Source organism: Panthera tigris, chromosome E1 (genome assembly GCF_018350195.1).
Source record: "Panthera tigris isolate Pti1 chromosome E1, P.tigris_Pti1_mat1.1, whole genome shotgun sequence".
NCBI classification, from domain to species: domain Eukaryota; kingdom Metazoa; phylum Chordata; class Mammalia; order Carnivora; family Felidae; genus Panthera; species Panthera tigris.
Window position 1 is genome coordinate 13,153,865 of NC_056673.1, and position 282,005 is coordinate 13,435,869.

The 282,005-nt window shown below is 46.2% G+C and overlaps 12 protein-coding genes across 37 annotated transcripts; 8 read left to right on the forward strand and 4 right to left on the reverse strand.

Annotated features, from left to right (window-relative positions):
- The first annotated feature begins 8,219 nt into the window (after positions 1-8,219).
- Positions 8,220-73,348, forward strand: ITGAE (integrin subunit alpha E). 7 transcript variants are annotated; one of them, XR_006210970.1, is made up of 33 exons: positions 8,221-8,620; positions 23,337-23,457; positions 33,312-33,403; positions 34,708-34,775; positions 35,174-35,291; positions 35,512-35,643; positions 35,806-35,859; positions 36,055-36,170; positions 36,814-36,965; positions 37,939-38,092; positions 38,664-38,808; positions 39,288-39,355; positions 40,142-40,277; positions 40,861-41,003; positions 41,358-41,498; positions 42,171-42,395; positions 43,402-43,532; positions 45,119-45,249; positions 46,509-46,675; positions 48,056-48,184; positions 51,701-51,774; positions 55,159-55,291; positions 56,674-56,772; positions 57,312-57,391; positions 58,094-58,171; positions 58,684-58,747; positions 58,831-58,938; positions 62,311-62,367; positions 62,679-62,774; positions 64,538-64,633; positions 69,003-69,107; positions 70,482-71,844; positions 72,839-73,348. XR_006210970.1 is itself a non-coding variant. In XM_042965549.1 (32 exons), the coding sequence occupies exons 1-32, from the start codon at positions 8,587-8,589 to the stop codon at positions 70,575-70,577; spliced, it is 3,543 nt and encodes a 1,180-aa protein (XP_042821483.1). In that variant the 5' UTR covers positions 8,221-8,586; the 3' UTR covers positions 70,578-72,145. The 7 variants fall into 7 exon arrangements, 5 of the variants coding, with proteins under 5 accessions (XP_042821484.1, XP_042821486.1, XP_042821483.1 ...); XM_042965549.1 differs by lacking the exon at positions 72,839-73,348 and having other exon boundaries at positions 70,482-72,145; XM_042965550.1 differs by lacking the exons at positions 69,003-69,107; positions 72,839-73,348 and having other exon boundaries at positions 8,220-8,620; positions 70,482-72,145.
- On the reverse strand, positions 59,424-62,125 carry HASPIN (histone H3 associated protein kinase). The gene has a single exon (XM_007076183.3). The coding sequence runs from the start codon at positions 62,110-62,112 to the stop codon at positions 59,764-59,766; it is 2,349 nt and encodes a 782-aa protein (XP_007076245.2). The 5' UTR covers positions 62,113-62,125; the 3' UTR covers positions 59,424-59,763.
- A 13,108-nt stretch (positions 73,349-86,456) lies between the features above and the next one.
- On the forward strand, positions 86,457-102,679 carry P2RX5 (purinergic receptor P2X 5). 8 transcript variants are annotated; one of them, XM_042967824.1, is made up of 14 exons: positions 86,457-86,758; positions 90,538-90,688; positions 91,337-91,408; positions 91,696-91,771; positions 91,859-91,955; positions 92,232-92,312; positions 92,644-92,782; positions 93,340-93,476; positions 93,932-94,025; positions 94,148-94,213; positions 95,463-95,558; positions 96,199-96,281; positions 97,226-97,365; positions 98,939-102,679. In XM_042967824.1, exons 1-14 carry the CDS (start codon positions 86,622-86,624, stop codon positions 99,022-99,024), a joined length of 1,455 nt encoding a protein of 484 aa, XP_042823758.1. In that variant the 5' UTR covers positions 86,457-86,621; the 3' UTR covers positions 99,025-102,679. The 8 variants fall into 8 exon arrangements, 6 of the variants coding, with proteins under 6 accessions (XP_042823758.1, XP_042823753.1, XP_042823752.1 ...); XR_006211491.1 differs by lacking the exons at positions 95,463-95,558; positions 97,226-97,365 and having other exon boundaries at positions 86,459-86,758; positions 98,779-100,083; positions 100,278-102,679; XR_006211490.1 differs by lacking the exons at positions 95,463-95,558; positions 97,226-97,365 and having other exon boundaries at positions 86,459-86,758; positions 98,779-99,498; positions 99,835-102,679.
- Positions 102,680-104,409: 1,730 nt separating this feature from the next.
- On the reverse strand, positions 104,410-105,259 carry EMC6 (ER membrane protein complex subunit 6). The gene is made up of 2 exons (XM_007076154.3): positions 105,133-105,259; positions 104,410-104,960 (listed from the first exon to the last, which is right to left on the reverse strand). Exon 2 carries the CDS (start codon positions 104,920-104,922, stop codon positions 104,590-104,592), a length of 333 nt encoding a protein of 110 aa, XP_007076216.1. The 5' UTR covers positions 104,923-104,960; positions 105,133-105,259; the 3' UTR covers positions 104,410-104,589.
- A 104-nt stretch (positions 105,260-105,363) lies between these two features.
- TAX1BP3 (Tax1 binding protein 3) lies at positions 105,364-111,101 on the forward strand. Its single transcript, XM_007076156.3, has 4 exons — positions 105,364-105,548; positions 108,498-108,617; positions 109,016-109,093; positions 109,403-111,101. The coding sequence occupies exons 1-4, from the start codon at positions 105,510-105,512 to the stop codon at positions 109,538-109,540; spliced, it is 375 nt and encodes a 124-aa protein (XP_007076218.1). The 5' UTR covers positions 105,364-105,509; the 3' UTR covers positions 109,541-111,101.
- Positions 111,102-111,400: 299 nt separating this feature from the next.
- CTNS (cystinosin, lysosomal cystine transporter) lies at positions 111,401-129,188 on the reverse strand. 6 transcript variants are annotated; one of them, XM_015534850.2, is made up of 12 exons: positions 128,868-129,188; positions 126,261-126,340; positions 122,263-122,341; positions 120,602-120,686; positions 117,618-117,721; positions 117,372-117,503; positions 116,503-116,602; positions 116,300-116,419; positions 115,087-115,257; positions 113,124-113,241; positions 112,726-112,840; positions 111,401-112,387 (listed from the first exon to the last, which is right to left on the reverse strand). In XM_015534850.2, the coding sequence occupies exons 2-12, from the start codon at positions 126,319-126,321 to the stop codon at positions 112,339-112,341; spliced, it is 1,134 nt and encodes a 377-aa protein (XP_015390336.1). In that variant the 5' UTR covers positions 126,322-126,340; positions 128,868-129,188; the 3' UTR covers positions 111,401-112,338. The 6 variants fall into 6 exon arrangements, with proteins under 6 accessions (XP_015390336.1, XP_042823760.1, XP_015390337.1 ...); XM_042967826.1 differs by having other exon boundaries at positions 128,794-129,188; XM_015534851.2 differs by having other exon boundaries at positions 128,670-129,188.
- Positions 128,576-154,488, forward strand: SHPK (sedoheptulokinase). Of its 3 annotated transcripts, none has more exons than XM_042967817.1 (7): positions 128,576-128,726; positions 135,237-135,378; positions 143,557-143,740; positions 144,278-144,430; positions 145,415-145,590; positions 149,364-149,564; positions 153,972-154,488. In XM_042967817.1, the coding sequence occupies exons 2-7, from the start codon at positions 135,345-135,347 to the stop codon at positions 154,382-154,384; spliced, it is 1,161 nt and encodes a 386-aa protein (XP_042823751.1). In that variant the 5' UTR covers positions 128,576-128,726; positions 135,237-135,344; the 3' UTR covers positions 154,385-154,488. The 3 variants fall into 3 exon arrangements, with proteins under 3 accessions (XP_042823751.1, XP_042823750.1, XP_042823749.1); XM_042967816.1 differs by lacking the exon at positions 128,576-128,726 and adding an exon at positions 128,937-129,005; XM_042967815.1 differs by lacking the exon at positions 128,576-128,726 and adding an exon at positions 129,442-129,678.
- A 569-nt stretch (positions 154,489-155,057) lies between these two features.
- On the forward strand, positions 155,058-192,195 carry TRPV1 (transient receptor potential cation channel subfamily V member 1). Its single transcript, XM_015534846.2, has 16 exons — positions 155,058-155,366; positions 168,163-168,482; positions 169,287-169,453; positions 169,531-169,683; positions 170,172-170,312; positions 170,460-170,758; positions 171,336-171,515; positions 173,502-173,660; positions 175,108-175,203; positions 176,899-176,969; positions 181,088-181,253; positions 181,684-181,750; positions 184,189-184,511; positions 185,934-186,061; positions 186,602-186,717; positions 191,249-192,195. Exons 1-16 carry the CDS (start codon positions 155,241-155,243, stop codon positions 191,419-191,421), a joined length of 2,685 nt encoding a protein of 894 aa, XP_015390332.1. The 5' UTR covers positions 155,058-155,240; the 3' UTR covers positions 191,422-192,195.
- Positions 192,196-198,418: 6,223 nt separating this feature from the next.
- On the forward strand, positions 198,419-232,402 carry TRPV3 (transient receptor potential cation channel subfamily V member 3). Of its 2 annotated transcripts, none has more exons than XM_042967370.1 (17): positions 198,419-198,537; positions 204,925-205,029; positions 205,203-205,289; positions 206,257-206,411; positions 207,164-207,340; positions 212,339-212,479; positions 214,251-214,531; positions 216,638-216,814; positions 217,765-217,923; positions 218,596-218,697; positions 220,595-220,668; positions 222,848-223,013; positions 224,507-224,573; positions 225,874-226,148; positions 227,197-227,309; positions 228,410-228,489; positions 228,991-232,402. In XM_042967370.1, the coding sequence occupies exons 1-17, from the start codon at positions 198,419-198,421 to the stop codon at positions 229,086-229,088; spliced, it is 2,376 nt and encodes a 791-aa protein (XP_042823304.1). In that variant the 3' UTR covers positions 229,089-232,402. The 2 variants fall into 2 exon arrangements, with proteins under 2 accessions (XP_042823304.1, XP_042823303.1); XM_042967369.1 differs by having other exon boundaries at positions 228,994-232,402.
- A 2,474-nt stretch (positions 232,403-234,876) lies between these two features.
- ASPA (aspartoacylase) lies at positions 234,877-258,543 on the reverse strand. 3 transcript variants are annotated; one of them, XM_007076150.3, is made up of 8 exons: positions 258,463-258,543; positions 255,293-255,330; positions 253,033-253,294; positions 249,172-249,367; positions 247,385-247,478; positions 244,176-244,283; positions 240,078-240,187; positions 234,877-236,412 (listed from the first exon to the last, which is right to left on the reverse strand). In XM_007076150.3, the coding sequence occupies exons 3-8, from the start codon at positions 253,266-253,268 to the stop codon at positions 236,215-236,217; spliced, it is 942 nt and encodes a 313-aa protein (XP_007076212.1). In that variant the 5' UTR covers positions 253,269-253,294; positions 255,293-255,330; positions 258,463-258,543; the 3' UTR covers positions 234,877-236,214. The 3 variants fall into 3 exon arrangements, with proteins under 3 accessions (XP_007076212.1, XP_042822118.1, XP_007076213.1); XM_042966184.1 differs by lacking the exon at positions 258,463-258,543 and adding an exon at positions 258,260-258,334; XM_007076151.2 differs by lacking the exons at positions 255,293-255,330; positions 258,463-258,543 and having other exon boundaries at positions 244,176-244,277; positions 253,033-253,393.
- Positions 258,544-258,626: 83 nt separating this feature from the next.
- Positions 258,627-272,829, forward strand: SPATA22 (spermatogenesis associated 22). 3 transcript variants are annotated; one of them, XM_007076147.3, is made up of 9 exons: positions 258,627-258,706; positions 259,239-259,353; positions 261,066-261,194; positions 263,357-263,417; positions 263,548-263,643; positions 265,056-265,398; positions 267,541-267,670; positions 269,490-269,587; positions 272,508-272,829. In XM_007076147.3, the coding sequence occupies exons 2-9, from the start codon at positions 259,311-259,313 to the stop codon at positions 272,697-272,699; spliced, it is 1,092 nt and encodes a 363-aa protein (XP_007076209.1). In that variant the 5' UTR covers positions 258,627-258,706; positions 259,239-259,310; the 3' UTR covers positions 272,700-272,829. The 3 variants fall into 3 exon arrangements, with proteins under 3 accessions (XP_007076209.1, XP_042823418.1, XP_042823419.1); XM_042967484.1 differs by having other exon boundaries at positions 258,647-258,706; positions 259,245-259,353; XM_042967485.1 differs by having other exon boundaries at positions 258,681-258,744.
- Positions 272,830-278,674: 5,845 nt separating this feature from the next.
- Positions 278,675-279,619, forward strand: LOC107179048 (olfactory receptor-like protein DTMT). Its single transcript, XM_015534845.1, has one exon. It carries the CDS (start codon positions 278,675-278,677, stop codon positions 279,617-279,619), a length of 945 nt encoding a protein of 314 aa, XP_015390331.1.
- The last annotated feature ends 2,386 nt before the right edge of the window (positions 279,620-282,005 follow it).

Genomic DNA, 282,005 nt, shown 5'->3' on the forward strand with positions numbered 1-282,005 from the left:
CCCCCATCCCTTTTCCATTACAGTCTGTGGGTCTTCAAGCATGACAAAGATGTCCTTGTGGTCAGGGTCCTAACTGATGTGGTCTCAGCAGTGTTCAAGAAATGCCCTTCTTTATGCTTCTGTGTTTCCCAGTCATGACCTTTTCCACCAGTAGTTCAGGCCCATCTGTCCCATGACCTTAAGCCCTTGCCAGTCTCCTTTTAGAGATCAGGGAAGGCTTTCTGGGAGGGTGGTGGTGGTGTATAGTGAAAACTGGACTTTTGATCTAACCAAGAAAAATGCCCGCTTGAGCAGCCTTGCAATCCTTGCAAATACACAGAACCAGAAAAGTATCTTAAAGATTTTATTTCCCCAAGTTATGGTTGGTCACCTCCTGTCTCACTCTCCAGCCTACACTCAGGCACTCAGATCTTGAAACATCTTACAGGGGTTTGAATGCCCAGGCCCTCTCTTTGGAGTTTGGGAGTGGGGGTGGATAGTCAGGATGGTCCCCTAGTGGCAGCTCAGCGTGCCTGGGTGCTCCTTATGCATGTGGGCAGGAGAGCTACACATTTTTCTGTATTCTTCTTAGTCTTTACACATGAGATTTCAAATACGTTTTGCTGCTTGATAGTAATTGCAGATACCTCATTTCTGTGCCCCCACTCTCCCTCTTGGGAGACACACCAGCTACCCAGGAGAACTTGTGGAGCCCGTGACAAGCGCTCCTCTGGCCTCTAGTCTGGTCCCATGAAATCTTCCCCTTAGTTCAGTCACTATCTTCTCCTGCTCTATCCCTGTAGCAGCCTCCTCCCCGGTCTGTGGCCCGTACCCCATCCCTTCCTCTGTTATGTGCACTGCAGCTGGGATAAACTTTCGTTGTCTTTTGCAGCTTTACTGAGATATTATTTACATAGCATACAGTTCCCTCTTCTATAGTATACACTTCAGGGGCGCCTAGCCAGCTTAGTTGGTAGAGCATGTGACTTTGATCTTAGGGTTGTGAGTTCGAGCCCCACGTTGGATGTAGAGGTTACTTAAAAATGCCTTTAAAAAAACAGTATACACTTCAGTGGCTTTTAGTCTATTCACAGAATTGTGCAACCATCACCATAGTCAATTTTAGAACATTTTCATCACCCTAAAGAAACCCAGTACCCATTAGCAGTCACTCTCCAGTCCCTTTTCCCACCCTGGCAACCACTACTTGTTGTCTGTATGGATTTGCCTATTCTGAACATTCATATAAATGGAATCATACACTTTGTGGTGATGTGTGATTGGCTTCTTTCACTAAACATATTTTCGAGGATCATGGTGTATTGTAGTATGTGTCAGTACTTCTTTTTATTAACGAATGATATTCCATTGTATGAACAGTACATTTTATTTATCCGTTCACCAGTCGATGGTCATTTGAGTTATTTCCATTTTTGGCTGATATGACTAATGCTGCTATGGAACATTTATGTTCAAGTTTTACGTGGTGATGTTTTCATTACTCTTGGGTTATATACCTAGGAGTAGAATTGCTGGGTCATATGGTAACTCCGTCTTCACCTTTTGAAGAATTGCCAGACTGTTTTCCCAAGTGGCTCCATCATTTTCCATTTTTCCCATTAGCGTATAAAGGTTCCAGTTTTTCCACATCTTCATCAACACTTGTTATTTTGCAGTGTGAATTGGTGTCTCATTGTAGTTTTGATTTGCAGTTCCCTGATGACTAATGATGTTGGGCATCTTTTCATGCACTTCGTAATGAACTTTCTTAAAGTTATTCCTGTTATTCCTCTGCTTAAAACCTTTCCAGACTTCACTGTTGCACTTGGAATAAATTCCAAACTACTGTGGTAGCTCACAAGGCTCGTGTTCTCATCCTCCCCTGCCCTTGTGCCCACAAGTTCCCTGGACCCACCTTGATCTCACCAGCCTTTCAAACTCTGCTCGGTGCTGTTCTTCTCTAGCAGTGACGCGCTCCCCCCGGACCTTTCTCTCTCCCATCTGAGCCTTGCCTTCTCTTTTGCTCATCTTCAAGGACTTAGAGACCCCTCCAGGAGGCTACCTCCCAACTTCCAGAGCCAGATTATGGGCCCCTGCTATGTATCCCACAGTACTGCCTTGGACGAGACTCGGCTCATTCCACGGTTGGGTTATACAGTCACACCTAAGATAAAAATGGAGTGTAATCAAAATTCCTCTTGGAAACCCTGAGTAAGGTGCCATGTTGAAAACCGGCATCGAAAGATCCAGCACAGTTGGTTCCTTCCTGTGTGGGAATACATCAGAGTTTCTTTGGTTGAGCTCCAGATAAAATGGTTGGCCTGCAATTAGGGCCATATTGTGCAAAAATACCCACATATTTTTAGGTGTTGGACTTACACTTAGGCAAGCAGCTCACTTTTGAAAGGGCTCTTGGGAACTGTAATAGGCCACAAGGAGCGGCAGGGGCACAAGCTTGCCTTAGGCCCTCCAGCCGGTCTGTTCAGTGAGTGGAGGCGCCGGTGAAATGGCGCAAATGACTTAACATTGTTTTCCTTTTTCCTTGTCTTTTTTTTTTAACTTTTCAGAAAAATACACCATTGTGTTTGCCTAAGTGAAATGTGTGTATGATGCCAAATCTCTGTACCCGTCCCCACCCCCCGCCCCGAGTCAGCACACCTATATGCTGAATTGTAATACCCTGATCCTACTTTGTCTTTTTTGCTAGATTGTAAGCTCCGTGAGAGCAGAGACCATGTCTGGTTTGTTCATGGGGGTTTCTCCAGTCTTAGAACATGTCTGGCACCTGGTAGGTCGTCCGGAAACATGTGGTGAATGTATAAATCCTTCAGCTGCAGGAACAGCTCCATTTTCTGAGGCCCTGGGGTCCTATTACAGGCTAGTCCTTGTTTTCTGCCCTGTACACATAATACTTGATGTTCATGTTTTGTTTTCCCTGTTAGCCTGTGAGCTCCTAACGAGCAGGTGTCTTCATGTTGTTATCTCTGTGTCCTCCCACCATGCCAGTTCAGAGTAAATAGTACTTAAAGAGTGGTTGGTAAATGAGTGAATTACGGTAACAACCCAGCTCTGGCTCCTTTGTCTGCAAGCTGGTCAAATTCTAGGTAAGACTACCAGATTCAAAAAGAGGAAGATGATCCAGTAGTGCATAAACTGTACTTGTATAAGGGAAAAAAACCTCATTAATTTGATCTCCATAAAATTCAAATTTTGATGATCTGGCCATATCTGAGCTGAAGCTTACTTGCTGTGTAAAGAATTTGTTAGAGAATCGTGGAGGATATTTTTTAGAAAGCATTCATCTGCCCCAGGAGAGCAGGAAAGGAAGCTGGCCGGTGGATGAGAGGCCCCAAAGAGGGATTGCTGAGCCAGGTCTTAGGTGGGTCCTGTTGGAGAGGAAAGTGACATCAGTCCAGAGAAGGTGAAGAGGAACCCCTTTTCGGGCAGTAGCTCTTTTGCCTCCAGCAGCCCTCCACCTCTCAGTCTGGGCATTCTGAGAGTTATGCTGAAGTGCCAGTGGGCAGTTTGGATTCATATTAACAGCAGATCGTGGCTTCACGGATCAATTCATCGCTGCACAAAGAAATTTGGTGTACGAGTAGTTGCTTTTAAACTTTATATAATGGGAAACAAATGAGAAGTTAAACCATTTTTTTTCCTTTAAGAACTAAAAGTACAGAATGTTTTTGATAATTTTGAGAAAATCACACTTGCCTCAAGGCAGATTGTTATTGCATAATCTGACCAACAGAAATCCAGAACTTTTCTTACATGTTTATTAAATAAATCTTAGAAGAAAAAATATGGTAGCGTTTTTTAAAAATGAAATTCTATGAACATTTGAAAGGACTTTGATGTTCCTGGGAACATTTACGGAAATGCTGGCTCAAAAGCCTATTTCAGATTGTGAGCACTAAAGTGGGACTTTCCTGTGCTATAAATAAAACTCTAGAGTATGGGTGGTACTAACCTGCCAAAACCAGTAACCTGCCCTAGGCTTCTTACCTGTTTTTGTTTGAGCAATTCTAGAGGCCCTCTCTGCATGACCAGATTCTTCAGTAGCTGAAACTTTGTGTTATCTCCAGTTGTCTGTCACCCTCACCCCTGACTGGTGTAGGTTAGTTAGTGAAGGCAGGAGGCCCACACCATTGGCAGGAGAGGAGACATGACCTTTCTGTCCCTTCCTGGGTGTTGTGTGTTTACCTGTGTGACACATCCCCTCTTGTCATTGGCAAGGATTAGAGGGCCTATGAGCAGTAGGCAGCACTTTTAGCTCAAGTAGGGTGTCTTTTGGGGAGGGTCAAATAGAGTGCCAGAGGCTGGGCCTGAAGCCCTGGGGACTCATTTTGTCTCCCATACAAACTGGAAAAGACTGAACAAATCCCTTCACCTCTCTGGATATCAGTTTCTCTATCTGTCAGATGAAGGGCTCAACTGGGATTGTCTCCTGGTTTCCTTGTAGTGCTAATGTTGTGTTCTAGGATCTTTGCTCTAGTTTTCCAAAGACCATTAGGAACCTAAGTTGAACAGGAAGGAGGTAGAGGCGAGCAAGAGGCCCAAGTCCTTGGACCCTTGGTCTGTAAACCAACCCCTCAGGGAAAACCAAGAGGATCCTCCTCCATGCTCCCTCCCCATTAAGCCCACCTTCCCCAACACACACACACACACACACACGCACACACACACACACACACACACACACCATTCAGTGTTTTGGTTTTTTTTAGGAGGTAGTCCACTGTATTAGGTTGGGCTGCCATAACAAAATATCATAGACTGAGTGGCTTAAACAACAGAAATTTATTTTCTCACAGTCTAGAGGCTGAAAAGCCAAGATCAGGATGCTAGCATAGGTCAGGATCTGGTGAGGTCTCTTCTCGGCTTGTAGACAGACATGGTGTCTTCACATGGCCTTTCCTTGGTACATGCACGTGGAGAGAGAGATCTCTCTTCCTTTTCTAAGGCCACTAAGCCTATTGATTAAAGCCCTATCTTTATGGCCTTAATTATCTCCTTTAGGATCTTTAGGCTCTATCTCGAATGTACTTACTCACATTGGGGCGTATGGCTTCAACATGTGAATTTGGCAGCTGGGAGGTGGGTGGTACACAATTTAGTCCATGACACCCAGTAATGCAAAAAACCCAGGTTTGTGAAATGTTTGTGAAATGAGGTCTCTGCTTTTAAAAGCTCACAAACTGGGAAGGATTTAGACCAATGGATGTGAGGGTAATAGGGTTGTAGTGGTTCAGAGTCCTGGCTCTGGAGGACATACACCTGTCTTGAGTCCCAACTCTCCACTTACTAGCCATATGGCCTTGGGCAAGTCACTTAACCTCTCCGATCCATCATCCTCATTTGGGAAATCAGGATAGCCAAGTAGGGTGGCTGTTAGGATAAGCTGAGGGCCTTGCATGGAAGGCCCTTGGCATTGAGTCTGGCACTCCCTCCTTAGCACTCAAATGGTAGTGATTCCTACTGCTCTTCAGACTTCCCCTAGCTCCCTTTGCTGGCTCTGTCCTCTACTGCAGTCCTGTCTTAATAAGTCCTCACTTCCAAATTCCCTCTTCCTAGCTTCCCAGGACTCAAGAAGGCCAATGGGTAGTTAGAAACCTGTGCCTAGAGGCTATGAGGAACAGCCCCGCATCCACTGGTGAGTGCAAACATCAGGAGCTTTTGACTCGCTCTCAAGGCAGAGCAGTTAGTTTTTTTACCTCTTGCTGAACAGATCTTCTCTATTCTCTTAACCTTTAAGACTTTATTTTGAAATAATTCCAAAATTACAGAAAAGTTTCGAGGGTAGGACAAAGAATATTTTGCCATATTTTATCATTCATTCTTTCCCTTCTCCCCTCTGTCTCTGTGCCTTCCACCTTCCCCCCACTCCATAGCTCCCCACCTCTAAAGCATGAACTATTTGAGAATTATTTGCATACATCCTGCCCCTTTACCCCTAAATATTTTAGTATACATTTCCTAAGAATAAGGATAATCTCTCATATGACCATGATATAGTTATCAAATTCAGGAAATACGTTATTTTATCTGGTCAGTACAGTGATATCTAATCTTTAGTTCATGTTTCAATTTTGCCAATTATCCCAATAAGGTTTTTTAAAGCATTTTTTTTTTTTTTTCCTACTCTGGGATCCAATCCAGGATCACACTGCATTTTGTGTCCTCTCCTTAGTCGTCTTTAACCTGGAACAATGTCTTAACCTTTGTCTTATGATATGTTTTTGAAGAGTTCTGTCCAGTTATGTTGTGGAATGTCCCTTAAGTTGGTCCCTTAACATTTGTCTAAAGCCTGTATGAGGCTGTGTGAGTGGAAGCATTGTACAGCACAGTCTGGCTCTTTGTTTGGGATCTTAAGTTTTTATGTGTGGGGACAGCAGTTACTGTCAAATGGGCTTGAAGGGCCTTTGTGTGCTCATGATTAGGAGTCTGCCATGCTGACACCACCAAGCTTGGATAAATAACATCTTTGAGGGATGCAGGATGAGTCTGCATTCTAGGAGTCTCCAAAGATGCAGAAGTGGCCCTGCGCCCTGTCCACCCTCCTCCGGTCATCACCTTGGCTTGGCCTCCTGAGGTGTCCTGAAGTTTACACTCCAGACATGAAGTCCTGCTCTTAGAAATCTTGAGCAAGCTGCAGTCCTGGGTTCCAACCTGTCCCTACCGCTGATCTACTCCGTGGCCTGGGGCTACTCTCTCTCCCCGCTCTGGGCCAGCGGTGGGGAGAGGAGCCTCTCCTGGCTCTGCCATGTGCCCCTGGCACTCCAAACAAGTGTGGAATAGGGGGAGAGTTACTGAACCCTGGAGTGGTAGGAAGACCAGCCAGGCCTCTGACCTGTGACAAGGTTAAGCCAATTTGGATGGTTTTCATTGTGATCTGGCAGGCAGAGCATCAGACCTAGAATTTCATTTTTTTTGTTGTTTCTTTTTCTTTTTTAGCAGGCCAAATAATGAATACATTGTAATCTCTGTTCAAGCAACCATATAGCATCGGGGAACTATTGCATTAGGTTATAGGTATTTTGTCAGACCAAAGCAGACAATGCAAAAATGTTTTAAGTGTCATTGATCTCCACAAGACTTTGGCCAAGTAAGCTTTCAGTGTGAGAAACAAAATAAAATTGATTTTCATCTATATAGTCATTAAGCCAACACCCTTGTCTGCCTCAACACTTAACATTAACACTCAAGTGCTCTTCCCGGGGATGCAAACATGTGAGAGACAGAATGTCCTGCCTTTTTGAATGTAACTTAATTAAAATTAAATTAAAAATTCAGCTCCTCAGTTGCACTGGCAACATTTCAAGGGCTTAGTAGCCACATGTGGCTCTTGACTGCTGTGTTGGACAATGCAGATCTAGAACATCATAGTTCTGCTGGACAATGCTCTGCACTTCCAACAATCTGGGAAGTAGGGGTGCAGGCGACACTTCCTTAAGCGACAGACGTGCTCACACATGGAAAACTGACAAATTGTGAAGTTAGCTTTTAAATATGGTTGCAGACTATTGGCAGTTGGGGTGCTGGATTGGATCAGAGGTATGCTGGAAAGACTTATGGAATTTTACCTCATCTGTTGTCCTGGTACCTTAGAGCTGTTTTATTTTGTTTTGTTTTATTTTATTTTATTTTATTTTATTTTATTTTATTTTATTTTATTTTATTTTATTTTATTTTATTTTATTTTATTTTATTATTTCTTTTAAAGTTTATTTTGAGAGACGCAGAGATAGTGTGACTAGGGGAGGGGCAGAGAGAGAGAGAGGGAAAGAGAGAGAGATAGAGAATCCCAAGCAGGCTCCACACCATCAGTGCACAGCCTGATGTGGGGCTCGAACTCACGAAACCGTGAGATCATGACCTGAGCTGAAACTGAGAGTCGGATGCTTAACCGACTGAGCCACCCAGGCACCCCACCTCAGAGCTCTTTTAAATTACTCCCCACAGTATGGTACTGTAGTCAGGTTTTAAAGAGAATGTAGCCAAAGCTGAATTCACTGAGCCAGTGTTTTCAGTCAGTGCATTGGGTCTTTCAACTTACCAGGCCCTCCATAGTCTCAGGGCCTTGAGTGTGGGAGCCAGGTGCAAGAGCCCAGTTTCTAGCTGTGGGAGCACTTGCAGTGGGAAGGGGACCTCATTCTCTCTGCTGAGGCAAACACCACCAAGGACCATAGGCTGGGTGTTGGGCTGAGGCATCTGGTGGTGGGTACTAGGACAGGGGAGGGGACTGGGACTCTCACACATGAATGGTAAACAATGGCCAGGTTAATACTCCTACACTCAAACATCTGTTGACGAGGACATCCAGAACTATGTTCCTAGGCCAAACCTCGGGCTCATCGTTCACAGAAGCGTGCCTGGTGGAGCAGGGCTGACGAATGTCTGTAAGCTTCCAGAACCCAGCCCACAACTGCTGAGGAAGCCACACAGCTAGCTGTGTACAAGTGGGAACCTCCGTGTCTACTTTAAAGTGCTTATCTGCTTGTGGGTCCTTGCTTTTGTGTGTCTCTGACCCCGCCTTCTGGCCACCCAAGCTGAAGAGGGGAAGCTGAATAGGCCGAGGTCCACACTGCTGCCTCTGCTCCAGCTAGGATGTGGCTCTTCCACACTCTGCTCTACATGACCAGTAAGTCAGCCTCACCCCCTGCCCTGAGAGACTGCTGTGCCCTCAGCACAGCCTGTGTGTCTAAATGGGGCTCACTCAGAGCCAGAAGTCAGAGAAAGTGGGGAATCCCTCAGGGAGGTACTCTTGCTTGCTGGATCCCCAGCCTTGCTCAGAAGGGCTTCTGAGGCTATTGACGGTGCCAACAGCCTGTGGCTTCAGATTCCAGAGCTCTGCCGCCCTGTTCCTCCTCCAGCCAGCCTCCCCTACCCGCCCTGGGCTTTCTCTCTACAGCACCCCTTACAGGTGGGTCCCTGGGTCTGTGTGAGTTTGTTCTGAGCATGGAGGTTGATGATGCCCATCCTGCCCAGTAGAGCACCCTCTTCCATCACAGATGGGTTCAGCTGAGGAGGGTGAGGGCCCTGTGAGAAGGTGAGCATGGAGGAGAGACGGGGGCAGGTGTCTGTGTGGCAGAAGGCGAATGTACTGGGAGAGTCTGCTTCCTGTTTCTGATGTTAGGGCTGGTATGAGAACCTGTGTGTGGACAGAGGGGGCCACTTCCTTTTCTCCCGGATTGGGGGTCCCATTTCTAGGAGACCACGGAAACCACTTGGGGCAAGCCAAGCCATGAGCCGGCAACTGCCCAGATGGCCTCGGTTGAGATTCAACATGGTCAGTGAGCCCCTGGAGGCCGCTCAGATCAAGCCAGGGTGGTCCAGCCTAGTGATCTGGACAAGCTTCCCCAGGGGTCTCCTGCATTGGGCAGAAACTTGACAGAAGAATGAGATGGACATCAGACAGATACAGTTTCAAGGCTCTTGGGAGCCTGAGTTCTCCCTGAAGGATGGGCAGGGGCAAGCAAGTGAGTACTAGACAGTGTCTGAGAAAGCTGAATCCGTTGTTGGAGGGAGCTCAAAATTAGCATCTAGCCGGGGGCCAGGTCACCAGGAGGCAGGCCAAACATGTAGGGCACCAGCAAAGCATCCATTTTTGGACACATTTTCATATTTGATGTTCAAAATAGTCATTATGAAAAGGTCGAAACTTTGTTGAACTTCCTTTTCCTTATTTTACAGTTTAGACTTCTCTTTATTTTCAGTCACATAGTGCGGAGAAAATCTCACACTTTTTATGGCATATGGCTTTGATGCCCCATCACCAAGTACGTCTGAAAAAGATGCTTAGACTAGACTCTGGTCCTCCCCCCTCTCAGAATGGAGGAGGTGACCGGGTCCCAGAGAGGTGCAGTGACTGTCGGGGGTTACAAGCAAGTACCAGTAGAAATGGGGCTCGAGCTCAGGCCTCTGTCCTGCCTCCCAAATTCTAGACTACCCCATGGCCTGGGATGCTAACCCTGGCATCATTTGGGGCTCCTGCTAGTCTCTGTTTCCTGTGGCCTAAGGCATGACCAGCCATTGCCCCAGCACCTTTTTCAGTAATGTCAATCCAGGAGACATTTATCAAAGCCCTTCTGGGGCCTAGACAGTCTCCAGGCCAGTGGACAGCAGAGAGCAAGATGGAGCAGGCTTGCAATGAGGTCACTGAGCCCTCAGCTTGGCTAAGCTAAGGAAAGGGTGTAAGAGCAAGGCCCCAGTGGCTCCAGTCTGAGTGGGAGAAATAAAGCTGTGACAGTTCTGCTCTGAGCTGTGAGGTGGGATGGAGGGATGGACCAATCCTGAAGAGCTTCCTGGAGGAGGTGAGACTGGTGCTGAGTCTTAAGGGCTGGGGAGAGTCTGAGAAAGTGACGAGGAGATGCAGCGAAGGTGGGAGGGACCCCTCAGACTATGACTCCAGGTCCAGGCTGGGCCTCTCTAGGCTGGAGAGAATCCAGACTGTTCCTGGCCTGACCCTGACCTTCCACCCTTCCCAAGCCACCCACAGTGGTGTCCACTTCTCATCTGTGGGAGCAGATGAGATAATATCAGTTATCAAAGAGTTTTCTAGTCAGGAACAGATACACAGACACACTGTGATGCTGGAGCTACCCATACCCACACCCCTAGCCCCATCTCATCCTGCTACCATGCAGCCTGCTATCCCCAGGTTAGTTTTTACACTTGAGCCATTCTGTGACCCCAGCCACTTAACTTCTCTTCCCTGGGTCACCTTACAATGGTGAAGAAGGAGCCAGAAGTCTAGGGCCCGCTGTGCTGTCGCACCAACTTCAGGCTGAGGCCTGTGGCCCTGCTGGGCCTTTGTGGGGGGTTGGGAAGGTGTCAGTCCTGGTTCTGCCCCAGGAACACCCCTATATTTGTGTGCAATTACATAATGACAAACCTTGGTTGTTAGGGATGGGGGACCGCGGTGTCCAATGTGGCCCTGAGGATGGAGGAGGTCTTTGGCAAGTATAGAGTGCTGGAGTGAGGCGGGGGGTGTTTCTGTGTAGAAACAGTATGGACAAAGATGGGGAGTGTGAGGAGTCTGTTCAGGAAGATGCAGGGCAAGGCTTGAGTGAGAGCAGAAGGCTCTCTGCTCTGACATTGTCTATCCTGCACCCCCTACCCCTAGCCAGAACATGCTGAGCCCTGGGGGTGAGCGTGTACCAATCCCTGTCCTGGGTCCCCTGTGTGAAGAGAAAGTCGGCTGCACTCACACACAGAGAAACCTCTAGCCCCAGCCAGCAGATCCATTGAGGATTCCTTCAGGTCTCCTGCGTGGGGGATGGGTAAAGGGCATTGCAAGCAGAGGAAAAACATCTGCGAAGTGCGGTGTTTGTGGACAAGCCAGGTGTGGACTGTAGGCCACTTGGGAACCAGATGTCTCCAACGTTGGCTGGGAGGTCGGCTTACAGGGTATATATGGGGGGGCATGTGGGGCAGTCAGGCTGGAGAGGTCCAGGGTGCTGGTGGGCAGTGTGGAGGGCCAGAGTACCAGGCTAAGGGAGCTTAGACCTCACCCAGAGGGGAACGGGAAGCCACAGCAGATCTTGAGCAGGGTGGCAACAGTGAGACTTGCACGTTGGGAGGTGGAGTCCTGGAGAAAGGCGAGATGATGAGGCTCCTGTGTGAAAGACTGGTGTGGGTGGGTGGGTTGAAAGTGAGCTCCTCTGTGGGACAGGCACCTTGCAGGCGGCTCTGAGGCAAGAGCTTCCCCAAGGCCCTTCTGGGTGTCCTGAGTGGCGGGTCAGGACACCTGACTCTAGTCCCAGTTCTACAGCCAGCTCCTAGTATAAATTTGGGCAAACCATTCCCCCTGGGCCTGAGTTTGCTAAACAGAGACTAGTGGCGTGAGAATGTGTATTTAAAATGCCCAGTGTGTTGGGGGAAGATAGATGGTTGAGGGGGAAGCGATGCTGGCTGACAGGATGGAGGGAGGGTCTTATTCTGACTCAGAAGGCCTATGTGGCTGGAGACAGCTCAGGGGAGGCAGGCTTGTGGGTAGTGTGGTGACAGACACTGGTTTGGCTGGGCTCTCATGTCTGACAGCACACAAGAGGGGCTTGAGATGGAGGGTAAGGCTGTCAGAGGGAGCATGACAGGCCCTCCCTTGTGGCTTTATGCTGACGTCAGCGCCCACACTGGGCCTCCGGTGTGTCAGACACTGGGCAGGCATTGCCCTATTTGCTCTGCACAGCACAGCCCTCTATCACAGATGGGGAAGCAGGTGAGGTGACAAGCCCAAGGTCCTTAAGTAACTCGGTGGCAAAGCAAGATTTGAACACAGGACCGTCTCCCTCTGGGACCCATGCTATTTTTTCTGTTTCAGTAGGAAAGGAAGCAGTTGCCTGATCTAGGGACAGCCCAAGCAAAAGTAAAATGCCAGGGGCCTGGAGGGAGTCTGCTCTAGCAAGGTGGCCTACGGCTGGCAGATCCTAGGCACCAGCCAGCTCTCAGGGTGGGTGCTGGTAACTGGGAAAGCTCAGTGAATATGGTGCTGCCCTCCACACACGTTCTCGTGCCACTATGCCTGCACAGGAGGTTCTCGCTGACCTCATTACCAACTATCTAACCCAGAGCTCTGCCCAGGCTCAGTGAGCTGCTGGCACAGCTGGGAGCTGTGCCCAGCTTCTGGGACCATTTGTGACCCTCTTGTCTGTTTAACAACCCCTCAGTGCCTCCAGCTTTTACTAAAGCTTTTGGAATTAGGCAGACCTGGGCCCTAGACACAAGTATTCAATCTGCTGATGGGCCACAAGCAAATAATTCAACTTCTCTGAGCCTCAGCACCCAGTGTGGTGCCTGGAAGGAATCAGGTGCTCCGGGAGGGTAGCTGTGATTGGTCTCCTCCCCTTTCCCACCCCTCAGGGTTCTTGCTCCACGATCCCTCAGTTGAAAACAGCAAAAATGGGGACAGGGGTGGGGTGGGGAACAGGAATCTCTGACCTACTCTGACAGTTCCAGGACACCTCTTCTGGGCCCGGCCCTGTGCTGAACCGGGCTTTGTGGTTAGGGGGTTGTCATGGATGACTCAGATTAGGTCACATTTTGGGGGGAGACAGACTTAATCACAGATCACTCTGACCTAGACAGGACTTAGTCAGAGCCAGACAGAGACACTGTGGGATGTGGTGGGGGCTCAGGGAGCAGTGAGTTACTCTGGCTGAGGATCTGGATTAGTGCCTGAGCAGGTCCCCAAAGACGGGGCAGAGGTGAGAGCAAGGAAGGCATGCGGGCAGAGGGAACTGCTTGTGCAAAGGCCCAGAGGTGGGAGGTATGGGGATGGTGTTCAGGGAGTGAGGTGTAGAGGAGCTTGAAGCGGCTGGAGAGCAGACCTGGCAGAAGGGGCACTGGGCTGGGCAGGGAGATGCCGCAGATGCCCAGGTGAGGAGACTGGACTTACCTCAGGGGTTTCAAACCATGTCTATCAGTTACACGGTAAAACGGGAAAGAAAGCCTCCTAGTCACTCCTTGCAAGAAGAAGCTGCTCGTTCTTACTTTTTAATTCTCTCCTACTCAGTTTGCTTACCCTAACCTGCCTGACCAACAAACACAGGGCTTGGTGTAAAATGAGCCAAGGAGCCTGAGCCCAATCCTCCTGTATTCACAGAGAACAGTGCTCCCCATTCCCCATGTAGGGTCTTGATCTAGAACCCTTGAGGATCCATGGGTTGGCTACAGAGGTGCCTGTGAGCCCTGTTCACTCATCTAGCACGCACTAGGTGTAGGCCACCTACCAGGCCCTGGGATGACATGATGAACAAGGCTGACGCCCAGTCTTTGCCCTCAGAGGGGCTCACCGGTGGTGGGAGAAAGAGTCACAGGCAATAAATAAACAAGGAGATAAGCAGGAGAGTTTCAGTTTGTGATCGAAGGTTTGCAGGGGTACAGAGGGCCCAGATAGGGGTCTGGAGGTCAGGAAGGCCTCTTGGAGGAGTTGAATGGTGAAGATGGCAAGGCAGGAGATCACCTCGGAGTAGAGCAGAGCTAAGACTTGGGCATAGATACAGCTGGGTGGGTGGGGAAGGCTCTGATGCTCTCATCCCATTCTCAAAGTGATCCATGGCCCCCAGACAGGGAACAGCTTGCGGTCTGGTCGTGTTTTATGCATTGTACTTTGGGTGATGGCAGGGAGGACACGAATAACAGCTGCGGGTAACTTGGGATGTAGGTTTGTTCATTCACTGCTGCTGCTGTTGTTTTTTTAACCCCACTCTGCCCCCATTCATTCAGTGGTCTCATGAAGAGAATCCTCAGGGAAATTTTTTGTTTTGTTTTTTTTTCTGCTTCCCCGGGATAAGTTTTTCCCTCTGATTTTGTGGACACTGTGAGTAATATAGCTTATCATCTTCATCCTTACTTTGGCTTCAAGGAAGTTTATCCATTTATACAGTTTTTCAAGAAATCATTTTATTTTTATTTTTATTTTTTTTAATTTTTTTTTTAACGTTTATTTATTTTTGAGACAGAGAGAGACAGAGCATGAACAGGGGAGGGGCAGAGAGAGAGGGAGACACAGAATCTGAAACAGGCTCCAGGCTCTGAGCTGTCAGCACAGAGCCCGACGCGGGGCTCGAACCCACGAACTGTGAGATCATGACCTGAGCCGAAGTCGGACGCTTAACCGACTGAGCCACCCAGGCGCCCCAAAATTAGTTTTATCTTAATGCATTGTATACTTTTATGAGTTGCCACAAATCATTTTGGGCAAGGCCGAGGTATAAAGGGAACGAAATAAAGTACAGATGGCTGCTTTGTGCGGGTTCAGGGAGAGGGCCTGGGAATTGAGAAATGAGAGCTCGAACACTGCCCTCTCACATTGTGCCACCTACTTGAGCCTCTGGAAGGTGACTTTTGAACAAAATTTGAAGCATGTACAAAAGCAGAGGAAATAACAGTCACAAACTCAATATACCATCGCCCAGATAGACCGTCACACTGGCTGCATTATTTCACTATCCCTTTTGGTTTCCTTGAAAGCTGTGCTGCTCAAACCAGCAGTCTGGCATCACTGAGGATCTCATTAGACGAGGCTCTCAGTCCCACTCCTGATCCACTGAATCAGAATCTGTATTTTAATAAGAAACTTGGGTGATTCACTAGCACTTTAATGTTTCCGAAACATTATTTTAAGGCAAACCCAAAAAACCATTGTGTCGTTTCACCCCTAAGTACTTCAGTGCAGGTTTCTGAGCTGTGTGGTTATTTTCTCACATAGCCACAATGTTTTTTTAATCACCTAACAAAGTTAAAAATAATTTTGAGGTATTACCTAATGCCCAGTCCACATTCAAATCTTCCTGTCTCCGTTTATCTTTTTATTAACAATAAGTTTGTTCAAGTCAAGATCCAAACGAGGTCCACATTACATTTGGTTGTTGTGCCTCTCTTAGTCTAGAGTGGCCCCCTTGCCAATTTTTTGGTTTGTGTGTCTTTTTGAAGTCTTTCCTTTACTGCAGATCTTGGTCACTTTTCTTATAGAACAGCTTCATTCAGGGTTTGTGTGTTTCCTCCTTTTGGTGCAGTTTGTCTTCTATCCCCTGAATTTCCCAAAACCTGGATGTTGGTGGCAATGACTTCATTAAATTCAGGTTTAACTGTTTTGGCAAACACACTCTAAAACTTTCGGGGGGTTGTGACATACTTCCTGGATTTATCTCACTCCCCCCTTTTTGTTTCTTTTGCCAAAGTATTTTAAAGACTTGCTACTCAAAATGTGGTCTGAGGACCAGCAGCGTGGGCATCACTTGGGAGCTTGTTAGGAACACAGAGTCTAGGGCTCCTATAATCTTCCTGTGGTATCACACTCAGAGGGACATATGTCTGAGGACCCAGTATTCCTGGGGACATTAAGATTGACTGGTGGGCTCAGGTGGTGTCAGTCTAATTGTAAAGTTTTCTACCAAACTTTCTTCTAGTAGTTTCATCCATTGATGGTCATGGCCTGAATTAATTATTGTATAATGGCTTGCCAAGTTGTGTTTTTATGATTCTATTATTCTTCCCACATCAACTAGAACTATTTGGTGATCCTGAAATTCAATTTATATAGGGAAGACAAGAAAACTACTTAATATTTTCCTTTTAGTAAACAATTTTCAGAGTAAAGGGATGGTTGCCCTCATTACTTCCAATGCTAACCAATGCAGTTTTAAAATTTTTGTTTTTTTTTCTCTCTCCAAAATATTATTATTAACGTATAGAATGTTTATATATTCGTGTGTTTCAGAAACTTGCGATTATTTTTTTATATAAACTTTTTTGAATTACACAATACAATGGACAAATTCAGATTAGTGAATTTTCAAATTAAACCAAATCCATGCCACTAACACCCATTTCAAGAAACAGAGTATGACTAACAGCCCAGAAATACCCTTTATCACTCCCTCCGGTCATTCATTACCTTACCCCCAAGGGTAACACTCTCCTAACTTTCAATAGCATAGATTAGTTTGCCTGTTTTCAACTTTGTATAACTGGAATTATACGATACGATCTGGTTTGTTCCTAGTCTTTCACCCAACACTGTGTTTTTTGAAATGCAGCCACCTTGTTGTAGGTTATTTTCACTGCTGTAGAGTATTCCATTGGTGACTATTCAGTTTATGCTCAACTTGAGTTGATGCTCCCAAATGGTTTCCTAAAGGGGTTGTACTGACTTACATTCTTACCAGCAGTATCTCACCAGTAGAGTTCTAGTTGCTCCCAATCAGTGTCAACTCTTGGTATTGGGTTTTGTTTTGTTTTGTTTTGTTTTTTTTCATTTAACCATTCTGGTAGTTGTGTGGTGGTATTATATGGTGGTTCTAATTTGCCTTTCTCTGAAGTCTAATGAGTGCCTTTTCATTTGATTACTAGCCATTGGATAATCTCTTGTGAAACGTCTTTCTGTTAGCTTACATGCATTTTCCTTATTGATCTATAGGAATCTTATACATATTCTGATAATCTTTTGTCAGATATTTGTGTTGCAAATATCTCTTCTCACTCTGTCTTGCCTCTATTCTCTTAATGGTGTCTTTTGATAAACAGAAGTTCTTAAGTTTAATGAAGATCTGTCTATCAGTTATTTCCTTTACATTAGTGTGTTTTGTGTCCTGTTGAAAAAAATATTTGTCTACCCCAGGGTCCTTCATTTTCCCTTAAAAACTTTATTGTTTCATTTTTCACATTTAGATATACAGTCTATCTAAATTCACATTTCAGCCCATCAAGAACTTTTGTGTGTGTGTGATCGTGTGAGAATAGTCAAGATGAATTTTTTTCAATATTGATATCCCAGTGACCCAGCACCTTTTATTTAAAAGATCATTCTTTCCTCTCTGTTCTTCACTGTCACTTTTGTCATAAAACAGGTGATCATATGTGTTTGTACTCTCTGTTCCACTGGTCTATCTGCCTGTCTGGTGCTAGTATAATTCTGTCTTGACTATAACTTTGTAATGTCTTGATGAATAATAGTGTAATGTTATCAAGTCCTACAAGTTTGTTATTCTCCCTTAAGAGTGCCAGACTATTCTTGCCTTGTGCAATTTCATATAAATTTTTAATTGGCTTGTTAACACCCCTCCCCCCAATAATTTGCTGAGATTTTGATTAAGATTCTATTGAAGCTACAGATCAATAGAGTGGTAACTGACAACAATTATTGAGTCTTAACTTCATGAACATGATCTATTCCTCCATGTATCTAGATCTTTAATATCTCCTAATCTTTTATAGTTTTCAGCATGGAGGTTTTACATATCTTTAAGTAGACTTATTTTTAAGCATTTGATATTTCTATCTTTTGTTAATGACATCTTTAAAAATTGTTCACTCTTTATTTGATCATTGATAGTGTATAGAAGTACAGTGGTTCTTCATATATTGCCTCTGTATCCAGTAACCTTGCTAAAAAGGCTCTTGTTAATTCTCAGTGTTTGTAGATCTGTTGGATTTCTCAGTGTACTTAATAGTTTCACCTGCCAATAATGACAGTTTTATTTTTTCCTTTTTAATCTCTATGCTCCATTTTTTTCCCCTTTTCTCACTGCTCTAAGTCCTCCAGTAAAATGTTGAGTAAAAGTGGTGAGAGTAGTCATCCCTGTCTCAATCCTGATTTTAGGGAAAGATTTTAATAACACACCAATAAGAATGATGTTTGCTGACGGTTTTTTGTGGATATTCTTGATAAGATTATATAAATTCCTTCTATTCTGATTTACTATGATTTTTTTAAATCACAGAGCAGTATTGGATTTTATCAAATGCCTTTTTCTTGCTTCTATCATAATGATCATATGATTTTTTTCCTGTTAATGTGAAAAAGAAATAAATTATTATCAAATGTCAAACCACCCTTGCATTCCTGAAAAAACTCCACTTGGTTGTGATGTATTATGATTTTTATATGTCACCGGATTTGATTTGCTAATATTTGGTTAGGATTCCTACATCTGTGTTCAAGAGAGATCATCAATTGTCCTTCCTTGTATGGCTCCTGTCAGACTTTTTCTGATTTTTGTTTGTTTGTTTTTTAAGTCTTTGCTCTTGTCAGGTTTTAATATCAATGTTAGGGCACCTGGGTGGCTCAGTCGGTTAAGCATCCAACTCTTGATTTTGGCTCAGGTCATGATCTCACAGTTTGTGGGATCGAGCCCCGTGTCAGGCTCTGCACTGAGAGTGCAGAGTCTGCTTGGGATTCTCTCTGTCCTCACTCAAAATAAATAAATAAATAAACATTTAAAACATATATCAATGTTATTCTGGTCCTGTAAAATGATTGGAAAGTATTCCCTCAATTCTTTTCTTTGGAATAGTTTGTGTAAGTTTGGTATTTCTTCTCTAAATGTTTGGAAGAGTTCACAGTGAAGCTATCTGGGTTGGAATTCTTCCTAAGATTTTTAATAATGGGATTTACTTTTTTTGATACAAGATTATTCAGCTTGCATTTCTTTCATCAGTTGTGGTAAATCTTTATCTCAAGGAATTTGTCTATTTCAACAAAATTGTGAAGTATAGTGGCATAAAGTTGTGTATACTATCCTCATTATTTCTTAATGTCTTAGGATCTATTCTGATGGCTTCTTTTTCATTCATGTTGGTAACTTGTGTGTTCTCTCTTTTTTTCTTGACAATGTTGCTAAGAGTTTATCAGTTTCATTAAGCTTTTTTAAAAGTAAACTTTTGCTTTGTTGATTTCTCTACTCTAAGTTAGTTTTCTATTTCATTGATACACACTCATATCTTTATTCCTGTACTTTCTTTGGGTTTGATTTACTATTCTTTTACCTTTTTGAGATGGAAGCGTAGATCATTGATTTTAGCTTTTTGTCTTTTTTAACATTGGCACTTAAGGCTGCACATTTCCTCTGAGCACTGCCTTAACTGTTTCCCACAAGTTTTGATTTGTCATATCTTAATTATCACTAAAAAATATCCATGGCGGTTTCATTTTTGACTTATGCAGACGTGCATTGCTTGATTTCTGAGAAGTTCAAGTTATTATAGTTTTCTTTTGTTATTGGCTTCTAGTTTAATTCCAGTGTAGTCAGAGAACCTATTCTGAATTACTTCAATGCATTGAAATTTATTGAGGCTTGCTTTTTGACCTTTCATATATATTTGATTTGGGTAAATGTTTCATGTGCATTTGAAAAAATGTTTCTTTTACCATTGTTAGGTACAGTGTTCTGTTAGTCAGTTGTGATATTCAGATCTTCTATATCATTATTGATACTTTAATGTGCTTTTGTAGCTTGATGAAAGATTTGTTAAAGCATTAAAGTCTCCCATTTTGGTTGTGGATTTTTGTATTTTTAATTCAGTTAATTTTTAAAATATATTTTGAAGTGATGTTAATGGAGACATATAGATTTTAAATTTATATCTTCTTGGTGAATGAAGAACAGCATATTTATATGTATATATTTCCTTCTCTTCCTTACTTAAAAGTCCGTTAACGTATCCTTTGCCTAATGATTTTTATTTGTTTTTAACGTCTGTGCTGCTAAGTGAAAAGTCATTAATTGGAAAAACTATTTCCATCAATTTCATTGGGAAAACTGTGGTTCATTCCATCTAGCTCAATATACCCAAACAGTTTTTACTGATGGAAAAATTTATTAGCTGGCCGATAAAACAAGTTTATACCAAAAAAATTAATTTGAATATAAAATATAATTTACATATACAACTTACTGTAATAAAAGTTTACTGTCCTCATTAAGAGAGGAAATGAAGACTTAATGATGAGTAGTGGAGGATAATTGTGAGGGAGTCATTATTGAGAAGGTACATTTCTCATTCACCATTTCTTCACTGTTTCTTCAGTCTTTTGGGTACTCGTGGTTATCTTGCATTCAAACTACCTTTAAAAATAAAGTTACAGCACATTGGGGCACCTGGGTGGCTCAGTCAGTTAAGCGTCCAGCTTCGGCTTAGGTCATGATCTTGTGGTTCGTGAGTTCAAGCCCAACATCGGGGTCTGTGCTGACAGCTCTGAGCCTGGAACCTGCTTCGGATTCTGTGTCTCCCTCTCTCTCTGACCCTTCCCTACTCATGCTCTGTCTCTCTCTCTCTCTGTCTCTCTCTCTCAAAAAGAAATAAACATTAAACAAATGTTTAAATATAGTTATAGCACAGAAAGCATACATTGAGGGAAAAATAAATGCTAAACCTGAAAGCACTTCAAAATACATGGCATAGTTTGTACATTTTAACAGACTGCAGAATCATAGAAGCTACACCCCTTCAGCCGTCTCAGTTGGCTTGTACATGCTAAACAAGACATTTTGAATTTATCCAAACAAGATGAGCAGTTCACATTTGTTTCCTATGAATTGTGGGGCTAAAAACTGCTTTACTAAGTAAATTAGTGAGTATGTTTTTGCATAAATGTGTGATGTCAGAACATCATTCTTATGGCATGTTTATGTGGTATATTTAGGAATTAAAAAGTCATTATACCGTCATTAAAAAAGAGTGTTTTCCAAAAAGCTTTTTTCCCCCAAAACGTTGTTCATTGAACAGTAATTGAACAGATAAGTTCTGTACACTCAACTTCACCTTGCCCTTTTTCTCTGTAAATATACATTAGAGTTTTTACGGTGGAGTGTCATAGTCAGGACATACTTTTAAAATGTCTCTGGCAGTTGATATGGGGAGGTTGTATCCAGAGGGACAAGACTTGGAAAAGAAAGGTCAGGAGACTAATGAACATATCCAAGCGGGAGACAATGTGGTCAGTAGGGCAGAACTGAGTCCCAGCTGAGGCCCAAATGCATACGGGAATTCTGAGAATGATAAAGGTGATACTGCAGATCTGTGGGGATAAGACGAGCCATTCAAGGAAAAATGTTGAGACAATTTCAATTGTGGGGAGAAAGGGTAAAAGCTGGATCCCTCTTTCACTCTGTACACAAAAATAGAGTGCAGATCAATCAAAGATTCAAGTGTAAGAAGTGAAACAAAACCCCCCAAAATACAGACAAAAACATGAGTGAACTTAAAAAAAAATAATCTCTGAATGGGGAAGCATGGCATAAAACTGAAGAGTCATAAAAGAAAAATAACTTGACTACGTATAAATTCTAGACGTGGGAAAAGATACCTACATCAAATAGCTAAGTGTGAAGTATTATCTTGAACACATTGGTAATTTTTTCTGATTCAAAACGCTCTTGCAAATTAATAAGAAAGCAATATGTCCTACAAATGGATAATGTATATGAATAGGCAGTAAACAACTTAAAATAAGAGACTCGGCCTCATTCAGAATTAAAAAAGATATTTTGGAACAAAATGATAAGAAACTCTTTCAAAACAAGGATGGTCTGCACACACCTCAAGCAGTGCTGTGAGGAAACAGGCCTTCTCCTCTTCTGTTGTTGTGGTATGAATTGGCACAACCTCTGAGGTTGGGGGCAATCTGTGAATATCAGTTTTTCCCCAAAACTTTTTAGTGAAAAATTTCAAGTATACAGAAAAGTTGAAATAATTGTACGGTGGAAAACTATATGCCACACTTAGATTTTACAGTTGTCAACATTTCGTTATATTTGCAACATCACACAGACACATATGTAAACATATATCTACATATCCATCTGCATATATCCATATATCCATCCATCAAGGCACGTTACATTTTGATGCATTCCAAAGTAAATTGTGGAGGTTGGTACACTTCATCCCTAAATGCTTCCGCATACCTATCAACCAGAGGTCAATGTTTGTTTCTCGTTCTTTTTTGAGGGAAAATTTATATTCGGTGAAAGTCACAAGTTTTAAGTTGACCATTCAGTGTGTTTTTGACAAACGCACACACCTTCGTCATCCAAATTCTTATCAAGACCTAGGGTGTTTCCATAAGCCTACAGAGTTTCTTCCTGTCCCTTCCCAGTTAAGCCACATCCCTTTACCCCCAGGAAATATTTTTTATTATAGATTAGCTTTGCTGGTTCTAGAACATCATGTAAATGGAATTAGACAGTACTCTTTTATGTAAAGCTTCTTTCAGTCAGCATAATGATTTTTGTGATTCACCCATCTTGTCGTGTGTGTCAATCGCTCATTTCTTTTTACTCCTGAGTAGTATTCCATTGTGTGACTCTACCAGTTAGTTTATCCCTTCCCCAGTTGATGGACATTTGGGTTGTTTCCACTCGGGAACTATTACAAGTAAAGCTTCTGTAAACATTCTTGTACATGTTTGAGGACATGTTTTCTCCTGGGTCATCTGATGGGGCCTCATAGACAGAATGAATGTATATCCTAGCCCTAGGGCTCATAGTCTATTTGAACTTTGGTACAAGACACTGTCATGAGTATATGCTATCTGACAGGTACAGAAAGTGCACAGTGGGAGGTGTGAGAAGGTGGGAAGTACTTCTAGGAGAGAACCAGGGAAGGCTTGCTGGAGGAGGGGCCTTGGTGCTGACATAGTAGGAGGATGAGGAGCTCTGGGTCAGACATGCCTACACTCCTGTCCTATTCCCATAGGGAAAAGGTCCTGGGGAATCTCATTTTTCTCATCTGTAAAATGGGGATGATGACACCACCAGATGTGACAGAATGATGGGAGTCAAAGGGCCAGCCATGGCTTTAACAGGCATCTCTTAAATGTCCCTCTAGGGGCGCCTGAGTGGCTCAGTCAGTTAAGCGTCTGACTTCAGCTCAGGTCATGATCTCACAGTTTGTGAGTTCGAGCCCCATGTCAGGCTCTGTGCTGACAGCTCAGAGCCCGGAGCCTGCTTCAGATTCTAGGTCTCCTCCTCTTTCTGCCCCTCCCCTGCTCATGCTCTGTGTCTGTGTCTGTCTCTCAATAATAAATAAACGTTAAAAATTAAAAAAAAAAAATGTCCCTCTGTTCTCCACAGGCCTTGTTCCTCTGGTGGCCTTCAATGTGGATGTGGCCCGGACCTGGGTGACTCCTGAGGGAGGCGTACCCTATGTGCTCAACGCCCTTCTGCACCAAGACTCCAGCACCAACCGGACCTGGTGAGCAGGGCCTGGCAGATGGGAGGCATAATTGAGGGGGCCTCTGGGGAGCCTGAAAAAGCTGCCGAGGAGGCCTTGGCATCCCTCCCCCAGTTTAGGGACAACCTCCCTTCGCCTACAGAGGGTGTGCAGGAGAGAGGCTGTGAGCACCAGACCAATCCTTGCCCTCTTCACTGCCGGGGGTGGGAGAATGACCTCAAAACTAGTTTAAAATAAAATTTCTTAAGGCTCTTTTATCTCTTACAGAAGTAACACATGCTCAGTATATAAACTTTGGACAGTGACAAAAATATCAAAGAAAAAATGGAAAATATGAGGCAGCAGGGAACGTGGTTCAGGGGCAGGCTGCGAATCTCAGCCATGGGTCAGTGACAACTTTTCTCTGTATTTGTAGCAAGGTGCTCAACCCATAGCCTCAGTTTCTTATCTTTACGGGGGTAGAGATTTCTCTACCTTACAGGGTTGTTGCAAAGACTATTTGCATTAATGCACATAAAGGGTTTAGCACAGTTTCTGGCCGAAATCAAGCTCACTAAACATTGCTTTATGTTTTTTTAAAATCTCATCTATACCCACCCAGTAGATAAGCCACCAATTTTAAACATGACAAAATTCTACTGGTGAGGATGTGGGGACGTGTGGGACTGTAAATTGATATAACCAACCTGGAGAATAGTTTTACCATATCTGGTAATGTTGAAGATGCCTTTGACCCGGCCATTCCACTCACAGACACCAACCTTAAAGATATGAACGGGCACATGTAAAGGTATTTATCGTAGCATTTCTTGGAATAGTGAAAGACTGGAAATGTTCCTCATTAGGTAAATGGAAGAAATAAGTTATGAATCATATACAATGCAATATTAGAAGTAGGTCAAATGAATGAAATGAGCATAGTGGTTGAATCAACCCTGAAACATAAGATAAAAAAAGGCAAGTTGTGGGATTATATATACCGTGGTCATTTACTCAGCAAATATTCGTATGGAGCACCTACTATGTGCCAAGCCCTAAAGAGGCCCTGAAAGCTCACAGCAGTGAGCAAAGTAGACAAAAATTCTTTGGCTCGGGGAAGATAGACAATAAACAAGCAAGCAAAATACGTGTTGTATCGGATGGTGATAGTGGTGAGATGGTAATGTAGAAGCATGTCTTTAGTTTTTTCCCTTATTGTCACCAAAATGACCTTTAGAGCTGCTTTGTTTTGAAGCCAGGATCCAGTCAAGGTTCCCGTGTCACATACTGTTGTGTCTCTTTATTCTCTTTTAATCTAGGGCAATTTTTCCTTTCCTTTTTGTTCATAATGGTTATATGGCTTTCTCTGTGCTTGCTCTGTGACCCAGCCATGCTCATGCCCTGCCTCAGGCGAGTCCCTTCCTCCTCCCCTCTGCTTTGCTTCTAGTCATTGGTCAAGGGTTTCCTTCTTGCACAGCACACATGAACCTTGAGCCTCGCATCTAGATGGGCTTGGGGCAGAGCCAGATGAGGTGCTCAAGGTTTCTGGCTGAGCAGAGCTCCCCATCTTCCTGAGCTGAGCAGAGCAGAAGCTCTGTTTGGTGGAGCGTGGGTGGGCAGTAGCAACTCTTGAGGTGGCCTTGTAGCCCTGGGACTTGGGCCATGACCCTGCCAGCCTAGCAGGCTTGGACCGCTTGCTGGACTGTAGTTTCCTCATTGTACAGCGAAGAGGCTGGTGACCATGTAAATGGTGAAGACAGGGACATTTTGTTCGTTCATTCATTCATTCATTCAGCAAGTATTTATGGAGCATCTACTCAATGACAGGCCAAGTGTGAGGATAAGATAGTAAACAGGCATAGTCCCTGCTCTCATGGAACTCCCTGGCTCCTGGAGGAGACAGACAAGGCAGGCAGTGACAAGGGGTGTGATGGCTGCTCTGGTGGAGATGTCCAGGACGCTTTGGAGACATAGAGGCAGGCGTACCCTTCAGCCACAGGGTGTGCATCAACACTGGGACCGAGGGGATGAGTAGGAATTAGTGTGAGAAGGCTGGGGAGGGGGATATCCCAACTGAGAGCAGTGTGGCCAGAAGCCTGGAAATTAGCCTGAGCAAAGTCAAGGAACAGAAAATGGCAGGTGGTTGAAGCTGAGTGTAATGAGCATTAGGTTGGGAGAAGTGGGTAGTGCCTTGTTACCTGGGCATCAAGGGTTTGAGGAGCCAGGAAGCTTTGAGGCAGGGAGGGGAGGTGAGAAGGTTGTTAGCAAGTTTTTGGCTGCAGGAAGATGAATTAAAGGTTGCTGTTTGTTGTCTTTTGTTTTGGTAAAATTTTATGGACATTTGCCACACAGAAAAATGCACCCATCATAAGCCTGTAGCCCAGTGAATGTTGGCAAAGTGAACCACCTATGTAAGTAGCACCCAGATGAAGAAGCAGAACATTACCAGCCTCACCTAAGCCCTCTGTAGCCTGGTGCTCCCTTCCAGGTACATCCCCTGCCAAGAGATAACCAGTGCTCTGACCTCCATCTCCCTGGATTAGTTTTGCCTGTTCTTGAACTTATAAACAAGGTGTGCCATATGTGGTCTCTTATGTCAGGCTCCTCTCCCTCAATATACAGTCTGTGAATTTTGAATGTGGTATTGCCTGAGACAGTGATACTTATTCTCATTGGTAGAGTTTTCCATCATGTGAACGGTGCTGATGATGAGCATTTGGCCAGTTTCCTTGGACAAATTTTGCTGCTGTGCACTTTCTTTCAAGAGGCAGGTGTACTTCCTTTTATCAGGCATTATACGCACTGGGCCAACATTCAGTTTTGCCAACTTGCAGTGCACGAGCGTTCTGGTTGCTCCATATGTTCGTGAAGGTCAGGAGTCAGTCCCAGTTATCTGTGACCATCTTTTGCCCATTCCCCTTCCACCAGTACCTCAGCAGGGCCCTGCCTCTTAGAAGCCAAGCTGAGAGGACATGGTGGATGAGAGGAGCTTGAAGCTCCTGGAGCAGAAGGCTCTGAGTCCACCCCGGGCTTGCAGGAAGAGCCCAGTTGGGCTCATGAAAACCTCCCTGAATACCTGCTGAAGAGAGGGCTCATGGGAGGATGTGGTGGGAGGCACTTCTTGGTTCCTGCCACAAATGGTGAAGCCTAAGACCACGGGCTTGTGCAGGGCAGGAAATGCACTGCTGGCTGCCCCAGGGCCACAGAAAGCAGCCAGAAAGCCCTGTGAGAGGGTGGCATTTCCCTCTCACTCCCTTGTCCTGTTTCTCCTTAAAATATAACAGCCAGGGCTCATCGCATCATGGGTTTGGTTGCTGTAGGGTGAGATGAGTGGAACATAAAGAAGGCCTTCCACACCTGAAAATAATATAACATTGTATGTTAATTGTACTTCAATAAAAATGCAAATAAAACCATAAAAAGCAAACTAAAAAAAAAAACACCATGATAAAACTTGGAAAAAAAAAAAAAGAAGGCCTTCCCCTGCGAGGTATGGCAATAGACTCTGAACGAAGACAGGTTGGAGGCGGGTCAAGGCAGGAAATGGACTGCTTCCAGCCCAGCATATAATAGGGTCCCTGAGGCTGTGAGCTGATGATAGTTTGATTATTGTTTAGTTAGTCAATCATTCAGTCAACAAACCTGGAGATCAAGAAACTACCCACCATGGGGGGGCGGGGCAGGGATTAAATGGGAGACAACAGAGACAGCTCATACTGGGCCCCAGGCCACAGCACTTCATGACTGTGACATGAATGGCAACCTTGCACAGCCCAGACAGCTGCGTATGGTAGTCTCTTGGGAACTCACAGTCTAGGTGAGTATGGAAGTGGGTTCCAGTAGTCAAGGCTACCTGGAGGGCTTGGAGGGGGTCAAGTTGCTCCTTTTGGGAAGACTTCCTGAGGAGCTGGTGTTTAAAATGACTTTGGCAGGAAAAGGAGGTGGGAAGGAATTATAGGCAAAGGAAATAGCTTGGGTAACAGCATGAAGGAGGAAGGAGAGCCGAAGCTATTCCCGGCCTGGACTTAACCCACCAAAACATGATCTGGGGTGGAGACTAGTTCTGAGCCCATCTTTGTTGGAGACAGGGGATGAGGGCTGTGGCTCAGGCTGGGGAAGGGTCTGGAGCAGAGACAGGGTTGCTGAGCAGGTGACCTATTTTGGGAGCTCAGCTGCAGAGCCCACAGAGCTCATTTACACCTGCCCTCCGCTCTTCAGCCCTGCCCCACATTAGCCCCCTTACTTGCTGCCTGGGCTGCCATTCATTCTTCATTAACCATATTTACCGAGCCCTAGCTCTGTGCCAGGCATTCTTCCATGCCCTGGAAATACCATGGTGAACAAGGTAGACATGATCCTTGAGGAATTTACAGTCTAGTGGGGGAGACAGATAACAAGCACACAAGCAAGGAAAGAAGATATTATCAGACATGATGACGAGTTCTGAAAAGGAAATAAAACAGGGTGACATGAAACAGTAGCTATGTTGTGAGGTGGGGCTGGCTGGAGAAGGCATTTATCAGGAAGTGACAGTTAAGCAGAGCCAGGGGATGAAAGTGACCCAGCCTTGGGGAGTGAAAGGCAGGGTTTCCAGGCAAAGGACACAGCAAGGCAGAGGGCTTGAGGTAGGAAAGAACTGGGGCTGTGAAGGAACAGAAACCATCTGGAGCTGGAGCTTGGAGAGCAAAGGAGACGGGAGGGGAGGTCTCAGAGCAGGGAGGGGTCAGACCACAAGGCCCTGTGGGCTGTATCCAGGAGTATGGACTCTTTCTAAGCGCATGGGAAGCTACTGAAGCAGGGGAGTGACAGGGTGTAAACTACAAGGGTAAGTTTCAAAAACAAATGCTACCAGTCAGGAGACTATTACCATAGACCAGGCAAGATGGTGGTGGCCAGGATGGTGATGGGGAAATGGAGAGAAGAGATGCTCCATAGATAATAGTTTGAAGAAAGGATCCCCACAGGGTTTACTGATGGACTTGATGCAGGGATGAGTGAAAAGATGAAGCAAAGATGCCCTCAGGATTCAGGCTTTAGAATGTAGTGGTTGGTTTTACCATTTATTAATAGCCTTGGGGAAGATGGAGAAACACAGGCTTGGGAGGACAAGACCCCAAGCTCAGTTTGAACATTCTAAAGTTTGAGATGCCTGTTAGACAGTGGGGGGTTGGTTATTGTGTTTGTTTCTTGTTGCTGCTGTAACAACTACAAAATTTATGGCTTAAAACAACACAAATATATTGTCTCACAGTTCTGGAGGTTAGCCCAAAATGGGTCTTAATGGGCTAAAATCAAGGTGTTAGCAAGGCTGTGTTTCTTCTGGCGGCCCAAGGGGAGAATCTGTTTCCTCACCGTTTTCAGTTTCTGGAGGCTACCTGCATTCTTTGGCTTTTGGCCTCTTCCTCCATCTTGAAAATCAGCAGTGTCGCATCTTCAGATCTTTCTCTGACTCTGACCCTCTTGCCTCCATCTTATAAGGACCCTTGTGATTACATGGGGTCTACCTGGATAATCCAGGATTATTTCCTTCATCTCAAGATCCTTAACTTAATTAAGTCTACAACATCCCTTTACCCATAAAAAGCACATCCACAGGTTCTGGGGATTAGGACATGGACATCTGTGGTGGAAGCATTATTCTATTTCTTACAGCTATGCTGGTCTGACTTCTGGTGGAGGGATTCTAGGGCCACAGAAGTTCAGCATTTATAGGTGTATTGAAGCCATGGGATTGGAGGGGATCACTAGGGAGAATGTGCTGGCAAGGAAAACAAGGACCAAGCCCCAAGGTTCCAACAACATTTAGAAGTTAGACAGTGAAGAAGCCAATAAGAGTCTCAGAAGGAGTATTGAGAGAGTTAGGGGAAAATCAAGAAGAAAGTGTTTCAAGGAGGAGATGGTCACATGTCCAGGGCTGCTGAGAGGTTGAAGAAGATGAGGACGGAAAGGTGTCCATTGGATTTGGCAAGGTGGAGACCACTGATGACCTTGACAAGAGCTTGTGGAATCAGCTTGGGGTGGGTTAAACGAGGGTTGGGGTATAGGCTTTATTATTATTATTATTATTATTATTATTATCATTATTAATCCATGGAGGTAAGTAAATGATCTATTTTATAATTACAATAGAGTGATGGGAAGCAAGGAAGTGGAGATGGTACCTCATTCCTGCCACCTGATTCACCATAGCTACATCTTGACCTTTTTGAAAGTACAGACTAATCCCCTTTATCAAGTCCTCCATGACTCCCTTAATGCCCTCAGCACAAAGATCTTGGACGTAGTTCACTGTTACCAAGCCCAGCCTCAGGGCCACTTCCTCAATACCCCCTACTCAAAAGCCCTGTTTTGAGGTAAACCAGTTATCCCTGGGCAGCGTGGATAGGGAGATTGCTTAGGTTAACACTGGACTCTGCTGTCTCTCTGGGCTTGGAATAAGGGGTAAAGTTTGCCATTGGAACTATTTCTGGAGGCTGCTTTAATGAGGCTGAGGTGCTCACCCCTCAAACCTCCATTTCTTTCTTTTAAAAAAAAATTCAAGTTAGTTAACATACAGTGTAGTCTTGGCTTCAGGAGTGGAACCCAGTGATTCATCTTTTACATATGACACCCAGTGCTCATCCCAAAAAATGCCCTCCTTAATGCCCATCACCCATTTAACCCATACCCCCACCCACCTCCCCTCCAGCAGCCCTCAGTTCTCTGTATTTAAGAGTCTCTTATGGTGGAGTGTGTGGGTGGCTCAGTTGGTTAAGCGTCCCACTTTGGCTCATAGTTCATGGGTTTGAACCCCACATTGGGCTCTGTGCTCACAGCACAGAGCCTGGAGCCTGCTTCAAGTTCTGTGTCTCCCTCTCTCTCTGCCCCTCCCCTGCTCATGCATGCATGTGCTCTCGCTCTCTCTCTCAAAAATAAAGATTAAAAAAATTTTTTTTAAGAAGAGTCTCTTATGGTCTGCCTCCCTCTGTTTTTTTTCTTATTTTTCCTTCCCTTCCCTTATGTTCATCTATTGAGTTTCTCAAATTCCAAATATGAGTGAAATCATATATCTGTCTTTCTCTGACTGACTTATTTCACTAGCATAATACCTTCTAGTTCCATTCACGTTGTTGCAAATGGCAAGATTTCATTTTATATTTCATTTATATTTCAAACAATATATATGTATTCTGTTTTATATATACATATACACACACACACACACACACACACACACACACACACACACACACATACACACTACGTCTTCTTACTCCAATCAACAGTCAATGGACATTTGGGCTCTTTCCACAATTTGATTATGGTTGATAGTGCTGCTATAAACATTGGGGTGCATGTGCCCCTTCAAATCAGCATTTTTGTATCCTTTGGATAAATACCTAGTAGTGCAATTGCTGGGTCGTGGGGTAGCTCTATTTTTAACTTTTTGAGGAACCTCTATACTGTTTTCCACAGTGGCTGTACCAGTTTCCATTCCCACCAAAGTGTAAAAGGGTTCCCCTTTCTCGGCATCCTCACCAATATCTGTTGTTTCCCGAGTTGTTCATTTTAGTCATTCTGACAGGTGTGAAGTGAGATCTCATTGTGGTTTTGATTTGTATTTCCCTGATGATGAGTGATGTTGAGCATCTTTTCGTGTGTCTGTGAGCCATGTGGATGTCTTCTTTGGAAAAGTGTCTATTGATGTCTCTTGCCCATTTCTTCACTGGATTATTTATTTTTTGGGTGTTGAGTTTGGTAACTTCCTTATAGATTTTGGATACTAACCCTTTAATCTGATATGTAATTTGCAAATATCTTCTCTCATTCTATTGGTTGCCCTTTATTTCATTGATTGTAGCCTTTGCTGTGCAGAAGCTTTTTATCTTGATGATGTCCCAATAGTTCACTTTTGCTTTTATTTCCCTTGCCTCCAGAGATATGTCAAGTAGGAAGTCACTGCAGCTGAGATCAAAGAGGTTTTTGCTTGTTTTCTCTTGTAGGATTTTGATGGTTTCCTGTCTCACATTTAGGTCTTTTATTCATTTTGATTTATTGTTGTGTATGGTGAAAATGGTCCAGGTTCATTCTTCCGCATGTCACTGTCCAGTTTTCCCAGCACCATTTGCTGAAGAGACTGTCTTTTTTTCATTGGATACTCTTTCTTGCTTTGTCAAAGATTAGTTAGCCATATATTTGTGGGTCAATCTCTGGGTCCTCTATTCTGTTCCATTGATCTATGTATCTGTTTTTGTGCCAGTACCATACTGTCTTGATGATTACAGCTTTGTAATGTAGCTAAAAAGTCCAGAATTGTGATGCTTCCAGCTTTGGTTTTCTTTTTCAACATTACGTGGCTATTCTGGGTCTTTTCTCATTCCACACAAATTTTAGGATTGTTTGTTCTAGCTCTGTGAAGAATGTTGGTATTATTTTGATAGGGATTGCATTGAATGTGTGGATTTCCTTGGGTAGTATTGACATTTTAACAATATTTGTTCTTCCAACCCATGAGCACAGAATGTTTTTCCATTTCTTTGTGTTTTCTTTACTTTCTTTTATAAGTATTCTATAGTTTTCAGTGTATAGATCTTTTACCTCTTTGGTTAGGTTTATTTCTAGGCATCTTATGGTTTTTGGTGCAATTGTAAATGAGATCAGTTCCTTGATATCTCTTTCTGCTACTTCATTATTGGTGTAAAGAAATGCAACTAATTTCTGTATATCGTTTTTATATCCTGCAACATTGCTGAATTCATGTATCAGCTCTAGCAGTTTTTTGGTGGTCTTTCAGATTTGCCATGTAGAGTATCATGTCATCTGTGAAGAGTGAGAATTTGACTTATTCCTTGCCAATTTGGATGCCTTTTATCTCTTTTTGTTGTCTGATTGCTGAGGCTAGGACTTCCAGTGCTATATTGAACAACAGTAGTGAGAGTGGACATCCCTGTCGTGTTCCTGACCTTAGGGGGAAAGCTCTCAGTTTTTTCCCATCAAGAATGATATTATCTGTAGGCCTTTCATATATGGTTTTTATGATATTAAGGTATGTTCTTTCTATTTCCACTTTCTTGAGGGTTTTTATCAAGAAAAGATGCTGTATTTTGTTATATGCTTTTTTTGCATCTATTGAAAGGATCATATGGTTCTTATCCTTTCTTTTATTAATGTGGTGTATCACGTTGATCGATTTGCAAATATTGAATCAGCCCTGCAGCCCAGGAATAAATCCAACTTGATCATGGTGAATAATTCTTTTGATGTACTATTGAATTTGCTTTGCTAGTACACTGCTGAGAATTTTTTGCATCCAGGTTCATCAGGGATATTGGCCTGTAATTCTCCTTTTTAGTGGGGTCTTTGGTTTTGGAATCAAGGCAATGCTGGCTTCATAGAATGAGTTTGGAATCAAACCTCCATTTCTGACTGACCCATTGCATAGCAGTGCCAGGATGCTCTTCTCAAGAAATACCATCACTGAGGCCAGGTGGGTCAGTTCCCCTGGCAGCCACTAGGAAGCCAGTAGTGCCCCTGACAGAACCAGCTGTCCTGTTGATGGCTTCCTAGCATCTACCCACCCCCTCCCCAAAGAGCAGAGAGTCTTTATTTACCATCAATACCACTCCCATTTCTGTCAGGGTAGGTCAGCAGGCAGAGAGCAGATGCATTTAACTATTTCTCCCCTGGAGCTGTGTAAATGTAAATGCTGAGCAAATGCTTTTCACATAATGCAAAGTCTGCCATTTTGGGCTGGGACCCAAGTCTGGACCTCTTCCATTAGTTTTCCAGATAGGGAGCCTGTGAGTCTGGAGTGGGGCCTGGAGTGGGGCCTGGAGTGGGAAGACTGTGCCTGGGCAGGCAGAAAGGAGGAGGGAATCATTGGCCAGCTCAGCTTTGCAGTCTACCTTCCTACTCAGGCTCCTGGTCACCAGTCCTCAAACCAACGGGACAGCAGGCCTCCTACATCGTTGTTCCCTCATCCAGGATGAGATTCTTTGCCAACCAGTAGGTAAGTCAACCACCACTTCAGGGAATGTTCCCTGGACCTCCTTTTGAGGAATCCCACTTATCTGGCCGAAACCATTTGAACCCAGATGCACTTAGTCCAGTCCCTCGACCCTAAATTCCACCACCACCCACAGTAGGCCTCCTATCCCAAAGCCCAATCCCATCCCAACCCAACCCAACCCAACCCAAATCCCCAGCCCACATTTCCATATCTGGTCCTAACAAAAATGATACCTAAAATGTATCGAGTGCTACCTAAATGATACCTAAAATGTAGCAGAGTGCCTGGCACTCTGCTAAGTGCTTTGTTCACTTTTAATTCTCAAATTCACTCCCATTTTATGGAAAAGGAAGCTACAGTTCAGAGCAGTCCTTTAATTGCCAATACGACTAAGGGCATGCATCTAGTGTTGGCAGTACTACAGCTGGCAGACCCGACTCTATCTGATTCCAGAACCAGCATGTCCCAATTCATCACACCTCCATTTCATCTAACTTTACCCCTCCCGACCTGTGGCCATCCTAGCATCTAGCATGGGGATTGGCACTCAATAAATGCTGTTTGAATGAATGAATGAACAAGTGAATGGACCTAATTCACACATTAACCAACTCTACTCATTCCATCCAGTTCAACTCAAGGCCCACATTTGCTGATGAACCCTCAGCTGTGTATGGTAGGGTTCTTGTCTCTGTGAAAGGCATGGTGTTGATCAGCCTCAGTCTCTGCTTCAGAAGGGGATGCAGGCTGGCAGCATAAGCGGGTGATTCTATGGCTCAAAAATGAGTCTCCTGAGGCCCACCTTGTGGAGGGAGAGGAATGAGCTACACTTTCACCCTGGGGTCTTGAGGCATTAAGAGTCCCCAGAAATAGAACGTGGAGAGTGGAGAGTTCATTGGTCCATGTACCCAGTTCTTTAGCATCTTTCACCCGTCCCCAGTGCTGCACACAACCACCGGCTAGTTCTTCTCTACCCTCCTGCCCTTCCAAACTGGGATCCCCTGTAAGTAAAGTACCAGGTCTCAGTTATGTCTAGATCCCTATCACCATCTGCCATGAGGCTAGGCACAGAGCAGACATCACAGGGCATTTGTTGAATGAGTCAGTGAATAAGCCCAGGGAATAGGCACTTTGCCTTGAACATGTCCAGGCTTGTGCTTGAAGGCCCCCCAACCAGCTTCTAGAGGCTGCTCTGAGTGGCCAATTGTTCTTTATGGGGCCCTGACCATCATGTGACCTCTGATGTTGGCTGTAGGGTTGCCTCCCAGCATCCTTCCCTCCTTACCTAGGCTTAACTGTTTCAGAGCATGCCCCCATCCCAAAGGGAAGGCACCCGGGAGTGACAGTTGTCCGGAACCACCACAGTGTTTTGGTGAGTATGCATGAGGCGGGATGATGGAGGGCTTCAGGGAAGGTGGAGCTTACCCTGTAGTTGACCGGTGTTGATAACAGTCTGACTGGCATATTCTCAGGGCTGAGCCCAGCTGCCTCCCTGGTACCAACCCCAGGGCTAACCATGGCTCTGACCTGGGTACTCCATGACCCAGCACACTGACCTAAGTGCTTAACTTCAGCTTTGGCCCCAGCACTGACTCCTACCCCTGATGAGGGGTGAGCAAACTATTCCTGCATCTTCTACTTGGTCGTGGCACTTGATTCTGTAATGGAGGTGATGGATTCTGTAATGGGGGTGATGATGTGGCTGTGATTAGGGGGCCTGTGCTGGAGATGACCTAGGCTTTCCCCTTCTTCTCTCCCCCTGTCTCCTAGATCTGTATTCAAGTGATGTCCCGGAAGCCCCACAGCCTCAGCCCAGAACTCACAGGCACCTGCAGCCTATTAGCCAACAACTTCCAACCCCAGGCTCAGGTCTACTTCTCTGACCTTGGTAAGGGTTGGACACTGACTGACCTTAGATAGCTCTAAAGAGATCTCCTTGGGTCTCCAGGAAGAGGCGTGGCAGATGTTAGAGGGACACAGAAGCCCAGAGAGGGCAAGGCAAGCCTAAGGCCCTGTGAAGAAAATCAGAGCAGAGACAAGTGTGGGCCTGCCTGGAGGTGAACAAGGAGGCTATCTGACTCTGAGTTCTTCCGTATGTGTTTTTAAAGAAAATCTCCTTGATCCCAATGTACATGTGGATGCCAGAGACTGCTATAGGAACAAGAATGGCAGCCTAGAGAAGACAGCCAGGTGGCGCCGGGCTCTGAAGACACAAGAGGGGCAGGATGACGAAGCAGCTGGTGAGAAGAGGCAGATCTGGGTTGTTCCCAGAGGCTGTCAGAGCTGACCCCTAGGCTGGCGACCTCCAGGGGTGAGGTGTGCCGAGGGCCGGAAGATGGGAAGCAGTGGCTGGATTCTATAGGCCTAGTTAGTCCCAGCTCTGCGCCCCCTCCATATTACAGATGGGGAAACTGAGGCCCGAGGAGCAGGAGCTATGGGAGTGACTCACTCAGCAGGTCAGAGCCTGAGTAGGCCGTGGCTATCTATGCCTCCGAGACAAAGGCTTCACTCTTGGGAACTTTACCAGCTTCCTCCCTGAACTGAGCCCTCAGGGCTTGAATGGGGTGGGTGCCCTGCAGGGCAGCACATGCTGCCCTCACTCCTGTGTCAAATTCCGTGTCCACTTCTAACCTGCTCCCTGTTTTGGCCAGGCACTGAGATTGCCATCATCCTAGATGGCTCAGGAAGCATTGATCCCCCAGACTTCCAGAAAGCCAAAGACTTCATCTCCAACATGATGAAGAACTTCTATGCCAAGTGCTTTGAGGTGGGCTTCCCTAAGAGCTAGACTCACACAGTCTATTTAGTTCTCTATTGCCATGAACAAACTACCTCAAAACAACAACCATTTATTTGCTCACAGTTCTGTGGGTCAGCTATTTGGGCTGGGTTCAGCTGGGTGGTCCTTCTGCTGGCCTTGCCTGGAGTTACTCCTGCAGCTGCAGACATCCTGTTGTTTGACTGGATGGCCTAAGATGGCCTTACTTGTCTGGGCTGTGTGCCTCCAGCAGGCCAGCTTAACTTTTTCATGGCTGCAGTGTTCCAAGAGGGCAAGAACCAGCGCATGCATGTACTTTTCAAGTTTCTGACTGTATCGCATTTGCTCATGTTCCATTGACCAAAGCTAGTCACATGACCAACCCCATAGTCAGTATGTGGGAGGGGGACTACACAAAGACATGGTTTCAGGGGCAAGTCTATGATTCACTGTGATCCAGTACTATTATACCTTCCTCCACTTCTCCTTGCTTAGAGATTTCCCTCTGCCTTAACATCTCCTCCTGCCTGGAGGCAAGGAGAAATGAGTGGATTCTTCCACTGCTTCCAGGAGGAACCGTCTAGGGGGCAGGGGCGGCTTTGGGCATGGCGACTCTGCCAACCTCCTCCCCACCTCGGCTCCTCCTCTATAGTGCAACTTTGCCCTTGTGCAATATGGGGAAGTGATACAGACTGAGTTTGATCTTCGGGACAGCCAGGATGCGGTGACCTCCCTCGCCAGAGTCCAGAATATCACTCAAGTGAAGAGTGTCACCAAGACTGCTTCTGCCATACAGCATGTCCTGTAAGTATGAGGGCAGTGGGAATTACCTGAGCACCTACTGGGTGCCAGCTCACGGCCCTGCCCAGAGGTTCTGAGGCCTCATGCCTGGAGAGATGGCTGGATGGAGTTGTGAAGAGGAGAGGATCAGGTTCTAGCTCTTCTTTGGCTGAGGGAAATGTGTGAGGTCTTTCAACCCAGTCTTTGTTAATGGCTGACATCCCAAGACATCCTCCAAAAAGTCTTCCAAAGACTCCTGCTGTGAGCATCAGTAGAGCACGGTACTTACAGGGATGGGCTTCGTGGCCAGGCTGCGTGGGTTCAATCTCTACTTTGTACTCACCTTGGGTAAGTTGCCTAACCTGTCAATGCTTCAGTTGCCTCACGTTTAAAGTGAGAATAATAATAATGCTTGTCAGGGGCACCTGGGTGGCTCAGTCAGTTAAGCATCTGACTCTTGATTTCAGCTCAGGTCATGATCTCACAGTTTGTAAGCTCCAGCCCCACGTCAGGCTCTGCGCTGACAGGTGGAGGCTGCTTGGGATTTTCTCTCCTTCTGCATGCTCCCTTTGTCTCTCAAAATAAATAAATAAACTTAAAAAAATAATATTATTTGTTCTATAGGATTTTGTGAGGATTAAATGGGTTAAAATATGCACAGCACTTACAACAGTGCTTGGCACATAAGTACTATGTAAATATTAGCCACTCTTTATTAATATCATTGTCATTCCTACACATACACACAGAATAGACTCTGCTATCCAGCACCTTTCTATGGGAGGAGGTGAGGGGCTAGGTATGTCTCAGCCTCCCCTCCACCTGGCCCTGCTGTGTGCCACAGGGGCATCACCACCCCTCTTCTGGCTTTTGTTCCCCCATTTTGGAGGGCTCCTTAATCCTCTCCAATTCTGAAACAGGTCAGTGAGTAAAATCTCCCCGGAGCTCAGTATCCCTCTGGCAAAGTTCTCCTCTTTATTTACTCTCCCCTACTTAGAGACAACATCTTCACGCCAAGCCACGGCTCCAGAAAAAATGCACCCAAGGTCATAGTGGTAATCACTGATGGGGACATATTTGGGGATCCACTCAACCTCACGACTGTCATCAGTTCCCCAAAGATGCAAGGTGTTGAGCGCTTTGCCATCAGGGTAAGAGCTGGGAGTTGGGTTGGGGGGCACCTTCTGACCCTGTTCAGCCTGGGGTGGGGAGGAGCCAGGGTTCCCGATAGGGGCTTGCTCTATTCACAGACTCTCACCAACTTCTCCCAGTCCCTATGTCCTGTACTTCCCCCATCCCATATCGGGTCCTCACACAGAGGGCTTGTTTCCCAACTGTGGTCACAGCTCACTCACCCAGCAGTGATGGGGAGAGCAGTGGACACTCAGGGATCCCAAAAGAAGAACATCAGGGAAGGTTCCTGGAGGAGATGGTGCTAAGCTAAGTGTTGGAGGACAAGCAGGAGTAGCTGGCCTAGGGTGCAGGGAAGGTAGAAGGGCTCTGCAGGCAAAGGGCACAGCATGTGCAGAGGTGAGAATGAACCTGGTGTGAGAAGGAAGGGGTATGTGTGGGAGAACAGGGAGCAGGGAAAGGAGGCAGGTGGTGAAGGGCCCTGAAGGCCAGCAGAGAGACTCAGCTCTCTCCTAGCCTGGAGAGCTCCCTGGGCTTGGGAACCAGCCAGCCCTCACAGTGCTGACCCACTGACCCAGGGCTTCTGTGCAGGTGGGAAATGAGAGTACTAAGACCCTCAAGGAACTGAAGCTGATTGCCTCAGACCCATTTGAGAGACATGCATTCACAGTGACCAATTATTCAGCCCTGGATGGACTGCTGAGCAAATTGCAGCAGAATATCATTCACACGGAAGGTGAGGGCTCCAGTGTGGTCCACTTAGCCTCTGGCAGGAGGCCAAGCCCTGTGTGTCAGCCCCACCCCTGTCCTACCTCCATATGGTTCTCTGGGCAACTCCTATGACCTCTCTGAGCCTCAGCTGTTCCATCTCTAAAAAGGTAACAATATCCCCAGCTCTCATCGCTTCCCCAGAATTACCTGAACCTCTGATGAGAAGCTTAAGTGCTGGAGAAAGAATGACTGGGACATGGATCCCACTCTCAGGAGCTCACAGATGAGGAAACTGAGGCCCAGAAAGAGGAAGTAAGCTGCCCAAGCTTACTCTGCGGGTAGATACTAAAGCAGGATCAGGTCTCCACTCTCAGCCTGGTATATGTCCTATTATTCCAAACATCGTTCCCTCTGGGTATGAGGTCAAACTGGGCCCTTCCCTGACTTAGTTTCTCCCTTCACCTCAGCCCACAGCAGCATCTCACTGGGCTTCTTGGCTTCTAGGCACTGTTGGAGAGGCCCTCCACTACCAACTGGCACAGATCGGGTTCAGTGCCCAGATCCTGGATGAGGTATGTGGTGAACTCAGCACCAGGCAGGATCACCATAGAGGAAGGGCCTCAGTGACACCCAGGGACTCAGGGACCCCTGGCTCACAGTGCAGGGCTCTGTCCTCCTGTAATGAGGACTCTGAAGGAGCCCGTTTAGGATAAAAGAAAACTCTTGTACTTGCTTGCCCTAATCTGGACCTTTGAGGTAGACAAAAGAATGGCCATATTTATTACAGGGGTCAGTTTTGTTCTGTGTGCTCAAAGATTGAGCAGTTCCCTCTTAATATACGCTACTAACACAAGCTTTGGCTCGGGTCACTTGCCTACCAAGCTGAGTACTCCTCACCGGAGGCACTATTCCTCCCAGATGGGGAAAGATGCAGGCATGGTGAGGACATCAGCCCTGCACGGAGGTGGAATTGGGGTTAGCAAATTACTCAACACAGGTAGGCCTTGGGTGTCAGGCACAGGCTGAGCAACCTGTGCAGAAGGAGATGAGCTCTGTCTTGCTCAACCATACTTTGTTTTAATGCTCAACGTCTTTGGCCCGGGTCACATTTCCACCCTGGAAATCTGGAGAGGCACTCACTGGAGAGACAGTTGCCCCGATAGGGTCATGGGTACAAGGTAGGAACTGGGTATTTGCCATTTCACCTTCCTTCTGCGTTTCCAGCCAGGTGGTCAGGGATCACCGAACATCCCCCGCCCCCAACCCAAGGCTTGTGACACTGGCTGGTAGGCCCATGGCTGCTGTGGCTGGCCCCGGCCCCTCCCTCTCAGATGACCTCCAACCCTCATCCCCTATAGGGGCAGGTGCTGCTCGGTGCCGTCGGGGCCTTTAACTGGTCAGGGGGAGCACTGCTCTACAACTTGCACAGCCGCCGGGGTCGCTTCCTGAACCAGACTGCAGCAGATACCAAGACTGCACAGTACAGCTATCTAGGTGAGGCGGGGCCTGGAGACTACCTGAGTGAGGGTGGGGCCTACACAGGGACACTGAGGCTGTGCATTAGCCTGCACTAGGCTTCCCAGTTAGGGCAGGCTCTGGTCAGTCACATGGACTGAGGGATGGGCCTTGGTTAGGGACGCTCGAGGCTGAGAATTAGGGCCTTTTGGATGAGGACAAGGCCTCCTTGGTACTGAAGCTCAGGGTGGCCCTGAGGATGTGGGGCCTTGCCACTAACGGTAGTGGTGGGTAACCCTTCACCCCTCTCCTTGGTCCTCATATACCATGTGTATGATGAACATGGGTGGTGAATGTGTGTGAAGGAGTATATTTGGAGTGAAGCTGTATATATGATAATGTGTGTGTATCACTTCTGTGTGATGGGGCACATGTGTGTGACCAGCCACGGTGGTTAAGTGGGAGCACTCCCTGATGCCAAGTTTTAAAAGGATGAGAAAGACAGTTTCTCCAGATCTGCTCCCCTCTGCCCAGGCTACTTTGAAGGATTGGCTGGGAAAGTGGGGGTTCTAAGGAGTGGCCTGGGAGCTCCCAACGACAACCACCACCTCCTCCCTCCTAGGTTACTCAGTGGCCCTGCTGCACAAGTCCTGTGGCCTCTCCTATGTGGCAGGGGCTCCACGGTACAAGCAGCGGGGGGCCGTGTTTGAGCTTCAGAAGGAGGGCAAAGAGACCAACTTCGTGCCAGTGCTGGAGGGAGAGCAGGTACTTGCTGGAGAAGGATGCCCCCATTATTATAGATGGAGGATCTGGAAGTCCCAGAGGGAATGGGACAGGCTCCAAGGCACACCGAGGGGCATCACCTCAGCCTGGACAGAACTCAGACAGAATGCAGTGCCACTGCCCCAGCTCTGCATGTCTGGTTATCAACTGGCTTCCTCCGCTGTGGGGCATATGGCCGCTCACCCAGGCTTCTAGGTTTCTCTGGTGAACAGATTGATCTGGAATGACCCAAATTGGCAGTCCAGGAAGAACAGGATCAGGAGTCTAGGCTTGCTGAGGGGTATCAGAGGAGGCCTCCCCAGCATCCTTGTGAGCTGAGCTCCTCCTGGGCTGTAGATGGGATCCTATTTTGGCTCTGAGCTGTGCCCTGTGGACGTTGACATGGATGGGACCACGGACTTCTTGCTCGTGGCTGCTCCTTTCTACCACATTCACGGAGAGGAAGGCAGAGTCTACGTGTACCATCTGAACAAGCAGGTGGGAGTCTCCATCTTCGCAAACTTGCTGAGCTTGTGGGTGCTTAGCCTGCTGCAGAGGTGATGGAGGCTGGGAGCGCCCTGGCCCTGCCTTGCTTGGAAGGACAGTGCTGGGGAGGTGCGCAGGGTGGATGGTGGACAGCTGGGGCGGCTGTTCCATTTGTTCCCCTGCTCCACCTTCTCACTTTCCCCACCCCATCATCCCATGTTGATGATGATAACATCCCAAATAGCTGCACGCTCGACAAAGCATGTTTTGTCTATGATCTCGCTTGTTTCTAACTGTAACTGTGATTTCTCATACTAACTGTGTCACTTCCATTTTACAGATGAGGAAGCTGAGGCTCAACGATGTTGAGACTTGCTCAAGTTTACATAGCGAGTGTGTGGTAGAGCCAAGACTAGAACCCGGGCCTCCCAATTGCCAGTGCAGTACCCCTAACTGTGGGAGTAGAGGGAGAAGGCTCTGGGTCCTAGCAGGCTCTGGGCAGGAGGATCTTAGCCTTACCATTCGCTTGCTGTGTAGCCTTGGGGAGGTCCGTTGCCTTTTCTGAGCCTCAGCCTCCCTGCTAGAGAATCAGAAACAAGTCCAGTGAGCATGCCTTCTGGGATGGCTGTGGTTGTGCACCCTGCATCCCTCTCTTGAGGGCTGAGCTACCTGTTTGCTTTACAGAATTGTTCCTTCTCTTTGGCACACATGCTGAGTGGGTACCCTGGATTCACCGATGTCCGATTTGGCTTTGCCATGGCAACAGTGGGGGATATCAGTCAGGATAAGCTCACAGATGTGGCCATTGGGGCCCCCCTGGAGGGTTTTGGGGCAGATGATGGTACCAGCTTCGGCAGCGTGTACATCTACAATGGACGCTGGGATGGCCTTTCTACCACCCCCTCTCAGGTAACCTGCAGGGCTCTCTCCAGCCTTTACTATGAGATTCTGACCTCCCTAGATGTGATAGCCTGAGCCCCAAGTCAGCTCCAGTTCTAAGTGTCAGGCGAGTCCCAAAGGGTCAGTAGTGCCCAGTGAAGGACAGAAGTCACTTGGAGGTTCCAGGCCAGGACCTCACACCAGACCCTTCCAGTGGGGTAAGAGGTTGTGGCAACATCTGTTTCTTGACCTGTATCTCCCTTTTTTGGCATTCCTGACCATGGACCTGCCTCAGATTCTCCTTCCTCACTTTCTGTCCCTTCTCTGGCTCCTGCCCCCCCACCCAACCCCATCCATGCCTTAACCCTCATCTCCCAAGACTCCATTGCCAGCCTCTCATGTTACATAGTTTGTGGGCACTTTCACTCATCTCAGACCACGGTTGTTCTCCTAACTTCAGTTTTGTATGTCCAGCTGTGTCCCGAGCACCTTGCTGGATGGCCCCCCAGGCATCTCAGTCTCATGCTGCCTAACCCAAAGCATCCTCTCCTCCCAGACCTGCTGCTCCTCTGGACCCCTTCTCCTATCCCCCACACATATCCTAATGGTTCTCTCCCATATCCAGCCCTGGCCTGGCTCCTGTCTCTCTCCATCCCTACCACCCCTGGCCTGGCTGCTCCTACTCGCTATCTTCCACCCTGTGTCTGATTAGTCAGGCCCACCTCATTCTCCAGCCCCTCATCAAGCCTCCTTGCACCCAAACCCCCTCTGTTCCCACTGCAGTGACCCCTAGCTATGTCCTCAGATGTCCTGCTCTTCCCCAACCCCAGCTTTCATCACTTGCCATGTCAAGTCCCACCTGCCCTTCAGGGCTCCATTCAATTGCCATTCCCCCTGGAAAACCTTGCCCTTCTCTTTTCAGTTCCTCAGTTGAGGGCTCACTGGGGTGGGGATCAAGGCTTATCATGCTGATTTGAATAAAACCCAAAAGGGCTCCCCTTCTCCTCCTCCATGCCTTGTGCTTTTCTCTCCACAGCGGATCAGAGCCTCAGAGGTGGCCTCAGGACTCCACTACTTTGGCATGTCAGTGGCTGGTGGCTTAGATTTCACTGGTGACGGCCTTGCTGACATCACCGTGGGCACTCTGGGCCGGGCAGCTGTGCTCCGGTAGGGATTCGTCCTGCCTCCTGGGGTCCCAAGTCCCAGCCTCACCTAGTTGCCCTGTCTTCAGTGACCCCATGAAGACACCAGGCACTGATGGGAGAGAGTAAATGTGGTTGTTGAGGGCACTGGCTCTCGAATCTGCCCATCTGGGTTTGACCCTCAGCTCTCAATTAACCATTTGCCCTTGGGCAGGTTCTTGTATTCTGAGTCCCAGTTTTCTGATCTGTAAATGGGAATAACAACAGCACCTCCCTCACAGAGTTATAAAGATTGAGAGAATCTTTGCAAAGATTTGGTACAGTACTCATTGAAAGCTATTATTTTGATGATATGATGATTTTCAGAACTTCTGTGTTCCATCCCTAAGGTAATTATCAAATCCCGTGGCTATAAATAATCTGGCAGAGCACCTATCTGTCCTGTGCGCTCCACTAAGCTCCAACTTGGCTGCCTATTTAACGCCCCTCTTGGCTGTTGCTGTCTGGCATCTCAAAGTTAACATGTCTAAAAATGGACTTCATATTCTCACCCACTCCTCATTCTCCCCAAGCTGCCCTTCCCCAGGCTTGCCAGCTAAGTAAATGGCACCACTTGTTCAGGACAAATACCCAGGAGTCATCCTTGATTCCTCTCTTTTCTTTCTCCCACCACCCCATCAACAAGATTTTGTTGGCTCTGCCTCCACAATGCCTCCCGGTATAAGACGCTGGCATCTCTCACCTGCACCACTGCCATGGTGTTCTTCCCTGCTTCCACTCCCCGTGCTCTGTTCTCCACACGGCTGCCAGAGGAGTCCCTTTCTCCTGCTGCTTAAAACCCCTCAGTGGCTCCCACTTAGAGAGTAAAATCCAAATTCTTTACCGTGGCTCACCATCTCCATGGCTTGTCTCTGCTCATCCCTCCATCCCCATCTCCTCTTACTACCTTCTGTCTCACTAATTGTGCTCCAGTCGTGCTGACCTTTGTGTTCCTTACAAGTTCATTGCTACCACATGCCCTTTGCACTAGCTGTGCTTTCTGCCTGGAAGGAGGTTCCCCTTCTCTTCACACAGCTAGCTCTTGTTACACATCTCAAATGTCTCATCAGGGAGGCCATCCCTGATCACCCAACTAAGTAGCCCCCAATCTCTATTACCCTAACCTGTTTTATTTTCTTAAAATTTTTTAATGTTTATATTTGAGAGAGAGAGAGAGAGAGAGAGAGAGAGAGAGAGAGGGAATCCAAAGCAGGCTTCAGGCCCCAAGCTGTCACTGCAGAGCCTGACACAGGGCCTGAACTCACAAACTCTGAGATCATGACCTGAGCCACAGTCAGACCCTTAACTGACTGAGCCACCCAGGTGCCCCCTATTTTACTTTTATCATAGCATTACCTGTACATAGGATTTTCCTGTCTCTTCTTATTTGCTTGTTGTCTATTTTCTCACTAGAGAAGGGACTTGTCTCTTTTCCAAATACTACATCCTGAGGATGCAGAACAGCACTTGGTATACTGGAGATGTTCAATAAATATTCATTGAATAATTGAATGAGCCAAGCACTGAAGTCTTGTGGTCACTCCTCATGGTTCTCTTTGCTATCTTGTTTAGCTCAAGACCTGTGGTTTACCTGAATGTGTCCATGACCTTCACCCCCATGGCACTGCCCATTGGCTTCAACAGCAGTGTGAATGCTTTTTTGTGTTTTGAAATCAGCTCTGTGACTACAGCTGCTGAGAAAGGTAATAGACAGCCTGGCTGACCACCCTCCCCCCTCCCCCCCCACCCAGTGTTGTGGTCATTCCTTGTTGGCTTCTGTAGGGGACAGAGAAAGAAGACTGGGAGGGTGGTGGTGTGCCGGGAGTGTTATGAAGTCCTGGTACTTGAAATCCCTCTATTAGAGCTTAGTTCCCTTGAGGTTAGGTTCTGCCCAATGGGAACTGTCCCAGAAAAGAGCGGTCTGCTGTTAAATCCATACTATGAAGGGATTTATCTGACCCTTGTTGGGCAGAAGGATTTTGGATCCCTTCCTCAAGGCTGAAGGATTGAATTTCTGAAAGAAGACTCAGAAAAAAGGCAGCCACGCCTCCATCCCCCTCTCCTGTGCCCGTGTGTGTGTGTGCATGTGTTTGTAGGGGCTCCTGAGAAGTGCCTTTCCTCTTACTCTCTGATCACATCTTCCCTCCTTCCCTCCTCACTGTGTCTCCCTAGGCAGGTGGGATTAGATAACCTGCTGGAAGCCTGGCCTCTTTTTCCATCCCCATACTTGGCATTGGTTGGGTGCCTTTCCAGAAGGCAGAGGATGGGCATGGTTTTCATAGCCCAGGTACTTATTGCTAACCCAAGAGCTCCCCTCCAGAATAATCCCTCAGCAACAGTCCCCAAGGTTTAATCTCTCCAGAACAATACCTAAGATGTCTCTTTGCCTCTTGCAGGTCAGAAAGCATTCTCCCAGGTGGGAGTGGCTTTCCTGTAGAAGGAGGCCTTCATCAAATCTTGGGGTAGAAAATGACAGACCTATCAGTTCCAGCTGTATAGGATGAAAGATTCAGGTCACATTGCTTGAATAGCAGCTTCTGAGTGGCTGTGTGACACTGGGCAAGTGTCTTTCATTCTCTGGGCCCTGGTTTCTATTCTGTACAGTAAGAGAGTTGGCCCAGGTAGTCTGTAAGGTGCTTCCAGCTCCGCTATCCTCAGGTTTTACTCTGGTTTCTCTCTCCAGTCTCTGAATTGTTCTTCCTCATAGTTTTCTCTTTCAATCATAGCCCTGGGAATGTGCTGCTTTGGGTTTGGGGCTGGGGCACTGAGGGACTAGAACCAGGTGCCAGAAGACCATGAGAAAAGTACTTTTGAAATGAAGAAACTTGGGATTCCAACACAAGGGACTAGGTGGGGACACCACTCAGGAAGGGCTCATAAGGAACTGCAGGCAGGCTAGGGGCCCTCTGTCTAGGGCTTACCCATCCCAGTCTTATCAGGAAGGTCTGGTCTTCATTCCCAGGCCTCAAAGACACAGTTCTGAACTTCACATTGGACGTGGATGTGATGAAGCAGAGGAAAAGACTGCAGTGTTCAGACAAGAATATTTGTCAGAGCCACCTTAAGGAATGGGATGGCAGTGTGTCCCGTCTTTGTGAGCCCCTCCTGCTCATTCCCACAGAGGGAAAGGTAAGTGGAGGAGTTTAGAAGAGAGTCATGATGGGTCTGGGTTTTCTTGAGAAAAAAGATTTGAGATGCTTGCCATGAAGGATATATACCCAAAACAAACTAGACAATTATAATAATCCTAGCAGATCAAGAACGATATAATAGCATGGGAGATGGAGTTAATTATGCTAGAACTCCAAAGTAAAGAAATCTACTGAAATTGAACACTATGTCTCTGAGCTTCCTAGAAACTGGACACAAAGGGAAATGCTCTAATGGCTGACATTCTTCTTGGCAATAAATCAGGAATAACGGTGGATCCCCCCACCCCAGCCTCATGTCATCTCACCTAGCAGAGGGGCTGAGTGCCCTTATATGAGTAAACATCAGAAACATTGAATGAGAGAAAATAAAATAAAGACAAAAGGTATCATTTACAAAGGTTTACTCCTGACAGAGGTGCCTGGAGACATAAAAGACATGCGTTTGTCAGGACTCAGCCTTAGAAGGACCTATAGGGATCATTTATTCCAATAAACTTATAAGTTATGCTTCTCACTACGTATCTGTTCCCATATCTGTTCAGGGTGTTAATTGGATTAAGAAAGTGTTTGTAGCAAGTCTATGCCTTCCTTAAATAAAAACTACATTTTCTACCCAGGGATCATGCTCACCTACTCTCAGGTGTTCAAAGCTCCTACCATCACTGAAAGGCTCACTTAAGGCCAATGGCACCCTAAGTAATCTCCTCATCTTTAGGTTTTACCTTTCTTTTTTTTTTTTTTAATGTTTATTTATTTTTTGAGACAGAGAGAGACAGAGCATGAACGGGGGAGGGTCAGAGAGAGAGGGAGACACAGAATCTGAAGCAGGCTCCAGGCTCTGAGCTGTCAGCCCAGAGCCCGACGCGGAGCTCGAACTCATGGACTGTGAGATCATGACCTGAGCCGAAGTCGGACACTTAACCGACTGGGCCACCCAGGCGCCCCAGGTTTTACCTTTCTAATAAGTCCTCCAGGTTGCTTTGAGAAAGACCTTTATGAACATAGATGTGACCACAATTCTTCCCTTCTGTGGCTTCCATTTGCCCTCCAAAAAATATTCAAGTTGGTTTGTAACTCTTGATGGCCAAAATCCCTTTGTGTTTGGGATGGGAACCATCATGAGTTTTCAGGCCTGAGGTTGTAGCAGATCAAGTGAGATTTTTCCAAAGCTCTAGGCAGCTTGGTTGAAGGAAGTTTCCCTTCAGCTTGGCTTATGTGGAAGAGGCTTATGACTTCTGACTCAACACTTTCATTGTTTATTTCTTATTATGACTACATCAGACTTAAAAGTATTCTCCTTGTCATTTTCCCCCCACATGCCACTCCAATCCTGTATTACTTGGTGACTCTGTGGTAGCTCTGTGAGGAGGACTGCTTCTCCAGCATCAGCGTCAAGGTCAGCTACCAACTCCAGACCTCAGAGAGCCAGAGGGACCATCCCCACCCTGTTTTGGACCTCTACACCGAGCCCTTCACCATCTTCCAGGTGATGCAGCGAGGCGAGACTCCTGGGAGCCATCCCCCAAAAAGTACCTGTTCCTCTAACTTTAAAGAATGTTAAAGTTAGGAGTACCCTCAGACAGTATTTGGGCCCATTGCTGTTTAAACGGGGGAAACTGAGTTCCTGAGATGGTGTTCATTTGCCCAGGGCCTTACTGGTGGGTAACACAAGTCTCCAAACCACATGCAAGGTCAGTTCCTTTATGTTCACAGAAAACGTGCTTGCTACATATTTAATAATGCATAGGAATTTGTTGTCCGACTAGGCAAGGGTCTCTGGTGATAGTGTGGTGGAGGTCCTGTGTGGAGTCTGGACTGGGCCAACCTGCTCCTTCCTGTAGATAGGATGCTCTTTAGTGCATCTGCCTACCCAGGCCCTGACCTCGGCCTTCAGGCTGAATGTCTGACCTACCCAGAAACTTGGTGAGTGTCTGTCACAAGAAGCTTCTCTCATAACTCAGAGAAGTCAGAGGGAAAAAGAAACAAATTTCTTTTTTTTATATATTTATTTATTTATTTTGAGAGAGAGAGAGAAAGTACAAGTGGTGGAGGGGCAGAGAGAAAGGGAGAGAGAGAATCCCAAGCAGGGTCTGGGCTAGCAGTGCAGTCCCCACCCTGGGGCTCGATCTCACAAACCGTGAGATCATGACCTGAGCTGAAACCAAGAGTTGGATGCTTAACTGACTGAGCCACCCAGGCACCCCTCAAATTTCTTGATTCTTTGATATATAGGGTGATTTGGTTCTCCATACCCTGGCCCCCATTGGTATTCTGTCAGTCTTCATTTAGAGGGTCTTATGGCATATAGAAAAATCAGCAAGATCAAAGTGACAACATACACATTTAAAATAATAATTACAGTCAGTTGGAATGAAAAGGAAAAGCCGCCAAAAGCAGTTCATACTGACATAGAAAATCGTCAGGTAGCATACATATATTTCCAGGTAATCATAGGACACTCATGACTGTCTAATATTTTTACAACAATGCTCTATATAAATTAAATAAATATTTGGCTTAAGTTTTGGCCAGTATCCAATGAATCAGTCACAAACAGTGAATAGAAATAAGAGAATAATATAACTAGGGTGACTCTTTCCATTGCTCTTCTGCCCAGGAAGGAGAATCAGCCTCCCTATGAGCAAAGATTGTCATCTTAATTCTTTCAGGCAAGAAATTTTATCTTAAATTTATAATAGTATATTTATTTTGTAAATAATTTTTAAAATTTTGGTATTGACAGAATAGATGATTCAGAAAAGATTAGGAGAACTAATGTAACAAAATTTCATGAATAAGTAGATTATAATTAATTATATACATTCTGTTTTTCAAAACCTTTTTATTTTGAAAATTTGGCTTGCTAAAAAATGAAAGAATAGTCCAAAAAATTCCCATGCATTCTTTATCTAGATTCCCCCAAAGTTACCATTTTGATATTTTATCGTATTTGCTTTATCATTCTCTTATTATATATATATATATATACACACACACACACATATACATATATACATACATACATATACATATATATGTGAATATATACGTGTCACACATCCATATATGTGTGCATATATACAATGTATACATATCACATATACATATATGTGTATATATACATATCACACATTCCATATATGTATGTGTATGTATATATATCACACGTTTATATTTTATAACCATTTGAGAGTAAGTTACAAAGTTACAGATAGGATGCCTCTTAAACCCCAATACTTCAGTATATATTTCCTAAAAAACAAGGACATTCTCTTATAAAACCACAGTATGAGGATCAAAATCAGGAAACTAACACTGATAAAATGCTCTTATGTAATGTATAAACTTATTCAGATATCACCAGTTGTCCTATTAGTGTCCTATATGGCAAAAGAAAACAATTTTTTTTTTTCTGGCCCAAGATCATTCATTACATTTTTTCATTACTCATCTTTTTTTAGTCTCCTCCTCTGCAATAGTTTCTCGGTCTGTCTCACCATTTTTCAATGGTACAGGCCAATTATTTTGTAGAATATGTTTCCTCATGATTACATTCAGGTTATGCATTTTTGACAGGAGTATCACAGAAGTGAAGTTGTGTCCTAAGTGCACAGCATAGGAGGTACAACATGTTGATCTGTCCCTTTCTGGTACTATTTCCCTTTGTAATTAATAAGTATCTTTAAACTTTTTTTTTTTTAACGTTTATTTACTTTTGAGAAAGAGAGAGACACAGAGTGAGTGGGGGAGGGGCAGAGAGAGAGGGAGACACAGAATCTGAAGCAGGCTCTAGGCTCTGAGCTGTCAGCGCAGAGCCCAATGCAGGGCTCGAACCCACGAACTGTGAGATCATGACCTGAGCTGAAGTCGGACGCTTAACTGACTGAGCCATCCAGGCGCCCCTAACAAAGAGATTTAAAAAAAAAAAATTTATTCCACTAATGAAATGGGTGAGGAGAAATTATTTGGTGTTAGCTTAGGCACATAGATGTTTCCAAAGAATGAGTTCTAGCTGGGAGCTTAGATGCTTTAATCCTGCTCTCTCTCACTGGGGCTGGGTGAAAAAGCAGGCTACTTGGCTATATTAAAAGCAAAACTAAAAAAAACCTGCCTCAGACTGTTAAGCTAGCCAGATAGAACTCCAAGATCTGACTTCTTCAAACCACATCTCCCTCCTCTGGGAAGTAAGTTCCCTTTCTAGCTTTGGGCTCCCATTCCAGCTCCAGGCCATGGTAACATTCCTTGCAGAAAGCTACTGAGGTGGTCACTGGCTGCTGGGGAGATAAACACAGAGATTCTCCAGTTAAGGAGCTGGCTGTTTCCTTCATAATAAAAAAATAGATCCAGCTCCTTTAGAAAATTTGATTTTTTAACTTAACTAGGGCTGTTCGCCTTGCCTGGGCCTTTTGGACCCAGGCAAATTAGGTAACTTTCCAAATGATTTTGTTTTAGTATAGGCAAAATTACAAGGGGAATATTTATCCTACAGAGAAGACTAGTCATGGGGACAAGAACCTCACAGGACTGGACCTCACAATATTTGGGTTAGGTGTCCCCCCATTCCTGCTCCTGCTGTTCCTGCCTCTACTTAAAAGGACTAAGGAAGCTTTTTTTCTCTTAGGTTTTCCTCCCTAAAATGTTCAGATTAGTGAGTTGTGAGCAAGCCTGCTGCTTAATTCCCATGATATAAATGTGACAGGCACCCCCACCATTCCATGAAGGTCCCCCCATTTTTCACCTTGGCCAGAGGCCTAAATCCCGGTGTACCTTTGTTGTAAGACCAAGCACACTCCGTACCCCTGACAGGTCAAGGAATGTCACAGTCACAGCTCTCTTGGCCAAGTGGGTACAACCCCAGTCTGTTGGCCTTCACGTCCTTCTACCTGCACTTCTCAGAGTCTAAGGAAGGAGAGGTATGTCCTACGGAGAAGATCGAGAGGCAAAGCTCCCAGGGATGGTGGTGTCCCTGGTCTGACCCCTGCCTCTCTCTGTTTGGTTATAGCTGCCCTATGAGAAGAACTGCATGAATAAGCTGTTTTGTGTTGCTGACTTACAGATGGCCATCACCACCTCTCAGTGAGTTGTCAACTGCAACTAACTTTCTCCTGAAGGTGTACCCGGCAAACCCCTCATCAAAATTTGACTTTTCCTCATGACCCACAAAGGGCTTTGAATCTATTACCTCATTGGGTCCTCAGCCACACCATGAGGGAGGCAAGAGATTTGTATTTCTGTCTTATGGATTATGGAACGGACTCAGTAGCTGAGGGACTGTGTGGGATCACAGAGCTCATTTGGTGGACTTGAACCCAGGTCTCTGACACCCTGGACACTGCTATTTTCATACCCTAGTGTTTCTTGCTCCTAGGACTACCCCAGGTAGAGGTAGCCTCTTCCTTGGCTCACCTCTTAACCCAATTACTTAACTAATTCATTAAATATTTATGGAGCATCTCCTCTGTGCCAGGCACTCTACATGCTGGAGATACGTCAGCAAACAACATAGACAAAACAGCCTTGCCCTCCTGGTGTTTTAGGAGGAGAAGATAGTAGGTACATTTTATGTTGATGAGATGTACTATGAAGAAAAGGCAGGGAAGGTGGGAGAAAGTGCCGGGTGGGGGTGGATTGAAGTTTTGGAGTGGTCAGGAAAGGGCTCACTGTGGTGACATTTTGGTACACACAGGAGGAGATTGGGGAATGAACTCTGTGGGTGTCTGCAGGGAGAGCAGCTGCAAATTCCCTGAGATGGGAGCATACCTGGAGGTGGGAGGAATGGCCAGGACACCAGTGTGGTTGCAGTAGAATGAGGGAGAGGTAATGTGGGGGCAGGGAGAAAGGTTATATGGGACTTCTGAGGCCCTGCATAAGGGCTTTTATTGTGAACTGGGAAGCCAGACGAATGACAGGATCTTGCATTTTAACAGGCTCATTCTTGCTGCTGTGTGGTAGACTGCAGGAACAAAGGTGTAAGCAGGGAGATAGTAAGGATCTATTATAATAACTCAGGTGAGAAGCGATGGTGACTTGGGCCAAAGTGGTAGCAGGAAAGTGCCTATATTTTGAAGTTAGAGCCCACAGGACTTGATGACAGATTGGATCAGGGGAGTAAGAGAAAAAGAAGGGTCTACGGCAGCTTCCATGGTTTCATCCTGAACATCTAGATTTGTGCTGTCCAATACAGTAGCCACTAGTCACATTTAACTATTTAAATTAATTAAAATTAAGTAAAATTAAAATTTTAGTTCCTCAGTTGAACTAGGCACATTTCAAGGGCTCAACACCCACATATGGCCAGTGATATTGAATAGCACAGATATAGACTATTTCCATTACTGCAAAAGTTCCCTTGGATCACACTGAACTCCACAATAATGGCGATGCCAAGAACTGAACTGGGGAAGCCTTTAGAAGACTGATTTTGGAAGGCAGGATGGAGAGAAAGAGATAAGGAGTTTGACTTTGGACACGTGACGGTCTTAAAATGCCCTTCCTGGCTAGTAGTGCTGCACACATAACATGGCACTGATGGCCCATTGGCCGGAGTTGGCATCTGGGTGGAAGAACGCTGTTGCCTGAGTCCTGGTAAGCCTTTTCATAGACATTTGTAGGAATTGTGGATGGCTTAGCGTGGCCCATCCCAATTGCTAAGGATCCAGTTCAAGACTTCTGAGTGTTTTGGAATCCAGCCTAATAAACAGATGCAGCTGTTTCCAACAGGAATTAATTACAGCCAAGAACTTCCCTCCCAGCCAACTCCTTGGGATATATATAGCACACACAGCTGGCCCTACATCACCCCCTAGTGTAAATAGTAAGCAGTCTTTTCTTTTTTCAAAAAGTATGATTGAGTCTAATCCTTAGTTAGCATCCAAATGTTTCAGGGGTTTCAACCTTTTTATGGACATGGATCTCCTAAAGAATCGAAGGAAAAAGCTAGAAGATGACATGGGCATAAAACATAAGTGTTTGCATTTGGGGCCCTCTGAAACTGCCCCTGGCCCTCAGGTTAAGAGCCCCTGTGAAATAGAACAGTGGCTCTCAGATCTCTCTCGTGGGCTCTAGAACAGTATAGCCAACTGATGTTTCAACATCTCTACCTTGTTATGCCATAGGCACCTCTCTTTATATCCCTGCCTGAACTCATCTGTCAGCTGCCACCCTCTGGTCTTCCTCCAGTGTTCTCTCCCTCACGAATAGGACCACTTGGTCATCCAGTGTGAAAATTCAGGGCTCATCCTTGACTCCTCTCTCTGCTGCTCTGGTTACAAGTGTGGCCTTACCATATCTGGTTTCTATCCCTTCTCTCTATCCCCGCTACTACTGTATTACATCAGGCATTTGCCATCTCTTTTTTTTTTTTAATTTTGTAAAATGTTTATCTTTGAAGGAGAGAGGCAGAGTGTGAGTGGGAGAGGGGCAGAGAGTGAGGGAGACACAGAATCCGAAGCAAGTTCCAGGCTCTGAGCTGTCAGCACAGAGCCCGACGTGGGGCTCCAACCCGTGAACCAGGAGATCATGACCTGAACCGAAGTTGGATGCTTAACCATCTGGGGCGCCCAGGTGTCCCAGGCATTTGCCATCTCTTCAATGGATTTCCACAGCAGGCTCTAGTTGTCTCCACACCCTCTCTCCTGCTAATCAATCTATCCTCTTCTCAGTTCTGATAAAACAAAAAGAATACTACCACAACAACAAAACACATGTCACAATACTTCCCAGAGCTTCATATTCTGTTTTTGAACAGATTTCCCAGGTGGCTAGGAAATTTTCCTTATATTGCTAATGTGTTCTCCTGCAGATCTTGGTTATGGATAGTGGTTCTATACTCTGGGGCCCCACAGCACCTCAGTGGACTGAAGGAAGCTCTCACAAATCCCAAGTCTTCTCAAGTCTGAACAGACTGTTTTAAACCATACATTTAACCAACTGAGCCACCTAGACGCCCCAGTATTGAGCAGAGTATCTGGCACAGAGAAAGTACTCCATAGTATATATGAAATGGATGAATTTGTGTAATGAAGTACCTTGCCTAGGGTTGCAGTGAATTGGCAGTAGAAAGAGTATTTAATTATAATTTTCCCAACCCCCTTTTGAGACTGTTAGACCTCAGGCAAATTAGACTCTCTTGGCTTCTGTTTCCTTTTCTATGAAATGGACAGTAACCATACTATTTTATACAGTTATTACGAGGATTAATTGAGGATGTGAAGGATCGAGCACAGTCCCTGCCATATAGTAAGCACCAAATAATGGGAAGCATTATCACCGTCTCACATAGCAACTGAGGGGGTATAGCAGTCCAGGTGTTTGCTTATGTTGAGGGGGAAGAAAATCTAGGCTAAATGTATCCTTTAGGCAATTTAAGAAGTTAGTTAAGAATGTGCTATTGTATTGCATTGAGGTTTTTACAGATCAAATAAATTGGTAACATGTATCTATTTGCCTACTGCTGTGCAGGCAGGAATTGGTGGTGGGTCTCACAAAGGAGCTGACTCTGAACATTAACCTAACTAACTCTGGGGAAGATTCCTACATGACGAGCATGGCTTTGAATTACCCCAGAAACTTACAGTTTAAGAGGATACAGAAGGTAACTACGATGGCAGTTTTGGAAACATACACTCATGGCTGTCCCTTCCTGTACACCTGCTTTTTTATGGCAACCTCTGAACTGGTCTCCCTGCCTCCAGTCTCATCCAGGCCCATCCAATAAACTAGATGGATCCCCTCCAGTCCAACTGCATGCTGTGCTTGGTTCAGTCGTGCTATTCTCTGCCTAAAGAGCCACCAGTGATGCCGTTCTGCAGTCACTCCTTGCCTGCAGCCTTTCTTAACCAGGGTTCTGAGAGGAAAATATTTTCTAAGTTAGCTGGGAAAGTAAAAGTCTGCCCTGCCATTCATCAACCTGGGATCACAGACTCAAAGCCAGCTGCAAGATACTAGGAAACAATAATTCTCCCAAGGACATCCTGCAGCTGTGAAGTAACGCTGAAAAGTGTTCTCTAAAATCATAGGCAATCAGAGACTTTGCTGCTTGAAGTTATATCTGTAATTATGAAACCATCTCACTCTTGATTGGTTATGTCACTTTGAAGAGAAGCTTTCATCTGAGGTACAGCGCTTCAGACAAAGCATTCTGGACACAACTTTACAAATCCACCCTAACAGTTTCCAAGGAAGGGGTCCCTGGGTCTGGCCCTGCTTCACTTAGTAGAGCCTGTCAAACCTCTGCTTTACTTATATTTCACCTGAACTGTACCCTTCCCCGGAATCCTTTAACTGTCTTTGCTTTTGTTTGGTGAGACAGACATACCCTGGTGCAGTTTTCCTCATTGTAAGCAATCATTAAACCTGCCTTTGTCAAACTACAGGTTTGTCCCGGGGGTCTTAGGCTATTTGAGCTAGGATAGCATCGATTACCTGAAAATAATGAAATTATCTCATAAGCTTCTTGAGTGGAAGTGGTGTTGCACTATCCTTGGGAGAATTAAGAAAATTGTCCATGAAATCACCTTCTGTATTCAGTGGTCTAGATGAAGATCCATGGTTGAGAAAGGCTCCGTGGCAGTGCTTGGCTCATGCTAGCCTTCCAGCCCATCTCAGGATATTAAGTTTGCATTGGTCCAAGGCCCAGTTCAAATGCCTCGCTACCAATGAAGACTTCACAGATTCCTTCCTCCTTGTTGGATTTCACCTCTTTGATACTGTTTTTCAGTGGCAGATCAGGGACTCCCTTCACAGCTTTACAGAACCACTCCCTGGGCCTTGTATTTAAATTCCTCAACTACCTACTACTGATCCCTTTTGCCCAGCTTGTGAGGAAGACAGAGACCAAATCTGATTTGTGTCCTGAGCTCCTGGCAGATAAAGCCTGAGCTCTGGCATGTAGAAAATCAGTGAATATGTGAATTGGTATGAGGCAACTGCTTCCTTTTTTGCTCTTTAAGAACAGGGTCTTTTCTGTGTTAACAGCCTCCTTCTCCAGACATTTGGTGTGATGACCCTAAGCCAACTGCTTCTGTGCTGGTCATGAACTGCAAGATTGGTCACCCTATACTCAGGAGGTCGTCTGTGAGTCTGTTTTGGTCAGCTGACTCTTCTAACTTGGACTTGGTGTCTCTCACGTTCCCGGTCTCATCTGAATCTCTTAGTTGTGGTCTCCACACTGTACTGTAATCAATCCCTTCAGCAGAGCTTAGAGCTGCCAAGTTTGCTCTCAAAGTAGGGAGTGGTGGGGTGGGAGATATAGCCGCAAACTGCTGGTTCACCCCCATTACAGCAGAGTGAAGTTGGGAGTAGTATGGGGGGAGCGGCAGACCCAGCGTTATTATTGTGAAGGGAGTCCCTGATCTGCCACTGATGATCTTTGTGCCGTGGGCAAGCTCTGAAGTGGTTTCCTCACCTGTACAGAAGGAATAATGCTGTCTGCCCAGCTTATTCCATATTGACATTGTGAGGCTTACATGGAATAATAGATGTGGAAGCATCCTGTGCTACAAAAATGTGAGGAATATGAATTGCTTCCCAGGTCTGTTTAGTTAGTAGGAAGCAATCAGAATTGAGGGTGGTATAGAGAGGAACCACGTGACTTTTTTTTTTTTTTTTAATAGGCAATCTTTTCAGTAATTTGGCAGCTAGAAGAGAATGCCTTTCCAAACAGGACAGCCAGTATCACTGTGACAGCCACCAAGTAAGTACTGTCTGTGTCAGAGCAGGTCCAGGCTGTGGCCCTGGAAGAAGTCTCCATCCCGTGCATGTGTGTTAAGAGTTATGGCTCCCTCACTGCTCAGGAAGAGCCTCAGTGAACCCACAAAAAGAACCTATGCTGCTGCAGTGACCTGGCTTTCCCTTCTTGCTATCAGAAATATTGAAAACCTTCTTTTAGTGACACACAAAGCAAAACTATGGTACAGTCTGGTAAATGAGCCTTGGACGCAAGTTCTAATTCTGGTTCACTTAACTTTGGAGAAGTTCTGTCATCTGCAAAACTTCTATGTTTGGGGGTGTAGGGTATAGTGTTAGGGAAGGGTTCGCAAATGGGGATGATTCTGCCCCTCAGGGGCAGTGCCTGAAAACATTTCTGGTTGCCACAACCTGGAGTAGGGGGTGGAGGGTGCCACTGCTGTCTAGTGGGGAGAGGCCAGGGATGCTGCTAAACATCACACAGGAGGATAGCTTCTCACAAAAAACTGTCTGGCCCAAAATGTCAATATTGTCAAGGTTGAGAAACTCTTTTAAAATCAGTGTTTCTCCAAGTATGGTCTTCTGCACTCTAATTACTTATCTTCAAGAGTCTTTTCTTACCTGACCCTCACTGACCCGGAGAAGCCAAGGTATGTAAGTAGCTGTGTACAAAGCAGGTGTGCTGTCAACTGACACTCTTATTTCCTAGTTTCAATGGAAAACAGTCTTTGGTCACAAAGACCCAGAGCCTTCAGTTCAAGCATGCCTTCATTGCAGTTCTTCCCAAGTAAGTACTTCCGAGGGGCCAACACCTGCAGGAATTCTCTCTTGTGGGAACTGGTGGTCGGGGTGGATGTGGGCCTTGTCTTTCACTGATAGGAGGCTGCTTAAAGCCCAGGCTCCCACTGATCTCTGGGGCACTAACAGTTGGGTCCTAGAAACACCACTACTTTGGTAGTAACCAAAGGGGGAGCAGTGCCTGCTGGTCTTGCTACAAAAGTTATTGACGTAATGCTAAGGAGGGAAGAGAGGAGCTGTGGCATTGAGAAATAAGGAAAGAGAAAAGTAAGGCCACTCTGAGGAATGATAATTAGACACACACAGAACCAGCCCTAATATACAGAATTCAAATATCCTACCTGATCCCAGCTGCCCTACCGACACTCTACATTTTGATATTCAGCTTTGATTCATCTTAAGGATCTGGTACCCTCTTTCTTAGTGTATACAGTTGGTAGCATTCAGGCTCCTTTGAAAGAAGGGGGCCTTGAGGCCTAACAAATATCGTCTCAATTGCAGACCGTCAGTGATATACATGAACACAAGCCAGGGGCTTTCCGTCTACAAAGAATTCTTCTTCAGTGTAAGTGCTTAGTGCCTATAATTGCAAAGTTACAGGTGGCAAAACACCAGTTTGATTTCCCACGCTCTGATTTTATTTTGCAGATACATGGGGAAAATCTCTTTGGAGCCGAATTCCAGCTGCAAATTTGTGTTCCAATCAAATTACAAGATCTCCAGATTATAAGAGTGAAAAGCCTGACAAAAATTCAGGTACTTAGAGGCATTTCTTTATCATGATCACACGTCTTTTCAAAGTGACTATGGATTCTCAAAGGTATGAAACCAGAGTTCTAGAAAAGGAGTAAAAACATGTTTAGTTAGCCTGGGAACACATTGCCAAAGTCATGTTCACAAGAAATATCAACCATTCAGCTCTTAAAGCAACACTTCTGTTTTCCTCCCCTTGATGAAAAATAAGCAAAAATTCAAACCTTTTTAATACCCATGGAGATACTTACTTTCCCTCTGAAACTGATAAATTCTGCTTCTCTTTGTGACTGGCAAATGAGCTTGATAAACATGAGATATTTCTTGCACTTCTCCCTATAAATTTACCATCTTCCTTTCCTCCCTCCAGTCTATTTCTGCTTTGCTACAGCCTCTTTACTCTCAGTTGACTCTTCATCTGTAGTATGGTTCCCTTATGGTACCTACAGCCACAGGCTCTCATCAGTATGAAAGTTGAGGTCTTTGGCTTTCCTTAGTTACTTATTTATTTATTTAGCTCAAGGTACATGAAATGTCAAGGCTCAGAAATGAATATATGGAAAGGCATTTATAGAATGGACTCTGCTGACAGAAAGAGGACTTCTAAATTGTAATCACTTGTTCCCATGTATAGTTTATTTTTAAGGAACATTTGTTAACTTCAGAAACATTTTACTTTCTACTAGGAAACAAAATTCTTGTTTCAAAAGTTGATTAGAAACATTTAGAATGGGAAATCCACCCTGCTCTGGGGATGAAGGCTGAAAACAGCATCAAGGGCTTTAAGACCAGTACCCTCTCAGTTTGGGCCTGTAAGGCATGTCTGGCTTACTTAAATAGACTGTGTTGGCAGAGCAGGTCAGTGGCAGACCTGAAATTCAGCATTGTCCTATAGAAATGCTGGATCTTTCTCTTCATTTGCTTCATGGCGGGGGTGTTACATTTAATCTTGAAGGTCATCTGTTTCAGAATCTTATCTGTGAGGTAATGGAGCCAGAGCACATTGTTATAAGGGTGATATTCACCCCAGCAGTTGTTGTTCTCCTTCCTCATTAGCCTGTAGATCTCAAACTGGTAGTCACCTTCACCTGTAAATAGGTCCTCATCCATGGAAATGTCACAGAACACCACGATCCCATCCCGTTCCAACCGTGACAGGGTGTAGTCAATGATATTGACTTGTAGTCCACGGGTGGGGATAGTGCTCGTGTTCCCGTTGAGGGTATACTGGAGCTCTTTGAGGCTGGTTTTCTTTAAGAGCACATTCCCCCAGTGTAAGTCTCGGTGCTCAAAGTGCAGTGATGCCTCGGCCACTGCGAGAGATGCTGTGATCTGGTGTAGAATGCTCTTTGCAGTAGCCATGGAGGACAACTTCGTTCTCATTTGCTCTAAGTCAATCCCTCCAAACTCAAATTCCAGTACAATGAAGAGCTGGTCTTCCTCAAAAAAGTCAGGCCGGTCATTTGCAGACCCTTTAGTTGAGTTATAATGGTCCCAGGCTCTGAGGAGCAAGGGAGGGTAAGATCCTTGAACACAGTGCACCGAATTCAAACCAATAAAGCCTTCTGTACGGTTGTGTACCTCATCAGACAAAAGGCTCAACTCTTTGGAGATGATGATCTCCGGCAGAATTTCCTCAAAAGTTTTCTGATGGGCTCCGTTGACCAAATCTGGTCCTTCAATAGCAATGATTTTTAGGGCAACAGGTGTGTGATTAACAATTGTTTGAAACACTTCACCAAACACCCCTTCTCCAATCTTCTGACAGCATTCCAATTTTTCTGTGGAAAGGCAATTGCTAAAGGGGATAGGGCCCTCCTGATTGCATTCCCCGTAAACCTTTTCAGCATCTGATACCTTTTTGTCTGTGACACCTAGTGTCTTAAACGGGGTTAGCAAATACATGGAAGAGCAGTTCCAAGGAGACACAGCACTATTTGTTCTGTTCGTAACAGGAGGGTTTGGATATTCAGAGATGAGGGACTCAGAGAGAGAACTGGCAACGGTGTAGCTACTGCATACTTCCGACACGGCGGTCACCATCTTCTTCTTGTGGAAACTGAAGGAAGCCCTGGCTTTGGTCCAAGAGGCATTCTGTAAATGAGTCAGGTCCTGGGTGAGGGATGAGTCTTTTTCCCTCTTTTGGTCCCTCTTAAACTGGTGGTAATGGAGAAGGGAGGTTTCTACTGTTTCCTGCAGTTTCCTTTTTCGACTAGGCCCAGTTCTCTCAGGCCTGTTGATTTCCCCAGGTACAATACAGCCCTTGCAACCATCCGCCTCCTCGGAGTCTATCTGGGCAGCCCCTTGAGACCCAATCTGTTGACAACAGTCCTGGTCTGTGGCCCTCTTCTTACCCATGCTTGAAAAACCTGGCCTCTCCAGCCTCTTCCCCCTCTGTTCCATTTCACAGCAAGACTCCCTCATATTCCTCCCAACTGCCCCACTCTCAGAATCCTCAGGGTTTCCAGAGTCCGTGACACTAAAGAGAGCTGACCTGAGGTTGGCATGGGCTTGGTGGGCCAACCTAGTGAACCTGCCTCCTCCTGTTGCTGCCTCCTGGAGGCGGTGGAGGGATGCTGGGTCCAGGGAGGCTGCTGGGAGGTGTAAGCCACTCGGAACTTCAGAGGCTGCATCCAAAGAGGCGGCGGGGCCGGTCCCGAGGACACTGTCTCCTGGCGCTGGGAGGCCGGGGCCAGGAGAGGCCAGACTGCTGAACAGGGAGGCACTGGTGCCCAGCTCGCCGCCGTCCCCGGGCGGGCTGCATGCACTGAGGTCCGGGCTCAGTAGGCACGGGTTGCCGTTAGAGAAGGGCGGCGGTTCGAGCGGCCCGCAGGGGGTGCTGCAGTTCTGCGGAGGCCGAGCTCGCAGCCTCAGGCGTCTTGGGGTCACGATCAGACTCGGCCGGTCCTCGGAGACTCGACCGCCAGGGCCCCTCCGCCGTCGACCCACCGGAAAGCCGAGGAAGTCTGGGTCGTCGGGATCGTCGGAAGCGATAGAGCGCGAGGGGCCGCCGCTGCTGGCGTCGCTGCTACTGCTGCTGCTGAATAAACGCTTCCGGTCTTTCGGCGGGAACCACTGCGCCGCTGCCCTGCCGGGTCGCCGCCGCGGCCCCCCGCCGCCCGCAGCCCCATACGTTCGGAAGAGCCGATTCCCAGGTCGCGGGAGCGACGCCGCCATCGTCGGCACCCGCCCAGAGGTTCAAATGCAAACACCGCGAGACTTCCTGAAGGCAGAAGCGCTCGCCAGCTAGACTGCTGGGTCCTAGCGTCCGGCCATGCGCATGCGCATCACGATGGGTCTCGCCGGGGCTGGGAGAGGGCGGGTAACTGATACTTTGGCGTCCTCATATCCGCCGTGGAATGGCTCTCGTTTCAGGACCACACTCTGTGCAGCCAGACTCAGGTGGAAAGGTGCGGGAGCGATCCTGTTCAGGTGAGCGCGGCCTTCCCGAGAGGCCGAGGGAGGGAAGAAGTGCTTGAAGCGGGTGACGTGAGAGGTCCGATGCTCCTTTCCCCGACGTTTACTCCTGAAAACGTATGCAGGGCGGCCTCAAGTCGCTCCTTAGCCTCTTCCCTGGGTAAGGTTAGCCATATCTGTGGCTTTGCTTGAGCCAAGGTGAGGGCTGAAACTGTATACACGTCTATTCTGGTATCTTAAGGTGCCCTGCGTGCTAAGTGTTAAAGCTTTCATCTTTTGCACTCAAAAAGGGATTGTGCTAATTATAACCAGAGTTTCCTTTTCAGCATGGGAAGAAATGGCATTCAGTGAGCTGTGTCATCACTTCAAATAAGGAAAATGTAACGGTGGCTGCAGAGCTCTACTTGAGTCAATTTCAGCAGGTACTTGAGATGGTGAAATGCTCCAGATTTGACTCACTTGTTCCTCACGTGCATCTCCTATCTTTCGGAGAAAAATTAAGGGCATCTCAAATGTAACATGTCCAAAACAGGTGTCTCGATCTACTTTTTGCCTCAATCTGTTCTTTACTCAATTACTTGGGGTAACTTAGTAGGGTAACTTACTCTAGTTATTTATTTTAGGAAATACTTGTGACTCTCTCCTTCCTTTCCTACATCCCCATATCTATTACAGCAGCAAGCTCTATCATTCCACCTCCAAAAATGCATTCTAAATCCATTCACTTCTTTCCATCTCCACTGCTACTATTGTAGTTCTGGCCACCATCTTTTGCCCCGGCTATTACAGTAACCTGCCTTTTCCTCTTGTCTGCGCTCTTGCCATGGCCTCTACAAATCTTTCTTCACATAACAGCTATTTAAAAAGTAAACATTGTGCCACGCCTCTCCAAAAACAAAAAAAGTGACATTTGAATACACCTAGACTAGGGCCGCCTGGATGGCTCAGTCAGTTGAAGGTCTGACTCTTGATTTCAGCTCAGGTCATGATCCCAGGGTCGTGGGATTGAGCCCCATGTTGGGCTCTGCGCAGAGCATAGAGCCTGCTTAAGATTCTTTCCTTCCCTCTGCCCCTCTCCCCAACTTGTGCGTGTGCTCTCTCCAAAATATTTTTTAACAAATTAATTAAAAAATGAATACTTCTAGACTAAAACACATACTTTTTCAGTGGCCTGCAAGGTACTGCGTGATCTAGTCTTTGCTACTTCAACTTTATCTCCTAGTACTCTCCTCTTTCCCACTTTTTAAAAAAAAGTTTATTCATTTATTTTGAGAGAGAGAGAGAGAGAGAGAGAGGGAGGGAGGGAGGAGGAGGGGCAAAGAGCGAGGGAGAGAATCCAAAGCTGGCTCCACACTGTCAGTCAGCATAGAGCCTGATGCGGGGCCTGAATTCACAAATTCCGAGAACATGACCCAAGCTGAAATGGTTGGATGCCCAACCAACTGAGCCACCCAGCCCCCTTTTTTTCATATTTATTTTTGAGAGAGAGAGCGAGCATGGGAAGGGTAAAGAGAGAGGGGGACAGACGATCTGAAGTGGGCTCTGTGCTTACAGGAGAGAGCCCAAAGCAGGGCTCAAACTCAACAAAACTGTGAAATCATGACTTGAGCTGAAGTCAGATGCTTAACTGAGCCACCCAGGGGCACTCCCCTTGCCACTCCCCACTTCTTATACTCCAGATATTGTCCTTTCTCCAATATTGTTCTGGCCACATGATCTTTGTACTTGCTGTCCCTTCTGCATGACAGTGCTTTTTCCCTGTATCTTTATGTGCATGAGGTAAGCTCAGGCATTACCTTAGGGAGGCCTTCCCTGATCACTCACTCTAAAGTGGGAAATAGGAGGATCGAGTGTAACACCTCACAGTGATCCAGATGAGAATGATGAGATCTGAACTGAAGGAGTAGCAATGAGGGTTGGAGAAAACAGACAGATGAGAGAAAGAACAAAAAGAATTGTCAGGAACTGATTCGGGGCTGGTGAATGGTGTTGTGACATGAGGTAAAGTGCAAAGGAAAAGCAGTTGGGGAACGATTGCAGGATACTTGCTTGGGTAACTGTGGTTGCCAAGACCACTAACTAGACAAAGGAATACAGGAGAAGGAACACATATAAAGGAAAAGATGCTGTTCAAAAATAGTAAGTCCATGTCTAAAATATGTTTTATCTACCCTCTATCTTATAGTTACAGAGAGATGTAAATGAACTGCAGATCCTTGGTGAAATAACTTTCAACAAATCTCTGTATGAGGGGCTGAATGCAGAGAACCACAGAACTAAGGTAATCCCTGGCTGTTTTCTGTTGTTCTGGACAGAATCCTGGGGAAACTGTGCCTAGCCTTAGAGCCCCTGTACCAGCACTCTTCCTGTTTTCAGTCTTAACACCTCTGATCTTGCCTCTACCACGAGCTGCCTCTGTGACCTTGAATTAGCCAGCATCAACCTCCATTTTTCCATCTGTGAAATGAAGCAATTGAGTAAGAGGCTTAAGCTGAAATAACTAGTTTGAAATCAACAGCTATGTATACTTTGATTTGAGAGTGTATTGTATTTTTAAAATTTGCCAAGTGAGAAATTATTTTTTTGTATACATTAATTGCCTTCTTCGTGTGTAGTATCGTTTAGTTATGGTATTAACCAGTTACAATACTCAGGAATGCATAATTCTTTTATAAATCTTAAACTAAATACTGGAACACTTGGGGTTTCTTTTGCAAAAGTGTGACCACAAATCATACTAATGTCTGTGATCTATGGGCTCAATGCTGTGTGTGCTGCTCTGAGCTGTCATTCTTGTTGACACTTAACCTAGATGTGCTCCTGGCTTGAGAGAGAATCCATCTGTGGGCCCTTTAGTCAGGCACGATCATTACTGGAGGGGATGTCAAGAAAATGAGCTGGATTGCTAAATGTTAGGCTCTCTGATTTCCTTCCTGGGGTATGAGAAACGAACAGTTCTCTAGACATGTCAGAAATAACACTTTTCTTTTTAACTATTTCTAATACAGAAAATTATATGGGGGAAAGAGAAGTGCCCCATTGTCCCACTGCCTAGATTAAAAAAAAAAAATAGAAGAGCAAGAAAATCCAAGCCTTACAGAAAAATATCAAATGAAAAATAATGGTTCCTTCATTCCCCCCCTTTCCCATGCCCCCAGCTCCTTCTTCCCAAAGGGTGTTATGGTTAACAGTTTCTTATATGCACGTTTGTAAATTATTTATTTCTTCCTCTTGCTGATGGCTTTTATTTCTATACATAGATTCCTTATAATTATTTTCCTTTCTTTAAATTCAATACTCTAAGCAAAGTGTTAAGTTGTTCCTGACAATAAGCAACAAGGGTAGAATGAACCTGTGAGTATAAATACCTATGTATCCAAGTGCGTTTCATTTGCAAGTAAGGGAAAACTCTCACTAAGGTACCATAAGGGCATCTGTTGTTTGTCTGGTCAACGGCCTGGCTCCTTTGAATCTTGTGCCCTTCCATCTGTGGTGGTGATACCTTCCCTTGTGGCCAGCACAAAGCTACCACCTCTCCAAGTGCTGTGTTTTCATGTGTCAGGATACAAAATAAGAAGCAAGAGATCAGTAGCAAAACTTCCCTTTGTAGGAAGGGAAATTTTCCTAAAAACTCCCAACAGCTGTCTCCTTACATCTTGTCAGTGAGAACTGGATCTCATGTCAGTCACTGGCAAAGGGGAATAGCTCTGTCATGATTAGCTTAGATCAGCCATGATTTCTGATAGAAAATTCAAAAATTCAGTGTTCAGCTGCAAGCAGTAGGTACCCTGTGTCCCGCTTCTCCTTCACCTTTACCAGGGTAGCTTTGGGGTACCTTTGGAACCTGTGGGTTTAGAAGAGGAAAAGGGGAAGAGGCTTTGAGAAAGAGGAGCATTTCTTTTACTCAGATCTGGCCTGTTATACCACTATGACCTTGGGATTTCCTTTCATTATTTTCCTAAACCCATACTCTCAAGTCCTTCCCCCTGCTACCCACCCCCCTCCCCCCCATTCACTCTTACATAGAAGAAAAACCAGCTCTCTTCCTGTTCTTCCTCCCAGTCTGTTGCTTTGCTCCCTCTCTATTGTCAAGGCCCAGAACTTACACCTATTAAGCTCAGCTCCGTCTGAATTAAATAGTTGCCTGGAGGGTCAACCCTAGGAAGTAACCAGCATTTATAACTTAATTGAGGAGGCCTTAAAGGAGTATATTTGTCCATCTTTCCAACTCATACAGCAGTTATCCCTGACCTTGTTGCTTATACACTTGCATGAAAGGACTCAGTGTTTTGGGCAGGCAGAGAAGTCTTGATGGCCCTCTGGCCCCACTTAAGTCCTGGGAACATGCTCTGGGCATGGTCTGTATGCTGGCTACAGCTTGGGAGGGCCATAAATGGGTCTCGGGAAGCAACATCCGCTGAGCTTTCCAGCTGAGTCCTGTTAGTGAGAAGAGAGCTTAGACTCTTGAGATTGAGACAGCCTTTAGACGACAATGCTGGGGATGCTTCTAATACAAGAACTCTGTAAGTACACTTGACCCTTGAACAACCTGAGGATTAGAAGTGCCGGCTCCCCACATAGTCGAAAATCCATGTATAACTTTTGACTCCCCAAAGACTTAACTACTAATAGTATACCGTTGACTGGATGTCTTATTATATTATTCTATTATATACTGTATTCTTATAATGAAGTAAGCTAGAGAAAAGAAAATGTTAAAGTCATAAAAGATACATTTATAGTACTATATCACAAATAAATCTGCATATAAGTGGACCTACACTGTTCAAGCCTGTGTTGTTGAAGGGTCAACTGTAGTATACATGGATGCCATATTGCATTCATTATCATATCTTAACATATACTTTAGTTTGGTGAAGAGCAGACCAGTGTCTTTGTCATATTTCGTGTGGGACAAACGTGTTATCAGACTTTAGGGGTTTGTGCAAGGTCAAAAAGAGCTGTCAGAATGATGTCAGAACAGAGTTGGAAAGGACTTAGAGATCATTTAAAATAGGTCTCATTTTGAAGATGATGAGCTGGGGGCCCAAGGACACAGAGTGGCAGAGCTGGATGTAAAACTGATTTTCTTTCAGTGTTCTCTCAAACCTAGAGACCAGTCCCTTGGGACCTCTGTTAAACTGTCAGATAATCCTTAGCAGATCTCCTGACTGACCAAAATAGTGTAAAGTGTTTTGTTCTTTACATAATTTTGTTGTGCTGTTGGTTTTTTGTTTTTGTTTTGTTTTTTTTTGGGGGGGGGTGTTATTTTTTTTCCTCCAGTTTTTGTTCTCTTTGCTTTTCGAGGATTTTTTTTTTGTTTTTGGTACATCTGGCTCAGAGATTCTTTCTTTGGCCATGTCCAGTCTTTTTTTTTTTAATGAGCCCATCAAAGGCTTTCTTCATTTCTGTTACAGTGTTTGTTTTTTTTTTTATCTCTAGCATTTCTTTTTGGTTCTTTCCTGGGATTTCCATCTCTCTACTTTCATTGCCTATCTGTTCTTTGTCTTTGTTCTTGCATGCTGTCTACTTTATCTGTTAGAGCCCTTAGCATGTTAATCATAGTTGTTGTAAATTCCAAGTCTGATGATAATTCAAACACCTTTCCGTGTCTGCTTCTGAGGCTTGCTTTGTCTCTTCAAGATGTTTTTTGCATCTGGATATGTTTTATGATTTTTTATTTCTTTCTTTTTTCTTGGTAATTTTTTTTTTCCTGATAACCAGATACAATGGACCAGGTAAAGGAACTGTTGTAAATAGGTCTTCAGTGATGTGGTGGTAAGGTGTGGGGGAGGGGAAGGAGGAAGTGCTTATGTGCTCTACCATCCTGTGATTAGATTTCAGTCTTTTAGTGAGCCCATGCTCCTGTGCTGTGAACCTACACCTCTGGGCTGTGAACCTCAGAAGTATTTCTCATTTTTTTTTTCAGTCCCCTTAGGTAGGACAGGATACCTAGAGTTGGGTATTTCTCTTACCCTGGGTCAGTTAGGCTCTTAGCAGGTTACGCTCCAATTAACTAGTTTCCCCGATGGCAGGCCAGAGTGCTCTGGCCTATTTCAAAATGGTTCCTTTTCTTCTCCCCTTGCCAGAAGCATCAAGGGATTTTTGTCGAACATTTACCATAGGGATCTGGTCAAGCTCCTAGAGGAAAACCTTATAGTGTTGTGGAGGCTCCCATATGACTGGGTTCCCTGGAGGTTTTAACTCTGAGAGTTGTCAGTACTGAACTTCTCATGATTAATTCATGAATTACAGATTGGGTTTTCCTACCCCAGCGCTGGGAAGCCTCTACTGCCTGTATTTGTCTATCTGTCTCGCTAATCTTGGGGGCAGCAGTTTGCCAAGTATCCTCCCCTCTCTTAGGGCGCCAAGAAGAGTTGTTGCTTTTTCAGTCTGTTCAGCTTTTTACTTGTTAGTACAGAGTGGCACGTACCACGCTCTCTACATGTAGAACCAGAAACTGAAAGCCTCGTTAGGTAATTTTAGATGCTGCATCAGGAAACTTTAGCTTTTTCCCTTACTGTCATCAGTCTTGGTCAATATACAGAATGTTGCCAAGTTCTCATATTTTGCTCCTTAAAATAACATGTGGAATTTTTTTCTCATCTGCTTTAGGAGACTTATTGGATGATCTCTGTATCTTGTTCTAGATCACTATCATCTTCCTGAAAGAGAAGGAGTATTTGCACCTCATCTTTATAAGCAGTGCTGGTGGCCTTCTGGTTTTGATTGTGATTATAATCACCCTTTTCAAGGTCAGTTCTACTCATGTGAAGTATTAAGATACAGAGAGATTTTCCTAAAACAGATTTGATGGTCATTCCCCTATTTTAAATCCTTTACTTTCCTTCCCCTGTTTTAACGTTCAGACATTTTTTTTACTGCTTTCAAGATCCTCACTCTCCAGCCTTTACCCTTCTCAACTCTTAAGTCTTGCTTTTTCCTCCAAACATGTGTAACTAAATAGGTTTGTGTCTGTGTGCTTGCTGTCTATACTGCCGTCCCCCCACCCTGATGCCCTTTCCCACCTTGCTCACACTCTTTCCTTAAGACCCAGCCCAGAGATTCCTCAGTCCTCTGAGCTATGTGCTTTTCCTGTGAGCTACTTTCTGGAAACCCTTCCAAGTGTCAGTCATCACACCGTATTATAATTATTTCTGTTCCTAGTAGATTGTGAGTTTCCCTTTTATTTTTTTCCTCAATTTTTTTTTTTTTATAATTAAGTAATCTCTACACCTAACATGGGGCTTGAACTTAACAACCCTGAGATCAAGAGTCTCATGCTTTACCAACTGAACCAGCCAGCTGCCCCTAGATTGTGCATTTCTTGCTGTAGGAGGCCATACTGTCTGTAGTAGGTTGAGTATTTTTATATAACTAAGATCCATTATAGCCAAAATTATAATATTTTGCAGAATTAGTTAAGTTAAAAAAAGGTTAAGGAGCAGCGCACCTGAGTGGCTCAATGGGTTAAGTGTCTGACTTTTTTTTTTTTAATGTTTATTTATTTGAGAGAGAGAGAGAGAGAGACAGACTGTGACCTGGGGTGGGGCAGGGGGAGAGACAGAGGGAGACACAGAATCCAAAGTAGGCTTTAGGCTCTGAGCTGTCAGTGCAGAGCCTGATACGGGGCTCAAACTCGTGAACCACAAGATCATGACTTGAGCCGAAGTTGGACACTTAACTGACTGAACCACCCAGGCGCCCCATTAAGTGCCTGACTCTTGATTTTGGCTCAGGTCATGATCCTAGGTCATGGGGTCAAGGCTTGCATTGGGCTCCTCACTGAGCTTGGAGCCTGCTTGAGATTCTGTGTCTCTCTCTCTTTTTCTCTTTCTCTTTCTCTTTCTCTTCCTCTGTTTCTTCTCTACTCAAACGTGCTCTCTCACTCAAATTTTAAAAAAAAAGGTTAAGGAGGTTTGGGGTTTCAGAGGAAGGTGGAAAATCACTTCTGACTGGAGAATGAAAAGACTTGTGGAAAGGTAGCATTTTAAGACTGATCTTGAAGGATTGGATTATCAGGGAGAAATTCAGAGGAGGTGTGAGAAGTTCTAGAGAACTAGATGACGGTTTTCTAAAACAGATGGGTATCTTAGGCCTATAATGGGACTTCCCCTCCTTTGTTTTAGTTTGGCTTTTTTAAAAGAAAATACCAGCATCTGAACTTGGACAGCACACGGAAGGCCTCGCTGAAATCAGAGAATCTGCTCACAGAAGAAAATTAGGACCAGCTTCCTCATCCATTGGGAGAGAACATCAGCCAGTCGTTCAAGTTCTAGAGACTTGGTGTCGTTACTTTTTTTTTTTTTTTTTTAAGATGATCTAGAGCAGAATCTAACAAATTGTTAATGGAACATTGTTTTTTAACCATACACTGTCCCCAGAGTGTCTGTGTATTGTGCAGAAAATAAACTTGGGAAACATTTGAAATTAAATAAAATTAAATTTTTCTTTAAAGAAGTGCCTTTAATACAGAAATCTACTTTGTGATATTTTTTTTCTCCAAGAGGAGGTATAGCAATTTCCAACCTTATTTGCCTAAGAATGCTTTTTTCTTGGCATTTCCATTGATGTCTCCCAACATAGTGTTCTACAAAGTACATCTTGGGGGACAGTGGTCAAAAGATCCTGGCATTTTCAAGATCCTAAGATGTGGCCTATTACTTCAAATCAAAACACAAAAAAAGCACGCCTGGAACAAATGTAAAAAGTAGAAAAACAGAGGTCACCAAAACAGGAACTAGGAGGTGAGGAGAAAAGCAAGACTGTTCTGTAGTTTCACTTCTGTTGTATGTATGAATACATCTATTTCATGCACTGTGCTAATCCTTACCCAGCTTCCTGCTCAGTGGATTGCTCAGGGAGACTTCTGTTCCTTGGTAAATACTGTCACCAGGAGAGAGCATTCTTCCACAGGAGGAGATGGAACCTGGCCTGGGAGTTGGGGGCACAGAGATGAGGGCCTAGTTACAGGCCAGCTTCGCTCTTAGTATCTTATTTTATTTTTATATCCCTTGCTGTCAAAACTTGGCCCCATCTCCCCACTTTTAACCCTGCAATGGAACAGTCTTTGTTTTCATGGATCATAAAAGTCATTGCAATAAATTAAATGGTGTATCAGTATATAATGTAGAAAGATATCCTTGTCTTCTTGATCTAATTCAGATGCTTTCGTTATTTTTTTAATTTTTAATTTTTTCTGAAATGTGTGTGTGTATAAAGTGCAAATTAGGGACTGAGTTTTGCTTTTTGTTTTGTTTTTCTCCCAGAAGCATAACTAACTTTCACAGCACCATTAACTGAAATAACCACCTCCTTTTGGCTTATTCACGCTCTCCCGTTTCGCAGGGGCTAAAAGGCTTCAAACATCTCCCAGACTCCTTTGAGGTGGGTTTCTAATTTCGATTTTGCCAGTGAGAGGCACTTGAATGAGATGGAAGGTGGAAAGATAGGAGGTCTTTCTTTTGGTTGCGGCAGCAGTGGTGGAGGCAGGTGAGTACAGACCCCTGAGCGGCAGTGCGACAGCGCAGCCCCTCCCTGCAACTCCCGACCTCTGGGTGATACCAACTCTCCCGTTTTTATCTCCCAGCCCTCCCAACAGATTTGAAACATAACTCTCATTAGTAAATCCCTTTCTGCTTGAAATATCTAGAGTGGTTTCTGTTTTCCTGTTGACCTTGAGTCCAACTATTTTATTTCCAGTGAATAACAGCTGTCTCTATGTCATTAATGAAATGTCCATTAATAAATTAAAATTCTGGGGCGCCTGGGTGGCTCAGTCGGTTGGGCGTCCGACTTCAGCTCAGGTCACGATCTTGTGGTCTGTGGGTTCGAGCCCCGCGTCGGGCTCTGGGCTGATGGCTCAGAGCCTGGAGCCTGCTTCCGATTCTGTGTCTCCCTCTCTCTCTGCCACTCCCCTGTTCATGCTCTGTCTCTCTCTGTCTCAAAAATAAATAAAACGTTAAAAAAAATTTTTTTTAATAAATTAAAATTCTGCTGTTACTACTCGTGAAATTCCTATGAATACATATAAATTCTGGAAATTTAATTTTGTTTCACTGATGTGTTTGTTACTGTACCAGTACCACAATTGAAGGAACACTTTTTAGCATTATGCAAACGATAAATTCTAAACAGCACAAAGGTATCTAAAAAATAAAAAGTTAGTCTCCCTCTCCTCTCCACCTCCAATCTCTTTCCAAAAGCAACCACTGTTAATACATTTTTAGATATTCTTTAAAAATATTCCTCTGCATATACCAGCATATGCATATCCATGTATGGATATAGGAATTAGATTGTATAGATTGTTCTCCCTCCTACTTTTTCATCTAATGGATTTTAGGCACCTTTCGGTAGCAACCTCTGCAGATCTACCCCATCCTTTTTAACAGTTCCGTGATACACTGCATTGTATTTACCTAACAAATCCCTACAAGTGGATATTTAGGTTGTTTCTATTTCTTTCCTTCTTTTTATTACAAAGAAAAGGTGTGATGAACATCTCTAAACACGTATCCTCCCTGGTGTGCTTTTCAAGTATGTCGATGGGTAAGTTCCCAGCACAATCACTGGCTCCGAGATGACGTGCATTTAAAATTTTGATAGACGAAATAAGTCATGGGAACGAAAGGTACAGAACGGGGATTGTAACCAGTGGCATTGTGACAACACTGTATGGTGACACAGGTAGCTACACTTGTGGTGAGCACAGCAGAACATGTAGAGTTGTTGAATCACCGTTGTACGCCTGAAACGAATATAACATTGTCAGCTACACTTCAATTCAGTTGTTTTTGATAGATGATCACAACCTCCAAAAGGTTTCTACCAGTTGACACCCCCACTCAGAGAATATCAAAGTGCCACCGTGTCCATTGCCACCAGCTGGGCATCATCACATTTTCACTATTTTGCCAACCTGATCATTGTGGAAAATGGGATTCTGTTTTTGATACCAGTTTTCATTATAACTTTTAGTAAACTGTGATACCTGATAGGACATTTTCATTCTTAAGAAAAACTACTGCTTCTATTCTTTCAGATAATTCTTAATATCAGTGTTTCAGATTCCTAAAAGAAAACCTTTGAGGTTTTAATTTAAATGTACAGATTAGGTTGGGGCACCTGGGTGGCTCAGTCGGTTAAGCGTCTGACTTCAGTTCAGGTCACGATCTCGCGGTCCGTGGGTCGAGCCCCACCTCGGGCTCTGGGCTGATGGCTCGGAGCCTGGAGCCTGCTTCCGATTCTGTGTTTCCCTCTCTCTCTGCCCCTCCCCCGTTCATGCTCTGTCTCTCTCTGTCTCAAAAATAAATAAACGTTAAAAAAAAATTTTTTTAAATAAATAAATGTACAGATTACGTTGAGGAGAACTGCTTTCTTTACAGCATTATTTTCTTACTCAGAAATAAGATATTTCTCCACTCGCTGAGATTTTTGAAAACACCCTGCAGCAAGGTTTTATAATTTCTTTCAGAGATCTTAATTTATGAAGACTTTTATTTTCAGCTGTATTGTTGTTTTTTTTTTTTAAGTTTATTTTTGAGAGAGAGAGCGCATGTGCATACATGCCAGCAGTGGAGGGGCAGAGAGAGAGAGAGAGAGTGAGAGAGAGAGAGAGAGAGAGAGAAAATCCCAAGCAGGCTCTGCACTGTCAGCACAGAGCCCGATGTAGGACTTGAATTCCCAACTGTGAGATCAGGACATGAGCCAAGAGTCAGATGCTTAACCGACTGAGCCACCCAGGCTCCCCTATATTATATTTTTTATTGCTACTGTGAAAAATGTCTTTTTCCCCTGGCTGATTATAGAGCTTGTATTTAGAAAATTTGTTCTTTTGAATATTTTATCTGGCCATCTTACTGAACTCTGTTTTTTAAATAGCTTTTTAGTTGATTCTCTTGGATTTTCAAAGGAGAAAATCCTGTCTGGAAATAATGGTGATTTGGGGGACGCCTGGGTGACTCAGTCGGTTAAGTGTCCAACTTTGGCTCAGGTCATGATCTCGCAGTTTACGAGTTTGAGCCCCACATCAGGCTCCGTGCTGACATCTCAGAGCCTAGAGCCTGCTTCAGATACTCTGTCCCCCTCTCTCTGTGCCCCTCCTCCACTCATGCATGTGCTCTCTCTCTCTCTCAAAAATAAATAAATGTTAAAAAAAAGAAATAATGGTGATGTGGAGTCTTTCTTGTATTTGTACTCTTTTTCACCCTTATTTCTTTGGCTAGAACTTGTAGAGCTCTGGGAAGTTAACTTTGCCTGATGTTAAGGGGATTGCTGTGTGTACCCTCCACTGTCTGCCTCACAGCCTGTCCATGGTCTCACTCCCTGCCACTCTGCCTTTGGCAATTTCTGGGGCTTGATTGGAGAACCCATCCACTTCTCATGGAGCCTCTTATGTTACCTGTGTTAAATCACTGGCTCTTTAGCGTGATCAGCTTTTCTGCTGATCTGATTCCATCTGCATCACTTCTTCCAAGAATTCCTTCATATTTTTGGTTCCTTTATTGTATCATTCTCAATTTCCAGTGCTACCATGGACTTCTTCCCTCTTTACACTTCTTGAGTTACTTCAGAGGATTTGTCTTTGAAGGCAAAGAAAGAGGTAAGTTTGCTTAGATATTTTCCTATTGTTGGATCCAGGAGTTATATCCAAGTTTGCAGTGTTTTAGGTGAGTTGCACCCCTTGGATTTATATTTTTTTAAACAATTATTATTATGGGGCGCCTGGGTGGCTCAGTCGGTTAAGCGTCTGACTTCGGCTCAGGTCATGATCTCACAGTCCGTGAGTTCGAGCCCCGCATCAGGCTCTGTGCCGACCGCTCAGAGCCTGGAGCCTGTTTCAGATTCTGTGTCTCCCTCTCTCTCTGGCCCTCCCCCGTTCATGCTCTGTCTCTCTCTGTCTCAAAAATAAATAAACATTAAGAAAAAATTTAAAAAAAATTATTATTACAAATAAGATCCTACTCCCATTATAACAGTCAAGCCTTATATTGACCACCTATGAGCTATTGACTGAGCTGTGCTGATCTGATTGGAGTTAAACCAATGCACTTGTAGTCAAGAGACTGTGTAAGGGACCAGTCTGAGAAGGGAAAGGACTATTATAAACAGAGACATGATTAGATTTTACAAATTCATCTGCTATAGCTTGGGCCAAGGCCTTTATTCTAAAAGATGCTTTTCTAGTGCCAGGCATTTTCCATTTCCTGTTCATCGTCCTCTCCCTGAGAACAGGAAGTGCCAAAGCTTGTATAGATACAAGGACAATGGGTTATGGCTGCTGTCTTGACCAGATAAGGACCAAGATGAAGTCAGCTTGACACTAGCATGGGGAAAATGCCCCTTGTGATTTCTCTGTTTTCATTTCCCCCGTTTAACACCTAGTGAGCACAGATTCAAATAACCTTTTTCTCTTCTGAAAACATCTGAACTTTGGTTGTTGAAGAAGGCATGACATCAAGCAGATGTGAAAACCTTAATCTGGCAAGCTTGTTAGGCCTAATTAAATTTTGAGAAAGGATGCTTCGTATGGCAAAGCTCAGCAGTCTTACATTATCCGTATATAGTGAAAGGTCTGTGCACATCTTCTGTACCCTTACAAGAAGGGAAATTAGGTATTTTAGGGATATAGGTATTTTGGGGTCTCCTAGCTATAATTAGTAATGGTAAGCCTTGTAATAGTGCCAGAATTTTACCATTACTTTTTTTTTTAAAAAAGATTTTATTTTTAAGAAATCTCTACACCCCACGTGGGGCCTGAACTCACAACCACAAGATCAGTAGTTGCATGCTCCACCCACCGACTGAGCCAGCCAGCCACCCCTACCATTATTTTAAGAACAGATTTAGTGGGGCGTCTGGGTGGCTCAGTTGGTTAAGCCTCCTACTTCGGCTCAGGTCATAATCTTGCTGTCTGTGAATTCGAGCCCAACAGCGGGCTCTGTGCTGACAGCTCAGAGCCTGGAGCCTGCTTCGGATTCTGTGTCTCCCTTTCTCTCTGTGCCCCTCCCCTGCTCATGCTCTGTCTCTCTCTGTCTCTCAAAAATAAATAAACCTTAAAAAAAATTAACAAAACAAAACAGATTTAGTAAATGGAATCAAGGGAAACATTTAATCACTTTAGGAAGAGTAGTTCTAGTATCAGAGGTCAGGAAGTAGCTGGACGCACCTAAATAGACAATTTCCAACTTCAGTTAACTTGACTTTGATTAGTGGAAGTATATTTTGGAAAGTACATAACTAATAACACTCTCACAGTAAGATCACAGTGAAAAGTGAAAAACTGCCTTTGTCACACCCTGCCCCACCCTGTGGCCCTCCTTAGAAGCTGAGGTGAACTGGTGTGGTGTACATCCTTCCAGGCTTTATCCTGTGCACTTGTAAATATTCACATAAATACGTATATAGTACATAGGTTTGGGGTTTTGTTTTGTTTTCCTTCTTTTTTTTTTAAATAGCATTATATAATTTTTTTAATGTTTATTTTTGGGAAAGACAGAGCACAAGGGGGCAGGGACAGAGAAGGAGACACAGAATCCAATGCAGGCTCCAGGCTCTGAGCACAGAGCCTGATGTGGGCTCAAACCGTGAACTGTGAGATCGTGACCTGAGGCAAAGTTGGATGCCTAACTGACTGAGCCACCCAGGCGCCCCTGTTTTCTTTTACATAAATAGAACCATATATTTTGCCATTTGTGAGAATTTGTGACCATTTTCAAGGAACCAGTGTCAGAGAAAAAAATGCTGCTGACAAATGTAGGTGGATGGGATGGGGAGAAGTGACACCTTGGTCTAGTGTGTCTTTGGGGAATTAATAACTGTGCAGAGCTCTTTACAGTATAAACTGTAAAGAGACCCTTTCAACTTTTCCAAAAGTGGAATTAAAGACATTTTTGTAATTGCTATAGGATGCCAAATAGCTTTCCAGAAGGACTGAGCCGTGTTACATGGTTATCAGCAGCATGAACATGTCCTGGGATCTCTGTTTTTACTTGACTTATTTGCTTAATGGATATATAATCATAGCTTTAGTTTACCTTACTTTGTCGGCAAGACCATGTACTTTCCCATGAAATAAGAAGACGTTTTTTGGGGGGGACGCCCGGGGCTAAATCGGTTAAGCATCTGACTTCGGCTCAGGTCATGATCTTGCGGTTCCTGGGCTTGAACCCTGCATCAGGCTCTCTGCTGTCAGTGTAGAGCCCACTTCGGCTCCTCTGTCCACCCACTCTCTGCCCCTGCCTCTCTCTCTCTCTCAAAAATAAGTAAACAACAACAACAACCACAAAAAAGATGACTTTTTTGTGCCCTCTGTGCTTTACTTTCTTGTCCAGTTCAAATGTGGCCCTGGTTCCTTCTCATTAGCTCTTCTGGACTGCACCGTCTTCTGGGATAGAAGTAAGAGGTGTATTTCTCCCTCTGAACTTTGGAGCCTCTGGGTGAGTAAGGATGCTTTGATTCAGATAGAATTGGAGCAGCATGACCTCCAGAAATGGGAGAACTGAGTTGTGCAGATTTACCGGTGGGCATCAGGAAGCACTAGTCCTTCCTGGTGGTCTGTCTGAAAGAAGAACTCTTCCCAAGTACCACAAAGGAGCCAGGACCATGGTTCCAATGTCCAGGGGAGCCAGTTGGAGGCTCTGTTCCTCCCCCCTCCCTCCTCCCTGAAAGAAGTTCTGGGACCCCATAGCCAGTTGCAGTCCTGAGGGCAGAGTTGGGGGGCGAGTGGCTGGTGATTGAAGGCGTGTCTCTGGGAATGTCTTCTCTTCTGTCTAGGGCCTGGGAAAGGGGCCCGGACTTGCCCTGCCTGGTGTGCCGGCAGATGTTCTCGTGATCTTGGCTTTGGTTTCTGGGATTTGACTAGTGTCCTACTTTGGGGTAATCTTTTCTCTCTTCAGAGCTATGAGTGAGGTGTAAGATTAAGGTTGGAAGGCTGAGGTGGGAGAAAACACCACTGACCCACTTTGATTCTGCAAAACTTTGAGATTTCCTAGTCTAGGAAAAGGTTACCAGCCTAACTCCTGGAATTCGACACTGGGGCTTGGGGTCCTTTGTCCAATGATGAAGAACTCACCTAGTGAGTGAGTGAAGACTGGCTAGCCAGTAAAGGACACTAGTACCACTAGGTCAGGGGTTTCTAACTTTTTTCCTAGGCCATAAACCCCTCTGGTGGTCTGGTGAAACCTAGGCACCCCTTTTCAGATTTCTCCCAACATTGTATTATGAAAAGTTGAATTCTGCGTTGCGAACAGCTGTCTTCCCACCATCTAGTTTCTTCCATTAACATTTTATACTATGCTTGCTTTATCACATATTTTCCCATCTGTCCATCCATCAGCTTGTTTTCAAGTACATAAAAATAGAAGTTTACAGGGGCACCTGGGTGGCTCAGGCGGTTAAGAGTCCATCCGACTTAGCCTATAGGGTCATGATCTTGTAGTTCATGGTTTGAGTCCCACGTCGGGCTCTGTGCTGACAGCTCAGAGCCTGGAAACTGCTTCCGATTCTGTGTCTCCCTCTTTCTTTGCCCCTCACCGGCACATGCTCTGTCTCTCTCTCTTTTTTAAAAAAATTAAAAAAAAAGTTTACAAAGAACCAATTATATTGAAATACAATAATCAGAATATTGAAAAATTCTTATGGAGACTCATGTGCTTCTTTTTTAAAGCAACAGGTCTAATAACTACCCTTCTTTTATTTATTTTTTAATGTTTATTTTCGAGAGAGAGAAAGAGACAGAGTGCAAGCAGGGGAGGAGCAGAGAGAGAGAGAGGGACACACAGAATCCGAAGCAGGATCTAGGCTCTGAGCTGTCAGCACAGAGCACGACACGGGGCTCAAACTCCCAAACCGTGAGATCATGACCTGAGCTGATGTCAGACATTTAACTGACTGGGCCACCCAGGCGCCCCTTAACTACCCATCTTTTAAAGTAGTGGTGAGCTTAAAATGTATTTTGAGATATCTGCAATAACTGTAATGTGGGAAAATATCTGTAATTTCTATTGGTGTGAAGATACAGATACTGCTAACATGGCCATGTTTTGTTGCCTACATTCATAATTAAAGGAAATGTTACATTTCAGTCAAAGAGTGGTAAAAAAAAAATGTAACATATAGAGACCTCCTACTTCATATGTTCTGGTGCATTTAATAAACGCAATGTCCTAGGGGCACCCAGGTGGCTCAGTTGGTAAGTGTCTGACTCTTGATTTTGGCTCAGGTCATGATCTCACAGGTTGTAAGTTCAAGCCCTGCATCAGGTTTTGTGCTGACAACATGAAGCCTCCTTGGGATTCTCTCTCTCCCCACCTCTCTCTCTCTCTCTCCCCCTCTCTCTCTCCCTCCCCCTCCCCTGCTTGGGCTGTCTCTCCAAATAAATAAATAAAGAAAAAAAAAAAAGCAGTGTCCTACCCTGGGCTTTGTACTTTTGCAGCTAATCTTAATGATCATTCCAGAGAGTTTTAGCTCTGTTTTCTGAAGGAAGAAACAACCCCACAGGTCTAGTTATAGCAGAGCTGTTGGAACAACAGCAGATTTTTGGATCTCCAAATCGAATGGTTTTTTTCCACAAAAGCTTCCCGTCGGCTTGGCAAGACGGAGCTGACAGCCCTGGGCGGAGTGGCGGTTTTCAGACTTTGCTGGCACAACAGTTGCAGGTGGCTCAGTTCTTCAGGTTCCTTGGCCTTGCCCACTAGGGGCTGTGATGCTCTGGCCCAGCTTGGGCCTGAAAAAATCTGCTTTTTTGGCAAGCCCTCCAGATGATTTTCATGCAAGGGTCACCCCCTGGGAGATGCTAATTATGAGATCAAATGTGTTCATCTGATTACACTTCTGTCAATGGATAGGCCTTAGCACAGACTTGGAGCCTTGGTGACCTAGAAGTTGCTTCAGAAGACAAATTTAACTTAATGCTCTGGCAGAATTATCTCTGAAATCTATGAATATGCACAGGCTTAGTCACTCTGTCCTCAGACGCTTCAAATATGCCGGCTAATGGCCAGAGGCATGGTGATCAGGAATCAGTCCATCCTCCCTCCCTCCGTTTCTTCCTTCCTTCCTTTCTGTCCCCCTCCCCCATCTCTTATCATTCTACAAGCCTCCGTGACCACCTACTCGATGAAGGCCCCGTGGTACAAAGTAAGGTAAATCCCTTTCCTGCACTCATAGTCCTATATGACAGATATGTATCCAATGGTAACCGCCTAAATTGTACAGATCCTGTCCTTTGGGTATTTAGGGAAGAAGAGGGGGTCCTGGAAGCCTTCATGAAGGAGACAGACCCCTGTAAGGTGAGCCTTGAAGCCATGGAGGACTGAGGGGAGACCAGCCGTGGCAAAGGCACAGAGGTTGGAAAATGACAGATGTGGTAAAGCATGTGAGCCAATTCGGCTGAAGCCGAGTGTGCATGATGTGGCGTGTGAGCTGGAAAGGCAGGCGGGGACAGTAAGTACGATCAAGAATCACCTAAGGAATCACCTTGTGTACAGGAACTACGTGAAGCACAACTACTCACGGTGTATTTTTCATACGAGGATTTCCTGCACGTTCTCATTTCATTACTACCTCAGTTATGTGAACTGGAGAGTGGAGGGGAGTGGAAGGGATGGCTGTGAGGAATTTCGTGAAGGTTACGGGAGAAAGCAGTGCAGGGAGCAGGAGGAAGGAAAAGATGAGATTGCCCTAAGGCACACCTTGTGAGAGATGTCGCTACTCTGAGGGTTTGGTTGACTTGAGTGAATCTTTAGCCTTTTTAGTGCTCGGCAGACCATCACTTGACTCTGCCCTTTTTAAGTACTTGATATCTCCGTAGAGTTTTTCCCCAGGTTGCATTTTGAGAACTAAGTAATGAATAACAACCCATCAATTAAGATGGGTCACACAAGCCACTGATGGACTCAGAAATGCTTCCCACAGAGAGGAGCCACCTTTTCCTGTTGACTGTACTGAAATGGCATTAATAATGCATCTGCTATTTCTTAAATGGACCAGTAATGTCTATTAATGGAATGTGTTTATCATAGAAGGACTGTCGGAGGAAAAGAAAAGCTAAAGGACAGATTACTTTGCAAGGTCTTTTATTGTGAAACCCTTCCCACACCCACTCTTATTGTGAGACCTTTCCCACTCTTGTCCCTTCTGGGCCATCCAGGATACTCAGGACTCAGAAGGAAACCCAGGTCTGCCGATGGCCCTCTAAGGCCTTATGTTGTGGTGACCTCCTCTTGTGCCCCAGCACAGACTCAAATCTACCTCTAGGCCTTGCGTGAACCCTCCTCTCTTAGGGGTGGGAAATAGAAACACATTCGCTGTGTGTAAGTAATATCTGCACCTCTGCTGCAAGAACCATATTATTATATGGAATTTGTGGTTTTTAAATTTCTTTTTGTCTTCCTTTAATGTTTTGGAGAACAGTTTTTGTTGGCCTCCTTGGGCTAAAGGGAAAGCTTTAGTACCTAGGGGAATTTCCACCCTTGCTAGGGCTATAGGGAAAAGTATGTCTTCTGAGGCCACAGGGTGACCAAGTGCTACTTCCAAGCCTCTGATGGAAACGCAGTGATGCTATTGGCCACTCCTGTGGAGCCACCCACCTGCAGGCAGAGTGGTTTCCCTCTTAGAAGCTCCTCATCTCCTAGAGATTGGGAGTTTTTCTTGATTAAAGGGGTGATTTCTGGGGCACCTGGGTTGGCTCAATCGGCTAAGCGTCTGACTTACAGTTCGTGAGTTCGATCCTCACGTCAGGCTCTGCACTGTGAGTTTGAGCCCTACGTTGGGCTCTGTGCTGACAAGCACGGAGCCTGCTTCAGATTCTGTGCCCCCCTCTCTCCTTGCCCCTCCCCTGCTCATGCTCTGTCTCATTCTCTCTCTCTCAAAGATGCTAAACATTTAAAAAAAAGATTATAAAGGGGTGATGTCCTTATAATTCTCCTGCCTCCAGGGCCCACTCTATTGCACCATACCCCCTCCCTTATGATCTACAAAATTCGTGGGAATAAGAAGAGAGAATGGTATAGAGAAAAGGTTGGAGTCAGAATCATGAGGGTCTGTTTCCCCTTAAATAAAGAGTCCAGCACATTTCTTTGGGGGAGACATGTGAGGGCTCTGTCTGTGTCAACTTCAACATTTGAGGCTCCATCATGTTTTTAACTAGAAATTATCCCAGGACCCGGAGGAGACCAAGATGGCCACAGCAGGGGGTCCAGACCACACAGAACAATAAGCTTAAAATGTTGGCAAGTCTTAGGAGCAAGTGAGATGATATAAAAAGAAAAAAAAAAAAGGCCCTTTAGAAATTCATTTTCCAAAAAAAAAAAAAAAAAAAAAAAATTCATCTTATAATTCCCTATCACTTTACTGCTGGTGCCTTAACTCTTTCAGCTGGACAAAGTCTTGTGAACCAGATGAGAATGCTTCACTCACTGCCAACACTCATTATAATGAAGCATCATGTAGACGTCTCTGGGAGAGGGGAGGGAAGGGATGTGGTGGTGAGCCAGGGAGGGGTTTTCACTACTTTGAAGACAGGCCATTCACCCCTGACCCCTGACCCCGGAAGTGAAGTTTCAAGGCACGCGGTCAGTTCTTGGCATGCCAGAATGCGCTCCACCCCCCGCAGCAGTGGGAGCTCCTGCAGAAGGTGCCCATTCTCTTGACGGACCCCTCACTCCAATATGGCATCATGAGAGAATCCATTGCCCTCTGCGGAGCTCTATACTTCTGGGCCTTGGCAGTGGCTTCCCTCCACAGCAGCAGGGCAAACGTGTGAGCTACATATTAAAGGTCATCCAGAGGAAGCCACAGTTCCAGAGGGCTGAGCCCTGAGTGGATGGCTGGGAGACCTAGGACTAATTTTAGCTTTTTAGGTGACCTGGGACCTTGTTCCATCAAATGTGTAATGGGATTGACAGCTACCTCTCTGGCTGGGTTCACAGAATGAGTCAAGTGAATTGATGTGGAAACTGTAAAGCACTGTGCTCATGGTGACAAATGGAGATGACCGCTGGGGTTGGAGAGCCAGATCACCTGGATTCAAATTCTGGCTCAGATGCTTACTCGTAGACTCATCTAGCCTCTTAGGGAAAAATAAAGATAATGATTGTACCAACCACATAGGTGGTTAGGGTGGTGATGATTAAGTGAGCCCACACACATAGTGCATTTAGAAGAGTGCTCGGCAAGTAGTGAGTGCTAAGACATCTGGTAATGGTGACGATACTGGAGCAGGGTGCCTTGGGGCTTGTAAGACGAGATAGGGTTAGGTAGAAGCTGGAAAAACTATCAATCAAAAGCAGTAGGCAATTTTCTTTCAAGTGGAGAATTCATCTTGGATCTGGAAACATCCCTTAGAATTTGAATGATGGAGATGTAAAGTGCATAGGCCCCTTCTTCCGCCTTGGGTATATTGGGTGTTTGGCTGAACTGGTGGGAGTGGTGAGCTGGCCTCCCCCATATGGAGGCAGATTGCAGATACTTGGGTTTGCAGCTTTCTAGAAGCATTTTTCACAGTGTTGTGACCATGAGCCCCAGGAAGAAATACATTCCACATCACGTGGACACACTCATACTAAAAACAAAAGTTTCACGAAAACTGTACCTACCCTACACTGGTATTTTCGCTCTCATTTTTGCTTTTGCTCTTGAACTCTTCAACTCTTGAAATGTCTCTCTCTCTCTCTTTTTGAATGTGCTTGGTTGTAATCCTGTAAATCGATACCATGACCCACTGATGGGTCTGGATCTAGCAGTCTTAAGGAGCTGCGCCATAAGGGAATCCACAGGAAGGGTCTGGCCCGGCCCCAAGAGTGGCCCTTTCCCCTTCAGTCTTCCCTCATATGGTCCCTAAAGCTTTAGGATAGTTGTGTCAGAAACCGCAGCCTGGTCTTGGCTGAGTCATGGGGTGGTTCGAGAGGGGCTGCCCACACTGGTGGGCGAATAAGTGCAGAGACCCTTCCCTAGAAGGGTCTAGAGTGGCAGTTATATGAGCCACAGAGGGCAGGGAGCCTTGCATTTCAGCCTCTGCCGCAGCGCACAGTAGGTACTCGGTACAGCGAGAACAGGGGAGAGTGCACTGGACTGGGGCTAGTGCTAGGCTGTGCCCTATGACCTGGGGCCTCAGTGATCCAACCTGCAAAATGAAGGCCGTGGCCTCTAGGATCTCTCAGGAGAACACGCAGGCCATGCCACAAAGCCTGGAACTCCCTTTGTGGGGGGGAGAGACCCAGTGGGGCACATCCTATACGTGGCTTATGCAAGGGTGAGGGGGCTCTGTAGGAGGTGATGCTTTCCAGCCTCGAACTCTTCAGGCCAGATCTTGAGGTCTTGAAAGGCCTCCTCGTGGGCTCAGGTTAATGGGAATCTTCACAGATGTGGTGTCACTCCATTGAGGCTGCCTCTTCCCTGAGTATTGGAGATCCATGTGAGAGGAGGGCTGAGGAAGAGGCCTGTAGGAGAGTGGAAGGGAGGTCTGGTGACAATTCCCAAGCCTCCCCCCCAGGATGACATCAGCTTCTAAAATCCTTAGTCATGACTGGGACAGGGTGGCAGCTCCAAATCTCCTCCCTATTTAAAAAAACCAGGCCTGATTTTGTTCACTCACTCAACATATATATATTGAACTAATATATGGCAGATACAGCAGTGAGCATAGTATACAAAGATGTCAAAGGCAAGGTCCCCATCCTCCAGGAGCTTTCTGGTCTTAGTGGGGGACCCAGTCAATAAGTAAGCAAGATCCTATCCAAGAATGACAAGTGCTTTCAGGGAATAAGAAGGGGTAATGGAACAGAAAGTGACTGGGGTGGGGAACCTAGGAAGGAGGGACAGAGAGAGAGAGGGAGACATAGAATCCCAAGCAGGTCTCGTGCTTGGGTCAACACAGAGCCCTACGTGGGGCTCCATCTCACGAACGTCAAGATCATGACCTGAGCCCAAATCAAGAGTCAGATGCTTAACCCACTGAGCCACCAGGCGCCCCTGTAGTTTTTACTTTTAGAGGCACATTTGGTGAGCTTTCGGGATCCTTCCAACTCCTGCAGCCTGTGGTTCAGGGAAGGGAACTTCTCACAGGTATATGAAAGGCCAGGGTAGAGAGAGGAGCCAAACTGTTTCTGGTCAGGTGGCAGGATGTAGAAAGTGAGTGGGCGTACTGTGTTAGCTCAAGGCAGGGGGTGGAGGGGGGGCACACATAGCTCGCCCAGGGGCCTGCCTCTCCGTGGCTGTCGTAACTTCTAAAACTGATCTCGGACATGCCCTCCTTCATCCCAGGGCTCACACCCTCTCATTTCATTTCACCTCTTGTGAAGAGGGGTGCAGGGTTAGCACCCTAGACTAGGCCCATCTCTTGCTTTGAGGACCTTTCAAACAGTTGGTCTGAACACCCCCCTGGCATATTTTATGATCCTAGGTCTTGGTTGCCTGCATCTCCACACCCCCAGCCCATCCGTCTGTCCTAGGTGTGGTGGGGAGTTCATGCTGTGGGCGCTGGCTGGGGCCTGCTTGCCAACTGACCCCCTGGGAACGTGGGGTTTTAAAAGAGAGGCAGCTGCCGCAGTAGGAACACCCACTTAAACACAGAGGACACAGGAGCCGTGGGTCGGGCCTGTCTTCAGTGTTTTCAGCCTGAGTGGTGAGAATCAAGGTTCCCCAGAGAGCAGGAAAAATCAAGAAACCTGGTGTGTTTGCCTCCAACTTTTTTTCAACCCCTCCTCACTTCCTGCGCTGTAGGTCCCTCCTCCCCTGGCCTCAGTTTCCCTATCTATTCCATCTATTCAACGCCCCCTGGGATTTCTTTGGGAGTAGAGAAAGGTGGGTTTGAAAAGCAGCCCTGCCTACTCTCCTCTCCTCGCCCCTGCAGCGCCGGATTTCCGATTTCCTGCGCCGCACGTGCGGTCCTGCGCCTCAGGAGTGCCCTCGCCGGCCGGTGGCCCGGCAGATGGCAGATGGTCGGGGTGTCGCCGTCAGCAGAGGAGGAAGAGGGCGAGGTGGCAGCAAGGTCGCGGCCCGGCGCCGCCCCCGTCCCCATTCCCACCCCCACCCCACCCCCACCCCCCGGGCCCCGGCCGCGGCTTCCGCAGCCTCGCCCGCAGCGACCGGTGCCCCCGCGCGCTCCTCGCCCTGCACGCCCGGCCGGCGACCCCGCTGCTTGGAGTCGCGCCCTCGGGAGCCGCAGTGCCGAGCCTCCTAGGACCCGCGGGGAGCAGCGGCGAGAGGCAACTCCCATGCGGCACCCGAGCGGAGGCCCGGGCCGCAGGCGCAGGTGAGGCAGCGCCATGGGGCAGGCGGGCTGCAAGGGGCTCTCCCAGTCGCTGTTGGACTACAAGACCGAGAAATATGTCATCGCCAAGAACAAGAAGGTGGGCCTGCTCTACCGGCTGCTGCAGGTCTCCATCCTGACCTACCTGGTGGTGTGAGTTCTCCGGGGGCTGTCGGGGGGTGGGGGAGGCGCGGGGCCACGGCTGCCCCCTCCAGGGACCTGGGACCTGGACGAGCGTTCCTCGGGCTCGGCCAGGGGCTCTTAGGTCTAAGGGTGGCAGGTAAGGAGAGAGCCCTCTTCCCCCACCGGCTCTGGAGGTGATGAGATGCGGGCAGGGAAATCTGTGTTCCTTCATTTATCAGCCTCTCCGTGGGCAGCTCCTTCCTCTGGGCCGGGGCCCTGGGGTCGGGGCCACTCGAAAGGGGCAAAGACGCAGGGGCCTGGCTCCAGCTGTCTCTCTGGGAGCCTCCCTGGTCTCTTTGGTGCAGGCCCAGGCACCGGGTGGGTTATTTATAATCACTGAGCTCAGTGGCAAGCTCCTGGCCGGGACAACTCAGCAGCCTGGTATGTCCCAGCACTCCCTTCTGGTCAACTCAGCACACCCCGGGCAGGCGGCCTCTCTGGTGTCCCGCTGGGGGTCCTGCCCTGAGGCCCTCTACCAGGCACCCAGCCGGACCTTCTGCCTCTACCTTTCCCCCCTCCCATCTGGCGGGAGCTGGCACCATGGGCAGAGGGGGCAGCTCCTTGGAGTTGCTGGGCCAGGCACTGTTCAGTACCCTCCCCCCCAAGGAGGGAGGGAACAGGTGGAGGGAGGAAATGACACCAGATGTCTGGGAGGCTGGTGTGCCTCTTTTGCTGCTTCAGTAAATGCTGTTGAGTCCCTACTATTTCCTGACTGGGGGAGGAACAGATGCTCCTCCTGGGAGCGCCACCCTGACCTCACTAGGAGGCCAAATGCCCCCACTGCCCCAACTGCCCGTGGAGCTTCATCCCAAGGCACCTGCATGCCTCCCACCTGAGGGCCTTTGGACACGCTGTTCCTCAGCCACGTGCGCCTTTACGCCTCTCCTTGGTTAGCGCCCGCTCATGCTTCAGACCCACGTTCTCGAATAACTCTGATGCATTCCACAGGGATCGTTTGCTTAATGCCTGACTCCCGTCCATTCTGGAGACACTATGAAGGCAGGCAGGGCCTGGCATCACCTAACTGCTAGGAAGTAGGTGTGAAATGAATGAATGAATGAGTGAATGAATGAGTGTTGTTCCCTGAGAATTTGCTCAATGTTTCTGTCCAGGCTGGGCCCAGTTTGTGCCTACTAATGTTGGCTCACTGTCCCAGCCCTCTCAGGGTTCCTTGGAGACAAGGAGAATCTAGGGCTTAGGGCATAGCAGGTCTGCCTCCAGAGATGAAGAGGGTGGGCACATTTTGGTTGGCACCTGCTATGCAAAGAACCCTTACTGGCATCATGGGAGGTGAAGGCCATCCCCCATCACTCCTGCATGACCTCAGGCAGACAGCTTCCTGCCCTCTCCTGGCCTCCCAACTTTCCCAAGCGGTCAAGCTGTATAGTCTCTAACCTTAACTGTCACGTCATCAGTAAGTTGATGAGTTGTATTTATTGAGCTCTTCCCTGGCCTGGCACGCACTGTGCTAAGCAATTTACATGTGCCATCTCATTGAAAAAACAATTTTTTTTTGATATTTTGAAATAATTTTAGATTTACAGAAAGGTTACAAGAGTAGCATAAACTTTTTGAAACGTCCTTCACCTAGATTGCTCAGATGTTAACATTTTACTACGTTTGTGTTGTCCTTTTCCCTTTTTCTCTCCACACACGTGATGTGTGTGTATATATGCAATTTTTTCTGTTTAAGAGGAAGTTGCAGACATTATGCCCCTTTACCACTAAATACTTTGGTGTGTATTTCTTAAAACCAAGGAATTCTCTTATTTAACCAAGTACAGCTATGGAAATTAGATAATTAACATTGAATCAATATTATTTTCTAACCTACAGACCTTTTGTAAATGGTTCCAATAATTACCTTTATTTATTTTTTATTTAAAAAATTGTTTTTTTTAAGTTTATTTTTGACAGAGAGAGAGAGAGAGAGAGAGAGAGCGAGAGCATGAGTGGGGGAGCGGCAGAGAGAGAGGGAGACACAGAATCCCAAGCAGGCTCCAGGCTCCGAGCTGTCAGCACAGACCCGAAGCAGGGCTCGAACTCACAGACCGCAAGATCATGACCTGAGCTGAAGTTGGACGCTCAACCGACTGAGCCACCCAGGCACCCCTAATAATTACCTTTAATAGCAAAAAAAAAAAAAAAGAAAAAAAAAATCTGAAATCCTGCCTTGCATTCATTTGTCTTATCTCCTTAGTCTCCTTTAATCTGTAATTGTACCTGAGACTGTCTTTGTATTTCATGACACTGATGTTTTTTGAAGAGTGCAGGATTTTTACTTTATTACAGTTTTTAAATTGAAGTAAAATTCACATAGTATGTAACGCACCGTTTCAAGCATTTAAAATTATCCGATTCAGTGGCTTTTAGAATACTCACCATGTTTACAACTGTCACCGCTATCTTGTTTCAGAACCTTTCCATCACCCCAGGAGGAAACCCGTAACTAACTGCTAGCAGTGGGTTGGCATTCTCCCTTACTTCACTTAACAGAATGTTTCCAAGGTTTACCTATGCTGTCGCGTATATCAGTCATTCATTCCTTTTATGGCTGAACATGATCCCACTGTATGGATAAACCGCGTTTTGTTTATCTGTTCTTCTGTGTGGACAGACATTTGGGTTGTTTCTCCCTTTTGGCTGTCACAGACAACATTGCCGAGACCATTCGTGTGCAAGTTTTTGTGTGCACGTGGGTTTCCAGTTCTCTGGGGTGTATATTTTGGAGTGAAGTTGCGAGGACAGATCATTACCTTTTGAGGAACGGTCAGACTTTGCCACAGCAGCTGTACCGTGGCAGGTACCCGTTTCTCTGCAGCCTCACCAACACTCGTTATTTTCCTTTTTTTTTTAACTGGGTTATTTGTGTTTTTTATTGCTGAGTTGTAAGAGTTCTTTATATGTTCTGGGTACCAGACCCTGACCAGCTATCTGATTCACAAATATTTCTCCCCTTCTGTGGGTTATCTTTTCATTTGCTCGACAGTGTCCTTTGATGCACAAAAGTTTTTAGTTTTGATGAAGTTCCACTCATCTGTTTTTTCTTTTATTGCATGTGTTTTGGGTGTCAAAGAGTATAGGATTTTGTTTTTTTTTTTTTTATAAATTTTTTTTTTTTAACGTTTATTTATTTTTGAGACAGAGAGAGACAGCATGAACAGGGGAGGGTCAGAGAGAGAGAGAGAGGGAGACACAGAATCTGAAACAGGCTCCAGGCTCTGAGCTGTCAGCACAGAGCCCGACGCGGGGCTTGAACTCACGGACCGTGAGATCATGACCTGAGCCGAAGTCAGACGCTTAACCGACTGAGCCACCCAGGCGCCCCAAGAGTATAGGATTTTGTACTCTTGTTTTGTAGAATGCCCCAGGTTGGATTTGTTTGAGGTGTCCTCATGATTAGTTTCAGGTTGTGCCCATTTCCTTTAACTGTCCTCACACCCCTGGAGGGAGGCACTGTTGTCCCTGTGCTGACCCCCGGAGTTCATCGGCCCTCCCGAGGTCACATCACCAGTGCAGGGGTGAGCGGGCTGGCACAGCCTGGGCCAGCTTCAAGGCCTTAGCCCGAGGGCAGCCATCTTCCTGCTCTCGGGGTTGCTTGTCGCCTCTGCTGCTTGCAGGACTGGGTCTCAGGCAGCAGTCCCGTCGTGGCCCCTGCCCAGGAGCTGGGGAAAGATGAATACCCCGGGGAAAATTCCCAGAGGGCAGCAGTGACGCTGATGCCCACCTGCTGGGCCGTCTTCCTACAGGTGGGTGTTCCTGGTGAAGAAGGGTTACCAAGACACTGATACCTCCCTGCAGAGCAGTATCATCACGAAAGTCAAGGGCGTGACCTTCACCAACACCTCTGAGCTCGGAGAGCGACTTTGGGATGTTGCGGACTACGTCATCCCACCCCAGGTCTGAGCCCCACCCAGCACTGGGACCTCAGCTAGTAGGGCTTGACTTGGGGTGGGTCACATAGGAAGCTGCTGAGGTACCCAGGGACTTCATCAATTTTCTCCCTTGGCCCGGGACAGCTGCCAGGGTTTGCAGATGGAGACCCTGCACAGATCCTTCCCCCAACACCAACCCCTTGTCCTCCTTGACAGCACCTATGGGACCGCTCCCTTCCCAACAAACCCTGAGCCTGTAGAGACCAAATGGGGCCCCAAGGAGTTCCAGATCAGTGTGAGTCAGGTGGCCTGGCACAGAGAACTGCTCCCGTACATTAGCTGCTGCCCTTGGGAATGGCTCCCTGGCCTATTCACAACTGCCCGGGCCAGGGCCTTGGCCACCCTGTCAGTACCTCTTCTCCCAGATCTGGGCTTAGATCCCAGGGGCTGAGGTCAGAATAGGGATCCGTGGATGGGGCCAGTTTGGGGTTGTGGGCCTGAAAGGGACCTATCGAAGGACATCTACTCAAGGACTTCAGAGTCAGTGGGCAAATGGGTGGGATCCACTGATTTTGTGGCCCCATTGTCCTCAACAACCCCTGCCAGGAATCCTGGGAAGGAGGGTCCCCGAGAGGGTAAGAGGATGTCCCTCAACCCCTCTCTGGCTTCTCAGGGAGAGAACGTCTTCTTTGTCATCACCAACTTGATCGTGACCCCCAACCAGCAGCAGAAAACCTGTGCTGAGGTTTGATTTGGTGCAGAAAGCTGGGGGTGGGGGGATGAGCCTCCATCAGTGGTTGGGGTCTACCCTTCTCCTGAAGTAGGGGTTTCTGCCCCCTTCCAATGCCCGGAGGATATGTACACTGGAGCACAGACCTGCATCGCTTGGGGGGAGAGAAGCAGGTTTCCCAGGGTGTGTGTGGCCCCACTCAGGGGAGGAACCCCCGTCCCAACACCTGGGTTGGGGCCTTGGTTATGAACTGGAGCCCCTGCAGGGGAACGCCCAGCCAGGTGCCCCTTCTCTTCCGGCAGAGTGAAAGCATTCCGGATGCCTTGTGTTACAGAGACAGTGACTGCCCTCCTGGGGAGCCCGTTGTGGCTGGAAATGGTGAGGCCTGGAATGGCGGGTTTGGGAGCAAAGCGGGGAGATTGGAGCCAGGAGGCTTATAGCATTGTTCCTGTCCCAATCTCGCAGGAGTGCGGACTGGCCGCTGCCTTCGGGTGGGGAACATGCAAAGGGGCACCTGCGAGATCTTCGCCTGGTGCCCAGTGGAGACAAAGTCCAGGCCAGCGTGAGTGGCTATGGCCTGGGGACCCTGAAGAGCTACCCGGGCAGTGAGCGGGTCTCAGCCTGATGGTGGAGACATGTGTACTCTGAGATCCTCTTTCTGAGGACGCCCCACAAAGGCCTGAGGATCACCCCAACATGAACAAATTGGTGGTCCTCGGCAAAGGCTCCAGGGGACCCAGGGAGCAGGCAGGCTTCAGCCGTGCCACAGGCCTGGGGGGATGTACAGAGGGAGCAGGGCCAGGGCCTCCTGGACAGACTGTCCTGGCTTGATTTGCAGGAAGCCACTCCTGGGCAAGGCTGAAGACTTCACCATTTACATAAAGAACTTCATCCGTTTCCCCAAATTCAACTTCTCCAAGTATGTGGGACTTGGTTCCTGGGGATCTAGGGCCTGCCTCCTTGTTCACTGTGCGTGGGCCCGTGTGCCTGGGCGTGTGCGACATCTGCATGTGAACGAACCACTGGGTGATGCTGGGGCACGCCTCCCCTCTGCTGTGGGAGGGGCGTTCTGTCCTTGAATGGAGGAGGGTGCTGAGGGGGAGTAGCCAGGACTTGAGTAGGGGCTGAAGTCGGGGACTCAGCCTGGACCAAGTGAAGGCCCTGGGACTCCTGCGTCAGTCAGGCTGTGTCTGGCCTGGGAACAGCCAGTCTCGGCTTCATTTCACTGTCTGTTCGTGGCCTCCATCCAGGACCAATGTGCTGGACACCAAAGACAAGGCTTTCCTGAAGTCCTGTCACTTTGGCCCCGAGAACCCCTACTGCCCCATCTTCCGACTGGGGTCTGTGGTCAGCTGGACAGGGAGCAACTTCCAGGAGATAGCCCTGCAGGTGGGTAGCGTGCACTCAGGAGCTCTGCCTGGGGGCTCGCGGGCCCAAGAGCTCTGGGCCTGGGCCCAGGAAGAGGGTGGTGAGGAGGGGGACCCCTGGGGTTGGGTAGTAGTGCAGAGTCCCCTGCCCCAGGGACTCACTGTCTTCAGGATTAGCTCTGACGCACAGCCTGTCAGAACCCAGGCACTCAGTGAAACGCACAGCGAGCACCTGCTGTTTGGTTCATAGTCCTTGGGGGCATCAGTTGAAACTGAGCCCGAAGGAGCCCCACTGGTGCGTCCGGCTCTCATGTAAGGTGCTGGCTCCAGTAGTTCCCTTCTCCTTGGAAGCATGAAACAGGGGACTTGAGGGGTGGGGGCTGTCACAAAGTGCTTTTCTCAGCCTCTCCAAAGGGACCTGAAGCTTCTGCCTTCCTCCTGGGAGGATGCTCCGGCGGGGCTGACCCGTGGCCTGAGCACTTTCCCCGTCTTGTCCAGCTCTCGGTGAAGAGCCGGTCTGTGACTTCTGCCCATCTCCACAAAGTTCTGTGCACTAATTCTTGTCTCTTCTTCATCAAGGGTGGTGTGATAGGAATTCAGATTGAATGGGATTGTGATCTTGATAAAGCTTCTTCTGAATGCAACCCTCGCTATTCTTTTAGCCGTCTGGACAACAAATTTTCAGAAAACTCAATCTCCTCTGGGTACAACTTCAGGTAACTGGGGCTAGACTTGCTGTCTTGTGACCCTGGCCACATTTTGTCCTTTTCTGGGTGCCAGCACTATGACACCCCTTACCGAGGGGAGGTTGTCAGAGTGGGAGGTGTAGGGAGAAGGAGCTGAGGAGAGGTGAGGGGTGCCAGCTGGGAGCATCACTGGGAGAGGAGAGAAGTTCCTGTCACCCTGTGGGTTCGCCAGGAAGCTGAGGCTTAGCTTCTTAGCTCGGTCACTTCCATCAGTGCTTTAGTGGCCCTGGGTTGGCCCAGTGTGTCGTGGGAAAGCCCTTGCCTCTTGGGGGATGTCTGTAAGGATTTCAAAGATCTGGATGAGTCTTTACCATAACGTTAGCAAGAGGGTCTCCAACCTCCCCGGGGGTGCTCATAAATCTCCAAAGCGGCCTGGTATGTGTTTCCAAGCACAGAAGGTCTCCCCTGGGCCATGTCTCCCCTAGGTTTGCCAAATATTACCGAGATGGAGCTGGAGTGGAGTTCCGCACCCTCATGAAGGCTTATGGGATCCGCTTTGATGTGATGGTGAATGGCAAGGTGTGTGGGTGTATCTCCCATCCTAAGGCTGGGCAGGTCTGGAGTGGGGCATGTTGGGAGTACCTAGGAATCTCGCTGTCCGCCCTTCCTTGTTCACCCTGCTGTGTTTCTCTGTGCTACAGGCAGGGAAGTTCAACATCATCCCCACAATCATCAACATTGGCTCTGGGGTGGCGCTCATGGGTGCTGTGAGTACCTCCTTCCCCTCACCTTCACCCTCTGAGCACTGGCCAGGGAGGGGGACACTGCTCCAGAGGTGCTGTCCTTATGCTTCAGAAAGAATAAGAACGGGCGAGGTCAGTGGGATGCGGGTAAAGAGGGCTTTCTGGGACTTGAAACCTGCCAACAGCCCCCAGGTGGCAGTGACTGACTGACTTTCTCTTTCCAGAGCCAGAGAGGTATCTGCCTGGAGCTCTGGAGCTGGGGGCGGGGCTGGGGTTCTCTGGGATCCTGGGTCAACCCTGAACTTCTAAGCTTCATCTCCACTGCTGCTAAAAAGAAGCAGGATCCAGCTATATGCAGGGCTGCTCAGCTGTGGCCCTACTGCTAATGCTCTTCTGTGTGGGGCCACCCTGTGTGCTGTGAGATGATTAACAGCATCGCACTACCTCCCCGCTAGATGCCCACAGTGCTTTCTCTCCCCCTTGTGAAAGCCAGAAATGTCTCCAGAAATTGCCACATGCCCCCCGGGGAACAAAATCACCCCCGGTTGGAAATCCGGGGGCTAAAAAGATGAGCATCGAGGGAGTCAGGCTGTGGTCCTTCCTCAGATCTGTCCAACTGGGCCCAGAGGGACGCACAGGAGAGGAAGTAGTTGCTGGAGGGTGGGCATTGCTTTCCCCCGAATCTCTTGTCATGCCCCTTTTTTCTTCTGGAAGTTTTTTTTAAAGACATGGGAGCTGTCCGTGGGTGGCCCTTGCCCATCCTGGCAAGTTCCTTGCCAGGGTTTCCGGCAGCCTCGTCCTCTTGGCCCCACTGGAGGCCTCTCGCAGGACCTAGGATGGACTTTTTATTGAGGCCAGGAAAAACCGTGTAACAGTATCAACAAGTCACAGGATTCAGCAAGGCTGTTCTCCTGAGAGGTGGTGGGTGACAGTGAGCCCCAAAGGATTCCTCTTCACTGCAAACACCCAGTTAGGGAATCCTGTGTTTGCTTATGTAACTTTCTTAGAGAGGGGCCACTGTCAGTCATTACTTTCTTATGATGTGGGTAAATCGGAACACGAGGGTGTGGGGTACATACCTGTGAAATCAAGGTAATGGGAAAGGTGGTGGCGGAGGCTGGGTTGGGTGGTGTTCTCTGTGGAAGGAGGAGTTGATAAATAACATTTGGGGCATCTGGGCAGGGGCGGGGGAAGAGTTGTGCAGTGCCCTGAGTCAGAGGCCCAGGTCTCCCTTGGCCCACCCCCCTGCTTCATCCCCTCCTCTTTCTGGTAGGAAACACCCCCACCCCTCCGTGCTGCGGCTGGAGTGGCCCTCTGGTGGACGAGACGGGCGTGTGCATGCACTCTGGTCCAAAGCCCCTGTGAACAGGTGTGGGTGGGTTCCCCTGAGTTAGCTCCGTCCTCAACCTCATCCTGTCGTTCGCCCCATCCCTGACCACCCCTGTCATTCTTGTTCTTCAGATCCTCTCCAACCCGTCTCTCACACTGACTACCAGAAAGAACGTTAGAAATTTCTAGAATGCCACAGTTCTGTGTCTGCCCCTATTCAAGGCCTCCCCCTGAGGGATTAAGACCAAGGCCTCAAAGGCATTATAAGAAAATTTTCAGGCTGGTCCCCATGTCCCCATCCCCATCTCCAGAAGTGTCTCTTGCTTTTGCAACACGGGCCCTCTGGAATTTCCTTTGCTCCCTCTGCAACGCCTGTGCTCAGTAGACATTTGTTGAAGACATGATTGGATGGGGTCAGGGCAACGCAGGGGTGCCTGGCCTGATAGAGCAGATGGAGTCCATCTGCTAACTCCGGGCTAACTTTGGCTGTACCACGGACAAACTTTGTGGCCTGGGACAAAGGTGCCTCTTTCTGAGCCCAGTTTCCTATCTATTGATTGGGGATAATGGTGCTTTTTATGGGTTTTTGTAGGGTCCGACGGAAGGTACTGTTTCAAATGGCAGGGTGCTTTCTGGAAACCTAGGATTCTGAGTCATGAACCCTAACTCTTTTGCTGCAGGGGGCTTTCTTCTGTGACTTGGTACTTATCTACTTAATCAAGAAGAGCCACTTTTACCGAGACAAGAAGTACGAGGAAGTGAGGTCAGTTATGCTTCTTCCCCTGCAGCCTGGGGGGACCTTTGTGGGGGCCCCCTTAATCAGAGCTCCCTTCCCTGGCCTAGAAACTTTACCCTGGTTGGATGGTAATGCTTGGTGTGTGGCGGCAGGGCCATTGGGAGCTCCCCTGGAAGGGCCGTGGAAGGTGGAATGTTCTGAGAACATGCTTTATAGAGCTGGATACAGCCTCAGAGCAGCTGGCAGAAGAAAAGGCCTCCAGAGGCCATGGGCAGGGGACGTGGTTTCCAGGCCTGACTCTGCCGCTATCTGCCATGTGACTTCAGACAAGTCCGAGGCCTCCTTGGGCCTCAGTTTCTCTCTCCGTGAGCATGCTAGCACTTATGTTTTAGGATTCTTGGACTTGGTAGTCCTGGTTGGCTGGGGTTGAGGGTAGCTGGAGTGGTAACGGAAGAAAACGATAGATTTCTTGTTTTTTCCTGTGGGGGCCATTTCCAGGCTCTCTCGGGCCCTGAGCATGGTGATGTGTATGCGTGTATTCATAGCAGCAGAACATAGTATGAGTGGGAAATCCTGATGTCTGTGGGCATACTGGAAGGGGAAAGGGGTTCTGACCCAGCCATTCTGGAGGAGCTGGGATCAGAATGGGCAATTGCAGATGGTGGGCTCCAGATGGGCACCTGGGCACTCCCTCCACCCCACCGCGGCCTGGGACAGCAGGTGGAGGGTCAGCCCGCATCACTTGCCTGGACTGAACCCAGCCCTGATGCAGGCTGAGCCCTCAGCCCTGACCCTGGTCGCAGACGGAGCCCTCATTGCCCATGCCTCCTGGCTGAGCTGCTGGAGGAAGAGGGGTGCCCCCCACAGGGCGAGGGGCTCTACAGGGCCTGCCCCACGCCCCCACCCCGCCAGTCTGGGGAAGGTGGGCTGGGCTCTGCAGGCCAGGGTTAACTGGGTCCTGTCCTGCCCAGTGTCCTACGGGTCCTGGCTGAGTCCTCGCAACAGGACGGGACCCCAGAGCCAGAGGAGGCGGCGGCAGGGCCTGGGTTGGCCGAGCAGCCGGAGGCACAGCACGGAGGCGGCAGCCAGAAGGAGAATGGCTGCCCGCCAGGTGAGGGGCTGCTGGGCTGAGGACCCGAGAACAAGCCTTGCAGAGACGGCCTGGCCCTCTCCTCTCCTCCCTGCTCCAGGGTGACCTGGACACAAGGCAGGACATCCGGGACGCAGGAGCACCCACCCAAGCTGGACTTTGTGGGGGACAGGGGTGCTTTAGCTCCTTTGTGATCCCCATTATTTCCTCAACACCCCTAAGTTACCACAAAGCAGTCTGCTTGCCGTGCTATCCCAGAATTAAGACAAGAGTACCATGTCATTTCCTCAGGCTTCCTCTGCCTGGCACCTCTCCTCTCTGAGCTCTTTGTTTGTATGAACCCATTTCAGCAACTTAATGAGGTGGACACTCACAGTCCCTGTTCTAATGAGGAAACCGAGGCAAGAAAGGTTGTGGCTTGCTCAAGTCACACAGCTAATAAATGGCAGAGCTGGGATTTGAACCTAGTCAGTATGTCTCTAGAATCCAGTTCTTCTCCATGATGCTTTTCTGCCTTATCAAGCCCCCCATTCCCCTACTCCTCATCAGATGCCTTCCAGAAATTCTGGAGCTGCCCTCGCCTTAGGAGGGTGGTGGTATGTTGACAGGTGGGCCTGCAGGCTGCCCTTCCCTGGGGAGCCTGGCCGTATCTGCAGATGCGACCTCAGCCTGGTGCAGGAGGCGGCCCTGGGCTGGGTCAGGAGGCTGGCCTTAGGCCTCTCCTTCTGCCTGTGTGTCCTTGAGCAGGTACGTGGCCCGTTTTGGGCCTGTAAACGCCCTTTATTTCCCCAACTGGGGGCTGCACACAGGGGATCCTCTTGCTCAGTCAGGCTGGGCTGCTAACTCTCCTTTTGTAAACCATATCCATTTACTGGCCCGGACCGGGGGACTTTCCTCTAGTTCCCAGCTTTCATTCTTTGTTGACTCAGGGACTGGCAGCTTCCAGTGGGGAGCTGGGCCTGTGCAGGGCAGGAGTGAGAAATGGACTGGGAAGGAGAGGCAGGCAAAGGAGGGAGAGAAGTGAGGAAGACAGAGACAGGGCTGGGGCATGGAGGCAGGGAGGCTGGGGTCCCAGCAGCAGTTCCCAATGTGCTCCCTGAGCTCCTCAGCCTGTGAGAGGGAAGAATGACCACCCCGCTGGTGTTGGCTGTGGGACCAGCCTTGCCTGTTGCTCTGGGAGGCCCCGGTGCCCTCAGGGTGCCACCACAGGGCAGCTGCTCATTGCTGGTACAGCTCCGGAGGCCCCGGCCCGAGCACCTACACGGACCTGGGCTGTGGCCAGGGACTCCGCCAGTCTGCCCGTCTCTGCGAACTCTCTGTCTGCAGTGCCACCAGCGAGAGGCTGCCGCGGGTGGGGTCTGCCCTTAGGGAGGCCTGCCCTCTTCACAGGGTCCCCAGTTGTCCTCTGTGTGCCCCCTACTCCCCCCCACACAGGTCTGGCCACCCGGGGAATGGAAAGGTGAATGTGGAGCAGCTACAGAACCTGCAGACAGCAGAGGCATAGCCAGAGGTGTTCGCTGAGAGCAGATTTGGTGAAGATGTTGCGGCAGAACCGCCTGCAGCTCTGAAAACTCTTTGTGTTTGCGTGGGAGAGGTGCTTCCGGTCACAGCCATCTCTTCTGCACCTTGGGATCTTACTGCAAGCTTTTCGTTGTGTGTCAGGGGAGGGAAGCCTCCTAGTGGCCAGTGTGGCTCGGATCTAGAAGAGGAGGACTTGGAGAGGGAAGTGGGGAAGGCCAGGGGCCTGAGTGGTACTCGAATGTTGTCATTTTTCCGAGAACTCCGTTCATTCATTCATTCACACAGTGAATGCTATGTGCTGTGGGCTGTGCTCTATCCAAGAGATGCTTAAATGAGATGCTGACCTGGCCCCCGGGTGCGGGGAGCACACGTGTAATTCCTTCCAGAGCCAACAGACGTCACAGCCCGGCTCAGCCACTCTGGCCTTCCTCCAGCCTCTAGCTGAGACTTTCACAAATCCCTGTTGAGAATGATGGCTCCTCAGAGAAAGACTTTGGCCGGCATCCAAGGGGACGTTTGGCCTTGCCCTCAGGGATAAAATAATAGGTGGCCAAGGAAGCAACCAGGGAAGGACTGGGCCTGGAAAGAGGCAGCTAGCCCTTGAGGGGAGAGGCAGCCTCTGAGGGTTTCCAGGTAAGGTGGGGAAGGGGAGGCAGGGAGGCTTCTGCTCCAGTCCTCCTGCCTAGCCTCAGGAAGCTCTGGGCATAGTGTCTCCCCCAAACGGGAGACCAGCTGCCTGGGTCGTTTCTCCCTTGCGGTTCTGTGGGGCTGAGTGTCCCTACCCGCCTTCCCTCGCTTTCTCCTCATAGGCGGGGTCTGAAGGGCTAAGGAGATAAGAATAGGTGGAGCTCACTTGGCAGGTGGAAGCAGTTGTTAACAGGGAGGCCCTCGCCCCTCACCCCAGCCTCTCTCCCTACCCTCCTCCTTCCCAGCCCCACACTGCTGAACTATGCTGCTTCCCCCATTTAGTGGCTGCAGAGCCTCGCTACTCACTCAGAGGTGTGGCCTGTGGACCAGCAGCATCAGCATCACCTGGGAGCTTGTTGGAACGGCAGTCTCTGCCCCCTCCGTCGTCCTCCGAAATCAGAACCTGTGTTTCAACAAGACTTCGGGTGATTTGTACGAACGTTCCCGTGTGAGAGCACTGGTTAAGGAGATACGCAGCGCCTGGTTCTGAGGGAGGAGAAGGCCAGCTTTGGCAGCCGCTGCGGATTTCAGGTCAGACTTACACACATTCTACTTTGAGAGCAAGAGGATTCCACCCCACCCCCACCCCCGGGAAGGTGACATTATGCTCAATGCATTTAAAGTAAAATATTTTGACTAGATAATACTTATATGATTCAAAAACCAAACAAAAGGTACAAAAGAATAGACAGTGAAAAGCCTGCCTCCCACCCCTGTTCCCCAAGGCGACGTTACTGATGCCAAGAGGCTCTACTGTTTTGCTGAGAATCTGCTTGGTTGCTTGTGCCCTCGCTCAGCAAATGAACTTTTCCTGATGGCTGCAACGTCCCATCAAGTCTCCTCTGTCACGAAGGGACACGATGGAATACAGTGAAGTACCGGGCTAGCTCCCTTCTCCCTCTCCCACCGTCTGAGGAGTCCTCGTGTAAACCCAAGGGGAGAGACCTATAGCTCATCACTAACTGTTGTCTGGTCTGCTCGGTAGCAAAGGCCTGTGGGGCTGCCTGTGGCTCAGCAAGCTCCATGGTTGGTTTGCACAGCTCCCCGGATGCTAAGGAGTGTCCTCTTTGGAAGTGCTCTCTCTGGGCCTCCCTCAGGCCAGAAGGGTTTGGTTCTCCTCTGCACACAGAGGAGGCGGGAAGCATCCTTCCACCAACCGGGGCCTTTGGAGAGGGACAGAGGGGCTTGCAAAAGGCTTTGCCACTGGAGCAGGGCATGGTCCCCGAAACGGGAAGCTTGCTCCTTCTGGAGCAAGTGGCTCCTTCACTCTGGACTGGTAACCTGTCAACAACCCACCTGCTCTCTGAATAGAAAGTGAAAAATCTGGGTGATCTACTATGGTGTTTCACTTCCTCACTAAAGCAAACCCTAGGATTTGATATACTTTTACATTTGGGAGGAAGCAGAAAGGGCAGGGGTCATGACTGCTTAGGAGTTGGTCTGGTTTCTTTTAGCCTGTTTTTGGAATTGCTTTGCGGCAGCCATATAACCTGGGGAAAATTGTACTATTCGTTTTACACTGGAATGAAAATGTCTCCCTACAGTTTTCATTCAGTTGGTAAATATTTATTGAGTACCTGTTGTCAGGTGATGGACTAAATCTGGTAACAGTTGTGAGAAACACAGAAACTGTCCCTGCCCAAGTGCTTACAGTCTAGGAGGTGAGCCTTAATCAGTGGTCACACATAGAATCACAGACCGAATTTTCAGTGGAGTAGCCAGAGGTTTCCCCCAGGACGTGACATATAAGCCGAAATCTGAAAGCAGTCTAGTTGATGGGGGAAGCATTCCAGGTAAGGGAACCACATGTGTAAAATAAATGCTTTGACATGAGGAGTAATTGAGGAGCTGGATGGAGATAGTGTGACTGAAGCCGGTTTTATGAGGCTTTCTTTCCATCAAGTCTCTTTAATCTTAAGGGCTGCCCCATTAAACTTCACTGCCACAGAGGACCTAACCTAATGGTTTCAAGTCCAGCCAAGCTTTCCAGGTGGCCTCCCCTACATGTCATGGGTCTGTGCTCAGAAAAGCCAGTGACCCCATTACAGCTTCTGGATAGTGCTGCACACTGCCAGTTTCCTTGCTTTTGCACAGCTCCCCACTACCCCCTCTTTCTTTGCATAATCTTGGTGCATGAATGGGAGGTTCATAAATCTTACAGAAACTGGCTTTGAAATGGCAAGCGAAGTGGGAACTCGAGCTCTGTTTGGGAGAGTCCCTTTCTCTCAGGACACCAGTTGCCTCACCAGGTAGATGAGCACGCCAGCCTCTACAGAGCTCCTGTCCGTGCTGACATTACAGGATCACCTGAACCGTCGCCTATGCTCACATTCAGGCTGTGGCCTAAAGCTATCTACCTAGTAGTTTCCTAATGATTAATTCCATGCCTTGGGAGTGCCATGATGCTGGCTAACGGGATTTGAAAACTGGGTGCTACCAATGTGCCATCAAGAGGACCAGCCATGAAAGAGCAAAGCGCCCTCTACTCCTGATGCAGGGGTCACCAGGACTGCCCAGTCATGGCTGCCTTTTTGCCACCATCCCATCAGCTCTTTCTCCGTGGCTTGCTGCCCTACTGGGGGACCAGTTGTAAAGGGGGAACATGACTTCCTCCAGGTGTCTAAGCACCCCAGCTATGGACGACAGTGCCCTGCAGAGTCCCTAAATCACCCCACTTGGAATGGCATCTTGCATGTCCGGAAAAGGACTCCACCTGGTTGCTACCCACTCCCCTCCACCCAGATGACACAACTTTTCTCAGAGCATACTCTCCAGTGGACCCAAGAGCACCGTCTCCAAAAGGCACACCTTTCTCCCAGCTCTTTGTTTCCCCTCAGGCCAGTGCACAGAATTAAAGGAGGAAAGATGGCAGCCAATATCTGAGACCTGCCCCATAAATGTATTCTGATATTTTTATTTGGTTATAAAACAATAAAAAGTTTTAACTGTAAACATGTCTTGATTTTTTTTTCCCTTCAAGTCTTAGTCACCCCGTGTTTTAGAGGAAAATGTAAGGAGAAAGTGAGCCTTAAAGAGGCAGACACAATTAGTAAGCAATATATTATGTTCCTTATTCTCTTGCAAAGAATTCAAATGGAAATAAGGAAACTCTTTAAATGAGCAAACATTAAAGGACTAGGAAGGCACTGATAAAACTGGTAATTTTCATTCAATGAGTGTAATTTGATAAAACTCTGGAAAGCATTTGGAATCAAGCTTTTATCTTGTTTTAGGAGCTTATTAAGTTCCCTGAAAACAATACAGACATTGATATTCTTTGCAGTATTTTTTTTCTAACAGTTAACATTTCAAACAACCTTAACTGCCTAGAGATAGAGAAATAGTTAAGTGAATCAGTTCACTTATTCCACCCCCTCACCCGCCCCCATATCCAGGACTCTCCCTTTACTCCACATCAGGAGTGAATCTTCCCTTCTCCAGAGAAGGCCCTGAGGGGACGGGGGAGTTTAAGAAGGGGGAGTATGCAAATCATGAATGTGAGCCTCTTTAGTCGGGGTCTGAGAAAGGGTTTAGAGGTCTTTGGGAGGGGGAGGCAAAGCTGTGGCCTCACCGGCTTCTTCCCTTCATGTGCAAGCATGTGGTCCAGAGCCCCAAATGGGATTCAGGAGGCCTGGGTCCCAGATCCATTTACGTTATTGGCCATAGACCATACACCATGTGTCAAAGGAGACTTGGACTCAAGCTCTCAGATCATCTTCTGATCTAAAGCTGATCTTTTTTGAAAATCCAAATGTCACATCACTCCTGGCTAAAACTTCCAAAGGCTCCCCCAAACTGCTCTTAGGACCAAGACCAAAAAATCCCCACCGTAGCCTTCCAGGTCCCGGTCATGGCCTCTTCTCTAACTCCAGATACATGTCAAACTCCCTCCTGCCCAATGGCCCCCACACATGTGCTTTCTTGCAAGAAGCCTCTTCAACTTTGTTCCTCAACACTGTTCTTCAACTCTGAGGTCTCAAATGTAATGTTATCTCCTCAAGGCTTTCTTGATCCCCACTCCCCAACCTGAGCTCAGTTTGGGGCTCCTATGTGCTCTCTTCACAGCACTTACCATAATTTAAATATTTGTGAAATTAGGTAATACTGGTCTTCCTAGTTAACTATAAATTCCTTGAGCAACATGTTTGCTACTATAACTCTAACGCAATACATATTTCTCAATTAGGTATATGCACTTTATTCTGATGTAACCCCTCAACCCCGACAAGAAGGGATCGTAGATTAGCATATAGACAGACACTCTAAACAAGCCCAAAGTTTAGCTTCAATGTTGTCTGTTTAATCTCCATTAGACATATTCTAGAAAAGAGCTTGAACTTATTTAAAATGGAAATGACAACCAGCTGTAACCAGGTGAAATGGAACTAAAATGGCACCATTCATACCTGAAAGCAGTGGTTACTGGGAGGGAAGGCTGGAATCTGAAAAGGTACACTCGTCAGTACAGCAAGAGGAATTAAAAGACCTGTATTTGAAATTTGGCTCTGCCTCTTTCTAGCCGTGCCTCTAATGGCAGAGGTATATTTAACCAGAGCCCCAGCTTCATCAACGAGGGATAACGTATCTACCCCATAAGGATATTGCTAGAATTAAGCGAGATAATGGGTGTAAAAGGTACAAGGCACAATGCTTGGCATATAGAAAACACAATAAATATTAACTGTTATTACTTCTCAGGATGTTAACAGTAAGTTTTCTTTTTATTTAGGCCCTACTGGCCCTCTCTGGGTGGCCTATGTGTAAATGCAGGGAAATTACAGAAGCCAGTCCCAGCTCTCCAATTTTGCACCCACGGCACACATGGGGTATGAGTTAAGGTAGGCAAAAAACTCCACGAAGTGTCTCACGCTTCATTTAATCTGAAGAATATTACAGACTCTTCGTCTTCAGATATAAGTTATAACGTTACAGAACAAGCAGCGAATTCAACAATTTAAAAACTAAGTGTACACGGTGTTAAATCCTGGCGACAGTCCTCCCAATCTGGTTTTTTAAAAAAGTCATCCCTGCCCCCATTCAGTAGACGTGCACCATGCCATAGAGGAATGTCCAAAACAGGACGTAGGTGAAGAGGCCTCCGATGAGACCTCCTGTAAAGAGCGGTCTTCGTGATTTGAAGTATTTGTTCCACCTCCTTCCCGCTTTGAGGATTAAGAGCAGGGAGAGCAGGACGGAGGCAAGCAGGTAGAAGATGAAACCGTAGAGGCCGGTGAGGCCTAGGATGCCGGCCGTGGCCCCCGACAGCGCTGACACTGAGGTCCGGCAGTAATCCAGGACAGCGGCGTTGCCTCGCACAGCTGCCTCGCTGATGAACGGCGGCCCTTCCCGCTTGGCCACCACAGCGGCCATCGCACCCGCCGGGGCTCAGCCTCTGCTTTCTCGCGGAGCTGCAGAGGGAACCAAGTTACAAGTGGCCCCGGGAGCCTGGCGAGTTGCGCTCACGCCGCCCCTCCCCCCCGGGACTTCCAAGACCTCCCACCATTCGCGGATCTCGGACCTTCGCGAGACGCAGAGGAGGCTGAGGGTTCGGACCGGCCCTGCCCAGTTTCGCCCAGGTACCTGCAACACGGCGGCGGACACAGACACTTAGCGTTCCCTCAGACGGCCAGCGGCAGACAACCTCCCCACGCCATCTTGCGCTGGAGGTTGCTGGGAGGACCCAGGTTGCGCATGCGCCAAAACCTCGCTCCCGCCCCCTGACGCGTACGCGGCGGGCTCCCCGAGCACGCTCCACCCCCTCCCCGTCCTTCTGCGCACGCACAGGGACTTCCGAAAGCTGAACAGCGCTCCGACCGGTGACTGGCTGGGGATCTGCTAACTATTCATGAGGGGGCGGGCCGAGTTGGGTTGCCTTTGTTAACCAAGGAGGGCGCGGCCGCTGGGATTTTCGCTGCGGGCTTCACTGAGCTGAGCTTGGTTGCCAGATTGCGGTCGAGATGTCCTACATCCCCGGCCAGCCGGTCACCGCTGTGGTGGTGAGTGCGCTCGCGGGCTCCTCCTCGTCTTGGCTTGTCCCCACTTTGCAGATAGGTAAACTGACGCCCCAGACAGGTTGACAAAGCGTTGGACCCAGGGCTCTTGCAAACCGGCGCCAGGGCTCTGGTCCCGGCTCTGCCTGAGCGGGACCGCGGTCTTCCCCAGCCAGGCAACAGAGATGGCTGGGACCCAAGCGCCTCCTGAAGACCCTGAACCGAGGCCGGACCCCGCACATTACCGCCGCTGCGTCGGACTCCTTCCTGCGGGAAGGACTGAGGAGAAAGTCCCCAGCTGTGGGAATACCGGGAGAGCGCCCCCTTCCCAGGCCTGAGTCCCCAGCTGAGCAGCCGAGGGGGGCGGGCACCGGGCCCGACGTCCGTGAGTCGCAGCCTCTGGAATGAGGAAGTGCTTCCTCCGCTGCAGCCGACGCCGCCGCCCAGAAGGAAACTTGGGGGGTGGAGATGGCCTGAGCCTGAGTAGCAGCCCAGTATCCTTCCCATCCAGGCTTGCTTGTTCGGACCTTCCGCCGCCCGCTCCAGAGTGAAGGCTCATGCAGTTGGCTCGCTCCTGCTCCAAACTTTCCCCGGATCCCTAGCCCTGGGGCAAAGTCCAGTTTCCTCGCCTGGCACTTCGGGCTAGCTCAGGGCCCTGCCTACAGCCCCCCCCCCCCCCCCCCCCATTGCCTTGTCTTGGGTGCCAGATGCTATTAGACTAGGCAGAGGGAAGAAGGCAGGCTGGGACATTAGACTCAGAAGCCAGTGCCAAAGCTGAATGAAGCCTGGAGGCAAACTCCAAGGCGGAGGTGGGGAAACTGAGTCCCAGAGAGAAGTCTAGTCATGTCCACGTCTAAAGGAAGTCCTCAGGAAAAAACCCAGATCTCTGAGAAGAAATGCCTGCCAGGCAGCATTGGGTCAGATGGAAGTCCCAGTCCTGAGGCCATGGGACTTGCCGCAGAATCTCAGATGGGTGTACAGCGGAGCTCCTGCAGTCAGAAGTTGGCAGGGTGTGAAGCTGCTGATAAAGGTGGCATGTGAGTTTGAGCTTAGAGAACGAGCTGTGGCCTGGGAAAGTACATTTCTGGATCTGGGGACAGCTGTCCTAAGCTTCACCCTGGCCGCACCAACCTTGGCTTTCTAGATCCCTAGCTGCCTCAGAGAGAAGGGGCCAGGTTTGCTTCTTATGGAAAAAAGGGGGTGTACGGGAGGCACCACAAAGGGGCCGTAACCTTCCTGACTTCACCTAGTGGGTCAGTGACAGGGCCTTGTCTTCCAGCCCAAGGGCCTGTACTCCCTTCTGACCTTGAGGGTGGGTCAATGGTGTGCAAAGTTCTGTTTTGGAGGAGGGGGAGCAAGCCTGGAGGAGCTCACACTTTTGGGCACAAGGACCTAGGTCTAGTGGGCCTAGTTATACTTCCTGCTTCCCCTCTCTCCTATTCTGGCAGGTCCGCAGGCCTTCCTCAAAACTGTAAGACCATGACCTTCCAATTCTTGGGAACACTAGGATCATGTCTGAACATGGTGGGGGTCTGGCCTCTCCCTCTTGTGTTTTGGATTGGGGAAGGGGTAGAGGAGGCTTCCTTCCTGCTTCCTCCCATGTAGTTACCATTTTGCGAATGTTAAAACCATTTTCGCTTCTCCTCTGAACTCTGGTTTCATAGGTCCTTCTGCCTTCTGGACACTTGCCTGGGTGGCTCCTGGAACTCCAAAATGCTTCTTCAGGGTCACCAGCTGAGAGATGGTTGTGTTCAGCCAGGCCAGGTGGCTGCGTGTTTCCCTTGACTCCTCTCCACCATGGGCAGTCCCCAAGTCTGTTGACCTCATTTTCCAAGTAGTCGTGTTCCCTGGCCTCCACATCCCACCTCTGGGATACACCCGTTGCCCTCCTGACTACCCAAGTGGTCATTCTAGCCTCAAACCTGACCATGACCAACCTTACTCCTGGGAGCCCTAGTGGGCCCAGAATCAAAATCAGATGTCCAGACTCCTGTCACTCCTTCAAGGCCTGCTGCAAATGATCCTTCCTCCGTCCAGATCAAGTCACTTTGGTTTTTTTTCCTTCCTGTTAGAACTCAACTTTGGGTGAGGGGGAGTGGTGGGGAGGGGGCGGGGGCGGGCAGTGATCTTGTCCCACCCCTACTATTTGGTGATTGAAGGGTGCCTGCTGAGGGCTTTGAAAGGAGCTTGGCAGTTTGGGGATCACAGACCTAGAACCCTCTTCTGCCTCCTACACTGCATGAACAGCAAGGTCTGGGGCTTAGGGAGAAACTCCTTCCTTCAGGGCTAGCCTCTTGGGCCCGCACTCCGCAGCTTTTCTGATCTGGCCCCAGCCTTACCTCAGCACCCAGTTCCAGACCTATGCTGTACACTCATCTCATGGACATGTATCTGTACCACTTTCAAGTCTATGCTCTTGTCCCTTGGCCAGGACAGCCCTTCCTCTCCTTTCTGTGCAAGTTTGAACTTCTCTGCTTTTCTGGAGCATCTCCAGTCTTGCCCTTGATAGCGTTGGCTCAGCAATGAGCTGCCTCAGCAAGGTACCTAGATTCCCTCCCCCCTCCCCCCACAGGGCCTGACCCCTTATGCCCTGTGTGGTCCTTCCCCTGGGACATAGCCCCCTTCCTCTCCCCTCCCAATCCATAGCAGCCATAGCATGCTGGCTCTTGGGCCAGGAGGGGCTTAAAGCGCATGTTGACTAAGGTTGGTGCCTGAGACTAATAGGAAGGGGAACAAGGCTCCCACAGCTTGCGTAGGTGGATTGTTGTGGCTGAGTTCTGAGTCTCACCCCCGTCTCCCAGGCTGGTGACCAGCTGGAATCTTGAAGAGGGCCCTGGGCCCCACCCCCTTGGCATGGCTCTGAGCTGGCTTAGCAGCCTGAGGCTACTGCTGGACACAGATCAGATTTGTTGTCCACATACCCACCTGCCTCCAACATGTTTTTCCCTTTGCCAGCAAAGAGTTGAAATTCACAAGCTGCGTCAAGGTGAGAATTTAATACTGGGCTTCAGCATTGGAGGTGGAATTGACCAGGATCCCTCCCAGAATCCTTTCTCAGAAGACAAGACAGATAAGGTGAGAGAGACCAGGGGCCTGGGATCTCTCCATTGGGCTCAGAGGCCTGAGATGGTGGGTCTCTGCTTCCAGGGCCTTCACGGAGGGAGCAGACCTCTGTCTTTCAAATAGTCCTCCCTAAGAAGGTTTAAGAAATGATCTGGTGGGAATACATAGGGATGGAGGTGGGGGAGTGGACCTCCCAGCCCTAGGAAGACTCACTCAGGAGTCCAGGAGGAACAGGAAGAGGCCGGCAGGAGGTGCCAGAGCATGGTGGGGCAGCCCCGCTCTCCCCTAGGCTGTCTTGGCACAGCCTGTGCTGGGGGCAGGCTTGTGCAGAGTTGGCTGGGAGTTTGCCATGTTGGGCTTTGCTTTCTGGGTAAGGGACCAGTCTAATGACCTAGGCTGTCTCTTTCCAGGGCATTTATGTCACACGGGTATCTGAAGGAGGCCCTGCTGAAATTGCTGGGCTGCAGATTGGAGACAAGATTATGCAGGTAACACATGTCCCAGACGAGGAAAATAACGCTTGGGTCAGGGTCTGGAGCACTTGGGTTGGGGGCTGCCCCTGCTTCCTGGGGCACCTGGGAGGCTCCCTGAAACTGTTTGGAGCCCCTGCTGGTGTTGCCCCCAGAGGAAGTTGGCTCTCTCCTCTGTGTGCCTCAACTGTGGTACTTGGTGATCCCTCAGCCAAGAGACATCAGCTTGGGAGCCTGCTTGGGTGACCCAGGACCCCAAAACCCAACCTGCTTCCAGATCCGAGAGGGCAGAAAACTGAGGTAGGCTCTATTTTCTCCTTGGGCCAGGTGAATGGCTGGGACATGACCATGGTCACGCACGACCAAGCCCGGAAGCGGCTCACCAAGCGCTCGGAGGAGGTGGTGCGTCTGCTGGTGACGCGGCAGTCGCTGCAGAAGGCAGTGCAGCAGTCCATGCTGTCCTAGCAGCCTGCTGCGGTCCCTGACTTGTGCCTGCCTGCCTGCATTGACGCCACCACGCTCTGTTTGCCCCTCATCTTGGCTTCTGATGTGTGCTGGGCCCCAGCTCTGAAAGGCCAGAGCTGGTCCCAGAGGCCTGTCCCTGGCCTGACTCAGCCTTCCTTCCCCTCTCCCACCACTGGCTTGAGCGTCTGGGACCAGCTCTCTCCTGCAGACACTGATGGAAAGTAAGGGCCTGGAGTTGAATTGTATTCAGTCTGTAGTGACCACAGGTTTGGCCCGCAGACTCTGCTGCTGCATGGCCTCAGCAGTGACCAGATGGGCAGAGGCCCCACTTCATGAGAGCCACCACAAAGTCGGAGGATGCCAGGCGGGGCCGGCCTTTCCCACACTCAGTCCCAACTGTAGGGCTTGGCCTTGTCCCTGTGTCTCAGCTCTGCAGTGACTGTGCCCCATGTTTTTCCCTGCCTTCCCCGGCAGGGACTCGACACACTACCAGAGGTGCTACAGAGGTTTGCCCATGTGGAAGCCAGGCAGGCTCACAGTTCACCCCATTACACCCCATTTCCCCAAGGGGCGCTGACCTCCCCAGGATTCACCTGCTTACGAGACTTAGACGAAATTCGAGGCTGACATTTCAGGGCAGTTCTGAGGATTGCCATCTCTATGCCTGTGCGTTTAACTTTATATTTTTTTAATCACAACTTTGATACAAAAGCATTTTTATCTTACTGTTTGGAGGTGCCAATTCTACTTCTGAATTTAGCTTACTAATTCACATCTGGGAACAAGCATTGCTCTGGTTCCTGTGGAAATGGGGCAGTATGAAGCTGCCCATACCTGACATCTTGTGCCCAAATAAAGTGCTGGAATTCATAAGGGGTTTTCGCTGAGGCGTGGGGTAGGGACATCTGGGGATGGATGACAACTAGAGCTCTGGTCGTCGGGCTGGCTTAGCTTGGTCCCCGTCCACTTCTGAGACGAAGCCCAGCTAATCCCAGGCCTGCCTGTTGCTGTCTGGTCAGGGCTGCCTCTGTGGGAACGTCTGGAAGCACCTTCACTGGAACTGGGGGCAGGGAATTCCGAACTTCCCATGTGTCATTTATGTGCTGCTGCACCTTGCGGGGGCGGGGGGGGGGGTGGGGGAGGACTCATGGGCACCGAGGTGTTCATGGGAACCCCTCCCGCCCCCCGCCAAGACTCTTGGGAGCATGCAGTTTCCTGCAGGCAGGAGTGCAGCTCCACATTCCAGAGGCTGTCCTCCGAGGAGATGGAGGTAAGCTGGACAACACTGGGGCCTCTGCCTGGCCCAGTGTTGCTGTGCTACCGGCTCTGGGGATTACTGTCATTCATGGATCTGCCTACAAGCGTCAAATCCAGTTTTCCAAATTTTCAAACTGGAAATTTGGTATCTCCTATTTTTGCAGGGTGGCACCCAATAAAACAGGTCTGTGGGCTTGGTCAGCCTGCAATCTCTGCTTTTGGGGAAACAAGATCTGAAATTCTTTGATATTTGGATAGAGGAAGAATCTGGAAGATAAGACCCCACCCCCACCCCCGCCAACATGAAGAGTATACACTTAAGCCACCCAACCTGTGCTCACAACCACAGTCTAAGTGTCATAGAGAGACATGGTACCCGTGGGACCTACCTGGCCCTGAGCAGGCAGGCATCTTGCACTACCCACGAGGGCTCCCCGATGAAGTGCAGGATCGGCATGCAGCTACCTCGGGATCAGTGTACTTTGCAACCCCTGGCGTTTCCTTTCACGGGTTGAGTAGGGCTGTCTCCCTAAGCCCTAAGGATTGTTTCTGAAGCCAACACACCTGCCTTCTGCATCTGGCAAAGGCTCAGTGTGCAGAAAGGAAACAAATCAGGTTTTAATTAAGGATACAGGCACCTCACATTGATCTCGTAGTAAAAAAGTCTTGAGAGTGAACTGACAAGGCACATCCTGGGACACTCCCCTCCTGCCACAGGAAGGAGAGCTGCCTGGGATAGAAGAGAAGGGGGTTTGGAATAAAGGTTGGGCCCATGAGGATTGTGTGAGGTGGTTTCAAGTCCGTATGTCAGGCTCAGGCTCCTGAACAGCCAAAAAATTGGTGAGGCTCAGGTAGGAATCTGGGGGAAGTGAGGGAAGGGGGCCAGTTTTCCCCTGTAGGGGAGCTACACTCACCAATTGGCAGGTCTTACAGGCCTCTAAGGCACAGGTTTGTGTGTGTGTGTGTGTGTGTGTGTGTGTGGGCGCGCGCGTCCATCCCATACTCCAGATGCAGGATGAGGAGCAGTTGAAGGGGATTACGTGGGGCCCCAGACTCTGGGAAAGTGGAGGTAGGCAGAAGGTGAAGAAATTAAGCTACTTACTTCCAAAACATCCCTCAAAAAAATCCAAAAGGGGTTAGTGTGATAAAGATCCAGAGGGATTGGGCATAAGCCTAGCTCAGAACCAATCTGTTGGGCACTTCAAGGCTCAGAAATACAGTTTCTTTGCCAGACCCTGGCCGGGGCCACCTGCGATTAAGTTGTGGGAGTTGAATTACGTAGGAGTGTCAGGACGGTGAGTGCTCAGAGATTGTGGCCTTCAGAGAAGGGACCCCAAAGGCCTGACCCCAATATCCTATCCCCTCTGCCACCAGCACCAGCACCTCTGAGTCCACTGGCCACGTCACCAGGCTCCTTGGTCTCTGGGAACACGGCAGTGGCAGCAAAGCACCCTTGGTTCACAACTGCAGGGTCAGTCCTTCAAGCTGCTCCCAGAAACACTGGTTGTTTAGGTCAAGGCCTTCGGCTCCAAGCTCAGCACTCAATCCTGCCTGGGACGGCTGTCAGAACCCGTGTGTGCTGCCTGAAGCCTTAAAGAAAATAAAGACGGTGGCATCAAGATGCAGGAGGGCCAGATGCCTGGCCGGCAAGGCCTGGGAAGGGCCGTCAGCAGTGTGGTTTTCCGTATCAGAGCAGAATCTGGTGTCTGTCTCAGAGAGAGGTTCCTCCCCAGCCCGGCCTGGGAGAATCCTGGCTGAAGGCAGGCTGGTTTGCGCATAAGGCGTTTGGCCCCGAGGAAGAGAGCGCTTCAACACTGTCAGCACAAGGCGCCAGCCCTGCACTCCAGACTCTGCCCCAGCCTTCGTGGCGGGCGCAGGGCCTGGGCCATTTATGCTGGGTCCCTGGGTGCTAGTTCAGTTGGTCATACCCTGGTTTCTTTCTGTATAAGCAGAAGTGCTGAATGAAGAAGACAATATCGAAGAAGATGGAGAAGACGCCGAGTCCAAACTTGGTTGGGTCTCCAAAGATCAGTGTCCACTGGTCTGTTAATAGCCACAGGGGACAGAGTTTGGCTTTAAGTTGGCAGCTCCTGAAGCAGCTGGAGCATATGGGGCTGTGGGGGTGGGGGGGTCCTCATCTGCCCAGGAAACCACAAATCCTCCAGCTGCCAAGGCCCCTAGGTAAGTCTCACCTTGGGTGTTGGGATTGGCTTGGATTCCCAGGCTGAAGGACTGGGGGTCAGATGGAGGGGTGTCCCAGGAAGCCTGGCCCCCACCCTGTGCCTCCAGCCCGCTGAACGGGCAGGCAGCCTGCTGGCTGACTCACCATTGTTGTAGGACTGGAGGAACATCTGGAGGAGGCTGAAGCTGCCCCCGGTGAAGTCCAGAAGCACGTTACCAATGCTCCAGCCCTCGGTGCTTTTGTAGTAAAAGTTCATGTAGGCCTGAGTCAGACACATGGGCAGACATAAGGTCGGCAGTGAGGGGGCTGAGTGGCTGCCTCATGCACCTTGTGACCGCCACTCTAAACAAGAGCAGCTCTAATTCCTCCCACTCATGTGCTTGGGCCTCAGCTCCAAAGAACACAGTGACCTTTGGGCTCTGACAATCTCTGCCAGCAGAGGAAGGAGTATGGGCGGGTCCAGGGGGTCTCATCTGGGTGCACGGCCAACAGCCCTCCTCCTCCCATCCCTGCACCTAGCAACTGCAAAGGAGTGGGGGATGTTGCTTCTCCATAGTCTTCATCCTTTCCTGTTCTGTGACAAAACCCTGCCCTGGTTTTCTAGCAACTGATTTTTCTTCTCATCTCCATTGAAGGGTCTTCCTAAACTCAGCCTGGACTTCATGTTGTGCTTATCAACATAGGCTAGGAGTCTGATTGTCTGGTCTGGTACCCCAGCTCCACCCCGGGAAGGAGGTTATCTCGGGAGAGTTACTGGAGTTCTCTTAACCTCAGTTTTCCCCATCGGTAGAGTGGACTGGACTTCCACCACAGCTCTGGCTGGGCTCTGGGGACTCCGCTTCCTAGGTCTAGTGGGTGGGTCTACGTGGACATCCCCCCACTTCCTGCCGCCGCTGCCCCACATCCTTCCTCCAACACCAGAACCCTCTGGACTTCTCTGACTGGGGCAACCTCCCTATCATCCAAGAGGGAGGGCATGGCCCCTGTGGTGGTCTTCTCTCAGCCAGCCACCTGTGAGTTCCCCTTTGTCCTCTCCCACCCTCTTTTATGCTTGCGGTCACCTCTCCAGTTTTGGGACAATTCCAAGCGTCTCCAGGTGGGGCTCCTGCCTCCTAGACTGACCAGGCCCAAGCCTTCCCACACTCAGGAACTGTGGCCCCGGTTCCCTCAAGACCTATCCCCCTCAACTGCGAAGCCTTCTTCCCCAGCCCCCTAGGGCCCTCTTAGTTTCAACACTGCTCAGCCAGCAAGGTCTCCTTGCTGCCACCCCCCCCCCCCGAATGCCCCCTCCTCTCTCATCCACACAATTAAGTCCTGCTCATCCTTAAGGCTCTTGATCTGTTTCCGTGCCCTCCAGGAGATGGACCTTGACTCTGGCAAAATGCTATCCTTCCTGAGCCCAGGAAATACAAGCCTCCCTGCACCAGGGAGACTGAAAAGGGGGCTTTTGCACTGGAAATGGGGTAGGTTAAAGGAGGCCCTAGATTCAGGGGTGGAGCCCACCATTAGCAGCTATTTCACACCTTCCCCTGTCCTGGGCCATTGGGCTATGGGGCAAGATGTGTTTGACTCTAGGTCTCTGCATCTGAACAGGCCTTAGTACTTGAGGGAGCATGCTGAAGGCCCCTAAAGTGGACCCTGGATGAGACCTCTGAGGAAGGCATCTCTGGATGGGAGATGGAGGTCAGAGGTCGCAGCCCCGGGCCACTTCCTCTCACTTAATCTTTTCCAAGTATCCGGCTGCTGCTCTTCAGGGTCATCAGTTGTGCTAACAGGGGGCGAGAGTAGGGGGCAGACGAAGTCATTAGGAAAGACTGGGATGGCGAGAGAAGTGACCTGCACAACCTGACTCTCAGAGTGGAGCATGAGCTCAGAGAAGTCTCCACTGACTTCCTCAGGCGATTCCTGGCTCCAGGGAGGAGCAGCAGTACTTACGGCCGGCTTTCTGCCTGGCCCTGCTCTGGCTGCGCTCGTGGCTTCCACTGCAACCTTCCATTCATGCCTCCTCACCCCGGCTACGGGCTGCCCTGTGGGAGCACCTGGGGTCTGTATCTCATCCCTCTCACTCTAATGGCCATGTGGAAAGTAAGGAGGGCCCTGGAGGTACCTGTGGAAAATACTTGACCAGCGTCACCGCGAGCTTGATGTAGGAGAAGCAGAAGAGAAACCGCAGCCACGTGGTTACCCCGACTGCAGCCAAAATCATGGTGATGAGCACAAAGAGCCACGAGAGCACCAGGAAGCTGATGGCAGGCCAGGACACGTGCTGGCTGCCTCGCTGAGGATGATGGAGAGAGGGAAGGGAAGGGGATAGGTGGTGGGGGTTGAGAGTCCAGTGCCAAGCACACCACTGTCGCTATCAGGATCTCTAGTTCAGTCATTCTTGGACTTTCCAGAGCCCATTTGCTTCTTGTTCCCACACTGCAGAACGGGTACCTCTCAGAGGCCACCAAGGGCTGGGAACGTGGCCCCCAACACACTGGAGGCCTGGTGCCCCATTCCAGCCCAGACTTGTTCCATGATCCAGGTGGAGCCTGATCATCTCTGGAATCTATCCCTCACCCCTACCTTTCCTCAAAGCAGGTCTCCTTCACCAGGCTTCACAGAAAGGTAACCTAGAAGGTCCGTGACAGTGGGAACCAAGCAGTCCCCGGCTGACCTTGCATGTGCAAAGGGAACTCCCTGAAGGAAACACTGCACCCACAGGGAAGTGAGAGAAGACGTGCAGGTCAGTGATCCCCTGAAAACCGGCCTTATGGTGCCTTCTTTGCTGAGGCACTCAACAGCCCCCAGCAGTGCAGCGGAGGCCATTCTCCTCAGCCTGGCACTCCAGACCCTTGGACCCCTCAGGAGCCTGCTCCCCTCACCGGGACCCTGAACCCCAGCCACAAACATCTGGTCATAGTTCCTCTCACTGCCCCCTGGCCTTCAGAGTTCTGTCCTCCCACTGGGGCCGCCCCGCCACCACGGCAACATCACTTATACTATGGACCACAACTCAGAGCCACTTCCTTGACGCCCTCCCCCTCCTCTCTGGTTGTGTCAGGGCCTCCATGAGCTGCCCGTGTCCTCCCGTCCTACTCAACTCTCAACCCGCTGGGTCATCACTGCCTCTGTGTCTCTCACCCCACACCTGGGGGTCCTGAGGGCTTGGGCTCATGGGTGTTCCCTGTGTCCAGCATGGGGCCGGGCCTCTTATCTCGGCCCCAGTAAGCAGATGCCGAGTTTCTGTGTCTTCTATAAAATAGGAGGTATGGGTGGCGGCTGGTGGTGGTGGGTGTTGGCACCTGAGGTGGGGTGGGCACCAGCTCATCTCTCACCTCGTACAGGAAGCACTGCACGATGATAACCAGGGTGAGGGCGACTGCGTGCAGGCTGAAGAAGACGTCGTTACTATCCACGGGGTTCACTCCATTGGGGTACTTGAGGAAAAACTGCTCCTGTTTGAGGGGTTGGGAGAAGCCTGGGGGTGAGGTGCAGCCAAGCTACCAAACAACCGGGGCCAAGCTGCAGTGGGCATTACCTTGATGTAGGGCACCCAGAAGAGGCCAATGTTGAACACACTGTAGGCCACGAAGCCTGTCAGGTTCAGCGCCACGAAGTCAAAGCTTAGACCAATGACACTGGCATGGGAGCGACAAAGAGACAAAGCAGGGTAAAAGGTGAGACTGGAAAGATGGGAGGGGACAGAGCTCCCAACACATGGGGAGGAGGGCCCAGCTCTCCCAAGGAGAGCACTGTCCTCAGGCCCCTTTGCACACCGCAATCGATGCCACACTATCCCACCCTCTTGGGAACCAGTGTCCTCCCTCCTTCCCCTGTCTCTGCCTCCATAAGCCCTGGCCCGGAGGGAAGTCTGGAGGCCTCCTTCAGAGAGAAAGCATCTCCGTCCCTGGCTCCCAGCTTAGCAGCCCTATGAGGCCCATGTGGCTGGGGTAACTGCAGGACAGCTTGGGTCCTTGCTATGCAAAGACACAACTCCAGGCCCACTTTGTCTTTAAAGTCAGGGTGGGGTCGCTTAACCTCCAAGGCTGAAGGACCCAGCTCTAGCACTGCAGCAGGACTTGACACTAATTCCTGCAGGGCTGGATGGACCAAGAACCGCAGATGTGGTGGACTCCTCCCTCCCAGCACATTCTCTGCTTCCCTGAGAAGCCCCAATTCGTTGCTTTCACAGGGAGGGGCTGAACTGGGCCACAGACCAAATGCCTAGCACTGCAAGTCCTGCCACAGGCTCTTAGAGCTGTCATACTGGACAACTTTCTAGAAAGGGCAGGAAGAGAGAAGAGCCGAGGAAGAAAGTCTGAACCCATGCTGCCTACAGCCTCGCTGGGATGCCTCCCATCTTACCAGCCCCAAGTGACTGTAAGTAAAGCTCAGTGAGTTGGTTACCTTTTCCGCCTCCAGTTGGTGATCACCTGAGGGTAGAAGGAAATGGACCAGGCCACAAAGTAAATCCAGCCAATCACCTGGTTTATGATGCTAACGATATTGCTGTGGACGACCAAGAAGCGGATCCTCGGGCTAGAAAGAATTTGGGGATGAGCAGAGGCTGGGCTCCAAGGAAGCCCCCATGTGCCCGACGATGCCCGCCTCCCATCTCATCATTTAAGCCTGTGTGGGCTGAGGCCAGCCTACCCGGTCTGGTTGGAATGGTTTCCGTGCAGATAAGCAGTAAGTTGTCCAACATTTTGAGACGTCACTTGAAAAGAGGAATCTGTCACGCCGGGAGGCACCACAACCTGTTAGGAAAACTGAATTCGATCCAGTGCTACATAGTTATTGGGACCTGAGTGTCCAGCTCCAGGCTCCACTCTAGGAAATAGTGGGACGGATCACACACAGTTCGGACCTTCCAAGAGCTTACTAACAAAAGGGAGAAACATTGGACCAACTACCCCTCCCCCAAGAACCCCCTCCCCCCACCTGTGTGTTAGACTTTCTGAGCAGAACAATAGCCCTGCCCTCAGGCCTCAACTCCCAGGGAAGGTGGGACAGCTCTCCTCTCACTAACCATGTGATCTCAGGCAAGTTATTCAACCTCAGTTTGCTCACCTGTACAAGTGGATAACAGAAGTGTCTACCTTTCAGGGTTGCTATGAATGACATAAAGTCCATAAATACTATGTCTGTTATTACTTCTACTTCTGCTATTATGGAAGGCTCCTCAATATCCACAAACAACATCTGCCCCACGCCCAGTGTGGCTGCCAAGTGACAAAACAGAAGAGGTACAATCAACAGACACTTGTCAGGGAGAACATTCTCACCCTCATTTCCGATAAACATTTTATGTTTATCAAAAGTTCTCTCCAAGAAAGAGAGAGGCTTGCCTGCAACATCTGATCTCCCAGTCATTTCCTTGGATACTCTCAAATCCCCCGAATGTGGCAGGGAGCAGGATGATACCTTTGCTGACCCAAACTGTCTCCCCCTCTTTGCTCCTTGGGTAATGCTCTGGGCCCCACACCTCCACCCATATCACAGGCGTTGTGAGGATGCAGTCATTAGAATTCAGTGGCTTCTTTATGAGGACCCTGGAAGGACTTTATGTTTTTAGCACTAGAAATCAGGGGGCTTTGGCGGAACAAATAAAATGGTATGAGCGGCTGCCGCAAAGCCCAGGGTCTAATTCATGGCCCACCTCTTGCAAGCTACGTCCTCATGATGGATACTACTTTTGGCTATTTTTTTCTCATTTTTAACAGGTTTTCTTGGCAATGTTGTTTGTGTATTTGTAAGTGGGCCACTACGTCCCTTCAGGAACTAGGAAGGAAGAAAACTGGTCAACTGGAAATCAACTGGTACAGGGCAGAAGGAAATCATAACTACCACTATCTTTTTTTTTTTTTTTTTTTTTTAATTAATAAACTTTATTTTTAAGAGCAGTTTTAGGTCCACAAAATTTACCACTATCTTTCACTCTGTGCTTTCTTTCTGCATGCCAGGTACAATCCTAGACATTTTATACTCGCTATGGCTTTTAATCCTCATAACCCTTGTCAAGCAGACATTATTAACCTTATGTCTACAAGTGAGGAATCTGATGTGCTAGGTGGGGTACCTTGTCCAAGGCTCATAGGTCAGGCCCCTAGTTCTAACCAGTAGTTTCCAAAGGCAGGAGACAGGACTGGCTAGAGTTGGATGGGAGGGGCCATATAGGTTGGCTCCTGGAAAGTGGGTTGGTACTCATATGGATCACTCTAAAACTGGATTTGACTCCCACCATTGATTTTTTTTTTTTAATTATAGTTGACATACAATGTTATCCACCATTAACATTTTTATGAAAGTGAATTATAACATATGTGCAGAAAAGTTTACACATCACAGTTTGATGAAATAATATCCACAAACCAAGATCAAGCACTCGGGTCAAGAAATGGAACACTTCCAGCATTCAGAAGCCCTATTCGGCTCTTTTCCAGTCACACCTAAGCCCCAAGGGGAAACCACTATGCTGACCAACACCACAGATTTGCCTTGACTGGGTGTGCACTTTATGCACAAAGAAGCATACAGTCTACTTTACTGTGTCAGGCTTCTTTTGCTTAAAATGATGTTTGACTTTCACGGATTTCGAAAAGATGATACTTTTACTTAGCAGTCTGACCTGAAACTAGGCGATCAATGTCATTCCTCAGAGTCTAAATTTGATCTGTGGATCACGCCAGACGTCAGCTGGGTGCCACAACCTGCTGTAAGAACCACCAGGCTTTTCTTACCCTGCAGCAGGCTTCATACCCCAGGGCAGGAGGAAGTGGTGAGAAGTGGCTCAGTCTAATGAGGCGTGGTGCTCACCAAAGGGTGAGAGGGGACTCCCTTCCCACACAAGGCCCTTCTGGGTTGACAGGCTTTATCTGATCGCATGCTTTAGTGCCGTTTTCTTGCCAGGGGCCTCAGAGCCAACTTGCAGCCCATTTCTACAACCACACAGGGCCTGTGACATGCCTCAGAGTTATCCCTGCATTTATTTTGTCTTTTTTTTTAAACCACTGTTTATTCTCTACATTATTCTCCCCTATTGGTATTTTTTACTTAGTCAATTTGTAATTGGCTCAAATGTTGGTAAGGTAGAAGCAGTGTGTATATTAACATATAAATGCATAAGGGCTATGAATCGTGATCATTAGACAGCATTTGGCACTGATTTTTGGAAATAACACTCAACCAATGGAATCTCAGAATAATGCTTTGCAAACTTCAGTGTGGACCTAAATAATCTGGGGATCTTGCTCATACGCAGGTTTTGAATCAGTAGGTCTAGGATGGGGCCCATGATTCTGCATTTCTAAAAGGTTTTCAAGAAGGGACAATAGTATTGGTCCACCAATACCCTCTAAGTAGCACAATTTTAGAAAATCATCATATGAATTTCTTCTACGTTCCCAGGACCATTTTTGCCTCAAATTTCTTACCATCACTTTCCTAATTCCATCTATGTGGCATAAAATGCCCATCGTCAAAGAGACCAACAAAGCCAAAATCAGAGATTTCGAGAATGATGGAACAGGGGCGGCCCACAGTATAAAAACAAGGTGGCCTATTTCTACAGGTACGCACTTAAAGACTATTTTGTTACCCAGCAGTTCTCCACCCATCAGTTAAAATTCATTACTTACTTCATCAGGGAGCTCAAGGATAGTAACATTTTTTGAACGAAATGTGATTTGAAAAGTGATCACCAAAGTTGCATTTAACGGATGCCTGTGGAGGACAAGAGTCTGATTACTACTGAGAAGCCGGACACTGTGAGATCTCAACCAACCCTCTCGATTTCACATAGGCCTGTCACTTCTCAAGCAATTAGCATTAAATGTGCTATGTGCTAGGTCCTGAGTCTCAGACAGGTGGGGTCCTTGCTCCTTAGGAGCTTTCTATCTGTATTAGGAGACAAGAAGCCCATGGGGGCCAGGTGAGACCCTGAGAAGGTGGGGAACTGGCTGTGACTGCCAGAGGCCAACAGGACCATGCCATTTGCTCTGGTGGAGAAGGCTTCCAAGGACTCAATTGTGAGCAGGGATAGGTGTGTCCCTAGAAAGCCATGAGATGTGTCTGATGGGAGTAGTCGGTGGTGTCCTCAAGTGTGGATGTACAGGCCTGGAGTTAATTTGGAAGGCTATGGAATGCCACTCAAGGATTCTGGAGAGGGACGATGTGGTGAGGGGATGGCCTGTCAGATTTATAAGGTATCCACATAGAGAGGTGGCAGGAATTGGGACGGAATGCAGGTCTGTTAGGGAGCCTTGCTACCAAAGCTTTGGTCTGAGATCAGACTGCCCAGGAGAGGTAAAGAAAAGGCAGAAGGGCAAAGAGTAAAGGACAGGGTTCTAGACCTTCATCCTGGGGAATCCTCCTGGCTGGGAGGCAAGAGTAGAGAGAAGCAGTGAAGAATATGGAAGAGGAGGCAGGCTCTCTGGCAGTCTGTACTCAGCCAGCACCTCACCCCTAAACCAGCAAAGGTCAGCAAGGAACACTCTCAGACAAGGCTAAGCATGAGGGTTGCCATGAATGGGATTCACCCAGTATGTTCACTTCTGCTTTCAGGAGGGATCTCAGAAGTGTTGGTGAGCAGCTCAGCAACTTGCCCCCTGATCTTCAGGGCTGTCATCAAATGCTCAGAGCCTTGGGAAGGACAACCCTGAGGTCTGACATCAACTGCTGGTCACTTAAGGACATCTCTCAGAAGGGGAAAAGGTTCACGTCTCTATGGAGAATCCCCCTTCCTCCTCTTCTGACCAGAAACAAGGATTCAGCGGCTGGTGGGGAAAGACTCTAGGACCTCAATCTGCAGACCACCTGCTATCGCCTCGCTTTCTCTGGCTTGTCTTTTGGTTTTTGTTTTTAAAATTTTATTTTTTCAAGAGAGAAGGGACTTGATAATACCATATAGAATACCATATAGCATATCCACTGACCCTTCTCTGGCTTGTCTTTTTCTAATTTTTATTTTGAATGTTTACTTATTTTTGGGTGGTGAGGACAGAGCATGAGCAGGGGAGGGGCAGAGAGACAGGGAGACACACAATCCGAAGCAAGCTCCAGGCTCTGAGCTGTCAGCATAAAGCCCGATGTGGGGTTTGAACTTGTGAACTGGGAGATCACGACCTGAGCCTAAGTTGGACGCTTAACTGACTGAGCCACCCAGGCACCCCATAGTTTGTCTTAAAGTGAAGAGGCAAAGGCATCACACTTGAAATATGAACGGAGCCAGGGGTCAGCTCTGACCCAGCCACAGGGTGAATGAACTCAGCTGATGGTAGAGTTGAGCCCGGGAACTTACTGAAGGGTGATGCTGATGTTGGCCGAACTTCCATTTTCCAGCTTCACAGTGGGAGGAACAGTGAGATCGACTGTCGACTCTGGAAGGGCCCAAACCAATGACAAGCCATCAGGTCAGAGAACTCAGGCCCACAAGGAAAAGCTGGGACAAGGATCCCTGACATCTGAACTCATGAGCGCTGACTCACGGCAACCCCCATGTTCTAGGAGAAGATGTGGACGTCCTGGGGGGCATAAGTGATGGACCTGGAAACCTGAGCCTTCATTACATTCTTTTCCCTCTGACACCAGAGAGACAGAGGCAGACACAGGCCTGAGCAGGAAACAGTGTAGCTTCCTCTTTCCCACACCAAGAAGCTCTGGGGCTGAGTTACCCAGAGATAGGAGCCCCAAAAACTGTCACGCAGGAATTCAAGGATCGATCCGGGACTGGAAAATGTGGACTTGAACCACCTCTTCAGATGGGAAAGCACAGGGGTCTCCTCTGTTCATGGGGCTAAAATGGCCCTGTAGAACTGCTCCAGCCCCTTCCTGTACTCTCAGAGACACACAGGGCCCAGCTATCCTGTTTCTAAAGAACCCTTTTGGGCTCCATACTAACTTAGCTAAACCCATTCACTGATCCCCTTCCTGAGGCTGACTCTGGGGGCTGGAGAATGGTGAACACCACAGTCTCACATAGGGATTTCTTCTTGGCATTAAGGTGTTGATGCAGGATAAAGTAGACAAATAGGCCTTGGGAGTGAGGGCGGAAGCAGGTTGGGAAGGCCAAATACCCTAGAGCAACCTGGCTATAGAACCAGAGTGAGCCAGCCTCTCCCCGACCTCTTCCAGTGTTCTTTGGGCAGCCCACACTCACACCCCACCCCTACTCCCAGGTGTGCTCAAAGCCCCAGGCACCTGTCCACCTCACCTCCCTTACCTCGAGGCCTTCACGGTTATGCAAGGGCTAAGGAGTGGTCACGAATCTAGACTGGGCAGGAAAGGGAGTCCACAGGGGAAAGAAGGAGCTCAACTTGATTAAAGAGGGAGCAGCTGTAGGCAGCCCCAGGTTTCTCTCTCCCCACTCCCCTCTGGGCAGAAGATGAGGAACTGAGATCTGAGATTTTTAGGTGTTCAGATTGGAAGGGAACATAAAAGTTCCCTAATTTAACCTCCACTGTCTGATCCCATTTTTCATTACTCCTACCTGGAAGGTGCTCTTCCTCTGCCTGAACATCTCTAGGAATAGTAACCTCATCTCCTGCAAAGGAATTGGCTAGCCTGGAACTTGTACTCCCGGGCCTGGCTCTGCTGCCTGGGGCCCCTGAGGGGCCCACATTAGCCCTGCACACATGAATGCAGACCCAGGCTCTGTCACCTGCATCTGCAAGCCTCCAAGCTGAGACTCCCACAGTCTGAGGTCTCTAGTTCCATGCTCTCAGTACAGCTGCCTGGCTGAGTGCCGCTGAGTAGGTCTGTCCCCATGCTGGCCCTTTCAGAGGCCAAGCTTCTCAGAGCTGAGTAAGATGATCCCTCCCTTAAGTGTAGCCTCAGGGCCTGGAGGTGGCTTTGGCAACTCTGCCCCTTTTCCACACTCTGATGTCAACCCGAAGCTTTGTTCTGGGCTTGTTCTGGGCTTGCACAGCTGGGGGTGGGGTGGAGCGGGGTGGGGCAGTAGTGCGTAAGTCCCTGATGTTACTTTCTGTCTAGAGTTGAGGGCCTCACTAGACAAGCAAAACCACTGACGAGACAGTGCCCAGGACAGGGATCCTGAAAGTGAGGCCAGGCAGCTACCCACACCTCTGGGTCCACCCATAAGCTCTGGTGCCCTAGGGTTCTGCTGGGCTGTGGTCAGGGTGAGTGAGAGATCAACATGCCTTTGCTCATCCGCAGTCTTTGCATTTTAAAAGAGGAGGCTGTGAACTCTCATAGAACCACATCAGGGAATGTTTACTCTCCCCTCACTTAGAACCAGGGAAGACAGTGGCACTTAGCAGCTGACAGACTGGGCTCTGAAGTCACACGGTTCATCCTGGCTTTGTCACGTCCTCGCTGTGTGACAATGGGTAAGGTTCTGAGCCTCTATGGGTCTGTCTTTCCTCACCCATAAAATGGGGAGAATGGCACTACATGTAACACTGGTGTTTGCGACCCACCCTCCACATGGCCTGAGTGCTAAATAATTGCTGGTGACCATTCTCGTCATCATTTAAACACTGCAGAGCATTTTTAAGCCCAAGATGGAAGGCAGTTACAAAGCAGGCATCATATCCAGGGAAAGCATATTTTACAGTTTGCCCTGGAGGAAGAGTCTCTGGACACATCAGAATTACCAAATAAGTCTTAATGAAACCACCCCAAGTTTCCCCTGAGAAAAACCTGGGTTTTTTTTTTTTTAAGAAATACTTGTTGGCACCGCCCACTGTGCTCCCCACCCCACCCACTCTGCTAACACTGTTAACCCATTCTCTAATTATTGTAACAGTGAGAGGTGGGTATTCTCATTTCCAATTCAGATATAAGGAAACTGAGAATCCCAAGAGGGAGTGTCTTGCCCACACGGCTCAGTGATGGAGGCAGGATTCATACCCAAGTTTCAAGCCCAGGTTCTTGCCACTAGGTTGTAGTACCTCAAGATTCCACCCGGAGAAGTCAGACACCACAAACTCTGAAGGCCAATCATCTCATCCAGTCCTGGACGACCGACGCCCAAAGTAAAGAGCAGACAGGCAAGGCAGAATGAGGTCAGAAACCCAATTTCACTCACTTGATTTTATGGTGGCTTCCACCATTCTTTTTCAATGAGATTCAGGAAAGGAGGTGAAGTAATAAAATGGAGCAGGGATACTAGGCAGGTTCCACCTTTGCTGTTTTCTAGCTCTGTGACTTTGGGGAAGACTTTTACCCCCTCCTGGGCCTAAGTTTCCCCTCTGTTTAATTGAGATGGTGGTGGCTGGATATGCTCTTCTCTCCTAAGGCTTTATCTAAAGCCTGCTAATGCGGGTGTGACATACACTTGGGCCTTTTAGGCCCCGAGAATATGATCCCACAGGTCTGGGGCGGGATTCTGGAATCCGTATTGAGGAACACCAGGATGGTGCAATCTTCCCTTTCTTGGAAATTGCTTATCCACAAGGTGTGACTGCAAAGTAACATGACTGATTGTTTAATAAACCTGGAAGAGCCTTCAAGAGGCCAGATAACTGTAATGGTACAGCCACTGTGTATGGTTGGGAAGCCTCTGCAGGATTTGTATTGCTTGTACAAGGTTCATTTGAAATTGTTAGGGATTTGAAGATATCCCTTAAATAGCCTTGCTATTGTCCCTTGACAATAGCCAAGCTGATGATCAAAATAACTGGCCTGCCATCTTAGGAGTGCTAAACACTTTCTTTTCTTTTCATGAAGGAATCTCAGCAATGTTTCAGGCAGTAGGAGAACTGATAGAATGATGCAGCCCTCTAAGGGCCCTGCTCTGAAGATCAAGCTTCACAAAGATGCACAAACCCTAAGGCATCTTTCGACGACCAGCCTGCGTTCTGTGAGGCCCTACCCCTTCCTGGGCTGCGGCACCCTGTTCCTCGGTTCCTAAGAGAAGGTCTTTTCATCTTACCAGGGGATGCCAGGCAGACTCCTCAGGTATCTGAACCTGAGAGAAGAACCAGGTACAAAAAGGTGGCCACCTCATTTGCTTCTGCCCATCTCCCAGGACCCACATAATTCCTCTGTGAGGTCTACAGGGCAAGAAGTTGTCAGAGTTCCACAGTTTGACTTTGGTGACATGGAAAAGTAACAAGGATCCTGTGAAAAAGGCCAATTATCTTGGAACCGTCTGGCTCCCTGTCAAACTCCTGGACTCCAGACCTGGGTCTGCTCCATCACCGATTGGTCGTTTGGCCACGGGCAGGCAGGCACATGCAGTCTGGACAATCCGAAGCCACTGGCTACAAACTGGTCAGGCCACTTACTCTATAGCACCATCTCCCTCTTTACAAAGAGGCCCATTTCTAAACTTACCACATTTCTCTATGAACTTCAGGGGAAGAAGGATAGAAATCATCAGCCAACTGCTTATCATGTTCTTCAATTTCAAAGAACTAGGAAAAAGAACACACAGCAAGAGAAGTTCAGGTTAAAGTTGGAGCAGCTCAGCAACAAGTGGACAATATGCCATTTGGAACCATGGCATAGACAGTTCATAAAGGACTTTCACCTCACACCTGTGACCTCATGGGCTTTGTATCACCAGCTTAGAGGAGGAGACTCTAGGGTGAGTGGGTGTGAGGAGACTTAGTTTTGTTTGATATGTGGGGAAATGGGCTCAGAGAGGCTAAGCGTGTTGTGTAAGGTTCCACTCTGAGGAAGTAGACAAACACTGAATTTTTCCCCTCTTCAACTGCTTCTTGCAACCTAGTTAACGAAAAGAAAGAATGCACTCTTCCCGGTTGAGGGTCCTTTTTTTCAAAAAGTTATTCACACTGTAGTCAGATATTTGACTTTGCGAACCTAAAACCCTTAAGGAAATTAATTTCATTCCCCGTCCGGAGACAAAAGCCTAAGGGGCTAATGCCACCAACTGACATTTGGTTAAGTCCCTCCAGGACTAGCAGGGATCACTCATGATGGGGAGCCAGTGAGGGACAAGGCCCTGATTAGCCCAGGAGAAACTCACTGGTGAAGCGAGGGAGATGCACTGCATAATACCCATAATCCCCGACGCACAGCAGGTGAACCATGTGTCAAGATGGGGCAGGTCAGCATGGATATCTGTAACTTGGTCTATACATGTTGCCTTGGCACACAGAGCCCAAGCCTTCCCACCTGACAGCCTCTGGGGATCCCTGTGGGGACAGCTAGGAGAGGTCTGTGTGGAAACATCCCTTTGGTTTCAGTTTTCCCAAAAGGCCTCAAGGAGCCTCCTGATACACCCCTCCCTTCAAATAAGTCTTCCTCACTGCTCCAGCCTGCCTGACTTCTGCTTGTCCTTGCCTCCTCCAGGGGCCTCTCTGCCTGATGCAGCTCCCTTTGACTGTTAGGTCTTATCTCCAGAGCTTTTCCCCTTGCTGGCACTGACCTCCTCTCTCTAGCCTTCTCTGGAGGCCTCGCCTTTGGCATCCCTGTGCCCTCTACCACGCACTTTCTGTACTGTGACCTGTAGGGAATTGCTCTCCTGTGTCTGGAATGACCATGCATCTCCCATTCACTCTTGCCACTCTCTGCTCCTCACACCTGCCCGTGTCCTCAAGTTCAGGATTAAGAATGTCCCTCAGGGTAGAGTCTAGATTTTCCTCTGGAAATCAGATACAAATCAGGCCTAACCAACTCTTCTCTCATCCTGCAGGAATGGAATGTGGGCTGAAAAACTCAAATATTTGGTTAGCAAAGGTCTCCCAGGCTCAGAGGCTGAGATACCTTGGAGGAAAGACATCAGGACAGATAGACATTAAGAGGTAAGTCGATTAAAATGTGAGAAAAAGGTCAGATTCATAGCTACACACTAAAACTATGTCTTGTGAATGCTGCAAGGTAGAAATGGAGAATTTCATGACAATGGGCTCAGTCAGGCATGCCCCTCTTCCTGTGTTAAGGTCTATCTTCCAGGCCTCACTCAGATACCACTTTAAGAGGTCTCTCACTCCCAAACCATCCATTCCAGAAGAAACCTGTGGCTAGGGGTCTCCAACTCCTGTCAGGTATCTGATTTAGTCCTGTCAACTGTTTTATAACCTGGAATTTCTTGCGTCTCCTCTTGAAGAATACAGAAAGTGGCAAGGAACGTGTACCCTACAGACAGACTGCACAGGTTTGAACCTGAGCTCCCCACTTATTAGCCGTATTACTTTGGGGTGCTATTTAACCTCCTCAAGTTTCAATTTCCTAATGTAAAACAGGGACAGTGAGACTACATCATACGACTTTTAAAGGAGATGAAAAGTAAAGCATGGCTTGTGGCCTTCCAAAGAGCCACAGTTCACAAACAGAGTTAATTCGTGGTATTAAAATTTCATGGTGGTGGGGACGGTCTGATTAGGAAAAAAGACTGAGAAACAAAGTTGTAAAATGATTACTGCTGTTGCCTAGGGCGCCTAGCAAGCTCTCATAAAGCATAGGTGTTACTTTTTCTCAATTCTGTTGAAAAGGCAGGGCCCAGTCATTTGTCATCCTTTCCTCCAGCCTGAAAGCCCCGGAATGCAGGGCAGGGTCTCATCATACCCAGTTCCCCAGAGCCCAGACCCGCGCTCAGCACATCAACTGGAGTTTCTGGAAGGGCCTTCTCAGCATCTCCTCTCTCCAAAGTAGACTGCAAACTCCGCGACCTGGATTCAGGCGGCAACTAACCAGAAGGCGGGGAAGGGGTTCAGACTTGCACTGGGATAGAGCCACCCACACCGCCTCATCAGCCCAACGTCCCCTGCCTCTGCTCACCACCAAGCGGGCCTTTCAACCTCGAGGCTGTCCGGTGTCTCGAGGCCGGGACTGCTGGTAGGTGGTGGAGCCCTGGCGCGGCTGGGGGGGAACTAGATGCGCTGCAAGATCTCAACCGACTTACTGTACCAGTCTTTAGCCCTCTGGGGTTCCGTCTGGGAAATGGGGGGAGGCTGTTGGGGCCGCGCCGGCTCTCACCTGAGATCCTCTAGGCCCGGGGAACCCAACACACGGCACGCAGGAGCCGTTTGTGACTGCACCCGCTTCCCCCGGCCGGCTTGACTTGGGGTGAGGGCGGACCAGAAGTCACCGGACTCCTGCCACCTGATTCTCCGGGTACAGATTTCGGCGCTATGCACTCTGGGAACTGTAGTTTAGTCGTAGCCCGACCATCAGGAAGGGTTGGGGGCGGAGCAGAGGGGCGCAGGCGTCTTGGGAGGGATGAGGGCTCGGGTGTGAGGGAAGATTAAGCCCCCTTTACGACACAGAGACCCCTGGAGCGCCCAGTGCCTGTCGGCGTGCCCTGCGCTAGTTCGGTAAACGAAGCCCGGGCAGCGCTGCACTGCCCTGGAACTGCTGCCTTGCAGGACGGGCCTTCTAGGTCCCGCCTTCCATAGCCTCTCCGCCTATAGCCAGGGCCTGCCATGAGGGGTGGCGCGGGGCTCCGCTTTTCTTGACCAATGGGAAGGCGAGAGGCCTCCATGTTGGTGTGGCTGAAGGATTGGCAGGAGAGGCCTCGCGTCGGAGCCTTGAAGCCGGGTGGAGGGTGCGGGAGGGGGCGCTACTCCTCCGACGTCAGCTGTGTTGCGCTTTGAAGCTTTGGCAGCTTCGCCCTCCGACTATGGCTGCACGGTCGGTCATTCTCGGTATCGACCTGGGCACTACGTCTGTGAAAGCGGCCCTGGTGGAGTCCGCGCCCGGCGACCCATCCGGGTTCTTGGTACTGGCGAGCTGTGCCCGGGCTGCGCGGGCCGAGGCAGCGGCCCAGAGCGCTGCGGCAGGGCCCCAGGTGAGGCAGCGTCCTGGAGTTGCACCGCCTCGGGGAGCCACTCTCTTGCTCCTCAAAGGAGGCCTCCCCCCCACCCCTTTTCTGCAAGGAAGTCTCCCCGATTTCTCCAGCCTGCCTGACCTCTGCCTGTCTGCTGCAGCTCCCTCTGATCCGTTAGGTTTCTTCCCGGTAGCTTTCCCACCTGCTGGCACCGATCTCCTTCCTCACTCTCTGGCCTCTGGTGTCCTTGCTTATGGCGCTGTATCCCCGTGCTCTCAGCCCTCCACTTGACCTGCGGGAAATTTCTCTCCTTGTGTCTGTGGAGTGACCTCAGGCCTCTCTTGTTCTTGCTGTCTCTGCACCTCACACCTGCCGGTGTCAAGTTTAGGATTCAGTTTGTTCCCCAGGGCAGAATCTGGATTTTCCTCAGGAACTAAGAGGAAGAATCAGGGCGAAAGAGGCTCTTCTCATTCTGCAGGGGTGGAATGTGGACTGGGGAATTGAAACACTTGGTCAGAAAAAGACACCAGGTTCCAAAAGCTGAGACACCTTGGAGGAAGGACTGCAGAGACAGAAAGACAGGAGAGAGAAGCCGATTAAAATGTTAGAAAAAGATTGGATTCATCATTATACTCAAAACTAGTGTCTTGTGAGAGTTACAAGGTAGAAATGGGGGAGAATTTCACCACAATGAGAGCTCTGGGTTCAGTAACATCATCAGTTCTTAGAACTGGATTCCATTAATTCCCTGAAAAAGGTAGATTCCATTAATCTACCTGGAATCTAATCTACCTTTAATCTAAAACTGGATTCCATTAATTCCCTGTGTTCAGTTAATTGACAATAGAAATTAATATGTAGGAACTTTCTGTGTAACCTTTGGACTTTTTTTCCTGGATCTCTGCTTGTTCTCCTAGTTGTAATAGGAGGCCTCTAAGGCCCCTTCCAGCCACAAACTCCGATTTTTCTGGGCCATACTCCCAAGAGCTTGTTTTTCACAATCTCTTGCCAGTTATCTGGATTCAGTTGTTTACAGTTCAGAGTCCGTCTTGCTCAGAAACATTTCAGAGGATAAAGATTACAGGAGCACTTTGCATTTTCATTTTTTTTAAATATATGAAATTTATTATCAAATTGGTTTCCATACAACACCCAGTGCTCATCCCAAAAGATGTCCTCTTCAATACCCATCACCCACCCTCCCCTCCCTCCCACCCCCCATCAGCCCTCAGTTTGTTCTCATTTTTTAAGAGTCTCTTATAGCCCTTTGCATTTGCATTTTCATAGAGACTTTCAAAATTAGTTTGGTTGGGGCATCAGGGTACTTTAGAATGATTATTTCACCTCATGGACTGTGAAACGGGGGCAAATTCAGCTCTGACCCTGTGGGGGTGAGCAGCTGGGATTAGAGGATGTGAGTTTAGGCAGTGCCCTTTCTCTTGCAATAGGGCCACTTCTTGAAAACTGCTTTCTCAGCTTCCCCCAGCGTTCAGCAGGCTGTTCTGTGTTTACAGGCACACAGTGTGCCACACCTGCCTAATGAGGGGTTTCGGAGAGGCCAGTAATACCCCCCTTGCATCTTCCATGTGTGCTTTGTGCTCTGGGACAAACGACATTGCTGTAATTTAATCTTTAGCAGAATTTCTCCACCCTGGCACTGTTGATACTTGGGTCAGATGATTCTTCATTGTGGGGAGCTGTCCTGTGCATTGTAGGATGTTCAGCACCCCTACCTACTACATGCCCGTAGACCCTTCCTACCCAGTTCTGACACCCCCAAATGTCTCCATATTGCCAAATGTACCCTAGGGGACAGAAACACCTGGTGTCCCTGTGTTCTCTCTATGTCCATACTTTTCATTCTTAAGAAGTATTGTGTAGAACAAGGCCAAGCTTGGCAGCTGTATAGAAAGTCAGGCTTTTAGGTGTTTGCAACCTTAAAATACCAGGATTTTTGAGTGAATCTCTGTGACCCTTTCGGAGTTAGTTTTTCCTTTCTGGGCCTCAGTTTCTTCATCTGTAAAGAGGGGTGTGGAGGAGGAGGGTTGACTTGAGTTTCTAAGTTCTGTTCTCAAATCTAAAGTTCTAGGATTTGATCTGGATAGAGTGATTGATAGTCTGAACCAAGAAATGGAGGCAGCGCCTTTCCTGTTACCTTGTGGGTATGCCCATTGTTCGAGAGCTACTCCCTCATCATACTCACCACTGAAACTCGAACTAATTGCTGAACACTGACTGCCTCCTTGTCTTCACTCCCACCTGGCCCATTTCCCTCCTTCACCGTCCCACCCACACAACTCACACACCAGTGGGCCCATTTTAAACAGTGGCTCCTCTGTCCTGGGTTGATATACCAGCTGGCCATGTGGGAACTCTTTAAACTAGCACTGTCCTGTAGAAACTCTAGCTATGAAGCTGACCCACACCTGGAATTTCCAGTTCTCTAGTATTAAAGTAAAAAGTAACAGCTGAAATTAATTTTAACTGCATATTTTATTTAGCTCCCTGTATCCAACAAACTATCATTTCAATATATAATAATGAATATAAATTTATTAATAAGGTATTGTGCATTTTTCATACTAAATCTGAAGTCTGGTATGTATTTTACACTTGCAACACATCTCAATTCAGTGCCAGCCATGCACCTCCTCTCTGCTGGGCTCTCACTGCCCAGCCAGTTCTGCTGTAGTCTCTCCCATATACAGTCTCTTTAGGGTCTGGGGCTGCCTCCTCAGGAAAATGATTTGTGTTCCCTCTGCACTCTTTTCCCCATTCTACTCATCCTCACCTTCCTTTTTTTCTGTTTCTTTGTTCACGCTTGTTTGGAGCCTAGAACTGCCCCTGCCCAAGGCCAGCAGGCTGACGGACAAGTGAGGGGTCTGTCCCAAGGAGGGGGGGGGCTGTGTTCTGCCCTGGGCAGGATAGCCTGGGGCTTGAGGGCTCAGTCTTCAGATGCTTTTCCAAGACCGGAAGCTTTCTCAGTTCCCCAGAGACCAGACATTTATTAAGAACGGAGCCACATTTCTCTTCTGAGTTTTCCAGGGGTCCTTCTAGTTGTTAAGCTTATTATACCTTGAGGTGATTTTTGTGTGCCAGAAACATTGCACTTTGGTTGAAATCAAAGTAAGTATTCAATTTACTAAATTCAGAACCCTAGTTCTTAAACTTTTAAATTTAGGTTATAAAGCTGGTTCCATTTATAAGTCTAACATGTCACTATCATTTTTGAGGGCTTTTGAATAATACTTAATGCTATTTCAGTTAAGTATCTTAGTTATACAGTATATAAATATATATATTTATATATATAGGTAAATATATATTTATCTAGTGTATAACTAAGATACACTATATACACTAGATATATATTTATCTATATATAGATTTATATTTATATTTTTTATAAATAAATTTATAAATTTATAAATATTATATTTATATATATTTATATTTATATATATTTATAAACCTATCTATCTATCTATATATATATTTAGGTACTGTAGTTGCCTGACCCACAGCTTTTCAGAATACTTAAATAATTCTTATAAATCTAATAAGTTAAATGGATAACTACATAAACTTTAAATGCTCTTATATGTTTAAAATCCTTTTATAAATATACAGTAATGAGATTTGAACTTATAATCACAAATCTAGATCAGTTACTCAATTTCACATTTTAACTTGGAGTTGCGGAGGTAACCTAGGCCAAATTCTCTTAAACATATAAATTTACCTAAAATACCAAAAGCTCAGATTTCCTTAAGCACAAATGTTAATCACATAGGTATGACTCTTTTAAACATGCATGTTTAATTCTTGATCAAGGAAGCAGTTCTGTCATCTGGGTTGCTTTTCCAAGTCTATATATTTTGGTGGCCTCCTTAGCTTATTGAGACTTCTTACTGATTAGAGGCATCTCCTGGGATGGGATGGGATCTTGGAGTCTGATTTCTAGCCTTTAACAGAGACTTCATAATTTAGAAGAAGAGATGGTCATGGAAACCTAAATTTTTTGGTGTGAGTCACCTACTTTTGAAGTTATATTAGTTTCTACCTCCCACCCATCTGGATGTACTGCTTGATTGGATTTGGCATTTCATTATCTCTAAGATCCCTAAATGTGTTTTCCCATCTGATTCCAGACATCTCTAACTTTTTTCAAATCCTGCATTCTATTCATATTCTTGTCTCTTAAGACCACTGGACCCAGAGATATTAGCATGCTATTTGATTATGTTCTTAACTCTCATGACTTTGTTTTTCAAGGTTATTTTGCCTAGACAAGTTTGTAAGGAGGCAAATCAGGGGAAAAGGCAAATCAGGAGAAGATGGTCCTGACTTTCTTGAATCTCATTTCCACCCCTAAAAATCTTTCTATATTATCAGTCTCGTTCTGGGTACCTTATCTCATTGCCTAATTAATATTCTGAAAACACTGCTCTGATGATGATACTGTCCCATTCAGAAAGCCCCAAGGGCTCCCCATTGGCTTTAGGAGGAGCCCCTTACTCTGGGGCTCAAGGTCTGCCATTGGGCTCAGCCTCTCTTTTATAGCCTCATTTCCCACCACACCCTTGCATGGACCATCTCACTGTTGCTGTGCCCAGGTATTCTCTGGGCTTTCTTCTTGCCTGCCTCCCCTAGTGGATGTTTTATTCTTTTTTTTTTTTTTTTTTTTTTGGTAAGTTTATTTATTTATTTTGAGAGAGAGAAAACACGTGCGCAAGTGCCCCAGGGTGAAGGCTCGTGTGTGAGAGCCAGGGAGGGGCAGAGAGAAAGGGAGAAAGATAATCCCATGTGGGCTTTACGCTGTCAGCACAGAGCCTGATGCAGGGCTTGATCTCAGGAACCGTGAGATCATGACCTGAGCCAAAATCAAGAGTTGGACAGTTAACTGACTGAAACCACCCAGGTGCGCCCCTGCCCCCCCCCCCCGCCCCCCCCCCCCGCCCCGCCCCGTCGGTGTTTTGTTTCTAAGTCTAAGGCCTGGCCCTAAAGGCACTGAGGAAATGTTTGTCAGATGGATGAACTAAAGTCCCAAGTAGAAGCAAACACTAGGGCTTGTCCACGAGGCCTTTCCTGGCTACACCTTTCCTTCCAGGTTCCTTCCTGCTGTGTTCCATCCTGCCCTTATCCCAATCCTCTGTGTGCCTTGAGATAGACCCTTAATTTCTCCTTACATCTTGGTCTTGTGTTTTCCTATCCTTAATGTTAGACTGTCAGTTCCTATAGGGCAGGGGCAGTGCTTTTCTCAGCTCAGACTTGCCCACAGTAGAGGGCAGAGTCTTAGCCATTTTGGAACCTCATCTGCCCCAGCACCTCACCTGTGTGGGGAGGGAGTGGAATCTCATCCACCACATTCCTACTCTAGGAACTGCTGGAGGTGGTGGAGAACCCTCAGTCCCACATGTCATCCGTGAGCCTAGTCAGCAGGTCCTGGAAGTGACCCCAGTGGAATTAGCTGGGCAGCCGCTACCCAGGAAATCCCTTGGGCCTCTGCCCTTCCCCCCCTCCCCCCCCCCCCCTCCTGTCTGTGTGCCACTGCCTGACACGTCCTGTTCTGTTTCCAGGGGCAGGAGCAGGATGTAAGCAGAATCATCCAAGCCCTAAATGAGTGCCTTGCTGCCCTTCCTCAGCAGTTGCTCCAGGAAGTCGGTGGCATTGGAGTATCAGGACAGATGCATGGAGTCATGTTTTGGAAAACAGGCCAAGGTATGCTGGGCTCCAGGGATGATCATGTGCTTCTAGCAACCACTGTGGAACAGCAAAGTGCTGCAGGAGGGCTCTCTCTGAAGGATCGGGTCACCCTGCAGTAGGAATGGAATGGCACATATTGTCTCTTGTATTTTGTGTACGTCCTGTATGTTGTGTACCTCCTATCTTGTACAAATGTGTAATGAGTAAGTGAACTGTCCACTCACACACCGTCCATCAGCAGGGTGAGGGAAAAGAGTGACTTGTCTCTGATTCTCTGTAGGATTCAGTGGAGTGGATTTTCCACAGCTTTCTCTTTTGTGTCAGGGTCTCAGAGCATCAAAGTAGACAACTAAGAGATTAGTGTGGTTATAGGAGATGCCAAGACACAGTGGAAATACTTTTGAATTTGGGCATAATTTTTGTTGTTTGTCATAATCACAGACATTTGTGATTTTTGAATTCCAGGGCTTGTCCTTTTTATGGGCTCAAGTGCTAAGAATTATTTAGTTGGTTGCCTTATATCTTAAATGCCACAGTGCAGGTGACCTGTTCTTTTTGGCCTCTAGGAAGAGACTTATTAAGCCAGCAAAATAATGATGAGTAATTTACATGCCAGATGTTGGGCTAAGGATGTTACCTGCATGATCACATTGAACATTCCTGACATCTTCATGATATAGGTTACATTATTGTCCCCATTGTGCAGATGAGAAGTGGAGGTTCTGAAGTTAATATGCCTGGGCTCATATGGCAGCAAGTGGGGACTCCAGCTTTTGAACCCAGGTTGGTGTGACTTCAGACACTAAGCTTTTAAAGGCCTCTTGGAGAACCAAAGCTGCACGAGGGTGCAACAGTTCAATGAAGCCAGGAACTTCCCAACAGAATGTCTGAGGAAGGATTAGGATATTATGAGCTCCTATTACAGCAAGCATTAAAAAACTTTTTTAACTAAAAAGTTCTATACAGACATAAAAGTAGGGAGTATTATGGACCAACACACACCCATTACCCAGCTACTTTACTGCAGGGTTTTTTTTATTAAGGTTTAAAAAATTTATTTTGAGAGAGAGAGAGCATGCACGAGCTGGGGAGGGGCAGAGAGAGAGGGAGAGAGAGAGAAACCCAAGCAGGCTCTGCACTGTCAGTGTAGAGCTGGATTCAGGGCTTGATCTCACGAACCGGGAGATCATGACCTGACCTGAAATCAAGAGTCAGACATTTAGCAGACTGAGCCACCCAGGCACCCTCTACTGTAGGTATTTTAAGTAGAGGATGGATGGCTACTTTGGGGGCTGTAGTTAAGGGGATTTGAACACCAGATTCACCCCTTTTTGCCTGGAGAGTCAGTGATTCCAGTTCCCCGGGGCCAAGTGAGTGGTGACCTGCTTCTCAGCAGCATGACTGGTGTCTAGTGATGCATCCTTTGATCAGTTCCCAGGAGGGGCTGGGTGACTGTAGAAGCCAGTGTAGGACCTCTTGCTTCTTCCCTCTTCCTCATCTGCCTGTTGTCAGGCTGGCTGGGACCACAGGAGCTGCTTGGCTCCAATCAGTAGCAGGAGGAGAAGGCCAATTAGGATGTTAGAGCTGACCTCTCAGAGGGAGTCTAGGTTGTAAAAACTTTTTAAACTCCTTAATTTTGCATTAACGAGAATAAATGTCCTTTTAATACTAAAACCTGTCCCAAAGAGGACAGCAGAGATCTAATGATTGTGGTCTGGTCATCTGCCTCCCTTTCTGCCCATTTCCTGGACTCTGTAACAACCACACAAACCATTGCCCACATTGTTGGAGAGAGCTGCTTAATATTTCATTGAGTCAGCCCACATGCCTCCTTGCTTTGTTTTCTGCTTCTGGGAAGGAGGGAAACCACTATTTGACGATGGTAATACTTGCTTAGCAGAGTTGAGTGAAATCGTACTTGGGATCAAGACATTGTGTTTTTAATGGTGGCCATAAATCAGTTTAGCTTCAGTACCTACAGTGAATAAGGCTCAGTACTTGACCCCACGGGAGACGTAGAAACTAGCAGACGAAGCCCTCACCTTCCAGGGCACACTCAAGGCAGTCAACACAGACAGGCACCAGTAAGCCGAGCGGAGAGCTAATTGCTTCCATGAGGGCACAGGCCAGCCAGCAGGGAGAGGAAAAACAGTGAGAGTGTCTTCTGAGAGGCCTGTGGTTATGCCTGTAGACTCCATTTCGAGGGTCAGTAATAGCAGGAGAGAAGTGGGCATGATAAGACCAAGCTAAAAGGCAAGCGGCTGACTGGGAGAAAATGTTTGCTTGTGTGAATAATATGGGTACATATAAAGAAATAAGGACAGAGAAAGGACAAATGGTCCTGTGGAAAATGGGCAAAGGATACCTATAGGCAGTTCCTAGAAGAGGAAATACAAGTGGCTAATAAGCATATAAAAAGAGGCTCAATGTCATTAGTAATTAGGGCAGGGCAGATGAAAACAACAATGAGAAATCATTTCCACCCACTGAGTTGTAAGAAATCAAAGTCTGAAAATGTCAAGGTTGGGAAATGGGGTGGAAAATTGATATTTTTAAATATGGCCGGTGGTAGTATAAATTAGCATGGCGGTTTGGAGGGCAGTTTGGCGGGGGCCTGTTCCAAACAAGGGGGCTGCTGTGACTCAGCAGCTTTGCTACTTGGTATCTGCTCAGGAAAATTACTTTACCATGTATGTGCATAAGGAGGTGTAATCATGGTCGTTCATTACCTTGTTATGGTAGCGAAAACTGGCGTTTAAGCTCTGGGGAATGGATGCATAAATGGTGGTATGCCCAGGCTGCAGGAGGATATGCAGTGTAGTCAAAAAGAATAAGGTGCATTCACATACACTCACATGGAAAGGCCTCTAGAACATTTGCTGGATGTTAAAAACAACCCCTAGAAGAAGAAATATAGTACAATGCTGTTTGCTTAAAAAAAAAAAATAGACAAAAACAAAATAAAGTCAATCAAGCCAAACAAAATATGTTGTGTGAGTGTGAAAACTTGAGATAGTTCCCCACAAGTGCTAACAGGGACAGGAGTGGGGCCAGGACTCAGGTAGGGGTATAAGCGGACCTCTGGCTTTATCTGTAATAGCTGAACATCTCATACCGAGAATGCATTCACTTGTCACTTCTGTAATTAAAAAATTAAAAATATATCAATTCTTTGCCGAGAGAGAGAGAGAGAGAGAGAGAGAAGGAAGAAAGAAAAAAGTTAACAAATATCAGACCAAATTCTGAAACAGAGTGGATTTGAATCTTGGTTCTACCATTTAATAGCTATGTGACCTTTGGCAAATTTTTCTTAACTTCTCTCTGCTTCATTTTTCTTGTAAAAAGGGAAGAATTATCATGCCTATATTATAAGGCTGTTATATAGATTAAATGAATTATTATTTTTTTTTTTTTTTTAAATTTTTTTTTCAACGTTTTTTATTTATTTTTGGGACAGAGAGAGACAGAGCATGAACGGGGGAGGGGCAGAGAGAGAGGGAGACACAGAATCGGAAACAGGCTCCAGGCTCCGAGCCATCAGCCCAGAGCCTGACGCGGGGCTCGAACTCACGGACCGCGAGATCGTGACCTGGCTGAAGTCGGACGCTTAACCGACTGCGCCACCCAGGCGCCCCTAAATGAATTATTTTTGAAGTGCTTTGAAGAATACCTGGTACATAGTAAGGATTCCATATTTGTTTTCTCATACAAACAAAATAAAACTTAGTCAAAAAAAATTTTTTTAAAGGATCAAAGAGTTTTGGAAGCAGATAAAGGGGTTGAAAAAAAGCTGTAGAAATCCGGCTTTAGGGCTGGAATAAGAATCCCAACTTTAGGGACACCTGGGTGGGTCAGTCAGTTGAGCATCTGACTCTTGGTTTTGGTTCAGGTCATGATCCCAGGGTCATGGGACTCCATTGCACTGAGCATGGAGCCTTCTCCCTCCTGCCACCCTCTCTCTTTCTCTCCCTCTCTCTGCCCCTCTCCCACTCACTTGCTCTCTCTTTCTCTTTTTTTATTTAAAAATAAAAGAATTTTTAAAAAGTAAGAAATATATGTTTTAAAAAAAAGAATTCCAGCTTTAAGTGTAGGTACAAATACAGTATGTAGTTGTGGAGGTGCACTGCTTTGCCCTGACCCCTACCCCAAGTGAAACTTCATACACTTCAGGTGCATGATCTGTAAGGCACCTCCCTGCTCTTCTGGTTACTGGCTGGGGATACCAACCAGAGTTTGACAAGCTGTCTCAGAGCCTTTGCCCTGACCCATCTACCTGCAGCATGTATCCCCAGACATTCTTTTAAAAAAAAATTTTTTTTTAATGTTTATTTATTTTTGAGAGAGACAGAGACAGAGAGCAGGGTAGGAGCAGAGAGAGGGGGAGACACAGAATCCGAAGCAGGCTCCAGGCTCCAGGCTCCCGGCTCCCGGCTCCCGGCTCCCAGCTGTCAGCACAGAGCCTGATGCGGGGCTTGAACTCACAAACCGTGAGAACATGACCTGAGCCAAAGTCAGATGCTTAACCAACTGAGCCACCCAGGCGCCCCCTCCCCAGACATTCTTATGGCTCACATTTTACAGCAATGAAAAGTATCAGATATTATATACTTGCTTGTGTATATTCTATATACCTAGCATAGAAGCTTCATGACAGTAGTGACTTTTTCTTGTTGATTGCTGCATTCTCAGGGACTAGAACCCGTGCCTAATACATATTAGATACTTAATAAACATGTCATTCAATCACCCACATATGAATGAACAAATGGATGTTTCATGGTCTGGAACAAAGAGGGGAGAGGCAGTTAAGTTTCTTTCTTTGGTTCTTAATGAAAAAAATTTATAGGAAAATGTAATGATTTTGGCTCCCAAATCTGGGGCCTGAGATCAGACATAGCCACAAAATAGCTGCATGTGAGGCTTTGCCCTGCTTTGCTTTATGGTAGGCATTGTTCTCATCTGGAGGCCATCTCAGGACATATGGAGAACAAATTCTCATCTCTGTCCATTAGATCCGGAATGTTCTTGTTACTGATAACCTTTCTCAGCTGGCACTCAAGATTCTTTTCCCATTCTGCTACAGTGGTTGTATTTATATTCTGTGGAAGTGTGAGATATATTCCTTATATGAGAAGAGGAGAAAACAAAACATATGTAGGGATGTGTATTGTCTTTCTTGAAGGCTGCTGCAAATCTTAGACCACAGAGTTTAGAAGGTAAAGATTCATTTGCATCACCATTATCATCACTAACATTAATTGAGTACTGACTGTGTCAGGTACTGTTCTAAATGCTTTACATGTGTTAACTCATTTAATACTTACAACCCTACACACACAACACACACTACATACCCTAACCCTAACTCTAATCCTTCCCCTTGCCACTAGTCTGAGAGTGAAGTCGACACATGGCAGGAAGAGCTACCAGGACCCAGGAAAGAATTATAAGTGTCCTTTACCTCTGGGCTTCCGGATACAGTTGCCACCAAGATGCTGAACTAGTTTGACAGCTGGCTGTCTCTGCCAAGGTCAGTTTTAGAGGAATCATAAGAGAAAAACACCAAGGAAAGGGGAGAACATTGTGAGAGAGCCTGGGGTGATGGGGCTGCTTTGATTTGGGATGTGTGGGTTGACAGTGGCTTGGGTCTGGGGCAAGAGGCAACCAGCCTTGCCTGTGAGAGGATAAATCAGGAGGGGAACAGCTGGTCCCCTGGACTGCCATGGCTGTGGGACAAGCAGCATTGTCCGCATACCCTCAGCAGCTCAGGTGTCTTCAGGAATAAAATCAAGGCAGTGGAGAAAAGCAGGAGTCTCTTTCCAAATCCCAGGGCTGGTGACATTGTAATCTAAGGATCCTCAAAACATTGTTTTTTCCTGGGAGGCAGAGTGGAAGTACTGACCTGAGGAGATGTTTTGCACGGTGGGATGGATTAGCTGCAGATTTACCCCAGGATTCATTCATCCTTTCCAGCCGCTTGGAGGCTGGCAGGGATGGAGATCTGGCCCATTTACACTGACTGACAGAGTAGCCAATAGTCCCAGCACAAAATGAGTTCATGGGCCAGGACAATAAGACATTTGAAGAGCACAGCTGTTTCACAAGAAAAACATTGTGCCAGGTGATTTGATGGAGATTCTTTGAGAAACAACTGTTAGAACGGTCAGTCTAATTTAAAATTAGCTTGACATACCTACTAAAATGTATGAAAGGAGAATATTAGCAAGAAAACATAAAAAGGACCAAGGAGAATTATTAGGTCTGAAAAAATATAATGGTTGAAATAAAGAATGTAATAGACGGGATTAATATCAAAATGGATAGAACTTCAGGACAAATATGAAAATAAAAGATGCAAATTTAGAAAATCTCTCAGAAGGAAGAAGAAAAGGACAAAGAAGTAGAAAATATAAAAGAAAAGGTAAGAGATATTGAAGATACAAATAGAAACACTAGCATCTGAATAATAGGAGATCTAGAAAAGGAAAAATAAAAGTGGTAGAGGAGGAAATATTTGAAGAACTAACGGAGAAAATTTACCATAATTGACAAAATAATATCTTATGCACCAGACTGAAGGGGTGCATAGAATGTCAAAGAAGGGAGAGAAGGAAAACCTCACAGCCAGATATAGTGAACTTTCAAGGATTTCGGACAAAGAAAATACCAAAAGCGTACACAGTGAAAGACCAGATCCTATATAAAAGAATTACAAGCAGATTGACTAGACATTTTTCAATAGCAACATTCTATGTAAAAGTGCAATGGAATAGTATTTTGGTTACCTACTGGTGTATAGCAAACTACCTCCAAACTCAGTTACTTAAAACAGCAAACATTTTATTATATCTTGTACAATTTACTTCTGCATATCAGATAGAGCTACTGTACACGGAGTTGATGGAGGTTGCTTGGAAGTATTTGTGTAGTGGACAGATGGGTCTGGAGGGTTCAAGAGTGGCTCTACTCAATGCTTGATGCCTTGGTAGGGAAGGCTGGATGGCTGGAGTCAGCCTGGAGGATGGCCTCTAGATGCCTACATGTGACTTCTCCATGTAGTTTCTCCAGCATGGTGGCCTTAGGACTTCTTTTTTTTTTTCTTAAGTTTATTTATTTATTTTGGTGGGGGGAGGGGCAGAGAGAGAGAATTCCAAGTAGGCTCCACATTGTCAGCATGGAGCCCGATGTGGGGCTCAATGTCATGAACCATGAGACCATGACCTGAGCCGAAATCAAGAGTCAGATGCTTAACTGACTGAGCCACCCAAGTGCCCCAGGTAGTGGGACTTCTTACATGGTGGCTGGCTTTCCCCAGAGTGAGTGCTCCAAAAGGCTCTGGTGGGAGCCGCAAGACTTCTATGACCTAGCTTTGGGGGTCCTAGGATGTCACTACCCCCACATTCTCTTGGTCAAGCAAATCATCAAGTCCAGCCTAGATTCCAGGAAAGAGGATTTAGATTCTGCCCCTTAATGGGAGGAGTAGCAAGGAATTTGTGGCAATCTATCACAAATCTACAAAGTGTTTTTAAGTATTGAAGAAAAGGAACTTAGGACCTGGAATATTACAACTGTCCTTCAAGTATGAGGATATGAAAAGATATTCGGAGCCACATAGGCCTTTAGATGCTTTGCCACAGAACGAACTATACTGAAACTAGTTTTGAGCAATTTAAATAAGAGCAGAGAAAGATCCAGAAGATTTCAAGAGATAAATGACATAAATGAAGTAAAGATGGCTAGATTCCTGAATAAAGTTTGATGCCTAAAAATCAGTTAGCTAAGACCAAAGTCAAAGAGAAAATATATCCATCATCATCCAGAATCCAGTCTAGGTAGTATCCTCATGGTAAGAGTTGGAAGGATGGAGACTAGGGGACTTGAGAGTGTGCTAAGTTTCTTTCCTTACAGGGTGAAAGGGGATATAATATCAACTGTAAAAAAGGAGTAAAAAGGAATATAGAAGAAGTGGGATAAATGGAGGGAGTAGGTGACTTGCCCAGGGCCACACAGCCATTGGTGATGGAGCCAGGTATTAAACCCAGGTGCTCTTATATCAGAACCCAGGTGTGTGAGTGAAGCATTATCAGGGGTGATAAAGTTGTGCTTTAACCTCACTAGCAGAATGGTCTCACGGACATGCTGCTGCTGGTCAGTGGCTCTTTTCTCTGTGTTTGGTAATCTCCTTTGTTTCAGGCTGTGAATGGACAGAGGGAGGGGCCTCCCCCATGTTTGAGCCCAGAGCTGTGAGCCACCTGGTCACATGGCAGGATGGCCGGTGTAGCAGCGAGTTCCTGGCTTCTTTGCCCCGGCCGGAGTCCCATCTCAGTGTGGCCTCAGGGTTTGGCTGTGCAACCATCTTCTGGCTTTCGAAGAATAGGTACGGACAACTGTTTTTGAATTGGATTCTGGGTTTCCGGGGAAATGAGAGTGGCCAGAGGGCTATACCTCCAGCTGGTCAGCATCACTCCACATGCTGGAGTGTTCCTCAGTGAGGTGGCCTGGCACAGAGTGTGGTCACAGGACCTAGACTTGGTCCAGAGCTGCTTCATTTCTCAGAAGTTTTGGTTATCTGATTCTAACCAGGGGCGGAAAGAAAGGGGCAGAGAGGACAAGGGACTTGCCAAGGGTCACGTGCTGAGTTAATGGTAGGGTCAGGGCTGCTGAGAACGGCCAATGTCCGGTTTTCCCAAGCGTTCTCCCCTGAGACCACTCCCCTAAGGCTGACCCCAGCCAGCTGTGTTTTGAGTGGCTGGGAGGTCCTCACCCCGGGAGGTTTACTTGTCAGGGAGCTGTTTGTGGGGTGCTGGTTGCCACCCGGCTATGCCATGTCTAGTCTACTGCCTGCAGCTAGGTATGGTGCATGCTTTCAAGTTGCTATTAGACCATGTTGAATTGTTTTTGATATGAAAACTAGCCCAGAGTTCCTGAAGTCCTATGATGCAGTGGGCACCATCCATGACTATGTGGTTGCCATGTTGTGTGGCTTGCCAAGATCCCTGATGTGCGACCAGAATGCTGCTAGCTGGGGATATTTCAACACTCAGAGCCAAAGCTGGAACTTGGAGATGTGAGTATATCCTTGCAGGCCGGCTCCAGGCTAAAGGTCAGAATCTCTAATGTGAGAGCTTCAGTGGGACTTTCCCATTCAAGAAGAGTGGAGGATTCCAAGAGGCCAGGAATCAAGTTCCAATGTCCTTCAGCCCGTTTCAGTCACCAGGCATGGGTGGGCCTAGCTGTCAGTGAACCCTTGCAGGGGATTACCCTGTACGCCATGCTGTCCTGCTCTTCCACAATTGCCCAGACCTAGGTTGGCTTCCCCAGTTCTCTGTGACTCAGCCCTAGCCTATAGATTTCAAAGAATAACTTTCACTGTAATAAAGTTTAAAATAAGGTTAAAAAATGGAAGTAGCAGTCTTGAGAGATGTCTTTTAAAAGTTCTTTTTAAGCAATCTTTTGCCTTTTCAGATCCAGAAATCCAGTGCCCTGTAAGTTCACTTCCTTCAGGGTCCAAATTCTGAGCTCTGTAATAAAACAAAAAGCACCTGGTAGTTCAGGTAAAGGACTTTCCAGCATGTTTTATAAAATTGACAGCCCGTGTTCACTAATCCCGAGTGATGAATGCGTTTGGTATTCAGGAGACTGATGGATTTGACTTTGGTTTGGCCTGTGCTAACTGATTGTGACTTTGTGTTGGAACTCTATCTCCCTTTGCAGAGTATTTGTGTTCCCTTCAAACATAGGAGGCTGAGTGGGGATGATATCTGGCTCTTGTGTAATCCTTCCTGATCACCCCTGCTTACACTGGTTGTTTTCTTTCCTGGAAGGCTAATCCTAAGCTTTTGAAAGCCAGTGTTCATTCTTTAAAAAATACAAGTCTACTTCTCATGGTTTTAAAAAAAGCCAAAGAGGCCCTCTCTGAAAACACTGGATTCTACCCTCCCTTCCTGTATGTGTTATCCTCTAGTGCTTTCCTTTGTTGAGTTTCCTGGAAACAACAAAGACCAAAAAAACCCAGCACCAGGTAAATACACTGTCCATTTTTGGATTGCAGATTGAGGACCTCAGGCTTTCCCATCCACCTGCTCCCAGACATCGCTGAGGCCGGCAGCTTGGCGGGCAGAACTTCCCGTGCCTGGTTTGGAGTCCCAAAGGGGACGCGGGTGGGCGTGGCCTTGGGTGATTTACAGGCTTCCGTCTATTCCTGTATGGCCCAAAGGACAGATGCGGGTAAGTCTTTCTTCTTTTCCTTCCTCAGACTTCTACTGGTGCCTTCTAAGCTCCAGGTCTGTGTGAGGGTACAAGGGGAACATGTACCAAAGCCTCGGCATCCTGTTGATCGTTATTCTGTAAACATGAAAAACAGCCTCATTCCTACAGGTTCTGAAGCCCCTCCCCTGGGAGCTTGCAATCCTATAGGGCAAGTTCTGTCCCTGACCACAGTCTGTGCTTTTCCTTTCCATGGCCAGGTAAGGGAAATGACTGTTTCTAGCTGGCTGATTGCTGTGTAACTCCATGACCAAGAAAATAGATTAGTAGATTAGGGTTTTTGTTATTGTGTTTCTCAATGAAAGTTCCATCTCATCTGATTAGAAGTGCAGAGTCTTTTCTGTATTCAGTGTAAGAGAGTCACAGTGAGATGGAGGCTGCAGTCTAGGGCAGAGCTTGGTCGACTTTTCCTGTAAAGGATCGGATAATAAATATATTAGGCTTTGTAGGCCATGTCGTTTCTATCATAACTATGTAACTCTGCTGTTAGAGCCTGAAATCAGCCATAGCCAATACATAAATGAATGGGTGCCGCTGTGTTCTAATAAAACTTCATTTATAGACACTGAAATGTGAATTCCATAGAATTTTCACGTGTCATGAAATTTTCTTCTCCTTTTGATTTCTTTTCAACCATTTAAAAATGTAAGAACATGCCACTATGATTGTAAAATGCTGCAGCCCCTTTGGAAAACAGCCTGGCAGTTCCTTAAAAGTTAAACATGACCCAGCAATTCCACTCCCAGGTGCACACGCTGAAGAGAACTGGAAGCACGTGTCCACACAAACAAATGTCCACACTTCACCCAGATGTCCCTAGCAGCATTGTTCATAACAACTTATAATTCAAAAAGTAGAAATAATCCAAACTCCCACCAACTGATAAATGCATTTAGAAAGTGTGCTATATCCACACAGCTGAAATGCCACAACATGGGAGTGAAAGGGAGGAATGAAAGAAACCAGTTCCAAAATGCTGTGTATCGTATGTTTCCATTCCTGTGAAAAGTCTAGAACAGGCAAATCCATAGAGACAGACAGCAGATGAATGGTTGCCAGGGGCCGGAGGAAGCAGTGATTGCTGATGGGTACAGTTTCTTTTTGGAGTGATAAAAATGTTTTAAAATTAGATAGTGGTGATGGTTGCACAACTGTGAATATACTAAAAACCACTGAATTATACCCTTTAAAAAGTTGTTTTTTATGGTGAATTGATGTGAATTATATCTCAATAAAGCTATTATTTTAAAAAAAAGTGAAAGCTATTCTTAGCTCTCAGACCATACAAAAACACATGGCTGAGTGGGTATGGCCTGTGGGCTGTTGTTTGCCCCTCCCCGGGCTAGGGGGAGAATTGGGGCCTGCCTGCCCAAGCTAGGTGGTTGCAGGATGGGGGTTTCATTTGACCCTCATGGCAGCCTGGCCAAGTGAGTCCACTCTGGGAGCCCCTCCTTGTTACTAAGGGGAATGGAGAATTCATTCATCTTACCTGAATTCTCTTTGTAGTCACGTCTTCTTTCATCCATCAGATAGAACTATTACACTTCAACCCTGACTTTAAAAAGTCTGACCAGTCTTCTCTATGTAGTTTTTTCCTATTTCATTTCTTTTCTTTTCTTTTCTTTTCTTTTCTTTTCTTTTCTTTTCTTTTCTTTTCTTTTCTCTTTTTCTTTCTTTCTTTCTTTCTTTCTTTCTTTTTCTTCTTTCCTCTTTCTTTCTTTCTTTCTTTCTTTCTTTTCTTTCTTTCTTTCTTTCTTTCTTTCTTTCTAATGTTTATTTATTTTTGAGAGAGAGACAGAGCACGAGCAGGGGAGGGACAGAGAGAGAGGGGGAGACACAGAATCTGAAGCAGGCTCCAGGCTCTGAGCTGTCAGTACAGAGCCCGAGAGGCAGGGCTCAAGCCCACAAACCATGAGATCATGACTTGAGTGGAAGTCAGACGCTTAACCGACTGAGCCACCCAGGCACCCCTATTTTGTGGTATTCCTAAGAAATAACATTTCAAGGACTGTTATTGTTTTGTTTGGGGTAGCAATTCCTCATTCAAGATTAGCTGAGAGGGAAAAGTGAAATTCTGCCCATTTTGTTGGCACTTATATGTGATAAAGTCTTTTAAGGTCAGAAGTTTTTCAAAACCTTCTTTTCTCCCAAATTTTCATCTAAAATCAATGCTCTGGGAATATGTTAAGTTTGTTCTGTGGCTTTTAATTTTCCCAATACACCAGCTCTTGCCTTGTATCATTTCATCTCAAAGTGTGAATGTCAGGGAACTCATGTGGGCTTTGGAGTCAGTCCCCAGGCCTGGGTTAGAATTTAGCCCCTCTCCTTCTTCTGGTGTGGCCTTAGGCAGGTGGCTTTTCTTCCTGAGCCCTTGTCATCATCTAAAATGAGGGTGACAACACCTTTCTCATGGGGTGGTTATGGTGACACAGTGGGCTGGTGCCTGTAAAGAGCTTGGTTCTTTCTTACTACTCTGGTGGTTTTTAAATCATAGGCTGTTCCCTCGACAGAGGGCTCTCCTGTGCCTAGATGTAAATGTGTGTCCTACATAGTAAGTGAGGGGCTAGTCAAGTGGGAAGAAGCTAAGAATTAGGCTCCCTCTTCAGTGAGCTGGCTGTAGTCTCTGGTTCCAGATTGTGGCTGCTGGCTGTAGTCAGTTGTGCTGTGTCTAAGGGCAAGGTTGGTTGGCCTCCATCCTTGACACCTCCACTTCGGGGACAGGTAGAGGGCATGTTGCTTCTGGTAAAGAGTCACGGGGAAAGGCTTGATGTGGCAGAAGGTAAAGGATATTGACTTTCTGCGATTTGTTTCTGGTCTCCTTGCTTCCAAACCCCCACTAGATGGGAAAGTTAAACGTTGACCTCAGTTATTTCAGACCCCAATAGACTGAGAAGCACAGGCTTTTTGGCCAAGTCTTGTGAGAAGTGGAAGAGAAGAGACTTCTAGAACAGTCCACAGGCCCTGGCCTCAATCCAGAGGAGAAAATCATCCCCTCCGTGCTGGGTCTGGGACCTTTTCCCCCACTGGTAGAGGAAGGTTAAGAGAGCCATGGAAATGGGAAGGAGGTGGTGCTTGCCAAAAATGAATGAAGCCTCACCAGAGAGTTAAATACTTGGGCTGAGCTCTTTCTCCCTGCAAATATTTCTCTATTGCTGCGTAACAAATCACCCCAATATTCAGTGGCCTAAAACAGCAAACATTTATTATCTCTCAAAGTTTCTGAGAGTCAGGAGTCTGCATGTGGCTGGATGGTTTGGCTCAAGGTCTCTCATGAAACTGCAATCAAGCTGTTGGCCCCCTGGGACTGTGGTCATCCAAAGGCTTGACCAAGCTTGGCGGATCTACTTCTTAGCTCATTCATGTGGTTCTTGGCAGGAGGCCTCAGTTTTTTGCCACATGGGCTTCTGCACAGGGCTGCTCATGACATGGTGCCTGCCTTTCCCCAGAAGAAGTGATCCAACACAGAAGCTGCAGTGCCTTTTTATGACCTGGTCTCCAAAGTCACACATGGTCACTTCTGCTTTATTCTCTTCACTAGAAGCAAGTCACCGAGTCCAGCCCACACTCAGGGGGTTGTGATGGGGGGGGGGTGTGCGCAGGAATTAGGCTCTACATCCTGAAAGGAGGAGTACCAAAGAATTTGTGTACCAACACACTCTCCCCCTTGCCCTTTTGTGACTTGTGACCTCTGGGTCAGCCTGACAGGCCTAACTTCTGCTTTCTTTGGACCCTAGTTCTCAACATCAGCACCTCTGTTCAGTTGGCAACCTCCATGCCTCCAGGATTCCAGCCGGCACAGACTCCAGACCCAACAGCTCCAGTCACCTACTTCCCATACTTTGACAGGACCTACCTGGCGGTGGCAGCGTCGCTCAATGGGGGCAATGTGCTGGCCGTGTTTGTCCACATGCTGGTACAGTGGATGGCCGATCTAGGTAAGGTGTTGCCCATACAGTGATGTGTTCCTGCTTGTCCTTTCTATGTAGCAGTGTCTTGCTGCTGAGTGTGTTATTTAAGCTTCTAGATTCATGTGTCAGACCCAGCCAGGCTCCAACACATTCCTTCCTTCCTTAGGGATCTGGATGTATAGCCTTCCTTCCTCTCATCTTCTGAGCTGCCATCACCTATGGTTTTTTTTTGAGGGGGCATCTTCTCCCCTAACCTTGACTATGGAATATCATAATAGTGTCTTAGCTCTCTCCTGCCCCACTTGGTCACCTTCTCTGTCAAGTAGTCTCTGGGTCCCTTGCATTTGAAGTCTTCCTTCTAATGACTTCAGACAGCTGAAAATAAAATGATCAAATGTGGATGGTATTTGACAGTATTATAAAATCCTCATAGCACTTATTCCTGGCAAGTAGTTCCTGACTCCCTTTCTTAGAAGGATCCCTGGAAACTCTGATGCCCTCCTGCTTTCTTCAGGATAGAACCGATCAGACCTCTCTCTGCTCTTCATTTGCAGGGAAACCTGCAACCTCCTTCTTTCAGAAGAGGTTCCCTTTCCAAGCACTTAAGGTAGAAATGAAATTTCTGGTCAGCCATGCAGATCTGGGGAAATCGTGTTCATCAGGTGCACTGGTCCACCTGTAGGAGCTCTGAATCAGGTCATTCTGGGGAACTTTCAGCATAGTAACAAAGTGAGGCAGAGCAGCAGGGAGCCCATAGGAAGCTCATACTGGTTGTGTAGACAAGCGTCACTGACCCGTGTCAGTCCTCTCTCAGGCTGCCCAGGGATGTCAGGATTTCAGGGGAATTCTGTCCCCTTGGCTCGGATCCCCTCAGGAATGTTTCATTAAAAGAACAGAACTCGGATTTTGTCTTGCCTTGCATCAGAAAAGGTTTTCAAGAACCAGTCATCAGAACCTTCAGGCAAGCCCTATATTTAGATACTGGTTTAACTGGATGACTCTATCAATTATTGACTGGTATTTCTCTTTATACGGAAGTGACTGTTATTTTTACCCCTGAAAGAGATGGTAATACTTGATTTCTCTGTAAGATCTTTTCAAGAAGAAAAGTCTTTTGCATTTTCATGGTTCTTATTTTCATGAAACTGAGTACTTTGAAGGTTAGTATTATAGGTAGCTTAACCTTTTATGAAATTTCTACACTGTGCCATTTGATTAAAAAGTATATAGATGCAAATACAACAGGTTTATTCAGATAAAAGACATCACATCTGTTAACCAGAAATGGAAATATTAAAGCATAAGGTGTAAAAATTAAACTCTCTCTCTCTATTCAGAATACCCTAGGTTTGCATTGTTTTCCAGAAGTTGGAAAACAGGCAGTTCCACCCTCGTGTGGTTTAGAGCAGGGACTCTGGAGCCAGGTGGCCTGGGTTTGAATCCCAGCCCCACCACTTCCTTGTGCCCTTGGGCAGGTTCCTTATACCGTCTGTTCTTCACTTTCCTCATCTGAAAAGAGGTGCTAGTACCTACCTCAGAGGACAGCAAGGATCAAATGAGTTATACTGCAAAGCGCTTAGAATGATGTCTGGCGCATAATAAGTGTGATACAAATGCTTGTGTGGTGGTGCTACCCAGGAGAGTGGCCTCAGTTCTCAGCTCTGTCCTAAGTCATTATGTGGCCTTGGCAAGTCCTTTCCCCTTCTGTGTTTTTTCAGTTCCGATGGTCTGTGTTTCTAAGCCCATGATGTGAACATGTGGCAACTCAGTATTTAGATTCTGATGAGGTGGTAAGCCAAGGGATGCAGAACCAGGGCTAGAAGCCGGGTCTTTCCAGTCTCCAGATGGTATAGACCTTCCTTCAGGTGCTCCTCAAGGCTGGGGTTGTGGCCCAAGTGTTTCCCAGTGAGGAAGAACACTTTATTTTAACATTTTCTTAACATTATTAAGGATATACAAGCACATGGTTCATTGTTTTTTTTTTTCTTTTTAACTATAGACTTTCTTTTCTTTTGAAAGTTTTCCACTCATGTCGTTTTTCTGTTCCATGATCTACTTCAGGATACCACATTGCATTTCATCATCCCATCTCCTTAGTCTCTCTGTTTTCTTTCTTTCTTTTTTTAAAAGTTTTTATTTATTTAAGTAATTTCTACACCCAACCTGGGGCTCAAACTCATGACCCCGAGATCAAGAGTCACATGCTCCTCTGACTGAGCCAGCTGGGCGCCCCTCTCTGCTTTCTACTTGATTGATCTGTTTTTTTCTATTTCATCTCCCTTCCTTTTCTTCCCATCAGTTTCATGGTTTTATATTCTTCATCTATTCTTTTAGAAGTTTCTAACACACTGTGTTTCCTAGGATATGGAGAGGTAATCCCTCCTGCATATTGCAGTGCTGGTGTAAACCAGGCCTGCTTCTAAGGGGCAAGTATGATGTGCATAACTTTTGAACCAGAAGTTCTCTTCCAAGGACTCGGTCCTACATATTTATACACTTGTACACACATGCTAGGTTATTCACCAAGCACATGATTTTTCTGAGATTTTAGTAGAATTTTTAGAGGGAGAGGAAAGACATTTATTCTGGGTTTTTTTTTGTTTGTTTAAAGTAGGCTCCATGCCCAACGTGGTGCTTGAACTCACAACCCTGAGATCAAGAGTCGCATGTTCTACTGACCAAGGCAGCCAGGTGTCCCCATTCTGACATATTTAACCAAAGTCCTGCTGATCACATTTTGGCTATAATATTTAATTATTTCTCTCTCCCTCTTTGTTTCATTCCTGAGTGTCTGTGGTTGAATTTGTACAAGTTAAATGTGCTGCCAATGAGACTCCATGGCGACTCTGGGGTGGTGGCTGTCAGCACTGGCCTGCACACTGGAACCACTTGTGGAATTAAAAAAAAGTTGTTTTTTTTAATTTTCTTTAAAAAATTTTTTTTTTTTTTAAATTTATTTTTGGGACAGAGAGAGACAGAGCATGAACGGGGGAGGGGCAGAGAGAGAGAGGGAGACACAGAATCGGAAACAGGCTCCAGGCTCCGAGCCATCAGCTCAGAGCCTGACGCGGGGCTCGAACTCACGGACCGCGAGATCGTGACCTGGCTGAAGTCGGACGCTTAACCGACTGCGCCACCCAGGCGCCCCAAAAAAATTTTTTTTTTAACATTTATTCATTCTTGAGAGAGAGACAGAGCATGCGTGGGGGAGGGGCAGAGAGAGAGGGAGACACAGAATCTGAAGCAGGCTCCAGGCTCTGAGCTGTCAGCATACAGCCTGACTCGGGGCTCGAACCCACGAACTGTGAGATCATGACCTGAGCCAAAGTTGGACACTTAACTGACTGAGCCACCCAAGCTCTCTAAAAAAATTTTTTTCTAAGGTTTATTTATTTACTTAGCACTGCCCAGGAAGGAGCAGAGAGAGACAGAGAGAATCCCAAGTAGGCTCCATGGGCAGTGTGGAACTGACACTGGGCTCAATTTCATGACCAGGAGATCATGACTTGAGCTGAAATCAAGAGTCGGACGCTTAACCAACTGAGCCACCCAGGTGCCCATGCTTGTGGAGTTTTTAAAACAATGCTGATGTCTTCATCCTGCCTGTAGAATGCTGGTGATTTGGCTGTGGGGTGGGATGGGGCAGGCATTTTATAGAAGTTCCTCAGGTGATTCTACTTCAAAAGCGTGGTCCTTGGGCCAGCAGTACTGGCTTTTAGAAGTGAATAACAAATACAGAATCTTAGGGCCTGCCCCAGCCATACTGAGTCAGAAACTGCATTTTAATAAGATCCCTAAGTGATTCATATACATATTCAAATGTGAGAAGCATTGGTCTAGACTGGTGGTTTTCAACCTCTGCTGAGGCTGGGCTGGATTGTGATCAGCACTGTGATCCTGGGGTTTCTATGACACTGCTAATAAGTCTAGTAGCAGCTGTGATGATGCTTTTTTTTTTTTTTTTAAGTTTATTTTTGGGAGAGAGAAAGTGGGGGAGGGGCAGAGAGACAGGGAGAGAGAGAATCCCAAGCTGAGTCCCATGTGGGGCTTGAACTCACAAACCATGAGATCATGACCTGAGCCAAAATCATGAGTTGGATGCTTAAACGACTGAGCCACCCAGGTGCCCCATGACGATGCTTTTTGATCTGTGTATTCATTTGTCCTCCTTGGGAGCATTGTTGTAGGATGATTAGTTGTAGGATGGTTAGCGCTTACAGCAACACTTATGAGATCTCTCCTTTAAGTCTAGTCTGGGGTCTGGGGCAGAGCACAGCTAGCCAGACTATGTGAGTCCCTGAGCCAGGAAACATCTAGCCTCAGTGAGAAGCAGCAAGTAGATCTATCCCTGCCCTCTGGGAATTCCAAACTGTCTCAGCCTGCAGCAACAGGTGGGGTGCATGAACTCACACAGGTCTTTTCTGTTCCTGGAAGGTCTGGAGGTCGAAGAACCCACTGTATATTCGTGCATGATCCAGGCAGCTGCACAGCAGAGAGACACCTGCCTAACTATCACTCCAACGGTGTGGGGCGAGAGGCACCTGCCGGACCAACTGGCCTCAGTGACCAGAATCTCCTCCTCTGACCTCTCCCTGGGTCATGTGACCCGGGCCCTGTGCCGAGGCATTGTTCAAAACCTGCACTCCATGCTTCCATTTCAACAGCTCAAGGAGTGGGGTGTGGAGCGGGTGATTGGCAGTGGGAGTGCGCTGTCCAGGAACGAGGTTCTGAAGCAGGAGGTGCAGAGGGCGTTCCCTTTCCCAGTGTCCTTTGGGCAGGATGTGGACGCAGCTGTGGGGGCAGCTCTGGTCATGCTCCGGAGGAACCTTAACCAGAAGGAGTCTTAATACATTCTTTGGCCAAAGGACTTGCAAATTTTATCTAATTAGCGATTCTCACATGACCTTGGGGTCATCCTTTTCCTGGACACGTTTGTGGGCAGCTTTTTTTTTTTTTTTTAATTTTTTTTTTTTTTAACGTTTATTTATTTTTGAGACAGAGCGAGACAGAGCATGAATGGGGGAGGGTCAGAGAGAGGGAGACAGAATCCGAAACAGGCTCCAGGCTCTGAGCTGTCAGCACAGAGCCCAACGCGGGGCTTGAACTCACGGACCACGAGATCATGACCCGAGCCGAAGTCGGCTGCTTAACTGACTGAGCCACCCAGGTGCCCCTGTGGGCAGCTTTTAAGCAAAGCTTGTTCTCAGGGCACCATCTTGACCAAGAACCTACCTTCAAGGCATACTCTAATAATGCAGCCAGGACTCATCAACTGGATCCCAAATCAGTACTTTCCAAAAGAGACTCACCTGGGAACTGGTCCCAAATATAAATATGGTGAAGAGAAGAGAGAGAGAAAGAAAAGGAACAGTACCCCAGCATCCCGGTCAGCAGGCTCATCTATGACTCACCTGTAGACAAACAGAAAATAAATATGGACTTTAGGCACCAAAAAGTCTGGTGACTGTGCGCTCAAAGTAAGAAAAGAAGACCCCCCCCCCCCCCACCAATCCAGCTTTTTGGATTGTTTTTAAAAGGACATGAAACGCAGGCTTGGGTCACATGCACTGTTGGAAAAGTCCTTCCCTACTGGATTGTCCCATGTGACCCTGAGGTCCCTTTCTCACTCTTGTTCTCCCTTGGCCACAGCTGGTTATAGCTGAGGCAGGGGGTCGCCCAGGGCAGTAAAGCAGACTGGCTGAGATGAAGATGCAGGGATCCATGCTGCCTTCTCACCATGCACTTCCCCTCCAAGGACAGCCTGCTGCACTGGAGCTGCTCCAGATCCTTAACACAACTGGCTCGAAGGCACAGAACAGGGAAGGAAAGGTGGGTGGCATGACCAGCAAGGGGGACGGATGCTATGTGGCCCCACCATTCAAGCACATTGTTCCCAATAGTCTGACCAGGCAGGACCCTTTTTCGGAGGTGTGTCTGGGCAGCAGTGTATTTTTCTCCTGCACATTCTTGGGAGGCCTTCCAAGGGAAGGGATGCAGCTGGGCATGCTCCTGTCAGAGAGGATGGTCAGTTTAATCAGAGAGAACTCCTTATCCTGCAGGCCCTAGATTTTCTTTCTCTTGGTGTCGGCCTTGCTGGCCTACCATGTGTTTCTGGCCTGCAGAAACATCCCACTAGAGTCAGCATCCATGTGAGGGTCCCAGAGCATCTTAAACCTTTCTGTAGTTGGTAGGGATGACCATGGAATGGCTCCAGGAAAAGGCTGTCATTCCTGCATCTAGTTCCAGACTCCTAAGAGTGATCCCAAGGCTCAGGCAGGCATGACTCTGAGACTCCTAGGCAACTATGAGTTTGGGAAGTGGCCATGTTGTTTCTTTGTAAAGGTCACTTTATGAATTATGTGGTTGTCTGAGCTCTTAGATTAATCTGCCTTGCCATGCTGATTGGATTTCAGATACTAAAGCTCATTCTTTCAGAGCTTTGTCCCTTTAATAAGACACCCCTGTCTGCTTTGGGAACACTGTAAATTATGGCATAGCTGTAGGGCTTGGTTTGGCAGGTTGGACATAAGGATCATTTGTAGGTTGTTCTGCAGAAAACCCCACCTGCTCCATGATTGTACCAGGACAAGTAGCTGAAGATCACTCGGGAAAGTCATGTGAGTTTTCTCTCAGCCAAGATGAGTTGACACCATTATTCTGGAGCCCCTATGGAAGGCCTGTGAGAGAGGTCACCTTGGGATAGGCCAAAGGATAACAGATAGCCTGTCCATCAGGAGGAGTTGGCCCTCTGACTCCTGGGAGGCAGCCTGTCTTGTATTCTCAGGGTGCTATGGATGGAGCCTGTAAATGTAAGATTAGGAACTGGATGGAAGGCCAGGTAGCCCATACCAGTGCCCAGTGCGGTGCTGGAACTCTCTGTTCCCTTTCCACATGTCCACTCTATCTCTGAGGGCCGAGCCTTGCGCAGTCCAAGCTTGCCAGCTAAAAGCTCTGTTACTGTTTTTATTGCACAGGCCTGGAGCCTCTGCAGTGGGTTGAGCACAGCTTCCAGGGCCTCATTTCTTCAGCCTGAAATCATAAACCACTCACTGCTTTTGCCATCATTCCCTGGAGGTACCAGTGTTTGATACCAGTGTGATCCTCAGATGAGGAACTGGCCTTTAGGACTGTTTGCCCATATCCTGATCTTACGAGCAGGTGGTAGACTTGCACTTTCTCCCCAGATTTGCTTCGGCCAGCAAAATGTGACCAGAAGTGTTCTACTTCTAAGCAGAGGCCCTTAGGAGCCAGTGTGTGATTTTCCACACTCCGTTCCCTTTGCCAGGAGTGACTGGTGGTGTCCCAGAGAATGGAGGCTCTGTCAGCCTGTGTTCCATGTTAGGGCACTATGGTGTAGAACCCTCACCAACAAATGTGCAACATGAAATGTGACTGAGAAATAAACCTTTGTTGTTTGAAGCCACTGAGATTTGGGGTTGTTGCCACAGCATAACTTAGTTTATCCTGACCACTACAACCACAGTAGAGACTGTGTCTCTAAGAAGTCTCAGCTGCACCCAGCACAGACCCAGACATTTATTGAGCACCCACTAGGAGCTGGGTGTTCTGTCAGGACAGGGCTAAATTGCCAACACTAGGACAGATTAACACATGTGTGCAGAAGAAGGAACAATTCATTCTTTATGTAAGTGACATTAAGCTAAACCTTGGAGAGTTTCAGTCCATCAATACCAACAGCAGTTAACATTTTTTGAGCTATGTAGTAAGAGCTAATCTATACTTGTTTGGACCTATTTGATCTATATGGTAACCCTAGAAGGTGGGTACTATTATCTTCATTTCTCAGATGAAGAAACCGAGACACAAGTTAAGTAACCTACCTAAGATCACAACTCTAAGATTCAACCCCAGAGCCCATTTTCTTTAGCATTGTAGGCTGAGAGAGCAGGTGTATTCACATGAAAGTGACCGGCATGAGCAGGGTGTGATGAACTGTCTGGTGTAACTTGGTCACGGGGCTTATGAAAGGGTGTGATAGAACTTGTGGCTGGACGTGTTGGCCAAACTGTGAAGGGTCCTAGATGCCAGACTGAGGGGTTTAGACTTTCTCCTGTGGGCAGCAGAGTGGAGGACAGACTTCATGAGCTTTAGGAGTGTAACTGTCAGCCATGGGGACTTTAGAGTGGAGAATGGGTGTTACAGGAGGGTGGGGCCCAATTGGAGGGGCCTAGAAAACAGCTTGTGAGAGACAGTAGGCCTGAACCAATGTGGGGGCAGAGCCTGCCACACATACCCTTCTTTTGGCCCTTGACTATGACTAGATGCATACAATGTTTATGTGGCTTTCATGTTCTTTATTCTTCTCAACTGACTGAAAGCTGCTTGAGGGTAGGCTTCCTCTTAGGTGTTCTCTGCCCTGCCCTTCTCCTTAATCTTGGGCTGATGCCCATGTTTGAATGTCCTTCTCCCAGGGAAGAACACAATACCTTGTCCAAGGCCCAGCTCAGATGCTATCTTCCTGCTGCACAGTCTCCCTGGAAGCATATCTGTGACTGGATTATAATTGCAGCTGGCATCTGGGACCCAACTCAGTGTTTGCTGTTGGCATGGCCTGTTGGCTCCTGGTTTGTGCCTGTTACAGCATGCCCCACCCAGTAAAGCGTCAGAGAGAGCCTAGCAGTTTTTCCTCATGTGTCCTGGCCTTCTCGAGGTCAGAGACCCATCTTATTCATCCTACTCACTTGCTGTGGTTTGCTAGTGCTTGGTGGGGCTTCAAGGAAGAGGGTGGTTTGCACCTGACCTCTCAGCCACGATTAGATGGACAGATAGCCCATCTTTGAAATTGAGAGATTCTGGGTTTAGAGATGTTCACTGTGTGACTCATGAAACATTAAGCAAATCTTGTTTTTTTTTCATTAAAAAACAATTAGTCACAACCTCGAGCTAATGGCCGGAGATAGCTCAACAATCAGCAGATGCGGTTCTCTTCTGAAATGATGAGCACAGTAACCCCTCATGCTTGCCTAGAGCTTTACCAGCTCACAGAGACCATTCATTCACATCCAGTATTCTTATTAATCCCCAGAAAAGCCTCATAAAGCAGGCAGGGCAGGTGCTTTCACCCATTTTGGGGATAAGGACCCAGAGCTTCAGCTATCAGCCCAAATTTATGGAGCGGGGTGTCTGCTGGGCCCGTCTGGGTCTCCTCTCCTGCCTCTATTCTCTGCCCATGCTCCTGACCCTCCAATCTCTTCTCTGTCTTGTTGCCAGTACCCACCCTGGGTCCCAGCTCTGCAGAGCAGGGCTCAGCTGTCGGGTGCTGAGTGGATGCCTCATCCCTCCCCAGCTTAGATGGCCAGCTCCATCCACTTCTGGAGTGCGCTGTCCCCTCTCACAGAGCCCTGCCCTCCATGGGAACTGACTCAGGTGGGTACCTGGTGACACTAATGCACAGACCAAATGCAGAAAGGAAAGTAGTTTTCTTCTAAGTCTGCTGTTTGCCATTTGTATCCGGATCCCTGAAGCCGTTTAAAATCTGGGAAGCAAGACACAAAAGTCAGGAAGTTAAAAATCCACACAAGATTTAGCAATCCCAAGATAAGACCGGTAGAGTTGGCACTGTCCTTGGGTGGGTTACAGGTACTCGCGATGGTGCTTTAACCACCTTCTCTGGGGCCGGAACTAGCTCTGCTTATTCCTACTTGGGTCCTCCCAGAAATGAGGGGCTGACGGTTCCTGATTTGGGTAATCAGGCTTTTATTAGCACACGACAGTTTGCTGGTTTCTAGCTGTACCAGAAAGTTTGGCTTCAAATCCATGAGGGACCCAGATGGATGAAGAAAATAAATGAGGATCACATTGCCAGGGTCAAGGGCTGAGTTTAAGTCAATGTGCCCCCCCTGGTGGTGACGCTAAAGAACTGCAGCCATTGATGACCTGGGGCCCAGCCCACTTGGCCCACCCACGTGCTGGTGTGGCCCCTAGCACTTTGCTGCACTGCCTCTTGTTCCCATCAGACCTGAGCTTGGGGTACGTGCCCCCTCCCAGAATTCATCACTGAAACGTGATCTACTTACAAAGAGTTTTAATGGATACATCATTACATAGATTCAAGAACACCTTGTTGGCAAAATACCACCCAGAAAACCAGGCTGATGGCAGCAGTGCTCAACCCTAAGGTCTTGTGTCTGCTGCCATTTCTTGAGTCTTAGTAGAACCACTCAGCGCAGGTTTGGCTCAGATAAAACCATGTCAATAAATGTATATGTTGTGCTCCTTTGGGCAAGTTGTGGAGCTAGGTAGGCTTAGAGAAGGAGAATTGAGGGTGCAAGAGCCCTGTCACTCTGGAGCCATGAAAATCTGCCAAATAAGACACAAACCTCAGAGCAGTTAAAGCTCAATACAAGCTTTAGGAAGCTTCAGACAAGACTAGTATGGTTGTCACTGTCCTTGGGCAGGTAACATAGCCTGTCTATACTTCATTTCCTCATCCATAAAATGGGGGACAAAATCAGACTCTCCTCATGAAACTTTGTGAGAGCCTGATGAGCTAATGCATAAAGTGCTTATCCCAGAACCTGGCACACTGCATGGTCTTAATAAGCATCCACTGCTATTATCGTTGTCTTTGTGATCACATGCACTGGTTGCTGCAGGAAGGTGCGGGTCTAGATTTCTGTAGGGTTTAGAGGTGAGCACTTTGGCTGGGCCCTTGGTGGAGAGGCTTTTTGGAAGAGGTGGGAGTTGAATGATAGAGCCTAAGCATCCAAAGGTCCCACCTGCCACCTGGTCCTTAAAAGACAGGTTAAGTGGATGCATAGTGCAAACACGTTGGGCAGAAAGAGGACAGGGGAAGGGGGTGGAGGCAAGCACAGTTAGTATGGCTTGGGAGGAGATGTGTCCAGGTAACAGGAGGGGCTGGGCCACAGTGGGAGTGGAGACTGGGGTTGTCGGCTCAGGGTACCAAGCCAAGGGGTAGGGCCTTATTCTGTAAGGGGGCGCAGTCAGGAGGATATTCTAGGTCTGGGGATTGGGAGGTCATGAGTCAGGGTGCTGGGCACTTCTGGTGCCTCAGGTGAGAGGAAGTAGCTGCCAGCTGCAGAGGATCCATATGAGCCACAGAAACGTAGCCTGGACAGAACAGAGAAGGAGAGGCTGGAGATGACAAAGTATGTCAGACTTTGACATAAGAAAGTTGGTGCCTTAGGGGCGCCTGGGTGGCTCAGTCGGTTAAGCGTCCGACTTCAGCTCAGGTCATGATCTCGCGGTTTGTGAGTACAAGCCCCACGACGGGCTCTGTGCTGACAGCTCGGAGCCTGGAGCCTGCTTCGGATTCTGTGTTTCCTTCTCTCTCTTCCCCTCCCCCACTTGTATGCTGTCTCTCTCTATCAAAAATAAATAAATGTAAAACAAATTTTTTAAAATGTTGCTGTCTGATAGGCAGTAATGTTGAGGGGAGGGAGTGTGGAGGGCAGAGGGGTTCATCTTGGGACATGCTGATGGGAAGGGGTTTGTGGTCTACCTGGAGTTTCCAGGAGAGCTCAGGGGAAAGGATGGGGCTGGATCCCTGGATGAGGGAGTCCCTGGCTTGGGCATGTCAGATGGGTCCTTGGAGGAGTGGGGGATCTCAGAAAGGGGTAGGAGGAGATAAGGGTCCTTTTCCTGTATTGAGGAAAAGTTGTCAGGGAAGGAGGAGAAGGGCCAGGATTTCCCTGTAGCCCTCGCAGTGTGCATGGTGCCATGTAGACTCTGGGAGATGTTGTCAGTGCCCAATGGCTATGTTACAAAGGGGACACATTTAGTGACATGTGTTGTCCTCACTGGAGGCAGAAATCACCTTGGAAGCTAAGGGGACACCTCTGGTAGAGAAGTATAACCCTCCCCTTTCTTGGACGTTGCCCTGGGCTGGCCAGTTCTCTCAGTGCCTTTCTCAGATGTCTCCCACCCATGCCCCAGGGCTGCTGTGGCTGAGATCCGGACCAGGCCCAGCCAGTGTGTGAGCCAGAGGCTGTCCCTAACACAGCATCAGCATGTTGGTCTCCACACAGAGGTGTTCTCTGCAGCACCTCTGGCCCACACACATGGTTAGAAGGAACAGTGACCCTAGAGAACTTGTAGGTTGAAGGGTCACTGCTGGTGAGTTTTTAAAATATGTGTAACAGATGGTTATGCATGATTAAGAATGAACTCCATGGTCCAGCAATCCCACTTCTGGGTATATGCCCAAAAGAATCGAAAGCTGTGACTCAAAGAGATATTTGTACACCCATGTTCAGAGCGATATTCCACAGGCAAAAGTTGGAAGCAACCCAAGTGTCCATTGACCGATGAAGGGCTAAACAAAACATGGTCTACACATACAATGGAATATCGTACAACCTTATAAAGGGAGGAAATCCTCTAGTATGCTACAAGATGGATGAATCTTGAGGACATTATGCTAAGTGAAACAAGCCAGTCACAAAAAGATAAATACTGCACAAATTCACTTCCATGATGGTCTTAGAATAATCAAATTCATAGAGACAGAATGTAGACTGGTTGCCAGAGGCTGGGGGAAGGGAAGAATGGGGAATTAGTGTTTAATAGGTATAGGGTTTCAGTTTCACAAGATGAAAACAGTTCCGGAGATGGATGATGGTGACATTATAAATGTACTTAATGCTCCTGAATTGTACACTGAAAAGTGGTTGAAATGGTATTTTTTCATGTTATAGTTATTTTACCAAAATTTCTCAAAAAAGGATGAATTCCAAGGTTCATTTTAAATTTTTTTTTTAACATTTATTTTTATTTTTGAGACAGAGACAGAGCATGAACGGGGGAGGGTCAGAGAGAGAGGGAGACACAGAATCTGAAGCAGGCTCCAGGCTCTGAGCTGTCAGCACAGAGCCCGATGCAGGGCTCGAACTCATGGACCGTGAGATCATGACCTGAGCCAAAGTTGGCCGCTTAACCGACTGAGCCACCCAGGCGCCCCCCAAGGTTCATTTTAATTGAAGCTAAAATGGCACACATATAAAAAGGTGTCCAAGCAAGGGACATGGTATGGCATGCTGAAATGGTGGCTCCTGTGCCCAGGCCAGAAGCTTCACCTGGGCAGTCATCTAATTGCACAGATTTCTTTTTCTTTCTTTCTTTCTTTCTTTCTTTCTTTCTTTCTTTCTTTCTTTCTTTCTTTCTTTCTTTCTTTATTTTGGGGGCGCCTGAGTGGCTCAGTCGGTTAAACATCTGACTTCAGCTCAGGTCACGATCTCGTGGTTCATGGGTTTGAGTCCTGCATCGGGCCCCGTGCTGACAGCTCGGAGCCTGCTTCAGGTTCTGTGTCTCCTTCTCTCTCTGCCCCCACCCCCAGCTTGTGCTCTGTCTCTCTCTGTCTCTCAAATATGAATAAACATTAAAACAATTTTTTTTAAAGAAAAATAAAAAATGTTTCTTTTTGAGAGAAAGAGACAGAGTGCGAATGGGAGAGGGGCAGAGAGAGAGAGGAAGACACAATCCGAAGCAGGCTCCGGGCTCTGAGCTGTCAGCACAGAGTCCAACGTGGGGCTCGAACCCACGAACTGTGAGATCATGACCTGAGCCAAAGTCAGACATTTAGCCAACTGAGCCACCCAGGCACCCAGCACAGATTTCTCATATGTAAAATGAGTATGCCCAGGGTTGTTGTGTGGCATGGGAGAGTGGGTTTGTGCAGCTTCTCTGTAAACTGTAAAATGTCGTGCAGAGTCCACGAAGTGTCTGCACTTCAGTGTCTTGACTCAGGGGTCAACCTTGTGAGCTACTCCAAGGAGGGCTACGATGGGACTTTTCTGGCACATAGCTGCTCATTTCAGGCCATGTAGGGCCCCCGGCTTTTTGGAGTCCTGTAGGATTCCTACGGGCAGCTGCTGCCAGGATGGGTTCTGCAGGGCATTTCAGGTTGCAGACTGTATACACACTCAGAAGGACTTTGCAGCCTTTCTCAGCCATGTTCCAGGAGGGAATTATGCCTTACAGTATTGACTTTCCTCCTATGCTTTTACAATCATACTAGGAGAAATAAGAAAATAGACACGGAAATAATTTTCTGTGTTTTGTGGTTCCATGAGGAATCCCAGTTGAGTAAGGCTGGGACCTGGCAGACCCAGAAGCCTCCACCTCAATCCTACATGAGGCTCCACAGAGAATGAGAGGCCCAAGAGAGGCAGGCATTCGTCCAAGGTTGCACAGAGTTGGCAAAGCTGTCATTCAAAACCAGGTCCCTGAATGTCAGGCCAGGACTGTGTGATGGGTGATGTGACCCTTTACATTCCTTCCACATTTTCAAACTGGAGCAGTTTCATGATGCTGGGTTTTACTTCTCTGGTTGTTGAGTTTTTTTCCCCAGACCACCCTATCTGTAAGAGTGGTGGGTTTGAGAGGCCTGAGCAGTGGCCTCCTTTTTCTTGAGAGCTGAGGTCACAGCTCTGGCTGGCTCTGGGCTGTGTGTGGCTAAGTGCACTGCAGCCCTGGCATGGTGGGAGGAGGGGCAGCAGCTAAGTGGTTTCTGAAAAAGGGAAAAAATGATGGGAAAAGCTCTGGGATCCTCTGGGAATCAGAACCACGGCAACAGCAGCTGCTGCCATTGCTGGAAACATTTTCCTTGAGTGCCAGAGTGTACCCACAGCCCATCCCTGCCAGTGCTGAGTGACCGCGGCCCAGGGAGGGGCCACGGACCCTCACAGAGGCAATTCTTCTCCCCACACCAGTCCAGCTCTCCCTTCAAGTAACAAAGCCTTGGAGCTCGCCGGCACCTGCTGTGTCCGGGGTGTGCTGCACCTAACTGGTGAGTCCTTTCTGTTGTTTGCTGGCTGGTGCCGATGCTAGCACAGGGAGCTGTCAAAAACTGAGCCCTGCCTCTGTCCGCTTGCGTGACTATGAGCAGTTCAACTAGCCTCTCAGTACCTTAGTTACCCCATCTGAAAACTGGGGATAATAACAGTGGCTGCCTCAAAGGTCATGGTGACGCTGAAGTGAAACTATAGCGGTGGTGCACTTAGCCTAGTTAATCGTAAACACTTGGCAAGTGACTGTGGAGGTTGCTATTGTCATTGTGTATGAGTTGCATCAGGGTCATCCTGGACCCTCCTCCTGGAGCAAAGAGGCCAGTGGTTTGTGGCTGGAGGTTTCGCCACATAGCTCCTTCCAGGCTGAAGGGGTGCTGGGTGGGGGGGCAGGAGTCCTGGGTTCTCACCCAGGCTCCACTCGCTCTCTGTTTTAGATAGGGTTCCTGTGGCTCTTCATCCATAGGCTGGGTAGCCCCCGGATCTCCGTCCCTCTTTAGGAAATGCTCAGGTAGGAATTTCTCTTTAGGAATGATCAGGGGTGGATCCTGGACCAGTTCCCAAGAGCCTGTAGGGAAGCTGGAGGCAGACAGATGCTTTGAGCAGAGAGGGGGCAGGAGAGCTGCGCCCCGGGATGTGTCACATCCCGGATTAGGGAGAAAAAGGGGGCTTCGCCCAGGTGGTGGGCAGTTTCCTTCCTGGCTCTGGAGTTGAGAAAGATCCAGAGGCCAAACCAAGTTTTGCTGAGCAGGGTCATTTTTTTCAGGACAGTCCTTTAGTCTCCATTGGTGGGTTTGTGAATCTTGCCTAAACCAGAACCGCCATCTCCATCAGACACCCCAAGTCATAGCTGGAAATTTCCCCCATCATCGTAGGGCATTCAACTGCGATAGGTACCTTGCCACAGGGCTCATGTGCTAGACACACCCGGGCCTGGCAGTGGCAGACTATCTTGTCCCTGTCCACCCTGCAGCCCAGAGCAAATGGCCTCTCAGTCCCTGTCCTGCCCTCTGCTCTGGAAGAAGCTTAGTTTCCAGTAGGGAATCAAGTGTGAGGCATGCAGTGCAGATTTGGGGTTTGTTGACTGACCGAATGATGGTACTGTGTGGGCTGCTTCATGTTTATTGGGTTTGGTTAGATTTGGACCAGTCAGAGGGAGAGACAAAAGGTGACACTGTGGAATGATTTGTGGGGGCCCCTGCTAATGGGTGCTCTGGTTGGGATATTAAGAACTGTGAGTCAGGCATCAGGTTTATTCTTGGTTTTGTGGCCAGTCCTACCAAGGGGAGATGCCCTGCGAGAGTCAGGCCCTGGCAGATGGCCTGGTTCCTACTTGTACTTCATTTTGGCCTTTGAGCTTCCTGGGATGCTTGTTTGAGCAGGAAGGTGCTACAGGTTGGGGCTTCTGAGCAGAAGGGGGTGTCCCTGCCTGCCTGGCCCCAGGGCTAGGGGACTTTGGGCTGATCAGTTCCTCACCCTGGTGTGAAGTCCGGGGCTGAGTTTAATGGCTGAGAAGACCCCTGTGGTGGAGTGCTAGAGATACTCTGCAGTCAAGCTTCCGGGTATCAAATCCAGGTTCCACCTCGTCCTAACTGTGGCCTCCAGCAACCACTGTGCCTGAGTTTCCTCATCTGTCAAATATTTACCTCTTGGAGATGTGAGAATGAAGTGAGCACATGTGAAGTGTTAGAATGGTACCCACCCTCGCACAGTACGTGCTCAAGCACGTTAGTTACTTTCGTTCTTACTAGCCTCCTGTGCCTTTTAATGGTAGCAGGCTCCACATAGTATGAACATAATAAGACGTTCTCTTCCGAAAGCGCAGATGAGTGTTGGTGTTTATGCTTCTGAAGCTTCTCATGGCTTCCTACCATCCACACAATAAAGTCCAAATCCTGTTCCTTGATGTTCAAGGACAATAGCCATCTGGTTCTGCCCTGCTGCCTGTCCTCCAGGCCCACTGGCTTTCTCTTCACCAGCTACTTTGGGATCCCCATCCTCTCCCCTGGCCCCAGATCAACCCTCATCTCCTTCTGGACCCAGATCCTCTGTCACCTTCTCCATGAAGCCTTCTTCAGGACCCTGGCCCCTCCTGTGATACCCCTGCCCCAGCCAGTGCCTGGTTTCTGTCTCAGATGGGGCCGAGTCCTCTCTGTGCCCCCAGCACAGGCCTGGGTACCCAGTAGGATTCAGTAGATGGCTGTTGAGTGATGGGATGAACAAATGGGTGAGTGGTTGGAAGGAGGATTCCCTGTGGCCAGGAACACTTCCTGCTACAGGGTTTCCATCTGAGGGATAACCCAGAGAAAGACTCAAGCCCCCCTGAGAGTCGAGCCCCCCTGAGAGGAACAGCAGGCAGGATGGAAAATGGGCCGGCAGTCAGCTGTCTGTCTTCTTCGCAGGGTGCAGAGTGGTGAGGCTGCCTCATTTACTTTTCCCCCAAGGACCTGGGCATCAGATAATAGCTGATTTATTGCCGAGGCCCAGCTGTGTGCTCTGAGTGTTCACTGCCTGAACTTGCACTTGAAAATGCAGGATGTGAGCAGCTTCCCATTTCTTGACTGGCTATTTTTTGGAATCCAACCACTGCTGGAACATGAATCTCACTAACTTTCTTTGGAAATGGGAACAAGAAGGGTCTATATCTGATCTCTTTCATGTCCCCGACAGTGACCACAGCTTTATTTCATAGAGAGGGGGATCAGGCAAGTGCCCTGCTCAGGAAGAGGTCATAGGATGTGGGGGAGATAAGGCAGTGCCAGATAGAAATTGCTAGACTGCATAATGGATGGTGCTAACAGGGCCACGAAGGATGATGGACAACCAACTGGGCCACTCTGGACGGGGAGGGAGCACAGCCAGTGCAGAGCCTGGGGGTGTGGAGGAGGCAGCATTAGTGTTGGACCCCAAAGGGAGGTGGCCTCTGAAAAGTGATAGGATTTGGGCATGAAGAGGAGAAGGAAAATGCCCCCCAAGTGGAAACACTGCAGAGGCAAAGGCCTCTGAGATGTGGGACAGCCCTGGGTACCAGGGAGTGGGGATGCCCTGCTGGATGGAGGGAGGAGTGGGACAGAAGGTTAGGAAGGGGGTGGAAGACACTATCAAAACAAGTTCACGGCCATATGTGCTAGTGCTAGTGCCAGCTGAACACCACATGTTCAGGCCTGGAAGGCCTGCACCAGCCTCTAATCTCTTAAAGTTTAAAAATTCAGGGATGCTTGAAATTTCACAAAAATGACAAAAAAGTGCAAAAAGTCCCCACCAACTCAATAGTTGCAGCTGCCAGGTCGAAGAGCAAAAGCAGGCAAGCACGTGGCTGGTGACGGGGACACGTGGCACAAGAAGGCCTGTGCAGCATGGAGTGTGAGCGTGTCAGTCTCTGCCGCTCACCCTGTTCACAGAGACACAGCCTGTTCTGCTCTTTGAGGCTGAGCCATTCTCATCACCCGAGTCCCTCCCTGAATGCCCAGCCATTGACAGCCACTCCCATTGTTTCCTTTATTCTGATCTTGGAGGGAGGCAGAGCAGTAGTTATGATCCCACTTTACAGATGAGGCAACTGAGGCCCAGAGAGGAGAGCAATCCATTCAAGTCTTTCAGAGCTTATGGCTTCAAGCTGGGGGACACATCCACCCTTGAGCCCAATGCCCATGGGGTTGCTAGGCCTGCTCACCCCTGGGGCCTCTGAGGTAGGAGGTATAGCACCCCTAGAAGCTTTAGTTCTGGGGGGCTAGGACCAGCAGCTGTTGGATCTCTGGGGTGTCCTGCTTCACAGGGGCTTTTGCAAGGAGGGCAGATGGGGGCTAGAGTTGTGGAGTCCTCAAGCTGGGCACACACCTGATCTTGGTGGCTGCCTGCAGGCTGCCTCTCAGGTCACAACGGATCTGACAAGGATGAAGAAATGGGGGAGCTCAGACTCAGGGGAGTCTGAGGAGCCACCCCAAGAAGACTCCTGCTCAGACCCCCTGGATGGAGACCCTAACTCCAGGCCAGCTCCAGCCAAACCCCACATCTTCCCCACGGCCAAGAGCCGCAGTCGGCTTTTTGGGAAATGCGACTCGGAGGAAGCTTCTCCTATGGACTGCTCTTACGAGGAAGGCCAGCTAGCCTCCTGCCCAGCCATCACCGTCAGCCCTGTTGTCATCATCCAGAAGCATGAGGATGGCCCCACCTGTGACAGGTAAGCTGCATCTGGAGCCTGAGCCCCTCCCCACCAGGAGCCCACTGGCTCTGCCAGCTGAGGCCCCAGCTATGGAGATACCATGTGTTCCTCTAGCTTATGGGCTGAAGGTCATAGAGCCAGGGAACTGGGGAGGCTTCACAAATTGTCTGGTCCAGCATCTGCACTCCTAGGAGCCTCAGGACACATGGTCATGGATGCTGGCCTATCTGCTGATCTTAGCTGCAGGCTGATCTCTAGGTTTCCAGGCCTCAAATGCTCACCAGCCCCAAACACTTAGACTCTTAAGTTGAAAACCTCAGGGCCAGGATGCTTTTTAGAGAGCGCAGAACAGTTCCAGTGACAAGCCCAAGGGCCCTCTCACTTCCTCCAAGGCAGGTGAGGGAGGTACATGGGCCGGCTGACCTCCAGGCCAGTGTGAAGACACTTTTTCACTTAACAGGAACCGTCCAAACTGCTGCAACTCCCCGCCTTCAGCCCCCTCCGGGCTACTGCCCCCAGAGCCCCAGCTCCTGAGTAGGCAGAGAAGTGAGTGGCTTGGGTGTTGGGGGAAGCGGTGGCAGCAAAGACTTTCTAGATGGTGCCTACAGGCAGGGAGGGGACAGAGTGTGAACACATGCACCCCATCGTTCCCTGTTACATCAGTTTCCTGGACGGTCATCTAGACTGAGGGATGGGTTTTATATCATGTTTTTTCACCTTTTGGTTTGCCCTGGGATTTAGTCATACTCCCTGACAAGCTCTGGAGGCCCCAGGGCTGAAGGGAAGTCAGAGCAGGAGATGAAGGTGTTTTCTGGCCTGCAGGCAGTCTTCCCAGAACTCTGCTCCTGCTGGGTCTGAGAAGAACCTCAAGCTGTATGATCGCAGGAAGATCTTTGAAGCTGTCGCTCAGAATAACTGTGAGGAGCTGCAGAGTCTGCTGCTCTTCCTGCAGAAGAGCCAGAAGCACCTCATGGACAGCGAGTTCAAAGGTGGCCCCTGCAGGGCCGGGCTCCTGGGTCGGGCCCCAGCTGTCATGCGCTGCTCTGACCCTCACTTTGTCTTGCAGACCCAGAGACCGGGAAGACCTGTCTGCTGAAAGCCATGCTCAACCTGCACGATGGGCAGAATGATACCATTCCCCTGCTCCTGGAGATTGCCCGGCAGACGGACAGCCTGAAGGAGTTTGTCAACGCCAGTTACACAGACAGCTACTATAAGGGTGAGGAGGGGGACGGGGTTTGGCATGACTCTGTGCACAAGCACAGCTGGAGCCAGGTGGCATGCCTGGGCAAGCCTCTGAGCTTCGTACTCCCTGCACCAGCCACTACGTTGGCATCTCCCGGTCCTGGGGGGTCCTTGCCTCCCCCACCTGCTGGACTTGTTTTCTCCTGGTGCTGAGGGTCCCATCCTCCCCTCTGTGGACTCGGTGTTCTTTGCTTCCAGAAGCCATGGCTACTCTTCCTGCTACTGTTCCTTGACCTTGGGCAGTTTTGACTATTCCAGGTCATGGTCGTCATGGTCTGGTGTTCCCTGGGGGTCTCTACTTCTGCCTCAGGGACTCTCTAGGCCCCCTTTGGGCATTCTGGCCTGCTCCTCTCTTGTATGGGGGAGTCATCTGGCATTTTCTGCCCAGGTCTTCCCCCTGCACCTATCTAAGCACCCCCACAGGACTGTGAGTACAAAGCCAACAGCACACACCCTCCACAGGCCAGACGGCCCTGCACATTGCCATTGAGAGGCGGAACATGGCACTAGTGACCCTCCTAGTGGAGAACGGGGCAGACGTCCAGGCTGCAGCCAACGGGGACTTCTTTAAGAAAACCAAAGGGCGGCCCGGCTTCTACTTTGGTAGGGAGACCATGGGGTAGACCCTTGGATTTTTGACAATTGCCAAGGGGAGGTATCGGGTGGAGAGAGAGGGATTTGGAGGCCGGGTGGTCCAGGGACCAAGCCAATCTATTCCTGAGGCCCATCATATGCCTGTGTTGGCCACAGGTGAGCTGCCCCTCTCCTTGGCTGCATGTACCAACCAGCTGGGCATCGTGAAGTTCCTGCTGCAGAACTCTTGGCAGCCAGCAGACATCAGTGCCCGGGACTCGGTGGGCAACACAGTGCTGCATGCGCTGGTGGAGGTGGCCGACAACACAGCCGACAACACTAAGTTTGTGACGAGCATGTACAACGAGATTCTGATCCTGGGGGCCAAGCTCCACCCTACACTGAAGCTGGAGGAGCTCACCAACAAGAAGGGGCTGACGCCACTGGCTCTGGCTGCCAGGAGTGGGAAGATTGGGGTAGGGGGGAGGCTTCGGGCCTGGGCAGGGAGTGTGACTTTAGATGGTGGTGTTGGAGGGACGGTCTGCCTTGCTGCATGCCTGGCATCACCATCACGCAGAGCCCTGCTACTGTGACACTAGCCTGTAGGGGTAGGGCAGGGGGCTGTTAGAGGAAGCCAGAGGAATTGTGAGATGCTGGGCAGAAGCCAGCATCACACCTGACTGTTTCTCATTTCTACGTGTGAGCAGCACTAGCCAGACACAGATTCGGGGGGATGGGGGTGCTAGGGCCTGGGGATAGGAGTATGTTGAGTCAAGGGTGAAATTGATGTGATCAAGTGTGATCAGCCAGGTGTGATCAGGCAATGGGTCTGATGTGTCCGCATTTGGGGTCTGAGGCAGTGGGTGGGTTGATCTTGATGGTGGTCGGGAGGCTGCTGGATAGAGGTGAGGACTCTCCTAGGGCTTGGGTAGGTCTCCAACTGAGCTGGGAAGCAGACTTATTCCTGAGGCAGAGTTGGTAGCCTGGTAGAGACACATCTTGTGGTTGGGGCTCCAGGATGGTCTCTAACAGGCTCTCATATCCCCATGGCAGGTCTTGGCCTATATTCTTCAGAGGGAGATCCAGGAGCCCGAGTGCAGGCACCTGTCCAGGAAGTTCACCGAGTGGGCCTACGGGCCTGTGCACTCCTCACTCTACGACCTGTCCTGCGTCGACACTTGCGAGAAGAACTCGGTGCTAGAAGTGATCGCCTACAGCAGCAGTGACACCCCTGTGAGTGGGCCGGGGTGGGACTCAGCCAGGGTGGGCTTCTTGTCTCACTGCACCCCCAGCCTCCACTCCAGCCCCTCGATCCAGCTCTGCCTGTCTTCTCATCACTGAAAACCTGCTGCGTGGGGTCTAGGCCCAGAAGCTTCATCTCCCCATTTGTTCCCACTGAATGTTTTCCTTCGTCATACAGTGTACAATGATATTCCCATAAAAGCGTAAATATTTCAGATATACACAGACAAAAACAACCTTCTTTTTATACCATATAAAAACATGTAGCTTTATTTTGTTTATATAAATGGGATCAAACTATGCAAAATGTAAAACAACCAGTTTTTTTACTTACTGGTGTATCTTGTAGATAATTTTATATCAGAGTAGGTATGGATCTGCTTCATTAAAAAAAAACCCCGCAGTGTTCTGTAGGAGGGCTGGGGATAAATGCCCATTGGAGGACATTTGAGTTATATCCAGTTTTCCGCTCTTACAGTACTGCGGGCCACTTAGCATGGGTTTGAGAATGTTTCTAGGATGCCTGGAAATGGAATTGCTAAATCAAAAAGTATGTATGTTTTAGCATTTTAATAGCTACATCCAAGTTGTCCTCCACAGACTCCATCAGTGCATTTGCCCCCACCAGTGGGAAAATCTGCCCATGCCCTTGCCACCCTGGGTATTATCAGTCTTTTCTCAAAAACTGGTTTAAGTTCTTGGGGCCTGAAATGCTATCTTATTGATGTCTTAATTCTCATTTTCTTGGCTAATATGAGGTGAATAATTTTCTCATATATTTACCTGGCCATTCATATTTCCTTGGTAGATTTCCTATTCATTGTCCTTGGCCATCTCTTCTGCTGAACTGTTTGCCCCATTCCTCTTTGTTTCTAGGTTCTCTTAGTATGGAGTGAATCCATCCTTTCTCTATTGCATATATTGCAAATATTTTATTTTCTTCGTCTGCCTCTTGTAACTTCAGTCAATGCATCGTTTGCTTATGAAAGGTTTTTAGTTTGAGAGCCAAATTAGTCTTTTTCTTTTATAACTTCTGTGACTTTTATCTTGCTTTGTAAGTCCTTTTCCACTATAAGGTTATACAATATCCTTCAATATTTTTGTTTAGCTCCTTTGTAGGTATTTTACGTTTGTCTCTTTAATTTGTCTAGAATTTATTTTTGTGTAGGGGTAAGGTAGGCATCTTACTTAATTATTTTGTTTCCACATGAGGGTCCCAGGGCCACTAAATGAAAAGCCTGTCCTACCCCCACTGCTTTGAAAGGCTACTTTCCCTGTCTGTTCTTTCTAAGGTATACCTGCCCCCGAGGCAGCCCCAGGGGCTAGGCTGGAGTTTGTGCTGGTGAGGAGGCTACCACAGTATCTTAGAGGGCAGAGGCTGTGTTTACAGGGGCAAAGTCTAGTGGGGGAGAGAGGTCTAGACTGTTTTGCTGTGCCCCGCCAGCCTTCACCTGGGCTGCCATGCTGGATCAGGGCATTGGATTCAGAATCCCGAATGGAGTGTCCCCAGAGAGCTGGCTCATGTAGGAAACAGCTTCAAAAAGGCTGAGGTGTTTGGCCTAGAGAGGAGAGGGCTCTGGGGCCACGCTGCCATTTTCATGTCTTGGAAGGCTCTCTCAGGCAGAAATGCAATACTGGGGTCCCTGAGTGCAGAACTGGGACAACTGGTGGAAAGCAGAGAAGTAAGACCAACTTTACTCCAGAGAATTGATCTTCCTGACAGTTAGCATTTCTCCCCAGGCTGCTCGAGGCAGCGAGGAGCTTCCCATCCCAAAGGCACTGAAGAAAACATTGAACCGGGACCTTACTGGGGGAGCGAGAGCTTGGGCTGGGGGTTGGGTCGATGACCTGCAAAAGAGGATGATTTTGGCTTGTCCATCTTAGGAATATACTGGAACTTCAACAGAGATCTCTTGGATATGAGACTTTGTCATTCCTGGCTGGGGAGTGAGCCTCACCTCTCTCTGCTCCCCTTAGAATCGCCACGACATGCTTTTGGTGGAACCGCTGAACCGACTCCTGCAGGACAAGTGGGACAGATTTGTCAAGCGCATCTTCTACTTCAACTTCTTCGTCTACTGCTTGTATATGATCATCTTCACCACAGCAGCCTACTACAGGCCTGTGGATGGCTTGGTGCGGCCTGAGGCTTGGGGACTGGGGAGAGGGATGGGCATTTCTAGAAGACCCCCGAGACCCAGGCCCAGGCCAGGCCCTGGACTCCTTCCCAGCTCACTGGAGACATGGAAGGATCAGCCGGAGCTCCTCATGTCCCTGTACACAGCCCTCCATGTCTCAGGCTGTCCTGGCAACACTCCCTCCCCCTTCTCAGTCCCTCCTGTGGTCTCCTGGTTCTGTGAGGCTGAGTGTGTGGTCTATGAGGTCCCTGATGGCTGAGGAGGGGCAACGGGTTAGAAAAGATGCAGGAACTAGGGCTCTAGAAGCAGCTCTTCCCTCGGTTGGCTGTCTGTAGGGTCATGAGTTGGCGTGAGCCCTGAGCCTATTGCCATCCCACTGGCCTGCCCACTTTTGTTCATTCACTCGCTCATTGTTTGTTCCCTGGACATCTACTTTTGAGCATTTCTTCTGTGCTAGGCCCTGGGCCATCCATCAAATCGGCTTGAGACCAGACTTCTTCCTCTACCAAGAGCCATGGACTCCTTTGAGTTACTAAACTGAATCCTTTCCATTCAATACCCAAGCACTTAATTTGCTGCCTTTGTTTCCAGGGCGCCTTGCTTATAAATGTGATTTAAAACCCCACTTCCTAGTTAGGTGAAACCTGACTTCTATCCACCTAGTAAGGCCATTTAACCATTTCATTTTATGAGAAAAGAGAAATGTGCTAATAAGACAAGCTAGTGAGGCAGTGTTTATCAAACATCAATGGCAAGCAGAAAGGAAACCCACCCCAGGAATGTATCTGAGACACAAGGATGACACACACGTGTGTGGAACATCTCACCTCCCACCATCCAGGGGAAACCCCAACAGTCATGGGACACCAGGGGTTCACCATGGGCTGTGGGAGCAGCAGGAAGCATATGGCATTAGCGTCTATGAGTGTCTCCACCTATGCCATCTACCTCCTCCCATAGGTGCTCCTGGCTGGACAGTATCTGGGAAGGAGCACAGCACTGTAAGGATGCTCTGCTTGGCACCTAAAAGATGCCACTTTGGGAATCAGCTCCCACAGAAGGGCCTCCTTGCAGGTGTCCCCAATAATGCACTGTCTTTAATGATGCCTCTCTCCTGATGGAGGCTGGGCCTCTTGGGCAGCCCAGCTCTTTTTTTTTTTTTTTAATGTTTATTTATTTTTGACATAAAGTGAGTGTGTGAGTGGGGGAGGGGCAGAGAGAGAAGGAGACAGAGGATCTGAAGCAGACTCTGCTGACAGCAGAGAGCTGGATGTGGGGCTTGAACTCATGAACCGTGATGTCATGACCTGAGCCAAAGCCGGACACTTAACCAACTGAGCCACCCACATGCCCCCAGGGGTGGGCTCTTAATCACAGGGCTTGGTAAATGCTTGTTGAGTGAATGAATGAGTGAATTGAGTCACTAACTTCTCTGCACCTTGCAGCCTCCCTATAAGCTGAAACACACTGTTGGGGACTATTTCCGAGTCACTGGCGAGATTCTTTCTGTATCAGGAGGAGTCTACTTTTTTTTCCGAGGGGTAAGCATTCCTTCCCACACTGTGAGTTTCCATTATCACCAAAACAAAAAGCCAAGAGACTCACTCATTGCTCACTCATTCTTGACTTCAGGGGAGAGATTACCAGGTGAAGATGAGGCATTCGTGCCCAGTGGGTTTCCGCAGACTCAGGACAGTTCGAAGTGTTCGAAGACAGATAGTCAGGACTTTCCACCGGACATACAGTTGACCCTTGAACACTGCAGGGGTTAGGAGCACCAACTTCTCACACAATTGAAAGTCTGCTTATAACATTTGACTGCCCCCAAATTTAACTACCAGTAGCCTACTGTTGATTGGAAGCCTTACTGATAACATGAACAGTCAATTAACACATATTTTGTATGATACATGTATTGCACACTATATTCTTACCATAAAGTAAGAGAAAATAAGAAAATCATAAGGAAGAGAAAATACATTTACAGTACTGTACTGTATTTATATAAAAAACTGCATATAAGTGGACCCTCACAGCTCAAAGCTATGTTGTTCAAGGGTCAACTGTAATGTTTAATTATGAAGTAGAGTGGAAGTCTCTTAAGTGACAGGATCATGACTGGTGGTTATTTAATTAAAACCATCTGTTAAAGCTGAAAACAATGAAAGAAATCTACACATATACTGGAATCATTTTATTTTGCCTGAAAACTCATACATGTACATTCCTTGGCCGTTTTTCTAATATATGAACAGTCTTTTCTTTGAAATTGGAACCACTGTTACATATACAAGTAATTGGAGATTATGGTGATTTTCCCCCTTAACATTTTTTTTATTAAAATTTTTTTTTAATGTTTTGTTTTCTGAGAGAGAGAGATAGAGAGACAGAATGTGAGCAGGGGAGGGACAGAGAACAGGGGAGACACAGAATTCAAAGCAGTCTCCTGTCAGCACAGAGCCCGATGCAGGGCTTGAACCCATGAACTGTGAGATCATGACCTGAGCTGCAGTTGGATGCTCAACCAACTGAGCCACCCAGGTGCCCCTCCCTTAATCTTTTTGATCTAAGCTACACCTGATTTTTTTTTTTTTTAGTGACTTACCTTTAAGGAATCTTTCCAAATCATTGGATGCTGTCTTCACAGAAACAACTGTCTTTTTATTTTTGTACTCATATTTTATATTATAATAAGATACAAAGCCACAGTAACAAGTGCAGTCTTGATGACAAGGATTAACTGTGGGAGGGAGCAAAGTGTGTGGGTATCCTGGAGAGGGTCTCCTAGCCACCAGCCCTCACTGTGGGCATCAGTCAGAATGTTTTCAGGGAGTAGACAGCACTGGCTAATCTGGTGACTTAGTGCAGTGGAGGCTGCTTAAAGAATTTTTACTATAATGCATAGTTCTTGAAGAAAACTAGGGGAAAATGCACAAATTAGAAAGAAGAAAAGAAATTGCTCAATCTCATCATTCAAACACAGCAATTAATAATATTTTGGTGCTTTTCCTTCCTGTCTTTATTTCTACCTAGAGTCGTAATTCCACTCTCTATTTTTAACAGTCTCTCCTGACTGAGTCACATAATGTTACCCTGTGAACCTGACCCTCGATGTTCTACCCTTTTCAGAACCTCTGCTTCGATGCATTTGTTCCATCGTCGGCCATTTAGGAGCATTGCAAGTACACTCACCATTTCACCTTTCCTGGCTTCTTACTCTGTCTATTTGTTTGCAGATTCAATATTTCCTGCAGAGGCGGCCGTCTCTGAAGACCTTGTTTGTGGACAGCTACAGTGAGATGCTTTTGTAAGTGTTGCTTTGACTCTTATGACTTGATAGCAGACGGTATCTTTTGGCCCAGTCCTAAAGTTATAGCCATCAGTTCTCACCCATCCTCTCACCTATGCTAAGCCTGGAACATAGTAGGACCTCACAAATGTGTTGAATGAATGACAGAAGGCCCTCAATACATGTGTGGATGAATACTGAATCTCTACTCTGTGTCATATACGCACCAGGTGTTAGGAAATGACATACATGGGCTCATGTGGCTTATAGTCTGAGTTACAGTCTGAATACCCTTGGTCACTTTTTTTCATGCGTTTGTCCAACCATCTGGTAGTTACTGAGTTGGCATTGGAATACTGAGATGAAATAGATATGACTCCTGTCTTCAAGGAGTTTCCGATCCTTGGGGTAGTGTTTCTCAACCTTGGTACCATGGACATTTTGGACTGGATGATTCTTTGCTATGGGGGCTGTCCTATGCATTGTAGAATGTTTAGCAGCATCCCGGGCCTCTACCTGCTAGCTGCCAATAGCACTCTCTCTGTCCCCCATTCTTGATGACCAAAAATGTATCTAGATATTGCCAAATGTCCCGACTTGGGGAGGCACAAAGTCACCCAAGACTGAGAATCATTGCTTTAGGGGGAGACAGATAAGCAAAAACCATAGTTATAGAACAACATGGATGTCACCAGGACCCTCCTTCCTTCACAAAATAAGCTGGAACCTTACGAAATTTCCTTGGAGGACCCAGGATACACAAAGGGGGTTTTCAGATGGGGATGGGTTCTCCTGGGATTTATACTAAGGACTTAACTCTGATCCCCAAATTTCCTTCATTCCTGAGGCCTCTCTATTCCTGGCAAATGAAAGGAGTTGATTTCTTATCCTATTGTAGCTAGCTTGTCCCCATGTGTTTACCATAATCTTCAGATACTTGCACTTTAACTCCAAAGGGCTGGGTCTATAGGGTTAGTGCAATGCTGGTTTGCTTTACTAAGAGAAACAATGTTCTCCTACATAGCACTGTGCCAATAAACTTGATTCTATTCCTAGGAGGACTTACTGCAGGCAGGTTAGAAATGGATTTTATTTTACTTTTTCAAAGCTACTCATGCCCATGGGTAAACATTGAAGAGAACTAAAACGCTTACAGCCAGTATATGAATTCCTCATCTTAAACCTTCCCATCTTGTAAATTCTCCTTCCCAGGGACAATCACTTTTCATTCTTGCAGCTCTTTCTTCTGATGTTTTCTCACCTGGTGGATGAGGATTTAGCATCCTTTTACTTCCTTCCTCTCTGCTTCTGTTCCTCTAGCCTCCCAATATAGTTTGAAGTAATTTTTGTTTTAGTTGGTATTGAGTAATTTATGTTATGTCTCTACAAGTAGTATTCACAGTTGAGCTTCATAATATACTGTACTTCTTTTTTTGTTTGTTTCTCCTAAAATTTGTAATTATCTTGTTGTTACTTGTTTAGTTTTCTTTGTACCTGTTGTTAACTTGTCCCACACATCTCAAAGCCTCTCAGTAAAATTTTTCTCAAAGTCAATCACATAAATTATATGATTGGAATCCCTGCTCCTAGTTTTTTCCTTGAGAGATCTCCTCCTAGAGTGCTGTCCTCTCTTTCTTACTGGGCTGGTTGCTCTCTGGGCCTGCTGCTTAGCCATCATCCTGGGACTCCTCTTTGTTGCCATCTTTGGGATGCTCACTGCTTTCATTCTGGGCTAGACTTCCTGTCTCTTTCTTGGTTTTCCTCCTTTTTCCTCCTTCAGTATTGTCATTTGGTGAAAAGGATTGTCTCCTGGTGAAGGGCACAGTGATGACAACTTTTATTGTGTCTGGTTCTTGAGTCTCATTCTCCCACATGTGCACCCGAGGTGTCATCCCTTCACTAGCACCTTAGAGATCCCTTTCACTTCTCTCCTGATTTGGATCTCTTATTTTCTGAACCCCAAGTCTTCCTTTTTACTGATTCACTCCCTTTTTGAGGGAAAAACATCCTCAGCTAAAGAAAAAAGGCACATAGTAGGGAAGGGGGGAGTAAAATTTATTTGAAATCTGGCATGCCTGAGAATATTTCTACTATACCTTCACATTTTATTGATATCTTGATTGGGTATAAAAAATTTTTTAAAAATTGAAGATATTTCTCCATTGTTTCCCTGCTTCCAGTATTATAGATGACAAGTCCAAAACTATTCTGATTCTGGATCCTCTTTTAATACCTGGTTTGGTTTTTCTCTTTGTAAATCTGTGGTATCTTCTGTTTGTTTCTAGTGTTCTGAAACTTAATGATATGTCTTGATTGGATTTGTTTTTATCCAATGTTCTGGGCACTTGGTGGACTCTTTCAATCTGGAAATTTATGTCCTTTATTTTGGGGATATTTTCTTGAATTATTTCTTATGATATGTATATTGAACCTCCTGACTTAGTCCTGAACCAGTTCTTATATCTTCTCACTTGTGTTCTCTTTATCTTTGGCTATTCTTTCTGGGAAGTTCAAATCAACTTTAATTTCTACCCCTTCTATTGAGTTTATTACTTTTGATACCACGTTTTAATTTCTGTGTGTTCCTTATCTATAGCACTCTATTCTTGTTTCATTGATGCAATATCTTCTTTTATCTAAGACTATTGAAATAAAATTTTAAAATAAAATAAATTTTCTTCTTTTTGCATAGGCTTTATTTTCTCTAAGTTGTTGTTTCCCATTTTCTTGTTTTGCTCTATCTTTCATATTAGAAGATACCTGGGAATTTTTTGTTTTCTGGAAATTTTTTATATCTGCTCATGAGTAAGAGTGGAGGACTGAAAAGCTTGCTGGGAGCTCTTAATGTATGAATGGGGCTTATCAGTTTTGAGCTTCACTATAAACTAGTCTAGGTTAAGCTATTTATTGGCAAACATCCAAAGTTAGTCGATTGCATCTTTTCAGTCTTCTGCCTGGAGGAAAGAAGTCTGGCTGCTAGCTTTCTGAGAACTGAGTGGAGAAGAGGGCTTTCTGTAATCTGTATTATATAAAAATCACATAATCTGCTTTTGGTAAAATACCAATGCTTTCACTGTTGTTTGATGAAAGTGGGTCCAAAGATCCTCTCCTTTGTCTTCTTCAGAGACAAAACCTCCACTCTTCCTTATTTTAGGTCTCTTCATCTCCTTTCTGGAGGTCTCTAACCCTTTTGAGGCTCCTTGGTTAAAAGAGCTGATTCTCAGCTTTCCCCACTACAGATTTGGATTTGGGTCTGCTAAGTCAGTTTCTGTTTGTCTGCTGCTTCCCAAATGCATATGTGGGGGCTCCATTTGCCACCCAAGGTAACTCTTTACCTATTTCAACTGGTGTCAGTTCTTATTTTCGCCAAGGTTCTGAAAATACAGAGGAATAGTTTTCCTTTGCAGCAGAATTCCAATTGATGAGCCAGTTTATTGACATCAGTTTTCAGTAGACTCACATCATCACAGTGGTGTTTTTTTGCTTGGTTCTTTCACAGAAATGGGAAGTGAGGTTGTCAGCGTGGTCGACAGTATAAATGTAACTGGGGGTACTTTCGAGAGGAGGCTATGATGAACAAGGAGACCTGGGGTGAATATGTAAAGAAAGGACCACTGGGCAGACTCTGTCATAGGATCATCAGATTTACTACACCTTATCCATGGATCCTACTTGGGCAGCCCCCACCAGACCAAGTTGCTGAGGAACATCTTTCCTGGCTCTCCTCCTGAGTTTGATGGTATGGCCAGCAGACTCCACCTGTGATTTTTCAGGAGAGCATGGCCTGTACCTCCTCACTGCTAAAGCAATGTTTCCCAGACTTTTTTCATTATTGCCTTTTTAGACATTTTTTCCTAATTGCCCCTCCCATGAAATCTAATACCACAAATATACTGTAGAGTTGTCCATGCAATGCATTTCTATTTGTGCTTTCTACAAAAAGAGAGTAAGATTTTGTACTCCCATAACCAACTTTTTCCCCCTTGGGGATGCTATTACTCCTACTGAGAATCACGGGCTAAAGGAGGCAGGACAGTCAACCCTAGCTCCCGCAACAGCCTGTTGTCTGTGCTTCTGAGGGGGTGCCAGGCCTCCTGGGTGCTCTTAGACAGAGCTTCCTATCCCTCCACCCTCAGCTTTGTGCAGTCACTGTTCATGCTGGGGACCGTGGTGCTGTACTTCTGCCACCACAAGGAGTACGTGGCCTCCATGGTGTTCTCCCTGGCCATAGGCTGGACCAACATGCTCTACTACACCCGCGGCTTCCAGCAGATGGGCATCTATGCTGTTATGATTGAGAAGGTGGGTGCCAGCATCCAAGCAGGTTCTCCGTAGAACCTGTTTACCTCATGGGTATGTGGGACATGGTCTACAAACTCTGTCCATCCTCTGTAATGTCTGGAGAGGTGCTGGTTTAGTTCAGCACCCACTTTCCCAGATAATTCCTCAAGATTCAGGCCATCTGGTCTTGACCTGGGTTTGGGGGCTCCCCTGAAACTTGACCCCCTACATACCAGGCCCTGCTCTCCCACCAGAACAAAGGCCATGGTGGGAGAAGCTGTGGATGACTTCCTTATGACACTGGAGCTGAAAACCACCAAACCAGACCCTTCTGCATGTTCTCCAGTTCTACTTAGGCTCAAGATTAATCCCAGGCTGACATAGTCGTGACATTTCCCTTGGCCGGCCTGGGGACTGGACTTGGTTCTGACAAGCCTGCTCTCTCCTGCAGATGATCCTGAGAGACCTGTGTCGCTTCATGTTTGTCTACCTTGTTTTCTTGTTCGGGTTTTCCACAGGTAATGGGCTTGGTCAGGGCTGGTGGCGGGCAGAGCTCCGGCTACCCTCAGCTTCCTGAGGTCTCTGCAGGGGCTGGGTGGGGAGAGGCCCACTGGGGTGTGTATCTGCAGGTGACAGAGTGGATGGATAAAGAACGCACAGAAATGAGCAGGAGAACCTGGAAATGTGATTCATAAAATATTGTAAACAATTTTAGAGGTATGAAGTGCTGCTTGCCTACAGTATAGCTGCATTTTGGCTTAGTTTTCATTTTATTTTTATTTTATTTATTTATTTATTTAGGGTTTTTTTAGTTTTTTTAAGTTTTTATTTTGATATTATTTCAGATTTTCAGAAAAATTGCAAGAATAGTACAAATAACTTTTCTGTACATATTACCCACAACCCCCAAATTTTATCACCTTTTAAAATCACTTTCCCTTCTACACACACACACCACACTTAAAAAAAAAGAGTAAGCTACAGACATGATCAACCCTTTACCACTGGATAAAGCCTGCATTTCCTAAAAACAAGGATATTTTCTTACATAAACAATGTATAATGATCAGAATAAGGAAATAAACATCAATACAGTACTATTAACTAATCTACCAGCCTTATTCAGATTTCACCAATTGTCCTAATAATGTCTTTTGTAGAAATAAAAATCCCAGATCATGCATTATATTCAGTTGTCATGCCTCTTTAGTTTCCTTTAATCTGGAGTGCTTCCTCAATCTTTCCTTGTTTTTTTGACCTCAGCATTTTTAATGAGTAAAGGCTAGTTTTTACAATGTCTCTCAATTTGGGTTTGTCTGATGTTTCCTCAAAATTAGATCCAGGTGTGCATTTTTGGTCAGACTATGGAGGAAGTAATGTGTGTCTTCCTCAGTGCATTGTATCAGGGCTTCCGTAACGTTTGTTTAGCCCTTGTCTGGTGGTGTTAACTTTAATTACTTGGTTTTGATGGGTGTGATAAGTAATTTGTGAGGAGATGTTTTGAGACTAGGTAAATATCCTGTTTCTCATCACACTTTCAACCGGTAATTTTAGCATCCACTGATGATTCTCACCTGAATCACTTAATCCTAATGGTTGTCAAATGATGATTTTCTAACCCTGTCATTCCTTCTACATTTATTCACTGGCATTCTATTATAGGGAAGAGCTTTCCATTCTCTTACACTCATTTATTATTTATGTCAGTGTGGCCTCACAGATTCTTTTCTGTTTTTGTTTCATTTTTCGTGGAATCTCACTTTGTTAAATGGGTTATAATCTTACTGTCACCATCTTGATGCTGAGATTGTCTGAGAAATCATCTTTGGGAGCCTCTTCAAGCTGGCTCCTGTGCCCTTCTGACACATCCACAGAATTTCTGGGCACCTGGCTCTGCTTTGATCCTCGTCTGAGTTCTGCAATTACATGGTTCACATGTATACCCTCTCCTTCCCCCTCCCCACAGCCTGTTTTGGAATCTCTGTCTTGGAGTTATGGACAGCTTTGACTAGGAGCTTTGATTGATAGGGATGCGTGTGAGCTCTGGCACCCTGTGTGAAGGTCCTGGTCTATCAGTACCCACAGGAAGGGACTTGGCCAAATGGGTTAATGGATACTGGATGTGCAGTAACCATGGGCACAACAACTACAGAAGCTCTCAGGCTCCAGACTACATTTTGCAAAGAAAAGTGTAGAATGCAGCAAGAGACCATTCTGCTCTGAGCTGCTTAGTCTCCATCATTCTGGAGTGTGCTGGCTTTGGGGCACCTTCTAAGGGGGACAGGAAGACAAGGGTGACTGAGAAGCTGGGTGTGGATCCAGGACTGATACGTAAAGTTAGACAGGTTGTGCACTGTACAAAGGCAGCTAGATTCACATTGTATATGTACATTTGCATATTTTTTAAAACATTTTTTTCCCCTAGCAGATGATGATAAAGTTCTTACTGTAACAAAACAGTATACAGTTGACCCCTGAACAAAATGGGAGCTAGGGGCACCAATTCCCTGCATAGTCAAAAATCTGCAAATAACTTTTGACTCCCCCAAAACTTAACTACTAATAGCCTACTGTTGACCAGAAGCCTTACCACATATCTTGTATATGTATTATATACTGTATTCTTATAATAAAGTAAGCTAGAGAAAAGAAAATGTTATCAAGGAAATCATACAGAAAATACATTTACAACTATGCTGAATTTATCAGAAAAAAACCTGTGTATAAGTGGACTCTTGCAGTTCAAACCTATGTTGTTCAATGGTCAACTGTACTCTGACGGTTTGCTGATAGTTCTGAAGAAGAGGGGTTTTTTTTCTTTTTTAATTCACACAAAAGTGCCATATGGCGAGCAGCATTCTTACTGCAGACACATCCTGGGAGATGGGGCGCGTCTGTTGGGGGGGTCTGTCTTGGCTTCCATCCAGTTGCACCTGTCCCTGCCCCTGCCCTGTAGCGGTGGTGACACTGATTGAGGATGGGAAGAATAATTCTGTGCCGGCTGAGTCCACATTGCACAGGTGGCGAGGGCCTGGCTGTCGGCCACCCGACAGCTCCTACAACAGCCTCTACTCCACGTGTCTGGAGCTCTTCAAGTTCACCATTGGTATGGGCGACCTGGAGTTCACCGAGAACTATGACTTCAAGGCTGTCTTCATCATCTTGCTGCTGGCCTACGTGATTCTCACCTATATCCTCCTGCTCAACATGCTCATCGCCCTCATGGGTGAGACCGTCAACAAGATCGCGCAGGAGAGCAAAAACATCTGGAAGCTACAGGTGGGTTGGTGGGTGGGGTGTGCACAGCGGGAGGGCACTGGCTGTTCTGTCGCTGCTTAACACAGCGGGGGTGTATGAGCCCCTGCAGGGTTTGAGGAAGGGCAGAGAGCCCAGCCAGGCCTGGGGGATCAAGCAGAAGCATCTCTCCCAGTTGACTCCTTTCTGGCCCCTCCTTCAGGGTTTCCCTGCTACGCATCACCAGCTGGTATTCACAGACACTGTGTTTACTGTGACTGGGCAGTGCCCAGGAGAAGGAAACGGAAGGCTCAGCCCCATGGGATGCCCACCTCACAAGAGCTTGGTCTAGGGTGGGCCCCAGACACCAGACTTGGGGGGAGCAGCTAAAATGGGGTTGATCCTGACAGCTACGTTTTTGAGCCACCTGGTTCTTAATCTGCCTTCCCACCTAATAATAAAAGCATCGTTCTAATTATTAAGTAGCATTGACTCTATACCAGGTACTGTTCTAAGTGTTTTATATGCTCTCAGTTAATCCTCACAGCAATGCTGTCAAGTGGCTACAATTACTATCTCCATTTTTGTATAAAGGCACTGAGGCATTGAGCACTTAGGCATCTGTGTCCAAGGTAACTACGATCTTCCTCAACTTACAGTGGAATTACGTCCCAATAAACCCACTGTAATTTGAAAATGCATTTATTACACCTAACCTACTGAACGTCACAGCTTAGCCCAGCCTACCTTAAATGTGCTTAGAAGACTTAACATTAGCCTACCGTCGGGTAAAATCATCTAACACAAAACCTATTTTATAATAAAGTGTTGGCTATCTCATGAAATTTGTTGACTACTATAATAAAAGTGAGAAACAGAATGGTTGTATGGGTACAGAGTGATTGTAAGTGTACTGGTTGTTAGCCCCTGTGATCCCATTGCTGACCGGGAACTCCCAGCATCACAAGAGAGGATTGTATCATTTATTGCTAGCCTGGGAAAAGATGCACGCTCAAAACTCCAAGTATGGCTTCTACTGAATGCACACTGCTTTTGCACCATCATAAAGTTGAAGATCATTAAGTTGAACCATCATAAGTTGGGGACTGTCTGTAGTAAGTAGCAGTTAGGATTCAAGTCAAGCTGTCTCATCTTGAGGCCCTGTTCTTTACTACACTATCTGCCCCTCTGTGAGTAGGGAAGTCTGGGGTGAGACACTCTACATCACTCATGGGAGGCCCTGCCCTAACCCCAACCTGGCAGGCACCTCAGTGCCTGAGCAGGTCCGGGCCGGATGCGCTGAGCTTGGAGTGTGCACCTGTTGGGCTATGGAAACAAGCCTGGTATGGAAGGCACTAGAGGTCCAGCTTGGGGGCACTGGGGCTGGGAGAAACTCTGGAGAGGTTGGTCTTGGAAGCTAGCCCCTGGACAAGACTCTGCCCTTCAGCCCTTTGTGTCTTCCCACAGAGAGCCATCACCATCCTGGACACGGAGAAAAGCTTCCTTAAGTGTATGAGGAAGGCCTTCCGCTCAGGCAAGCTGTTGCAAGTGGGGTACACACCTGATGGCAAGGATGACTACAGGTGGTGTTTCAGGTAATGTTCAGGCAGGAATCAAACTTAGGGAGCTCAAGGGCTTAGCTAGATATCAGGGATCCACCCAGAGCCAGCTATGGGCACAGAGGCCATTCTAGGGCTTTGTGGGCATAGGGGACTCACTGCAGCCAGCTGTGGATACAGAAGCCTTCCTCAGGGCCTCTTGGGACCAGTCATGTGCATAGGGGACTCTCCCAAGGCCATCTGTAGTTAGGTAAAGGGCTATCCCAAGGCTGAGCTGTGAGCATAGGAGACCTACTGGAAAATGAGGTGTCCAAAAGGGGTCATCCAATGATCAGAGTCAGAACCAGGAATCCAATATTTAAAGTCCTTGGGCCCCATGATATGGTCAGAGAATACAGCTTTGGGGGTGGTGTCCAAAACGCAGGCCCTTTGCAGCCTTCCCCTTACCGGCTATGTCTCCCTATCCTGCTCTATGGGCTTCTTGGGATTGGCCTGTGGCACCAAGCCCTCAACCAGGAAGATAGGCATGGCTTTTAGGCCATCAGCTCCCAGCTCCCTTGTCTCCTTGCCCTGCAGGGTGGATGAGGTCAACTGGACCACCTGGAACACCAATGTGGGCATCATCAATGAAGACCCGGGCAACTGTGAGGGCATCAAGCGCACCCTGAGCTTCTCTCTGCGCTCAGGCAGAGGTGAGGTGTGAGGGAAGGGTGCTGTAGCACAGAGGTGGCCTGATGATGGGCAGGTGAAGCCTTGGGGTTCCTTGTTCCTTGGAGGCCTTCTTCGCCCCGCAACCTGAGCCCCTTCGGCTCAGGTCTGATCTCACTGTTTGTGAGTTTGAGCTCAGAGCCTGGAGCCCACTTCAGATTCTGTGTCTCCCTCCTCTCTCTCTGTCACCCTCTCCTGTTCACACTCTCTCTCTCTCTCTCTCTCTCTCTCTCAAAAGTAAATAAACATTTAAAAAAAAAAAGAATGAAGCAAACCTAGTTTTTATTGAACACATTTTGAGTTATAACTACAATTTTGCACTAACTCTTTGTTTTTAGATTTTAGAAAATTGCGGTAAAATATACGTAACACAAAAGTTACCATTTTTAAGTGTTCAATTCATTGGTGTTAATTACATCCACAATTTGTGCAGACTTCACCACTATTTCCAAAACCTTTTCATTATTTCAAACAGAAACTCTTTACCTATTGAACAATTACTCCTATTTTTCCCTCTGTCTCTATTCTACTTTCTGTCTCAGTAATATTCCATTGTATGTATATACCATGTTTTATTTATCCACTCATCTGTTGATTGACATTAGGATCGTTTCCACATTTTTGGCTATTGTGAATAATGCTGTGAACATTGGTGTCCAAGATTCTGTTTGACTCCCTGCCTTCAATTCTTTTGGAATTAAACTGCTGGGTCATATGGTAATTCTGTGTTTAGCTTTTTAAGGAATGCCAAACTATGTTCTATAGCAGCTGCATTATTGTACATTCCCACCAGCAATACATGAGGGTTCCACATCCTCACCAACACTTGCTATTTTCTGGGTTTTTGTGGTGGTGTATTGGTTGTCCTCGCCACTTAATGGATGTGAAGTAGTCAAAATGTCCATTTCATTCTCATGTTTGAAGACTATCTTCATTGAATAAAGAATTCTGGGTTAACAGATATTTTTCCTCTTTTTTTAAAAAAGTTTTTTCCAACACTATTTTTCTCCACTGATCTCCATTGTTTCTGATGGAAAGTAGCTCATTATTTGCATTACTATATGTAATATGTCTTTTTTTCTCTGGCTGTTTTCAAAATATTCTCTTCATCTTTGGTTTTCAGCAGTTTGACTAAGACGTGCTCAGGTTTGGTTTCCTTTGGTTTTATCCTGTTTGGTGTTTGCCTGAGATTCTTCAATCTGTATGTCAGTGTTTCATCAAATTGGGAAACCATATATATTTTGCTTCACTCTCCCTGTCTTCTTTTTTGGGGACCCCAGTTGCATGTATTTTTGATTACTTGACATTACCCCATAGATTTCTGAGATTTTGGTCATGTTTCCTTAATTTTTTCTGTTTCTCAAATTTGATAAGTTTTATTGATCTGTCTTCAAGTTTACTGATACTATACTCAGCCATCTCCAAACCGCTATTAAGCTCATCCAGTGACTATTACATTTCAAGTATTGTGCTATTGGTTTTTAAATTTCTATTTGGTTATTTTTTTTTGTAGTTTTCATTTCTTTTCTGAGATTCTCTAGTGTCCTCTCATCAAGACCATATTTTCCTTTGTTTTTTTTTTTTTTTGAACATACTCATAATAGCTGATTTAAGTTATCTGCCTGCTAAATCCAACATCTGGGCCATCTTGGAGTCAGTTTCTATTGACTGCTTTTTCTTCCCCCTTACTGTGAGTCACATTTCCTTGTTTCTTTGCATGTCTAGTGACTTTTAATTGTATACTGGGAATTATGGATAATATGTTGTAGAGACTCTGGGTTGAATTTTTTTTTAACAATTTTTTTTAATGTTTATTTTTGACAGAGAAAGAGAGAGAGAGAGAGAGAGAGAGAGAGAGAGAGAGACAGACATGAGTGGGGGAGGGGCAGAGAGAGAGGGAGACACAGAATCCGAAGCAGGCTCCAGGCTCTGAGCTGTCAGCACAGAGCCCGATGTGGGGCTCGAACTCACAAACCGTGAGATCATGACCTAGGCCGAAGTCGGACGCTCAACCGACTGAGCCATACAGGTGCCCCGAATTTTTGTTTTAATTGGAAGTTCAATTATTGATGATGAATCACCCTGAACTTGTATACACTTAATTTTAAACTTTATTATGGTAGATATGTGAAATGCCAAGTTATTTGCCAATCCCATAAAACTTGTGGGACTCAACCTCCCAACTGTTTCCCCTGAGGATCTTGTCAGGGCTTAGTTTTAGGCTTTGTTAGGGTGGGTGGGTCTTGAGTAGACCTTACTCTAGGGCATGTAGAGTAAATAGGGTATTTCTGGTATTTTAGCTTGATCCTCATAGTAGGAAAAAAAAAAAGTGTTAATGTGGTGGTCTCTCCACTCAGTACTGCTCAGCTTCTAGTGTTTCTGTCCCACTTTCAGCCCCATAGTGACCACTGCCTAGTGAGCCTTATGTGGTCTCACACTGTGCAGGTATGATCCAGCAACCCATCCCAGAGACTTCTGGACCTCCACCCCTACAGCTCCCTTCTTCCTCTTCTCCTGCACCCTGTCCCACAGATTCTAGCTGCTTTGGCTGCTCCAAACCCTGATCTCTTCTTCCTTAGCTCAGAGGCACTGCCATACTCTGTTTGGACTCCTGTGTGCTGCACCATGGTCAGAGAAATTGTCCCTAAGCAAAGTATCAGCGCAATCATGGGGCTCACTTTGTCAGTTTCACTTCTCTCAGCAATCACAGTTTCCAGTCTGTGTCCTATGTCTGGAAACATTTATTGCAAGTATTTTATCCTGTTTTATGGTTGTTTACAGCAGAGTGGCTAGCCTAGTACTAGACACTCCATCAGAGCTGGAAGTAGAAATCTATTTTAACAAGAGGCTTACTTTGGAAAACTACTTAAGGGCGTAATCAGTTTTCCCAAGAGCTTCCTGCAATCCCGTAATTTTCCCACGAATTTCACTGGAAGCACTTCCTGTGTCATGCCATAATACTTATTGATTATCTCTTCAATTGTTACCTGGTCTAACTTTTCAAAGATGGCTTTGTCTGTAATTTGAGCAGGTGTCCGACATCACTCCTATTGATTTTGTGAAACCCCACATCTTTAAGAGACTTGGTGTTTCACTTTGCAGTTGATTTACATTGTGTTTGCATGACATTGTTGGCTGCTTCTAACATTACACATTCACTGAGATATTATATTGGCTAAGTGGCAGGGACACACTTATTCATTCATGTTACTTGGGGTTGGGGCCAGAGATGGTTAGAGGTTCCCTGATTTTACATTTATAATTAATTAGTGAATATTTCCTGAGGATTTTGCTTTCCTGTACAACCTTGTAACATGGACACTTTAGTAATGAATAGTCATATAATTCAGATAACAAGGAACTCTCCCACCCACAAAGTGTGTTGTGATTGGGAAGGGGTAAAGGAATGTATAAGAGAAAGGCCAGGAAGAAAAGTGGTTAGTAGCTGAGCACTAAGGAGGGCACTAGGGAGGGCATGTGTGGGAGTCTTGGCATTAGGACTGTGGGAAGTGGGCACTGGGAGCCCCTGCCTCCTTTGAGAGCCTTTGAGCTGGAGCTGGGCCAAGCAGTCTGTGAGGCCAACCAGAAGATTGTGTCTCAATGAGACCTGGCCTGTATCCCCATGAACCCAGCTTCTATGCCTGCGTTCCCCAAGGGATCATCCTTCAGGAGTTGATGCTTGGTATTAGATTGTGTTTGGGGGCAGGCCAGTGTCAGCCTGCAGGCCTGGGGTAAATACTGAGACCTGGAGACTTCAGCTGGAGTGGTCATGATGGACCAGCCTCCCATATTCCTGACACCTTTGACATTAGCAAAGGAGCCTGAATTGTGACCTAAGAGTGGGAGGTATAAATTTAGGCTGATTTTCCAGAGAGATTAGACCCAGGGTGGCCAACCAGAGGCCTTGGCTGACCAGGGCTCTGGCAGTGGGAGGAGAACATGTACAGCTTTCCCTCTTCACTGTCATTTTGCCTAGGTGGCTGGGAACCTGGAGATGGCTATGGGGGAAACAACTGGACCCCCTTCGGGAGCTTCCTGCCCATATATGAGAGCCCCATTTAAGGCCTGGTATCATCATGGTTTCCTGGGCACTATTCCCAATTTGCTGTGCCTTGGTGGGGCCCGGTCCCCAAATCCTGATTCTTTGGCTGGTGTCCATCACCCTATAGCTGATGTGATGTGGAGCCACCATGGGGCAGGTCCCAGTGTTGCTCTGTGGAGACCTGGTCTCCCTCCCATGTGGGCAGGGGGGAAATGGAAGCTGGGAAAGGCAAGCAATGGGCTCTCATGAGGCCCCTGCAAGTCAGGTTAACGTGAAGGAAGAGAATTTAGGAAGTGCCAGAGAAGATGAGGCTCCTTAAGCGGGTAAGAAAAGAGGCAATGGCATGTATCCATGTGTCTCAGGAAGCACCGAAATGTCTGGGTCTCCTTTCATCTGGAGATTGGTAAGGCCAACAAATAAGTGTTTATTGCTGCTTGCAGCATCCAAGGCAGTAATGATGTTTTACCCTTCAGTTTCAGGAAGAAACTGGAAGAATTTTGCCCTGGTTCCCCTCTTAAGAGACACAAGTACAAGAGAAAGGCACCCTGGCCAGCCGGAGGAGGTTCATCTGAGGCACTTTGCAGGTTCCCTCAAGCCAGAAGATGCTGAGGTCGTCAAGGATCCTGCTGCTTTAGGGGAGAAATGAGCGACCCCTACAGGGTTCTCTTAACACTATTGGGCCTCAGGATATGCCACTGCTGCCATACGGCACTCTCAGCAGCCTGGCCTGGTCTGTGCCTGCCTCGGCACTTTCCTCGCCTGCCCTGGACAAGCTGTGTGAAGCATTGTTGGATGCCTGGGAAGAGATAGCCATCCAACTCTCACTGTCCCCAAGTGAGTCTCCTAAAAGGAAAGGATTTTGCTCGCTCTCTGTCTCTCTCTCTTTTTTTTTTTTTTTTTACAGACTTTGTTAAGTATCATGAATGATGTATCTTTATGTGGACGTATGTGATGCCCCTATTTTATTTTATTTTCTATCACTAGGACTAAAAGTGAATGAGGCCCAGGAAAACACCTCTTAGAACATGTCCTTCAATGTAAAATGCCGAAGCTGTTCTCAGTATTGGGTTTAATACCTTCCTTGAACAAAGTGGTCTGGGGGTGATGTCGTTTATTCCTCAGAGAAGGTGGGGGAGGCTGGCCCTATTCCCAGCTCTGGTGGAATCAGGTTTTTCCAGAGTGACTTCCTCCTTCTGTGTGATCCATCACAGTTCCAAAAATTTTAGCTCTATTGCTGTTCAGATGAAAGTATGGAACCCTGTCTCAAAAGCATGTGGCAAGAGTTTTTTAATGATCTTCTATTTGTTGTGACCATCGTCCTGCTCCCCTGCAGTGGTATGTATCTCTACCTCCATCCATCCTGTTGTCCATCAAATACATAAGTAAGTAAGCAAGTAAATAAATAAATAGGTAAATATCATATCAACTGTGAACTTTGTGCCAGTCACTGGGCTAGCATAGCGAGTTGGCTCTGTGTCTGTGTGTGTGTGTGTGTGTGCGCATACTACCGAGGCTGGGACAGTTAGTAAGGTTACACAGTCAACAAAGAGCATTGCCTGGGTCTGACCCCAGGCAGTGTGACTCCAAAGCCTGGAACTTACCTGCGGTGCCAGGCAACCTGGCTGAGAAGGTGCTGGGGCATGCCAGTCCATCCCTGGGGAAGGGAGACGTGCTTCCTCTTGTGGGCCTGAGACCCCTCGCTTTATCTGTAAGCCTTTCTCTGAAGGTGTCATGTAGATGTCAGATATTTGCAACTTTCAGACTTACTCAGAGCTGGAAGGAAGCTTGTGGGTGTCCTTTTGTAAAATGAATGATCATAACCTTTTGTGTAAACCTGCGTTGTTTAAAGAAGGACACATGCAACTAGCCCATTCTTTCCCCTTTGTAGTGGTCACTGTCTCCTTATTTCTCTCTGTCCCTGTGTCCCTCCCTCCATCACCTGGAGGCAGGATGAGCCACAAGCCAGAATCCCCAATGGGGAGGCTGCTGAGCTCTCCTAGCCTGGAGATATCTGCGGCCTGCTAGGATGCAGACAGGGCTTCTCCTGACCACTGTCAGGGTGGATCTGTTCAGGCCTGAGGCAGTTGATGGAGCTCTGCCTGGCTCTCAGTCCTTCCTCCTTCTTCACTATACCAAATGGTGTATTTCCTAGACCAGGTCAAGGCCTTGGCCCATCCCTGTGTGCACTCACCCTTTCTCTTCCACCTCTTTCTTCAGGGGAGAGCTTGTGTGCCTGCCACCAGAGCCTGATGTCTGCAGGGCTTGGGGGGTATAGGGAGGAGGTGAGGTTGTGCTTGATTCCTGCCCAGTATGTCCTTTGTGGTCGTTTTACAGTTCAGGGCAGACAGACGCTGACCCCAGTCTGGTGAGATGGGGCCCCACGTAGGGCAAATGTCCAGGGGCTGCCTAAAATTCAGGCCTCTGGGGAGCGAGATTAGGGCAGGAATATCTAATGGCTGCCCTTTTCCCTCTTGCTGCCCCATCCCATCCGGGCCACGGGCTGCATTTCCCCTTTGTGTTTTGTTCCGCACACACAGCGCATCTGGGAGGTTCCTTTGGTCACTGTTTTCTTTTTTTTAGGCTCTGCTTGTTTCACGCACCGTCACAGAAGGAGCTGAAGTCACTGATAAAGGGTGGGCACAGCATGGCTCATGGCTGCTACGAGGAACGAGGAGCTGGATTGCGGAGGGCAGTTTATTGGTCCTTCCAGGTTCCCAGGCCCCGGTGCTGCAGTGACTGAGTGCTAAAAGTCACCCATGTGGTGTCCAAGGCTGAGTGCGCAATACTGGGTTCTGCGGGGCTCCAGGCTTGGCAGAAGAAGGCAGGACTCCTGGCTCCACTGTGCTATGAGGGCCCCAAACACGGGTGGGAATCCGTCTCACCTGCAGCCCCAGCAAGTGCAGCCTGGGGTTCCACTGGTGGAGGTGTTGTCTTTGGTCTGGGGTGCTGACTCAGCTGAGCTGGGTCAGTTCCCTGCCTGACCGCACTGGTGACAACATCCCCAACAGGGCTCCTTCCCCCTTGAGGCTGGACCAGCGCAGCCTTCTGTGATTAAGGGGTCAGGGCTGACTCAGCGGCTTGGGGCCTGACTTGCAGCTCCTGTCTGCTACCCCACCGAGCTTGTGTGTCACCCAAGCTCATCACCACTCCTTGAAAGTGCCTGGATCTCTTGCCTCCCAGTCCTGCTCCTGTTGTTCTTCCTGTGTAGGCAGTCCTCCCTCCTTCCAAGTTCAGCCCAAATGCTCTCGCTTCCCTGAGCCCATCCCTGACTTCCCCATGGGAGGGATTTCCTTCCCCCTCAGTGACCTCAGCCCTTTTTGTCCTTATGACCTGCCTAGTGGGGCCATGGTTCCTGCCTGAGCCTGTCTCCTGTGTGGCCCACAGTTTCTTGAGGGTGGAGACTGCTTTCTCCAGTTCTGAATCCTACACTGGCCCCTGTTTCCCTGCCTTATCTCCTACTGTGGGCTCTCACAATGTGTTGGTTTAAACGGGATTGAATGCAAACCAGCTCAGATGGCAGGAGCTGCTGTTTCCTTGTATCTGGGGTAGGAGGGTGGGGGGTAGTGGCTCTGACTCTGTCGTTGACCTGCTCCCTGCTCCATGCACAGCAGCGGAGGCTCCCCTTACTCCTTGCTGGGCAGAGTAAGTGTATTTGGGTGGAGGACAGGGGCCTTTTAGAGCAGCTCTAGCCTGGTATTTGAGAAAAAGTGCTAACACCAGGCAAAATGTAAACATTGAAATTTGGCAACAGCTTCACCCCTAGGGTTCTGAGGCAGTGAGAAGCAAGCTAAAAGGGACAAGGGGCTAGTCAGAGGGGCAATTAATTGAATCTTAGAGGGAAGACGATGATTGATCCAAGATCAGGCTTTCATGAAGGAGTTTCAGGCAATGTTTGTGGGAACCGGGCCCCCCTTGATGTCAAACTGCAAGAGCGGGGACCCTACTTCACCCACACTAAAGCCTCTTGGCCCCAAAGCCAGATTTCCTGCCCCTTACCGGCCACAGGTCCTGCTGCCCCATGGTCAGAAGCCTGAGCCTGCTTCCTGCCTCTCTCCAGGCCTGGCCATTTGTGGTGATGAGAGCCAGAGGGACTTGCCCCAGATGACAGTTGGGAAAATCCCTGCTGCATCAGTCACGGGTGCTACATCCCTGTCGGCAACACTTCCTGTTCCCTCCCAGTCCTGTCTTGCCAGCGGGAACAGGTATGCAATTCCTGAGTGACAAGAGACAGGCATGGCTGCCCCAGCCTTAGCTCCACCCCCTTCACAGCTGCAGCCTGGGTGAGGAGGGGGGCAGAGTCTTCCCCATGGTCTGGCCTGTTGGCAGGTGGCCCAGGTGGTCCAGGAGAATCAACTGGGATGATAAAGCCAATATGAATTAATAGCTGTTACTGTTTCTTGAGTCCTTTCTGTGCTCTGGGCCTTGTTCAAGTCCTTTCTGTGTGTTTTCTCAAGTAATTCTGCAAGGTGGATTTATTATGCACATTTCACAGGTGGGAAACGGGAGGAATGACTGGCTCAAGGTCATATAGCCAGAAAGGGGTGAGGCTGTCTGGCCCCAAGGTCTGAAGTACATAATATCTGGTTGTAAGCTTTGAGTGGGAGACTTCCTTTGTCTTTGGAAAGGTCTGATCCCAGACTTTGACGGACAGATACCAAGTCTCGGGGCTGGCCACCTTTGGATCAACCAGGCCAGTGCTTGGCTGTGGCCTTTCCTCCCAGAGCTCAGGGCAGAGCACTTGACCATTCATTAGGCTCTCTCACCAGCATGATCTCTTTGACTCTTCACAGCATCCATGGGAAGTAGGTATTATAATTCCCATTTCTCAGTTGTGGAAACTGAGGCTCATGATACATCAAATACAAGAGAGAAAAGAGTTGGGTCCAGAACTTCAGCCTTGGCACCTGCTGCCTCCCCTGCCTTCTTCCAGGTTGGGCTGCTGTGTGGGTGTGGGGGTGACTCAGGCAAGGCATGTGGGTGGGCGGGCGCTGCAGCTATGGCTGGTGGGTGTGGCCTGCTTGGCGCCTAGGGCAGGTGGCCCAGCCAGTTCTGCCTCCGACGCCTCATTTCAGCCATCTCCCTGCCTATGATGAGAGCCTCCCGCCGCCTCAGCCATAGTCCCTCTGGGGGTCCTTGGGCCTGGGACATGCGGTGATCTCAGAGCAAGGGCAGCCACCACCACCCGGACCTTACCAGGTGAGTCCTCACCACACATGGCAACCAGTGCCCTCCAAGGTCCTAGGGGACCCTAGGGCAAAGACCTAAGGGGTCCTTTAGGTCACATCCACCCTTTGCTGATAGGCCTTGGGGGAGGGGTTGGGAAGAAGCTTGGATCTCTAGCAGGAGAAACAAAGTTAGACGTGAGCTCTTGGCCCAGGGAGTGTGCCAGAGCACAGGTTCTGATGGACCCAGGAAACTTCCCTGAGGTTTGGAGATCTTGAAGAGGGGGAAGGGCTCACACCCTCCAAGGGGCAGAAGTGAGGTTCTTGTCCCCACCAGCAGGCCCCAGGGATGTGGCTCTCTGGGGCAGGAGTGTAAGGGGGTAAGGATGAGATGAGGTAGCCCAGAGCTTGAGAGAGACAAGGCCCAGGCAACTCACAGGTGCTGAGCCAGCAGCTGCAGGGGCTCCCCGTGGCCCCCAGGCCTGGTCTGTCTTCCAGGGAAGGCCATTCCAGTCAGTATCAGGACTTGGGAGGCACTTCCCAGGTGAGGAAGCCCAATCCCAGAGACAGCGAGGGCAAGGCAGCGAGAGAGTCCCACAGGTGAGAATGCAGGGTTTGTGGGGTGACTCAGGGAGTTAATTATCACTGCTAATTATAGCTTCAGACCAGAGTTTTCTTGACCCTCTCCTGCCCACCTTCCCAGAATTGCCCCAACTCATGGGCCCAGGGCAGGGAGGAGGGAGCAGCCAGCTGTCATAGGTGAGAGCCATAGGGTCCTTGGGTCCATTCAGTCCATTTATCAGAAGAGAAAACAGAGGCCCAGAGAGGGGTAAGAGACATGCCCTGCATCCCTCTCCTTCACTCTTGGTTTAGCTCAACCTTTTAGCCGTATCTGACCATAAGCCACTGTGGGCTGAGGAAGGTGGTAAAGGCCACCCAGCCTCATCCTGTAACTGTGGATATAGTCAGGGACTCACATGATCATGATTCTCTCTCAGTAGGATACTCCACCCACCTGGCCTTAAGGCCCCTCTTCAAAGGTCCTTGCCCCAAGGTACCTGCATTCCAACACCAAAGCCCTCCCCTGGATAACTCCTCCTTTCCCAGGGCTGCTAATTTTGGGGGAGGACGCCTGTCCCATTTCCCAACCTCACTGCGGTCTGATGGCAAACTGCTCCGGACACTTTTTCCAGGAACTTTTCCTATTTGGACCAAGGTTACCAGTGGCCCTGGCTCCATCCCACCCACCTGGACTCTTCCTATAGAAATTTGTCCTCTGCCCCCACCTCCATGACTCTGAGGGAGTTCTCTGGGGGCTGTTCAAGTTGAGAATGCCCCCCCCCCCATCTACTGTAGAGTCACCTCCTGTCCACACAACCCTTTGCCCTGTCCATCTCATCCTACATGGCCAGCCTACACTTACCCATGCCAATGGCCTCCACGGCAGCCTCCTCCCAGCCCCATGGCCTGGTCTCCTCCATCCTCCACTCCACCTTCCTCTAAAATGGCTGTCTCCTATGTAACCCAGGGCCCTCCCATGCCCCACTGCCCTTGGGACCAGCCGCAGCTCCTGACTGATGTTCCAGGCCCATACAACATGGCCCCACCTACTTCTGAGCCTCTCCCTGCCAGTGGTCCCCATGAACTCCCCAGGTTCTGCAACCACACCAGCTTCTTGCCACTTGCTAACTTTCTTGAGCCCTGGTCTTTATTCAGGCTTTCCTATACAGAGAAACCTCTAAGGTCCCCTTAGTGTCCTCAAAAGACACGTCAGTCCCTCTCTTTAGCATATCCCTCAGAGGGATGCCAACATGGCATCCAGCTCCATCAGTATGAACATCAGTAAAACAGTTCAAGACTGAGGGGCTGCCTCCTCTGCATTGGGGAGGGGGCTCCACTGCTCCCTTCAGGTGAGAAGGGAGTCCAATGGACAGATAGCTACAAGGCCGGTTGCACTCAGCTCTGGGTGGATGACACAAAGATAATCAGTGTGTTAGCTGCAGAGACTACCAGGGTGCTAAGAAATCCAAAACACCAGAGAGGCTGGAGGCTGTATTACTATGAGCATAGTGTCTGGAGTAAAGGATGTGATAGTCTTATTCTGTTGAGGATAGCTCTGAACACAAAATCTGATAAGGACATTAGAAAAAGCAGAGCTAATTCTTGGGAGTCCACCTGAATATTGGTGGCTGGAGATGATGTCTTGAGAGAAGCTAAGGGCATGGTGGTCTCTACCTAGAAGCTCTGTTGGGCTCTCCTAGGCTGCACAGGAGCAGGGATGCTGGAGTAGGGAGCAGGAGAAATTGTGGGGACAATCTCCCTGTCCCTGGGAAGAGTTGGCAGCCTGGGAAGGTGGAGAGTGAGATCCTTATCCTGGGGTATGATCAGGGGCCACATGGTGACACATGGGGGTCTGAAGCCCCCTGAAGCTCCTCCATGCCTACTCAACCTAAGCATCTGTGCTGTGATTGTGTTCCAGTCATGAATGTCCACACTAAGGAAATGGTGCCCCTCATGGGCAGAAGAGCTGCTGTCCCCAGTGGGAACCCTGCCATCCTGCAGGAGAAGAGGTCAGCAGAGATTACGCCAACAAAGAAGAGGTAGGGCTGGAGGGCTTGGTCACTGTGTTGTAAAGGCACAGGAAGGATCCTGGTGTCCATCCTCAGGGATCACTTGCCTGGGGTAGACCTAAGACTCTCAGTTCATCTGGGGTGACTTGGTGTCCAACTAGGTATAAATGGGGGGAGGGTGGGGAAATAGCACTGCATACTCAGGGGGCTGAGCTGGGGAAGTCAGTACAACCAGAATAATCAGGGAGGTCTCCCTGGAGGTATCAGAGGCACTGATGCAGAAATATTCAGGAAGGCTTCTGGGTGAAGCAAGGGATTTCTGGAGCCATCCTTGAAACAAGGAACAAGAAAGCACATGGAAATTTCGGGTAGTCTGGGCCCCCAAGTGGGTACTTTTTTTACATACACCAACTACTTTCCTGTCCACTGGGTGCTGAGCCACAGCTTATTCAAGCCCTTTAATGCCACCTGTGTAATGGGGACACCAGCAAAGGCACCAACTCATAGGATGATGGTTAATTGAGGTTGTTGGCATAATGCTCTGTGCCTGGCACATAGTCAGTGCCCTGCACATGCTAGTGTTGATAGTGTTTTTGTTACTTGGAGATTCATCTTCATCATTGTCATTGTTATTATTATTCCAAAGAACCCCTGGGAACCGGATGGGGCTGGGATGGCTATGACTACTTCCCAGATGGGGATGTGGAAGAAGCAGGAGCAAGGAAAGTACTTCTCCAGGGTCATCCCTGTCCCCTGAGATGCCTCCATGGCAGTCCCCCACACCCTCAGCTGATTTGGTGCCCCTCAAGCCCGAATGGCTCTCCTCCCCACAAGCTGTGCTTTCACTAGACCCCGGTGAGCTCCAGGTCTAGTTCAGCTCATTTGTCCTGCCTCCTCTGTGTCCATCCCAGGCCCCCTCTTGGGCCAGATGTAAAGTTGGTGCTTTCCTTTTTGTCTGTTGTTTTGAGTAATAATCACTGAAGTTTTTTATGCACCAGGGCCCAGGCTGGGGAGACAGAAAGAATGCCATCCCTGCTCATAGTCTGGTGAGAAAGGCACCCAGAAGAATGTGGGAAGTGTCCTGACAACCAGGCAGGATGGGGTCTGAGAAGGGGTGGGTCGTTCTGATCCTGTGGAAAGTCTCAGGGCACTTCCTGGATGAAGTGGTTTGAAATGGGTGATGGCAGGTGGAGAAGAAAGGAAAGAGCATCCCAGAAAGAGGCTAGGGGCGGAGACCAGTGAGGGACTGTATAGCAGAAGTGCTTTGTGGGTGGAGGAATTTTGGGGAACATGAGTCTCATTGGAGCTGGGTCTTGGGGATTGGTTAAGAAATTTAGACAAACCTGAGGGCGGTGGGGAGCCTAAAGGGATTTTGTGTGAGAGGGAGGGCATGGTGAGATTTTCATTTTGGAAACGATACTCTGGGTGATCTGTGTGGATGATGGTTTGGAGGAGAGGCTGGGAGCAGGGAGATGACAAAGCTCTTGGGAAGCCTGAGTGACAGGTGGTGAGGTCTGAACCTGGGTGATCAGGGATGGAGAAGAGGGGGTCGGGTCAGAAAGGTATCAGGATCATGGGGTCTGCAGGATCAGCTATAAGAAGTCGGGGACAAGGAGGACCAAGAGACATCCCCTTCATCTGGTGGGGGGACCTGCAGGGATGATGGGGCCATCTCTGACATGCTCATGTCAGGAGAAAGAGCAAGATGAGGAGAGACAAGCCAAATTCAGATGTGAATTTTGGCTGAGAAGTGTCCAAGGGACATCCAGGTGGAGGCTCCATCCTGGACTGTAGGAGAGAAAACTGAGTGGACACTGAGTTCAGACAGGTATTGGCGGGACTGTGGGGACAGCCTGGACCTGGGTGGGCTTGCTTGTCTAGGTAAGGGCGGAGGTATCCCTGAGCTAAGCCACCAAATACCACCCTCCTGCCTCTTTCCCTTTCCCCCTCTCACATTCCTAGGGGAGGTTTGGACCTCAGGGAAGGATTTCAGAGAGGGTTTCAGGAAAATCCCAGGATCTTTCCACAGCCAAACTGCCTTTTCTGAGCCTATCCCTGTTCATGACTTAGCTGTAGACTCAGCTCTACCTATGGCCTCAAAAGCCAAAGGCCTGGGTGTGAGGTGTGGCTGTTGTCTCCTGAAATGGTAGCCCCTTCTTCCCAAGAGCTCTTTGAGGGCCCTCATGTGCCTATTTCCCCCCATACCCCAAAGGTTTGAGCATCTCCCTCAAAACTGAGTATAAGACTCAGCCTAGAAAGAAAAATAAAAATTCTATGTAAATAAAGAAGGCCAGTTTGATCAGTAAGTGAATCTGTACTAATGGTGGGATTGAAGACACCAAGAGGTCTAGGTGGGGAGAAATTTTTTTGGACCTGGAGCTTTTCCTCAACCATCATGCTATTTCTCATGAACAGCTACCACTATGGCCTCCTTACTGAATCCTGGGCAAGGTGACACCCTGGGATAGAGGCCCAGGCTGTTGAAGGGTATGGAGGAACGGGTCTTTTGGAGACCAGGGCCCTTGGGCATTTCTTGGGACAAAGTGGTTGGCCACACAGGCTCCTTCCCAGCTCAGGGGCAGTTCATTATCTTCAAAAGGGACAGAAATGCAGGAGACATGGTGCAGAGCTGTATGCTCACCTGAGTTAACAACACACTTGTGGTGCCCTCTGGTCTGGATCAAAGGTAGGAACAAACAAACAGCATATGCTGCATATTAGGAGCTAGGATGGCACATGGCCAAGACTTCACCATCTGTCATGATGGCAGGAGAGATGTGGCATGTGCAGTGGCAAATAGGGCAGGTGTGGGATGGCCCTCATGATCTAGCAGCTCCCCATCCCAGGAATTGGGTCCTTGCTCACAGTCAGTAATCTTTGCAGCCCAGCTCTCAACACTCTTGTTCCCTGCCACCAAAGACTTCCTTCCTCAGACATAGTCCTTGCCTTCCTGCCATGGAAGCTTTTCTCATGTTGTGCTCTCTGCTTCTGGGGATTTTTCCAAGCCACAGATCTGCTCCAAGATCCAGAGCAAGTCCCACAGTGACAGAGCACAAAGCCCATTCTTGTCCCTGCCCTCAACTGAAGAACCTTCTCTTCCCCTGAGATCCCATAGCCCAGCTCCTCTCTAGAGACTGAGGTGCCTATTGGGATGATGTCCTAGCTTTGGTTGAAATCTCTGAGGACAGGATCCATAGAAGGGTCATCTCTTCCTTCCCTGCTCCCCAGGTTTCCTACACTGAGCATATTAGTAGTTTTTTTTTAAATTTGTTTTAATGTTTATTTATTTTTGAGAGAGAGAGACAGAGACACAGACACAGCTCCAGAGGCAGAGGGGCAGAGAGAGAAGGAGACACAGAATCAAAGCAGCTCCAGGTTCTGAGCTGTCAGCACAGAGCCCGATGTGGGGCTCGAACTCACGAACCGTGAGATCATGACCTGAGCCAAAGATGGCCACGTAACCGACTGAGCCACCCAGGCGCCCCTAGTAGTTTTTAAGTAAGTGGGTGAGTCAGTGAAGGAGCAGGTGAGACAACAAGAGACAGAGGGGGTAAGTTGATGATTAAGTGTCCTGGTGGCTTAGCACAGTTCCTCGGCATGAGGGAGGACACTTCACAGTAAGATAAGGAAATATTTCTTCCCCTCCCTGGGGGCCTTGTTTTCCAGGCCTGGAGTAGAGAGATGCTGTCATGATCTGATTTTCTGCTCCATCCTTGAGGCCCCTTTGGACTCTGGGAGGAGGCCCTGAGAAGGAGGAGAGGTAGAGGAGAGGCAGGGGACCCTTCCTTAGCTTCATGTGCAAGACCGAGAAAAAGAGAAGAAAGCTTTGGGCAATGAGAGCCCAACAGGAGTCACTTGAGGGATGCAACCTCCCAACATTTAAAGTTTAAAGTTTAATCCTACCTGCTTATTGGGCCAGTCTACCAGTCTCTGCATCTACCCACTGATCTGCCCACCCAAGTACTCATTCCTCAGCCATCCATGTATCCGTTCATCTAGCCTTCCATGTATTCATGCATTCGTGCACCATCTACTCATCTATCCACCTTATTCACCCATCCAACTAATCTGTCCATCTATCTGACCAGCCATTTTTCCTTCCTCGCATTTATCTTTCATACGTTACCTGTCCATGTTCTGCTCCTCTGTTAAGTCTTCTGAGTGTCAAAGCTAGTGCTGGGTTCTGGAGAATCAAGGACATTGCAGTTATAGTTCCTTCCACTGAGGATCTTACAGCTGAAGGTCAGTGTGTTGTCTGGAGCAGGAAAAGAAATGGCCTCATTGTGCTATGCCCTGGTCTGATCCGTGGGGCCAGTTCTGACCGATTCACTAGAAAGGTAGCTCTTCAGAGCGATCTTTGCCCATGTGTGCACCATTTAATCTCCAGCTCCTAGAACAGTGCCTGATACACTGTGGGTGCTCAATAAATGTTTATTGAGTAGATGCACTACTGAGGAGCCCAGGCAAGCAGGGACAGCTTTAGGGTGGCATTTCTGGGGCACTCCAGGGATGCCAAGAGTGGTGATCAGACTGGATGACCTCTGATGCCCACTTCAGCTGCACAGTCCATTCATGGATGATTTTAGAGCTGTCCTGGCTCCAGAGTCCAGGCCTTAGGGATTATCTGGCCCAACTATTCTCCATCCTGGGGGCATACAGGAGGTAGAGGCAGAGACCGAGGCAGACTAGAACCCAGATTTTGGGCTCCCCATCAGGGGTTTACTTCTCTTTTGGAAGAAGGATTTGATTTCAGGTCAGATCAGAACATTCCTCTGATGGGCAGAAGATAGGAGGGTGAGGCCCAATGTGCTAGCCAGCCCTGTCTCCCACCGCATTTCTGTCCCCACCCAAGTACTGGATTTGTTCTGAGACTTCCAGGTTTGTGTGTGCCTGGAGAGGAGAGGAATTCCCCAGACAAGACCCAAGTCTCCCTCCTGTCTGCCCCATCCTGGGAAGTGCCTATGTTGGGCAGTCTCCACCTGCAGCTAATCCCTAGAGCTGCTTTGGCTGGAAGATCCAGAGGGCTGAGGGGAGAGCAGTGTGGATACTGGTATAAACTTTGAGGCTGGAATCAGGAGTCAGGTTCTCTGACCAACTTGGCTTCCAGCCTGGTGGGGTGACTAGGGATGAGCTGCTGCTCCAGCCTGAGCCTCAGTTCCCTCATCTGTAGAATGGGGCCATGATCCCTTCCCTGATGCCCTTCCTTCTGAACTTGATATGGCTGGAATCATACCTTGGGAGCTCTTCTGTGGTCTTGTGAGAAAAGGAGGGAGTGTGTTGATCCTTCTGGGCCTGAAAGAGGCAGGCAGCAAAGGCACTGAGGAGAGAGGCCAGGTGGCAGAAGGCCATTGTTCCCAGGTGAGGTCACCGAGCCGGCAGGTGTGCTGCAGCAGCCACGGCGTGGGGAGTATTGGTACAACTGACCGCCAGCCTGATCCTCACTACTCTGGAGGTCATGAGAAGGCTTGTCCCTGAGTGTGTGACTGTGGGTTCCAAGAGTGGGCGTGTCTGTGTTTGTGGGCGTGTCTAAAGGTGAGGCCGGGCTATGTCTGGTTGGGGAGTCCTATCTTGGGTCTGTATCTTGCCTCTCATGGGGCAGTAAGTCTGTCCCTTTCCTTGGGGCTTATCCAGGTCACAGACCCTGCGCCTAAGTCTCTCTTCCAGCCCTGGGGGAAAGCATGCCCTTCACTTGCCCCTCTACTGCTCCTTGCCTCCACTGTCCAAAGTGCTTTCCTGAGTTTTCCTTCTCCACAAGGGGTTCTTAGCCCTATACCCGGAATTTTTATATCCACTCACTGCTCTAGATCTATTTTCTGTGCCAACAAAACAATATGAGAGGTGGTCAAAGGGGGTTGAATGTGGGGGTGGGGACTGTGCCCTGGCAGCCAGGAAAGGCCCTTGTAGATGTCAGCATCTAGGGACCTCTCCCTGGCAGGGCTCTTCAGATCTGAGGCCAGAGGGGCAGTTGGGGGGCATGATGGGAAATTGTGGTTCTTGTTGCCATGTTCACCATCACTGGTGGGTCCTTTGCACCTGCAGACAGGCAAGTCCCCTAAGATGTTAGGCTACCCCGGTAGAGACCCCTGTGTTCATCTACTCAGTATTTTTAGTGACAAGAGTCACCCAAACCCAGCTTTGAATCTTGGCTCTGCTGCCTGCCTGCTGTGTGAGCTTGGGCAAGTCGCTTGACCTCAGAGCCTCCTCAGGCCCCCTGTGGAATGTAGATGATTGGGATGGTACCCATCCTCAAGGGCTGCTGTGAGGGAAGAGTGAGGCCACGAGGGACGGGGTCCAGCACAGAGCCAGCTGAGAGCGAGTGCTCTGTGTGGCTGGGCACTCTTGGAAGCAGGGTTGCAGGACACACAGGTGGACAATCTCTGCCCCAGCTCTGATGGCCTTGCTTGGGTGTCCCCACAGTGCACACTTCTTCCTGGAGATAGAAGGGTTTGATCCCAACCCCACAGTCTCCAAGACCTCTCCCCCCATCTTCTCCAAGCCTATGGACTCCAACATCCGGCAGTGGTGAGTCCCGGCCCCCCTGCCCGGCCATCCCCACCCCCTGCCAACCCAGCCCTCAGTTCCAGGGGGCGGGGGCGGTGACTCATTCTGGGCCACGTGGCCGGGCCCGGTTGCGGCATGCTACCATTGTCCAGTTTTAAACTCCTGTGTCCCTCTTCCTTTCCCCCACCCTCCAGCCTCTCTGGCAACTGTGATGACATGGACTCTCCGCAGTCCCCTCAGGACGACGTGACAGAGACGCCGTCCAATCCCAACAGTCCCAGGTGAGCCTGGCCCTTCCTCTCATCCCACGGTGTCCACCAGGTTGGTGTCAGGGACACGGGCACCAGGACCCAGGAGAGAGAAAGAAGCGTCCCTTCCCGGGGGCTGGGACGAATGTCTGGGCCTATGGCTGCGGCATGTAGGCATTTTTGTGGGGGGAGGGGAGTACTACATTTTATAAACTATAAAAAGTATTACCCATTCATTGTGAAGCATTCAAGCCACAGTATGAAACAGAATGAGAACTTTAACACAATCCCGTCTACGTAACTTAAAAATATATGCATATAAACCATGAAACATCATATGCATTTCCGCAAGAACACACACAAACAAAAGAATGTGCATTACCATGGTTGCCTATTCGGAGTGTGGGGGCCCAGAGAGATAGATTTAAACAATTCAGACACCACAAAAGATGAAAGTGGGATTTTCCTTCCTCTACTCTCATACTTTTTTAGGTAATCACCATTAATAGTTCTTCCTAATCACCTTTACTATGTGTATCTAAATATATGTGTGTGTGTGTGTGTGTGTGTGTGTGTGTGTGTGTATTTAAAAGCTTACTTATTTTGAGAGAGAGAGAGAAATAGAGAGTGTGCGGGGGAGGGGCAGAGAGAGAGGGAGACACAGAATCTGAAGCAGGTACCACACCGTCAGTGCAGAGCTGGATGCAGGGCTCCATCCCATGAACCGTGAGATCATGACTGAGCCAAAATCAAGTGTCAGATATTTAACCGACTGAGCCACCCGGGAGCCCCTAACCGTATATTCTGAAAAAATGTGATTGCATTTGGATGAGGAGGGAAGCCTGCATAGGGCGACACGGATCCCAGGGGCCCGGAGCACTAATGGAGGGGGTTCTGGGCTTTGCAGCACCCTGCAGGCATCGTGGCTCTGGTGGGGGAAGGGGCGTGAGTGGGGGTGGGGGTGCATGTGTGGTGAGTTGGAAACACTTTCTGGCCTCAGTGCAAACCTGGCCAAGGAAGAGCAGAGGCGAAAAAAGAGGCGGCTGAAGAAGCGCATCTTTGCAGCCGTGTCAGAGGGCAGCGTGGAGGAGCTGCTGGAGCTGCTGGTGGAGTTGCAGGAGCTTTGCAAGCGACGTCGTGGCCTGGAAGTGGCTGGTCAGTGCCTGGCTCCGGCAGAGACGGTACAGGGCTGGGGGCCCTGCGTGCTTCCTGCTGTCAACCTTCCCCCATGACAGCCGTGAGGAGGGCGTGTGAGGAGCCCAGAATGCTGGGCTGGGGACTTTGAACCTGACTCTGGGGCAATGGGGAGCCATGACAGGGCTTAAACAGGTAAAGGTCGTGGTCTGGCTCCTGCATGGCGGATGGGAAGGAAGCTATTCAGGCGAGGTGGGGACCGCAGCATCTGAGTGGGGGAAGGTGACCAGCTCTTCAGCAGTGGAATTGGCTGGACTCAAGGACAAGGAGGGCGAGAGAAAGGGAGGAGTCTAGGGTGGTGCCATTGGTGACTTGGTGGATGGTGGGGCCCAAGCTGTTAGCTTGGGGAGTAGCTTGTTAGGGGGAGGTGATGAGCTTTATTTGTAGGCTACCAGGAGGAGGCAGGCTGGAGATTTCAGGGTGTCAGCACTGAAGTGGACAGTGGAAAGCCACGCAGTGGGTGAGGTTGTCCCCTATAAGGGAGAGGGTACAGAAAGCAAAGAGCAAAAGGCCTCAGATAAGGCTCTCCGGGGCCTTGGGGGGAGGAGTAGCTGGAGAGGGAGGAGGGGAGTGTGCAGCAGGGGAGGGCCTGGAGCAGGGTCTAGAGGTTTGAGCCTGCAGCCCCCACACCCTGCCCCCCCCCCCCCCCCCCGCCAACCCCGCCAGGAGCAGACAGGCCCCTCCTGCAGCTCATTCTGTTTCCCTCCCTGCAGACTTCCTTATGCACAAGCTGACGGCCTCTGACACGGGGAAGACCTGCCTGATGAAGGCCTTGTTAAACATCAACCCCAACACCAAGGAGATGGTGCGGATCCTGCTGGCTTTTGCTGAAGAGAACGACATCCTGGACAGGTTCATCAACGCTGCATACACAGAGGAGGCCTACGAAGGTATGCTGCCATGCAGACAGGGATTGCAGAGGGTCCGGTGGGAGCCAGGCCACGCAGGGACACTGCTGTCACCGCAGAAAGCACTTAGCATTAGCACCACATAGCAAGCACGCCTCTGTTCCTTTGTTCTGCAGATAGCTTTGAGCACAGACCACATGCCAGGCATTGTCTTTGGCACCAGGGTACAGTGGTGAACAAGACAGATGTAGGCCAATGCTCCAAATAAGGTAATTTTAGATGGAAAATGCTATGAAAATAAAATAGAAGAAGGTAATTGGATCAAAAGTGACTGGGGACAGGCAACTTCAGAGTGGATAAGCGGGGAGGTAACCTTTGACCTGCGGTCTACGTGGTGACAAAAGATTTGGAGCAGGGCAAGGGCAAAAGCCTGAGATGGGAATGAGTTCGACACACTGGAGCAATGGAAAGAAGGCCAGAGAATCTGTCAGACAGCTGGGTGAGGCCAACACATGGCAACTGTCGTCATCGCTACCATGAACCACCCCATTTGGGTCTCAGTGTTGTGGTTTCTCTCTTAAATGGGCTGGAGAGGGGCAGGGAGATCAAATCTGAGATGGTGTTTCGCTGCCCAGCAAATCTGTTGTGAATAATCTGTAAGATGTGTCCTCCCTGGAGTTTTTGGACTCAGTACACATCCCATTAGGGTCTAATAAGGTACAGAAATGATGGGCTCAGGAATTACTGGATGCCATCCTGCTGATATGCCATGGGGCGCTAACCATTGCTCTTTGCAGGTGATGGTCTAGCTCGGGCCCTCAACTTTTCTCATGGGAGAAAGTCATTTTAATTTTTATTCATTTATTTATTTAAACTACAGACTCTCTAAAGGGTTTTTGTTACATGCAGGAAAAAGTCAAAGATTGTGAAAACTCCACACCGTTGATCAGAAGAGAGGAAACCCAGGGAAGACTGCTGCCACTGAGTGCTGAGCTGCACACTGAGCTCCCTGGTGGCCAAAGCAAAGAGAGAAACTGGATGAGCTATAAAATGTTCTCAGCTTGCCACCAGGGAGTTGATAGTAGTCTTGTAGCCAGGGAGGTTTAGGCCAGTGCCTCAGGCTTATCTGTCCTGATTCTTCTCCCTTTCAGTCCCCTTCTGTCCCCCTTTCTTCCTGTCAGCATTACAGGGACTTACATACTCCCTTTTCTAGTAGCATGTTCCCCTTGAGGGTGGGGATGGAGTCTATCTTGCCCATAGTGGATTCCCTGGGATGTTTGGCGTCTCACATAAGATGTCCTTAATAAATGCTTTTCGAATGGGTGAATAAATGAAGATTAGTGTATTAAGGCTTTGCTGTCCCAGCTGCAACCCCTGACTTCTGTCCTTTCTCAGCCTCCCCTCACCCCTTCCTTCTTTGTTGGTGGGCTTGTTGGGGGCTGTGAGCACCCACTCTCTCTCCACATGGTGGGAAGAGCCGTTTATTTCTGTCTTCCCAGAAACCAACCCCACCCCATTTTTTTCCCTCTGATGGTATCTTCTGGCACCTTTCCTTCAGTCCTGGGTGCTGCCTGCCGCCTGGGGCTAAGGGGCTCCAGCACCACCAGTGTCCTCTTTTTCCTCACTCTGGGCATGTTACTTTGCTTTTCTTTCTGAGTCTCAGTTCCCCCGGCAGGCAGAGGCTAATGTTTCCTCCATATGCTGCTAAGAGGATCCAAAGATAACTAATATTTCCTCCATATGCTGCTAAGACGATCCAAAGACCACTTTTAAAATATTATAATTTTTAGCATTTTATTAGAGGCCTTCAGAAACGTGCCTTTTCCAAGGCAATTTATGTAGTTAAAACATTTATTATTAAAAGTTTTAACCATATATTTGAGATATTAGCTTAATGAACCATTATATATCCATTGTTGAGATTCAACATAACTATTTTTATTATTATTTTTTTCAACGTTTTTTATTTATTTTTGGGACAGAGAGAGACAGAGCATGAACGGGGGAGGGGCAGAGAGAGAGGGAGACACAGAATCGGAAACAGGCTCCAGGTTCCGAGCCATCAGCCCAGAGCCTGACGCGGGGCTCGAACTCACGGACCGCGAGATCGTGACCTGGCTGAAGTCGGACGCTTAACCGACTGCGCCACCCAGGCGCCCCTCAACATAACTATTTTTAATTACATAAATAACACATGAAGAGAGTTTCATTGTCAAACATTTAAATATTTAAATTAAGTTAAAAAAAATCCTTTGCCTATTTCCTATGGTCCAATCCAGAACTGATTATTATGGTGTGTAGACTTGGAAGACTTTCCCAGGCTTTCTACACATGTGTCTATGCGCACATAGAAGTAGATGGTTTTATTTATTCACTTACCTCCTTAACATAGAATAGTATGGTGCTGTTTGCATTGTTCTACGACTTGCCTTTTTTTTTTTTTTTAACTATATGCCTCAGACACCTTCCCATCTCAGAATATGAGTCTGTATGAAAGTCTGTCTACTTAAAAAAAATTTTTTTTTAATATCTACTTTTGAGAGAGAGAAAGAGGTGGGTAGGGGCAGAGAGAAACGGAGACACAGAATCCGAAGCATCTGCCTCCTTTTACCTGCTTAGTCTGAGGATGGCTGTCCTGTGGCTAATTTCACTATTCCCCTGTTGATGGCTATCCGAATGTTTTCTAATTTTTCACGATGACAATAGCACAGTGCACATTCTTTTTTTTTTTTTTTTAATTCAAGTTAGTTAACATATAATGTAATAATGATTTCAGGAGAAAATTCAGTGAGTAATCACTTACATATAACACCCAGTGCTCAGCCCAACAAGTGCCCTCCTTAATGCCCATCACCCATTCAACCCATCCCCCACCCCCACCCAACACCCGTCCAGCAACCCTTAGTTTGTTTTGTGTATTTACGGTTTGCCTCCTTCTCTGTTTTTATCTTATTTTTCCTTCCCTTTCCCTATGTTCATCTGCTGTGTTTATTAAATTCCACATATGAGTGAAATCAAATGATATTTATCTTTCTCTGACTGATTTATTTTGCTTGGCATTATACACTCTAGTTCCATCCACATTGTTGCGAATGGCAAGGTTTCATTCTTTTGATAGCCTAGTAATATTCTATTGTATATATGTACCCCATCTTCTTGATCCATTCATCAGTCAATAGACACTTGGGCTCTTTCCATAATTTGGCTGTTGTTGATAGCACTGCTATAAATATTGGAATATATGTGCCCCTTCGAATCAGCATTTTTGTATCCTTTAGATAAATACCTAGTAATGCAATTGCTGGGTCATAGGGTTAGCTCTATTTATAATTTTTTGAGGAACCTCCATACTGTTTTCCAGAGTGGCTGCCCCAGTTTGCATCCCACCAGCAGTGCAAAAGTGTTCCCCTTTTTCCGCATCCTCGCCAATATCTCACAGTGCACATTCTTGTCTATGACCCTGTGCTCAGTGTGCACATTTCTAGGAAAATACTTTGATTTGGATTTTCTGGGTTCAAGGAAATGTATAATGATAATTGCCAAATTTGCCTCCAAAAAGTACTGCTTTATTCTCCCCCAAATACTCATTCCCTCACCCTTCACTAATATTGGAAATTATCCTTTTGTTTGGTTTTGGTTTTGGTTTTTGCCAGTCTGGCTGGTGAAAAGTGGAAAAGTGTTAACTTGTTAGATTCTCACTTTCATTTTCTTGATTATCAATGATTCCAAACAGGTTTCACTTTCTTCATTGGCCTTGTGAATTTTCTTCTCTGTGAGGTGCTTGTTAATAATTTTTTTCTCAGTTTTCTATCAGGTTGTTTGTCTATTGGCTAATATATCAGGAACTTTTAAAAACATACTGTCTCTATATGTCAGATATTTTCCCCAGCCTATCAGTTGCCTTTTAACCTTCTTTAAGATGTCTTTTGAAATACAGAAAGCTTTAGTTTTTATCTTATCAAACATGTTTGTTTTTCTTTTGTGGTTGTTTCTGCATTTTATAACTTGCTTAAGAAGGTCTTCCCTGCCAAAAGGTTAGTTATAAATGAACTTTCCATTTTTTTTAAACGCCAAGTTCTTTAATCCACCAGGACTTTATTTTGTGTATGGCATGGCACGGTGGCCTCTCTCTGGAAAATGCTGTTTCTGGTGGGGCATTCCGAGACCCTTCCCCACCCCCAGCCTTCCAGTCCCTTCCATCTGGAGGCTCCACAGCCTCCACCAACAGGGTTAAGGTCCCTCCAGCCCCTTCCTGCTACTGCTCCCCTGTTCTGTTCCTCAGTCCCTGGGGCACCATTCTCCCAGCTCCTAGGCTAGTCACCCCTTCTCTCCCAATCACTCCCTCAGGCCATGCTGAGGACTCTTTCTCCTAAGGGTCTTTGGGCCTCAGCATTTCTTTCTCCTCTGGAGCGACAGTTCCTCACAAATCTGGGCTGATTCTAATGCATCCTCCAATTCTGCACCCAGAGTGATGGGAAAATACACAGGTAGAAAACCCCAAACTCTGGTCATGTCACTTGCCTGCTTCAATGCCTTATGACTTCCCACAGTGCTCAGGATAAAGTTCCAACCTCTTAACCTGGCCTACGAAGTCTTGAGCCAGCCCACCCAGCCTTGATAAACTTAAGCGGTCTCAGCATAGAGGTCACTTCTGGGAACCGTGGCCCTGCCCCCCTCCGGCTATGTTAAGAGTTCTGCTCTAGGTACCACAGCCCTTGCCCCTCCCAGTATCATAGCACTTAATTCCCAGTGAGACCGTGAGCTTCTCGAGGAAAAGAATCAAAACCACACCCCATGTACTTCCCTGTCCCCAGCCCCTGGCACGGGAGCACAGAGCAGTCACTCCATCAATATTCCTTGCGTCCATGCGAATGAATGGAGCAAAGAATGAAGCTGGGATTCTTGACAGCTGGGCGACACAGACCAGACAGGCAGCTAGTGTTTAGCTGTGGCTCTGTGGAGGGTGTGGAGGCCCCAGAGGAGGCGTCACCCAGGGCCCAGCCGCTGAGCGACCCTCCCCCATCCCCACCCTGTCCGCAGGGCAGACGGCACTGAACATCGCCATTGAGCGGCGGCAGGGAGACGTCACTGCGTTGCTCATCGCTGCTGGCGCCGACGTCAACGCCCACGCCAGGGGGGTCTTCTTCAACCCCAAGTACCAGCACGAGGGCTTCTACTTTGGTGGGTACCGCCCCCGCCCGGCACGGGCTGCCCCAACCGGCGCTGGGGGACAGGGCCTGGAGCCCCCACTGCTGATCCCTGCCTGCTCAACATGTCCAAGGCCCAGCAGTACAGAGCCGGGACCGGGAGGCCTCAAGGGGCAAACCCTTCTGAACCGGACATCCAGGGTGGACCAGAGAGGGAGGGGCTGGAGAGGTGGGGAGAGAATGGGAGAGCTGCTTTCTGGGGGCGTCAGCTGTGATCTTAGAGGGCACTTGGGCATCCAGTTGAGCAGCCCTGTGTAGGGAACCGAGACTTGGGGGACAAAGCCCTATTTTATAGGCGCAAAGACAGGTCCCCAGAAGGGGAATTATTTGCCAGTGTAGTAAGGAGCTGATGCAGGCACTGGGCCCAGTGCCTTCCAGGAATGCACCTAGGAAGTCAAAAGTAAGAGGGGAAAATTTCCTGACTCACAAGTTAGAGAATCCAAAAGCAATTGGGGTCAAGACACTCTGGGTGAAGAAAAGATCATTACATATACTTTAGATACAGTGAAATTCACAGTTTTAACGGACCGTTCTGTTCAGCTCCACAAATGCATACAGTTGTGTAACCACCACCACGATTAGGACAGGACATAAATAGTTCCATCACACCCGAAAATTTCCCACACAACTTTGTCAACCTGTCTTCCCACTCCAGCCCTTGACTGACAACCTCTGGCCTATTTTCTCTTCTGAGTGGTTTTTCAATCAGGACAGCCTGGGTCTGAGCAGCCAGGAGGACAGGGTCTTGTCCAGTCCATTGCCCAGCATCAGACCCCGTTGGAGACAGTGTTGGGAAATGTCTGTAAGGAGGGATGAAGAGAGGGAACAGGAGGGAGATTGGAAAGAAAACAGCAGGAGACCTGTTGTCCGGTCCTGGTTCTATCCCAGGCTTGCTGCGTGACCATGTGTGAGTCACCTGCCTTCTCTTTTTTTAACAAGCATTTATTGATCACTTACTATATATACCAGGCAGTGTTCTAGGTGTCGGAAATGTATCAGTGAACAAAACAAGGATCCCTACCCTCATGGAACTTACATTCTACACTGGAGGAAAACCATCAACAATAAACATAATAAATAAGAACACCATAAAATATGTTAGAAAATGCTAAGTGCTATTGAAAAAATAAAAAGTAAGGCAGGGGAAGGGGAATTGGGAGTTCCAGAGCAGGAAGGAGGTGGATTCCAATTTTAAATAGTGTGGTTAGGGTAATTGATTGAAAAGATGACGCTTGCACAAAAGATTTGGAGGAGGTAAGGGAATGAACAATGTAGATACTGAGAAACAGCACTACCAGCAGAGCGGATGGCCTGTGCAGAGGCCCTGAAGTAGGAAAATGCCTGGTATGTTCTAGGAAAAGGAAGAAGGTCGTTGTGCCTGGAGGGGAATTATGAGGGTAAGAGAGAAGATGATGTCAGAACATGTAGGGCCTTGTGGGCTATTGTTCTAACCTGAGCTTTTATTTTGGGTGAGGTGAGTCTCATGTGTTACTAGGGTCAATCTGGCTGCTGTACTGAAGGCTGAAGGTAGTGTTGGAGGGCCAGAGTGGTAGAAGAGAGACCAGTTAGGTTATAGAAGTGATGTAGCTTTAGCCTCTCCTATACAGGGCAGGTGTGGGGAGAGGTCACAGGGAATCTGAGGGATCAGTCCTGCTAAGGATATGGGCTTCAGTCCTAGGGCTTGGGGAACACTCTTCTGGTCTAAGAGGGAACTGAGCTCTGGCGCTCCCCCTACCACCCTCCAGGCGAGACACCGCTGGCCCTGGCAGCATGTACCAACCAGCCAGAGATTGTGCAGTTGCTGATGGAGAACGAGCAGACAGACATCACCTCGCAGGACTCGCGGGGAAATAACATCCTACACGCACTGGTAACAGTGGCTGAGGACTTCAAGACGCAGAATGACTTTGTGAAGCGCATGTATGACATGATCCTGCTGAGGAGTGGCACCTGGGAGCTGGAGACCATGTGCAACAATGATGGCCTCACGCCGCTGCAGCTGGCTGCCAAGATGGGCAAGGCCGAGGTGGGGCCTGGTGAGGCGGCAGGAAGGAGAGCGGGGAGGCTCACTGCCACTCTGCCAGCTCATGGGCCTTTCTGGGGACTCCACAGATTACACCTTGGCCTGGGGAAGATCTTGGCCTTAGGTCTTGAAGTGCATTTTGGCCTGAGTTGGGTTTGTTCTGAGTGAGTGACCACACAGGACCACTGAGGTGCGGCGTGTGGGGCCTCTGCTCTGGACTTCAGTCCCTAACACTCTGTTTCTATCCCCTGCTCTGGAACCCTTTGTCTGGGGTCAGAGTGAGGGAGCTTTAAGACCACAGTGACACAATACCTCATGTGCTTTGTGGCTGAGGATTCCCAGGTGGCGAGGCACCCAAGCGGAGGCTGGGCCTGACCTCTGGGCCTTCAGCCTCTCATGAGGACAGGAGTCCGGGAATGGCTGCTCTGGATCTGGAGAGACCTCAGTCTCTCATGTTGAACCTCTGAGCCGAGTCCCCAGCAGAGAGTGTGACTGCTTGCGGCCCTTTGTGCCCTGGTGGTGTGGCTGAGGAACTCAAGGCTTAGCCTTGGTGAAGACTCGAGCTGGGGTGGGCTCCCATCTCTGTGGCTGGCTGGAGTCACAGCCTGGTCTGAGATCAAGGTCAGGATTCTGGTGGGGGGCAAGGCTCAGAGAAGCTTGCTCCTCAGCCTCCATGGTGTCTGATCCTTGGGAGGGGACTGAGGCTCCCGGGAGGCTGTGGGAGGACTGGGTGGGTGCAGGGGCTGTTGAACAATCACAGCTGTGCCAGCCTCGGGGCAGCTGACAAGGGAGGTGGGTGCCCCGAGGGCCTTGGGTCTAGACCCAGTGGTCAGGCCTGGGGCTCACAAGGGACCTTTTCATTCTCTTGTGGGGGAAGGAGGTGTTGGAGATTGGCTTCGACAGAGGAGGAATTGTGTACATCCCCACTCTCCCCACTGTCTCCTACCCATAGCCGGGACACAGTTTGTGGGAGGCTTTGAGGAGAGTCAGATTAGGGCTGCAAGTGGAGCTTCCTCTGAGGCCCCCTCCCTGCCAGCCACTGAGGCAAGTGCTGTGTCCGCATGGAGCATGGCCCCATGTCCCCTTGATTCTCTAGAGGACAATGTGCTCCCCTGTGGCCAGTCCTGGGGATGGGGCCCCCTCATTCCTGGTCCCTTCTCTTCTTCATTCAGTGTTTTTGGAAAACTTTTCTGGACGATGCCCAAGGTGGCCACCATGCTAGGAGTGGAGGGTGCAGAGACACTTAAGACACACCCTGTTCCTTGAGGCTTTTCGAGGCTGGGGGCTCGGGATGGGGAGACCTGCCTGTCCCTGGGAGCTCTCTGCCTGGGCTGTGGGGACAAGGCTCCCATATGAGATGACATGGGAATATGTGAGATCACGGCTCTGATGCTGTTCTCCCCAGCAGGACCCTCTTCCTGGGCCTTGGGTTGGTGCCCCAGGAAGCCCTGGCCCCTGTCTTGGGAAGCAGTGAGCTGGAGAGCAGTGGCTCTCCACTTTGCCTGCGCTTTGGAACTGCCCATGGAGCTTTACAAAACACAGATCTCTGCATCCCCCCTCCAGAGATTCGGACCGAATCAGCTGGTGGTAAGGGATTGCTGAGTGTTCCTCATGACTCTACTATGCAGTGGGGTTTGAGGATCACTACCTGGAGAGTGGGTTTCCGAGGCCTCTCTGTCAGGCTGGCACTCTTGTATCACCCCTTGTCTGGCCCACAGTCAGTGGGCGAGTGAGCCTCAATGGGCATGGTCTTGACTGAGGGATAGGGAAGCCAGAAAAACTTCTAGTATCTTCTCACATCTGGGTCAAACAGAAATTAGTTCTCAGAATTGTCAATTCCCAGATTCTTCACTGAATGGGGTCCCCAACTGGTACGAGGATTTACGAGCTGATTGTGCAGCTTTCTGCATCATGCAAAGGGCCTCCACACCTTTCGTCCCTGGTATTCACAGTCCCTGGAAGCAGACTGAGCAGCAAGTTTCATACCCATTCCACAGATAAAGCTGAGCCCAGGGGTCTTGGTGGCAGACGCACGGGCAGGATTCAATCCATCCAGGTGGAAGCATCTTCCCAGCCCTCCTCTACAGCTGTTTCTCTTCCTGTCCCCAGATCTTGAAGTACATCCTTAGCCGTGAGATCAAGGAGAAGCCACTCCGGAGTCTGTCCAGGAAGTTTACTGACTGGGCGTATGGGCCTGTGTCGTCCTCCCTCTATGACCTCACCAACGTGGACACTACAACAGACAACTCAGTGCTGGAAATCATTGTCTACAACACCAACATTGATGTGGGTCTCCTGGGAGGGCTGGGGAAGAGTAGGGGCGGGAGGCTGGCCTCTGGCCGGGGGCTCAGGGGGCACTGGGAAGACCCATGCCACTAGCTGGACATGTCTGTAGTCTTTTGCCTTAGCAGGCAGAGTTGACACAGAAAGGGGATGGGTAGGGCAGGTGCTGTATTTGCCTGTTTCCAGCTGACCTTGGGTTGTAAACTTTTGTGGTGGGGGTCTCCTGGGCCCAGAATCTTGGCCTGGGCAGTGTGAGAGTGGGGGTGCAAGGGTGGGATGACTGGTGTTGATCTTATCTATCCTGTTTCTCCCCCTCTTCCCTAATGGTTCCAAAAACCCCCTTACCCTCTGGGAAGGCATAGCTGGAGCAATCAGGGAGGGCTTCCTGGAGTAGGCAAGAGGGGGGAGATCTGTAAAGCTGGAGGGGAAGAGAGAGGATCAGCAGTGAGAGGTTTTTGGCTTTTGGGGGAAGTGAGGCAGCAGGCTGGATCTTCATCCTCCACGTGTTACCAAAAGTCATGCTCCCCAGAGCCTGCTTTGTCTGGGGTCTCCCTGGAATCCTCATGGCAGCCTGACAGGTAGGGCAGTTTGATTGCTATCAACTTTATGGATGAGGAAACTGAGGCCCTGGGAGGGTCAGGGGTTTTCCTAAGGTCGTACAGTGAAGGGGGCCAAGTTGGGGCCATAACCCCAGTCATGGCCCTTCCCCCTCGTAGCCCTTGCTTCCCACTGAGCAGCAGGTTCTCCTGCTGGAAACCTGGCTCCTGTGGGGTTCGGCCGCTGCCTGGGGGCGCTGGGAAAGAGCCTACAGAGTCAGAAATTACCTTCCCAACATTCCCAGACCAACCAGTCATGGGACACAATGACTGGCCCTTCTGCCAGGGGTGGTGCTGACTCAGAGCTCCCTCTGGAATGAAGGCCCTTTGAAAATGGTAGTGGTGTTCCACCCCCAGAACCGGCATGAGATGCTGACCCTGGAGCCCCTGCACACGCTGCTGCATATGAAGTGGAAGAAGTTTGCCAAGTACATGTTCTTCTTGTCCTTCTGCTTTTATTTCTTCTACAACATCACCTTGACTCTCGTTTCCTACTACCGCCCCCGGGAGGAGGAGGTACGTTTGCGCCTGGAGGGAGGGTGGTGCGATGGTCAGAGCTTCAAGACCTGGGAGCAGTCCCATGTGCAGATGGGGAAACTGAGGCCCAGAATGACCAAGACATTTGCATGGCATTCCCCAAGTGTCATCCTTCACAGTTTCTAGGGAACTGAATATGTCTCCAGTGCTTAGCTATTATGGGGAGATCTGGAGAGCTGGGAGACCCAGACCCTGCCCAGGCTCCATCTAAATCTAGAGCTGATTGGGTGTTTCTGCTGTGAGGGCCACAGGAAATGGGAGGAGGGGGAGGTCACTTTGAACAAGCTTTCCCATCACTCTGGGGCTCAGTTTCCCATTCATTACACAGGGCCCAGAGTTTCAGCTGTGAGTGTCCTGTGAGTATCGGGATACGGATGGGTTCTGAAAAGAACAAATGCCATGAGGTGTGAGGGGCTAACATGGACTGGATTGTGTCCTCACTGTAGAGTTCCGGGCTCCCACTGTGAATGGGGCAGGGGTAGGGAGCTGCCCTTCTTTCTCTCACACCCTACAGAGATCAGGCTTCGTGCTGGCCTCTGGCTCAACTTGAGGGTTAGGCATGTGTATGTGCATGGTCCCTCCAGAGTTGGCATGACCCCTGCCTTCCTCATTCCCCAATCTGCACCCATCCATTCCTTTCCTTCCTCCCAGGCCCTCCCACACCCCTTGGCCCTGACGCACAAGATGGGGTGGCTGCAGCTCTTGGGAAGGATGTTTGTGCTCATCTGGGCCACGTGCATTTCTGTGAAAGAGGTGAGTGGGCCACAGAGCCCGTTTGGACTTGCCTGAAAGGCAGGCAGAGTGACAGCAGGCCTGCCTTTGATCCAGCCTGCTCTGCCTTACTACTGAGCGGCTTTGGGGAGGCGTTTCCTTTCTAAGCTTTGGATTCTTAGTTACAAAATGAGAATAAATAGATCAGCAGGTCTGTCCTACCTACTTTCCACCTCTCCACCCCCCTGCCCATCTATCAGCCATTTATCTACCCTCCCAGCCACTCATTGACCCATCTTCCTGTCCCTCCATCCACACATTCGGTCACCTGTCACTGACCCTGTCATTCACCTGAATTCACAGCATTTCTCCCCACTGTCCTTCTATCCTTCATCCATTTTCCATCTTTCCATCTGTTTATCAATTGATCACTTATCAATCCATCCATCTAACTAGTGAATCAATAGATACATGCTTAACACCTTCTGTATGTGGGGCCCTGGGGGGAGGTGATAGGGAGGGAGGGAATTTGTCCTCTTTGAGCTCACAGTCTTGTAAGGGATTTCAGATAGACATAAATATCTGCACTTTAAAATAGGCTACGAAAAGGGCCCTGTGTGGGGTCCAGACAAGTGCTCAGAGGAAAAGAGATGACTTTTATCTGGGGATATGAGAGGGAGGGAAGGCTTGAAAGCAGAGATGGCCTTTAGTGTGCGAGGGTAGGATTGGGCATGAGGACACTGGGGAGGAGGCCATTACAGGGTGGGCATGGGGAACAGCCTACAAAAAAGGCTCAGAGGCGGCAAAGCAAGGCCGTATAATTTTTTTGTCTTTTTTTTTTTAATTAAATTTTTAATTTTGATTTCAGTGCAGTTAACATAGTGTTCTATTAGTTTTAGGTGTACAATACAGCGATTCAACAATTCTGTACATTACTCAGTGCTCATCAGTATAAGTATACTCCTTAATCTTCATCACCTATTTCACCCATTCTCCCACTCACCTCCCCTCTAGTAACCATCAGTATGTTCTCTGTAGTTAAGAGTCTGTTTCTTGGTTTGTCTCTTTGTGTGTCTCTTTTTTTTTTTCTCCTTGCTTGTTTGTTTTGTTTCTTAAATTCCACATGTGAGTGAAATCGTATGGTATTTGTCTTTTTCTGACTGACTTCTTTTGCTTAGTCTTATACTCTCTAGCTCCATCCATGTCATTTCAAATGGCAAGATTTCATTCTTTTTTATGGCTGAATAATGTTCCATTATATATATATATATATATATATATATATATATATATATATACACACATTGTGATAAATAGCTATATATCTTGCATTTTCTTTATCCATTCACCTATCATGGGACACTTGGGCTGCTTCCATAGTTTGGTGATTGTAAATAATCCTGCAATAAACTTTGAGGTACACGTATCCCTTTGAATTAGCGTTTTTGTATTTTTTGGGTAAATACCCAGTAGCGCAATTACTGGATTGTAGGATAGTTCTATTTTTAACTTTTTGAGGAGCCTCCATGCTGTCTTCCACAGTGGCTGCACCAGCTTGTATTTCCACCAACAGTGCACAAGGGTTCCTTTTTGTCCACATCCTCGCCAGTACCCGTTGTTTCTTGTGTTGTTGATTTTAGAAGCTGGGCCACATTTGCAGAATGGCAGGGAGCTGTGTGGCTGTACTGCTTTGCAGAGTCTGGGTGGGGATAAGGGGGTAGTGAGAGGTGTGAGAAGTTTGGGGGTGCAGCCATGCTTACCCTGGGGCTGCCTCTGCGTGCCAGCACAGATCCCCTTCCGTATCCCTCACTTGGTCTCCGGCTTGGCCTTCACACCCTCCCCCTCACTGAGTCTCAGTCCTGGGGAGACACTGCCTTCCTCAGATCCTCCAGTGAGAGGCATGAAGAGGGTGCAACTTTTCTTTCCTTTTTGGCCTCAGGGCATGGCGATCTTCCTGCTGAGACCCTCAGATCTGCAGTCCATTCTCTCTGATGCCTGGTTTCACTTTGTCTTGTAAGTAGGTCTATCCCATTGGTCAGCACCGCACAGGCAGGGCTCAAGTCCTGTGTCGTGGGTGCTGTGTCCTCTGGAATGACCATCCTCCCACGTCACCATGTCTCAGTCATCCTGCCATAGTCTCGTGGCCAGGGACCTCCTTTCTCCCCTCTAGTAAGAGAGGCCCATGGATGCCCATGGAGAGGACCAGAAGACCCTACCACAGTGCCCACCATCAGGCTGCAGTGATGACTGACTTCACCCTGACATAGAGCCCTGGGCAGCAGATGGGGCAGAGAAGGCAGGAGGAGGCTTAGTAGTGTTGTTTACTTCTTTATGAAGGGATGGATGGTCTGGGCCAGTTCCTTCTAGTTGTGTGGGGGTCCAAGGTTACCATGTCGGACTCTGGCAGATCAGGGCTGGAAAGCACTGGAGAAATCATAGAGTCTCATCTGTAGCATGAAAAACCAAAGCCCAGAGCATGGAAGTGAGTCATGCAGAGCCTCAACCCCAGCCTCCCAGTCATCTTCATCTTATGCTAGAGGAGGGTTGGCCGCCTTAGGGCCCTAGCCAGAAAACCCAGCCCAGCAGCCTTTCTGAACGAGGTCACATGCAGATGACATCAGAGGCTTACGTGACCCTTGTCTCTAAATGAACAGAGGCTGATTCGGCATTGCTGCCTGTGAATGGAGCAGGATTTGCAGCATGGAACGAAGAATGTTTGGCTCTATAGCTCTGTAGGTCCCCTCTTTTGAGCATTTGGGAAGCTGGGTCTCTATAGGACCTTGAATCTTGGCCCAATGTTTCCAAATACCTAGGTGTTTTGTTACCTATGTACCTGCCTTCTAGAGGCACGAACGGAATTCTTCATCCCTGCGGGCAGGTGGGGTGCCCAGATACTTCAGTGAGTGGTAGGCCAGGTGCAGGACTGCCCCATGATGGGAGCCACATGGGAGTCTTTTTCCCTTTGAGAAAATAAGATAATTCCAGAGAAGAATTCATTTATACAGCCACTGGCTTTAGTGCAGACAAAAGGCACCGATGCACTGTCCTTCTCTTCTGCTTCCTAGGTGCTTTGACAGTGATGAGGAGGGTGTATACATGCTTCCTCACTTCAGTCCAAAATGTATCGATTACCCAAACATTTGCTTTTCACTGCATGAGAAAAACAAGGTTGCCTGTGTCCTACTTTGGCTAGTTAGATATTTTATAACCGTGGAGACTGTGATGTTATAAGCAAGAGAGCTTTTTATCCAGATGTCTGCATAGCTGATGGTTAGCGATGTTTAGGAGTAATTTTGATCCCGTGTGTTTGTTATATATTGTACCCTAATAATTTTAATTGTGGTAAAATACACGTAACATGAAAGTTACCATCTTAACCATTATAAGTGTACAGTTCAACAGCGTTAAGTATATTCGTTTTGTTGTGCAACCAGTCTCTGTTTAGCGTATCTATCGTTTAGCATGTGTTATAGCTTTTAAAAAGATTTTACTTATTTATTTATTTTTAATATTTATTTATTTTTGAGAGAGAGAGAGTGTGTGTGAGCAGGGGAGGGTCAGAGAGAGAGAGGGAGACACAGAACCCGAAGCAGGCTCCAGGCTCTGAGCTATCAGCACAGACCCTGACGCAGGGCTTGAACCCACAAACGGTGAGATCACGACCTGAGCCGAAGTCAGACACTTAACCGACTGAGCCACCCAGGCACCCCAAAAAAGATTTTTAAAAGTAGGTCGTGGGAGACTTTTGTTATGAATGGCTTTTAAGTATAGACATGGTCAGTTTTTGTCATTTTTGTTAAAAATGCAATTATTCACTGTATCCTGTCTACCCCAGTGGTTTCCTGACCTATGTGGGGCTCAGAAATCACGTGGAATCACGTGGGTGATTTAAAAAACATCCAACCGCTTGGGCTGCTCTGCAGGGCTTTTGAACCAGAATCTCCTTGAGTCCTGGGGATCTGTATTTTTAACAAGTCCCTGTCAGCTGCAGCCAGCCCACTGTTGGCTCTGACTCGCATCTGCTGATGGCTCCTGCAAGGCTGGATTTTAGACATGGTTGAGTGGGGCCAGGGCAGCCTCGCCTGTCTCTTTGGCATTAGCCCACAGGGTGCGGGAGGTTGGGGGTTTGAGTATCTACCCGTATGCTGAGGAGGAGTAAGTAAGGCCCTTGTCTCCTGTGTCTCCTGAACAGTTTTGTCCAAGCTGTGCTTGTGATACTGTCTGTCTTCTTGTACTTGTTTGCCTACAAAGAGTACCTCGCCTGCCTTGTGCTGGCCATGGCCCTGGGCTGGGCCAACATGCTCTACTACACGCGGGGATTCCAGTCCATGGGCATGTACAGCGTCATGATCCAGAAGGTGCGTTGGAGCTTTTGAGCACCGCAGACAGGCAGGCTCTGCAGCGGGGGAGCCCTCAGAGAATGTCCATTTTCAGGTGGGGAGACAGGTCTGGAGAACAAAAGGGCCTTGTTTCATGGGCCAGCCTCTGCTCTTTCTCCCAAACCCCACTGTCTCTCTTTGCCTTTGGTCAGGCTTTAAGTGTCCAGACCCAAAAACACCTGGCTTGTTGGACACAGGGAAGGAATAACGCTTTATGAAGAAGTGTGCTCACACCCAGGCAGTGGTGTGCTGGTAAATATTTAACGACCAGCTCTCTGGGAAACACACACACACACACACACACACACACACACACACACACATTATGTTTATTATAAATTTTACTATGCAAAGGATGAGTAGTACACCATTTACAAATAATAAAATAAATTATGCTCTTTATTTATTGTAAATTCCACATAGCGAGTTGAATCCAGCAGAATGATTTGTTGATTTTGTTGAGCTCTTCCATCTGTTGCCAATCTGTGGTTGCAACTGACAAAAGTATTGTTGCAAGCATAAATGCTGGTTGGTATTTTTCTTGACTTGAAGGTGTGAGATGAAGCCCTATGTGGGATCTTCCCTTGTTTGTCAATGATGTGAGCCACTTATTTGCTGAATCGGATGATCATTTTCAAATGCTGGAAGACTGTTTCATTAATGTTATTGTGTAATTTACCATACAGCAGCTACAGGTAGGATACATTCGGAAGTTTAATCTGCCGTAACATTTTCTCTATCATTGTCTTAATTCCAGACCTAGACAATCAGCAGAATAATGTCTCTGATTTGTACCATTTACCAATTTCCATGGTGTAAATCCTACCATGGCTGATTTCCAGCTACCAATCTGACATCATCAAACAGAGTCGGGAAGAGATGTGCAGTAACACATTATGTAGTACACGCACACCGTATGACTGCTGTAGATGTAAATAACCTTAAGAGCATAGGTAATTGTAAAATAACTAAGTGATGGGTGTTGAATATTATCTTTGTTTTGAACATAATTTACTTAATTATAAGCTTATGCGATTTAATTTTTAATAATGGTTGTGTTTAAACACCAGCTTACAAAATTCATGAAAACGTAACCGTCAGCTCTTACGAGCGTGTATGTGCTGGCTCCAGCACACCACTGCCCCCAGGAAGTGTGGGGATTTCAGATGTGAGTCTGTGAAGAAAGGTGCTCCCATACAGGCTGAATCATCAGGGACTGAGACAGACTGTGTTCCAGGAGGGAGGAGGGAGGTGAGCAGGAAGGGAAGGGAAGGGAAGGAAGGCTTCTTGGAGGAGGTCGGCCTAGAGCTGAACTTTGGAGCATCAGGGGGATTTGTCTAGGGGAAGGGAGGACAGCCTGAGGGAAGGCATGGTTAGGGTGAGGGGCCTGGTGAGGGGAAGCAGTAAGGAGATCAGGGTCTAGTGAATATGTGCTCAAACCTTACCCTTGAATCATGTTTCTTTCTTTATAGGTCATTTTGCATGATGTTCTGAAGTTCTTGTTTGTATATATTGTGTTCTTACTTGGATTTGGAGTAGGTAATTGATTTATAAATAATAGGAACTCCCACATTTGTAAAGCACCTTCTATAGATGTCAAAATGATAAGGCACAGGAGCAGCCTCAGCAACACTTATGTCACCTACCAGTGGAGCACTTGCCATGCTTAGCATTTTCCAAGCATTGTCTTTTTACTTCTCCCAATATTTCGACTAAGGGGGAGTCATCATCCCTGATCATAAGGTAACTGAGGCTTAGAAGCAGGCCCGTCACTCTTGTCCATCCACACTGTGGGGTATGCCACCCACCTTCACATCCAGCATGTTATGTGGCCCCACAACCTGAGGTACGCTGGGCAGGTGGTTTTGGCCCCATTTTACAAATAGGAAAACTAAAGTTTGCAGAAATTTGACTCATCAATGGTCTTTGAAAAATAGGAGTAAATTAATGCATGGAGATAACCTCCTTTGGCCCCACGCATCGTGTTACTTGTTGTTTACTTTCGATATACCTATGAGAGCCTCTGGTCTGCTGGGGACTGGAGATAGGGAGGCCCCACTTAAAATCTCTTCATTTGTACAACCTGATTTTATTTTTATTTTATTTACAACTCCTGCAGAGAAAGATATCATTGTATTTTCCCATGCCAGTTCTCCTCCTCCCATCCACCAGCCCCCCCAGGGATCATTGGCATTTGAAATTAGGCAGCCATTCCCATCTTCTGGTATCTTTGCTGGACCACAATGTGCTTATTTATTTCCTCCTTCACTTGTTTATTTATTCATCCATCCACTTACTCATTAATTTGACCATCCATCCATCCATCCATCCAACAATGAGCCACTAGTATGGTGTGTTGGAGAGAAGAGAAGAAAGAAGCCAGGTCTTGGCCAGAGGGTCTCCCTACAGAGCATTAGAAAGAGACTCAGGACCTTACAGTCTTGGAGGATGGCCCAGGCTATAGGAAGTTGGGAGTCCAAAGCCTGGTTGGGGAACCAGGGATACATGTGGATTATAATTCACAACTCTGCAAGTCTGTGAGTGATCAAGGGCCAAATGGCAGGGTAGAGGAGCCTGTTTTGTTGGGCAGGAAGAGCTTTCTGCAGGAGGTCAGGGCAAAGAACCAGCCTGATGAAGCTTCCGGGAGCTGAGGCTGGAGGTGGAATCTAAATGGCCAGAGAGAATGAGGCAGTAGGGCTGCAGTGTGTATGTGGCGGGGGGGGGGGGGGGGGGGGGGAGAGGGCGGGGGGGCATGTGTCTACGTGCAAGTATGCATGAGCTTTTTGGGTAATTAGCCAGGCACAGAGCCAGAGGAGAACACCCTGTTATGTCCTCCCAGCCCTGGCTTCATTGATCGAGAAGTGTTCCAGTGACAACAAGGACTGTAGCTCCTATGGCAGCTTCAGCGATTCGGTGCTGGAACTCTTTAAGCTCACTATAGGCCTGGGCGACCTGAACATACAACAGAACTCCAAGTACCCCATCCTCTTTCTGTTCCTGCTCATCACCTACGTCATCCTCACCTTCGTCCTCCTCCTCAACATGCTCATCGCCCTGATGGGAGAGACCGTGGAGAACGTCTCCAAGGAGAGTGAGCGCATCTGGCGTCTACAGGTGAGCCTGGCAGAGGCCCTGGCACGGGGGCCTTCACGGGGGCCTTCACGGGGACCAAGTTCGGCACACGGTATTGACAACTGTCTTTACTAGTGGATCTGGGGTGGAGGCCTGGGAATCTGCATAAGCGCTCTGCGATCAGCCATGTTTGAGGAAGTCTTAGTCCAGGTTCCCTGGGTAGAGGGTCTAGGCAGTGTGACTGGACAGCGGCACATGTGATGCAAACCCAGGCTTATGGACATGTACTGCTCAGAGTTAATGACGTGATATGTGGATGTTGAACTGTGACCTTAGACTGCATTGAGAGGAGCAGCATAGGGCCTAGGACAATTCTGCTGTCCTCGACCCTGGCTGCCACCTCTTACACGCTGTGGGCCTTATACACTGAGGACACTACCCCACAGGATGGTCCAGAACCGGTTACCAGGCCTGAGAGAGGACTGGAACCTGTGCCTCACAAGAGAAGGTATTGGAACTAGAGTTCAAGAAGGTGAGGGTTCCCTCAGATATCTGCAGAGCTACTTGTGGAAGGACAGTTTCCTTCTGTGGCCCCAGAAGGCAGAACTGAGGTGTTGGGGGCAATGACCAGGAAGTTTCTAATTATTACGGCCTTCTTAATTGGTTCGTTGATTATATTCAGGATAGATTTGACAAATTATTGACAGGAAAACTGCTGAGGGGTAGTCCAAGGCTGGCATGGAGGTGGGACTACGTGATGTCTGCCCCTCTCTTCCCTGTGGGATCCCAGGATCCTAACATTTTCACTTAGGAAGCTGCTCGACTTCCAGAAACATTGTTTACGTTATGTTTAAAGCAATTTGAACACTTTCCCCAAACTTACTGGTTTTTCATTTTTGAAATCTGTGGATTAGCCGAACCCTCAGGATCTATGCGTTAAGCGCCCAGTGGAGGGAGAGCTGGCTGTTTGGTGGTGTGTGTGCGTGTACTTGTGTGCACGTGTGCACGTGCGCGTGCGTGCACATCCCTGTGGAGCTGTCTTCCTGGGCTGGCTCCTCACTGATGTGCTTAGGCTCATTTATGTCCCCAGAGAGCCAGGACGATTCTGGAGTTTGAGAAAATGTTACCAGAATGGCTGAGAAGCAGGTTCCGGATGGGAGAGCTGTGTAAGGTAGCGGAGGAAGATTTCCGGCTGTGTCTGCGGTAACAAAGGGAGAGGGGCCCCCGGGTGGTGGTGGTCTTTGGGCGGGGAGAGAGAGATGAGGCGGTGAACGTTGGAGAAACGGTGCCACCGCTTGCTTCCCAAACCACAGCTACCGTCGGTTCTGACCTCCTCGGAACAGGGAATTTGCTCTCGTGGGGTTGCTGGCCCTGGGATGAGGTTTCTCCAGCTTCCGAAGGGAGAGGAAAGGAGACTGCTGGTTGCAGTTCCCCTCTCTGCCCCCTGCAGGGGCCTCCATGGCCTCTCCCTGACACTGTCTGGTTTAGGAAACATTTGCTGGCCTGGCACTCTTTGTCTTCCTCTCTATCCTGTGTGGGTTCATGTGACACCAGGGGACCCGAGGCGCATTTCGTCACTGGCAAGTGGAAAGTGAGACAGCTACTTTCGACAGATATCAGGCTGTCTGGTTTTTAGATCCTACCCCCTACCCCCGTCTGACTGCCTGACCTTACACACTGCCCTCTGTGTATCACCTTACCGGTGATACAGCTTCTCTGACTGAGAATCCCACACCGCGGAAACCACCGTTTCTGGCTGTCATCCTTAGCCTAACAAGTGTCTCTCATTTTGACATCCTCATTCTAGAGATGTTCTCTGAATGTGAACTTCAGCCAAACCACTGCCTCCATTTATAATCTAGCACCTTAGACTCTGCCCACTCTTACTGGGGTTTGAACCCTAACCACCTTCACCTAGTGAGACCTTAACCCTAGTTTAACCCTAAACTTCTAAACTTCCACAAGTTTACTCCTCACACTGTCATATCTCGGCCTGGGCCCTCCTCCCCTCCTTCCCCATAGACCAGTAAGGAGCAGCTGTAGCTGTCTAAAGATGTCCCCTTGACACCTCTCTGAGTTTTGGGGCCCCACACACTGGGAGGAGACCAATCCCTTGAGGCCTGGGAAAATGGGGACTTGGGTAGATTTCAAACCCTAAAAATGCTGACATGACCATGTGAGGTAGGAGTCCCAGATCCCTGGGGTGGGCAGAGGAGGGCTGTCTAGGGCACCGCAAAAGCCATGCTATTTGTTTGCACCTAATGAGGTGCAGTTGAGAAATAGGATGACTATCACACTTGCAGGATCAATGAGGTGAAGTGGACGGAATGGAAAACGCATGTCTCCTTCCTCAATGAAGATCCAGGGCCTGTAAGACGGACAGGTACTGTTGCTGTCAGAAAGCGTGGCCACCACACCTGTCTGACCATGTGATCTTAGGCAAATCGTGTGTGAGGGCCCCGATTTTCCCCATCTGCAAAATGGGAGGGTTGAAGCAAATTGGTTCTCAGGTCCCCTTCAGCTGTGGCAGTAAATTTTTTTTTAATGTTTATTTATTTTTGAGAGAGACAGAGTGAGAGTGGGGGAGGGGCAGAGAGAGAGGGAGACAGAATCCGAAGCAGGCTCCAGGCTCCGAGCTGTCAGCACAGAGCCCGACGTGGGGCTCGAACCCACAAACCGTGAGCTCATGACCTGAGCTGAAGTCAAATGCTTAACTCACTGAGCCACCCAGATGCCCCTCAGCTGTGACATTTTATAACCCTACCTGGAATAACTTTTAAAAATCAGGTGGTGAAAAAAGAATTAGGTGGTGCATTGGGACATGGAAGCCCATGTTACAGAGCGCTGCCTTTCTAAAATAGGGATTTTGGGGTTCTTTTGAAAGCAGATTTCAACAAAATCCAAGATTCTTCCAGGAGCAACAGCAAAACCACCCTGAACGCCTTTGATGAAATAGATGAATTTCCGGAAACTTCGGTGTAGGAGCAGAATGCAGAGCTGGTGTGGGCATGGGCTGTCTGAGGCTGCTGGCTGGACCTGGACTTGGTGCTGAGGGCTTTGCAGAGTGGAGGAGCCTGGCTCTGTGTGCCTACAAGCAGAAAGCATCCTCACGCTGAGCGGCTGACTGAACTGAGAGAGGCTGCTGTCAGTCTGAGTGGGAAACACCCTGGATTTCTTTTTTTACTCAGCAAAGAGTTTGTGTAAATCCATGGTGGGCAGTCCTGAGCCTGGGAGTCCCTGAAATCCAGGGTGAAGTCTCTGGGCTCACCAACTGGAGGTCATTTTGGCTGGGAGAGAAGCGTGGCAGGGAAGGGACAGAGGCCTGAGGAGCAGAACTTCCTTCCTGCCAACATCTCCTTGACGCGCTCCCCCCCTCCCCCGGCCCCAATCCCGGCCCACACATTCCACCGGCTCCCTTACTGTGACTGGGCTCCAGAATTGAAGGGATTCTTGATCCCATCCCAGCACAAACAGGGGACTGAACTCAGTGGGACATCCTGGGGGAGGAGGGGACTGAGCTCTGGAAATGCCTTTTTGGACCCTTCAGGGAACAGGAAACTACTCTTGGAATGAGAGCCTTGGCACGGCAAGGCTCGAACTGTCTCACACTGAGAGACACTTTTAGTAATTAACACAGGGTTTTTATTTTCAATAGAGAAAAGACATTTCAGTTTTGAAAATTACTTCAGATGAAGTATGTGGTTTTAAAATAGATTTTGGGATTTGGGGCAGCTATAAGTATTATATACTTGGCCTCAGGGTGGCCAGAGCAGGGACAAAAGGCTTTTCTTCACACACACAAAAGTCCACATGAGACATGCCAGGCAGGGCCCGTGTGGGCTGCTGCGACCTGGGGGAAGAGCTTGGCCCTTGTCCTTGTCCTGGGCCTGCAGTCACGCATGCCTCCCAGCTGGGATAGTGGCTTCATCTGAAACAGAAATAGCAGCTGTTCTGTTTATATGGTCTTAAATCTCAGAGGTTACTATTATACAACAGTATTTCTCGTTGGAGGAATTTAACAAAATACCTGAAATGCTCTGGCATTTAATATTTTTGTTAACTGTGAATTTTGAAGCTGAGGAGAAGGAGTGTGAGAAAGGAGTGTTTGCCAAGGCACAGGGCTTGTATTTAGAGCCTCGTCCTCCAATTTCCTCCCCCAGAAATTACACAAGGTCATCTGGGGCAGAGGTGCAGTGGAGACAGAAGACTTGTTCCCGATCACTGGAGCCTAGACAGCCAGAAAATCTACTCTGCCTTATGTGTCTGGTAAAAGGATTCATGTGGGAATCTTGGAGGGTGGACTTACAGTGATATTAATCATGAATTTTTAATTTTAAAGGCCATAAAAATAAATTTGGCTTTTAGACAACTTAGCAGTTGGCTAGTGGATCTGAGCTGAGGTAAACCGAGGAGTGCAGGCCGAGCAGTCCACTCTGGGGACATTTCTCCACTTGGGGCTGCTCTGCGTGGCAACTACCCTGGGTGAGTGGACACTTGGCCTTTGTGTCCCTGATGGGCCAGGGCTGAGAGAGGAGGTCGAGGGCGAGCCTGAGACCTGCAAAGTCTGCGGCAGCCCCTGTATTCCCAGCAGATGCCAAGCAGGGCTCTAAGCCGCGCTTGGGTCAAGTTCCTGTGTGGGCAGGGGTAGCAGGCACTTGACATGTCCTCTGGAAAGGGGAGGCTGGGGGAGGAGGGTTGTCACGGAGGTAGGTGGAGCACGTGTGTTCCAGATGGGCAGAACCAGTGCCAAAGGTTGGAAATTTCAAGGACAAAGATTTTGGTTCCATTCATCCAGCAACTACTCCAGATATTTGAGATGTTTACGCAGAACTTTTTAGAGATGTTGTTAAAGATCACGGTCAGATGGACTTCGAGGTCCTTTTAGCCTGGAGATCAGCATCCTATATCTGGAGTTCCCTACCTGCATACATCCCGAACAGGTGCCCTGATCTGAAGTACAGCCATTTGGATCCATGGTGCCACGGTCTGGTCATTCCAAAATTGTTTTTGTTTGGATATGAATGGACAGAGCCACATGGCTCTCCATTTCCCACTTGAACAAAACCTGGGAAGTGAGGCAAATGGAAATCAGTAATGGGATCTTGGTCTTCTCACACATATGGAGAGCTGTTCTCTGTGGGTCTGAATGGAATTTGTTGGCAGGACCATTTTCTGTCCTGGATATTCATCCCTTAAAAAGCTTTCAGCCTAGATCATCTGAGCCTCGGTAGGTTTACCAAAGCAAAAGGAAGCAATGAGTCAGAGCAGAGATCATTGGTTTAAAAAGATCAGTTCCCCTATTTTACACCTGGAAACTACACCCCAGAAAGGAAAGTGGATTTGTTTAAAGCCAGGCAGGAAGTCATACCAGAGCTGTTGGAGCTGGAGTTTCTGACTCCTGGTCTCTCCCAGCTCCGTTTTTTTTTGTTTTGTTTTGTTCTGGTTTTTTTTTTAGCACAGTTATTCAGTAAACTTGAGTCTGCCTTTGTGGTTGCCACATATGTTATGTCAGGGAGGGCTGGGGTTTTGCTCAGATGATTCATGATGGCAGTCTGCATTGTCCCAATGATCCCTATGACAGATTTAAAACTCAAGTGTGCACATAGGTGTGTCCAAACCACACACACACACACACACACACACACACACACATACACCGTGCCACATTGAATCCATGGGCATATAAGGACATCTTAAAACTTCATGATTTACATTTCAGTAATTTAAGGGGTAGGCATTTTCCAGGCATGGAATCTCCCATGCTTGGATAATGGTTTTGGCTAGAAATTTTCCTTGAGCTAAACTGCCTCAGGAGGAATCTATTATTCTAGACATCATGTGATGTATCTGTTTGGAATGAAAATGGTGCTTACCTTCCCCTCTGGGTTGTAGCAGAAGGTATGAGGTTGTACTGTGAAGTAATTAAGCTCTTAGAAGGCCCCTGCCTGAGAGAGCCCAGTATTATTGAAGTTCCTTTCCTTCCTCAAAGCCTGGTGAACTGTGGCCTTTTGCTCTGGGCGGGGCCCAGGTCGATGGGCCTTCATCCGGGCCTGTAAGCCATACTTGATTTTTGCATTGATTTACATGTTTATACTGTGATCTTGGTCCCAAACATAGAATTGTCACCTTGTTCTCACTGAATGTGCCTGATCCTTGTAAATTTTAATTCACATACTTGATTTTAGTGTTATGTGTGTAACTCTGTGTTAAATTAAGAAAGAAGTCATAGAGAACATTTTAGTGCCAATGAAGAAATGCTTTTACTATTTCTAATAAATATTTATTTTGCCTTGTCATGATCATGATTTATCCTTGTCTTAGGTATGCCAATATGAAGACCAGCTGGGAATCCTGGAGAGTTGCTTTCTCTAGGGATAAAGGGGAGCCCGCCCACTTTTTGGACCTGAAGCATTATTATTGGTTCCAGCTCAGGGATAGAGTCAGTATGCTGAGACAGGTCACCCTTGTACATCTCCCAGTGTTTATATCTCCCAGTACACTGAATGTCCAGTATTCCATCTGAACCACTCGACAAGTCTGGGGTCAGTTTGAGTAAAGGGAGACCAAGGGAGTTGAAATGACACGCTCAAGGAATCACAGCCAGAAAATGTTAGCGGGTTAGGCCAAATGACCCCCAAGCAGTGATCTATCCATCATGCCCTACTGGCTCTCCACTTACTTTGCATGGTTACAAAACCATGGCTCCACGTGGAGACCAGAAAGTGTAAGTCCCTTCTGTCCACCTCACAGGAACTTTGTGAGGAGGCAATGATGTTACTATAGTTATTCGCCAACTCCAATGTATATGCATGTTTAAAATTCTTTTACTTCATAAGGATGGCAGTTTTTAACTTGAATGCCAAGACACCGCTGGGTCTTGATGGGTTGCAAAACTTGCAAACAATCTATTAATAAGTGATTCGCTGCATTTGGTGAATTTTTTACTTCCTTCAAATGACTCCTAGAGGAACACCCTTTCCTGGGATGGGTCTTTTTGAGTGGCAAAGAAATGAGAATTATACATAATCTACATCCTAGCTCAAACAAGCTTCGGCCTGTAATCTAGGAATGTGCTATCCACAGGAGCATACTGGGTGGACTGATAGAAAAAAAAGGTGGAAACCCCTGTCATAGGATATGTTCTGGGAGTGGGATGCCTCGGTCAATCGGTATGAACAGTTTTATGGCTCTTGATATTGTGAAGAATTACCTTCCAAAAGGTATTTTGTAACTTAAGCCTTTAAGAGTGTATGTTTCCTATTTATAAAGCTTTTCCAATCACATTGATTGTTTTAATGACACAGTTTTATAGAGTTGATAAGTATTATATCCCCATTTAATAAGCAGAGAAATTGAGACTTGGAGAGAGGTAGAAGGACACATAAAGGTCATGATGCTTTTTCCTGGGCCAAGGATCCAGGCTCCCTGAGGTTTAGTAATTAGTGCGAGTCAGTAGTGCCAATGAGTTTGAATAACAGAGTGGCCTCAGTCACATTTCAGAATAGGTCTCATCCAGGTAAAGGGACTATGGGGGTGGGATAGGGTTTCAAGAAGAGGGAACAATGTGGGCAGAGACCTCAAGTTACTAGGGAGCTTGATGCAGCTGAGGATGGAGAAGTCCGTGTGGCCAAGTTTCTGGGAGCAAGGGGACAAGTGACATGAAATAGGGGTGGAGTGGTAGGCAGAGGACTTGTCCAGCTGTCGTGAGGCTTTGAGATTTCATATCAAGGGTTAGGGGAAGCTACTAAAAGGTTTTACACAGGAGAATTATTACATGTGAACATTTCCCTGTTTTTGCAATGGGGTTGCAGGCTAAAAAGGTGTATTTTTCCCTGTGTCATCCTTTGGGACGTAGTGACATCTGAAGAGTGTAGAAAAGTAAATTTCACTTGGGAATGATGGGAATACTGAGGATGTGGCTGGGAAAGAAGGAGAGGAGGCAAAGAGAAGATAGGGATATTGGTGGATTATGAAGATGCTTCAGCAGAGAAGGGATGTTTGAGCACACTTATTGGGCACTTATTAGATTGCAGATACTGAAAAGACATCGGTAGTATCTTCAAAATGGGACGGAAGCAGAAGGGGCAAAGAGGCAGAGGCCAAGAAGGCTTTCAGATTAAATGAGAGTTGAGGAGCATTTTGAACGAGAAGTAGGAATTAGCTAGAGCGAGGGCTGAATGGGGGAAAGGAGCAGAGGAAGGAGGGAGAGAATTCTGGGTGGGAGGACCAGTCTGTGTGAAGGCATATAGGAATAAAACAATGTGAAGCGGACCAGAACTGAGAGGACCTGAAGGGCCATGCATTTAGAAAGGTTGTAGGGGAGGGAGGGGCAAATCACAAAGGGCCCTTGTGTTAGGAATTTGAACTTCAATGACTTGTTATTCTGTCCTGGCCACTGTGCTAAGAGCTCAGCTGCATCAGCCCACTTATTCTCCGCAGTAATCCCAAGAAAGGGACACTATTATGATGACCCCCATTTTACAAATGCAAACATCAAGTCTGTAACTGAAAGTGGCTATAGCTCTAGGTTTTAAAAAAATCATTTAATTAGAAACTCTGAATACTGTAAATATTGAGTCAGAGGAAATAAGACTTTACATTTACATTGTAAATTTTATAGGTAACGAAAGTTTGATAGAAAAATAAAGTACTCTTGCCAAAATTTACATCTGGAAAAAACTGACCCAGAAAAACTGGACTCAGACATAAAACACGAAGGAACTTTCACAGTGGAAGAAGGAAGATTGATAAATTGAACTTTCACTCAGAATTCAGAAGGAAGAGAGTTTATTCCAATAAAAATCATTTTGGCAAAGTACGAAAATATTGGTGCAGAAAAATTTAGAAACAGTTTATTTGTGCTTTATAAAACACTGAATATGAAAATGAAATTAGTTTAATGGGGTTTACTCTGGAGAATGAGATATTTACATACATCTTTGTTTCAGATAACAGTATGATGGTTGGTACATACATTTGAAACCATAAACATGGGTTCCTTGGGGTCCAAATCACAGGATAAAAACACTCTTTACTTGGCTGCTGGGGCCTAAAAGAGGAGGCAGGGAGGCTCCTGCAGGGGCTGGAGGGAGAGAGGGAGGCAGCATTTCAGCCCAAAGACCTTTGAGGGGAAGAATCGTGGGTGTGGAGGCATTTTGGGCATTTAGATCACGGGCACTTTTTTGAAAGAATGCATCTGTGAACCAGAGACATGGTTTTGGGTCACATTAGTGTCCGCTGCTGTCTGCTATTTCTGTCTTTACCGCCTTTGCTGCCGGAGCCCAAAGACTTCCTCACGTGTTGGCTGGGAACAAGGGCGAGCACGTTCTTTCAAAATGAGAAGCGACTGTTGGAAGGAATATGCCTCTTCCAGGTTTTCCCAAGTTGGGAAGGAACGTTAGCTTCCCAAGGGGAGTGTGAGATGTCTGGAGGAGGCTCCCCGCTCCCCGAGGTCAGTGCAGAACAAGGGGCCATGTCGGGGCAGCTGTGCTGTGTGGGCGACTGTCTGCAGACAAAGGGCCATTCAGGTCCTTGATTTATTCCTAGTGTCACCTTTATAATCAGCCCTCATTTCCTGTTCACATTTCATCTTCAAAAGGGCAGTTACAAATCTCCTATGGATATCACAACTATTGCTAGTTACAGATGGGATGCTTAATATATTATCATTAATTCAGGTATGAAAAATTTAAAAATCACAAGTCTGCATCATGAGTTTCGAGTAGCATTTATACATTACTTGAAAACACATTTAATTCTAGGCTCAAGTTAATAACTTTTAAGGTATAGTATCCATTTCAGTTTTGAAATTTGAATTTAAAGGCTGTTTGTTAAGAATGTTAAACTCTCAAAGTATAATATATAAAAAGTTATACAGAAATAAGAAATGCACTTCTTTGAATAAGCTACGTGTCCACTATGATACTTTGAGAAGATACGCATTAATTTATTCATTCATTCAAAAACTTGCCTGAATGCCCACTGTGGTAAGGCACTGGACTAGGTACTAGGATATGAAGTCGAAGAAGCCACAGCCCTGCCCTTCAAGAGCTTACAACCTAGTGGAGTTTGTCAAGATACTGTGTCACAGGTGGGCTAGAAGTGATTCTTAAGGTAACGAGGAGCGAATACTTCTTGCGTTGAGTGTTAGTTTGGTTGCCTTTGCAAAAGCTTCTTTCTTTTCATAATACGCGGCCTCGTTTACAAACACTGGGTACACAGTACTGCCTCCGCCCAACGGAATAATCTTTCCATCAAGAGTCAAAAACACAGGATCCCCGGGGTGCAGCGGTTTCCAGTCTTGATCCTCTCAGGAAACAATTAAAATACGTAAGTTACATTTAGACTTTTTCCCCACCTTAAAAGTTTTATGTCGGGCTCTCTAGACAACTAACAAATTATAGCAGTGTCTAACAAAAGAGATACTTGAGAGATGTGTTGGGAGGCCCATGAGTGATCTGGCCAAACTGAGACTGAACCATTAATTTGGGCGGCAGTTTTAAGAGTTCCCCATTTAGTTTTTATACCGCATACATGTGACTGGAGTTTGTTTCAATACCAAGTTTGCCTTGAATGTTGCCAAAGAGATTCAGAATATTAAAGGGCCAAATAAATGCATGTCTCCCTAAGTGTATGTTCTACCTGTTGCTAGCAGAAGTTAAATCTTGTTCAGCAAAGTTTAAGAAATAACAGTGTGCAAGACATTGTACTATAGGGATGTAAAAAATGAGTCCTTGTGCCTGCCCACCAAGGGACTCTATTCTGATGGGGCTTAGTGAGACAAAGTGGGGATGGGCTGGGGCCTGTCTTAGGATAAGGTGAATGTTCTCCATGATAACAACGGAGTTATCTGATCCAGACCATGAGCCCTCAAATACCAGTGCTGTCACATCACAAGAACCCTAAAGCAGCTCTTCCCACACTTTGATATGTTTTCAGACTGTGTACAGATTTTGTTAAAATGCAGATTCTGATTCTAGAGGTCTTGGGTTCTGTGATTCTGCACTTCTAACATTTCTCAGCAGCACCTGGGAATTTATTATTAAAGCACAATTTCTTTCCCCGCTGCAGACGTGCCTTCATGTTAACAAGTCCCCAGAGATTCACATGCATAGTATTAAAGTTTGGGAAGCTCTGCATTACAGTAAGTTTCTCAACCCTACCTGCACGCTATAATTGACTGGGCTATTTAAAAAATATAGATGAGTATGAGGCACCTGGGTGGTTCAGTTGTTTAAGCATCAGACTTTTGATTTCAGCTCAGGTCATCTCATGGTTTCATCTCACGGTTCATGGGTTCCAGCCCCGAGTCGGGCTCTGCGCTGACAACATAGAGCCTGCTTGAGATTCTCCCTTTCTCTCTCTCTGCCCCTCCCCTGCTTGTGCTCTTTCTCTGTCAAAATAAATAAATAAACTTTCTATATCTATATCTATAGGTATCTAAATATATAACTATAGATATAACTATACCCAAACCTGAGCCACATGAAAATCACCTGGTAAGCCTAACTGATTTCCTGTGTGCACCCTGAGGAACTAAATCAGAATCCCTAGGGAAGGGGCCTGGGAATCAAGATTTTTTAAAAGCTCCTCAGGTGATTCTCCTGTGGCCTGAGTTTGAGAAGCACCACTTTAGTGCTTTTGTAATAGGCTTCGGGCATTTGGGAGTACATCCTCTAGGTCATTCCAGTGAGCATCCATGACCAATAACTGTCTCTCTTTGAATAAAACCTGGACTCACAAGCAGGTGTCTGTCTATGTCTCTCTCTCCAGGATCAACTATCCTCAGTGTTCGCTCCCTGATCTCCATGGACACTGGTCTTGCTATTCCTCAAACACTCCAAGTTTGTTCTAGCCTCAGGGCCTTTGGACTTGTTTTCCACGTGGATGACTTCTCATTGCCCAGGCTCCAGCTTCAATGCCATCATCTAAGAGATGGCTCTTTCAGACCATTCCATCTGATAGGAACCCTCTGTTAGCCTCTATTATTCTGTTCATTTCTTTTATAGTACTCATTACAATTTGAAATGATCTGGTTTATGTATTGTTTACTTATTCATGGTCCATTATCCCCTGATTACTATGGAAGCTCCGTGAGGGATCTTGTCTATCTTGAACCTCAGGGCCCAGGATAGGCTTAGTAGTCATTCAAATATATGTATTTTTTTAAAAAATATTTATTTATTTATTTTTGACAGAGACAGAGCACTAGGGGGGGAGGGGCAGAGAGTGAGGGAGACACAGAATCTGAAGCAGGCTCCAGGCTCTGAGCTGTCAGCACAGAGCCCTACGTGGGGCTCGAACCCACAAACAGTGAGATCACAACCTTAGCCCAAGTCAGACGCTTTACAGACTGAGCCACCCAGGTGCCTCTCAAATATATTTATTGCAATAATTAGTGAATCACTCACTCCTTGTAAATACTGAGCAACCAAATCAATACTGTCCTTCCTTTCAAGACCTACCACAAACCCTGTTTGTTACTGATCTCATTAACCTCACTTCTCTGCTTCACCAGGATGATGTTTGTACTCTTCAAGGATCCTTGAGGAATACAAATCTTAAAAAAAATCCTGTGTTGTAGCCAGTTATGACATCATCACCTTGGCCTCTGTTTCTTGTACTTGCTATTTTTGTTACCTGTAGTGCTTTCCTCTCTCCCTCAATCTTTATATTTCTTTCCTTTAAAACATTGCCTAAGGCTCCTTCTTCTGGTTTCCACCCAGATCCCACTAAGGCAGAAAGCAGGATTTGCTCCACTTGTCTACAGACAGTTTATTTTATTAAGTTGTAAGTCTGGATGACTATTACTAGGGTCATTAGATCGGAGTCTGAACTGCCTCAGTAGTTTTCCACTCTGATTACCCAGGCCAGTAAGATTAGATTATCTCAAAGTGGGATCCTGGCATTGTTATGTTTCAAAGTCTCTCTAGGCAATGTATGACCAGAGTTGAAAGCCCCAGACTAGATAATCTGCCAAGTCTTTTCCATCTGTCTGAGGGTGCATAGGGTTCTCACAATTGATATGGATATTTTAGCTTTTTGGAATATTTGCTTCTCCTTGCTTTTGCCTTTTCTAGATTTCAATCTCCTATGCTCTCCCAAGAGCCTTTTTCCCCCCTTAACTATGCCATTATTGATCAAACCAGAGAAGGAGCAGATACTGGGGTTCTGAGGAGAGTCAGGGAGTGGTGGTAGAAAACACCGCAGAGAAGGAGGTTCTGAGTGTTTTGCTCTAACTTATTCAGTGGTGATCACAGGGAGGTGGCAGCAATGTGGTCAACTGCAAAGAACATTAGTTCTGGATGTGCCATTGATAGCTGTAAGACTATGGGGAAGATCTAAATTTTATTTTCTTTAAACAACTTTTTTTTTTGAGTGTAGTTGACACAATGTTACATTAATTTCAGGTGTGCAACATAGTGATTCGACAAGTTTATACCTTACCTGTGCTCACCACAAGTGTAGTTACAACGCTATTATAATACCATTGACTATATTCCCTATGCTGTGCCTTTTTACTCTGTGACTTAATCATTCCATAACTAGAAACCTGTGTGAGCCTGTTTTCTTATGATAAAATAGACACAATAATTCCTGTCCATTGCACTTGGGCAGGAATTTCACCTTCCCTGAGAGGCCTTGTCTGACCTCTTCCTCCCCACTTCATTATTCTTTTATGGCATCTGGTTATCTTGATTTCTAAACCACAGTTTAGAGTTTAGTACATCTATAAATCTCATGAGAGTATAGACCATATTCACTGATGTATCCCCAGAGCCAGCAGAGGATATACTCAATAATATTTATTGAACGAAGGTCTGAATACCTTACCTACACTGCTAATGTGGGTAAATGTAGGTAATGCAGGTAAACGAGCTAATGTATGTAAAATGGTTTATGAATTGTAAAGTTCTATTTGAAAGTGAGACATCATTAATTTGAATACTTTAAAGAAACAGCAAATGTTACCTGCAGGTCAGGGTGGATAATAGCGGCAATATCTCCATTTTCATTCCTAGGATAATCAACTTTCTCCATTATTTTATAGACTTCAATAGCACAGGGGGGGAATTCTTCTCCTATAGTGAAAACAACGTGTATGAATAGTGATTAAGAAGCATCTCTTGAAAAAAAGGAAGTTGAAACTTTAAGGGAAGAACAACACCCCAAAAAGGAAGACAGTTACAGGGAGAACATACCATTTTAAGTTAAGGATATTCTTAACCAACATTCAGCCAAAAGAGGTTCTCAAATTATTCCTATTGGTACACCATCCACAAGTACACTAATGGGGAGAGGCAGAAAGCAGAACTTGAAAAGCCACGACAGGCTGGGAGTCAGGACACCTGGGCTTCAGTCTAGCTGTGTAATCTTGAGCAAGATGCTTAACTTCTGGAGGCTCACTTTCTTTACTTGTCAAACGAAGGTTTTGACAATATCTCGGAGGGCCCTTCCAGCTCTGACATTCTATGACCGCACATCCTCAGGGGGACTTCCGGCAGGTTAGGTGACTTCAGCATGGTGCTCCTTCTCTTAACTAAGTATGTGAGACCTTAGGATGCAGGCAGCCTGACTTCCAAAGATGAGGCAACATTAACCCAATGCCCAGAAACGTGTAAAGGGAGTAGTTTACATGTACACCAGGCAGCTCTGTGTAAACCGGATGAATTTTCATCCAAGAGAGGATCCTTAGTGTGCTATGGTTGCAACTCAAAGGAAACTCTTCCTTTGTCCTTAGAACAGAAAGTGCAGCCCCGGGTTGGAATGTGGATAGCCTGTGATCACTTCTGTATCAGTTAGCTTTTGCTGCTTAACACACTACCCGAGAACTGAGTGGTGTGAAACAACCACCCCCAGTTTAGCTCATGATTCTGTGGAATGTTTGGGCAGTTCCCCCGGTGTAGGCTGGCTTTCTGATTTCTGACTGGCTTGCTCATGCATTTGTGGTGAGCTGGTAGGTCAGCTGGAGGCTGGGTGATCTAAGATGGTCTTACTCTCATGTCTGGCATTTGCCAGGCTGGCAGCTGGAGCTGGGGTGTCTGAGTTCTCCGCCTCATAACCTCTCATTATTCAGCAGGCTAGGCTAGGCTGATCCACATACTGGCAGTACAGGGTTCCTAGGAGGAGCAGAGAGCAAGCTCCAGTGTGCAAGTCCTTTTTGAGTTTCTTCTGCGGCACAAAACAAGTAACGTGGCCAAGCCAGATTCAGGAGGTAGGGAAATAAACTCCATTTCTTGGCAGAAGGATCTAAAACACCACATTGTGAGAACACGGACACAGGGAAGGGAAGAATTTGTGGGCATTTTTACAATCTACTCCATCTTCCAAAGGGAAGATAGAAACTTATCAGGTGTCATCTCTTTAAAGCAGAAGGTCTATTAGAAGGACAGAAAAAAGTGGTAGAACGTAAAGAAGCATTCTAAGTTTGCTACTTAGAATCTCACAGTTGGAAGAAGGCTCAAATGCCTAACCTCATCAGTGCTTGAGAATTCTCCACGTCTTTCTGGCCAAGTGATCATCTTACTCCTGCTTGGATGGCCTCACAAAGTGTGGTCCATTCCACTGTCGGTCAGCTTTGTTAATCAGACATTTATGTCTCTAGGTGACTTCATCCCACTGATTCTATTCTGTCCTCAGAGTCACAGAAAACATGTCTAATTGCTGCTTTCCAGTATGACACGTCTAAAACTCTAATATAAAAAGTCTCCTTCTGCTGGCCTAAGAATTCTTCTTCTCTACTTACATATGTCACATTCGTGAGGTTATATGTGAAGATACTTTGTAAACTGAAGTTCTACGTGCATCTTAGGGATGGCTCTTATATTATGGTTTTTAAACTCTTCAGCCTTCTCAATTCTCTCCTTGGCTAACCTCTACTTCATACAGGTTCCTCCTGAAATACGGACTCAGAATTTATTCACATTCTCCAAGTGGTGTTTATTCAATGCAGAAAAGACACCATCACTTCCCTTATTCTGGGATTTTTTTTTTTAAACATAAAAGCAAATTTTGAACCTGAAATGTAGTTAACCTAAAATATTTGCCTCACACAATTGTTAAAGGTTGTCAGCACTCTTTAGATCTACCTTCTAACCACAGATATTTTCCTGCAAGCTTCCTGCCACCTTTCATTTATATATAAGCATGTCACATATATCCTCATCCAACTTACTAGTAATAATTTTGAGTAGCACAAAGCCAAGGATGGAGCTCTTCTGCACATTTCTAGAGAGTTTTTCTCTAGGTGGTTATCTCTTTGTCAGCATTCTTTGGATAATGGTGTTCTTTCCATGTTAGTTAGAAATCCACCAAACTGGAAAGTCAAGATTAATAGTGGTTTAAAATTTTTGAATTGCGGGATCCTTTGCTTAAAGAAAACGTTACACGGAAGAGCAATAAAACAGAAGAACTGGTCTGGTAGGAGCAGAGGTAGGGGTGCCTGTCCTGGAGCTACAAGACAGCCATGAGATCCCCACCCCTGGGGATAGGAATCTATGGACTATGATTTGAAAAACATGTCTTTCCTCTCATGTCTGTGGTCTTGTACCTGGGTTCACTGTTCCTTAATGTAAGGTAGTCCCCACTTACTATCGGAAGGGTTTCTTATCAATTAGTGGTGACCTTCCCAATACCAGGTGCATGAGACAGTTATAGAACCGGTTCTCAGACATAGGTGGTAAAAAGCTGATCTTCAGTCTTTATGACTCTGGAGTCAAAGGATTCCCAAGCACAGAAGAAATTCCTGTGACTGCAGTAGGGTGCACAATCTGAGGTTAAGGAATTATACTCCCCCATGACACTGAACTATTCTCCAGCTTTGTCACTATAATGACTCATTCCTCAACGACAATTCCAATTAAGCCTGCTGGAGTAATTATTTATGTAGGATGTCCCTCTCTCTCTCTCTCTCTCTCTCTCTCTCAGGAATTCTTAAATTTTTACAAATTTTATTAACTCTTTAAATTTTAATTCCAGTATAGTTAACATAGAGTGTTATATTAGTTTCAGCTTTCTTTAATTTTATTTCAATTATACTTTAGTTTTAAATTTCAAGTACATTTATTTTTTAATAATCAATAGGCTTTATTTTTTTGCTGTTTTAGGTTTATCAAATAAATGAGCAGATAGTAGACTTCCATATATCATCCTGCCACCAGCCCCATTTAATTGTTTTTAATTACACAAATAATATGCAAATACATCGTTCACCTTGAAAACAATTAAAATAAAATTAACCTGTTTTTTCCTCATATATATGTATGTGTATTCTAGCAAGTGTTTATTATTATTATTCTGAAGCAAACTGGTATAGTGCTGTATGTTTTGGTTTGTAGCTTGCTTTCTGTAATTAACAATGTATTTTGAAGATCTTTTCACATTAATTTATTTAATTGTTTACCAATGGATCAATATTCAGGTCATTTCGATTGTCTTGCTGTTACAATGATGCTGATGACCGCCCTTGCATGTGACAACACAGCGGGTGTGCCTGTGCTTTTGCATGTCTCTGAGGTATGGACTTGCTGGGTCACAGGATTTGTGCATTTTCAGGAGTGGATACTATAAAAATTATTCTCTAAAGTGTCCTTACTGGATTTATACCAGCAGGGAATGAGAGCACCCTCTTTTCCTACACTTACCATCAGTTAATGTTATCAGGTTTTAATATCTGCCCACTCTGGTGGGAGAAAATATTTTCTCACTTTAACTGGTGTTCCTCTGATTAGTAGTAATGTTGGACATCTTTTCATGCGCTTATTGGATATTTGTATTTCTTAGTGGTTCTTTGCTGTTTACGGTGTAGATTAGCAGAAAATGAGGATTTTATTTGGGGAGATTTGTTAGTAGCTGCTTTGCTTAAATGTGTCTACTCTGGTCATTGAGGAATGGCTGAAGTGAATAACATTTTTAAAAACATCTAATATCATGAGCATGGCAAATTTGACAATTGCTATATCAGCGTTTAGTGGTTAGGTCACTATGTGTGTTCATTTCATCTCACTTTTCTGATTTACACACACACACACACACACACTAACAAGGAAATAATTCCTGCCTCCTACTTACCTTCATTGAAATTATGTATAAAATCAAGAGCATGTTTGATCATTTTTCTCATTTGATCCAAAATATCGGCTCTCAGAACTCCTTGAGGCTGGGGACCAACTTCTACACCTCGGTACAGAAGGGGTATATATAATATTTATATAAATATTACAATATATTAGACAACTGAGCACGTTCATATATTAAGACCTAGAATATCATCATTAAAATGATTAAAAAGGTAGACCATGTAGCATCATGGAAAATATTTGAGACAATGTTAGGCAAAACATAAAAGCAGAAGATTTACATGTACACATTATAAGCATAGTGAATAAAAACTGAGAGAAAACATGAAAAAATATCAAAGAATTGTATTAGAGTAGTAAGATCTTGGGGTCATTTTTTGCTTAAATATCCTTCAATATTGCCATATTATCAACATTGTCAACATTTAGTCTTGACAGGAGGAAATGCATCTATTTGAGTCACAGAGATTTGGTTCCATGGATGGTTAACATGACCATCTAGGTGACCCTAGAGCAACATTCTCGCCCTTAACATAACAACTAATTCTAATGTGATAGTGCAATAGTTTTAGTTTTCCCTAGGATTAATTTGTATTCATTTATTCTCACCCCAATACAATCCATCCTCACACCTACAAAACAGTCTCTCTAAACCAAATATCTAGTTACCTCCCTCCTGTTCCAGTCTCCCATACAGTTATCCCCCATTTATCAAAAATAATATCATTCATTCTTTTCTAACCAATTCATATCCATTCATATCCATTCTTTTTCACCCATTCTATTTTTACCCAGTTCTCTTATTTCTTGATTCACAAAATCTTTCTGTATTTGACATTTATTTTTTATTTGTTGTGCTTAGCTTTTTTGCATATACGTCTGGACACACATTTAAGTATGTGGTATAAATGTGGTTAATGTATGCATTTTGTGTATAAATGATTTGTACACATGTGTTAAAACATGTTCAAGGATATGTCTATATGTGTGTTGTAGAAGACATTATTGGTTGCCCATCCAAAAGCCATTCCACTTCTTCCTTACTGATAGAGTCCTGATTTTGGTTCGATATCCAGTCTTCCAGGCAAGTGAACTTTTCTCCAGCCCAGGTGTAAATATGGAATAGTTTAAGTCGTTTATAGTACTCCCATTATCCTAGTGATTGATTTAAGAATGGATATGTGATCCAGTTCTGAACAAGTGGTTATAACAGAGGTCTGCAGGGAGTTCCTAAGACTTTTCTTTCACCCATTAGATATTGTATTATTGGCATATGATGCTTAAAACTACAGTGGACATCTTGTGGCCATGGGGGCTGCTAAAAAACTCCACTAAAGATGGTATACTAAAAAGATAAGAAGAACCTGGCCCCTCACGATGTGCTGAGCTGTAATGTAAAATAATAAATCTGTTTTATTGTTTAAGCCATTTGAGCTTTGTGCAGCCAAAAAGATTGTACATATTGTTTGGAGAGGAGATGGAAGGTGTGGAGAGCAGCTGTGATTGGTAGAAGAGGGTGTCTGAGTCAGAAGAGTCAGTTACTGAAGGATTTTTTCCTTCCTGATTGTGAGTGGAAGATAACAGGGTGGCCATATTTTCTAAACCAACAATTACCCTTGACACAAGATCCTGTGTCAGAGAAGAATGTTTAAAGTTTTAGGAAATAGCCACAGCATAGTCCCAAGTGGAGCTGAAGAAGTAGTGGTCATAAACTTAAATCTTCTGAGTCTCAAATGAGGCCATGGTTGATCTGGGAAAGTTAACTTAGGAGAAGATTCTGTCTAGAGTATTCTGTGTGTGTGTGCACGTGTGTAGGTGTGTGTGTATGTGTGTGCATGCACACACATGAGAGAGAGACAGAGAAACAGAGACAGAAAATGAAGAAGATTCTGTGAATGATCATAAGGCTGGCTGCAGAAAACAGCTTCTTTCCACAATAAAGTTTACTTAGAATGATCCTGCCACATTTCAGCTGCCTTGGTAATAGAATACAAAGGTGGTCCTTTTGGAGGCTGGTAGAAGCTAGAGCAAATTTCTATGAGACAATAGAGATATATTGTAAAACGTTGGGCTGGAGATAGTTTCTGTCTGAGCTTAAGTATTTTCCCCCCAGTGAGTGGATGGTATAAAAATATTCCAAATTAATGAAGTTGGCAGGATAACATACAGTATTTCTAATTGTTTATGATGATCTTAGTACTCTATCATATTGAAATATTTGAAAGGCTTGGCCCTAAAAAGGGGCAAATATATTGGTAGATATTTGTTCTAGTTAAGAGCAGCATTTCCCCACAAATATCATAGACCAAGAATGCTTTTTCAAAGTGTGGAAATCTTCAGCTTTATTTGGTGTCCCAGAAAAACAGGATCTCTATCATTCATTGTTAAGCATTTGGTTTATTTCGAATAATTACCTATACTTAGATATTTACCTTTGCCCCAACAGATCCCCGATTATGCACCAAAATTACCAACAATTAAATAACCAAGATAACTTTAAATTTGCTGATACTGTTTGACAACTTGTTTTGAAATTAAATTACTCTTGGTTAAAACCATCTTAGATCTCACAAAAAAGGATTTTAAGTTGTGCAAAAATTATGCTAGCAGGTCATTCAGGAAAGAGAGTGGAATATAGAAAAAAAGAGACTGAGTGTGCAAGCCTCCATATTGGAACTTGCCAGACGGTAAAGATGCATTCACAGCTCAGTAACTGACACGGAAACGAGTGAGTGGATAGATAGCAAACAACTCTTGGGAGACAGTACAAAACAGGTGCTAAGAGGAAAGTTGGGAAAAGATTTTTTATGGGTCTCTGGTGTTTCTGCATGTCTTGCCAGTAAGACACTGACTGCCTTGGTTCCAGATTATTTTTCAAGAATGTTTTTACAGTGAACAGTCTTGGAAGATAGAGATGATCTCTTTCTAGGCACAAGGGCAGGCATGTTTACTGCATATTATAAAAGATTAGAGTTCCCTCAGTTCACTGTTTCTCTCCTGGAATGCAGAAACTGCTCAATGAAACTGAGGACATTTGATATAGTTAGAGCATGCCTGGAGTTAGTTAGTTTGCTTTTACTTGACAATTATAAGCCATAATGATAAGCAAGGTAGCTATAAATATTCTCCAGAAAATAATTGTCTCAGAGTTTCATCCAGGACATATTTTGTGCAGTTGTGACAATGGGAAATATGACTTACCAACAGGATACTTGGCTATAGAACGAGTGGTCGCATATTTGAGGGAAGGATGCTCAATAAGATAAACATAGCAGGGTAATGGAGCCAAAGAAGTCTGAAAAGAATTTAAAACATCTTTCTTATTATGTAAAGACCATATGCTTTGTTCTCTTTGCCACTAGAGAGTCAATAATGTCTTCAATATGCTTTACTCCATCAATTAAGTAATAGAATACAAAGGTAAGACAGCTTTATGAAACACTCTAAAATTCAGTGTTATTATTATAGCTTTGAAAACACATCAATGAATTACATATAAAATTGAATTATACATAGCTTTCTGGGCAAAAAGTACATTAAAGAATTCTCCAGAACCATGATAAAAAATGTATGAAATAAATTTTGCTTCTCAATGGATTTGGCTATTTTTGTTTTCACCACTGGTGACACTTCCTATTTAGTTTAGTATAGGTCTCATAAAGAATTCCGTTTCTACCCTTATGGTCCAGGTCCGTACAGATGTTAGGTAACCCCCCCCCCCCACCTCGACTTATCTGAATGAGAATTCAAGATAAGGCCTCTGGATTTTGATAACATTGTCAGCCGTGCTGCTTCTATGCCCGGTAACCAGAGCATTCAACTCTCCCTTCAATGAGCAAAAAGAATCATTGCATTATGATCTCCCACCAGAACTGCTAGCCAGTTATTGTCAAAAACTCAAGGGAAACAGAAGTTAACAATTAATCTTTACTGTCTGCTAGGTATAAGGCTCAATGCTGTATCTCATTTAAGGCTTTTAACACTCCTATGGGTAAGTGTTATTATGCCAATTGTATACAAGGAGAGCAAGGTTTGGGGTGTGGAGTATCTTGTCCAAGGTTAGTGAATGAGAAAGCGAGGATATAAGCCCAGGTTCTCCTGGATACACAGGTCAAACTCCTTCCACTTAAGCATATTGGCCCTCTGGACGGAAGAGTAGCTATTATACAGAAATAAACACATAGTTCATTATTTGTGTTTTTTGCTTTGTTGTTACTTTCTAGCAATTTTCCTCTAGCTGTCAGCCCTGGATTGCTGAATTTTTCATCTTGTAAATTTCTGAGCCTTAAAATGATTAGCTATACAAGTACTGAAAGAACAGACATGTGTTGGGGTATCTGAGTCAAATGGAGACAAGGGCAGAACTAAAAAGAGCCAGCCTTTTTATCACTGGTCTTTGGTCATATTAAATGACTATTTCTCAAGCTTTCTAAAACTAGCATTGAGCTATGTCAACTACACCATTTTAAGTGTGGGTATTGATTTTACCAAACAGCTTATGGTTTAGTGGCTGTCTGGATAAGTGAGTTATAATTTTATAAACACGAGAATCCGCAACTGTTTGATTATTTTGTTCACTGTGTTTATTATTTTACTCATTTCCTCAACTTTTCTCCTGCCGTCAACACCACCTCTATTCTGGTGCGCTCCTCCCACTCCCTCATCTCTCTTGGACCCCCTCTTCCAACCCTTTTCTGGTGGCTCTACATCTACAATTGACTTAAAAGTACAGGTACCATGCTAACTTATAAATTAATAACACTGGGGCACCTGGGTGGCTCAGTTGGTTGAGCATCTGACTACGGCTGAGGTCATGATCTCACGGTTCATAAGTTTGAGCCCCACATGGGGCTCGCTGCTGTCAGCTTGTCAGCACAGAGCCCACTTCAGATCCTCTGTCCCCTTCTTTCTGTCCCTCCCTGCTTGAGCTCTCCCCCAAATAAGTAAATATTAAAAAAAAGAATTTTAATTAATAACATTGACATTACCTTAATATAATGACACATCTGAATTAAAAAGTCATTCCTGGAATCTTCAAGAATAAGAGTGCACCCCATGTTAGAAGTAGTGTTGTGAAGGTCAAAAATAATGTCATAGGAATATTCATTGTCTTTTGGACCAAATAAATGATTGATTTCTTGAGCCCTTCTCACTTCATATGGCAAATCCTTTGACATTTTTTTGCTGTTATTAGCAGAAAGAAAAAGATTTAACAACATCTGTGGCTAAGATAACATTAAACATACAATAAGAACACAGTGTATAAGGAAACAGTTGCCAAACCTTTAATATGAAAAATCTGTAAGTCAAGTGGAAACTTATTTCAAAATTTCATAAATAAAGACTTCCTTCTTTTTTCTCCATTTGATTTTATGTAATGGTGCATCGGCATGCTCACAAACAGTAGTTCATTCATGTGGCTGATCCCAGGGAGGACATTTCAAACAGAATTCACCATTTGACTTCAATGTTTAACAAAATGTATTCATTAATTTAATCAATAGTTTGGTTTTGTTTTTTTTTTTAAATAGTTATGTGCACTGGGCTATTTATTGGGGCTAGACTATCAAACACACACACAAATTTTTTTTTTGTCCTCTAGCTAATTCTAGTCCACAAAAATAGTAAACTTAGGTGATCATGTTACCTAATTAGGGATTCTAATTGAGGTCCTAGGAACCATTATGGTCCAGGGTAAGCTTTACAAAGTCTGTAAACTCCACAAAAATGCAAAATTTTGCAGGCATATGCATACATATTTTTTTTCTGGGATGAGGTTTTTATTGAATTCTCAAATCAGTCTCTACCTCTCCTCACTCTTTAGGATATTTTTTTCCCCCTTACTGTATATGTTGACAATTTAAGTTTGTTTTTCCTCATTAAACAATGGTTTAACTCAACCACTTCTCTATACTTCCATCTATTTCTGTTCCCTGACTATTTTTGCTAGTGTCTTCAAGGGACCTACAGTTGGAACCTGGGTAATTCCTGCCTAAAATGCAATCAAGAAGGTGGAGCAGCCATTTTTTGACCATAAAGCAAAAAGAATGAGGACAAAAGCTGCATACTAAGGAAGGTGCAGTGGGAAGACAGAAGAGACCTGTGGCGCTTATGTTATTATTGAACCACTACAACCAGCCCTCGACCGCCAAGCTCCAGATTGATTTGTGAAAAAGAAACCTTTACTTAAGCCACTGTTTTCAGGTTTTTATTATATGCAACCATAGTTCCTAATGGATAGGTATGCATTTTAAAAGTTAATTCATGGGGGCCCCTGGGTGGTTCAGTTGGTTAAGCATCAGACCCTTGATTTTGGCCCAGGTCACGATCTCACAGTTCATGAGATGGAGCCCCGCATAGGGCTCAGTGCTAACAGCCGGGAGCCGGCTTGGGATTCTCTCTCTTCCTCTCTCTCTGCCCCTCCCCTGCTTGCATGCTCTGTCTCTCTCTCAAAATAAATATTTAAACGTTAATTCATGAAACAACTCAGTGAGGTTCCTCTACACCCAAGTGATTTGCTTCTAATTCTCCCCCATGTCGGTAATGGCATCACTAACCACCCAGTTGCTCAGAGCCAAGGCTTGAAGTCTTGAAAGATAATGGACACTTTGAGTTCTCATGCCCGTGGCCCAGGTCTCATAGGAAGAGTCTCAAGGGATGAAGCAGAAGGAATGGGCAGGGGCAAGATCCTAAAAGGCACTTTAATCACACTAAGTTACTTAAATCTATGCCAGATAGATTTTTGAAGAATTTTCAGCTGGGGAAGGACATAATAAGATTTGTCTGTCAGGATGATCCCTATGGCTGCTATTAAACTGAGTCAATGGCAGGAAGGATTGGAGTAAGGCTAGATGAAGAAAGATTCTTTAGGAGGCTACTCAGTCCACAGATGAAATGAAATAAGGTAGCGAAAATGGAGAGGAGTATTGGATTGCAAAATATTCAATGCTTGAATAAACGGGAAGATTTAGTAACTTGGTAGACATGGGGCTTGAGGAACAGGGAAGATTCTAAGTTGATTTCCATAGAAGATTTGATGGGTAATGGTGACATTACTGAGATGGGGAATATAGGAAAAGGAGCAAATTTGGGAGAGGGAAGTCAGGAGAAGGTAATTAAATTTTATAAGTGTGATAACTACCCTGAGAGAGAACTGCCTAGCTTCTGAATAGTGTTAAAGTATAAGAAGCAGAAAGCGAATTTAATTTTAAAGACTGCTCTCACGGACAATGCATACTACTGATGGTCATAATAGGAAAACCCACCCCAGTCCATTTCAGAGTTATTTAAGAAGTTAACATGCCGACTAAAAGCATTATTCTTCAACAAATTCTTATAAGAGTTAGTTAAAAGCTATTTTAGGTGAATAGATAAATCTTTAAAAAGATTTTTTTAATGTTTTATTTATTTTTGGAGAGGGGGAGAGAGAGAGAGAGAGAGAGAGAGAGAGAGAGAGAGAGAGATTGAGAGAATGAGCGGGGGAGGGGCAGAGAGAGAAGGAGACACAGAATCCGAAGCAGGCTCCAGGCTCTGAGCTGTCAGCACAGAGCCCGACATGGGGCTCCAACCCACGAACTGCGAGATCATGACCTGAGCCCAAGTCAGAAGCTTAACCGACTGAGCCATCCAGGCACCCCTAGGTGAATAGATAAAATCTTAATTATATCACCATAACCTCAGTCATGAAGACAAAGCATTCCTGAAATTAAAATGTATGCTAGTAAAAATATGCTTTGATACACAAAATGTGACTCATGTATAATTCTCCCTAAAACATCTACTTCATAAAGTGAGGCATATTTGTACTAAAGGTAGTAACTGTATTTGATCTGTTGTGAGATTAAATTTAAGTAACTCTGTAAACTCAAGTTAGCCTTCATTAGAACATGAGTACACAGGGCAGTGGCTGCTGTGTGAGTTGTTCCTTTGCACATGTTCCATCTCAGTTGTTTTCCAACTCGTTGTGGATAGAAACCATTTTGTTCATAGTACTCCCACAGTACCTGGCACAGTGCCCCGTGAAGAGTAGGTGTTTAATAATATTTTTAGGTAAATAAAAGAAAGTGGTGAAAAATAAATACTAAGAGGCCTATATATCTATACTAGGAGCTATAAGGATGTAAACAAAGGCAAAAACAATTAGCATTATTTATATTATGTATTATATTGTAATACCTAGAGTGTTACTATTGCATACACTGCATGCAATGTATTATGAACCAGCTGCAATTTAAATTCAGAATATGCAAGTGAAGTGCTTTTATCTCTCAGGGATCCACCACTGAAGCCAGTACGTCTACTCCTCATTTCACAAGGTGGTGTGATGGTTTTTGATGATGGGTATTTATTCACTTTTTCATATTCAACAAATATTAATTGAAATATTACAATTTTTTTGACTAGAACTTTATTACTGCCATGAATATAGTTGTATAAAAACATAGTAGCAAACCACCTAGGAAGCTAACAAATATGTATGCAAGCATACAGGCCAAAACTAATATAATACAAAAGACTATTAAATCTGTTTTTTTAAAGATATGATTTAAAAATAAAAACCATTGTTATTGTCTTGGTCTGTACAGAATGCATTTAAAAAGAAAATCAGTTAAGAACAGTCTGATACTTTTAAAAGTCTATAAAAGAGCATGTGGAGGCCCAGTTTAGGTAATTGAGTACTTCATAGCGGAGTATGATTAAAAGTGAAAGTGATCTGTTTCACAACAGCGACTATACGTACGGATACGTATATCATGTGCTACATATACGTGTTCTCTCTCTCTCTCACACACACACACACACACACACACACACACGCACACATGCTACAACACAAAATGTAGTCTTACCCAAGATTTTCAGGGTCAAAAACTCGATTCAGGTCACAGTCAATATATCTGGTACACTTCTTCACTGCTCTTGGGTTGGTAATAAATGGTTTTACCTCCAGCCCTGTTCTCTGAATCTCAGTGCCATTCTCCAGCCAGCGCTTAACTAGAAATACTCCTGTTAACTCATTGCCATGAGTTCCTCCAAAGATAGCAACCTTTTTTATAGGATCTTCAGTAACATGACAAGAAGTCATTTTTGTCAAGTAGTTTTACCTGATTTCTGCAATTCAGAAAAGAAGAAATCAAATAGAACTTAATTTCTCAAGAAAAGTTTAGAGATTTAAATCTAAATGGTACTTTAACCAAAGTGCAAAGTGCAGAGTTCTCTTGAGCGGAGTATAATTTAATATTCTGTTACAAGTTCTGAGCCCTGTTTATTATAGGGACACTCCCTTCCTTTAGCCCTGCCCTTTACCATATTTGGATTAAAATATGCAGAGATGAACTAGATACAGCTGTTTAACTTCTTACTCCCTCACATGGTCAGTAGATCTAAATGCAATAATAAATTAGCCTCTCATACTAATACAAAAATTCTGGTTTCCTTTCACCTATAGCCAATGTCACCTAATGGTGCTTCCATGACTATCTGTAATAGTAAAAATAGTTTATACCTTTCTAATCCTCAAAAATATGAAAAAAAATTAAAAATCTATAAAAAATAAAGAAGGGGCTCATAATATGCATGCTATGATTTGCTATTTATGTTTCCACTCACATTTCAAAACATTTCTTCTCTGAAATGAGTTCAGAGCCTTTTCATTATCTGAGCACATTTGAATCTCACCTCCATAAACAGCCAAAGGCGGAGAGATCCTGAGAGATCTCCTGTGGAGCCAGCACCATTTCTTTCAGTATGCTTATTCATAGTCAGAGACACAAGAACCAAATAAATGATCACTAGGACGTAAAAAGCTACTTTGAAATATGTCTTAATTTCCTTCTCATGAAGTTTTCGGTAATTCTCTGTCAATTTCTTTAGGAATCTTTCCCACGTTTTGCCTTACTATTAAAGGAAAAGCAACTGTGAATAATTTTCAAGTCTTCATAATGCCTGAAAATGTCTTGGGGCATGCTATATATACTAACCGAATTATGAGTTTATTATAATACACAGTCTAATTCACTAGAAGCCCAGACTCTTCACTGGAATGTGTTACTCAAGCAGGGGGTCTTATTAGGGGAAACTATTCAGAATACTAAGATGATTACATCCCTTTGGAGAAATGACTCTGAACCAAATCAGATTTGATTTCATGCTTGATCATCCAGAAAGACAAATATGTTCAAGTTCTGGAAATACCATGTACTAGTAGCGCCAGATTGTTTGATAGGGATACAAGAGTAATTCCTCACAACCTCAGAGAAGTTTAATTTGTAATTAAATTTCCCACATTACCTCAGTTTATTCATATATTTACATTATAAGACAGGGTGGGTTAGGCACTGACATGGCCATTGTAGTGCTAAAGGAAAAGTCCCTCAGCTACCAGGAGAAAACTGGGCCGGGGACCCAGGTTTTCTGATTCTAAGCCCAGTGTTTTTAACAGAACGGGGTGCTTCCTGTTATTTTTGGACTTCCCCAAAGTTCTAATTTTGCTCTTTTGGAATTCGCATAAACAGTTACTACAGCGTGCTCAGGAAACAAAAAGCATACAAACAAAACAGATGCTAGAATGTAAGATGTGAATGTTTCATAATGTTTAATAAACCAATCCCTATGTTCTTCCTTAGGAGATTATAATGCAGAGATAGAGAAAGCAAAATAATAAAATCCAAATTTACACATTAAAATTACTGTTCTAACCTAAGAAAAAGCCCATGTAGCATTTGATTTTTCTATCCACATCAATGTACACTGAACACTAATGTAGAGATGCTCAAAACAAAAGCAAATGTAAACAAATTATGGTTGTATTTTTTACTTTGGTCTTAAAAACTGTAACTATGGTGAATTATTAACACCTGATTAGGTTTTGTTTCTTTTCTGATTTGTGGTTAGTTCTGTCCTTTGCCCAGTCTCTCTGGAAATGCTGCTTTGGTTATTTACTCGTAGCTGGCACAAATGACTTGCATTTCGAGGCTTGTTTTATGGAATTTTAACAGATCAGCACTTTGAAGCACATTTAACATTCAGAAATAAAGTTTCCCTTACATGTCAAAATGAATAACTTTTTTTGCGAGCTAGTGAATTGCAGTAATTCTGTCCTATACTTACCTTGTTTATTGTGTACAGAGTTTGTCTTCTGCGGAAAGCTTTATTAGAAAAAAAAGAGAGCATTTCCTTAGAACTAGAGCAACAGAGGCTTTTCATACTCTTATACCAAGTTAACTTCCGAAAGATTTTTAACTCCCTGTTTCCCAAAGCACACTAAATTTTTGAGCCCTACAAAAACTACAAATTTTCACTAGTCTAATTCTTTTTTGAGAGTTCAGAGAACTGATGGTGTATAAAGTAGAACCGTTTCTAGTTATCACTATTGATGAAGTTTTGGGGTGACAGGGTGGGGGGGGGCAGAGCTGACGGCCAAGAAAGAATTCTTGAAGACGCCTTTGGTGCAAAAACGTGATTTTATTAAAGCACGGGGACAGGACCTGTGGGGGGAAAGAGTTAGTTGCACTTGGGGTAGTGACAGGTAACTCATTATATACCTTCAGGTTGGGAGGGGGTCAGGGTTAGAGTAATTCTCTAAGGAATTTTGGAAGCAAAGTTTCCAGGACCTTGAGGGGCTAGCTGTTGCTAGGGAAATGCCATTTATTACCATTTAGTAAAACCTCAGTCATGAGACCCTTCAGATTCTATCAGGGGGCCATAAGCTTGGAGTATGATTGCCAGCATATCTTGGGGGAGTTGAGAGAAAGAAGTTTCCAAAGGAATTTTTATATGCTAAAGTAGACTTACAGGATCCTCAAGGTTGGGATAATGTTAAGCCAAGATTCCCTTTTGCCCCCAGCAAAGTGTCATCATTCAGGCAGCTGAGATCCTAGAGGGAGGTTACTCTGCCGGTTTCAAGGACTTGCCAATGGACTGTAGGCAGTAAGGGAATTCAATTTTTCATTTGTCTTAGTTTCCCACGTCACCATGGCAAGCACTTAAACCCCTTTCCTTTGTTCTTGGGTAGCCAGAAGTGAACAAGGAATATCACACATATTCCACCTGGGGGGTGGAGGGGCGGGAGGTGGGGATTGCTGTCAGCTTGTCCCATGCTCCCTCATCACTGTCTCATTATCATGTTGAATATTTAATGTTTTGAAGTATTTAAAAGAATAAACCTAATAATTTCCAGCACTATAAATGTTTTGTAGGGATAGCGGTGCCTGATTATTAGTAAAATAATGTAGTATAAAACAAAGGGAGAATAAATTTTTCATAGTCTTGGATGTCCAATAAATCCACGCAAGAAATTTTGTGGCAGATGCATTTAAGATGTTGTTTCCAAAATAGTATGGCTGAGGGATAAGGAAGATCTTCTCTCAATATTACATATAAGGTATCTCATACATAATGTGGTTGTCCAGCGGTCATGTATTCAAACTACTCTATTTAAATTTTTTCCTTCCCCCATGGACCTCTTGCTGTCACCCATCCGGACCAACTTTCCAGATGGTAATAAATAAATGTCACCAAAAACAAGATAGGGATAAAATAGATAAGTTTATACACAACTAGTAAAGATTCCACATTGCTCATTCTGCAGTTCTGGCAGATTTAGCACAGCATGTTGTCCATAGTGGGCTTAAAATATTTTCTTTAAATGAGAAATCCATTTGGGGGGCACATGGGTGGGTATTATATATGTGTGTATGTGTGTGTGTATGTATGTATGCATGCATGTATATGTTAGGTCAAAATCTGTTTCCCTAAAGCTTTTATTCATTTTCTAATAGTCTCCTCTTTGAGGGGGGCACCTGGGTGGCTCAGTTGATTGAGCATCTGATTCTTGATTTCAGCTCAGGTCATGATTCCAGGGTAGTGGGATGGAGCCCCACATCCGGCTCCACACTGAGCCGGAGCCTGCTTAGGATTCTCTCTCCCTCTGCCCCTCTCCACTTCTTGGCACTCTCTCTCTTACTCTAATAGTAATAGTAATAATAATAATAATAATAATAATAAAATAAAAAATAAAAGTCTTCCCTTTGGAACCATGACAACTAACAAGTCTTTTCAGACATCTTATGCTGTGAAGTCTTCTCTTTTCCAAATTAAATGAAGACACAATTACTTCAAACTTATTCCTGAGTTTGGCATTCATACTCATTCTCCTTCTTTTGACCTAATCTTATAAGAAACTAGAGATTACCCTGGAACAATGCAGGGGTTAGGAGCGCTGACCCCCAAGCAGCTGAAAATCCCTTCTAACTTTTTACTCCCTAAAACTTAAATTACTAATAGACTGCTGTTAACTAGAAGCCTTACCGCTAGTCAATTAACACATATTTTACATATGTATTAAATATCGTATCCTTACAATAAAGTAACCTCCAGAAAAGAAAATGTTACTAAGAAAATCATAGAGAAAATACATGTACAGTACAGCACTCTAAAAAACCAGCTATAAGTGGACCTGTACAGTTGAAAACTGTACCGTTCAAGGGTCAACCGTACTAATATGTTTCATGGTCTCATAGTCCTAGGCCTGTACTAACAACCTTCCCTCCATCTGTAGACCCTCCGCACATTTCTGTTCACCTCTCCCAGGCTTCAAATGGCCAGAAGATATAGTAACAACATAACATGGCCTTTGACTTCAGACAGAGCTAGAATTACTATTCCTGGCGTATAGTCAGGACTCAGTAAACGGTAGCTACTGTTATTAATTACGGGCTAACATTTACTGAGCATTTACTGTGCCCCAGGGCTGTTCATTTTTCTCTTTTAATAGTTTTAGGGGAACTGAGTAAATAGTTATATCTGCTTTACTGAGAAGAGAAGTGTAGGTGTAGAGGGGGTAAATAACTTGCCCAAGATCAGAGGTGTCTGGCCAGCGCCAGAGTTCCGGGTCATTGCGGCATTCCATTTCCTCTCCCGGGCCTTGAACGCCCTTTCCCTCCACTGAGCTCTCGCACAGTGCAGTCCCTGCTCTTAGAGTTGCAGGGCCCTCCTCTTAACCGGGGCCTCAGCTCTCCAGCCAGCCAGCCGCCAGATGACTAATTCCCAGCCCACACGAAGCAAAGTCAAACAAACCTTATGACCTGCTTTTCAGGCCCGAGGCCTTGTTATTCTCTTCTAGGTGAACCTCCAATGTCTTAAAAACGTTTTAGGTTTTAGAACCTAAAAAAATGTGTGCGCTGGGGAAAGGGTAAAGAGGAGTGTTGGGCCACCAGTCGTGGGTACGTCTCAGCGGTGAATAGAACGGCTCGTCCCTAGAGCCATCCGGCGCCTCGTACCTCACAGTAGTGAACAGGGAGGACAGGCGCGTGAACATCTTTTTCTCACCGTCCACTGAAAGGATTATGCCACAGCACCCGAGCCCCAGAGGCAGGTGGCTCCTGCGCCTGCGCAGTGGGCGGCGCGGGTGCAGGTGCGCTTGCGCAAAGCTCGACTTCTCGCGCTTCTTCAGAGGCCGGGAAGTCAGCGGTAGCTGACTGGGCTGTGTTGGCGACGTCGACGGCGACGGAGCGAAGAGAACGGGTGATAGTTGTTGGAGGGTTGGGAGCCTGAGGGTTAAAGTTGCGTGTCGTGTTGGCCCGAGGGCCAAGAAATGAAAGAGTGTATTGTCTCTAGTTACCAAACTGCCCCAGTCCCTGGGTCAGGAGAGGTGGTTGGAAAGAGAATGTAGGCCTGACTGGACCGCCCAGGAGTGGCCAAAATAGGCCCTCCTTGCCTCCATTTGAGCTAGTGGCCTTTGGGGGCTGTGTGTGCGTGTGTGTGTGTTGACTGAACAAACTTTTTGCACGTCGACGCTGCCAACCACCTAACTGCCGTTAGAGTCCAGTTAGAAGTTGTATGTTTAGGCAGCAAGGTTATGGCCACCTCAGTCCTAACCAATTTTGAACAGAATTGGAAAAATGGATCATGTTGTAAATTCTTATTCGGGAAGCAGGGTTCTGTAAAGTGTTTACCTTATTTTGAAGCCATAGTGTTAAATCAAAATTTCAGTAATTAGTAGGCTGAGAATTTGATTTTTTTGTTGATATAATGTGAATTGCATATTTCTTGGAAGGTTTAGTCAGACAACTTCATTTGTAAATTTGGAGTGCTAAAGACAAAGTTACAGATTTTAATATTGAAGGAAATGAAGAGAAACCTAAATGAAAATTCAACTCGAAGTACAGCAGGTATTGAACAACTTTTATTTTTAAATTTTCTATATTTTTATATTCCATGTAAATCTTGTGTAGTTTATAGAGGGAACATTTTGGAAGGAACTTTAAGGAAGACTGAACATATAGTCTAACCTCTTTTAGGTGCAGAGAAGTAAGATAACTTACTCAAGGCAAAATAGTGACAGAAGTGGGAGTAAAATGAAACTTTCCTGGATTTACTCTAGTGTTCTTTCTACCAACCTTATGTGTTTGAGTTGTTCTGCACTTTTAAACTGAAAACAAAAAAATAGGCTTACTTCTATTTGTATTTGTGACCTACTTATTTAAAATATTTCCAGAAGCACTTCTGTCTCCTTAACAACTTCCCTTACCATTTCTTCTTTCCCAATTTATTAGTTAGTAAAAGGACAGATGGTAAAAATGAAGAGAACCAGGGAAATGGTGATAATGCATAGTGAAGATAGTAATAGCTGTTGGATGTACTGTATTCTGGCCATTATATGTATTATTTTATTTAATTTTTACACTGGCTCTCTGGGATAGGCATTATTATTAACATCCCTGTTTTCCAGATGAGAAACTAAGGCACAGAAGGGTTAAATCAGTAACTTATGAAGTGGCAGAACCAGCATTTGAATCTAGCTCTAGATGCTAGGCTCTAGCATCCGTGCTCTTAATCACTATATTATCCTGCCTCTCTATGTATGTCATATTAGCACAACGAGTTTAAGGAAATTGCCCAAGTTTATATTTTGAAGTTGTGATTCAAACCCATGCAGTCTGATTTCAGAGCTCACATAATTTTACCAGCTTTTCATCAGATAGTTATCACAGAGACTATATTCTCCCATAGTACATGTTGATGGACCAGCTAGAGTATGGTCTAGTGGCAAGATACCTGAATTGAGATTTGGGAACCTTAGTTCCGTTGTGGCACCGTGCAAGCTTTTTGGATCCCTTTTTTGCTCTGAGATCCCTTCTAGTTTTAGTGTTTATAAATTCTAACTCTTGGCTTGACTTGAGATCCCAGGCCTCCCATCTGGATAGCTTGGAGGTGATATTTATTTATTCTCATGTGGACTGGATATTATCACTTTAAGGCGTTCTAAAAGTGACCCACAGACAATATGCATTAGAGACAACTGGAGTGCTTGTTAAAATTGTAGAGTTTTGGATTCCAAACTAAATCTGCTGAAATAAAATCTATGACAGTGGGGTCTAGGAGCTGGCATGTTAAGCACAAGTCTGTGTAAATCTTAGTCAAATGAGAACTGTGGCCCTAAAGAGTGTGCTATCATAGTCTAAAGAGTGGTTAGGGTTTTGGAAAGCAGGGATCAAAGTTTGGTTCTCCCTCACCTCTGTTGTATTTAAAGGATCCCCTCCAGTTGACATGGTAATAAGCAAGCACAGGAGGGAAATAAGGAAAACAAAAAGTGGATTTAGAAAGGGTCAGGGGGTAAGGAAGGAGATGGGAATTACTTCCAAACAAGAGGAATTAAGTCAGTGTTAATGTAGAACAAGAAAGGAGTTTTTGTAGAGACAAATGAGGCTATTTGGGATCTTAAAAAGAATGTAAAAATCAATCCAAAGATGTAGAAATATATCTATAATATAAAATTAACATACAGAAGTAGACAAATTCAAGTTGTATATTATACAGTTACTCTATAACTAGATCGACTATTTGCCTATTATGTACTAATTTATTGATATATTTAATTTAGGCTGTTTGCCTGTACCATTGTTCAATCAGAAAAAGAGGAATAGACAGCCATTAACCTCTAATCCACTTACAAATGATCCAAGTATCAGTACTGCTTCTGACAGTTATGACTTCCCTCCTTTACCAACAGGTAAGAAAATAAGGTGAAAATAAGAATGAAGATTATAGAAAATTACCATTTTTATTTTATTATAATGGAAATAGAAAGTTTACTTTTTCTTCTTTCCACCATCCAAATACAGGGATTACTTGGCTCTTTCTGAACATTCCAGTACAGTAGTTTGAGTTTCCTTGTCTACAAGGATGGCTTAGCATTTAAATGGAGTATCTTAGATCTGGAGCCTTTGTTCTAATGAAGTTGTAACCCACATTGTAAAGATTTGTGTTTTTCTTTTTCAAGATACATGGATATTGTGACTTAGGCATGTGGTGATAAAGAATGGAGAAACTCAAGTTGCGTCAGGAATAGGGATAAGTATGCATGTGAACACAGGAAAAATGGGGGTAGCAGGGTAGAAGCCTAACATTTCTGCTGCTTGGCTTTTTTCTCTTCTCTTAGCATTTTTGCCTTTCTTCATTTGATGCTTCATTTCTCTCATCCAGTTGGCTTCCTTATAGCTTCAACTAGCCCATGAACTAAATTGCCCTTGCTGGGAGTTAACATAGCCTTTTTAGTTCTAGTTTTCAGAGTCTACTGTTGACTGCCTTCTGTATCTTTTGATTAAATTCTAGAGACAGAGAGCCTTTGGTTCAGCACATCTTTTTCAGAGAGGTCATTAAAATTCTGGTTTAGCTTTATGATTAGGCCTCTCATTTCTGTAACAATTAGCTGTGGTGGTGGGTGCAGAGAGGTCTTAATGTTTGCTGACTTTTTATTTCTCTTAAGAAGAAGGCATGGATAGGCAGGTATTCTGAAATATACTTGGTATATACTGGTTATATACATTTATATAATTTTGAGGATACTTTAAAAATCTTAAATAGGCTCTTTTGCAACTGGAATTTTAAAATCTATATATGTAGCCACATATAAATATAAAATATATATATTTGTTAATTTCATCCAATGTGCTATCATAGACCTTACTTAGTCTGCTTCTAAGCTGTAATTATTTTCTTTCACGTTTGAGGAATTTAAAATAGGAATTTTATATTACTCTCATTTTTATGGATAAAAGATAAAAATTCACATGGATATACATAAATGGGCATTTATCTGGTCATCCTCTGCCATCTAAAAAATTTCTCTGACGTTTAAAGTATTTTTATAAATAGCATGAATGTTGGACTTGAAAAATAACAACATTTGGAGCTACTCCATAGGGAAATGTTCATCCTCCTGAAGTACTGAACTGTCCAAACTCTGACCAGGATTACAATCTGTCAGAGATCTATAAGATTCTTATACTGGGTAAAAGATAGGACTAGATCAGTGATTTTCAAATTTGTGTCTTGATCCGTTAGTCCGATTGGGAAAAAGTTAATCTTTAAAGAAGGAAATAGAAGAGAATAAAGTAGAATAAAAAATATGAGAGTGCATCACAGATAGTAAGGATACAAGTTGATGGTGCAGTTTTATGTTCTCTCTCCTTTCTCTCATGCACACACATGCATACCGTGTGTGTGTGTGTGTGTGTGTGTGTGTGTGTGTGTTTGTGTGTGTGTATATATATATAGATATATATATGTTCTGGGCTATGATGTAGTTTTATTTCAAGTTATTTATTTATTTTGAGAGAGAGAGAGAGAGAGAGCACGCACAAGCAGGGGAGGGGCAGAGAGAGCGGGAGAGAGAACCCCAAGCAGGCTCCACACTGTCAGCCCAGAGCCTGATGCTCAAACTAACTGGGCTCAAACTAACGAACCATGAGATCATGACCTGAGCTGAAATCAAGAGTTTGGAGGTTAACCTACTGAGCCACCCAGGTGCCCCTGGGCTATAATGCATTTTTTGCTGTGGGTTGGGGTCAAAAAAGTTTAAGAAACATTGATTACGCTGAATTCATGTTACAAAATACAAGGTACTATATATACTAGGATTGATTGTGGAAAAGATACAGATTAAACTATTATCCTTGTTTAAAATACAGTGGAGAAGAAAGACATCTATAAAAATTAATAAGGCAGGCTGTGACAAATTCCACAACAATGTTATTAAAGAACACATACATATCTTCGAGTCCACTGCTTATTCAGGCTTTTAGTTTCCCACGAATTAAATAAGTATGAAATAATTATTTTTTTAAAATGTTACCTATCTTACTTTTATCTATGTTATTTATATCTTTTGAGATTGGGCCTGGGAAGCTGTGAATCCAGAGTTGCCTCCTTTAATGAAAACACTGAACACAGGGTATGTGGAAAAATGGACACCAGTGACTGTGTGTGTCTGTTATTGACTGATGTCATTTTTCTGTGTACATTTTACATTTCTCAATTTGGAAACAAACTACTAATATTTATAAGACATGTTTCCTTTAAAGGCAAATGCCACATTCAGTTTCTCCTCCCCTGAGAAGTCAAGATTCTATGTCTAAGTCTATTCAATCAAATACTGAAAGAAGCAAGAGTGGTTGGAGGTGAGTTTACTTAAGATTTCTCTTTCTTTTTCTCCTTCCCTTCTCCTCCTCCCCTTCTTTCCCTCCTCCTTCATCTCTTTGTCCTTGCCTAGACAAAATTACATTTAGAACATTTTTATACTTAATAATAACCAACTGTGTGGGCTCACCTAGGACTGTAGTTTTTCCAGGGCTTGTCCCCAGGCCAGGAGCACCTCCTAGACAAAAGCATTGGAGCAGGTTGCAGATGTGTTGTTTACCAGTAAGGAGTTGGGAAGCTGAAAGAAACTTTTCTAAACTGAGTAATACAAGTTATCCTATAGTCATGGAAAGACAAAATTATGTTTCTGTTCTCACTATTGGAAATAAAATTGCTGTCATATGAGGAGGTGATCGATGTAGGAAAAGTTTTATAGAGGTGTATCAGACAATTAATTAATAAAAATGCCAGTAACATTTTTTCCTGGATATTGTGATGTTTGCGATATTTATCACCTTTGAAAATTTTGTAATTATTTGTGATTTCTTTTCTCGTTATTTTCATACCTACTTTTGCACCTAATTTACTTGAGAAGCCTCTTCACATCATACAAGCTTCAGGCCCCATACAGTCTGGACTTGTGCCTGGTCTCTAGGAAACCAGGACCTTTTCTTGGATTATTTTCCCTAACGAGGGATGAGTTGTGTTATTTGCCCCCTTGTGATCCTGGTGATATTTTCAGAAAAATTATTCAGAAATGAGAATTTGTGACCTGGACTAGTTTCTCCTTGTGGAACTCTTAACTAGTATGCTCAGAAATTATACGTTTGATTTTGGCCTCATTAACATTATGTTCTCATCAGTTCTGATCTCCTTATAGATTAAATTAATCCAACTCCCTTAGATTAATATAATACAATCCTGCAACAGATTCATAAATTGGGCTTTTAAGCTATGTAGTAAAAGTACAAAATTTCTAATTAAATAGTTACCTATACTGCCTATATTTATTCTCGTTATTTAGAATCATCTATAAGCCATAGTTTAACTTGTAAAAATTTTACTTTGTAGAAAATTTAAAAATAAATGTATAAAGAAGCAATAAAATGTCCTTAAAATCTTACACTCAGAGACAACCACTGTCATATGAAGGCTTATATGGTTTAAAAATATACTTTATAGCACTGGAATCTGCGTGGGGAGAGTAGGATTCTCTGGGTTCCAGATTGATAGTAACTTGCTATATAACTTCATGCAAGTTGTTTTGTCCCTCCGTTTCCTCACCTAAAAAGAGAGGTATAATATATTGTAGAGTTGTTATGATAATGCATTTGGAATTTCCAACTAGTCAGTAGTTACAAGGTACTTTATAAACCACAATTTTTCACTATTAATTTTTTAAAAGGAAAAGTATATAGAAATAAAAACTAATATTAATTTTAAACTATTACAGCTACAGAGATGACAACAAAAATACTAGCTGGAAAACTTGGGATAGAAATGATTTTAGGCCTCAATGTGAAAGGACAAACTTAGTGGCAAATGATGGAATAAATTCTTGTCCAAAGAGTTGGGGAGCTCAACAACAGAAACAGTTGAAAATATCCGAACCTCCTAACTCATCTCATCAAAGAGAAACTGAAGTACTCAGACAAACACATTCATCAAAAATACCTGGCTCCACAATGAGAGGTCTAGACAAAAACAGTGCATTACAGGCATTTAAGTCTAATTTTCAACAAAACCAATTTAAGAAGAAAATGTTGGATTATATTCCAGAAGAAAGCACTCTCAAGGTAAACTTTTAAATATGAATTATTTACATTTTTGTATTTACATTTAAAAAATGAGATAAACATTTAGAAGTTTACAGCGATAAGAGCATTTAAAATCAATCCCATGGCATGCATTTCTTGGTTAACACAAATATCTAGTTCCCTTGGAGTGGATGAATGTTCATTTCCAAAATATTTTCTTAGAGGTTGTGAATGGCTGCTCCTGTTCATGGTTGCTTTAGAGTATCCTACCGGGTTCTGAATTTCACTGTTTATTGATTGTTGGGATGATGAGTTTATCCATTACGTATAGAAATTCTCAAAGTTCTTCTGTAAAGGGCCAGATAGTAAATATTTTTTACTTTATGGGTCATATAGTCTCTTAGCTATACCACTCAACTCTGCCTTTGTAGCTTGCAAGCAGCCATAGACAATACATAAATGAATAGGCTTGGCTGTGTTCCAATGAAAATTTACAAAAATAGCAGGATAGATTTGGACTGCAAGTCAGAATTTATTGTACCTTTCCAGTTTCGTATTCCATAATCTACTAATTCTCCAATACACTAACCATTTCAGACCCTTCACAATTCTCTGACCATGATATGCACTCTGTATATTTTTCTCTATATCTGTACCTCAGCCTTATTTCCTCCTATCACCACTCTTTGCTCTAATTGTTCTTTGTAAATATCTTTAATATATTCTATGTGCTGGTTGTTCACTACCTTCCCTTGTGCCCTGGCTCAGTAGATTCTTTACACTCTACTCTTGTCTGTGTTTTGGAAGGCTGAATTGTCCTACACAATACAGCATCCTGAGGTCCCTAGGCTAGCTCCTGTTAGGGATCAGCCAGTTGGGGTCACTGGCAGGAAATTAGAGGGTGGGGAGAAAGTTTAGGGTTTCCCATTTTCTCCCTGTTTAAATGTTGTGTCATAGTCAGTAGCTGATCCTAAATGATACAGCCCCTCCATGAGTCCAGCTTTCACAGGTGTGGTCATTTTACTTCCTCCCTTTGTCCTTTCAGCCTAGGAGTGACAGTAGTTTCTTATTGTTGTTAGTCTTTGAGGGCTTAAGTACCCTGTGCTTGTTCTGTACATACACTCGTAAGAAGTCTTTTCAACAGAAAGTTTGTTTTTTTTTTTGCTAGAAGTCTGACTAATATAGCATATATCACAGTGGCTTTCAACCTTATGTTTCCTTGTATACAAGAATGATATGACATAGTTTACCTTAGTAACAGTTGTTCATTATGGCAGTAGCTCTCAATGGCAGGCATTGGTATTTTGGTTACGAAGAGAAGGAGAAAGAAGGTAATTGTAGTTGGAAAAAAAGTCCCATCAGTTGTTCTTTGATGTGTCCCCACCCTCACAAAGGAAAGTACCCTCCCCACCCCCAATTAATAACTTAACACACTGTATTCTTAGTTGATTTTTTAAAATGCCAAACACAATTCCCATCTCAGGGCCTTTATACTTTAGTGTTCCTCAGTTCTCATTTCATCAATGTATTTAATAATTCCTGTCTGTCTTTATCCTTTTACCCTGTTTTTAAAAAATGCATAGGATATATCAACTCCTGACATTCAATTATGTATTTATTTGTTTATTTTCTGGATCGTCCATTAGATGGCAGAATCTGTGAGGGTAGATATCTTGTCTGTTTTGTTCAGTGTTGTTTCCTCATTAACAATATTTGGTGCATAGTAACTGCCAATGAGTACTTTTGTAATGAATGAGTGAATGTGTCTGGCTCCCCTCTTAGAGTATTAACACGTTAGGGAAAGGAATTGTGTTTTACTCACCTGTGTTTATCACAGGATTGGCACACGATTCTTTAAAAACAAGTAAATGAATGAATGTCCACATGAATAATTCTTTGCTTTAAAAATACTCAGTGAATAAATGAGTGATGAATGTTCATATAAATAATTCTCTTCTTGATTAATGGTCTCTAAGTAATCCTAGTTTCTCCTGCTATAAAGTGCTAATGATGTCTTTAATTTAGGGGAATAACTACTAAAATTATCAGTAGTGGGTTTTGTTGCATATATTACACATTTTATGCCTGGGGACCTAGAATCTTTAACATGGAAAGGGAAAGAGTATGATGAAAAAAAAAATGAAAGGATTTTCTAATGCTGTGTTTTTATTTTTTCAAAAGGAAGACTCATTGTATCAGTTAAAGCTTAAGGAAAAAGATAATTCTTTAAGAATTATATCTGCAGTTATTGAAAGCATGAAGTACTGGTGTGAACATGCACAGAAAACTGTACTTCTTTTTGAAATATTGGGTAGGTATCGTACTTCAAAAAACCTCAGTAGTACTATTTGGACGATAGTTTTGAATGTCAATAGGAATACCTAGGGAACCTTAAAGAAAAATAAAATTTGCAAAAGGAGATTATGTTTTATTAGGATTTTATTCAATTCCTGAATTTGTCATTGATTTGGGTGACTTAAGATGTATTTGGTTATTTATGGTAATATTCTTCTGATTTATAATGTTAAAACTGGAAAGATTGTTACAAGAGCTCTAAGTTAATCCTTGAGGTAGTTGAAGAAATGGGGCAATTCATTAGAGTACATTTGACTACAACAAAGCAAGTTAGCTGCAGAAATGGATCTAAAAACCAAATCTCCTTTATTCTCAATCTGGTGTTCTTTGTACTATATTATACTAAATCCAGTAGTAATTTCGTATATAGTTAAGTCATATTTTAAATACTCTAATAGAACATCTATGAAGAATCCTTTAGTGATAGGAGAAAACACCCTATGATTAATCTGTTTCTTAAATTATTACTTAAAAGTTTTTAGAATGTTTCCAGAATTTGATTTTACCTAGAAGGAAGAGATAAACAAGAAGTAGAGACTCAAAACATATTTCTTTTAATTCAAATAAAATAAATATTTAATACTGTTTAAATTATTTAATATTCTAAATATATAGAAAAATAGAGAATATAAATATCCACATACCTATGTTAGAGATCTATTTGAAGCCCCCATCCTTGTTTCTTCTTCTCTAGAGATAATCCCTGTGGTATCTTTCCTGTCCATGCTTTTATAATTTTACTATGCACATTTGATTTCACAATTTATATTTTTTGCTCTATGTGTTTTAAAATACACATATTCATATTCATCTAGAATTATGTTTTTGATTTTAGCCATCTTTCTGTCCTATCACAGTGTTGGCTTCATCCTGAAGCTCCAAATGTGGTCTCTCCAGCACTTCTGACTCTTTCCTTTTGGTATTAAGATGACTATCAAAATTTTCTGTACCACACATGCTTATACCACACTGTCACATTTGTTGATAGTTCCTTCTCATTGTGTTTTCCAGAAACTAGCAAATGACTAGCCAATCTTGAACTCTAGCTGGGAATGGGATATGCTGATGGGTTAAATTAGTCTCCTGGATCTGTGGGTCCGTCAGATCCTATCCAAATCATATGGCTAAGAATGACATAGCAGAGGTTTCCTAAAGGAAAATCTGGGTATTATTAGGGGGAATGGAGACCTCAAAATAACAAATGTTCACTGTCAGTACTCAACAGGTGGTTATTAAAGAATGAATAATGCTCTCATTTGATAATTTATTGAAATAAACATGAAATATTATTTGCATTTTATATATGAAACAGATTTGAAAGAGGTTAAACAATTTGCTCAATTTAGTTAAGTTGAACTGGAATGCAAATAAATGATTTCTGATTCTAACTCAGTGTTTTTTCCTTCATTAAACCATGATGCTTATTCATTATGTTTTTGTATTTTATTATTATAATATAGAATGGTCTGAGGATTTAACCACTCTATAGAACACACTGTAAGAAAAAAGCATCAAATGGCCAAATATTGTCCATGGTATGAACTTTGGCACATAACCTGTTCCTGAGTTAGACAAGGCCAAAAATTTTGCTTTCCTTGGTATAAAGCAGTTTCAGAAATGTCATTCCCTCTTAAAGTGTTGTCTTTATTATTGTATAAATAAAAGTAGGAGAGCTTGGTGTAGGAATAGTATTTAAAAGTCACTTCTCACTGTTAAGTTTTATTTACATTTACCAACGCTGTTTCTCCTCCCTCCCCCATTTTAATGTTGCTTAGCTGTTCTTGATTCAGCTGTTACACCTGGTCCATATTATTCAAAGACTTTCCTTATGAGAGATGGGAAAAATACTCTGCCTTGTGTATTTTACGAAATCGTGAGTATTTGTTTAAATATTCTTTGCAAAGCCTGTGCCAACAAAACATACAAATGTAGGCTGTAATTCCATATTCTTTGCAAAGCCTGTGCCAACAAAACATACAAACGTAGGCTGTAATTCCATTGCGGTAGAAATTCTGTTAACAATTTAGTAGTACTTTCAGCATTTTGTTTGGTTTCAGTTCTGACATTAAAGTTTATTTGTTTAGCTAATCTAGAGAAACTACCTGCACCTGCCAGGTGCTGTGCTAGATACAAAGGATACAAAATGGAATATAAGTGCTAAATAGCTTTCTTTCAAAGAGTTTATTACAATCTCAGGTAGAGAGACTTACATAAATGTTAAACCGTGGCATGATAAATGGTATGATAGAGGAATGTGCAGTGTGCTATAGAAGTAGATAGGAAGGATGGGGCAGATCAGAAAGATTTTTGAAGAATGTAGTAACCTATCTTATCTTATATATTTAAAGACTCGTAAAGCCAGAGTGTGTTGGGGGAGGGGAGAAGCGTGAGGAGTGCACTCTAAGATGGGAGGGCAGCATATGCTAAGAGAGAGCATGGATTGTAGAGGAAACTGCAAGTAGTTTATAATTACCAGAGCCTGGAGTCAGTAAGTGATGGGGGTGAGGATAGTGGCTTTAAAATTGAAGGAAGGCAAAGAGTGGGCTGGGATATAGGAAAGACTCTTTGTGACAAAGAAGGCTGAGGGTGACAAAGGAGGGTGGAGATCACAAAGGAGGCTGCAGACTTTTAACTTACATACATTATAGAAGAGTTGGGTATTAATTCTGAACTTGTCCTTGATTCCAAAATCAGACTTGGATTCCAGTTTTTACTCCCACCATTTACTAGTTTTATGACCTTGAGTAAAGCTACTTCAACTTTATGAGTTTTTTAATCTGTGAAATGGGGAGACTAATTCCTACTTTGAAAGGTTATTTTGGAGATAAGATGATAAAACATGAATGTATAGCATTTGACATAGAGTAGATGATCAAGAAATAGTAATTATGTTATTAATTTCTGTAATATTTTTAATAGTTTTCTCTAGTCTGATAAGCTTAAAATTTTTTATTGAAGTATAATATATACCTAAAAGTGTAAAAATCATAATTGTGCAGTTCTATGAAGTATCTGTGAAGTGTCACAAAGTGAACATTACCAAGGTTAAGAAATAGAATATTATTGTCACCCTATGTATCCTTGTGTCTCCTCACACTATCTCCTGTCTCTACCTAAAAGTAACTATTGTCCTGACTTTTAATATCACAAATTAATTCTGCTTAGTTTTGAACTTTATATAAATAATATTATATGGTACATCTTTTATGTCTTTCCCTCAACACAATGTTTGTAAAATTCATCTGTGTTGTTGCATGTAGCTATAGCCCATTTATTTATATTTCTATGTACAGTATTCTGTTGTAAAACAATTTAATTTTCTCTCCTACTGTTGGTGGCATCTGAGTTGTTTCCAGATTTTTTGCTGTTAGGAATAATGCTCTGGGAATATTCTTCTCTGTGTTTTTCATGCATATGCACGCATTTCTGCTGAGCATCCACCTAGAAGTAAAATCACTGCATCATTGTGTATCTGTATATTCCAATATAGTAGTTATTCACCAAAGAATTTTCCAAAGGGTTGTACCAGTTTACACACTCACAGTCAGTGTAGGTGAGTTTTAGTTTTTCTGTATTCTTATCAAGACTTAGTACTGTCAGTCTTTTTTGTTTCAGCTATTCTAGTGGGTGTTTAGTGCTGTCTTACTTCTTTACATTCCCGGGTGACTAATGAGGTTGAACACCTTATATATGTTCACTGGCCACTTAGATACCTTCTATAAAGTCTGTTCAGGCCTCTTGTTCTTTTTTTCTATTGAGTTATTGTTTTGTCCTTCTTTATTTAGAGGAGTTGGTTTTGGTTTTGTGTTTTTGTTTTTGTTTTTGTAACTATTCTGGGTACAAGTTTTTTGTCCATTATTTGTCTTGCAAATATTTTCTCATACTCTATAGTTTGCTTTTTCTTAACAGTAGCTTTTGAGGAACAGAAATTCTTCATTTTAATATAGTCCTTTTAGCAATTATCAATATTACCCCTTATAGCTAGTGCTTTTTATGACCATTTGGTGAAAGCAATTCCAGAATAATTTTATTCATGGTTAAAAGGAATTGATGCTGGCTGTGTTTTTCCTGTTACTGTTTTTTTTTTCCTGTTTTACTAGTCCCATTAAGGCATGGGTCCTTTTGGGTCCTAACTCTAAGCTGGGGGTGATGGTGGAGGTAGTGACCAGAATCTCTTTTCCTTGTGGACCTCTGACTCTTTTTTATCTCCCGGTCCTGGGAGCCTGTCAGAAACTCTGCTCAGTTTTTTAGACTCTTAACTGCCTTGACTATACTTGATACAGAACCTCAGTGAGAAACATCCGTAAATGTCAGGCCGCATTCTGGACCCCTGTCTTCTCCCAAATGGGTGTCTCCGTATTCCCCCACTGCGTTGGTATCTCTCTAATGTCTACAAGAAGATATAAATATTTCATCCAGCTATTCTAGTTGTTCTTAGCTAGAGACTTGGCCTAAACTACCTGGTCTACCATCTACTAAAAGTGGAACTCTAGCAGTCTAATAGAAGTGAATAATTCATGTACCATTACAGTGGGAATTATTCAGTCTTTTAAGAAGCAATAGCTCACCAGCTTGTAAGGAGCCCTACGCAAGTGAAGGTCTTTCCTCTGTGACAGGGCACCCCTATATGCCCAGCTATTATGGTCTTGTCAGCCGTGGGGCTCTAAGTCAGCTGAGGGAATTACAGCATTTTGAGGTGATTGATATTTAGTTGATTATATTTTTAGTTTCAAAAAATTGAAATTCAGATGAAGTAAAAAAATAACTATTGATATTTATTTTTTTAAAAACAGGATCGTGAACTTCCAAGACTGATTAGAGGCCGAGTTCATAGGTGTGTTGGAAATTATGACCAGAAAAAGAATATTTTCAAATGTGTTTCTGTCAGACCAGCATCTGTTTCTGAACAAAAAACTTTCCAAGCATTTGTTAAAATTGCAGATGCTGAGATGAGGTATTATACTAATATAATGAGTGAAACTTAAATAGTGATGAAGGAAGTTTAAATAGTATAATTTAAAGCATTTTTGTTATTAAGTTATCATCTCCATGGTTTTATAGCTACTGTTTTTCTGTATTTCATTTGTTGAATTAAAATACTTCAGTCCTTTTAAATGTGGGAAGAGTTTTTTTTTTTTTATGACAGTGGTGCATTTGCTAAAATTAACCATTTTGGATAAAAATGTTCAATATAATAGGAATAGATACTTATTTAACATGAAGTAATAATGCATTTGAGTCAGCACAAAAGCCAACATCAAGCCTAATGGGGAAATAAAGAGACATCCCCTCTAAAGTCAGGAATAAGACAAGGGTGCCCACTATCAGTACTGTTACCAGGCATTATACTGGAGCTGTTAGTCTATGACGTTCATTTTATTACTTTAATAAAATGCTTTAGTAAGCATGTATTATACATACAATTATATATATATATATAATTTGCATTTCTCTCTCTACTTCTTATATCTGTCTTTCTAAAATACATTTGCACTCTGGTCTTTCCTCTCTACATCCTCTCCCTGCCCTCATTTTTTGGATCTCTATTGTTTACCTGTCTATGAAGCAAACAAGTGGAGGGGAGTGATAATCTCCAGCTTTAAAAATAATCAGGGTGGAGGAATCCCTCAGAAGGTGCATGAAAGGAGGATACAGAAGATGATAGCAAGTTCCTTTCTAGCTTTGTAGTTACTGCTTTATACCAAAGATTCAGTTGTGATGCCAGTTGGGAGATCACATCCAGAAAGATTCGTGTACGCTCCTTTAAAATATGGTATATACTTTGAACCAGGAACCTATATGTGGTGCTGTTTCTTCCATAGCTTTGATTCATGGGTCCAGGAATCAAAGGATGGTAGCAGGACTGACTTTTGTTATTATTAGACCAAATAATGTACTCACAAAATTTTTGCTTCCCACCCCCACAATTTTGGGCTGCTAATTTAGAGATCTTATGTTCTGTTGTAGTCTGGTTTGCCCCAAATGCAGACACTGAGACGAAGTCTTATTATTCACTAGTAGTTTATTTGGGACTGTTACCTCACAGGGGAAGAGACAGAAGCAAAGAAGGGAAAACCAGTAACCGGGGTGGCTTATTTAAGTTGGCCACTACTGGGGTGAATAAGACTTGATGAAATGCATCATAGGATCATCCACCTTAATGAAAACGGGGGAAGCATATATTCATCAGCTCCCACTACTTTTTTTTTTAATATTTATTTTTTGGGAAAGTGCAAGTTGGGGAGGGATAGAGAGAGGGGGACAGGGGATCTGACAGCTGGCAGCAGCGAGCCTGATGTGGGGCTCGAACCCATGAACTGCAAGATCATGACCTGAGCCAAAGTTGGATGCTCAACCAACTGAGCCATCCAGGTGCCCTGCGACCACTTGTTTTTTAAGGGTTGGCCCACGGATCCTAAACTTCCTTACACTTTCGGGTTGTGTACAGATGAATATTAAACTGGCTTCCCATGGTATTCTACTCCATGGAAGCAGGAAAACCCTATGACAGGACGCAATAAGCAGGTGGAGCAGGCCTGAGGTAATGCAGTTAGATTGTGTCTCCATAGAGCTGGTTGGAGTCTGCAGAACTGGTTACTGCAGCTGTAGCTGGAATAAAAGACCGTCTGAAGAGAATCTGAAGTGGTGCACAAGAAGTGTCTGGTGCAGTTCCCAAGGAGTGCTTTAATGGTTTTATTCTACTAGAAGCTGAGACTGCCACTTGGCCATTTTAAGTTCTTTATGTTACTGAACCAACAGTCAAACAAAGGAGTTACCGTACTGTCTGGAGTAATTCAATCCAAATTAACAGTAGAAAAATGAATTTCTCTACACATTGAGGAAGCACTGTCTGATACCCAGGAGATTCTTTGGAGTACCACTTAGTAAAATATAATGGAAAACTACAGCAACCCAATAAAGGCAATAACACTGAGGATTCGGACTCCCAAGGAATGAAGGTTGAATATAAAGAAACCATCCAGCTGAAGTCATACATATAGAGGAAGTATAGAAGAAGGAGTTATAAATACTAGCTGTGGCTTTGTGATCAATGCAGTGTAAGAAAGAGCTGGAAACTAGGAGATAATCTGACACATATGGAGAATGATAGAGTTGATAGTGGTGGTGGGGTGCTATTAAAGTTTCCTACGGAGGTGAGAAGCTAGACATACCTCAAAGGAATGAAAAAGCTAGGTTTCTATCTTTGTGCAAAGCTGACTTGAACATACTCAGGGAGAGGTCTCTTTTACTCTAGTACTTTCTCTGTATCTGCATATGGTTGGGTCATAGAGCTCTAATTTTTATTAGCTGCAGGTTTCTCTCTCCCTTCGAGTATGTTTATGAGGAACTAGGTTGTAGTGAGAGATCATGCCACCCTGGGAATCTTTCCAAAATATGTCTTTCATGACATTTTGCTCAAAGACAACTGATGACATTTTGTTGCCTACAAGATAAAGCTTCTTACACTGTAAGATCTTTTAGGATATTCACAGTCTGGTCCCTCTTCGTTTCTATGACTTCTCCAACCATCCTCCTTCACCTCCCAAAATGTAGGCTCCAGCCCCACAGGACTACTGTCCATTCCCTAAACAGGCAGTGATTGAGCATCCATATATGAGCTTCTGTCTATCCTCACCGCCCCCCCTACCCCCCCCACCAAAGCATGATCAGGTATGATGGGTGATGTAGTCAATCACTGCTCCAAAACTCTGAGAGCATTTGTCCTAAGGGGTCCTGGGTAATTTCTGTGTCTTTAATGAGTTCCTTTAGGATCTAGACTCCTTTGGGATCCAGAGCCCCTTAGTCCCAGGGATGTGTAGAACGGGAGATGTGAGAAGGGATGTTGCAGACACAAGTGACAACTACAGAGGCTGTCACTTTACATTTCTTTGTAAATAAAGGTAAACAGGAACTTAGGTTAGTCTCCTGGAGTGCTCAGACACACTAAGTAAGTTGGGCAGAGGGTGAATGAGCTGATCTCTTAGGATCCTTCCAACCTGAGGGTCTTGCTTTCCCAGGTTGTATGATGTTCTGTAGGATGGTGCTTCGGGTATGATAACCCACCTTTTCTTTACCTCCCTGGCTCCCAAGACTTCCCCACATTCTAGAACTATTTTGATTGATGTTCATAGTTACATTGAGTCTTTTTATTAATTATAGCATTCGTAAATATTACTACATAATGCATCTCACAAGATTGTATCATTTTAACGGATCTCTGAGGCAAGCATTTATTTATTTTTTTAAAATTTTTTTTTAACGTTTATTTATTTTTGAGACAGAGAGAGACACAGCATGAACAGGGGAGGGGCAGAGAGAGAGGGAGACAGAATCGGAAGCAGGCTCCAAGCTCTGAGCCATCAGCCCAGAGCCTGACGCGGGGCTCAAACTCACGGACCACGAGATTGTGACCTGAGCTGAAGTCGGACGCTTAACCTACTGAGCCACCCAGGCGCCCCTGAGGCAAGCATTTAATACACAGGTTCTTAACCCTGGAATATATATTTGAATTACATTAGGAGCTTTAAAATACTTTGGATAGCCCTCTCCCCTCAGGAATCTGATTACATTTACTGGTACAGTAATCAGTATTTTAAAAATGTGTGTCCTTACTACTTAAAGTGGTCCACAGACCAGCAGACTTGGCATCAGAAAATATAAAATTTAGTGCCTAAAAAAATGTAGAATTTTAGGCACCACTGCAAATCTACAACATCAAAATTAGCATTTCACAGGACCCCTAGGCAGTTCATATGTAGATTTTTAGAAGCACTGCCTCTTGGGCCTCCCAGACTGAGAACCATTGATTGGCCATGTGAACAAGATGAGAGGCATCGTTAATGGAGCAGCTGAAGCTCCTACGCCTGCTCCGTGGCAGTGTCTGCTAGCTCTCTGGTCTGTGCTTCCTAATGAGACGTTCGCACAAGGGATGGTGCCCGCTCATTTTCCAGAGGAGAAAAATTCTGATAAATGAGGTGTATGAAACTTCACTTGATGTCATTATCTGCTGCAACACCAGCACATATGTCCACGTATAAAAAATTTTAATGTGGCTCAAACAGCATCAGCAGGGTGAAAATTCTAGCCATTGGACTCAGTTATGCTTCTTTAGGGAGGGAATTTTTAATATTCCTTAATGCTCCTACTGAGCTTTCTTAGCTCTGAGGGACTCTCTGAGGTGTGGGTGTCTGGAGAAGCACTGGAATGAGGTCTCAAGGGTAGAAATTACCTTTATTTTTTCCTTTCCTCCACAAATTACTAAACCTGTCTATACATGAGATTTTTTTTATGGCAATACCACTGAATCCTGTGGATACAACACAAGGAAAAAGTGATGGTGTGGATGTGTATACTGGGTTGTCTGTTTCAGTTAAAGAGCAGTGTGCTTGAAGTAGTCCAAATTTTCCATGAGTTAGAGATTATGTCAGGGAATTCTATAATAAAATGTCAAAAACTAGTAAGTTCTTGTTCTGAGAGTATTTAGTAGGAGTAGATATTCTAATAGGAGTTTGCTGTCTGTAAAGTTGAAGGAATGCATGTCTCAGCCTGAAGAACAGCCAATAAATATTTACGAAACACTGGCTACATCCAGGCACCATGCCAGGTGCTGGCACTTCTGTAGTCATGAAGGCAGACACGGCCTTTCCTGCATGAAGTTTACAGTCCATTAGGGAGGACAGCTATACACAATACCTTGGGCAGTATTAGGGAAAAGCACAGGATCCCATGGAAACATAGCAGCAGGTTCACACTTGGTCTGGAGGGGACAGGAGAGGTGTAGCTGAAAGTGATGTTTAATATGCCTGAAGGGTAAGTAGGGCAAACCCAGGTGAAGAGGGAGCAGGGGGAGGAAGATGCTAGGCATGGGGGCCAGCAAGTGGAAAAGTCTGGAGGCAAGAAATTGTGACTTTCAAGTCCAGCATTTCTGGAGAGGTGAGTGTATGTCACTATGGGGCCAGGTGAAGCTGTGGAGGTAGGCCAGGGTCAGGTCAGGAAGCAATTTTGTGCCCTTGAAAGGAATTTTGCCTTTATCTTAAGAGCAGTGAGAATCTATGAAGACTTTAGGGAGAATGATGATCAGATTTTCATCTTAGAATACTGCAGTGTGAACGAAGGATATTAAAGGAGAGTATTCAAGCATGGACACAAGGAGATGAGTGAAGAGGCTGTTTCAATAGTGCAGACAAGACATGATGTCAGCCCAGCCAGGATAGTGATGGTTGAGATAAGGAGTGGATAAATGAGAAAGAGATTTATCGTGTCAGAATATATAGGACTTCATAGACTGGATGTTGATAATGACAGAAAGGAGGGAGTAAAAAAACTCTCAGGTGTATGACTTGAACCTGGATTTCTTTTACTGAGATATGAGAGACTTGGAGGCACAGATTAGGAGAGGAGCAGGGTGAGATCATGAGCTTTATTTGCGGTCTGTGGAGCTGAAAATGCTTGTGATATTCTATGATGAGATAATCACTACACAGTTGGGAATACAGTTCTGACAGTGATAGAGGTCTATCCATGAGGTTTAGATGGTAATTTATGCCATGGGAGTAAGCAACTCTTTTAGGGCTGTCTATGTAGCATTATAAGAGAATAGGATTTAGGAAAAAAAGCCCAAGAAAACACCAATATATAAAATTCTGTTATGGAAGACACCAATCACAGTTATTGAGAATGAAGAGCTAAGAAACAGGATGATTGCACAGAAGGGATCAGAATGTTTCAGAAGGTATGGAAGAGTCAATATTATTAAATGCTAATTAACTAGAAAAAAAATTGAGCCAGAAAATGATTAGGTTAAGTGATTTGTTATATTTGTGGTTATAGAGTGTTGTGGATAACAAGGATGAAATCAATCTGTTGCAGAACAGCTTACAGACCATGTATCTTAGAAATATTTTCATTTTTATTCAGTTTTTTAATGGACACCATTATTTCCTCCTAAAGGACACAGACCATGACAAGAAGAAATCAAACTATTGTCTCAGACTTCCTCCTTCTGGGCCTGCCAATTGAGCCAGAGCAACAAAATCCGTTTTATGTCCTGTTCCTGGCCATGTATCTTATCACCATACTGGGGAATCTCCTGATAATTTTCCTGATTTGCCTGGACTCCCACCTGCACACACCCATGTATTTGTTTCTTAGCAATTTGTCTTTCTCTGATATCTGCTTCTCTTCTGTGACCATTCCGAAATTGTTGCAAACCATGCAGAGCCAAGACTCATCCATCCCTTTTGCTGGCTGCCTGACCCAAATGTACTTCTTTCTGTTTTTTGCAGACCTGGAGAGTTTCCTCCTAGTGGCCATGGCCTATGACCGCTATGTGGCCATCTGCTTCCCCCTCCACTACACCATTATCATGAGCTCCAAGCTCTGTCTCTCCCTGGTTGTGCTGTCCTGGGTGCTGACCATGTTCCATGCTATGTTACACACTCTCCTCATGGCCAGATTGTGTTTCTGTGCCGACAACATAATCCCCCACTTTTTCTGTGACATGTCTGCTCTGCTGAAGCTGGCCTGCTCTGACACTCGAGTCAATGAGTTGGTGATATTTATCATGGGAGGGCTCATTCTCGTCATCCCATTCCTACTCATTGTCATGTCTTATGCACGGATTGTGATCTCCATCCTCAGGGTCCCTTCTGCCAGGGGCATCCGCAAGGCCTTCTCCACCTGTGGCTCCCACCTCTCTGTGCTGTCTCTTTTCTATGGGACAGTTATCGGTCTCTACTTGTGCCCTTCAGCTAATAATTCTGCTGTTAAGGAGACTGTGATGGCCGTGATGTACACTGTGGTCACCCCCATGCTGAATCCCTTCATCTACAGCCTGAGGAACAGAGACATGATGGGAGCTCTGGGAAGACTCCTTTTCAAAAAGAAAATTTCCTTCTCTGTATAATGGTAAAGCTGAGGATTTTTACATAATTTTATCAAGTAGATACACTGATGTTGACCCAGGCTTCTTTTTTTTCTCTCACCATGAATTTTCTATTAAAAAGACCTACTAAATAATTGTTCAGTACATAATACAAATGAAGTGAGGTTATGTGGTTGCACTCAGAAAGGGGATCCCAATGACCTGCTAGCAGGTTCTTTCTATTTGCTCTTCCCAGGTGACCCTGAAGAAACATTATTTTTAAACTTTTAATTGAGCTGTTTCCAGTTGTGAAACAACTAATATGTTATTAGTTTTTATTATATTATATATAATTATATATTATATATATATTTTTATTATTTATTTTATTTTATTTTTATTATAATATATATATTAAATTAGTTTATATTATATGTTTTGTTTGTTTTTTAACTAAAACTCTGCTTTAAGTAATGCCCTGCTCTCCCAGGTCAATATTGACTAAAACTCAAGCCTCTCACTCCTCTGCTTACTTTCACTAAACTGGACTTTCATCGTTGAACGCAGATTTTTACGTACCTCTTCCTGAACAAGGGTTCGCGTTATTTTGTCTCCTCTTCTCCTCTGATTTATTTTCATGTCTACATTGTCTTTTTGACCTGATCTGAACCTAAAATGAACTTTCTATCTCATTTGCTACAATAGTTTGTTTTTTCCTGGGAGCTAACCCATACCTGGAACTCTATAAGTTACTCACACAGGTATGGGAAAGCCAGAGCCTGGTTAAAGCCTTACTGTTTAAGGCTGTCTTCCTCCTACTTAGTATTTTGAATTTTTTCAACAAATAGTACATCCATGAACTTATGCTACTCTTATGATTACTCGACAAAGGAATCTTATTACCATCTTAAAGATTGAAAATGTGGAATTTGATAACTTGCCAAAGTCCCAGAATTGGTCAATATTGAGCCTAAGATCTCAGACTATCTAATTTTAGAATTTCTTCTCATTTCCCCCACCTCAGAAATAAGGGAAAAGCCATTGATTTTTCAGTCAGCCCCATGTATAGCATTGTCTAGAATTCTAACTTTGGACTGTTCATTTCCTGTTATCTCTGATAGCATCTAAATCCATTATTTTAATCCTCTCAAAAATACTGCCTACCTCCACATATCTATCTGAAGTCTAAATCTTTTACAAGTTCTCAATTTTTGTTTTCATCTTCACAGTAGACCTCTCCCCTTGATGCTCTATGAGCACTTCAATCTTAACCTACAAAAAATTGAATTTTTATATTTCCCCCCAAACTTCCACTTTGCTTAAACTCCATTTGTTTTTAGCTTTACAGAAGTATAATTGATAAAAATTGCACACATTTAATGTAGACATCTTGATGAATTTAGACTTATGCATACACCCATGATACTATCACCACAACCAAGATATTAAATATATCCATAATATCCAAGAATTTCCATGTGTTCTTTTGTGTTTTTTTCTTTTTTGATAAGAATACTTTACATGGAATCTTTCCTCTTCACATATTTTGGAGTGCACAATGCCATATTATTAACTGTAGGTATTATATTGTACAGCAGATCTTTAGAACTTAGTCATCTTATGTAACAGAAAGGTATACCCATTGAAAAACCAATTCTGCATTTCTTCGTCCCTCTGCCCCCAACAAACACTATTCAATTCTCCTTGTATGTGGTTATGACCATTTTAGACACCTCTTATCCAGAATAAAATCATGCAGTATTTGTCCTTCAGTTTGTGGTTGTTTCACTTAGCATAACATCCTCTAGTTTCATCCACGTTGTCATGAATTTTAAGACTTCTTTCTCTTTTTTTAAAAAAGATGAATGATAAGCCACTGTATGTATGTACTACATTTTCTTTATCCATTTATCTGTTGATGGGCATTTGGGTTGTTTACATATCTTGGCTTTTATAAATAATGCTGCAATGAACACAGAAGTGCAAATGCCTTTTTGAGATCCTGGTATCATTTCCTTTGGATATATACCCACATTGGGACTGCTGGATCACATGGTAGTTCTATTTTTAGTTATTTTGAGGAGACTCCTTACAATTTCCCATTGTGGCTGTACATTCCCACCAACTATACGTAAGAGTTCTCTTTTTCGGGGATACCTGGTTGGCGCAGTCTTTGAAGCATCTGACTTCGGCTCAGGTCATGATCTCACGGTTCTTGGGTTGTAGCCCCGCATCGGGCTCTGTGCTGATGCTGCTCTGTGCTGAAGCTGTGAAGCTTCGAGCCTGGAGCCTGCTTTGGATTCTATGTCTCCCTTTCTCTCTGCCCTTCCTCCACTCGTGTTCTGTCTTTCTCTCCAAAAAATAAATAAACATTAAAAAATTAAGAAAAAAAAAGAGTTCTCCTTTTTGACCACTTGTTATCTTAAAA

Coding starts and splice junctions, on each gene's coding strand:
- CTNS (XM_015534850.2), bottom strand. CDS start 126,321: ATGATAAGCAGTTGGCTGATGATTTCTATCCTTCTTCCCCTGAAGTTC. Junction 112,841..113,123: donor CCTCCAGTCCTACAACAATG/GTGAGTCAGCCA, acceptor GGCTATTAACAG/ACCAGTGGACACTGATCTTT. Junction 112,388..112,725: donor TTATACAGAAAGAAACCAGG/GTATGACCAACT, acceptor ATTTTCTTTAAG/GCTTCAGGCAGCACACACGG.
- ITGAE (XM_042965549.1), top strand. CDS start 8,587: ATGTGGCTCTTCCACACTCTGCTCTACATGACCA. Junction 40,278..40,860: donor TGCACAGTACAGCTATCTAG/GTGAGGCGGGGC, acceptor CCTCCCTCCTAG/GTTACTCAGTGGCCCTGCTG. Junction 58,939..62,310: donor AAAGCCTGACAAAAATTCAG/GTACTTAGAGGC, acceptor CTCTCGTTTCAG/GACCACACTCTGTGCAGCCA.
- EMC6 (XM_007076154.3), bottom strand. CDS start 104,922: ATGGCCGCTGTGGTGGCCAAGCGGGAAGGGCCGCCGTTCATCAGCGAG.
- SPATA22 (XM_007076147.3), top strand. CDS start 259,311: ATGAAGAGAAACCTAAATGAAAATTCAACTCGAAGTACAGCAG. Junction 261,195..263,356: donor CTTCCCTCCTTTACCAACAG/GTAAGAAAATAA, acceptor ATATCTTTTGAG/ATTGGGCCTGGGAAGCTGTG. Junction 269,588..272,507: donor CTTGTGTATTTTACGAAATC/GTGAGTATTTGT, acceptor TTTTAAAAACAG/GATCGTGAACTTCCAAGACT.
- TAX1BP3 (XM_007076156.3), top strand. CDS start 105,510: ATGTCCTACATCCCCGGCCAGCCGGTCACCGCTGTGGTG. Junction 105,549..108,497: donor AGCCGGTCACCGCTGTGGTG/GTGAGTGCGCTC, acceptor TCCCTTTGCCAG/CAAAGAGTTGAAATTCACAA. Junction 108,618..109,015: donor CAGAAGACAAGACAGATAAG/GTGAGAGAGACC, acceptor GTCTCTTTCCAG/GGCATTTATGTCACACGGGT.
- TRPV1 (XM_015534846.2), top strand. CDS start 155,241: ATGAAGATGCAGGGATCCATGCTGCCTTCTCACCATGCACTTCCCCTC. Junction 175,204..176,898: donor TCTACTTTTTTTTCCGAGGG/GTAAGCATTCCT, acceptor ATTTGTTTGCAG/ATTCAATATTTCCTGCAGAG. Junction 186,718..191,248: donor CTCTCTGCGCTCAGGCAGAG/GTGAGGTGTGAG, acceptor TTTACCCTTCAG/TTTCAGGAAGAAACTGGAAG.
- TRPV3 (XM_042967370.1), top strand. CDS start 198,419: ATGAATGTCCACACTAAGGAAATGGTGCCCCTCATGGGCAGAAGAGCT. Junction 216,815..217,764: donor TCTACAACACCAACATTGAT/GTGGGTCTCCTG, acceptor TTCCACCCCCAG/AACCGGCATGAGATGCTGAC. Junction 226,149..227,196: donor AGCGCATCTGGCGTCTACAG/GTGAGCCTGGCA, acceptor TTATGTCCCCAG/AGAGCCAGGACGATTCTGGA.
- HASPIN (XM_007076183.3), bottom strand. CDS start 62,112: ATGGCGGCGTCGCTCCCGCGACCTGGGAATCGGCTCTTCCGAACGTAT.
- LOC107179048 (XM_015534845.1), top strand. CDS start 278,675: ATGACAAGAAGAAATCAAACTATTGTCTCAGACTTCCTCCTTCTGGGC.
- SHPK (XM_042967815.1), top strand. CDS start 129,511: ATGGCTGCACGGTCGGTCATTCTCGGTATCGACCTGGGCACTACGTCT. Junction 129,679..135,236: donor GCGCTGCGGCAGGGCCCCAG/GTGAGGCAGCGT, acceptor TTCTGTTTCCAG/GGGCAGGAGCAGGATGTAAG. Junction 145,591..149,363: donor GGCCCAAAGGACAGATGCGG/GTAAGTCTTTCT, acceptor TTTGGACCCTAG/TTCTCAACATCAGCACCTCT.
- P2RX5 (XM_042967824.1), top strand. CDS start 86,622: ATGGGGCAGGCGGGCTGCAAGGGGCTCTCCCAGTCGCTGTTGGACTAC. Junction 91,956..92,231: donor GAGACAAAGTCCAGGCCAGC/GTGAGTGGCTAT, acceptor CTTGATTTGCAG/GAAGCCACTCCTGGGCAAGG. Junction 92,783..93,339: donor TCCAGGAGATAGCCCTGCAG/GTGGGTAGCGTG, acceptor TTCTTCATCAAG/GGTGGTGTGATAGGAATTCA.
- ASPA (XM_007076150.3), bottom strand. CDS start 253,268: ATGACTTCTTGTCATGTTACTGAAGATCCTATAAAAAAGGTTGCTATC. Junction 247,479..249,171: donor AGATGTGTCATTATATTAAG/GTAATGTCAATG, acceptor AATTCTTTTCAG/ACTTCTTTGGCTCCATTACC. Junction 240,188..244,175: donor TATACATAATTTCAATGAAG/GTAAGTAGGAGG, acceptor TTTTCACTATAG/GAGAAGAATTCCCCCCCTGT.